Source organism: Falco cherrug, chromosome 9, assembly GCF_023634085.1.
Source record: "Falco cherrug isolate bFalChe1 chromosome 9, bFalChe1.pri, whole genome shotgun sequence".
NCBI lineage: Eukaryota > Metazoa > Chordata > Aves > Falconiformes > Falconidae > Falco > Falco cherrug.
The window spans coordinates 19421127-19709484 of NC_073705.1; the positions used below are offsets into that span (position 1 = coordinate 19421127).

The 288358-nt window shown below is 44.0% G+C and overlaps 6 protein-coding genes, 1 long non-coding RNA gene and 1 other non-coding gene across 11 annotated transcripts; 5 read left to right on the top strand and 3 right to left on the bottom strand.

The window, feature by feature from the left end:
* Window positions 1–22575: 22575 nt before the first annotated feature.
* Window positions 22576–192081, bottom strand: GRK5 (G protein-coupled receptor kinase 5). 3 transcript variants are annotated; one of them, XM_055719609.1, is made up of 18 exons: window positions 191771–192081; window positions 155537–155603; window positions 120317–120412; window positions 106030–106590; window positions 86139–86251; window positions 77331–77408; window positions 58058–58158; window positions 55063–55155; window positions 52140–52203; window positions 51459–51599; window positions 50283–50473; window positions 45639–45676; window positions 44766–44855; window positions 43269–43477; window positions 34685–34822; window positions 32192–32329; window positions 31257–31388; window positions 22576–30441 (listed from the first exon to the last, which is right to left on the bottom strand). In XM_055719609.1, exons 4-18 carry the CDS (start codon window positions 106052–106054, stop codon window positions 30343–30345), a joined length of 1650 nt encoding a protein of 549 aa, XP_055575584.1. In that variant the 5' UTR covers window positions 106055–106590; window positions 120317–120412; window positions 155537–155603; window positions 191771–192081; the 3' UTR covers window positions 22576–30342. The 3 variants fall into 3 exon arrangements, with proteins under 3 accessions (XP_055575584.1, XP_055575583.1, XP_055575585.1); XM_055719608.1 differs by lacking the exons at window positions 106030–106590; window positions 155537–155603 and having other exon boundaries at window positions 191771–192080; XM_055719610.1 differs by lacking the exons at window positions 77331–77408; window positions 86139–86251; window positions 106030–106590; ... (1 more) ...; window positions 155537–155603; window positions 191771–192081 and having other exon boundaries at window positions 55063–55159.
* On the top strand, window positions 160389–175763 carry LOC129736746 (uncharacterized). Its single transcript, XR_008733767.1, has 3 exons — window positions 160389–160884; window positions 163131–172565; window positions 172764–175763. It is a non-coding gene; the product is annotated as an uncharacterized LOC129736746 (long non-coding RNA).
* A 7675-nt stretch (window positions 192082–199756) lies between the features above and the next one.
* PRDX3 (peroxiredoxin 3) lies at window positions 199757–205635 on the top strand. Its single transcript, XM_055720856.1, has 7 exons — window positions 199757–199903; window positions 199978–200044; window positions 200226–200367; window positions 201144–201279; window positions 203052–203155; window positions 204166–204331; window positions 204830–205635. The coding sequence occupies exons 1-7, from the start codon at window positions 199868–199870 to the stop codon at window positions 204881–204883; spliced, it is 705 nt and encodes a 234-aa protein (XP_055576831.1). The 5' UTR covers window positions 199757–199867; the 3' UTR covers window positions 204884–205635.
* Window positions 205636–207338: 1703 nt separating this feature from the next.
* SFXN4 (sideroflexin 4) lies at window positions 207339–220247 on the top strand. Its single transcript, XM_055721390.1, has 14 exons — window positions 207339–207597; window positions 207725–207790; window positions 209690–209764; window positions 210655–210681; window positions 210792–210846; window positions 211620–211645; window positions 213066–213116; window positions 213201–213266; window positions 213382–213450; window positions 214734–214824; window positions 216348–216463; window positions 217418–217503; window positions 218571–218685; window positions 219892–220247. Exons 1-14 carry the CDS (start codon window positions 207559–207561, stop codon window positions 219967–219969), a joined length of 960 nt encoding a protein of 319 aa, XP_055577365.1. The 5' UTR covers window positions 207339–207558; the 3' UTR covers window positions 219970–220247.
* Window positions 220248–224942: 4695 nt separating this feature from the next.
* Window positions 224943–234639, bottom strand: DENND10 (DENN domain containing 10). 2 transcript variants are annotated; one of them, XM_055721388.1, is made up of 9 exons: window positions 234543–234639; window positions 233765–233961; window positions 232473–232552; window positions 230782–230930; window positions 230485–230596; window positions 230036–230136; window positions 228805–228912; window positions 228113–228207; window positions 224943–227382 (listed from the first exon to the last, which is right to left on the bottom strand). In XM_055721388.1, exons 1-9 carry the CDS (start codon window positions 234586–234588, stop codon window positions 227206–227208), a joined length of 1065 nt encoding a protein of 354 aa, XP_055577363.1. In that variant the 5' UTR covers window positions 234589–234639; the 3' UTR covers window positions 224943–227205. The 2 variants fall into 2 exon arrangements, with proteins under 2 accessions (XP_055577363.1, XP_055577364.1); XM_055721389.1 differs by having other exon boundaries at window positions 233765–233981; window positions 234543–234631.
* Window positions 234640–237385: 2746 nt separating this feature from the next.
* Window positions 237386–272983, top strand: EIF3A (eukaryotic translation initiation factor 3 subunit A). The gene is made up of 22 exons (XM_055721387.1): window positions 237386–237544; window positions 241362–241552; window positions 241749–241885; window positions 244955–245118; window positions 246365–246564; window positions 247577–247785; window positions 248722–248893; window positions 249891–249995; window positions 250805–250903; window positions 251608–251724; window positions 252728–252913; window positions 255668–256015; window positions 256614–256718; window positions 258483–258596; window positions 258880–259002; window positions 259996–260149; window positions 261186–261370; window positions 263101–263189; window positions 267622–268352; window positions 269532–269706; window positions 270142–270311; window positions 271691–272983. The coding sequence occupies exons 1-22, from the start codon at window positions 237496–237498 to the stop codon at window positions 271930–271932; spliced, it is 4065 nt and encodes a 1354-aa protein (XP_055577362.1). The 5' UTR covers window positions 237386–237495; the 3' UTR covers window positions 271933–272983.
* On the top strand, window positions 251268–251400 carry LOC114017181 (small nucleolar RNA SNORA19). Its single transcript, XR_003562082.1, has one exon. It is a non-coding gene; the product is annotated as a small nucleolar RNA SNORA19 (small nucleolar RNA).
* A 6866-nt stretch (window positions 272984–279849) lies between the features above and the next one.
* On the bottom strand, window positions 279850–281026 carry NANOS1 (nanos C2HC-type zinc finger 1). The gene has a single exon (XM_055720526.1). The coding sequence runs from the start codon at window positions 280891–280893 to the stop codon at window positions 280123–280125; it is 771 nt and encodes a 256-aa protein (XP_055576501.1). The 5' UTR covers window positions 280894–281026; the 3' UTR covers window positions 279850–280122.
* Between the last annotated feature and the right edge of the window lie 7332 nt (window positions 281027–288358).

Here is a 288358-nt window from a genome sequence, read left to right on the forward strand (position 1 = left end):
TGTGTGTGGGGAAGGGCTGAATATTCAGATTTGGTTAACAGTTTGGAATGTGTTGTTTGTTTTTTTTTTTTTACTGAACATTCAGATTGATTTAAAGTGGGTAGCATTTGCATCTAATTAGGCCTGATAGAGAGAGAGGTCCCAGATCGTTCTGTGATTCTGTGACTGTGGTTCAAAGCTGAAAAGGGATATATTCCCCCTTTTATAAATTGTTTGTTTATAATTTTTTTCATCCTAAACCAGAACAGCAAGTCCTACAAAGTCACCCAGTTTTGCCAAATATCTGCCCCTGATGCACCAGGACGATTGTTTGTGTGACAGTGTTCATTTCCCTGGCCCAGAAGATGTCCCTCTTGTTCTAATCCAGCACAGCTCATGTCCAGGGGCTTCAAGGGCTCTTTTGGCAGAGCCCCAGTTAAAAGCAGACTGGGGGGCATCCTTCATCCCAGGGATCTGGGTCACTTCACCGAGCTGCCATACGAGCGCTCAGCAGCGGCTGTGTGACTCCGCTCCCGTGTGGGACCTTTACTAGGTTTAAGTGAAAGATGCGTTTCATCAGGGCTCTTGTATCTTGGCTGATCGGGGTGGCAAATCCATTTCAGTCAGGGGTTAAAAAGCACCCAGGACTGAGGCGCTTGGGATGGGGGGGAGGAGGTAGGGAACGGCGAGTCACGGGACGGAACGGGGCTGCGCTGGGATGCGGGAGGTGACAGCCAATTTTAACAGCGCCCCCTGCTGGCCCTTGGCAGGATGACACGCAGGACATTCAGCTCGCAGTAAGGCTGCAACGAGGGGAAGGTCACAGCGGCTCGTTTCCTCACGCCGTGGGCTCGGTGAACTTTCTGTAAGCAATAAACGCAGCTAAGTTAAAATACTGTGCTAAAACACTAAAATGGCTCTGGTTTTCATTGAAGGAAGTTAGTGTCGCTTTGATCAAACCTTAATCGAAACTTGAGGGAGCCACTGTGTGTGCGAAAACTGATGAAAGTTGCTTAGAAAGCTGGCACTGTAGAGCGGGTAATGCTGTCGGCCTCCTGAGCATACTTCATGCTCCAAAACTTCAGAAAAGGGCCAGCAGTTGTCCCTTCCCTCACTGCCTTGGGCTGTGCTCATTTGAATCGCTCAAAGACGGGACATTTCCGAAAGGAAACAGTGACCAGCATGCTGAGCGTTGTAGCCCAGGCCCGGGGAACAGATGCTGTTACTTGCTTGTTTCTACCCCACTGTTACATTGCTTTGGCTTTTCCAGAGGTAACGTACCCAACAGTCAGAACCATTGCCTGCCCACGTGCCTCTGTTAGTCCTTGGCCTTGTAAAGCTTCTTTCGCTTCACACGTAACTCTGCCCACCAGACAGAAAGGTTGGCTGAGAAAAGCTGTACTGCATGGGTAGGGGCAGGGAAGGGGGGGCATTACCCACTGCTTCTTGCCTCAGGCAAACACTGAAACTGCCATCGATGGGATGTCCTGACACCCCGGGGGACGTGCACAGGGGCTTTTCATTTTCTTTTTGCAATATAAATTTCAAGCACAGTCTGGCAGTTGGTTTCCTTATTGGAGTGTGGCTGCAGCAGCCCCTCAGTGCGTGTTTTCCCAAAGGAATCCCAGGTTCATCTGTGAGCTGTTCCACCTGGCCAGATCGCTCAGCCCCGGGGAAATCGTGGTGGTCAACGGGGCTTCAACAGACCGACGTGCCAGCGTGCAGTTCAGCTGGCAGGAGCAGAGCTGAAGTTGTATCAGCATTAACAAATGTGGTTTCAGTTTTCATCAGTCCTATCTCAGCCGCCTGTGGGATGTGACTGCTTGTGCACATTTGATTAGATAGATTTCAAGTGTTTTTCCATGTCATTAATAAGACAAGGTAGGAACTTGAAATATTTGAACAAGTTATGCTAACAATTGCAGCACTAAAGCCCGTCCAGTGTTATGAAAAAATATACTAACTTGGAGGTAAGTTAAAACCTTTTAGGTTCTTTTTCAAGCTACAGTCCAGAGGAACAGCCTAACATAGATTTTTGTCAGTTCCTGTTCTGTATTTACTGACTTCATAATTTTTCCATGGTTTGAATTGCTAGGTTTAGACTTTCTTTCACATCCGCTGTACACCCAACATAAAAATGTCCTTTTTGCATACCTGAAATGCCACAGAGATGGACCTGTCAGCAGAGAGCGGAGAGGACAAGCTTGATGCCCCTCTTTTAGTCTGCAAAGAGGTACCGAAAGATATGAAACTCCAAGAACTGGAAGGCAAAAGGCAACACTGCTACAGCATCGCTGAGACTGGCTACCTCAGTGCGTGACCACATCGGAGGGACAGTTTTGGTGTTTCCTGCAGGAGCAAGTCACTCCCTGAATGAAGGCGAAATCCATTTCTGTTGCTCTTCTTGCACTGTTCTGTTAGTTGCTATTAAAAACCAGGATTCTCAACATCCTGAGCAGGCCACTTGGCAAATCCACAGGCCTAGAGAAAACCTCTTGGATTAAAATTATGATCTACTATGTAATGAAGATAATCAGGCCCACAGAACACCTCTGACTGCTACTCGCTCCACATCTTTGACACCATTTCTCATTAGGGAAGTGTGAAATTGCCAGATTTTTGTCGGAGCAAAGCCTTCATCCCAAAGCCAGAAGAGTACGAGCTGTGTTTTCTTCCTTTCATCCCTCTCCCCCACCCACTTCCTTTTCTACTGCAGAGATATAAGTGAACTCTTTGTAATCTCTGCTTTCGGAAGGTTTCATCTCCCAAGCTGCTTAATAGATTATCAGCGGCGCCCCAGCTAACAGATGGCTGGAAGTGACAGCAGTGCTGCAAAGAATTAAGTAAATTATTTCCATCTCAGGATTGGTCTCGTTCACTGTGTTATGTAGCTGTTAAGCATTTTCCATCCACTTGGATGAATATTTGTGTATCATTTACGGAACATGAACAAAATCTCTCTGAACCAAGATTTCCAACCTCAAGGCGACTTGTTATTTTTGGAGTCATCATTAGGCCTTGGGCAAAGACTTAAGGGAAATCTTATCCTCTGTAGTTGGGCCAATAACACTGTAAACTTAAAGATGAACTGTCTTTTTCTGAGCTCAAGATTAGGCAACCGACCAACCTCTCGCTAAGCCACTAGCAGCAGTCAGAAAAACTACTGAGTGTGGCAATTTTTTTTGTAATTGTTTGTGTTTGTTTTTTTGACTCTTTGCTCTGGTTTGCTGAAAAATCCTTTTCATCTGCAAGTGTGGAATGTTCTTCTGAGAGAGGAGAGCTGCCAAAACCCGAATCTATCTTTTTTTCTTCTTCTTTCATCCCCTCCGCCCCCTGCCTCCCCCAACTTCGGAAGAGAGGCTACAAGCTAGAAAAACAGAACTTGGAAGTGAAGAGTTTTTTTCAGGGCCCAGCATTTTCAAAGAGGGATGCCCAAGGATGCGACTGACCCCTGGCCAGACCCCCAGCGGGGTGGGGTGGGGGTGGATGGAAGGGGAAAGCTGCACAGCTGAGTGCTGCCAAGAGTAGCTTGGCTTCAAGGTTACGCTGTTCAGGTCCAGCTGTCTTTGTGTACATAACTGGTGTCTCAGCAAAGCTCTCAAACTGGATAGGAAAAGCGAAGAGGGAAATCAGGCTATATACCAAAAGGTCTTCCTGGTGTGCTAAATAAAATTGAGATAGCCCAAGCAGTGACCCAAGTGACAGAAATGAAGAAAAAGGGTGTTAATCTGCATTCAGCCTAGTTTCAGTTTTAGTCCCATGTGAAATGACTGGTGGGACCACGACTGTTAAGAGCAGGGCTGCTGTAGAGACACTGTGAAAAGCATTGTTCACCTTACCGTTGTTTCTTAATTTGCCTATGGGTGAGTTCATCTGGGAACTAAGGTCTCCAAAAGCATCACGTGGGTACGTCCTGTCAACTTTAATTTTACTTATGTGGCAGCAATTTGCTTCAAGGCACATTTTGCTTCACCAGGTTGGGAGATTTATGAGCATCTGGACTACAGCAGAATGAAGCATCCACTGCCAAGAGGATGTGCAGTCCTCACACCCGCCCTCTCTTTGCTCTTTGTGGTCTTTGCCCTGCTCCTTCACCCTCCCCATTTTGTATAGGCATAACCCACATGAGGATTGTTACTTCCCCCCCCTCCCCCCCCTTCATATTCTCCTACAGTGGGTAGGGGTGGTTGTACCTCTGGAGGGCTGATGGATCACAAGCCCTCCTATATATTCTATAAAAATCACCAATTCTCATCACAGGAAAAAAGAGTGATCGGAAAAAGAAGTAATTGCTACTGAGCTTCTCAAAAAGTAAACTCACAGCTCACTGGAATGTGAACATCACTTTTCCATTGAAAAGTGTGTTAAATTGCTACAGCATCTAACTTGTTCCATGATTTTTTTATTTCCTAACACTTAGATGTAGTACATAGTTCTGGTGCACTCAAAGCACAGCTGCAGTAGCCAGCGGTGGGGATTTTGCTACCCATCCCCAGGGTCACAGAACAGGCACATGGCAATGTGGAGCGCGAACAGGGGCATGCAGGAGAAAGTGACAATACCCTTTACCAGGGTATGACTGTTTTTTCTGTTTTGCAATACAGAGAAGCTGTATAGAAAACTTGTTTTTACAAAGCAGTCCTTCTTCAGAGCTCAGTAAGAAGTTAAAGGACGGTCAAAAGGGGTGGGTCACATCACACCCTCACATTTGAAAGGATGTTCCACGTACTATAGTTGCTTGTCCATCTCCCTTAGCTCTTCAGATACATTTGGTTCCAACTGGGCAGCTCTGAACCTCAGTCAGAGAACCCTGAGAAAAATCGCTGTGAGCAAGGGAGGGTACCCAGCGGAGCCGCTGTCTGAGCCTGCTCCTCTCAAACAGAGGCACTGTTAAACAGGACTCTGGTCAACCTCCAGCTTCCCATCACAGCACAAGAGGAACACTGTCTTACAGAGTGGAAGATACTGGTCAGAGCTTCAGCAACGTGGGAGGCTTTGCAGAAAGTGTGTGAATCACTGCTTGTGCTGGTAAGCTCCTTGGGAATTGTGGCAGTGAGGATGGGTCAGGCACTTGGGGCTGGTAAAGTAACTGTTGCCTAGAGAAGAGAGCATCTTGAAAAATAAGAGAAGATTTTTCTTGTGGTTTTTTTTTGTGTGGCTTTTTTTGTTGTTGGTTTTTTTGGGTTTTTTTGTTTTTTTTTTTTTTCCAAGGAGACTAGAAACTAAGGTTTCAGTCTATTCCTGTTGTAGCTGTACTGACACAGATGGAGCTACAGAAAAAGTACCTTTGGCTCTACCTTGTGGTGAATCCTTTATGGGAGGCTGGACACACTGCAGGTTGGCATTGCCACAGCTACCTTTGCTAGGTATGCTTTCCAAATGCATGTTCCACCAATACTGCAATCCCATTTATTTCTACAGATAACAGCACTCATTTAAAATCAGGTGACAGCTTTTGCATCTGCTGCAGGTTTCATTAAATTAACACCATCAATAGATTTGCATTTTGGGGACCTCTCTTAGATGTGTGGTTGAATTGATAGAAGACAGAGATACAATAATTTCCCCCATTACATTAATGCTGGGTTTTTCAGGGGCTTAAACAGGACCTGAAATTGTAGCTGCCAGGGAGGGGTTTTACTAAATGCTCTCCTTGCCCTGCTACAGGCGGAAGGTTGGATCTGGCACGTTGCCATCCTTTGTAATTAAGGTCTAGAAAATCTTGGGTTGTAAGAGAGCACCAGGATTGTGGCAGGAGGGTGACACTGACTGATAATCAATCCTAGAATCATTTAGGTTGGAAAAGACCTTTAAGATCAAGTCCAGCTGTTAACCCAGGACTGCCAAGTCCATCACTAAACCATGTCCCTAAGCACTGCATCTAATTATAAACACCTCCAGCAATGGTGACTCCACCAGCTCCCTGGGCAGCATGTTCCGATGTTTGATAACCTTTTTGGTGAAGAAATTTTTCCTGGTATCCAGTCTAAACCTCCCCTGGTGCAGCTTGAGGCTGTTTCCTCTTGTCCCGTCGCTGGTTACCTGGGAGAAGAGACCTACCAATGGCAAAAAAAAAAAAAAAAAAAAAAAAAAGAGGAAAAAAATTCCCATAATTTTTAATGTCCTGCCACCCCCTTCCTGTAGCAGTTCGCCCCTGCTCCAGGGCGGGCACTCTCGCCCCGAGACGGAGCTGGGGACCTCTCCGGAGTGTCACCCCTGCCCCCCGTGCGGCTCGGAGCACGGTGCGCCCGCTGCAGCCGCCCCGGCCCCGCGCCCGTCCCTCCCCGGCGCGGCCAGCAGGGGGCGCCATGGGCCGCGCTCGGGCGGTGGCGGGGGGCTGCGGGCCGCCGGTCGCTACTGGGGCGGTATTTTGGGTTGCGGGGGTCGCTGCGCGCTGTTCCGGGGCAGTCTCGGGGGGAGCCACAGGCGTTAGGGTCTTCTTTTCTTGCGCATCCCCAAAGGAGCGCAGCGGTACAACGTGGGGGGGAGCCCACCGCCTGCCCTGCCTCTGCTCCTGCCCCAGCCTGGCCCGCCCCTGCCACAGCCCGGCCCGGCCACAGCCCCATCTGCCCCCCCCCCCCGCCCCGGCCAGCCCAGCCCAGCCCGGGTCCATCTCTGCAAGGCCAGAGCAGCACGGCAGGCAGGAGAGGCAAGGTAAGGGCTTGGTGGCCTGGGAGCCTCCGCTCTGCCCTGGGACAGCTGCCGGCCCTGCTCTCCAGGTGGGAAATCCACCGGGATGTGTCAGTGCCAGAGCACCTGTTGGACTGAGAGGAGTTACTTTATGGGATGTCTGGGGGAGGAACCAAAGGCAGGGAAACGGAGGGGCTGTAGGTCGTTCTGGGGAGGAACAAGGGTGGGAAAATAGAGGGATTAAGGGATAAAAAGGGCTCATCCCACCTCAGTCATTTCCTCGTTGGTACGCTGGCCATGCCCTGTGTTGGTTTGGCCGTGCCCTGGGACCAGTCAGCACTGGTGGGGGGTCCTGGGTGGCTGCGGTGGCAGCAACAGGCAAGAACGGAGCGAGTGGGCTTAAGTGCCAGCAGCTGGGGTGGGACCAGCGGTCCCAGGAGCCCACGTGTCCATAGAGCCAACAGCTGGAGCTGGGTGAGCGGGGCAATGGCATCTAGTGCAGGTCAGGCTGGCAAGTGGGGGAAGTTGCCTCTGAGCCAGAGGTATGTGTGAGTCTCTAGGGATGAGCTCATGGGAGAAGGTGGCTGTCGGAGGGACAAGGGGAGTCCCAGCCGCTGCCAGAGAGACTGGAGGGGTCTTCCCTGTGAGGGTGGTGAGGCACTGGCCCAGGCTGCTCAGAGAGGTGGTACGTGCCCCATCCCTGGGGGTGCTCAAGGCCGGGCTGGATGGGGCTGCAGAGGAACGAAGCTGGGTTAATTAGCATTGATAATACACAGCTGTGGGCTGGCTTCAGGGGCGGTGGGTTGGCTGGTGTAGACAAGGTGCAGCTGTGGCTGGTTCTGTTAAGAGGCTGGGCAGCCGAGGAAGAGAGAGAGAAAGAAGCAAGAGGAGAGAGAACACATGCACTGGCTGAGATGAGGAGAAGGCAGCAGAGGGACTGTATGAAGAATGTGCTTGTATGAGATGGTAAAAGACCTTGTTGCAGCTTGATAGTTTGGAGAGTGCTGTGACAGGGCTGGGAGCAACTGGTCCGGTGGCAGGTATCCCTTCCCCATAGCAGGGGGTTGGAACCGGATGATCTTTAAGGTCCCTTCCAACCCAAACCATTCTGTGATTCTGAGTCTACAATTCTATGATCTGCATGGGTAGCCATTTATATATTTTTATATGCATATATGTATACATATGGTGCATATGTGTGTTCTGTGTATGTTTGCCCACTGGGAGCACATAGGCAGCCTTGCTCCTGGTTGGACCTGAGGGTATGGAGCTGCGGCAGCCCTGCCTCAGAAGAGGCTGTTGGATCTGGACCAGTTTCCCCCCAGTATCTAAATTCCAAGTGGGATGCTACAACCTTGCCTGCCTGCACAGGGCTGCTCAGAGCCTGCTTGTCAGCCACGGGGGAACAGCTTGCCACTAAGCTGGCTGCCAGCAGATGATGTCTGAAAGCACTTCTAGCCCTGTGAGTTGCAGGCAGAGCTTCACCTCTGGCTGATCTGGACAGTAGAGGGTCCACAGAGGCTGCTTGTGAAGGGAAAAGGTTGTAGCTCAGGCATGCTGGAGCTCACCTTCCTGCTTAGAGCAGGAGACACCACCTCCCCCATGTGCCCATTTCAAGGCTTGTAGCTGGTAGAAGGATTCCACAGTGCCAGCTGAGGTCGCGAGAGACAAGGCCAGGTGACCTACCAGTACAGGGGACCGCTGGAAGGAAAGCAGTACACCAAGACAGACTATTTCTGGAGGATTTTGCCTGTGTTCAGGCATTATTCATAAAGCCTTGCATGCCCTAAACAGAACAGAATCCACGTGGATTTGAGGAGCTGTGTTATTTTTAATGCTCCTTTAATAACTTCAGGCTGCCTTTTTATCACTCCTTCTTTCCTAGATGATGTAGCACAGGGGATCTTCCACTCTCCATGGAACGTTATCTGAAGGCTTAGGGTGTCCTAGGAAATGAAGAGAGGCAGCAGTCCTGAAGCTTTTCTCTGAAACTGCCCTCCTACCCACTAACAGAGAAAGCAGATATAACCCATCCCTTCCTTCTCCAGCAGAAGCAGTTGCAGCAACGTTGCCCCAGCAATGGCGTTTTTTTCTGGCCACCACAGGAGCAGTCCTAGGGAAAGGAACCTGGGCTTTCTAATCATGCTCTTGACTCTCATTGTCTGCCTGTAATATTTTTTGGTAGCACTGACAGAAGTTGACATCATGGATAGGCTTTTCATTGACTTGCAAATACCGTCCTGATACTGGAGATCACCCTATATTAGCTTCTCTCTGAAAAGAGTTGCAAAGAGGGCTGTTCCCAGAGAGTGCAGATGATCAGAAGGCACCAGGCACTCACCGCATGGGGGCAAAGGGCATCGCTTGTTAGAATATCGACCTGTAATCACTGATGTGACTTATACACCTATACGTACCTCTCTTTGCTTTGCTCTTTGTACAAGCAATTTCCTCAGACAGCTGTGCTGAGGCGGAGAGTTAAAGCTGAGCTCGTGTACTGTCCACTTCTGTGCCACTATTCCTACAGGTGTCTTGGCCAATTGTGGCGAAGATGTACTAGATGGAGTGCTTGTGAGAGCAGCAGCAACTGAGGTGGGGAGGCCAGTTTGTTTGTCTCTGTGTGAGGAGAGAGGAAACAGGAGGCAGGGTGTGGAGGGAAGATGGACAAGCCCAGGGGAACAGAGCTGATGGGAGTAGGGAAGGTGATGTGTTCATATCCAGACTTGTTACCAGGCACAGCATGCAAGTCTCAGAAAAATAAATATTATCAAGAGAAGAAGCAGACAGGGAATCAGAACATCTGTAAGCAGGTGAGGCAAGAAATTGTTTGTGTTCTGGGGGTTATTATGTACTTCCAAAAAAAAGGAAAAATTACCAGAGTTGAAGATGCAGGGATCCCAGGAGGATACCTTCCCCCTCCTTTGGCTCTATATTGCTGGGATCACTTGGTGGAGCTGATAAACCTGACATTTCTTCATTGCTCCCATGTTTTTGCAGCTCAGTTTGCCCCCAAGAAGCAACATCTGATTAGGGCAGGATGGAAATGTGGTGGTCTTGAGCCTGTTGAGGTACCAAAATGAATGTGGGAAGGACTCTTATGGATGCTGTGCTTCAGCATGGTTAATCTGCATAGTTTGTAGCTTGACATAGTTCAGGTACTGAAGACAGACACAATGAATGTATCTGGTGGAGCAGATCGGACCAGATCTGTGGCTGTGACCAGCAGTCACCTTGTTTATGACTTCTAATGTGATTTTTGCTGTATTTTTCCTCTACCCTGGATTTTACTTAGCTGTAGATTTTCTAATGCTTCCTTGTGCTTTAGAAGTTGCCATGGGATGAAGTTGGATAGACGAGGCAATTTAGGCTTGTGGAATAAGCACATTAGCTTAATGTGTCTGAAGCACTTGGCACTGTCAGCACTGTCATTAAGCGTCCACCTTTAGTTTCCAGAATTAATCCCTCATAGAGGGAGGAAACTGCTTTTATACTTCTTAGAGCACTTTTCTTGAAGATGTGCAATGTTGGAAATGTGCTACAAAACTGCTACCGGGGTCAATAGGTTCAGGTGAGTTTATTCTTAATGCAGAGCAGCTGCAAGCAGAGACAAGGAGATCCCACGCTGAGCACCCAGCTCAAGGAGATCCCAGAGGGATCAGCGCTTCCCTTGTGCTTGCGGTCACCCAGACAGGAAGCTCAGAAACATGTATTCAAAAACAGGAAAAGAAACAAAGAAAGAACAGCCCCGAGAATCTTGTTCTGGGGAATGCAGTGGCAAACCTCACAGCTTCACAGCTGCTTTACTCTGTAACACAAAGGGTCACACCTGACTGCTCCACTTGAGATGCTCATGTGGGAAAGTTTATGCAGAAGGATAGCAGGGTATAAATCAGAGTATTCACCACAAACACCCATAGCCTTGCTCCCAAGTCAGCGTCACAGGCACCGAGAAATGTGGATCTTCTCTTGTAGCTCCGCTCTTAGATTGTGGTTCCCCTCCTAGGAGTGCAGGAGTTACATTTTTTGTTCTTTTCCCATCTCTTATTTAATATCCACTTCTAATACTCCTCTTCCTGAACTCTAAGCATCCCTAATCCCTTTCATGTACTCCAATCTACAGTCAATTTTAAAAAGAATCAGATGCACTGAGAGATATAAATGTAATTGTGGCTCTACCTAGTCAGTGAATGTTTACTTCAGGTTTAAAGCTGGTGATTATAACAAAAATCTCACTATCTGGGCCAGGAGTCCCTGGTGGAAATCCAATAGTAAACATGCTATGTGAGGCAAGCATTTGACATCTGCAAATGGGTGCCATCTGTTCCTTCTTTTAAGAGTATTAGCCATCTAAGAAAGGAAGAGCGATGCATGAAAGTTGGTCTGAGGTCAAAAGAGTGAGATCAGGGTTTTGGTTGCCAAGTAAAATGGTGTATAGATTTATATCCCCCCACACACCGCTATTTTCTTTTTTCCAAGCAAAGAGGAGATACTTGCAACAGATACAAAGTCATACCATCCAGATTCAGGGGAAGTCTGGATGCAGAGGCAGTCATGCAGCCCAGGCTTCTTTTTAGGGCTCGACCAAAGCCTTTTCTAAATGAGGAACCGAGTAACCTCAGAAGCCAAAAATTTTGACTCAGCCTTTTGCAATTCTGCTTGTGCTCCCACCCTGAACCACTCATCTCTGGGCAAGGAACAGCTCATTGCTTTTTTCACGACATACTTTGCTCCCATAGTTATTAGTAAAGCCTGTTCATCTCCTTGGTCAGTAGGTAATGGAGCTGCTGTGCTCACCTCTCGTCTTTCCCACTTCTTGGCATTGCTTCAGGCCCCTAGGCTGGCACAGGAGCTTCAGCACTGCTTGGCTCCCTGCAGTCCCACCTGGCTCTGGCTTACCGAGGATTTGGGACCATTTTCCCTGCCTCTGTTCTTAAGTGTTACAAACCAGCACTTTTCACAGTTTTACAAAAACTTGATCATTTAAAGGCTTTACGTCGTGTCATACGGGAGTGTTCTTGGGGCAAGATCAGTGGCTGTAGGGAAGCACCAGCCTGGTCTGCAGGCACTACCTACCAGCTTATGTGGCAGCTCAGAGGCTTTGCTGAGCTGTGGGCTGTTGCAGCAGGACTGTCGCTGGTCCTCAGGCAGACTCTGGCATGTTTGTAGTACAGGAGAGCGTACTATAGTGGTGACAACCCTTTAACAGCAAGGAAGAAGGGGTTTGCTGTGCAATTCACTTTGCTGTCTTTGCGATGCTCACAGTCCTACACAAGAGCATCTTCTGGATTTTTGATGCAGGTTGTAGCAGCTTTTAAAGCTACAGCTCCTGGAGTGAAGGAATTGGATGGAAACCTCCTGGTTGCATTTAGAAATAAACAACAGCAAATGCCCCTTGATTGGGGTTAACTCTAAAGACTGAGTTAAACCATCACAAAATGTATTAAACTTATCTGGGATTTTTGTCAGACAAAGCAACCCATGTTGGGAATGGCAGGTTGAAGAGTGTGGCAACAGCAGTGCTGTGAAGAGGCAGACCAAGGGTGAGGCATGGGGGGAACACCAGCGGTACTGAAATATTAGTAACAACATTAATTTTGACTTGTATTTACTTGTATAGTCTCAACTTAGCGACTAATGTGGTCACTGATAACAGCGTGGCTGTGGTGACTGGGGTGATGGAGTTAAGACCCACAGGAACCCAGAGTGAACAGCAGATTTAGGACTCTGACCATTAAGAGAAGGCAAAGCACATCTGACCAGCCCAAGTGCCTACTCTGACAAAACAGCTGCTTATGTGGATGAAGGGATGTAACATGCCTTGACCTCAGTAAGAGGTCAGCAGATTAGTTACAGAAGTTACTCTAGTGTAGATCGCAGGTAAAAAGGTTCTTCTCATTTGTTGCGTAAAACTATGTAGCCTTCAAAGTGTTCTAGCTTCATGAAGCTGATACTATGGGAATGAACCTGTACTTCTGTAACGCAAATTAGGTATCTTCAACTAGGGAAAATATTCATCACATTGATACAAATTATCATTAAATCAACATAGCTTTCCTTTCTGCTGCAAGGCATTTAATAATCTATATTAAAAATGCAACACCATGTACTTATTACTTGGGTTTGGACCCCATATCCAGTTCTGGATTTGGATTTTCATTAACATCTGTGTCATTTAGTGGTACTTTGAAAAATAAATGTTCTGTTTTGCATTTTATGATTAATGGGAGTGTTTTCAGTCATTCACCTTGCTTATGATACTTAAAGGTTGGATATAACAGTAGACAAGTTCTTATTTGTTGAAGGGATAGTGGAGAAAATGCAAATGGTTAGCAATCGTATGGGTTGTAGAAACCTAAATAATTCCTTCCATGATTTTTCTTCTGAGTGATTTACTCCCAAGGCAGAAGAACAGAGATTTGTGGTCGCAACCCGTCCATGCAAACTGCTATAAACAATACTGGCTTATCTGACATGAGGAATGATATAATAATGTGACTCTCCATTTTTTTTTTAAAGGTGCTTTTAAAAAGAGTCTAAAGATTAGGATATAAGGTGGGTAACTAATGAAGCCTACATGCTGCTGAAAGTCGTTTCTTTTCACCGGAGGATCAAAGGATAATGTACAGTTTCATGTTAAACAGGATAGAGAGCTTTGCTGAACAGAGAATTATCTTGGCCCCGCTGTATACAATAATGATACGGTACAAGAAGGAACACAGGATTACCAAAGAACAGACTCCACAAGCTCTGATTTTAAACTGCAGGAGTAGAATCAGAACCTCCCATTAAAACAGGAACATGGGACTTATTTTTTTAAAGCTCCATGCAAGTCACACATTGTATGTAGCACTCTCATATTCATTAAGCACAATGAGCAATTGCAGATTAAAAGCTGCTGGTGTCTCACTTCAACCAGGCAAATGCTTTCTGGGAAGAAGAGGGAATGGATTTTGATAATGAAAGGTTTTCAGGCTGCAAGTTTAAATGGAAAGAGGGAAAGACTCTTCACTGTGTCGACAATAAGGGTACATCTGCAGGTCCCCTGCAAAGCCTCTGCACCTATAGCAGATCACACCTCCTAAAGCATCTATATCAGTGGCAGTTATTTTGCACAGTTCTCATTTCCCTGAATCAGATGACAGCTGCAGGCAGTACCATGAATACCTTGACCTGTGAAATAATAATGCTCTCTTGTCGCCAGTGAAATTAGTTTGACTCCTGCAGTTGCTGTGTTTTTTTTCTGCCCCTTTGCAGGGTAAGGCATATTCTGTCACCAGTCGGATCGCACACTACTTGTCTCTGCATGGTTGAAGCAACTTAAACCTGGAGGTAGTGACTTGGCCTGAAGACTCACAGACAAGACCCACCTCCCGCCAGTCCACAATGACTTACCGGTTGACGTTTGCCTGGAACATATCCCCAAAATGGCTGTGGCTCAGAGAATATCTAAAAGATCAGGAAAGGAGAAGTAGTAAGAAAGTATTTTTTATGCTAAATAGGAGGAAATTTGGTGCCAAGAAGCCTTGTTAATCACAGTCATAGAATCATTTAGGTTGGAAAAGACCTTTAAGATCATGAAGTCCAACCTTTAAGATCAAGTCCAACGCTTAACCTATCACTAAACCACGTCCCTAAGCACCACATCTACATGTTTTTTAAACACCTCCAGGGATGGTGACTCCACCACCTCCCTGGGCAGCCTGTTCCAGGGCTTGACTACCCTTTCCTTGAAGAAGGTTTTCCTGATACCCCATCTAAACCTCCCTGGTGCAACTTGAGGCTGTTTCCTCTTATCCTATTGCTTGTTATCTGGGAGAAAAGACTGACCTCCACCTGCCTACAATCTCCTTTCAGGTAGTTGTAGAGAGTGATAAGGTCCCCCCTGAGCATCCTTTTCTCCATATAAACACCCCCAGTTCCCTCAGCTGCTCCCCATCAGCCTTGTGCTCCAGACCCCTCACCGGCCCCCTGCCTGGCTCTGGACATCTTCCAGCACCTCTACATCCCTCTTGAAGTGAGGGGCCCAAACCTGAACACAGTATTCAAGCTGCAGCATCATCAGAGCCGTTATAAGCTGTTAAGGCTTTGTTAATTTTCCTCAGGTACTCCTAGCAAGGCCACATTGTACTTGCGTATTAAGGTACCATTATGTATACGACAACAGTGCAAATAATCAGGGCTGCATCAGGGATGACTCATAGTTCTATTTAAGAGCACCATGACATCTCTACATGCAAATCGTTACCATCAGCCTCATATTTGAATTTGTTTGTGGCTCATGTGGAGCAGTGGACATGGACCCTGACCCGTGACACACTGGTGTGGGTGTAGTTGAAATGGTCACGCATACTGAGAGTTTTGCTATCGGCCTGAGAATTACTTTACCGTTAGATTAAAAAATGCCAGAGCCAGAGCCGGGAAAAAGTAGGGTTGCACCTTTGCATTTGGATAGTGAAGGGCTGGATGTAGCTGTTTACGTGAGCTCTTTGTTTACGTGAGCTCTTTATTTATGCCTGGCCTGCTTTGGCCCAGCAGCCAGGTGGGTGTTGCTGTTGAGGGTTCTGCCCTGAGCCTGCCAAGCTGCCGTCTGCCAGACAGGCTAAAGCACTAACCTGAATCCAGCTAATGGCCTCATGGATAAGATCCAAAGCTCTTTACAGCTCATAGTCAGTGCTCTGAACATGTGCATGCAAGTATTTATGGATACCCTGGATGGATATGGATTTCTTCTAGCTCATCCAGGACATCCACAAATAATTGCATGCACGTATTCAGAGCATGCAAATATTTATTGATATCTTGAATAAGCTAGAAGCCTTGGAAGTTTAGGGGACTGTAAATCCCCTCTGTCTACCTTCCACAAGCAGTAGTGAGCACAATAACTACTCCACAGCGTGTGAAGAGGCAGTTCGTTGCTCAATGCTCTGCATGCAAACTGGCCACAGAGGGGCAGTGGCTGGAGGCGCTGCCCTCCACGCGTCTGGAATTGTCCACTGTCACTGGGAACAACAAGGAGCCCTATGCTGCCAAATTTCATGATGTACCAACTATTGCAACTACATCCATTTGTCTGTTTCTAGCAGATGATACTGCTACCGTACCTTCAAGTCAAAACCGTGGAGCTGCTTCCCTGACTGCCCTGCACCTATGATATTTAGGTTGTAAGATGCTCAGGACAGATGCTGCTTCTTACTATGACCATTTTCACAGCTTTAGCTGAAAGAAAATTTGCTCTTACCTTGGCCTCTTGCCAAATCTGCCCCGGTGCCAGGCTGTTTGGAGGCAGCGCATCCCTCTCCAGACACAGCTACACAATCAGCAAGGCAGTTTGGATCTCCTCAGGTCTCCAGGGCTGTAGCCATTTCTAACCACACTGAGGAAACCTAGTAGCATAGGATTTCTTGGAAGGAATTTTTTATTACAGCTTTCAACACTGGCTTTCTTGACTTGCTGGTTAATTGTGTGACTGACTTACTTTTTGCCTTGCTGAGCAAAAGCTCTTCAAGTTTTGCTGTCAGGGATCCCTAGCCAGAAGGGCAGCAATCTGCCTGCTCCGCTGTAAGCCGGGTGACAACGGCTGCACGGGGGCTGTTGATCTTTTCTAATTGCTGCCACATCAGCATTCACATTAAGCTGTCTGAGCTGACGGTATGAAACTCCGTAATCCCTGCAAATTCCCCCCTCACCTGGACTCTTTGCATTCATGGTTCAGATTTACTGACCTTCTGTGAAAAGCTTTCAGAAGATAAATGCAGCATGAATGGTTTGAGGGTTCCAGACCTCAGCGAAGGCATCACCTGCCTATGATCTCTAAGAATCTACTTTAGCAAGAACCGTACTGCTCAGAGCTGTTAGGCTGCCTGCTGGCGCTCTCAGCATTACAGGTTGTCAAGGGGCTCACTAGTACCAGGTTATGTATTAGGCGAAAACTAAGAGAGAGAATTATTCTGGAATACACAGTGCTTCTAAACTCTTCTGAATTGTGCTGAAATGGAGTGACCTGACCCGATGTGCCTGAGAACTTGCTATATAAAAGAACATAAACCACTCCATTTCACTGAAAATCCATCTGGGCTGGGGCAATCCCATCTCTCCAGGAACTGCAGGTGCTCTGGCAAGATGACGAAACAAAGGCGGTCAAACAGTGTTAGCATGTGTACCTTGCCCATCATCCCAGAATACCCAGGGTTCCAGGACATTAAGGTTTGTATGCAAAAACTCTCTTTGCAATATATGATAACTACTACCTGTTCTTCTATTAGAGTAATAATTCCTCTACTTCCTGGTAAGTTGATATTTGACTTTTTGGGCTGTGTTTTCATACAGAAAAACTTTACTTGAAATACTTTTATTCTGCTACATTGTTAAGTTGATTATTAATTTTAAAATTGATAATTCATTTTTAAACCGTTTTAAAAGTTTGAGGTAGGAAGGAGAGATGACATTTTAGCCAAGTTTTAGTGTTCTTCAATTCCCTAACTTACTCTGAAAGTACAACCGCTCTAGGCAAGGACATTAGACTGGCTGGTTCCCTCCCAGAATGAAGTGTGATGGGACAGTAAGATATCAAAAACTTGCTTCCTTTTCTGTTTACATGGCATGCCCAACCCACTAGTTATCATCTGCGCTCAGTGTTTTTCATTCATTACTAGCAGGCAACATGCCAAGTGCTGATGATGGAGTACCCTACCGAGACGTTGCTGGGCTCTGAAACCAAATTTGTGGCTGGACCCTTAGCAAGTATCTAGACTTAATTAGCAGTTGTCAAAAACTGCATGAACAATGGCGCTTTTTTATACCAAAGACATTGTCAGGCATAATAAATGATTGCAAGATGTTCCATGATCCCACTGTGGCTGTCATTTACGTGCAGTATAGTCTTTCTTTTTATTGATTTGAAACAGTAATATGGTATAAAACAGTTCTTTCAAGCTGAACTGCTAAGGTTTTTCAGAGAAAAAGCCATGGTCCAGTCTACCTTGGCGCATAGAAACCAGCTGCAGCTTGAGACAGGCTGGAGTGTCCTGGAATACCTGTGAGAAGGGTGGAAATGGCAAAGCAGTAACTTTGAAAACCCAGGGGACATTTAACTGTGGCTATGGAAAGGCAATCTTTTACATGATGAATTTCTAGCAAAATATTCTCTCGCAGTCCATAGAAGGACTCACAGCATGGATGTTCCCTTGAAATCAACCTAAAGACACCCACTGATGTCAGCTGGGGCTGGGTCAAGTCTTTATTTGCCTATTCAAGTAACTCGGGTATTAATTTGGCTGGTTAGAAAGGAGAGAGACATCCTATGATGGGAAAGGAGCAGAAAACTCCATGTACATCTGTGATATGCTCCGGAGTAATAATAATAAGCTTCATAGTTTTAAGACATAGAAATACATTGCATATGCAAATTGCAATTCTTGTAATAATACAGTGCACCTCAGCACAGAGTTATCTGGGAGTACGGAAAGGGGAAAAAGAAGAAAAAAATCTCTTACAAGTGGGATCTGGTTTTACCATGGGAGACAGCAGCTGTAGGCTAATGAGATTTGAAAAGGATAAACCTGAAGTTCTGTTAATATAGACAGGTGAGGGATTCTTTCAGAGAATTAGATTTTCAGAGAGGCTACACAAAATTGTGCCAGTACATCAGAGTCGGTAGGAGGTAAAAATGCTCAGCAGTGTTTAACCTCAGCCCAATGGACTTCTGCTCCAGAGAGGGATTGGTGACAAACTGCTAGGTCTTCAGGGAATTTGGATTAAGAACCTCAAACCTTCCCTAACAGCTGTTTACTGTATGGAATCACGTACTTAAGATCCTTTTGCTACTTAAGTCAGCATATTTTACTTCCGATTTCCTTCTCCCTTCTGCCCCCAATCCTGCCTCTCCCTCCCCCCCTATTTTAAATAGTTATCAAAAAATTATTCAGAAACTCCAGCCTTCAAATGACGTTTCCAGGATTTGGAAAGAGGAAAGAGGTCCTCACCACAGCTGAGTAATTTTCCAAGCAGAGCTTCATTAGTCCGTTGCTTGGGGAGCTCTTCAAGAAGCTACTTGAAAGGCTGCCTGACAACTGGCAGTGGCTTCTATGACAAACCACTGGAAGAGTATTTCAGCGACAGGCTAATGGAGCTCAGGAACTATGAAAGAACCAGGTCTAACAGGAAGACAAAAGTATTTGCTGGTAAGAACCAGAACCCCTTCCTCACCCACAGAAGCTCTCAGCGTAGAGGCAGTTGCACTGCTGTGGTAACGGCTGGGCATGGCAAGGAGAGCGAAGAGCCCTGCAGCTCAGCAAACCAAGGCAACAAAAAAGTGATCGAGCACAGTGATCAAGAGGAAACCCAGAATACCCTGGACCTCTTCGAGGGTGACTTCCTGGACATTTTGACAATGCACATCACTGTTCCCCTAGAAGCATTTCTGCAAAAAAAATGATACTGGAGCTGGTTACAGCTTTTCGTGCAGTCCTGAGCACTGGGAAGAATTGTTCCTGTTCAGCACCATAGTTCATGTATATCAGCCCGCTCTGACACAGAAACGTGCTTGTTTGTGGGAGAAGATATTATCTCGTTTTGTGTTCTTGATTAACATTGCATATATCTGTTTTCGATTATTTTCTCCAAAGAATCAGTATAACTGAGACATAGTCATGACATGCAGAGAGCAGTGTTCTAAATACATGCACGTATTACTTGAATTCTTAAGTCGCCTTGGAAAAAGGTGATCAGCATCAGAGAAGCAGCTTGGTTTCCTATTGTGCAGTTTGTATTAGCTAATCTGAAGAAAGACTCGCATATTCCGCCTAGTTGCTTTGCTTGTTTTAAGCCTTTTGGCTTTTATCATGTCACTTCAGCCTGATATTTACAGCGATGTTTTGCACAGACGCAAATAGTTGATGAGCAGTGATCGATTTTCACTTGTTGCCACATGTAATTACCAGGTGGATCATTGTAAGTGATCGATGCATGAAGAAGCAAACACAGACATAAGTTTTCTTTTAAATATGATCGACCATTATGGTTTCATTTGCAGACTCAAAAACCTTTGACTTAAAAACCACTACAAGAGGAAAAAATACTAGATTTCAATGAGAATGATGGAATTAAGTACAAAAGATGGCTCTTTCCCTCTTTGCTACTGTAAATACGGGAACAACATAACAAATCTCTAACATAATCTGAACTTCAAATTGTTTTTTGTATTTTAGTGTTTGTCATGGTCATCTAAGTATAGGATGTCAACTGCAGCTGAATCTTTTTATTACGTGAAATGCCAATATTTAATTCCACAGTACACCAACTGAGTATCAGACCCAAAGCAGGGCAATTATTTTAAGCTTCCAGCAAGGACTACTGCTGCCTGTGGTATCGTCGGCAATAAATTTCTCATTAAGGTGTTGGTTTGATCTGATGTTTCTCTCTTTGCTTTCAGACTTGCTTTAATGTAAGTTAACGAGTAAGCTATGCCCCTGGCTAGACCTCATCCCTTCCAGTGCTGACTTCTCTCCATCGTTTTTGCCTCCTTGCTCCTCCCATTTCTTCAGTCCTGGTGAAACTTGCCCAAGGTGTGTCTTGTCCCTTCTGCAGTTCATAATTCCCCTTTTCCCAATACTTACCTATTGGCAGAAATATTTCTTCTGCTGCACTGCCTCCTCAGCCCTCTGGCCTTCCATTTCTCTTCCAGAGTGAGTAAGTAAACATATGCGGAGAGGAGAGAATGGATTAAGGAATCTCTCACACCCCCAGTCCCCTCAGAAACAACCAAGGGTTTCTCCCCTGAGAGGGAAAGGAAACTGGTAAGACTCGTTCCACACCATATCCCTTCCCCAGTCCTGGGATTGACGGGATCTAAGGGAACTGAGCTGAGATACGGAGCACGCCCAGTCCTTTGTGTGTGGGAGAGAGCATCATATACTTGGGCTGAATGTATTTTTCAGAATTCACAGTTGCCTTACTGCTGCAAATGGAGGGAAGCAGCCAATTAGGTGAGATTTTCCCTGAAGGAAAATATTTCTTTTTAGGTTTAAATGGAAGTCTGAAACACATAATGTATTAGCAGATGCCATAGAGGGGATGCATCTGGTTTCCATTGTAAATCTGCCAGAGGTTAGTTTTTCCTCTAGGAGTGAATGCATAATAATAACATAGTATTATGTGAGGGCATAATAATAACAGTGCATAAGGACAAGGAAACAGTATTAATAGAATGCAGGCAACCTTAGTTCTTTCTTTTCTTAAGCATGTGGCTTTGCACCCTTGAATGTGTGCTTTTGAAGTTCAGTTTTGCAAGTCACTTCCTACCTACAAGCTTTTTGAAAAAGGCAGTCTGCCTGCCCTTCTTCTCCTGGTATTTTAACCATTATCACACTGCAATGACCCCAGATTAGCAGGTCTGGAGCATCCCCAGCCTCTCTGCAGATAAGCTACCAGAGGTACATGGAGCCTTGCACTGTTAGGGTGCTGCTGATGTTTGCCGACAGCAGAGGAACAAACTTTCCTTGAATTAAGAAAAAAATCAGCAGTGATAAACTGTAATTAAAAAAAAAAAAGTAGAAAATCAGGGAAAATTTACTCAAGTGTCTGTAAGTGGGCTACTCAAGCTGCTCAGCCTCTGTGGCGGTTATTCTTCTCTACTTAGGACAAGTCAGACCACCAACATCTAATAGGCCCCATTTTAATTTTGATTGTTACTGTTTACCAAATATGAAATAGAATTACAAAACCCAGCAAATTAAATTCTGACTTGGCAGAAACTTTTATTGTCTCCTCCCCTAGAAGCACCCCCATAGACTTCAAATCACACAGTGAGGCCCATTTATGGTATTCTTATCTGTAAAGCACCCTAAGGGATTAAAAAATTTGACATGTTTTTTTTTTAATTGGATTTCCTTCAAAGCAGCGTAATGACTTTCCTCTTACAAGCTGTGCATCTCATGCCAGAGATAGTGGAAAAGTCTAAGGAAGATTACATCTCCCAAGAGGGAACATATCTAGATGTTGCTGTACAGAAAGGACATCAAGTTACAGAGAGAACAAAACCACCAGGAGCTGTTAGAGGAGGAATAAAATTTCATCTCACATCCTCTCAGATTGTTAAAATCTTGTGAAAAATGGCTTGGGTATGTTTGGAAAGTGATAATATGCATGACCTGAATTTATGCAGTCTATTACCTTAGGTTTTACTGAGTTTAGCTGTTGGATGTAGCTGCTGCTTTCATGCAGATAATCTGTTTTCACAATGTTCTTTCACAAAACTTGATGCGAACACTGTTTGCCATTAGCAGTCTCATAAAGATATTCTTTATGCCTCTTTGAAAAACTCTTTCTCCTCTTAAAGAAAAAGCACTGCACTGCTTTCCTCCCGGTGATTTTGCACCTACTCTTTATCTTCGTTTTAGATCTTTCCGTACGGAATACTGCAGAGCACACTTGGTTGGTTGCTGTTGTTTTCCTTCTCAAAGCACTCTCCCTCTGCCTAATTGGAGCTTAGGTAAAGTCGTCTGTAGGGCCTCACAAATCAGACAGTGTTCAACTTCAAAAAAATAGTTCACGTCTTTGGGAGCCTGTGTCCCTAATAGTGATTTTGTCATCCTTTCCTTGAACTTATTTTTAAGGTCATCAGGAGCCGTGTTGGCCGAGGGTTTGCAGTGCGGAGGAAGGCTGGGGCTGGGAGGATGGAAGGCGGAGGAAGGACATCCCAGGGGAAACACAGTGTGCTTGCAGACGAGATTGTGAACCTCTGCAATGGGAGGTACAACCTCAGTTTGGTTTTCAGTTCCCTCAATCTCTGTGAGGATGTGACAGGACAGAAAACACAAAAGACAGTAGTATTAAAACATACAAAGCCACAAAGGCATCTAGGAAGGTATGAGCTGTGTCCCACTCACTCTCATCATCTTCAAGAGCCCAAGGACTTGAGGAAGCTCCATTTGCTTACACGCCTCGTTAAAGCAAAACATATAGTCTTCATGTATTTAAATTAAGGAATTTATTAAAAAAAAACAAAGCCAAAAAAACAATTAAAACAGTGGTTTGATCTAGATACAGCAGCACTGTGACATTACTAGGACATTATGTACGAAGAATCCAAGCAGCCATAGAACACAGAAGCCTTTATCTTCAGTAACAATCTCAAAATGAAACTAGCTTCATCAAACAATGTTAAAGATCTCCCTGGAAAGAGAAACAAAACCAAACAGACCCTCCCCACCCCTAACCCTCTGGATACTAGAATGATTTTTTATTTTTTTTTGTACAATACCAACAGCCACTAGCTCTTCTAATTGAGAACACTTGCTTTAATTTATTACAAAAATGATCTGTTGACTCAGTTATGAAAGACAACTTTTAACATTGCTTTAAGAGTGTCTGCTCCTCTTATAGACTACAGTATTAGAAGTGCTTAAAAACATTTAGTTCTGGATATGCTCTTGAAATTCAATCAGAAGGATATTCTGTGTCTGTTTATATACCAAATATGATTTTTAGTTTTAAAGCAGGTGAAAAGACTAACCCTAATATGAAACTGCAATTTTACAATTTAATTATTAGTCAGATATGGGCAACCACATGATAATTCATGAAATCTTTAGGTCTATCTACATTTTCAGAAACACAAAATAAAGTTTTTACAACTTTCACCTTCAAAAGGCTAAAATGTTAAGTCTTTTAGAAGAGTGTCCAGTGTTTAACAGAAATGCAATTGAGGGAGACCGCATTCAATACACATGAAACATAACTCGTTTGAGCTTGCCGATAAACGTATCTAACAAACAGCTGCATGTGGGGTGATGAGAAAGGAAAACACATCTGTCATCCAGCCACTGCCTGAAATGTTTCTTCTCTGGGAGTGAAACTTCTCTACAGGACCGCTGATCCTCCAGAAAACCTGGAATTCCCCTTTGGAGCCTGCTGATCCCAGGCATGTGGTTGCCTCTTTTGTTTCCACAGCTGGGTGGTGAGGTGACCCAATGTTTGCCACGGATGCATCTTTGTGACTTCACACAGCATCTCACTTAATTGGTATCTAGGGATGCATTTGCAAGCTTGGCCAAAAAAGTTGAACCAATGAATGTTATTTTGTCCCTTCCTCATAACTATTTATTTCCAATACAAAATAAGAGGAAGTGTTTGTGTGAATGCCATAATTACTAGCTAGCTCTTAAATAAGAAATGAGTGCTTTAACATTTGCACTGTCATCTCATCTTCTGTTGGAGATGTCTTACAGAAGCGCAGTGCATTCTCCTTCAATATTTCTGAGGAACTAAGAAAAAAACAATAATAAAAAAGAGCCCTAATTCAATAAAAGCAGCTATATTAAGCCCATTTCACTTAAATAGTAATACAAAGAGTTGTTATTGATCTGTTCTGTGCACAGACTCCACAGTGCTTCCTATTGATAGACAGAGAGCATTCCTCCACGTTTCAGAATGGGAAAACAAAATTGCACAGAGGTTTGCCCAGGGCAGTGAAGAAAAACATGGGCAGAATATGAATACAAACCACGGCTTCTGGCTCCAGTAAATAAACCAAGGAGAATACATATGTGCCATCAGTAATACTCATTTTAGTGAATAGGCAGTACTCTGTTTAAACGTGTTTCTGTCACAAAGCCCATTTGTCAGTACACTAGCTTTGCTGATCCAACTGCAGCAGCTTTTATTTGTATTATTGCGGAGATGTTTGGGGGAGGTAAGTGTTTAGTACTGTAGCATGTTGGCTTTCACCTTCTTTGGTGGTTTCCCTAAAGGAAATAATTTGCAAAATTCTCTGAACCGATTTCTTTCTCTTTTCTTTTTGCAGTTAAGGAAGAAAGTTATTACCAGCCTGCATCGCAGTATTATTTATCATAAAAGAGACTGTGTTCCGCCCAGCACACAAAAGAGAAGAATTGTTTTAAACTTATGCAGACCTCCTCTCAGCTCTAGCACGAGGGTGTTAGTTATTATTATTCTTACTCTAAATAATTAGTAGCATTTTAAATTGCAGGTCATATCTGTGAAAGGCTTGAGATAGACAATTCTAGAATCTTTGTTTTCTGTGGAGCCACTGAAGAGACCGATTCTCCCAAATTTCACTGCCAAATGTCGGTCCCTGCAGCCAGAGACGGACTAGGGCCATCCCTGGGTGGGAAAGCCTTTCAGTCTGGACTTATAGAGCTCCTACAGACAACTTCGTGCTTCATGCTACACACATGAAGGAAGACGGCATACATCCCAAGGGGCAGACTAACCCAAGGATGTTCTTTCAAAGAAAAGTCCAGTCTTTTCAAATATTATATGGGAAATGCCTAGAAATGCCCGATGAATGACCTCCTCTGCACTGAGAGACTTAACAAGCAAGTATTACAAATACAATTAAAAAAAAAAAAAATCACAACTAACTGTGGAGCAGAGGTTAAAACACCAGTATCTTGTCCACAATGAAGTCAGGTCCTGCAGCCACCTGCTCCATGGGTGTCCGTGAGAGTCAGCTGTGCTATCAGGGTGTGCATTTATTGCTCTTCCAGAAAAGCCTGCGTAGGGAACTCCTGACTGAAGCTCAGACACGTGGGAACAGAGACCTGTGTGTGGCTGTCCATGCAGACCGAGTGAACATCTACTTGCCTCATCAAACTGTTCCCTCTGACCCTCACAGAGATGATGTCCGAGCCGCGGGCCAGAGCCGATGCTTAATGTGACTTTGTGTGTGCAGTTTTCAAGTTACTCAAAACCTGTGAGCAACATACAATGAACGATGACGGAAGAATGTGCAGCAATGTGTGGTAAGAACTGCCATGGGACACTTGCTGAAGGTACACACGCTACGACAGTTTTCACACTGCCCTCCAGAGCTCACAGCTTGTCCGTCTCCCTTGCCCTGCCCATGGTTCTGTTGGCATTAGACATGTTTCCTGGTTTTCTTTTTACCTGAGGCATCTCTGCTGAAAAAGGTCAAGAGCCACTGGATTTGCAATGCAAGGCTTCGACAGCTGAAGCAAAGAATTCAAGCTGGATCCTGAGGTCTGGTTGAACGACACAGAAGAATCAATGTCTTTGAATCAGACGCTTTACTGGGTCGGCTGAGTTTGATTCCCTGCTGCTGATGGTGCTCTTAGCTTTAGTTTCTGGGGGAGGGGATGACTGCAAATTGAGATGGTATCACACTGTTTTTACAGGTGGCTGGTATTGTTTCTGACCTGCCAGTTACCAGGCATCCCTCACCAGTAGGGCCAGATGAATGCTGTGTATGGAATTCTGCCGCTCCCTAATGCTCAGTTTGATCTCCAGAGCCTGTTAGGTTTGGTTATTTTCACACCTTTCCAAGCTTCACAAGCAGGTTTTTGTTCAGAAACAACATCTGAGTCGTGGCCATTCTTGTAAAAAATCTGGTTCTAGATACTCCAGGACAAGAGTGCACATTTAAGAGTTTATTATTTGTTATTTTTTTCCCTTCATTATCCCTTTGTTTAAAAAAGCCTCTCATCCAACTAGAGAGTGGGAAAAATGCTACAAGATTTAAGTGAACCTTGAGACACTGTAGAAAATGAATAGTAAACATCTGAATCATAAAAGCCTGTAAACTAAGTAGTGTACATCAGACCACTCAGTGAAGGTTTAAAAACAAAAAAAAATCTTACATAATTCAGGATCACATTTCTGATTCTTAAAAATCAAGTTTGCTCATCTGTCTATTTAAAACAAGCAACGAGATCTGAACGTATGCATTTTTTGGAAAGAAATCCTATGGTAATTGGAAAGGAGATACAGAAAATTAATCAGTCTGGAAAGCTATTAAAGAACTACTTTCTGTTCCTTTGTTACGTGCAAGAGCACCTCAAAAACAGTTCACTTGGAATCATAATACTAAAAATGTCATTGCAAATACTCTCCAAGTATATCATTGTATAATGAAATCTTTTTTTTCCAGAGTTCCTGAACATCCATGGTTCCCAGTGTTTTTTTAAATTTGCCTCCCCAAAGCCAGATGCCAAGTGTCCATGGAAGCCTGGCTGTGTGGGGCACTGCCTGGGCAGGGCTTCAGCCTTGAGTTATGGGCTCAGGTTGCACCTGGTCACCAGTGGAAGTGGGAGGACTGTGGTCCTACTCCGGTCTTGAGTGCAAGGTGAGCTGAATAATAAAATAATAATAAAAAAAGAAAGAAGCAATAAAAAAGAAAATCCTACAGGTTTTGTTGTTGTAGGCAAACCCTGACTAGAAGATTTCTAGGACTGTTCATTATCACTAGTGATGTATAATATTGATTGGATCTTTTCAGGGCTTGGGTACTGAAAGAGCACAACAGTTCTGCTGTCCCAGCATCATAATACTGTGTAAAGTTTGTCAGACAGGATAGCAACACTTTAGGGATGTGGCATGAAATATCCCTCAGCTGGTATTGTTTTCTGTCTCTCCCCTCACCCACTGACTGCTCCCAAGGAGCTGGGATCCAGAGGGACTGCATCCCAGGCTTGATGCTTCAGGTGCACATAAGCATCCTTCCTCCATAACATCCTGAGGATTCAGGATATCTGCCTCTATCCTTCAAGTATCAGGACTCAATGAAAACAGCTCTTGTCATTCGAGGACTTTGCACCGATCGTGTGTCTCCACTGCTAGGGTCCTAGAGGTGCTTGCCCAAGGAACTGCCCCAGCTGAAAGGAGAGCAGGAGAAGGCACGTACGTAACTGTCATTCACTATTGTCATAAAAAAGTCATCCACCACTAGTTAAGGCTGATAGCATCTATAATCTATATTTGCAATTTGTTCACCTGCTTTCAGTAAAGGGTTTGTTGTTATTAAGATTCTGTCTCCCAAGTGGGAGATGGTAAAAAAGGAAACTTTAGTCTTCATATGCCATAACATGTAGGAGATGAAGCCCTTGGGACAACAGCTGCAGTTTTATCAGATTTATCCAATGAAATATTTATGGGCTAAGCCTTCCCCCAACCACCTTTTTTCCTTCTTCATGGCAGTAGGTAGATATTATCAGCCACGTTTTTCTGATGGGGGAATATGCTTGTCTGTTGCTGCAAAGTGATGCAATGGCAGTAGTGGTAAAAAGAGCTTAGCCTTTCACTCTACCCTGCATCCAGCACCCTCTTCCCCTAGCATCAGTGTAGAGGCTGAAATCAACTGAGGGTACACAAAAATGTTGTATACCATGCTGTTAGAAGATGTCTTAGAGTGACAGAACCAAATTGGAATTGCACACCATCTGCAGCTCTCTAAGAAGAACTAAGATGTGTGTCTTGTCTCATCTGGGGTACACTGATACACTCAGTTGTCTGGCTAAGATCTGGTCCTCCACTTCTCACCTATATTTCTTGAAAGCAGGTGAAATCCCACATGTCATTGAAGAAGGTCTGTGAAAACCTCCCAGAGCAAGTCTTCATCCAGAGCGTGCTCAAGTGACTGATCAGATTCCTGTTGACTTTACGTCAGGCCATGAGAACAGACCTGGAGGCAATAGCCCTATCTGTGCATAGTGGCTTTCACCTCTGCAATATTTCATTCCCCTCCTATCAGGAAGCTGAAACCATTATAGATTTAGTTTATAGCAGAAACACAGAGAGAAAATTACTCAAAAATCTCATCTATTACTGTCTTTCTAAAATCTTGTATCTTCCATAAGATCTGCAATGCCATCATCTGACATGGGAGAGTGGCTGAAGCTCTCCCTGACCACCAATACAGGGGAAAGGAATTTCTGGACCACACTGATCTGCAGGAAAAAGAGGAACAACTTCTAGGTGATATTACGTTACACTTTACACAGTTTCACTACATGTCTACTAATGACCAGGAAAACTGGAGGCTTTTGAAATGATGTGGACTTGCATCTTTACGTACTTTACTCCCGCTAAAGGCACCAAAGCCTCATCTCCTCTTCTTGACTTTTCCCTGTCAGCTGCTTTGTGCAAATCCTGTCCCTGTTCTGTCTCTCTCCCTCATGATCTCAAGCTGTTTTAGTATGCAATTCCCCTGTCTTTCTTACTCAGACATTTGCTACTACTGACCTGCATCTTTTCACCCTTCTGCATCGGACAGATAGAACATATATGTGATAACCTAATGAATTTTGGCTATTAAGACTTCGACTGGAAAAGGTTTTCCTTGTACCCTGGGATAACTGCACTACACTCTAACAGGGTTTTAGTCACGCCACGCTGACCTTCAGGTATTCCTGATGGCCCAAAGGTGCAGAATCATCAGTATACTCCAGCGGACACCGTAAAGGGCATGGTGAACCAACATGTTGAGCTATAGAGATCCTGTCTGCACTTGGGAGGACAAAGGCTTTCCAAATTCTGTTGAAGGGAAGTAACCATATTTTTGATCTGGTGTTCTTAGTAGTAATTGATAGTGGCATACTTGAGAAGAGCATGACTCTGACTCTTGAGGTACTGCTACCGAACCTGAACGATTCTGTTTATACTGGTGGGAACAACGTTTTTATCAATGGTTAAAGGATCCTGGACAAAGAATGATGGAACCAAAAGTGGGAGGTATTATTTCATAACTGACATTTGGTTCAATTGAGGGGATGAATCATGGAGTGTTTGGCATGACACGTGCAAGTACTCTAAGTGCAGACACAACCTATAGGTTCTGCTACTGCTCAAAAGCACCTCAGATGCCACTCTGAACCTCCACAGCTCAGCTTTAGAAAGCTGTCATGAATCTTACAGTCAGCACAAACCAGTCTAATGGATTTCTCTCTTGCTACCCATTTGATATGAGCAACTGTGGAAAAGCCTTGGACTTCTGATGCAGCATAGAGAACAGTTCGAGTTTTGCTTTCATTTCAGCAGGTGCAGGTTTCAAGTCCTTCAAAAACATGGCCATTTGCTGTCCTGGTCACCTCTCACTCAGCTTTGTTCTTTCTGTCATTAGAAACAGCACAAAACTAGTGAAGGAGAAGGGCTTAAAACAGGGTTCCCTTTCTAAGAACTTTTTGATGAGCTAACAAGGTAAGTAAGTGCAAATCTCAGCTGCGCTGGTCCCATGGCATCACGAACCTTAGGCAGAGCAAGTAGCATTCTTGAATGCATCAAAATCTTGTCTTTTAGCATTCAATGCGAGACACTACAAACTAATGAAGAGGAGAAATGTATGCAGTGTTGCTGTAAACCAAATATACAGATGTAAAATAATTAAGAATAAACTGTTTCATAAAAATGCATGTCAGTAAAACCCAGTCTGATAAAGTGATTTATGAATAATTTTCTAGAATTACTAAAAAGAATGATTTCTCATTTGAGGCTCTGGAAGTCTTGAGTCACATTTTTTTTCTTTTAAAAAAATGTCTTAAAACACATGGCTTTACAGCTGCTGCTTGGAAAATATACACCTCCAAAGTCTGACTTTCATTTAAATACAAATGTACAAAATGTAAACTGAGACAATAGAGAAATTTACAAAACTTTTCTTTAAAAATAATAAAGACAAAATTCAGTTCTAGTATGATGCTATTTAAATACGTGCAAGTAGTCATGTTCATTGAATTTCTATTGCAATGTTCTAAATAGACAAATTTGATTCACACAGTCTTGAGTGCCACCTCCAAAAACAGACCTGAGTGGAAAATTCTTCTTAAAATGCGAGGCTCCACTGGAAGGAATGGATAGAAAATCTCCATTTCGGGAGATCCTTTTTTTTTTTTTCACTCAACGGTGGAGGCTCTCTCATCCATAGAAGCTCCATAGATTATAGTGGAAGGATGCAACATGTTGTTTCATAAAACTGAGCTGGAACTAGCTGCTTCCAGTGGAGTTTGAACTTACGTGATTTGAATTTATGTGGTGATTTAAATTGGCCTTTGAATTTGGAGAACTCTTTGAATTGTTCTGATGCTGCACAAAGGGAAAGACAATGACAATTAGGTTCCCAAAATATGCCATGCTTTCTTGTAGTCCAACACTGTTCATTTTACGGTGACAACATACTGATTGGACTGCACCATTGTTGTTTAAAGATCTTTGGATGTAAAATATTCCTCACTTTCTTATTCTCTCTAGGTCAGGAGGACCATGGCAATTCTTGAGGCATGCAGTGAAGAAGACTCACCTAAGCTCCAGGAGTCAAATCAATTCACTGCAAAATGTCAATACCTGCTAAATCTGACTAACACAGAGGATACCTGCCAATGTTCAGGCATGGTTTTAACCCTGCAGAAACAGACTGGTTTAAGAATGTTATTTAGATTTGCAAGTAGTGCCATGGTGCCTCATGCAAGCTGTACATCACGTAGTATCAGGTCTGCTCTCTTTTCTAGTGTCTTGGTTTCCTGCCATGACTACTTCACTCAAAATCTGCATTTTCTTTTTTTTTTTTTTTTTAAACACATAAATCCAGGATTTTCACAAGGAACTTATTAAAACCATCTAACCATTTCAAAAGGCATTTCAGCGTACCACTGAAAAATAGGTTTTCAACTGCCAGAAACAAAGTTCAGGAACAACACTGGAACTTCTGGTGGTAAAAAGATGACAAGGGGTAGATGGGAATCCTGGGATATGCGGTATTAGTCAGGAAATTACCAGGTAACTGAGACAGCCAGCCCTCTCTAAGATGCACTGTCTTTCTCCTAGCAAAAATATCACCGAAACATGGCTGTGACACTGGGCATCTATGGGACCTTCCTTGTCTTAGTCATAAAAGATCTCACCTGTCGTTTAAATATTCTCTGTAGCAATCCTTTCTTGGGTGGCTCTGGGGGGTAGCTTTTGTTTAGATCTGGTGAAATAGTACCATTTGGTCCAAATACATTCAGTTCTTTGAAACACTCTGTTTCTATCATCTAGCGGAACACAGTAAAAAAAAAAACCAAATTATATATCTGCATTAAATACATTCCAGTAGTACTAGGTTGTTCAAAGTCAGGATCAGGACCAGCAGCTTGAGCAATACGTTAGGAGAGTTAACAGTTGAATTCCTGCTGGTGGCTGTAGAAGGCAAATAGGATACATAAGTAAGGATGGAGTTTGCACATCAGTCTAATTAGAAGTTGCCCCATAAAAGCTTTCTGCTCTTTAGCACTGTGGAGAATATTGGGTAAAGATGGGCGTACTCACAAAATACCAGTTATCAGCACCCCTCTGCCTAAGTGGATCTGCTCTTTGATCCAGAGTTGGATTACAAAATCCACTGTTGGCTGTGTTTTGGTATCAAACAGAAAGACTGCAATCTGGAAAACCTGGAGTGGTTCAAGGGTTTGAACTGCTGCAGATGGGACCCGCTGCAGGTATAAGACAACAAGTGAGATCAGGATCACCAATGGAGGAGCCTTCTGCTGGGAATTCTGGCCATTCCATGGAAGTTCCTGAGGGCTGCTGTCAAAACACCTCTGTGGAAATCCAGGAGGAGGAAGTACAGGAAGATCCTTGCCAATTTACACAAATAAGCAGAGCCAACAGATACAGTCACCTGAACCTGACATCTGTGGTACATTATAGATCTTGAAAGAGGCCATTTGTAACTTATGAAAGCATTAGAGTCTGGCAAGTTATCCAGTAGCTGTAGATTACTGGAAATATACAGCTCCTCTTAAACCATCTGTGTTAGGAGTTTTATTGGAGTGATTTTACTATGATACATCCTTACCTCATTTTGCCATGGAATAGACACTGATCCTGTGGAAAACTTGGAATAGAAATCATCATCTGTTTGGTCCAGGTTAACTCCTTTCACTGTGGAGAATTGTTCGATGTCTAACACATCCTTGCAGTATACTGCTCTGGGCTATCTCAGCAGAAAAAAGAAAAAACACAGCAAGAGAAAAAATATTTTGGAGTCTGATCATGTGCTTTCATTCACAGATCCAGTCAAGTGAGAATGCCTAACAGCAAGTGACTATCAGCATCCTGCTTCTCTAGACTTGCTCTGCCCGCATGTTTATCATCAAAGGCTGACTTCACTTTAAGCATGTTAAGCTTCCCATTTTGAAATCCTTAAAGCATCATTGCAGCCAAAGTGGGTTTTAGTCGTCCATGTAGCATACGATTATGAGGTGAGAGGAGAAGGACAGAAAGAGCAAGAAACCAAAAAATCAAATCCTTCAGTAGTCTTTTAGAGAGGGAACAATAGAAAACAAGAATGTTTATGAGTGACACACTGGAGACAGCTTTGAAAAGGGACCTCAGATAGAAGTGTCCTACCCAGATAGCTGTGGACTTCGCAGCTTAGAAGTTTAAAGGAATACATGCTAATTGCTAAAGAAAACAGAATAGGTTTGTCATTTTTCCACTATTTTTATTAATAGCTCAGCTGCTGGAAGGTGTCCAGAATCACCTCTATTAACTCTTTTAACTTGGCTGCATTTCCTCAAATAGTCAAATGGCTTTGCCTTTTTAAACTACTTAATTTTCTGGGATGACAGACAGGACTCTTTGCAGTGATGCTGCTACCTCATATTCCAGCAGTCAGCCACGGAAAGCAGAAACAGTCATCGCTGGCTACCTGTCATAATGCGGTCACCTGCACGTCTAGAGAGCTCCCATCTACAACACAGTTACCCTTCGACGCACAGGAATAATTGAGGGGTGGCTCGTGGGACTAGCCTGACCTGCTGAACTCAAGCACGTGTTGAATTCTGCTGTCTACATATGGTACCATGACTGCACGGCCCAGGGGCCCAACCATGCAGTATTTTATCTAGATGTGAGCAGTGTGACCAAACAAATCAAGCTGCTCCCTGATAGGAGTCCTGTTTGCTGGAGGCTGCTGCATCCCTGTCATTCCTGACAGCTGCAATTCACAATATTTTTGTGGAGACAGAAGAGGATGGAGGTTGTATTACAACCTCTGCCATTGGCTATATAGCTTTGGGTGATTCAGCTGACTTCAGTAAAGACATGGAAATCTATGGATGAAGTGCCAAATAAATTAAATTAGGGGCAGCTCTTGAGTTCCCAATAAATAGCCATAAAAATTTATGTGCCTCTGCTTTAGCAAATATGTCTATAAGAGGTGCCTTCTAGGCCTTACATGCCACGGTTAAGCTTTTAATATACTCTGGTGGATCCCAGATTTGAGCCCAGAATTTTCGAATTTTCTACATCAGAAAGAAATAGTAGCTTGTCTCCTATTTCTTCCCACTAAAGCAGGTCGTAACACCATGGGCTAATTGGCAGGAATAACTAGGCCGCATAGTAAAATGTAAAGCAAAACCAGAGCAGCTAAAGTAAACTTTTGTAGCGTTCAAACCACTTTGGTTTGGTGGAGTTCGCAGCAACATGAATGAGAGCTGCCAAGATGTTACTTTCCTTAATACATTAAAATGGCAGTGTTTACTTAGAACCATATGGGAACTTTAAGGATAGACGGTATAGCCAGAAAAAGAGCCTGCAGGAGGAAAATAATCAGATAACTCTGTGCACTGGGGTAGAGGCTGATACCACAAAAGTGTGGAAAAAGTTTCGTTATTGCCAATGCAACAAAGCCTTTCAGTATGCGCAAGGCTGGTGTGTAAACCTGGGCAAGGACTCCGTGTTGGGTTCTGTGCCCTGTGAACACTAACAAGTTCAAAACGCTCGCTCAGCCCAAGTTGCCTCCTCTGCTTGAGGTAACACTTGATAGCTGAACTTGGTCCAGACTCTCTGTAAACGAATGCCTGCTTTCATAATGATCCAGTCCATTTCTCCGTTCCATAAAGCTTTAGACTTTGTAATTCTGGTTTCACCTCAGCATATGTATCTGTGTATCTGTATGCATAAATGTGGCTTTCATTGCTGGTTGTTCTGAGCACCACCTGGTTCAAAGCATACTTACACTGCTGCTGCGGATAAGGGAATGCAAAGTTTCCCAGTTTAAAGTTTGGGAATTGAGGCATGAACAGACCAAGTGAAAGACTGCAGTAAAGTGAGTGGGAATGAATCAAGCCCCAGGTCACCACCCTGAGTGGACACCCCCACCCTGCATGCACACACCCACAGAGCAGCTCTCCTCCTCCTCCCAGCCACCCCACTGCAGCCCTACTGCTTACCCATTTCCTAGGGCAGCTGCCCATGCACAGAGTGATGATAAGTCTAAAGAGAAGTTATTTTAGAAACAAATTTATTGAAAGAGGCCACTGGGGGTTCTTCTTGTTATACTTACATCAGGGACAAAGGGAGGATCCAGCATTCCTGCTTCTAACCGCTTGAAATTCATGCTCTTGAAAAAAGGGTGCCTCTTCACTTCTGTTGCACCTTCCCCTTGACACCCCAGCCGCTGCTTCACGTCTTTGGTGAGGAGCTGAAACATGCCAAGAGGAATGGTGAGGATGTCAGAAAAGCAAGAGCTCCACAACGATATTTTTATTTCCAGTTGGTTTTGAATGTGCCCAGAGGGAAGTGAAGAACTGTGTTACTTAATGGCCGGAGTTAAATGGATTAGGGCTGCACTGTTCTACATGCTGGTGAAACCCTTTGAAAGTTACCTGCCATAAAGCGTTTACAGCCATAATAGAGACCGTTGCTTCTGCTTATTTCCAGTGAGTGCTTTCAAGAAGAGGTTTGACATACCCTAATAACATATACAGATGCATATTTATAAGTCCCATGTGATTTTTATCAGTACTTTTTTTTTCTTGTTACTCTTGTTAGAATGATTTTCCCATGTTGCTTATGCTGAATGACTTCACTATCAAATTGTATTTCCCCCCACCCACTGCAATATATTCCAGTCCATCACATGACGTATTGAATCAACCCTTTGTGCTCATGGGCTTATCTCTGCTGAACTCAGGGGGAGATTTGTCCATGGAGTCAGTATCAGTAACCATCCTCAGTTCAGCCTTGTTTGTCTTCAGAGAAGGGCGATGTACCACCTGTACCTGCTACAGCAAGTCCTGCCTGTTTCCTGGGTACCTGTGATGGAGCACTGGCCACTACCTGAACCCAGCATCCCTGCTCTATTAGATAAGCCAGCCCATGAACACAAACATGGGAGCTGAAGGTCCTGGAAGACCTTGTATGTCCACTCGATCTGCAAGGGAACAGTTCAGTGGAAGAACAATTCTGGCACAGACTAGTTGGTGGCTGAGGAGACAGAACAGGTAGCCAAATCTTCACCAAAATGCCTCTTCTCTTAAATCATATGCGTAGAATCAAGTAGGTTAAATCAACGTCTTGAGAGGTCACATCTGAACTATCAAAGAGAGGGAGAGCTCAGCATGCAAATGACTGGTGTGATGGCAAAAAGACCATCGCTTGGGACAAGGACTTCACTAAAATGTGCCGCTGACTTCAGACAATCTGCTGAAAAGTAAAGGTTCACAAATTTGTATCCGTTTTTCCCATTCCATTCTTCTGTGAGGCAGCTTCCCTGATGCTCTCTTAGAGAACGGAAAATACAACTCCAAACTCACCATTTCAACTGCCGAGCTGATCAAAGAGCTGCATAAGGTGGGCCTTAGCATAACAGAAAACGAAACACGCACTGCAGACAGTCAAGGCGAGTTCTGCTGGAGTCGCCACTCGGGGGAAAAGGCTACAGACATACACTGCAACATGACGGAGCAAACAAGCCTGCCAGCCCCCTTCCCCGCCAAGAGCATGGCCCCTCAGCCGGGCAGCCGCCACGCCGCGGCTGCTGCGGGCAGGTGCGGGGCCAGCCTGCGCTCCCCCCGGGGCTGCGCCCACCCAGCCTGCGCTGCCCCAGCCTGCCCTGCCCCAGGACTGCGCGGCCGCCGCCCGCCGCCGGCGAGGAAGGGACGGCAGCGGGGCCGCCGGGGGGCAGCAGAGGAAAGGGCAGCGCGGCCGTGCAGCGCGGCGGGGCCCGGGCGGCGGCGGGGCCGGGGCGGGTCGGCGCGGGGCTCGGCCGGGCGCGGGGAGGCGTTCGCTTCCCTCGGGATCCCGACGAGGTAGCGGCCTGGGAGCTGAGTCGGGGACTCAGCCCGCGGGCAGGGCTGGTGCCTGGGTGCCCGGGTGAGAGAGATTCACGCCTCACCTCCTCGCCCGCCCCCAGCTTTGCTGCTCCAAAGCAGGAGCTGGCAAGCAGCGCCCCGCCCTCGCCCCCTCCCCAGGCGGGTTGTGCGGAGCGACCGTACCGAGACGGTCTGCAGAACTCCCTGGGACTGCCTTCCCGCGGGGAGCTCGGCGCCCACGCAGCACTGTGGGGTCATTTGGATCCCCTGAGCCTGTGAAGGGACCGAGGCCTCCGGAGCGCCCCTGGATAAATCCCTGAGGAGCTTCCCTGCTGGACCAGGGCAGTCAGGAAATCGAGCTGTGCCTGGCCGCTTGGGAGAGCGGGAGGCGAACAGCTTTGGGAGGGCCGGGGTGGAAGTGGTCCAGGAGATGGGGCAGGCCGTCAGGTGCAGCCCTGCAGGAGGTGGGGAACAGGGGCCAGGCAGCCTCCCAGATAAGGCAAGGCTGTCTGGAGATGGCTGCCTGTAGGCTTTCCAGCTCAGGGTACCCATCAGTACCCTCTGGTTGTGTTGCTGCCTCAGCCACATCATCTCACTAAGGAGGAACCTTCAAAGAAGTGTTTGTTGCTAATGTGACGTTGGTAAGTTTCTTCTGGTGTTTGGCTAGAGCTGGGTTTTCTGGTCCTTATCGTGGGTTTACAGGGTCACAGCTCTTTAGGCTTCTCTGAAGGCTCTGCTACCCCCTGGGCATCAGTGGTTTTCTTATCTGACTTCCACAGTCTCCTCAGTTCTGCATTTTTTTGCTAGGGGCCTCAGTTCCAGCCTGAGAGAGCAAATGGTTTTGGCAATCAGTGCCCCAGGTATGCAGAGACCATCCTCCCGCCAGTCCTGAGCAAGCTATGATGGCAGCAGTCATGCAGTGAGCAGAGGTGGTGAAGGGGTTCGTGAGACTAGGAGTCTTAGGCACAGCACTTTCTACCTCAGCACTAGCATCAGCAATAGCCAGAGGAGACTGCACAGGTTGAGGGATGGGGGGAAAACTAGCGATTCTGACCACAACAGCAACCTCCACCCTCCAGACAGCAACATCCCTTTCTTCCTCACAGTCTCCTCTGCTGCTGTCTAGGTGGTGACATCTGGTCTGACTGGTCACCACGACTGGCAGGTCCACAGACAGAGAAAGACTTGAAGAAACAGCTCTATGCCTTGCCGTCCTCTGAGTACATAGATTCATGTGGCACAGCACCATACGGATCCAGCTCATAGGAAAAGACCTTTCCCAGGGCACATCTCTGCAGCTTGTTTTCCCTGGTTAGAAGGAAAGAGGATGTTTTCCTTTCAAATCCTTGCACGAGACTTGGAGCTCTCATGGTTCTCGAGGCAAGGTTTTTTGTTGTGGGGGTTTTGTTTTTAAATCCCAACAGCCATATGGATTTCACCTATGTGAAGAAGATGGCTTTGGAATTTCCAGTCAGGATCTGGTTTGCTCTACTGTAGCTGGTCCTCTCTTGAGAGGACTTTTCTGACAGGTGGAAGGAAGAATCTGAAGGCAGAAGGACCATTTTTACTACCCATGGCTCTAATAAACTTTTGGAAATGACACCTTGGTGCTTTCAGGAGCAATGCTGCTGAGGAGCAAGTTGTAGTAGGAAGGGGTAGATTTGAACTTGCCTGTAGATGATGAAAGAAACCTCTACAAGTCAGCAGTGAAGGGAAGGAGGGGGGTTACTTTCCTATTTGTGTAGCCACTGATTCTCTTGCCTCTGAACTGAAGTGGGAAGACCAAGCTAATCTGGGAATTCATCCTTGTCAGGCTGTAAACGTCAGAAGTTGTTTGGAGTGTGTGGTCAGAGGAAGGGTAGTTGAGGATAGAACAAGGCTGTCTGGGGATTTCTGGGCTTCTCTGTGATAAACAAGGGGGAGTATTCAGTAACCTCAGATGCAAGAAAGCAGTCTCTGGAGCATGAATGCCATTGGTCATGGGTGGCTGGCCACTGCAGGACAGAAGGACAGAAAAGGGAACAGGCCACTGGGAATAGGCTGGGACTGAAAGACCACAGAAGGGAAAGGGTTCTCCTGCAAAGCCCTGCTGCAGGAGGGCAGCTGCCTGCCTCTTGAAGAGAGTTCCGATTTCTTTAAAAAAAGAAATCCATGGAATTTGGTAAGCTGTAGCTGCAGCCAGCTCTAGAGATGGCAACAGGTGAAACCAGACGCTTCTCCAGCCATCGATATAAGAGATAGCATGGACTGGAATATTTTCCAGAAGGGAAAGTTGTTCCTTTCTTCAAGAAATAGAGTCTTGTACAATTTCCTGCAGGCCCAGCAGCTTTCTGCAAAAGTAAACTTGCGTAATAGCCTGAAATATATATCCCATTCGGGAATCTAACCAGGAAAAGAAAACGGAGATAACAACTGTATGTTTTGAGTCATCTCTACACTTTTGTTTAATTCAGTTTCAAAGGATGTGTTTAGTATGAATAGAGAGCGGAACAAAAGCAACTATATCAGGCTGATGACAAGCCCTCCTGGGATAGCAGCGCAAATGACCCAGTCAAACATAATTTAAGTGTAATTCTGCAGCCAACGCCTATGGAGAATTCACAGAGCTTCAGATCTGAAGATGGCTTAGGCCATCCAACCATGCATGAAGTTGATACCAAGCAGCAGAGCTTTATGTTCTGGTAGCAAAGGCTCCAGATGACACTGTATGTGTGTAAATGAAGGCAGGATTTAATCTACAGAGTTATGGGCAAAGCATGACTAGAATAGGACTTTCAAAGAAGAGTCTTGAGTAGCAGTGGTGAAGTCACATTAAGATCTTTCTCTTGATATAAACTCTCTGATACTTTCATGTCACTCATTTGATCCCTGCTGGGGATTCAAACTCTGCAGTGTCTGAGACTTTTTCCACAACTTTGTTTTGATTCCTTTACAAAAAATCTGTTGTGAGGATCGCTAAAAAAATCCAACAGTCCCCAAAGCACTGCTTTATTTATCTTCATGTGATCAGTCAGTTCATATCCAGATCAAACCATGTAATAAATAACTCCAAGTCCTAAGATGTTAGTCCTAAAATTATAGGAGTAAGGGAAACTTCTTCTAGGGTAAGAGTGCAAAACATTGCTGCTTATGAAAGAAGAAAAGGGCAATGGTAAAACCATTTCCACGGACCCAGCTGATCAAATAGTTTAAGGGACCACCTAGATAAATGTCAACCCTGAAACAGAAGCAAGCATATTATCTTTAACAATTTTTAGAGAATAGAAAAGTAATACTATGGTCACCTTTCAATTACTAAATGAGACAAGACAGTGGTGTGGGAACTGAAGATACCAGAATGACATCAATGGCTGTATATTGCACTGCTTATGCTTATGAAATCACAGCCCAATCTGGCCTACTGAAGAGTCAAAACTCTTATCAGGCATGGGTGACAATTAAACTTACTGCAGAGGCTTACCACAGATTTTTTAAATCATTATTATTGTTGTTGTTGTTATTATTATCATAACCACCATCATCACCATCAATAGCAGTAGCAATGATAATCATTTGAAGAGCACCTTGATGTGTGTGAGGTGCCTCTCAAGAAAGATGAAAGAGCAGTTATTCTCAGGCAGCACTGGTAAACTTTAAGGTGTCATAACGTGTGAATAAGTTGGTTTCCAGGGATAAAAGCAAAGAGGGGGGATGAAAGCAGGCAGGCGCAATCGTAGTATGATGACAGAGTTTCTGGTGGTGAATGAAGAAAAGAAAAATCTGCTTTTAGGGAAAAAAGAATTTATCATCTTTTAGTTGGTTGGGGGGGCACTTTGGCAAGGGAATGGAGATCAGAATCACAGAAGAGCTGAGGCTGGAAGATGCCTCCGGAGATTGTCCAGCCCAATCCCTCTGCTCAAAGCAGAGTCACTGAGAGCACGTTGTTCAAGGCTGTGTCCACTTGGGTTTTGGACATCGCCAAGTGTGGAGACTCCACAGCCTCTCTGGGCAACCTGTTCCAGTATTTGACTACTCTCACCATGGAAAAGTGTTTCCTGATGCTCAGAGGAACTGTCCTGTGTTTCAGGTTGTGCCCATTGCCTCCCATCCTGTCACTGGGCACAAAACCATGAGTTTGGCTCCATCTTCTTTGCACCCTCCAATCAGGGATCCCTTTTGTGGAGTAAAATGGGAGCTGCAGGAATAAAAAGGGGCAGGGAAGATAGTCTGCGGGATATGTAGACAAACAGGACACTGACAGAGTGACAGAAGAGCACAGCAATATGGGCCCATCCAATACTGTTGACTTGAATGCACTTCAAGTCAAATCTCTAGATGCAAGACTGCACTTGTCAGGGAACACACGTACATCAATGAAGTACAAGTCATAACAACAACAAACAGGGAGCATTTCCTAGAAAGACTGAATTTTTTCACAGAAAAAAACACACCATGAAGCAGTTATGCTATATGGGAACTATGGGCTGGGGAGCTTCCCAGAAAGCCAGCTGCCCCTGTTCCTAATTATTTATTATTCATCTCTGTTTCAGTCCAAAATGAGGTCTGATTTATGGGAAATTACTTACAAAATGAAACATGGAAATATGGGATGGATGATGATTAATGAGAACTGTGATATGCGCCTGCAAAAATGCAAAGGGCACAAACATCCAGGAGGGGAAGGTTGACATGGGGTGACACTAAAGGGTTTTCATATGAGTAAATGAATCAAGACAATATATTTCCTGATGGAGACGCTATTAGCTCATGGAGTAAGCTTTGAAGAGAAGGTTAGGCGACATGGTGTAAAATATATTCCTCGCTTCTGCCCTTAAAAGTCCACTACAGGAAAGCCCTTTGTGTTGGATCTTTGTGAAGGCTCAAGTTAGATTTATGTACTGCAACTTCATGCTTCATTTTGCAGGTATGATGGGTACCTCATTATTACATTTTTGTTTCCTAGTTAAGATTCTGATACAAAGCAACAGAGCTCTGGTTTTCAATATAAAGAACAAAAACAGTTTGAGAAAATATATTTGAATCGTGGGCTCTTAAAAATGTCACTTGATAAAATAAATTACTTTTGGATGCAAAACCACAAATGCTATCATGCTCAGTATCAGAAGTAAGGTTCTTCCATTGTTAAGGCAGAGTAATTTTAATGCATTAATGCTCAGAAAGGACAGGGTTATCTCTGGATCCATTAAGAGTTTGCACAAACCACCTAAACGTGCCATGTGACTGGACAGTGAAGCAGTAACGATCAAGTTGTCAGGAATGATTTACATACAGTTCATGCTTCCCTGAGGCAAGGGACTGAACTAGCTTACTTCCTGAGGTCCCCGACTCCCTGCAACCGTAAGCTCTATGGCTTGAAGATGAAAATGGCACTACAGTATAATGACTTTCACTGTTTACTGCCCTGGGAGTGGTAGGTCATCTCCAGCACTATCTCATCAATGCTACATTAATTCTTCTCAGCATTAAATCCTCATGGGCTTGGTTATTTTCAAAGTATACTTTCATTCCATTATGCCTTGTGCCTGCAGCTCACTACAGAACAAGCAACGAGAATGTATTTTTTGCCTCACAACATCCTCATTTCATGCTAACAACAGGACACACACAAACTCTCCGCCACTCTGGCAGATGCTGCTCCTCACCTGGTGGGAGTTGAGATGCTACTAGAGAAGAGGTGGCAGGCCGAGCACATGAAATGGTCTGTAAGAGCCTGTGGCTGTCCTAGATCCTCCCACGCCGACTTCACTGGGGGCTCTGAACCGCAGATTAAGGCCAGTGAATGGCCTAGAGTATCTATCAAGAGTGATGTCAGTTAATTACTACCCTGGGGATTCAGCAATGAGTTGGTGTGCTGTGAGTTAATGACTTCCAGGCATGTTACTTGGCATTACTACTATTATTATTTTGCAAGGAGCCTTCAGTGTCTCTTCATGAAGCCAGCCAACCAGAATGCTGTTGATCTGCTGTTTGCTTGCCTGTTGCAGAAGATACTGGTGAAACTCTCACTACCTATTTGTTGACCTTTCTTTCCCTTCATTCTCTCTCTACCAGCACACACAGATATGTCATTGTCTCCGAAGGAGACTTCACTCTTTAGCAAACAACATCAAGGAAAAGGCCACATCCCTTTCCAAATTACAATTCAGCCTTCTAAAGATGGATGTCAACAAGACATTGATGAATTCAGACACAGCTTTGAGATTTCTCAGAGGGTTTGAGGATTTCCATTGTCAGACATGGCTATTGTGCTACGAAAATGACTCCCAGCTGAAAGAGTGAGAACACATTTTAAAGGACAGCTCAACAGTATTAAAAAAAGCTGGATACCCTGGCACCCTGGGGGAAAAGCTGCTAACAAAGTTAGTGAGATGGGGTGGGACAACATTTGAGTGTCACAATAATTTCATTGCATAATCTTTGTCCTGCTTACCCCCAGCTCTCACCAAAGACAATGGAAGCATGGGGCTTTCAGTTCCTTGCAGGAGACAATCAGAGTCTTGCATCATCACGTCCTTTTTATTTTTTCTACAAGATTATAGAAGACAGAAATGCATTCTTGACTGCAAACTAACATTCAAAGTCTCATGAGAACAGATACCGCTCCCTTGGCCATAAAACTCTGGAGAGGACTCAAGATGACTGTGATGAATCTCATGGAGAAGCAAGCCCAAATAAACACAATTTGAATGAATAGAGAAAACAGTCATCCCATCAGCAGATGAGCTTGGTTAGTCCTTGTCTCTGCAGCCCCTCTACGGTACTGTGTTACTGCTCAGAAAGTGTCAGATACAGCTTGCTAATGAAGCTGCCACACTGGGCCTTCAAGCCCCTTACCATTTTACAGATGGACTTGGCCTCCTCAGAAAACTTATGGGAGTACACTTCTTCTGTCTCCAGCACTCTTCTGTCCACTTCTTCCCTCTTGACCTTCTCTTTCCTTCCACGAAATGGTGATTGCCCAGCAATCATTTCATAAATGAGACAGCCTAGCCCCCAGTAGTCAGGGCTGAGTGTGTATCTCTGGTTGTTCAACACTTCTGGAGCTGTGGAGGAGAAAGACGTGTCTTGTAGAAATGCTTGATATTTACATAGCAAAAACCTTAAATTTCCAGCAGTTCCATTTTGGTGACTGAATACACATGCACAGAGAATGGTGGGTATAATATAGAAATACCTCCTGATTTCTGCTGATAGCACTACACAAAATGCAGCATGCTACATGCCATGGTTGTTTTTTTTCTTTACATGCTACATGCTGTGTGCACTCTCTAATGACTTAATACCAAGTCTGACCAATTAAAAAAAAAACCAAAAAGAGGTTGAAGCTAAGTATTAAGCAGAGGTCTAATCTTGAGAATCCTTCCAGATTTCTCCATTTAGGGAAGAAATGACATACAGACACACATGCTGTAAACAGCAGTGATATTTATTCAAAAGCAAAATTTGTCTTTTCGGTCAATTTATAACTTATTTTTTCCTCCCTTTAAAAACCAGATCCATTTATTTTGTGTTGCAGCCATCCAGTATGCTTTGGGCATATAGTCACTGTCTTGCAGACATCCTCAGTTGTGTACATGGCTACAAACACACATACGCATGTGCTCACAATCACAGAGTCGTAGTGTGTGTACAAACTTACACTGAGATAACAAAATTTAGAAATGACAACTGATTTACTTGCTTTCATTAAAGTCTCCATACGGTAACAGTGGCTCATATCAGCTAGTTTCTATTTAGTCAAATAACCATAAGCAATTTTTATTCCAAGAAATATGCCCACCCAGTGAATGAAAATAATTACACTGAATTTAGAAAACAGATCTAGTTAAATCAGCGAGTGTGTTTTTTACCAGTGCACAAATCTCCACCCTCCTTTTGTTCAGCCTCCCCTGCACATAGGGCAAGACTCAAGCTGACCTTGGTCAAGGATGACTGTAGGTACAGGCTTACCCATTTTATCATAAACATAGAAATACATTTTAACTATTATGCAAAAAGTAGCAACTAGTAAGAAACTTTTCTTTTAGCACATAACCCTCCTAAAATTAATCTACATTAAAATCACTAGAATCCTAGTTGTTGTCTCCCCTTTTATTTTTCTTTGCTGATTTAAGATCACAGACCAGTCTCATTAAGAGCTGTTGTGGTCCAGACTTTTCCCCACATCTGATTTCCACTAGCAGGAGTTTTTGGTGTGTTGCTGCAGGGAACTGGACCCAGCTGAATATGAATCTTTTTAAATTTTTTTTCCTAAGCTTACGTGGCAGAAAGATCTCCAAAACTCAAGTAACCTCAGCAAATTACAAAAAAGATGAGCTACTGAAGACTTACCCATATAGCCTACTGTTCCTACTCTTCCACGGATGGATTCACCCTCAGGGATTTTAACAGCTAGACCCAAATCGGATATTCTAATATGGCCTGGAAGGAAAAAAGAAACAACACAAAGCAGATGTAATAATATGACCCAAATTAGTCCAAAACCACAACTGTTGTCATTGCTACAATACTCCTGCAGACGTTTTAGGAAAAACATTCTGAGTTGCTGAACCAGGGCAGTTTCACTGATAAGGAAAAGAGGAGTTATTACATTGCAGTGAAATTAATTTTAACAGTGAGGCTACAGACTACAGTGGATTGTGTTAGATATTGTAAAATCAACCCAAAAAAGGCAGTGAGAAGCATCCTGTAGGGAAGATTCTTGAACTGATCACAGGGGATGCATGGGCTGACATAATTCTGTAACTCTCTGATGACTGAAGGGGCTACCTCTGTTCCGTAAGTCAGCATGAGACTTGATTACCACTGCCATCAGCAACAAACCTGGGTTTGCATAAAATGAGAGCTGGCTCAGCAAAGGATGGAAGTACTTTTGAAAATGGAGCAGGAAGCACAGATTTAGAAATTACAACTTCCTTTGTGTTGTGTCAGCCTCGCAACAATAAGGATGGAAAAACAATGAAGAAAGGCAGGCACCCCCAGCACAGCCATGCTCTCCAGAACAGACCCTGCTGAGCAGCACGGCTGTTTCACTCTGTCCGTGCACTGAGCTCCAGCACTTCACCCACCCCAAGACAGGAGTATTAGTGTATGTTGAGCCTCTTAGTCACTTCAGAGCATTATTTGTCTTCATGCAATATATATCCTAAAACTAACTTAATCTACTTTACTATGAACGCATCTCTGTAAACCTCTGAGACTTACCATAATCATCTAGCAGGATATTTTCTGGCTTCAAATCTCTGAAAATGAAAGATAGAAGACTTGTATGAAGCTGGTTTTGATAACATAACCATACGACAGAATGTGAGTGCATTTATTACTAGTAATAAACCAATTGAGTGTCAACTCAAACAGCAAGGAACTGATGAAACCAATACAACTTTCTACAACTCACTTCACAGATAGACTGAAACCATATGTCTTTTTCTAAACTGGAGTTACATTTTTTCACTAAGACAAGCTTTTAGTTCCTAATCCACTCTGTAATGGACTCATCCACCTAGTCCTGTAAGCCCTGTAAACCAACCTCTATAGTCCTGCATGTTGTTAAATCTCTGCAGTATTTTCTGTTGTAAAATCTTTTGTTAAAAAGAAAAATATTTTGAATTTTCAAATATTTCATTTGCATATAAAATTAGAAATAGCAATCTGTTGGACTCAGATTTTCTATGCTTGGCATCTGGCTCAGACCAAATACACGAATGTGTATACATGCATGCACATACATGCACATGTACATGCACTTGTGCACATGTGCAATACTTTCAGTGAGTTTGGAAAATGAGGGGTGGAGGGGGAATGCTGCACCTGGATTAAGATTCTCCTTACAAACATTTGTGAAACTCTACTGCCTATGTGGTTCGGAGCAACGCCATGAAAATTGGCAAAGTGGTCACTCTGATGTCAAAGATGTGCCTTTCACTGCTCCTGTGAAAAAAATCTGGCCTAGTTATAAGTTGCTGAAAGAAATAATTTTAGTTTTCATATATTTTGCAAAGCCTTGGCAGGTCATTTTTCTAAAAGGTTTGCCTGCACCAAACCTGCTCCACCACCTGCTGCTTCAAGATGCTGCCCAGGTCAGCCATGTTCAAGTTCCCTCACTTGACCAAGGCTGTTTTCCAAACCTGTGGAGCGAAGCAGAACTTCACAGCTGCTGCTGCCATTGCTGGATGCAGTGGGCTGCTGTCGAGGTGGGAGCTAGGTGGGCTCGTGCCTGTCCTCCCAGTGCCCCTAAGGAGGGACAAGGTACAGCCAGCCTACTGCTAGTGCAGCATGGGAAGGTCTCACAGCCTGGGAGATGGGACTGGGAGGTCTCATGCGGAAGATGGGGACGTGCTGGGCAGGAAGCATCCCAGAAGAGCTGTACGATGGGAGCAGGCTGTGCTGGCTCAGGAGCCCAAACAAGGCACCAGGAACGTATTGCTGCAATTCACACACCATGCCCTGACTTTGATCTGATCAACTCCTACTGAAACACAGCATCTAGCTTGGTGCAAATCCAAGAAGTGCTTGGTCTCATCTTTTTTTAAGGCCTTCTTCCATTTGTGAACCAGCTTGATTCGGTTAGCTTCTCAGCAAGAGACATTTCTTTTCAAATAGCAAAGAGAGGGGGGCATGCAAGAGAAGCCCTCGCACCAGGAGATCAATGCACTGCAGTCTGCGCAGGAGTCTGCCCTGTGTTTCAAGCCGTACCACTCCGGTATCATGAATTTTCCTGTGAATGGAGACGGGTACTTTATAGTTTTGACAATGCCAAGATTAAAATTTCAAAACTTGTCTCTTTTTTATTTATTATTTTCAAGCAACGACTTAGACCGCTCTGAACAATCTCCTCTTCTTGCTTGCTTCAGACCCTCTTGACCTCTCAAGATAAACCAGATGCCCAGTGGTACCACACCTACTTTTCAAATAAACATCACTGAAATATGTGAAGGGCAGCCGAACGCTGCGGACAAGCTGTGCTTTTGTTTAATATACCACTGTGGGCTTTCCCTGCCTATTGGCAGAAGGTTTCCAATGCTCGAGCAACATGGTTGAGGGCATCTCCTATTTATTTTTTAAAATTTATTCCAAATCCTTTAAGAACTATTTCTGTGAAGAACTCAGACTTCATTAATTACTTCATCTTCCACTCCAGTAATTAGTCCCACTTAAAGATGTAACTGTGGCCAAATGACAAGAATCCTGCATGCAAGTTGGGAAATGTTGTCTTCGAATGAGAAAATGAGAAACTCCACGAGGACTCTGAGAAAGGGGTTTGGTCCTTACAGCTCCCTGTGATTTAGGGCAATTAGAGCAAGCTTTTCTACACACACACACGCACGCGCGCACACACACACACACACCCCCCGGACATCAGTTGTCAGTTCTTTTTTTAGATTTCTGGTTCCTCAGTATGAAAGCTGGCTTCCTTCGCATGGCCAACATCTTCCAAGTGCCAAGGAGGAATGTGATTCTTGTACTGAAATGTCTAGGAGAAACAAAGGTCCCTGGTGGGCACAGTTACACGTAAGGCTCCTTCCCGATGGTACAGCTGCCCATATGTAAACTAGCCTTGCCTAAATATAGTGCAACATAAACTGCTGACACTGCGCCCATGATCGAAAGGTGATGGTACGCTGTTGGCTGGACAGGACAGCATAAACAACTCAATTAGTCATGGTGGACAAGGCTTTACTGTATATTTGTGCAATGCCTAGGACAATGTGATCTTGATGCTTCCAGGCATGGCTATAGCGTATATATATTTCTATAAAGTTAATATATATATATAAAAATATATATTAAATATTAAATATATATTTTATATATAAAAAATAAAGGAGAATCAGCAGCTTTTTATGTTTGCTTTCCATGAACAATTGACCTGTTGACCTTTACTAACATGATGTAGTTGAGAAATGTAACATAAGTGCCACCTTTGGCAAGGGAATTCTGAATCCGATAAATCTAACTCTGAGCCTGGTTGTTCACTCAGGTCACGTCTGCAGCGTGCGTCACCAGCCCATGAGATGGGGATGTATTTTCCGATGCTGTGATTTACTCAGAAGCATTTTGTTCTTAGCAAATGAAATTAAGTCTGAGGAATAAGTGTTTTACGATGAATTATGCACCTTGAGAAAGCAGTAGCATTTAGCTGCTATATTTTATTGACCTATATAGCACTTCTCATGGGTCCCAAAACAGACTGTGGTATTACAAATTAGGGGTCTCTGCAGATGCTCCTAAAATACTGCTAGAAACTGTCACCTACAAGGATACAGTATCATTCATCACCAAAATGAATGTGCAGTCTGAGGTGTGAACTAGCAGATCTTCAAGAGTAACATGAAAACAACTGCTTCAGGTAGTAGGATGCCATTTCTCTCAGAAGCACGTGCTATTTTAGGTGGCCAGATCTAATCTGTTTTATTAGAAAGCGGCATTAGTGTGGCATTTTACCAGCTGTGTTATGAATGTACCAGTCATTTTCATCAATAAAGTATGCTTGTAATCTAGTACTTTTTTAAAGAAACACTATAATGCCTCCTAAAACTTTGTTGAATGTGGTAGGATGTTTTTTAAAGAAAAGGGAAGCCAGGCACATCGCTCATTATTTGATTTTTCAATTGACATTAAACATTTAATTCCATTTTGTTCCTTGGGGGAAAAAAAAAATCTCCTCCTTGGACTAGCGCCAACTAAATCACGATGTTATCTGTCTGCTCTCCTTATGCCAGCTAGCGAGATCTGAGTCACAGTGAGGCAACCAAGTGGCAGTTTGCTAGAGATCTCCAAGGAACAACAATATCGTAATTTCTATGTATAGAAGCATATGTATAATGCTTATTACACATGGGCATACCAAATGATTTAAAGTGTGGCTTACTTTTTAAAAATAACATATTACGCCTATTAATCATTATCCTTGGAAGATCTTTCATGAAGTTACAGGACCTCTTCTGCTGTGAATGCCAGCAGTAATGATTTCACAAGCTGGGATGATGAAGACAAACATTGAAAGTTGTTTACAACTATATTGGTCATTGATTAAAAAAATAAATCCTCATGGAGTCACAAGAACTCTGTCTGCAATCACCCTGCTTATCCAGCAAGTAAACCCTACGATGCCCTGGAAAAGTGCTTGCATAGAGCTGTAAGCCAGACTGGAAGCTGAGAACTTGAAATCTGTCCTTCTCGAAGCTGGCTGCCTGTCACCACGCTGGCTGCACCATGCTCTGCCCGCTGGCTGCACCCGCAGCGGGTGGGACGCTGCCAGCAGGACCCCTCTGCTGCATGGCTGTGAATGAATGTGCCTCCTTCCACGGCTGGCACGCTACGGCCACCGTCACCATCCAATCTAGCTAATCAAACTAGTTTGTGTCCTAGAGCGTAAATCCATGCCCTGCATCTCAATCACCCTCTTGCGCTAATCATGCTCCCTCTGGATAGGAGAGACGGTTTTCCCACATCTGACAGGCTGCAGCCCCTGGTGCAATATAATCTAACTAATTAAAATAGAGGCTTGAATACAATTATCTCCATTTCACACCAACTAGAAACTAGATTCCTTAATGAAATCCCTTTAAAGGAACTTCCATAATTTTCTTACGTCACCCAGTACACTCTGAGGTAGGGTTTGGGGAGCTTTGTGTTAGTTCTGTATAATTTAGATGGGATGTACTTAGTGAAGCAACTGCCCCCTTCCATCGCTCCTGAATCACATTGTATTTGCACAGGGCTCTGGAAATTTCAGCCAAAGCGCACTGAGGCATCTCAGTTGAACAGCACCACAGTGAGCAGGGAGGATGCAGGCAATTCTTTTCTATGCAGAAAAGATGTCCTAACACTCTAGAGAGTGCTTACCTGTACACTGTATTTTCTCTGTGTAGGTCTTCTAGGCCACAAAGAATCTCTGCTGCATAAAACAAAGCTCTTTCCTCCTCAAAGCCTGGGTTCCCCATGTTGTAGATGTGAAACTTCAGGTCACCTCCATTCATTATGGTCAGAACTAAACACAGTGCATCCTTTGTTTCATAGGCATAGGCTAAATTGACCTAGAAAAACATTTGTAGCATAGTTGTGACAGTTCAGTTAGCTGCTAAGAGGAAAGCCCTAACTTTTCATTAAAATTTTCTCTGGAAAAGGGAAAAAGAAGTAGATTGACTGAATATGATATGGGCCTTATTACAATAGAAAACATACATTTTAAAAGTACAGAAAAATCAGATGTTAGGATTTTATAAATTAGTTTGTTGGATTGCTGTCAAACCCCTATCACCTCAGTAGGTTCCCAGGAAGGCTCAGACAGCCCAGTCCTGTGGTGGTCAAACAGACCATCACTGAGGCATGAAGGTCAGCATCACCCCTGCAAGGCTCTGGTGGGTGCCCCAGGAATGATGAGACACACCAAAAGTTACCCATCACTTTTAAATATGTGCCATCATCTTTGCTTCTGCCAGAGGTAAGTAAACATCTTGCATCTGTTGTATTCACAGTGTTTTCCTAAAACGAGTATAAAGAACATGACAGATGCTGAGAGAACACCACCTTTTTTTTAAAAAAAATCTAAGTCAAGCTTTTAAGGAGGCAGAAGAGCTGGCACGACTCAGGAAAGCCCTATGTCAGGCAGACCAGCTCCACATCACTTGTTAGATGCTGCTGCTAGCCAATCTCTTCTGATCTATTTGGGTTGAATCTCCTTCAGTCTCCTCCAAGCTCCTCTCTCCCAGACATTGGGAATTCAGGTGATCACCCCGGATAAAAATAGCTCAGCCTGATGCAGTCCTGATGCAAGTCAAGGCTGTAAAATGCATCATCTTCTCATGGTAGGAACAGGCACCCGTGTTAGTGCATTTCTCACAGACCAGAGGCTAAAATGAGACTCAGCAAAGGTGCATGGAGCAGGACTAAGGTGCCAAGCAAAGCGAGTCGGCTTCTGGCACCCCTCCTGTAGCAGGAGGTGGAGGAGGCATCGGATTCAGCAAGAACAGTGCTCAGCAGGTGAGCAGGGAGCTGAGCGCTAGGGAGTTCAATACTCACTACAAACTGACTATTGACTTTTTCTAAAATCTGCTTTTCATTTAGTGCCATGGATTCGCCTTTCCTCTTTTTTATTCTCTTCTTCTCTAATCTCTTGCAGGCGTACATCTTCCCTGTCGCTCGGACTTGGCAAGCGCAGACCTGCGAATTGAACAGAACAATTGCTGGGTAATTCGAAGCAAACGCTGTGTCTGGGTTGCACTTCACTCCTCACGATCTGATCCGACTTAGTCCTTTTAAGGCTAGAGACGGCGGCAGAGCGAGTAAGGCACAGGCGGGGGCAGCTGGGGAGCCGACTACTGTTTCCAAACCTGCTGTGTAGTATTGCTTTAATTATTTCACTTTCCTCTGCCTGCTTCCTATCCCACCTCCTTTTGTCTGTGCAGATTGTAATCTGCTCAGCTACAGCCTGCCCAGCCTCCTCTGCCTCTGCTGCCCAGGCAGAGACCTCAAGCCACCAGCAAAATACAAATAAGGGTGTGACCTTAATTCCACTGTGAATGCAACGGTTGAATACGAAATCATTCTCAAAAGTGTTCTTTTGAGATTACGGTGTCATGAGAGGTTAAGTAAAACTGTCAGCAATTAATGAAAACCAGCCTCTGTCGCATCAGGCTCCTGTAACGTGCAGTGCCTGAGAAGTAAGAAACACTCTTAACAGAAACTTTCAGAATTACTCACCTCCCCAAAGCCACCTTTCCCCAGCACCCTGTACTGCCGAAATGTGTTTTTCGTTACTGGTTGCCTGGAAGTAAAGGAAATAAAAAAAAAAGAGACACACTACATTTAATGCACTCTCTGTGATTTATTTATTTCAGACCATACTTTTGAAAAGCAAAATAGATAAATATTACATAATAACATTATTTCGAGGTAATCATATTATATAATACAATACATAATTATGTAATTACATTACTTCAATACTATGTATGGCTTGAACTTTTCAATTCCAACATATTAAGCTGTAATAAAATACAACACATTAGTGAGTCATCAGTATAATTTCTGCTAGCATCTTAGGACCAAGGAGGGTTCTGGATCTCCATTATATAGCTTTGGCCTTTGTTAAGCAAAGGGGAGGTCCGAGAACTTCCAAGAAGGTATTAATTCTCATGATATACAGGAATCTTTTAAGGGTAGTGCTGGGCTAACACTATTGATTTGCTTGGTCTTCAAGATGAGAAAAATAGATCCAAAATGCAAACCACCAGAAAATATTTCTTTTGTCTTGACCTTAAAGCAGGAAACAGATGTGAAACAAGGAAAGAATTAGTCCCAGGAACCAGAGAGGTGGGTTTAGGTGCCATTCGCAGGAGAGGAGAGCAGGAGCTGAGCTCCAAGCCAGTCCAGCCCCACCTGGGGCACCTGCCTCCTGGGAGAGCATCATGGGTGAGATGGGAGGGAAAGCACCGCTTTTCTTTTAAGGGCCAAATTAAGGGTTAAATAGGTCTTTCTTTCCGAGGGCTGCCTGCTCCCTAATGATCACTAGACATGATCACTATACCATCTCACAGGATTCCCACAAAATTCTGCTCCACCAAAAAGGCTCCAGCCCTACGTCTAACTCGTATTTTGTCACCATAAAAGTTTTATAACGTGACAGATGAAGAACACTAGATTCAGAGAGATCTGACTTTGTATCCACCACTCCATCACTGAAGTATTACAATTACATTAGCAGTCAATATGAATATTCCTACCAGCTTTGTTTTCCTCTGGCGGGCAGCCAGGCAGCACAGGGAGCACAGCAACGTGGCTGTTCCCACAACAGTGATGATGAGGTTGACGACAATAAGGAATAAATGTTAGAGTGAATCGTTTCATTTCTGTTCGTTATTGTTTTTAAAAGTGGGGGAAGAAAACCACGCAGAAGGCCAAAACTAGAAGAGAGAAAGATGCTATTTTCAGGCTTCTGGGAGGACACTGCAAATGCTATTGGGGTTAAAAGCAACAATTAGCAGTGATAACTAGATGCTCAGCAATGTCCCTGGAATAAATGGACTGTATGACTCCTCCGTTGCAGCCAGCAGGCTGTCAGAAGGAGCTGTTGATCACTCTGTGCCACTAACATCTCTTTGCTAACCCTAAAAACAGTTCTCCCAGCTTCTTAAATCAGGCATATCCAATAGCTTGTCACATTTGCTGGGGGAATGGAAAAAAAAATAATCCTCAAAGCATTTCAGAAAATTCTTGAACCCAAATGTGAAAATAGATAGGAAATAGCCTGGCTAGAGATGAATCATCTGATGGTTTTTTTTTAATTGAAATGGAAGAGTAAATGCTGGATTCAGCAAAGATGGCATGTGGAGCACGTCTTGGCATGAAATGGCGCTCCCCTCTGCCCACTGCTTCCCTTCCCTCTAGTGCAGCAGCTTTGTAGCTTTCCAGGGAGAGGAACTGGCACAGCTCCTTTGATCTCTGAGGCATCACGCTGATATACACCGCTTATGGATCCGGCCCTAACTCATCTGCCGTAATTAAGTCCATTTGTGGAACCTGGGGCTTCTCTCAGCTCAAGGTCACTGTTACCCAGCAGTGTGCGTCTGCTTCAGCCCTCACCAACAAGGAGAAGACAAAGGCCCCTTCCCTTGCAAATTAATACCCACCAAGGCTGCCTGGTTACTAAATGTGCTCAGAAATGTCTAGCCAATAAATATGGTGCCAGGACCTATATGCCATAGCTTTGTCTGTTTACAGTGACTTAATAATAGTGGTAACTGGTCCAGACAAAAAAGATGCCACATTCAGAGCACAGTTAAACAGAAAGACAACTGAAGTTGTGGAATGTACTTGAAATGTTCCTAATGTACCTAATACCATTAAAAGCCAAACACTTGAGCACCAGAAGCCAAAACTGGCTCCCTGGTGTTTTGGGGTGTTTTTCTGTTTTATTCTTTACTTCCCCAGCAAGCAGCATCTGCTTCAGTCTTGGGCATGCTTGGGCACAGTGTTTGCAAATGCAAAAGCCAGAGACTGGACATGTATCTTACGTTTAGCATTACAGATGCACAAGGGTAGGTTATAAAAAAGTGCAATGTGTCTTTCAAGCTGTGCCATCAGTAGCTCATGGTGACAGGGCCTACCGTGAAACTGGCCACAGATGTTTCTCAGATCACAGGAGATTTGGATTCCTACTTTTTTATAGGCTGTAGAATTTTTTTCCTATTCACTTGCTGTGCACAAGCATATGAGCAAAAAAGGTGCCCAAGCTGCTCGCTGGAGCATGTCACCTTCAGGAGTGCAATGTCCTTAGAGAGAGAAGGAAGCAGCTGAGGAGGATTTACGGGTGTAAGCACACTCATGGAGGATGAAGGAGCACAATCCATATCCCAGGCACTGACTGTGCTTGTTAGATGGTCACAGCTGGAGGAGACTCAGCTCGTGGTTAAATCGCGTCTAACGCCAACATAACCATGACTTTTCTATATGGCAACTTTGTCTGGCTAAAGCCATTACCTCTTCTTGAGCTTTCTAACAGTGAACACTTAAAACCAAATTCTAAAATTATGAAAGCCTTCCTGGAGCTCTCTGAATTTTTAATTAACAACAAAAAAAAAAGGCAGGGGGGGGAGGGTGGGGAAGTGAAAATTACAAAACTTACCTTTCCAACCACTTCCACTGGAGAAACCTGTCGAAGTACATGCTGTTTAGGTATTCTTGGAATGGTTCCCCACTGAGGTGGTCAAGGACAGATCTATCTCAGATGAAAAGGATATATAAGCATTTTACAATCCTAAACTTGGAGCAAAAAAGAAACAAAACAAGAGGAGGAAATCCAGCCTTCTTGTTTGGTAGGATCATTTTACTTTTACTTCATTTTGTAATTGATTTTACTCAGTTTCAATCTAGGAACAAAGTGATGTGTTTGATGTATTTGATAACAGGAAGCCTTACAGAAGCTGAATAGTAATATGCACTGGTTATGCTTGCTGAAAATTAACAGGGCATCTCCCACTGGCTTCAATGGGCATTTTCAAAGGCTGTTAGTCACTAGACAAGAAATGTCTTTGCTTCTGTAAGTAAATTAACAGAACACCCTCAGGAACTGAGCTCCTAAACTTTGGGGGGTGTTTACATCTGGATTGAAAATTTCTGGTTAAAGCTCATTTCTGTCAAAGAGGGACCACCAGAGGTGTTATTTTGAACAAAAAAAAAACAAAACAACAACACAACCAATTTTAATTCCTGCTATACAGAAGTAGTAACTCTGATTAAAGTCAAAGGGCTATGTGCTTTGTAGAGTAATACAGAGGAAGGAAAGTCTAAACAGGGATGTGGATTCACTTTTCTTCTGGGGCTCGTACAGTGGATGCAAAATCTTTTTGCATAATCGAAGGAATAAAGGAATAAAAAGTAAGAGAAGTATGTTGCTCACGACAGGCAACAAGCAGCCAAAGACGAACAGACAAGCCATAAGAAAGGCCAAGAGTTCAGAGCTAAGAAAAGCTGGGCTTAGCTGAGAGAACCACCTGAGGCGAAGGTGGTGACAATGTTTAACAGGGGGTTGTTCACCTGCTGGTTTTGGTTCTTGCCTTGCTTAGTGGGGTACTGCATCCACCTCTGCTGGCAGCATTGGCAGGGACAAAACTTGGGTTTGGGTGAAAAGCGCCCACAAGAAATAAGTATTTGTGTCTTGGTGTATACAGACAATTTTGTGTCTGTATGTAAGAGTGTACAGACACGCTTCCAGATTTTGCTGGAGGAGGAAATCCTCTCTGAAGGACTACTCTGGTTTGGGAATGGGTAATCTATGTCTTACCCTGGGGCAGTTCTAGACCTGAGCAAGCAATTCACCAGGAATAATGTGTCTCCCCAGTTTAGTTCCTCCTGTTCATAAGCTACTTACTCTTCATAAGTTTTTGGAATTTCTCAGCTGTTTGAATTTTTTTTTTGGTAATTCTTGCACCATCAATTTGGAGCAGGCAGGTAATTGCACATATTCAGTATTCAGAAGTCAAATTGTTGTTGTCTTCATTAGCTTTGATTGGACACAGATCATATGGTTTCCCCTAAGTGGATTGAAGCTCACAAAATAAAATAAAAAACCTTAATGAGATTTAATAAATGTCAAAGTCAGAATTCTAAGGCAAATTGGAAAGGGGCAGGAGCAGATAGTCAGAATATTAAAGGTCAAAGCAGAAGTTAAGAGTTACATACGCGTTTCTCTCACAGACTGATCTTATCTATGAAGACGCGTCTGAAACTCATCCCTGTTCCTGCTCCTACAGGACAGCAAACTTCATATTTGTATGTATGCCTCCCTTTTTTGGTCTGACTGTGAACTCTTCCAAAATTAACATTATTCAGTACATTTGGTAAATACCAACAGCAAGTTTTTAAAACTTCCTTTTGACCTCATTTCAGTCCATATGAAATGATCAGCACATTTATTAACAAGGTCTCAAACCTGGCTCATTTATCTGTTTCAGCTGAGATGAAGGAATGGCTGTCGGTGAATACGAGCCTGAATTAAGTGGTGTCCAACGCTGGCCTATTTCGTTCAGTTAATTAAAAGCTGCACGTATTTTAAAGAACAATAGCTGCCTTTCAGCAGTTGTTTGCTTTTTAGTTCCCCCCTTTGGCAACAACAAAGTGCATTTTAGAGGGAACTGTCAGCTTTCAAACCGATTTGAGAACTGGAAACAGGCATCGGGGGGGTTGTGTCGAGCACAGCTCTGCCTTTGTCGGGACTGGCACACACAACTGGTGCGAGTTATATGAGCATCTCTACATGACACCAGGCCAATGCAAGGAAACTGGTTATGTTATAAGAGAAGGCCAGAAATAACCCACATCTCCTACCAACGCAAAGAATAACTGAAAACAGAAAAGGTCAATGAAATGAGTCAAAACAATGAATGACAGTGGAGCGAATTTTACAAATCCCCATTACATCATCCAGGGAAAACAAACCGTGCTCAGCCAGAAACCACATGGGCCAGCTTGTGATGATCCCTCCTTTTCATATTTTTATTGGTTTATGATCTACTGGCGTGGACGTACTCGGGTCAGTGTTTGCAAATGCAGATTGCATACCTGGAGCTTTAGCACACTACAGTACAAATCGCCTCGCCGCTACAAAAACTGATAAGCCTTTCCCAGACAAAGGCTGAAATAACGCACGTTCATTTGAACGCCACAGACAGACAGAAAGCATTTAAAAAGGCCCATTCTCCTGGTGAAGATTTTCTGGAAAAGTCATGCGGAGCAAGTTTGCACATTCCTCTGTCTAAATGGACTGTATAGCCACTTAATTTTTATTCACTTTGAAACAGAGATGTTTTCTTTGGATACATTATCATTGTAGCTCTTTTCACACAGCATGAAATCCATGGCTGGTTTACTTGGCTAGGACACTCCGTCAAATACCTGAAACACTAAGTGCCTGTGTGTAGTGTATATAATGGCATGGAAATGTTTATTATATTTTGTTCAGACGAAATGACTTCACTTTGTCAGCTGTGCCTCTAAGACTGTGAACATAAGCTGAAGATACCTGCTGCACGTTCAAACTGACGTGTCTCTCTTTACCTGACACGTTCCTTACAAGCTGCTGACTGCAGCCCTGCTGGCTCCGGGTGTCGAGTTATACTTACTTTGTGCAGTGAGAGAACAGCTCTTTGCAGGGACTGTTTTCGAGTTTCTCCCCTGTCTGCTGGATAAGGTCTTGACTGACTTCAGGAACGCAGGCTGGAGACTGGGGAGAGAAGAGAGGGGCATGTTATCTCTGTGATGAGGTGCAGATTCTCCTCTCTCCATGGCTAACAGACACGTTCATTATTTATGCCCTGAGCTGCTTCCATTCAATTCCAGCGGTTGTGTAAAAGCAAAGGAGCCTTACGTCAAACAGCAGTAAAATAGGATACCGTGGTAACTCGCTCCACATTCCACTCTATCCTCACAGTGCTTTTCTGCCTTCTCCTGTACCTTCACCTCCTTGCCCAGCCTCATGAATATGCAGGACCCGCTCCTTGCCAATTCTTTGAACTGCTCCCTTGCATCCCGTGAAAAATGTGCTGGCCTGAACTGTGTACAGGCCATTCTCTTAAACAAAAGAGAAACTGGCCCAGTGTTTTCACTTCATTGATGATTCACTGTGCCATCTGAAAAATACATTTTTTAAAATTTTTTTTAATTTTTTTTTTAAACCAGCAAAGGCAAACAAGAGCGGAGCATTAGTATTTATTGATTTATATATAAATAATATTGTAAGATGCTCACAAAAGTGTCTGGACACCTTAATTTATCATTAGAAGGATCAAACCAATCCAGCAGTTTTAAAATAATTGTTTCAAAAAGGAACTCTGCCAACCAAGCACATAAACTCTTTTCATCTTCTCCTCCCTTTAGAGACAATGTACATTCAGCCCCTTCAAAAAGCCCTTACCAAAAAGAGGTCTTTTGCAGTATGCCTTGATGGGTTAACCAGTTTAGGACCTTTGGGACTAATTATCTATAAAGACAGTTTTTAGGCAGTCCACATTCTTACTCATTGACACTATACTGTAATTATATAAAAAAGTGTATATGTGTCCATGTGCGTGTGTGTGTGTGTGCACCTATTTATAGACATTTCTCCCATTGACATGAAAGCCCCTTTATATAACCAGTTGGATTTATTTTCAATAAATCCAGCCATAGATGATAAAATCCTCTTTCCTTGCAGAAGCCTTAACACTCGATAAGTTTCCCCATCTATGGCCACGACCACCAGATGTGCTGAGTGGGTGGGTCACAGAGCATCATCACTCATTCCTGGCCAGATGTTCTCGTTAACTCACCCTTAGCTGGGGATATCTTGGCAAGCACTGAAATGCATTGCAGGCAGAGTTCAAAAACACTGGGAATGAGGACAGAGGAAGGGGCAGAGGTGGAGGCACAGAAAATCTCCAGCATGGTGAAAGCTGAATTAAATCTTTTATCTTTTTCCTTCCCACTGCTGAAATGTGACGAAAAAGTAAGTTTGTTCCACTTGAATGTTTTTAAATAGGGACATGGTTTACAAACTGTCTGTGCATGCTGCACAATGCTGTCGCACTATTCAACCTTGACAGACAATCTGCAGAACATGCTGGATATCTTTGACCTCACTGAAATATTTCCTTATTTCCTCCATATATCCCTCCATTTCCTCAGCAAAAGATATCTAGGGAGCACCCGCTTTTAACAGCAAACAGATTATATTGCTAATAATTAAGAAGTCTCACGGTTTCTTGAGAGGTAGATGAGCCTCCACATTATCATCTATGAAAAGACGGAGAAAAAGCCAGATTTTCTCAGCTTGATTGGCCACTGAGGTTGAGAGGGACCAAGAACTGTAGAACAAGTCTCAGTAAATCAGACAGCTTACAGAAATGCCTAACTGTAGATGCCCATGATTAAATTGAAGTCCCATTTCAAAAGAGTAGGTAGAGGCAAGAGTGAAAGAACTGGGAAAAACCCTCAAGTCCCATTTTCAAGTCCTGCAGCTGCTGTATTGAAACTACTGAAGCAAAAAAAAAAAAAAAAAAAAAAAAAAAAAGGCAAGCAGAAACCCAAAAGACTTTTAAAGGAATATTCAGTCACAAACGCAAGCCTAATGATTAGCAGTATTTCAGTTGATTTTGGCTAGGAACCATATGAATTAATACCTGCACTTTATAGTTTGCATACTCAGTGGGGTGCATACACAAGCTCATTGGCAGCCCAAAGCTTGTATGTGGCTGCGTGAGCCTGCTGCTCCAGAACATCTCTCTGATTCCTAGGGTTCTGTCTCGTCCACTGAACTCCGCAGTCTTTGTACTGCTGTGAATCAGGATTCAGTAAAATTGATACCTCTAATTGAAGTTGCTACGAATTAATTATAGAACTTTTTCTAAATTTATAGGCCAAATTTGGGATCCAAAAGCTAAGTACTATACCCCATAATTAGTCATGTAGACCAAGCGACCTGATTCTTACTTATGCCAGGTAACTTCACTTCCCATTGGGAGTTCGTTTCCCAATTGGAGGTAAGCTGCCTTGAGGTTAGTGCTGAAGATCACACCCATGATGTATTATTACAGTAATAATTCCATCTGTCTGAGTTCAAAGTACAATTTAAAAAAATATAAGCATCAGCTAAATCTTTTTCATAAAGAAGAAACAAAATTCTTAAAGGGAAAGGGGGAAAGAATGAGCAAAAGAAACTGTAAGACAATATGGGAAGTAATTAAAAATGGCACGAACTGTGATTCCTCTCTCCAGGTTTGTGGAAGACACAGTCACCACTTCGTTTTTCAAAACCACTTGTTGCTGACCTTTGAATCTTTGCTTCCTCTGAAGAAATCAAGAGCAAGCTGACAATAGGTAAAGGCATAAATACACTGACATCCTGTACATGGACTAAAGCTTTACAGTGTAGTGCCAACACTCTGCAAGACCACTTCATTTTCTACAACAAACCCCCACTTTCTTTCACAGGCTGGTCATTTCAAAAGGTTTTCTAGCCCCACACAAACATCTGTCGTTACGCAGCCCTTCATAGTGTTCAGGGCAGAGCAGCTGCACCACATGTACGAGAGAAGCACACCCAACCCTTTCCAACTCCACACACAGTCCTAGAGAGTCTTTGTAGGATCCTTCCTGAGGTTTTCCTTGGGACTTCATAGTTCCCTCCGCTCCCATTAAGTAACCGTGACTGCTATTTTCCCTGTTTGAGTACCGTGCATACCTACAGCCTTCAGATGTTCAGACAAAGCCAGACACAATTACAAGCCAAAACCCAACCCACCAACCTACTTTTGCTCCCCTGGAGAACAATTAGGTAGGCCAGGTTATGAGTGCAAGAAAGCACTTGGATCCCACGAGCGAACACTTCCAAAGGTAACGCTTTGGCCACTTACAGAAGAAAATGTTGCTTCTTCCCTGGAGAGGTGCAAAAGATTTCTGCAGCGCGAAGCAATGGTTATTAACTCCCACTGCATTATGGGTGATGGTTGTAAAAGCAAATTCAGCTTTTACAGGGGAACAGAGACACCTTTTCCAACATATTAAATGTCCTGTGGCAGCTAGGAGAGCCATGCTCTGTGACTAAGACCGCTACGCTGGAGTGTGTGACACAGAATATTCTGCTGACTCTTCAGACACACCTGCAAAAACCTGTTAGGTTTTCCTGTATTCAAAACAAAATTCTGGGCAGTTGTAACGAGTCCAGTCCTGTACTTCCCATAATGGCTATTCTGTTTTCTGAAGGCAAAGAAAGTGATTCTTGATATCACTGATGATAATGTAAATCAGAAATTATGCCAGTCAAGTCAACAGAGTAACACTAGGGTAAAGCTGATGGAACCAAAACCAGATGTGTGACTCTGGCAGTGCAAAAAGTACTTAAACTGATCCAACAACGAAAGTTTCTCTCATCACATTATCCTTTTTGACCAGATAGTTTTATACAAGTCCAAAAGTCCAAACTACTTTCACCAGGTTTTAATCAAAATCTCCTGTCTCTTCTATCTTTTCACTTACGGCTAGGAACTGAAAATTTTTGTATAAATATTTTGCGGGGAAAGCAGTATCTCAGTCTTCAGATGGCCTTTTGTTTAATTTTTAAGAAAAGCATGCAATTAGGAATCGGATTAGTGATTACCTGAGAAACAAGAAATGGATATTCGGTTACTTCTGAGTACCATTAGCACCGAGAAAAAAAGTCTCCATTTCTAAACTTTGTTTTTTTCTGATATAAAAGACAAAAGAGATCCTCCTAGCTCCTCTTACATTTCAGTAAACAGCATGAAAACAGCTGAGATGTCATGCGTTTGTTCAAGGCTAGTTGTGTTCATGTCCACAAAAATTTGGAAATTGCTGTTCCTTCCAAATTAAGCCCCTGGCCATGCAAGTTACTTCCCATACTTTGCTGAGAGGTTGATAGCGGCTTCTCCCCCTTTCTCTTCATTCACCAGGATGCAACCACTGATAAACAGCACAGATTTGAAGCTGGATGCAGTACCACCCATCAATACCAGGTTCCTGGTGGAGCTGAGAGCATCGCAAGCTGAGTGTGCTCTGGTCTTCCCTGCAGCACCACAGCTGTCCCTGGCAGACTGAGTGCCAAGAGACCCCCGTGTCCATGCTGTGCTGGTAGTGCCCATGCCCCGGCACTTGGCGCCTCACGAAGTACAGAAAAGCTGCAAAATCTGATTCAGATCAGACGAAAGCTTCTGGGCTGCAGAACTCCCTGTTACCTTTTGAACATCATGTTGCATCACAATACTGTAAAATATAAACTCTCCTTTTGTGACAGTTCTGTCAGTTTTGCTACAGGTTACTTCACTCAGCTCTTCAAGACAGTCCTTGTTGACCTTCACTGAACTGGACAGGTAATAAATAAGCCTTCTTTTAAAAGCATCTCTATATATCTGCCATGGTACTTACAACATTTCTCTGACAGTGCCTCCCCCATGACTGTGCGGAGGACACCTGGCCTTTCGTCAGTCTATCAGCTAATCAAATTCGTTCTAAAAACAAGCCGAAATGCTGGCAGCACCAAGGGAAACATCCAGAAGACCTCCTCTGATAATTGTACTTCTCCTTTAAAACTTATTATTTGTTCTAATTTTCCTTAAGACAGAACTTCCAAATGTTTAAAATGTATGACTTCAGTCAAGATGCAATGCACCATAGGTGTTGCCGTCAGGTTTGTGGAAGCAAAAGCAGGCAGCCACCTAGCAGAGGTTTGCAAATTCAACGAGCGAAAGCATTTTCCTGACAACCCAACAGCCAGAGGTAGCCTTTCCGAAACTGGGGTGGGGTGAGTAGCAGGTGTCTCTGTGTAACCAGCTCTGGATATTTCCGACAGCAGTATGAAGCCCAAAGCAGATGCAGACACAACACAAAGATGCACGTGCAGAGTTGGTTTATAGCATGCAACGCTGCTGCTTCTGTGGGAGAAGTGCCAAATGACAAAGGGAACTGAGAGGGATGTGCTGATACTCCAGCTAGAGACACGTATCCAGCTGGGGTCACCACCGCTGGAGAAAGCTACAGAAAGCCAACAAGAGCACCAAGTGTCTGGAGGGTTGAGAAACGTGCTTCGGGAAAAAATGCCAAAGGGAAGTGTTGAGGAACTAGATTTGTTTAGTCTGGGAAAGTAAGAGTGAAACATGATAAAGGTCTTTTAATATAGAAATGTTTTTAATAAAGAGGGCAGGGATCAATTATTCTGCCTGTTCTGCTCTATGCTGGGGAAATGATGTGAAGGAATCCACTTAATTGCACATGAAGGCTTTTTTTCTATTTTTTCACACAGGGAAGCAAAAGAACAGGCATATGAATATTGTGGAATCTGTTCTCAGAGTTCTGACAGACCTCCAAGGGCAGACAGACATCTGCTGACGATCTAAGTGTATTTGATCTCTGTTCAGTGTAAGAGGCTCTTGAGCCCTCTCCCAGCCCTTTATACCAATGATTCTGCAAAACATTGGACTCTAAAGCACAGGCACATGGCACTGCCCAGAGAACAGATGAAAAAGGGTGTTTGTATGCTGAGTGCTCACTAGGAAACCTGGAGCTCAGAGCGAAGGAATAAATACCTTCTTTGCAAATGAATAGTCTTGCTTCAAAGACACTTGCCTCGATCATTGTTGTCTCCTACAAAAAAGAAATAGCTTGCAGAATCCTGAACTTCAGACCAGAAAAAGGGATAGCATTGACTTCAGTCAGACTGACTTTGCAAGAAACAGACCAGATCCTAAGTCCAGAGGTAATTATTCTTACACAGCGCCTTTCATCTAAGAACCTCAAAATAGTAAAGCTTCACTGCATGATTAAGTCTTCATGAGCTAGGTGGCAATCTCACAATATTTTACAGAACAGTGAACAGGGAGGTTAAGACTTGTGTTTTGCAGAAGAGTTGATCACCATCTGTGACTGAATTCAAAGAAGTCTCACTGAGATAAATGAAAGCTAGAGATGCTCAGATTCCTCACATCAGTCCATTTGTAGCTTGCAATTAGTGAATAAGGAACAGAAACCTAGAAATACAGGCTTTCATTTGATACCAGCTCTTGCCAGTGAGTGTGAGTCATCACGGTGTCTTAAAGCACAACTGTTCATCACTGCAAAAATTATACGAACCAGAAAGATACCATACTCTTTAGATTGAATAGACTTCATTCAAACTTTTGTCATAAACACAACTGCTTTCCTGGCAAGTTTCAGACGTGCAGCCATGATGTTGAAACACAGTGAGTTATTTCAAAAGTCACTTGCATAAAATAAATAATGTGCAACATATGTTGTATCTCAGGTTATGAAAACATTCCACAACAAACTAGCTTAAAACAATTAAAAATGTTTCAGTCAATGAGCAAAAGTTCAAGCCATAACTCTTCTTGAGCTGTCTCTGATCCCAAGCACATCTGTCTTATGATATGTGTATTTTCAGATGTTGACAGCAATATACCACGTATAACCTATTTGTAAACCTCCACATGGATTTGCTACTAGTAGAGACTTCAAAGAAATGAAAGAAACAGGCTAAAATGAACTTTGGTGTGAGATGGTACACAATGGGATGAGAAGAGTTCATACACAAAAACCTGGAAAATACTGGCTTCATCCAGCTGTTACATCATTTGATCTGCACTCACACGGCTGTGACCCAAGACCAGCAACGGAGAGCAATGGTTTGTGTCAAGGATGGGAAGTCTGCTGCATGCAATGCCATTTCTGCTGTTGCTTTTGCAGAGTCACATTGTTCTCCAGATGTTTGAGGCAGGCTCAGCTAGCAGGGGGAGTAGCTACCAGGGCAGGCAGCAATGGTACAACTGTCAGGTGTGACTGTCCTTTGAGGCAAACACTGATAAGGAGTCATAAGGAGGACTGTAATCAGAGCAGTTCCTAGAAAAAGGGAGACTAGGTTGGTATCTACAAGTCATGCTGCTAGGCGCAAAATCAGGGAAAGACAAGTTTAGTTGCTCAGGTAATGCGTGTTTTCGAAAAGGAAAGGTAATAGAACAAAATAGAGTGCCTCATCGTGCCTCCAGGGCTGATCTGTTACTTGTGGCTAGAGATCCACCCCAAGAACTGGTCCGTGGAATCTCCACTGGAGTCTGCACTGCTGCCCTCAGAGCAGGAACACACCAGCGCAGGGCACAGCCTGGGCTCTGCTTGCCCCACTGCATGGAGGCTTCTGGAGCCACTTTTGGATGACTCTGATGTCCCCCCAAATCCCCACTCGGGGTAGGGGCAGGCCAATGCCAGCGGAGATTCAGTCTGAGCTACAGCCTGAGAAGTACTGACCATGCGGCTGGTGAGTGACGAAGGGGAAGTGTGAAGGGGTGAGAATCACGGAATCAGAATCATTTAGGTTGGAAAAGACCTTTAAGATCATCAAGTCTGACTGAGAAATGCAAAGGAAAGCAATGAAGGAGGAGATAAGAGTGTCTTGGTGGTACTTCGATTTTGGGAAGTCCAGGTTAGGCATGTGTTTCAACCTGGTGATGGAAAGGTTCCCAGTACTGTCACAGCACACGCAGTCTCCTGATGCTTTTTGGTGCGATGCACAAAAATGTTGGAACATTCATTTTTCTTGCCCTGTGTCTGATCTTATCTGTTTGGTTTTAGCTGTATATGTAGTAAACAGCCAATTCTACATCAGGAGCAGCTGCAACACTTTAAGTAATCAACTTCTGCATTTTCTTTTTATTTTTTTTCCTACCACAAAGTCATCTGGGTCTGTATGAGGCAAAGCACAAGGCTTCATAATTCCAGGATATTTGCTTTGAGATGACAGATGTAGGAATTGGCAGTGAGGTGGACAGGGAGCATGGAGAGCAGCAGAGCATGGAGAGCAGCTGTGTTATTAGTAGCAATTTCTCTATTACAACAGCATGTAGACATTATACCTGAGAGTGGGGGCCCCATAATGCCAGGCATTACATACACATGTCATGAGAGCTAAAGCTTCGAAACCAATCTCCCTAGCCCTGGGAGACATGAAATGCCTCACCCAGGAGTACAGAGTGAGTCAATGGCAGAGAAAGAAACTGAACTCAGTCCTGTTCTCTGATCAAATGGTATTTTCAGTACTGAGGGCAGGATCACTCGCTGGTAGCTACATGAAGCAAATCAGCAATGTCTATCAACTGTGGGGTTTGTTTTGTAGCTGTAAGCTGATCTGGAGTCATGATGAATCTGTTTTCCCTCATATTCTACTAAGCTATCAAAACACATGTTGACACACAAAAATATAATGACTGAAGACAACGGAGCCCTCAGCAACCAGCTGAACACATCCCACTGCCTGGAGGGGTTGTACTAATCCATCACAAAAGGCAACGCTAACCAGTTCATGAATTAATTTACTGTAGCAGATCTGATGTAGCTTCAGGCCAACTTGCTTGCTCTGGACTCGCTGGGCTGCCTCTTGGGCCTCCGAAAGCCCACCAGCAGGGAAAGGACAAGTTTCTTCTCTGGGTTTCCTCTTTGATGCTGGGGTCCAAGTTGTAGTTTTGAACTATGCCCTTCCTTGGAGAAAACCAGCAGCCACTGAGGTTTCCTTTCTGACAAGTGCATAGAAAGTATATGAAGCTTTTTTCATGGCTCCCTTTTTAATCAGCAAGAGGGTCTGTTACCTAGGTATAGCTAGGTAAAAAAAAGCAAAAAAAAAAAAAAAAAAAGCAAAACCTTGCTGTTCCTCTTCTCAGTAGACCTCTTTGTAGCTGCTCCTTTCTACAAACCCCATTTCTGTTCCTGATAGTGGCAAACAAGCAACTGCCATGCGAATGGTGCGAGTCAAAATGTTTCCTACATGAAGCTCTTCAGTCCAAAATGTGTTTTCCTTGGAATTTTAAATTATTTAACTCAGAAAAATTTGGGGGTGTAACAACACATGAGATTTGGAGCAACAAAGAAAGAGAAAAGATTGCATTGATCAAGAAGAAGAAATTTCTTCTTGGTTCCTATAGGTGACTGGAGGAAATCTTAAACACTCAAAACCTCATAGAAAGTAATTTTGAAATAAAAAATTGTCCCATGAGACAAAATTTAGTTGTCTCATCAGCTTCTTTTGCAAGTCCAGTGAATCAGCTGCAGACTGTAATACTCCTCAATTAAATAAAAACACTCACCGCAATCCCAACCAGCTATGGGGGTTTTGGTACAGATTACTGGTCACCACAGAAGATATGCTTTTGACTTCAATTAGTGAGAAACTGGCCTCACAAGAAGTACTTGGCAAGATATTTTTTATGATCTTTAAACCCTAGTCCTTCCCCACCCATACTTTTTTAATAATTCTTTGGAAACCTGCTTACAGAAGTTTCTTTACCAAAGAAACACATTTTTCCTCCTTTCTGTAGACACACAGGTTTATTGGTGTAGGGGTGCTCATAAACTAGCCAGATGAAATTGTTTTATAAAAACTTGCTATAAAGCGGGGGAAGGGACAGCATGTTTTACTTCTTGTTGCCTTTTTTCTGCTTTAAAAGCACTTTGCAAACAGATTAAAGGATGAAAACACAAATGAAATAACCAGTACCAGTACCTGTCAGCAGAATAGAAACAGAACAGAAGGTTAATATTGTCCACGATGTTCTAGTTACGCAAAGGTTAGGCTACTCACACAATCCTTGCAAAGTGCCGTGTAATACCCCTCTGAGAGCAACCCAACCAAGCCACTGCTACAGTGTGTTACTGCTAGCAGCCAGATGGTTGATAAAACATTTTGGGAGAAGAATGGTATTCTCACCATTAGTAGCTACTAAGATGACGGGACAATTTTGAAAGCTTCTGTTCTCAGAAAGGTTTTTTTCTGTCATCACGTGTGCTTAATAGGTTTGGACAGCATCCACTGTCTAGCCTCTTATCAGAGCCTTTCTACCTTTTAACGTCCTCCTGCACTGATGGATAGCCTAAACATTAGCAAGCAACCTTATGTTGCAATAGTCATAGTTTGGCTTCCTCTGGTAAACCAAATGTCATTTGTTCCATTAAAAAAAATCCCTAAATCTATAAACACTCATTTACAACCTCAATGTAATTGAATGGCTTTCTTGCAGGAAAACAAACAGTTCCCTGCTTGAATTCACTCCTCTGAGGCAAAAGCCTGTAAACATGAGTAACCCTTCCCTTGCAAATGATCCTTGCACTGAAGCCCACGAGCTATTTGCTTTGCATGAAGGTAGCTCATGCATGAGGGCCTGATCCAGGCTGCGCTCAAGTCAATGGCTGTACTGCTATCAGCTGCAGCAGGGATTTTGCAGAATTTGCTGTCGTCTTTTTCCATTAGCAGGTCAAAATCCTGAGGAAACACATGAATGAAGAAACAAAAATCCAAAAGAGAGTTTGGGAAGGCCTCCAGAAGGATTAGGAAGTGAATTAAATAAACATCAGGCAGGAACCAGTGGCCCACTCACACAAAGACTGGAAGCACCCACGAAAGCAAACAAAATCACTACCTAGCACTGCTGGAAACTGGGCATTCCCTAATCACCTGTGTCACGTGATCCATTAATGATCATATGGTAATAGCCATCTGCAAAGAACTGAGAGGGAAGACATTTATTGTAGGACATGACACACTGTTTGCTGTGGCATATTCTGCTCTTCCTCAGTTTTGCTTGTTGGACAAACAGCATCTGTGCCAGGATAATAAACTTGCTATATGCTTCATTTTTGACTCAGGTCAGAGTCTGACTTGATTAAAAAGTAATAAATTAACATACAAGCTGAGGCTTGGCACGCAGGTTAAGTGAGTATTCTAAGTGTAGTTGCATTACTGGGAAAAAATATTAAACATGGGTAGTGCAAAGTGCCACATATCCACAACTTATATATGCTGATGATATTTAAATCCACTAGTAATCAAAAGACTTTTTTTAAAAAAAATCCCATTTTCTTGTTTTTCACATTCATCTAGTGATATTTTAATGAATTTAAATATATTTTGTTTTCTGTGAAATTTAAAACATTCCTTATGGTAACACTGTGATCGCTGGTTCCAAGTTAAAATAACACACAGCTTAGTGATTCTTCTAGTTGCACCACCCCAGCCAAACATGTCAGCCTCAGGCACCTCGTCTGAATCTGCCTGGCTCATACCTGTGCGGCTGCTGAAGCCTCTAGAAGTTTTTCCAGAATCCTGATTTCCTATTAGGAGGGAATCAGATGAGAAATAAAGTATGTTTAACTTCCATTTTCATTGTGTGCCTTTCATTCTCTTCTTTGTTAGGATCCTGTTACTGCTTCCAAGTTTAGCACAATGAACCTTGAGCTCAGGGAGACATTCGCTGACACATTACGCTTTTAGCTTCAGAAATCCAAAGCTGAACCAGCCAGGAAAGTTGCTGTGAGTTGCAGTGGGTGGACAGAAGGGCTGTGGAGGTCAGGTGTCCAAAGGGCTCCCCTACCACTGAGAAATGGTGCACAGAAACCTGTGGGGATATGCCATGCAATGTAATTTAATGTACTCTGCATTACACCTCGCGTGGCATTCATCTCATCGCGCTTTCATCACCTGAAAAACGAAACACACAAAGTCTCCTTGTGCTCCCTGTAGTCAGTAGGCAGAAAAGAGGCACCTCATCACTCCTATCCAGACGCCTGCTTGTGTTTGGACAACCAAGGCTGCAGTATGTGTTGGGAGCGTAAGGGTCTGGACTCACCAGAGGTCTATTTTAATGTCATTCTGTGCAAACGCACAAAAGTCATCTCCTGCAGATTTCTGGATGTTTTGCAAGCCAGTGTTTCAGACAGCTGGAAAAGGCTGATTCCTTTTTTCCCAAGTGGGCAAAATTTTCAGGCAGAAAAGGCTGTTTCTGAGGAAGCTGAATGAACTTTAAAGGCTTAGAATTAACTTCCCTGGCCGTTGGATAATCCATACGACTGAGTGTAAGTGGTGAGGGGTATGCAGAGGAGATGGGGAAAAGATGCCCCCCTGAAAACGAGAGGAGGAAACTATAATGAGCATATTCATTAGCTGAGGGCAGACAAGTACATCCTTCCTGTTCTCAGATAATCCTGAGCAGACGGCTCGGTGTCCTCAGCCCTCTGGGATGCCCTGGCTAGTCTCTGAGAGGAGGCAGAGCAGCTGGGGGGCCCTGCCTTGCCTCAGCAGACAGATGTGAGCCAGGTTTACATGTGTGGTTGACATCAATTAGCTGAAGCAAGTTTCCATTTTCAAAAGGGTCGAGTCGGAGTAATTCCAGCAAACAGGGAAGCTAGAAGGCTTTTGCCCACTGACCAAGTTATCCCAATGATTTTCCTAACCACAAATGACAAACAGTTAAGCATGTGAACTTGGGAGTGTAACCTCTCCAACACAACAAGGAAGGAAAAGCAGAGCTTCGACTAATAGCACTGCTTGGCATAAAACCAGTGTACTTAATGACTCCACCCCAAGTCTTCAACCCATCTGAGCAAATGCATTGCAAATGCAGCCCTCCTTAAATCTAAAGGACAGGCCACAGGACAGCCCAAGGACCTGTTCTGGGACAGCATCACTGGCACAGCGCAGCCTCCACGTTGTTTCCATAGGCTCTCATGCAGTTTGGCACCATTGCAAGAGACAGAAATCCTCAGTAAGTGTTTAGTTAACTAACATTTGTATTATAAACAGTGGGTAAAGGATGAGGAAATAGGACTTGAGCAAACCATGAGAAAATGCCTTTTAGTCTGAGACCACAGCAAAGGGACTCCTAATCAAGGCAACACTGTGATCTTTCGGATTCCTCTGCCACACTTTATTACAGCCTGGCCCCAGTGACAGAAGAACGCTTATTTAAATAAATTCTGATTAGAAAGCATTAATTTGAGTAACAAGGTTGCCATTCTGCTGCTCAGATATTTTCCCAGAATTTAACTTTGGAAAGATGAGCTTTTGCAGAAAGTACGCTGAGAAGGTACTTTCCTGGACTAAGACACAGTGATCAGCAGAGATATTGATTGTGCTGTCTCCAGAACAACAAGAAGAATTATGTATTGATTTCTCTGGAGACTGGATTATGTATCGATTATGGCAGCTGCAAAGCAAGAAGCCTAAGTAATGCTATCATATCTGGCTAAAATGGTGCCCATAGAGTAGTGAAGTCAATAGAAAGGGGAGATGAGAAATCCACTGAGTCAAAGGGTAAAGTCCCAGGGCAATTAATTAAATGGCAAAACTCTCCTTGGCTCAACTAAGGCCAGGATTTCTACTTAAGTATTTAGCACCCTGAAAAGTCTCCTAATAGGAACCCAAAGGACACAGTGAATAATGCTTTGAGAAAGTAAATAATTCTAGCCCATCCTGAAGCCACGTAACACACTGTGTTCAGACAGGCACTTCATTCATTCCTTACTTCAATTGGGTCATTAATGAAATGCACAGGGTTTAGAAAAATTTGAAAACTAGCTGCGGAGATAACTCTTGGACCAAGCCCGAGGGACCACCCACTGTAGCTAGTGAAAAGCGATATTGCGTTGGCCTTTTATCAGTGAGCCAATAAGCTTACAGGGCAGGGAGATGACTCGCAGGATATAAGTGATATAAGCTGAATTTGTATGAGAAAGGTAACAACGTAAAAAACAGACCCTGAAGGCTCACCTTTCCAAACACAAAGCTTCTGTCCTGTATTAAACTTTGCAGATTGCTTTATGGAAGCTTAATGTTTCTTCCTTTCAGAGCTTCCATTGAAGTGACATGCAACTTTTGTTTTGGCCATTCCAAAACCTAATTATAACATGTTCCCTAGAAGGTGTTTAGTAAAACGAAACAGTTAGAGGAAGAGGTCTCAGTACTTGAATCCAGTTCTTGGTACGGTGTGACCTGCCCTTCCAGAATTCAGCCAGAATCATTACAAAGTGTTACATGAAACTTTCCTTATGGGAGATGGAAGGCTTTAGCGATCAGCAAAGATGACTCACTCAGAAGCGCAAGTGCTGAAGTTTGCATTTATTTTGGTGGCAAAAATAGGAAGGGGGAAAGAAATCTCAAGGTGAGAGCAACCGAGGGCAAGGTTTCTCGGCATCAAGATCAAAGCAACAGCGTCCAAAAAGAAAACTGCTCTTTGACAGTGCACCAAGCTGAGAGAGGGTGTTTGTGAGAAGGAGCCTGGACTCAGCTGCGGGGCTTTGTCCAGCAGCAGGGCTCATGGATCATTTTAATTTCATCTTACTCACATTTCATAGGTGTTTTCTTCTCCATAAAGAACCCATTTGAGAGAAGAGCACATTTCAGCCAGTAGACAAGTGGAAGGCCAGGCACTGCTGATCAGCCAGTGTCCCTTTCATGGGACTTTTCCCTCCCTTCCATATCCTATAATTGTTCATAAACACAAAGACATATTTTCATTTAGCAAAACCCATTGCTAGCCTTAGACTGGAGTAAGGAGGTTACCAGTGTGTCCAGCTAACCTTTGGCAGCAAAGAAAGAAATTGCAAATGTGCCCTTTATTCTGTGCATTTCCTGGAGGAAAGGAAACCGAGCAGGAATTCAGATAAGAAAACTAATGCTGTTGCTGTTCTTCATATTCTGTGAAGTATATTAATGGGGATAACAATACACATTAGACATCCTAACATTTTTAGTACCCAGCTGAGTCCAAATATAAACTATAATGGCATATGGAGACTGTCTTAAGAGCCATTTCAAATCAATTTAGTTTTATATAGCGTTTCTCAAAGTATCTCAAGGTGATTTACAGTGAAAAAGAAAATACTGGGCTAGAGATTTAGTGGAGTAAGGCATGGCAGCTGTCAGGCAGGAAGGCAAAAATGCTTCATGGAGGTGCAAAACTCCAATTTACAGGCAGTACAAAGGTAAACTTATCTCTTTGGTCTTCCAGTCCAAGAAGCAGCCAGGTAATGGAGCCAGGCTGGGTTCAGTTTAACTCAACTGTTCAAGCACTGAGGGTTTTTCCATTTACAGGCAGAACTGGAACCTAAAACCGAAACATCCCCACTCAACTGTTGAGATTAGGAAAAGCCAGGAAAGAAATATTTGTGACCAATTCATTTTAGCAGTTTTACCATCATATTTCACAACCTCAAAAATTTTAGACTTCCTGTGGGTTGGACTTTTGCCCTACTGGCTTATTAAGTCAAGAAGGCAGCTTTAAGTGCCTTTTTCATGGAAACTGCTAAAGCCTCTCTTGATGCAGCAAGACTCTAGTCAAGAAACCTTAATCTTGCCGGTGTGGCAACCGTTGCGCCGCTCCTGTTAAGCAAAGGCAGCCTGCAGACCTCCCTCCAGAGCACAGCACCCAAATAGCACTTGCCTCATGGGGTCTCCTCCTCTTAACCAACAATGCCTTCTCACCAGCGCATGCCCCCACACAGCCCCTAAGGAGCAGCCAGCTCACAGTGGGACCTCCTCGGAGAAGCAGGTTAACAGTTCTTCAGAGCACGTTTCAAGGCTGGAGGGTGTCTTCAGCTACAGGACACCTCTTCTGTGGGATGTCTCTTTCCTGCTCACTACCCAAGTGAAGCTGCTAAGACAGCCATGAAAACACTTGTCTCTTGGCATCCTCCACGTGAAGATCATATGTACTCCTCCTTACATTTCCATCCCATCAAATAGTTCAGAATGGCCTGCTGGACATGGATGTTACAACGAACTTTAGGCAGGAGAGAGGGAATACTAATGTTCCCCTAGGTGAGGACCTGAGTACACAGCATTATAGAACGGCTCAAGTTGGAAGGGACCTTTAAAGATCACATGGTCTAACCTCTCATGGGAAAGGGAGCCTAGATGATGTTAGCTAGCACCCTGTCCAATAGCACCCAGAAAATCTCCGGTGATGAGGACTCTACCATACCCCTAGGGAGGCTGTTCCTCTGTGCCACTTCTTTGAGAGGCCTAAACCACCCATTTTTCCCTCCGTGTGCCAGGACAAACTTCGAATTTGTCATTGCTGTTGCCTATAGGCCAGGGAGATGGTGGAAGCCTGACCCACTCATGCTGTCTCTGATGTCAACCACAAGAAAAGGCTGACAGACCACTTCTCAGCTTCCCCAGTGAGCATGTAGGAGCTGCCTAGGTCACTAAAGCTGCAAAAATCCCAGATTATGATGAATTGAAAAAGTGCGCCCCCCCAACCATCTTGGCCCCTTCTGAGCCTGTTTAGCAGCCTCGGGGCTGATGGTGTATGTTCTCCCACAGAGCTCTCCACGTGGGAACTCACGGCTCCCACACGGCTGAGCCTGCTAACTCTGTGGTGTAGCACCATCTTGCAGACAGCGGCTGTGTGTCACGTGAGGCTGTAAGTACTGGTGTGATGTCTGTTCATCTGGGAAAGTGTTTTCTTTTCCTTTCTGCTGTACAAGTAGTACATGTTTTATTAAATAAAGCACATGTTCCCTATGCAAATGAATGCACTTTGGAATGATGATATACCAACACATTGTATGTTAAATATGTATGACATTCAAAAATCTAAGCAAGAATTAAAAATCATTTATAAATATTACAAAGCATGAAATCTACTTTTGTTTTCATTTTGCTTCTGATCCTGCACTCTGGGAAGAGTACTCCTTACATTATAAGACTGAACTATCTGTCCAAGAACTAAACCTATAATTTTATTCTATCAGTCAAGCTGTATGTCACACTATTTTTATATCAAGACAATCAGGTTCTTTGGAGCACAGATACACACCTACTTAAAAGAAGCATTCCTCTGAAAGCAGAAGACTTTTGCATCAGTGGCAATTTGTATCTTTCAAGGGACAGATAACTAAATGAAGAAATGCAGCTCCTTATGAAAAGAAGGTTTCTTTGCTGGCCAGGATGATATTCCATTAGGATGTTTGGATCCAGATTCATCCCTTTTGGCTGCAAACATCTAACGTGGCCTTGAGTCACTGGCCTCTAATGGCTTAAAATGTGTCCTTTGGAGATTCTTATTTCTCTTTCTTGACAAGAAAGGACAGACATTTGAACTCCTAACCTGAGTACCTTAGTTAGGTGTCTAAAAAGAAATGAAATTAAATTAATCCAAGCCTTGCTCTAGTTTTCTGAAGTATTTGTCATGTGGGAGACCTGTTAGAAAATGTCATATTCAACCCATTGCTGTGGCACAGTCAGCCTTGCCTCTAGGAAGTATTTTCTGCTACACAGGGCTTAAACATCCCTCTGGGAAGAAGCAGAAGTTTCACATTAAGAAAAAAAAGTGCAGCAAGACACTGCAGACGTTAAAGCACCACCACCAGAGAGGCAGGTTTAGATTATAAGTGAAGGAGCATCTTTGTGTTTCCTTCTGCCCAAAGATGTTACGGTAACTTGCAAATACCAGAAAAGTTTCAGAACAGACGGTAAATATCCTGTGCCCATTTTATGTACTGAGAAACCAGGTAGACAGGTCAAATAGGAGGTGCAGAGCACGGCGGAGGATAGTAACTCCAGCTCTGGAGTGCCAGTAATTTCCCTTCCTGTAACACCACCATTTTTTCTTGATGAAGAAGCAACCTCAGACTGGTCTTCACTGCACATTCACTTAGCTCACTAAACTAATCCGTGTGCTTCTGCTGCCCTACGGATGGCAGGAGTGCCATGGGACAGCAGTGAAGGGAATTGGCATCTGGCAGCCTGCACCAAGACTGGTTGAAACGAAGCGGTACTATCCTGCTCCCACTTTACTAGCTCTCGCTATCAGCAAAATGCCTTTCTCCATTTCCAGATGGGAACTGGAGCAGTGGGAAGTATTTTCCCTCAGTATTTGTCCCTTGTTCCTCTGTTGATGGAAACTTTAATGCAAATGGTCATTGTGGTAGATTTAAAAAGCAGTGGAACTCGATGCCCTAATGAATGGGCAGCAGGAACTCGTACTGGCAGCGCTCGGTGGCTGCGCACAAAACTAGCCAGGCTCAGTAAATGAAACCAGATCCCAAAGTGCAGTCTGAGATAACTGAAAGTATGCATTGAAATTTATTGTAGGAAAATGACTGACTGGAAAAAAAGTGGTCTGCTCTGCCCCTACACCTCCAAAACATATTGTACCATTTAAACGTTCTAGAAAGACATCTGCCAAAAATGCCATTAATTCTCCTGAAGGTCAAATGTATTTCTCTTGTAAAACAGTTGCAGCAGCAATTGTATGTCTTGATTACTCTTAGGAAAGCTACTTAGGAAAAATCCTAGGGTTGTTCTTTTGTTTGAAGCTGGATGTTTATTGCTTTCTGGCAGTGACTTTTGTTGCAAAGGTTAAGTGTGGTCAGCAAATGATCGTAACCCCCCGCCAAAGCCAAAGAAGGGTTGGTCCCAGTGCAGCCTGTCCAAAACGCCTGCCGCAGGTCTGTAGTCCTGTCTGGGGTGCCACCCTGTGGCACAGCTGCCACCAGAAGCTCCGTTCCTTCCACAGCCCTGGGGAGGCAACACTAGGCAAGAGGCAGCGGTGGAAACAAGAAGAGGTGCCAGCACCCCTCAGCTCCAAACCACGCTGTCCCACGGCAGCCTGCCATGCCCCTGGCTACCCTGGGGCAAACGGTGTGGTGGGGAGGAGTGGGAATTTTTTGTACCAAAACACAATGTCTGTTACCAAAGACCGTTTTTGCCAGTGGTTTCTACACAAGCATCTATGAAATGCCGCCACCTCTTTTGAGTTGGACGGGAAATAACTGTCATCTGTTGCAAACGGCTAAGGTTTCTTGCATTACACCTCAGATGTAGAGCTTTGCACACTAGAGAAGTCTCCTGCTCATCCACAGATGAATGAAGACCCTGGTAAACTCAAGTTCATCCTTAGAAGTCAATTTCTGGATTGGATTATGATTTTTTTTTCTCTCTGACTGTTTGCATAAGACTTGCAGGTTTAATCACTGGAGACTGCCACCATAAATTTTAGGAGTCTGGTTTACAAAGCCTGTAACAATCTTGTGTAGCAAAGGTGTGCCTTGCAGCATTCCTTCAGTAATGCCACCTTGGCTAGCCCTTACCTCTGGGGTGAGGTATTTCATCATGATTTCCTTTCCTTTCTCTCCCAGCTTTTCATCTGGAGCAATTTCATATTCTGCCTGGAACAGATATAAAAAAAAAAAAAAGGTCAATATTTGCACTCATATTTCACCATTATAGCTTCATTTTGGATGTGACCTTAACAGAACGCTCTGTCTGAAAAATCTGAAGGATAAATACCATTTTCTGATGGAATTAAAACCTGTACACACAATCCAATTAAAAAACCTTACACTATATTTTGACCAAACCCTAGCAGTGCATTTTCAGAAACAATGTCTCTTAATTAACACCAATAAAATGTAATTAATTTATATTTTATAGCCTTGCCAAGGCCGCTTTCAAAAACCATTCAGTGACAAGAGACAGCAACTTTATTTGGTTTTGCTCAAAGGGAAGGCAGACACAGAGGGTAAAATTATTTCTCTGAGTAGTAGAAAAAGTGGGTGTTTGTTAATTCTTGTCACAATGCCATTTCAAGCACCAGGTGAACTCCTTCAGTAGACTCTCTTTTTGGTAGAATGTGTCCTTCCTATTTATTTACGTCTTCCCCTTGGTCTAACAACACTTCTTCAAAGCAGAGAGACTTGCCCATCACTTTTAGTGATCCATGACTCAGTCCCTCCGGAAGGCAGATCTAAGAGCTGATTTCTCAGGACCAAGATAAAACAAGAGAGACCATTCAGAGGAACAGACACTATAGGCAAAATTATCTTTGACTTCCCTCGTGCATTAGAAAAGAGAGCACCACATTCCGCGCTCCTCACACACCCCACACCCCCAGTTTACCTACATTTTAAAATTCTGACTATTATATGTACCGTAGTGTTACTGACTTTTGATGAGTTTCAGGACAACGTTTACGTAAGAAACAAAAGCAGCATTACTTGTGCACCACAAAAACATTCATCACTTCAGTTAAGGTTTTGGATCCATGGCAGGCATCTGAAGGAAATGTGCCCTGCATGGGACCCCAGTGGCTGAATGATAATGACAAGTTCTTAGAGACAGTCCCACTTGGCACTGGCCATGATATGGAGCTCTAGCCCTAGGATCAAAATATTTTCCAGAAAAAAAAAAAAAAAAAAAAAAAAAAAAGAGACAGCCTAACAGCTTTCCTGACTGTTTGTATTAAAGAAAGGATCCCAGAAAATCCTGCCAAACCAATTATGCAACCTGGTCCAATACAAGCGGTCTGCAATGATAAATGAGGAGGATTTTTTTTTTTTTTAAAAAAAGGTAAATCAGACTGAACTGGCAAACACTTGGAAGAAAAAATTTCAGAACTGTTGCCCACTGGAAGACATATGCACTGCTCCAAGCTTGATGCAATAAATCCGAAGGCAGGCTGTAATGGATACCCCAGCTCAGCAGACCCAGGAATGACATGAAAACCACAATGTAGTAATAATACTATTACCCATCTATCTGGCCAGTGCTCATTTAGCTATTGCAGCTGAAGTCTGAAGCTACATATTTATACATATACACAGCAGGTTGCTTGAACAATCTAGAATTATGATCTAATTTGGTTTGGGAAATGACAATGACCGCAAATAACAGAGAAACCAATGTTGCTGATGAAAAATACACCAAAAGCTAAAATCCACAACTGCAGTACTTCTCTTTTAGTGACCATTTTGGAGATGAACTGATTATGTTTTCATAAGCTTATTACAAGGGTTTAAAAAAATCTTTCATCCAATTTCCTGTCCTTTTAGATGGTATCTGAGTATGGGTCCTTTCAGCTCTTAAAGCACAGACACTCCAGAATGTTTACAGCGTCTTAACAGCATTTTTCTCCATGATTCCTTGCTAGGGGATAAAGCAATGGTAAGAGTAACAGAAGGAACAATTTTTTTTAAGATGAAAGTTGCATCTCCTTTAGACCTTACAATTTACGGTTAGGTTCACAAACAAGGTGTTTTCCATATAAAAGAAAACAAAAAAAATGTGTTTTAATAAAAAAAAAATATTGTACTTATATGTAACTGTCTTTGCAGAAGACTGCAAAGAAAGGAGGACTCCTTGGCATTGCCTTGGCATGGAAGCATTCAGGAGATCTTCTGAGTCCTCTGTTCAATGTTATTTACAACTTACCCAACAATGACCATTTCTCTCTCCTTCATTCGCTTTTAGACTCTGAATCCTGGTAATATATTGGCTCCCTAGTAAGTAAAACCTGATTCAAAGCCATCATCTGCCATTTGAAGTGCACCAGGGAGATGTCAAAAAAATCTGATGTCCTTTTTGCCGTGTAAATTACATCTACATCCCATCCGAACAGTGCAGCAGGAGGCAAATCAAGACAGAGCAGGACAGCAGTTTAGCAGGAATTGGATCAGTTTTGAAAACGCATTTCCTAATAGGATCCAACATATGCAAAGCTAAACGCGCACACACACACAGAGACATATACAGAGTGTCTAATTCTGTCTCAAGATGGGAAGGAATTAAAGAAAAGTTTAATTATGCTTGCAATTGACATTCTCAGAAAATGTGAAGGTAGGAAGTGACAGACAAGTGAGGATGTGAGAAGGAACCACCAGCTCCAACTGTGAACACTGTTGATCTCACTGCAGCTCAAGTTCAAGAAGCCTGTCCCACTTTGTTTCCAAGTTCATTATTATTTCTCCCTTCAGTGCCACTTTCGAGCTATTCAGCAACAGATACCGGTGCATTTTCAGCCACGGACTGTTATGACAGGAAGAATTGCCCATGTAGACAGAGTGACTTCCCCATGCTCACTGTCGCATGCCTGGGAAGCGTACCAAGGTCCTCAACTCTCAGTCTTGTGCTTAAATCACAAGATACATCCCCTTCTTCCACAATACTCAAAAACACAGCTACACTTTGCAAATCCCTAATTGCTAGAAATAACTTTGTTACTTAAAATCCATGTGGAACAAAATATTTTCCATTATTCCTTTGATGAATCCAGGCATGTGTTTCAAGGCTCCTGCTCTGAAGTTTAATAGCTTCTCCATGCCCTAGTTAGGTCAGACAGCGCCCTATTCATAGCTCATAAATGAGGGGAGGATTTACGATCACCCTGACTGCATGGGACAAACTGCAGGGAAGGCTCTTTCTGCGGGCAGGCGCGGGTCCGTCAGTCCAAATGGCAAGAGGATGTGGGCTGGCTGCCGTTAAATTTTCTTTTGGCTGCTGTTTCAGAAGTAGTAGTTACTTTGGTGGCTCCTACTTCCCTAGAAGCAAACCTGGCTGAATGGGGGCAAGGGTGTGCAAAGTGTCCATCCCTTTGGAGCAGCTGCCCTTGGGATGGGCTGAGTGAGCTTGGATAGGAAAACACACTTCCACTGGGAAAGGCAGCAATGTCCCACCTGTGGCTGGCTGTGGGACATGGCCATGGGCTCAGTGACAGCTAAGTAAGAGGTTCAGGGGTTGGAGGGTGCCCGTGACCGATGGGAGAGCGTCACCAGGGCAATGGTACAGGGACCCAAAAGGAGCTTGCATCAGCAGCCTTAATTCTGACACATTGTTTTACCTAGCATTTGATCTTCATCTTAGTATTCTTTGAGCTCCTAAAACTGTGCAGCTTAAAAATATGTGAAAATTGAAAAACAGAGCCAAAGGGATCTCTCCACAGATCTGGGAGGACTCTTTGCCATTGCAGGCAGCCGTTGGTTGCCTGTGGGAGCTTGGCATGGCCACAGAAGTCAGTCCCTCGTACCCCAGGAGATGGAAATGGGAACAGAGACTTCCACCAGAGCAGCTTTAGCTTCTTGGTATAAGGAATCACCTTCTGAGCATCTGCAGGAGGCTACTCACATTTTGGTCCCAACTTCACACCTCTGCTTTCTCAGCTCCCTCCTCTGCTATCCCCAGCATCTCTCTTTGCTCCAGCTCCTGCTCACTCTGTCCTCAGACTCCAGGCCCTGTTGTTGCTCTGGGCTCCAGCGACAGCCCTTGCACTTGCCTCCACTGGAGATTTAAATTCTGTGACTGAAAATTGGAAGGCAGAACCCAGACAGCTGGGATTCATAGTAACTCTCATTTCTAAATGAAAAGTGAACTTGCAACCACATTTTTCATATTTAAACACAAGGCAAAAAGAGCCCTTTTGACTGTTTAAAAACACATTCTGAGTTAATGAGTTTGTTGATATCAACAAACTGGCATTTCTGATGGAAAAAGCCTCGAACAGCTTTAAGACACACATACACAGATGGTTTATATACCATGTAAGGGACTTAACCAAACGAAATCTCCCTAACAGCAAGACAGGGTTTTTACAAATAGCATTAAATGGGTGCTCACTCGTCCTTTTACCCCAGATAAGGGTAATGTCCAGTGAAGCGTTCAGGTGAAAAGTCCACCTGAAGAGATCATGCCTCTCACCCCTGGCCCCTGTGCCTGGATAGCACCAGCAGAAACAACCCGGCAAGGCAGCGGGGTTGCTTTTCTCCAGAGGATGTATTTCTGTGCATCTTCAGTGCAAACAAATAACATCCTACAGGTTAGAGAGAAAATAATGTCAGGTTATTATCTCCTTGACCAGAATTAGCCGTATTCTCCTCCAGTCAATCTAAATCTGGTCCACATTAAAACGTTAAAAGCCCTCCCCTGGGGAAAAAAATATAATTGTGAATGTGAGTAGATGAAACAGGAAAGGGAGTCCAGAAGCTAAAGTCTTCATTAAAGTCTTCTTCATAATGGCACACAAAAAAATCACAGGAGAGGAGAGGGAAACGTCAGGACCTTGCACGTGGGAATGTGCTGTTGAGGAGGAGATGGGGCAAGAGGTCCCCGCCGAACTGCCGCCTTCTTGTGCTGGAGGCACAGGCTGCAGGGAAGAAAACGTGTCTTGCTAGCAGATTCCCTGCTCACTGATCTGCCTTTCAGCACAGGAAACATATCCCCTAACACTTTATTTTAATGGTTGTCTTTCAACAGCCCCAAAGTTGTACGATGTTGCTAAAATATTTGTAGAGTGCAGCAAAGCGTGCTTTAAGGCTGTGTGTGAATTCTTTGTTAAGGGCTTAAAGGGGAGCTGATTTAATCATAAACCATCTCCATTTAATGAGAATAGTTTATGTTTGTGTAGTTCCTTCATCTGAATAGCTACATGAGGGTTTGGCGAACTATTCACGGGAGATCTTTGTGCTTAACGTGCACGCAGATAAGCACGCAATGCGTTCAGAGGCACGCGCTGCTGCCACTGGTACTTCTTACCAGATATTTTAACTAGTCAGGTCAGGATCTCTGTCATGAAATTGTTTGCACAGTATCCATAATAAGAGATGGCTCTCTGTCCTTACAGGCACGGAGAAGGGGTTGCTGTTGCCCCATTTCCCAGACAAGACAGCCACACGGATGGCCACTTACTGGTCCCATAGCAGCGGTGGGAGACAAACACCCACAGCTCCACCAGTGCTGTGCTGCAAAGCTCTGCATCTCTTAAGTTTTTATCGCTTTTATCATCTAATGTTGGGGCCTCCTGCTTACAAACCACATATCCTTGCAGTCCATTTTACAACTGCAAGATCGTGGCTAATTACCCAAACACTGCTCTCAGAAAACATGTGGAAACTTTAGGCCTCTGAGGACTTTAATCTCAGTCGTTGTTCGAAATTGGCCAAGGTATTCACAGGTTTCAGAGAGAACTGACAGATACACACCTACATGCATGCTGAATTTAATGATACAAATCCTTTTTTCTTCAGAAAGCAGTCTAACAGCTGTCTGACTGCACCGGCAAAACCCCCTAGATGCTGCTATAATTAGATCTGCAGGAGACTACTGCAGATCAGACCGGGTTAGTAATTTCACCCAACAGCTGAAACAAATGTCCAGCAAAGAGGAGATACTTTTTTTTCCCTTCTGTGGTCTGGTTATTTTACCATGTCTTCCGAAGCAAAGATGTGAGAGAGAACTTGCACAACTCAGCCTCACATCACTATGGGAATGGAGGTAGTTGGTAGGCTGTTGAGTATCTGACTCAGCTTCTGGTTTCCTCCCAGCAGCCCCAGTCGTTGCTTTCTTTGCAGACAGCTGAGTGCACTGGTCAAAAAACTGTATTCAAAATGGGGAGGGATCAATTACTGGCTTCTGCAGGTGGCTTACTGTGTGACCTGATAAAGTCACTTAGCTGTGCTCTGTAGAAGAGAGGTGGTCCTATCCCTCAGTGCACACAAAGTTCTGTGAGCCTCTCATGAACAGCTAAATATTTTCATCTATTATTTGTTCTTTTTATTCGATATTTCACAAAAGCTAAGTTTTGCATCTCATGTCAGAAAAGTAACTACGTCAAAATAAAGTGGGGGCTCTTGGCTTTTTCTGCTTGGGGCTTGTTATGGCGGGTCATCTCCAAAAGGTTTCACATTCCCAATGGTCTCAGAATAGGGCTGTAAAGTCAAACTTCTGGTCTCGTTATAGAACTTTTTTGCCTAATGTAGGACTTGGCCTGAATCCCACTGCTCTGTCAACACAGTGTGACCCTGCTGGGCAAATTTCAGTAGCAATCACCCCATTTAGTGGCTATGGGCTGTGCTGCTTGACCTTAATATTGCCTAATACAGGGATTTTCATGGGCTGGGAGCAAGCTAGCAGAGAATTTGAAATCAATAAGCAAAGAAGAGTGCTGTTAATTAGCGTTAAAAAGAAGAGAGAAAGAGTACGTATTCAGATCTCCACACAGGCACGCATTTTGCTCATTAAATCCTTGTGCTGCCAGTCTGAGCCTAACTGGGAACAGATCGGTGGCCCAGTAAAGGTAGGCAGGGTGGTTCCAGTCTGCAAAAGTGACCCAGGGATGGGTGCAAAGCACACCCTTGAATTTGGGGATATCAGTCTGGGATAGCTCAGAAAGGGAGATTTAAACTGATCCAGTCCCACCAGAAGCTTTCACAGGACGAGCATCACCTGTGCTGCACGGATGCTGGGAAGACACGGAGTTCCAGTGCTTGGCACTGCTTCCCAGGGCTTTGGGCGAACAGAATGGCACAGTGCCCTCAGTTCCCACAGCTGGAGGCAGGCTGGACAGCCGGCACTGCTGGGAGAGGCTGGGAGAGGCTCCAGGCAGCACCGCAGCCGAGGTTATCACGCAGCGCTCTGGGGCTGGTGCACCGGGGTGGGGAGGCCGGGGGCAGGGGGCAGACACGGTAGTGCTTCCTTTGGCCCAGATGTGATCACTACTGTCAGCTTAACTGGTACACCCTGGGCGCCTGCTGCCAGGCGTGTGCAGGGCTCGCACAATGTGGGCTTGTTCTTCGCAGCCTCTGGGCGCTGCCGGAACCAAAATGTGCTGCCTGCCGCTGTGAGGAGGCGTGAGAACCCTCTCCAAACTGAGGACGGCTCTGTCTCTTCTGTCTAAAATTAACACCACTTTGAAGCAGTCTTTTGTGGCCGTCTCCCAAAGGATTTCTGTGGCTTCTCAGAGGGAGAGCCATCTCCAGGCTCCTCAGGGCTGTGGGTGTCATGCCTTATGTGGCATTTCTGCAGGGATGCCCCCCCAGACAGGCACGTGGTGTTTCATCAGTGCCAGACACCTCACTAGACGATGCTGGTTTGGTGCAGGACACACACATCCAGGGTACCTGACATGTCCTCCTGCCTGCCAGCCTTGAGCACAGCTGCACAGAGCATTGGTCAGATGTAGCAGTTTCATGTACCTTGATGGCTAAACCTTTCAGTGGGGAAAATCACCACCAGTGCTGGGAATACCAGGTAGAAGTCATGATCAGCTAAAACTGGTTTGAATAGGACTTCACCCAACACTTTCTGTGATGCTGTAGGTTTGCTGTTGGTACTGCAGTACTAACATAAACTCCAAGTGACCCCGTGTCCTCTCCCAGACTCTCTTTACTGCAACTTCAGTGCAATCTCACACCTCCTCATACTTCAGAATAGCTTCACCATGGTACAAACAAAAAAACCCCATTAATTCCTGTTGGTATGCATCGTATTGCTTTTGACTATCAGTGTTAGCCAGAGAGTGAAGACTCATCAGACACTCAACTCAGCAGTGATGAGTTCATCTTCCCCTCTGGTACGATTTAGCCTTTTGGCTCATCGACAGTCCAGCCTTCCACAGGCTCTCAGCAAGAAAGCCACTGAGAGACTCCTCCACTGTGAACTGCTTTTCCTGCTGCCATTACACATGGCCAAGCACTGCCAGACTGGGAGAGAGTGTCAGGTCCCACCAGGGCTGAGGGGTGTTGCTCAGTGGCTGGGTTAAATGATAGCTCACTGGGGTGGAAGATAGGGCAGATTTGTTCCTTGGTGACATCAGCCAAGTCACTTCTATACCTTGTGACCCTGTTTGCGTATTTGAAAAAAACAGGCTAACAATCAGGATGTCCTTTGTAACACCCTCAAGTCTACAGATGAAAAGGCTTGGTAAGAGATAGGTATCAGTATTGTCATACCCCTCCTTGTCTCTTGTCAGTCGGTTCATCACCTTCCCTTTCCTCCCAGTACCTCCCAGCACTGCAGGCTTCACCCACATCAAAAGGCATCACTCACAGCAGCTCAGCTGCTCGGGTGTTGTCATGAAGGGAGGCTACACCAGCACCGTGCCAGCGTGCCTGTCCTTCTCCCGCTTGGGTGGCTCGTGCTCCCCAAGGCTGGTACCAACCCCACCTGCAGCGCTGCCCGCCTACTGCCAGCGACGCCGGGATGCTGATGGGGTCAGCCCTGCCCGCTGCTTGCTCAGGTGCATTAGACACAAAATCATGTCCCATGAAACTCTCATTTGTTGGGGCCAGGAGAGTCTTCTCCATCAGGAGAGCACTATGAAGCACCCCAAAGTATCACAAAAATTGACTTACCACCGAGTCAAGGAACCTAATGCAGCACTCGAGCTCCGGTCGAGTTTCACAGAACTGCCGAAAGAGAAGCCTTCCGATCGGCTGCTTTTCGCATATGCTGCAGTAATCTCTCTCTGGAGGCAATAAAGAGAAGAAGAGAAGCATGAAAATGAGAAGAGCTTTGCCTTTTGGGTTGGTTAGGAGTTTAAAGCATTGCAAGTGAGTGCAGAACAATGAACCCAAATCAGAATTGCCGCTTTCTCCCCACCACCGCGTTTCAGGTATCCAAATACACATATAATTAATGGCTCTAAGTCTCAAACAAGAGAAGCTCATTTTTATAGAGCTGATGTTGGTAAAAGTCCTGCAAAAGCCATCCACCTATTATGAAAAAATAATTTCACATTTTTCTGTGGTGGAAATATATGTACTCTGCAAAGGTACTGTTCAGCCTGGTGGTGTTTGTGGGAATGTGGGGAGCAAATTACAAGTCCTTGAAATGTGAGTCATACATTAAAGGGTAGGAAAAGCTGGAGTTTGTGGAGATTTTTCCTGGATATGCACCAAAGTGCCACTAATCTCTCAAAATGCTCAACCTACTCTCTACTAAATAATTATTGCAAACTATGTATTTTCAAAGGTTTCAAAATTTCTGCTATTTACTCGCTGAGCATTAATGAATGGATGGAGCATATGGCACCCGGCTGGTTTCACTTTCACACAGCACTCCTTTACTGAACTGTATTTCCCCTAAAATGCCATGCTCAAATGCCATTTCCCCGTGCTGGTGCATGCAGGACCATCACTCCCAGTAAAGCAAAGGTCCTTTACCCATCAAGGGACTATCTGCAGGAAAACATGGGAGAAGGGCAGGCATCATTAACTGGCATTGCACCAGTACAAATGCTTGAGGGCTTTGGATATTTTTCTGGTGAGAGCAGCAAATCCCCTAGCCTGTTTGGAGCGGCAGTACTTGCTTGAGATACATTATTCCTCTAGAAGCACACACATGTCAAACAACATACTGTGTTTCCTCGAGCGTTCCTCTCACCACCCTCCTCACTGCCATATGGCACTTGCTGTTATTATGGAAACAACCAGCTTCTAAACACATAACATAGCACTGCAAACAGACATAAGAAACCCACACAAGTTGTCAGTGCCTTGGTTACTTCTCTCTCAGGCCTGGAGTCACTGCTGCAATGCCTTTTATTCCCCCTTTGCTTTGGCCCCCGGCACCCTTTGGCTCCATCCGCCCCAAGGAGAACACCTGCAGGCACACGGCTGTGATGGAGCTCACCTTTGCCATGGAGGCACCCAGCTGAAGGGCTCGCTCATCACAGGTTGCACCCTGGGGACCATGTTCTCCAAAACCAGGACATCCCTCCTGAACAGGGAACGCTGTATGAGATGTTTGACTTGCTGACCTGTTGCTGGGTGGCAGGTGGGCAGGAGCACCCAAGGCTGCCTCTTGTAAGAGGAAGGAGGGTGCTTGCCCAGTGCTGCACCCGTGAGCAGGGATGGCTGTACTTCAGGAACCAGCCCTTGAAACACCTACAGGGTGGTCACTGGAGACACAGGTTGGGGCTGACTGGACTGTGCTTTTAATTCAGTATGGCCCTACTCTGGTCCAGCCTTCCGAAGCAGTCTGGAACAATGCACCAGCACCATTTTGTGGTGGCTGGCATTTGGATAAGGATATCACTCAATCCGTCCAGAAGACTGCAATCCTTTCATACCCTCTAGCAAATAAAACTGCATCAAAATCACTGTGTACATCCTAACTTGACCTCCAGTCTATCTATCAGCAGCGAGCTCGTGGCACTGGTTTGTTTGCAGGAGCTGGAGCCTCCAGCGTGGAACATTACAACATGGACACATATGGTGAGAAAGGCAGTGAGCTGGCTCGGGTGCTGAGCAGCCTCAGGATGTCCTTGCGAGTGGTACAAGCTTGTGCTGCTTGACCAAGTCGCTTTTTTAGTGAGAAGGTAATTGCTGAAGGGATGTGCAGGCACACACAGCGCTCAGATAAGCAAAGGAGTTAGGAAAGAGCCTGAGTGGATTAAAACAGCAGCTCACTATGTCCCAGAGGCTGGCACAAAGCCAGAGGCTGAGCAGCTCAGGTGAGCTCTCCTGGGAGCTCTGGAGGTTGAACTACATCTGTCTGATGCTGTTTTCTGCTACCTTGGCTAAGTAACTCTTCCGAGGGTATGAATAAAACATACACCCTGAATATCAGTAGCACACAGCCTGCCTGATGGCGGGACTCGGTCCCCCCAGAAGCCCAAACCAACGGCAAGCTTCCTCTTGTTAAACAAGCAGTGCAAAAAATGCGACTGTCTGAATTTGTAACAGAATAAACCACAAAGGAACAAATACATTCATCAGCTAGTTTGCCCTATATTTTGTCTTGTACAACGCGACTTGACACACGGTGACAACGCTTGCTGTACAAAACGCAGTTAGTTTATCAAAGTTGTTATGACACAGTGACACTCACTGTAGCAGAGGATGCTTTTCTAACAAAAGGGCTAGTGATATCAGCTAAATAAGCATGTAAATCGCACATTCAATAAAGTACTTTACAGCATAGCAGGAAAAGAAAAAAGCACCCAAACATTATTACATATGTGCAGAAATGGAACGTAAAGAAGGCATGAGCACAGACTTGCTCCTACGGTACATAGCTTGGCCAACACATGAGGAGGGTGACCGCTCATAATGAGGAAAAAGGAAATACCAGAAATAATCTCTGAAAACACAAGATCCAGAGCAGTCCCCTGGAGCCAGCCACTCCTCGGTCATGTTCGTTTAAGTGCTGGATATGCCAATACGGACAATAAATACATGATGCAACCGCTTTCATTCCTTGCAGGTGACATAAAATATTTTCTTAGGCCCTGATCTTGCCATTGGCCTCACTAAGTCAGCTAAAGGAGTCTGCTCTCAACTAATTCTTGGGATGCATGGGTCCTGGAGTGGACTAAGAAAGAAAAACACCTCTCTCAGCTAAGGCAGAAACAAGGAGTGGCTAGTTTTATTATAGTAAGGAAAGCAGAAGTGTTTTAACAGCATGCTGCGCCCCGGGGACCTGGCTGAAGCACCCCAAGCCAGGCTCAGGAGCTGCTGTGCGAGGGGAGGGGATGGAGAGCCAGGCGGGTACCGCAGCCAGGGGCTCCCTGGGCTGGGGCTAATCGTCGTGTCGCTCCCAGCCTGCCTGCCAGTAAAAATATCCATCCAGTTTGAAAAGTTTAAAAAATAGAAAGAATGATTTCCTGAGGAAATGGAAATGTTAAACACTTGGAAGTGAAACCATATGCTTATGATGATGAAGTGTAACTAAAACAGCTCTGAGAGTGATATCTTTGGTAGCCAGACGCTCCTGCTTCGGTGCAATCCTGTTTAACACCTGCAAAGTCACCCAAAATGGGGGTGAAAAGCTGGGTGGGTCAAAGCCCTAGGAAAGCAGCCACTTCTCACTGACACTAAAGTCTTTATTTAGGAAATATCACTGGCAAATAATGTGAACCAGCAAGTGAATTCTTTCTCTTCCTAACAGAGCAACAATACAGACTAATACAGAAACAGGTATTACATAAAATGCCATCATAAACATTCATAAGATAAATAAAGATAAACAACATTTATTCCAAGTTCTACTGACTCATTTTTCCCTTTACTTCTTAGCTTATGTATTGAAATACTATTTTAAAGAGCACCCAGCACACAGAACATACCAAAATAGTTACACCTGCATACAGATAACACCATCACCATTCAAAGTCTATGGCTAGATTTGTTCTGCTTTCAGATTTGTTTGGTAAGGTTCTGAAAAGATGAAAGCACATGCCTAGAAAAAATAGTCCTATTAATAAAATTTCATACTGATCAAAATATGCCATTGAGGAAGTGAGAAACACAAACCAAGGTAATAAAGAAAGCTGCTGACGATAACATCTCTGACTTTCAAGTAAAAGGGAAAAAAAGTCTACTATTTCAATTAGATAAAAAACTCTGTGCCTTGTGATTTTTTTTATTCTTATTTTCCCATATAAATACGTAGCAATTTTTTTTCTGCTTAAAATACCACCTTAGCAATTTTGGAGAGACAGTGGTCTGCAGAGAGACCATGTCCGCCCTCCTTGCTCACATTTGCAATATACCAGTGGGGTTTGATGGGTTGGTGGTGACCTACAAAACCGGGTGCTGACTGTTGGCTGCAAACCAGTCTTTTCTGATACTGTTTGATCCAGTACAAACTGCAGGTGTCTAAGTGAGACTGCTATGGGAAGTTGTACTTCTGTTTCTGGGCAGAAGCCCTTGTTCTGTAGGGCTGCTAATCCAGCACCTGTCATCAGCTGGTGAGGCTCCCTCCTGTAGATGTCTGGGGCAGGATGAGGCCAGTTTAAATCTCACTTTTCAAGTCTACAAAAGGCATGAACATCATTTTGGCTTTTTTTACTGGTGTGGCCAGTGATTGCACTTATGTACCATCCATTAAGTAGCATTTTATTTTCCAGCATACTAGATCCCAAGGGAAGATTATTTCAAAGAAATGCATGGAACATCACCAAGAAGACATGCACCATGCTACTGCATGGGAAAATTTGGACTTGGCCTCTGGATCCCTGCTCTCCTTGGCATTAAATTAGCCTGGATTAAAACTGAGTAAGATCCAAATGCAATGTAATTCTGCTGCCTAAAAAACCCGCACAAATAAGCCCAAAACCAAACAACAAAAAAAGCCAATCCAACCCCCCCACCTTCCTTAACACCTGGAAACCCCAAAGTGGATGTAGGGAGAACTTTGTTTTTTTCCTGCTCATGCTCAATGACCCAAGACGAGAACTCATCTTCCCAAATTATTTGTAAGGTGAATCAAAATCTTTCAAACAGCTGTTGTTCCAGGTCTGTTATTTGTTTGCTGTTCTCTTCCTCTAGCCTGCTTTAATCCAGAACAGCAAAAAGCCCACCGAGTACATGGAAGAAAGCATTCAAATACAAGGACGCCCTCAGTCCTGATGCTCACGCAGGATGATAGGGAGCAGTCAGAAGGGGCTAGCGGTCAGTTCATAAGGTTTGGCATGTTGGCATGCCAAAAGTAAAACTCTGTATTTCCAAGGGGCTGAGGCCTGTCAGAATGATTCCCACCAGCCCTGGGATGGATGGAAACTTCAGCTAGAGTTGTCCCAAAATCGCACGCCTCCCTCCTCATTCAAACTCAGGGAGGATGCTGCTAAAAAGAGATCCTAACCATCCCAGCCCAAACCTAAAACCACTTCTGTTTTTTTGCCCATCTCTGCTTTCTACATGTAAGCTCTCTTACAGGGGCACACAATGAAAAGGAGGACAAAAGCAAAAACTAAAAGCATGATTAAAAAAATATGCTGCACGACTGAACTAAACAGACTCACAGCCCATCATACACACTTGTAGTAATTTCCCTCTTTTTGTTAAAAAAAGAAGACCAAAGCCTCTGAAGTTTACAGGACTGTTTTGTGTCTTGGAAAACAAATTGCATCTTTAAACACTGAATAACCCCATTTAGAGCTGTATTAATATAAATACATTTTTTCATTTAAAACCAGTAAGTCTAACACCAGTGCTTATGACTATGTCTTAGAATTTACTGCTGCTCTTCTCCAGCTAAAAGTGGAATTACCACTGTCTATGTATAAACTTAATAAACAGTACATACTAAACTGCCTAGTCTTTGAGGCTGATGGAAGTTGCATCTTATCAAAGGATCCTTTGTGGATGCTTTAAAAGGATTTAAATTGCTTTGATTGCATTATTAACAGTGTCTGTGTTGCTCTTGTATTTCAGAATAATCTGGAAAGCTGGAACATTAGCTCTTGCATTCTACAAAAGATGGTTTTCCATCTCTAATAAATATGTTTCAATAGAAAAAGATAATCCTTGCATTCAAAAGCAAGACCCTGAGATTGGCCATGGTAACACTTCTGCAGACCCACTTATTACCTTCTGAGTTTTTGATGGCCTTTAGTACTAGAGATGTCACGGCCAGGCAGAACTGCACAAACATTGCGAGGAACTCATGTATTTGCAGTGAAAAACATAACAGGTTTCTTTGAGAAATGGAAATTATGGGCCCATTTCTGATGCAGAAACATGGGTGTTGCTGCTTACAAACTGTAGAACTTGGTCAAGTACATGTGCAGTAAGGTAGCGAGGGATCTCCTTTTCACGGCGACTACTGAGGAATGCTGAAGGAATGGGAAGAAGCATCAGAAGGGAAGTTTCTCATCCTTATTGCTGTTTTTTCTGTGGTTTGGGGATTGTTTGGTTTGATTGCCTGTTGTTTTCTGGGGTTTGTTTTAAGATAAAAACCTGTTGTTGAGATGCTGAGGACACTCCGTTTCCCCTGTCCTCAGCAGTGCATTTAAAAAGTGAGGCAAGCCAGATGGTTAGAGAATACAAGGCAGGAGTAAAAATGCCTGGTTTCAGTTCATTCAAAAATTCCCAGGAACTGTGGCAGTCAGTCACATTATAAAAGCCTAACACAAGCATCTAGGCTCCTGCTGGAATTCAGTTACCAGTACAACCAGTACTCTGCGTCCTGCAGACCTCAGCGGCACACTGTATTTATAAAATGGGGCTAACAGCACTGCCCTACCCTAAAGCAGCGTGGCCAGAATAAGGGTATTAAAGTGTGTGAGCCCAGAGTGCTACTGGATAGCCCTGTGGCTCCTTGCTATTTACTTGCAATGCAAACTCCCGGAGCGGAAATGTAGTCCAAGAGAGCACAGCAGAGTCTTTTTATACATTAACCGCTATACTGCTCCATAACTTCACCTGGCACTTCACAGAGATTAAAAATGACGACGTAGCCCCTGTCTTGGAGAGTATTTATCTTGGCAGGGCCAGAGCTGCGCAGGTGCAGGACAGAAACCCTGAAGCCAAGGGCTGTGATGACGTTCTCTTGCTGGTGGCAAAAGCACACTCCCTCTAACAATAAATATTTCATCGGGGGGGGTTTATTTTTATTTTTCATAAAATATGGAAATTGTTACAACTTATGACAGGATAATGGCTTGATAGATTCCTTATTTCAAACAGCAGCTCGTCCTGGTCTGCAGTTAAAAGCAACACTTTTGTGCTGTAGAAAGCTCTAGACCTTACATATGAAGCCCCAGGGAAGAACACATTTTTTGGCCTTGGTTGATTTTTTCCCCGTGAATGTAGGATTTTCTACAAAAAACTTGGAGACCCTCATCTGTGCTGTTACAGCGAGCGTTGCTTTGGCACCGGCCATCCAAGTTTAATTAATTAAAAATACAAATGCAATCAAGCTTACTTGAGCCAATAGAATTATCCAAGCTGATTTTAAGTCCTGCCAACTTAATCTTCTCTGCTTGTCAGCTGTCTTTTTTAAAACAAACAAAATTTAATCTCCTGATCACCGAACATCGCATGTAATTATTCAGATGCAGACATTGTTTGCTTTGTATAGCTTTCCTTATTTCCACTCTTTTCATGGTATTAGGCTACAAGGATAAACTCCACACATCACAGCAGCATTACGCCGAAGATGGAAACAGTCCAAACCTTAGAGTTGGACCAATACGGAAAAAATGTTTGGAGAATTTTCTAACAAATTCACAGTTAAATACACTTTGGTGATATATATGGATCTTCTCATTTGTTTTCTGAAAGCAGCGGTATTGAAGCTTTGCTCATGGAATTTTATTTGAAAGTCAAATCCCACAAACCGTTGCATAAATATGTTTGCACGAGTACTTGAACCAGAATGCGTATGTGGCTTTGTTGATTTTGGACAAAGATTTTGGCAGGAGGGATAACGACCCACCCACCCTTTTTGTAGCAGCAGCAGGAGGATCAAACAAGATCCTGTGAGCTCAATGTAGCTACCACACAGAAAAACATGAGTGGGGTCCAGAGCCTGGGGAGGGACCCTCAGCTGTCTCAGGGGAGACATTTGGTCGCCCAGCCTTGTGCCAGGAGCACAGTCAAACAGTGAAGAGCAAATGCTCTGTCCTAAGACTAGGCTGTTCGCCAGCGGAAGACAAATTCGCATCCTAACAAAATCTGAGTTACTCTGCTGAGTTATTCCAGCCCTCCTCCAACACTTCTGGTACCTTCTAGAAGTTGCTCATTCAGGCAACTCCATCCTTTCCACCATGGGTCACTGCCCAAGCCCCGAATTCAAAAGCAGTCTGCAGATACTGCAGGGTCAAAGAGTGCGTTTAGCTTGAGAAGATGGAGCTTGCCATTAATGTTTGAGCCTCTTTAAATCACAGAAGCAAAAATATATATTGTTGTGTGAAGTACAGGGTGCAGGGGAGGATGACAAATACGAAGGCAATCTTTAAGCCTGCTGAAATGGATGGAAAGATTCCCATCAATCCCAGTGGGTCTTTGATCAAGCCCACTTTTCCCACCTCTGTCAAGCACAATTCACATGAATAAAACACTCAGTCTGTCTCTCAGCTGCACCGTCAACATCAGCATGGCAGTGGAAATGCATGCACCACGATTAAATGTCATGAAATTGGGATCGTGCATGTGCAACGGGGACACTTTTACATCTCTTTTTTAACTGAAATTATCAGGTATCATTTTCTTAAACACATCCCTTCTTTTGCATTTGGCTACCAGTTAGAATAACAGTGCATAGAAAGGGAACAAAAAGGCAAAAAGAGCAGGGAGACAGACGGACGGACAGGTATGTTATACTTCTGGTTAAAAAATTCAAAGGACTAGCGGTAAGCTGGCTATCATTCCCATAAACTACACTTGAAAAGCCCGTTCCCCTGGATCAATGCCTTTGATGAGGGTTCCTAAGAACAGTGTTTGATCTGTTGCCTTCATGGCTGGTCACAAAGCTGTTCAGGGCATGGTGGACTTCCAAACTACTTCACATTAATCACAGAAGATGCACCATCACCAAAATTTCCAAGCTCTTGAATGCGGTGCTTGTTCTGCAGCCTCAGGGGAAGGGCTGCCCACCCCATAATCGTGACCACCACCCCAACTAGAAAAGGAGTTGGTCTTTATCTTCTTAAATGACTTTCAACAATGTCTCTGTGGCAAGGCCAGAGGAATGGAAAAAAACCCCTCAAAGAAATATGAAAGCTCACCTCAGAAGCGCCCTGGGAAATTTGGGGAACAAACACTTGATTGTTCTCATTTTGTTCTGCTTTGGATTGGGATGACAGAACTGGATGATATGTCTTCAAAGAAGGTAGCCACTGAGATTTTTTTTATTTGGGACTTTTATGTCCAGTCTTCAAGATTTTAAGTGAAACACCAAACTGATTTTCTGTCTAGTGCTGTTATTTAGACTCCTGCCTGGAGATATTCTGAGTAATACGTGCTGAAAGAAAATTTCAGTAAAAGTTGTAATTTGAATGTTTAAGGTTATGAAATCTACAGAACTGTTGCTGTTGTACATAGCACAAAATAAACATCTCGATTCCAGGAAACTAAAGGAGACATCTTGTGAATCACTTTCTTAAGACGAAAAGGCTTCTGCAAAACTACTCTTTGACTTCTAAACTAGCCTGAGTAGAAACTGAAGCAGCCGTCACGATGACTTTTACCAGGTCAATAAAATGGCAGAATGCATACAGCCACCAGCACGGTCACTCCATGAATGCGTATTTAAGCAGCATACGTTGCTGACAGGCACATAATAAAACTATTCACGGGGATTACTAACTCTGCGTGCCATCCAATAGTCACTGCAAGTTCTAAACATCTCAGACATTCCATTAGTGATTCTTTTAACAAAATACTAGTTGCTATTAGTTGTTACTTCATTGCTAAATTCATTTTTCCTTGCCATTTTGCTCCTGATGTTTGCAAACCCCAAACTTCAAGTACCACAAAACTCCACAACCTGACACTTGCAAATTATTTTTCTAAGTGTTTGTAAATCCCAACCTTTAAAATAATTTCAAAATAAACTCAATCATCAACTTAAATAATAAGAGACAATAATACGCTGGAAAGAAATAACTGACCCTCAGTAATTTTAAAGGGTATCACTGACCTTCGACAACACCGCTAAATTACCACTTAACTGGATCATTTGGCCAAGTACAAGTGGTCTGCTTGCAACTGTATTATTATTTTGAGTCTAAGCCAAGACTTTGGCTTGGTTTGTATTCACAGGTTGATATGACTGCCTGCTGAGTGACAGCCCCCTCTGAGTAGGCACGAAGGAGCTGAGCTGCTGAGTAAAATGGATATGAATAGTGGAAAAGAGATTTTAAAGTCATTTAGAAACCCCAAATACACTAAAAGGAACTTGTGCAAGAGGGGGATTGCCAACGGAAAGTATTTTTTTTTCCTTCCTGACAGAAGTCTGTAGTACTAAGGTCTTCTTTGTACCAAATTATTAAGATGGATGCAGAGACTGTGGCAGCTGGTGTCCAGATACAAGAATCATAACCAGTTTTACTCAGGTCTATTAAAAAAAAAAAAAGCAATTGTAGGGAGAATTTCCTCTTCATTCTTATGAAAATTGGGTTGTCATAGGGAAACTGAGAACTTTTGTAATCTGTTTATTCTAATATTTTTTTCAGTTTATCTTGTTTCATTTTTTCTGTCATTTCTTGGTTTAGTTTCACACTGTAATATGAATAATGACTTGACCTTATAAAGTGCTTTTTCCCCGTAATACTTTGTTCCCTAAATTTCAACATACAACTGCAAATGTTCAGCAGCACAAAATAATGGTGTTCAGATTTGCAAAACCAAGAAGCCCAGACTATCACCCCCAAAGCTACTGAAAGAATTTCAGCAGACAGAAGACAAAATTAAACAGAACTTCAGCTAGGGTTCCCTACCTCATAGTTACTGCTATGGTATTTAGATGCTGAAAACAAATGTAGACATTTTATTTCTCACTTGAAAGGTGATACTGCAACAAGCCTTTGCACTACATGTCCAATCTGAAGAACTACATTCATAACTGAGCTCCTCATGCATGTCCAAAGTGCTCTCCAGCACTCCTCCAGCCAAGTTCTGACCCACTCAGACATTGCTTCACTGAAAGATAGCAACAGGAGGTCTGCACACACTGCTTGATAAAATAAGGGTATTAAAAAACCCACTTTATTAATCTCTGGTTATCTCATAACCTCCTACACCAGACCGACACATGGCAAGGAATAGCACTGGTGAGGTAAAAGCAGCATCACAACTAGATGTCATTAGTCCTTTGAGAACCCTGTTCCCAAGTTATTCTGGTCAAGAATGTATGGGGGGGGGGGGAGGGGGGGGGGACCAGGGCAGAAATAAGAACGGGCATATTTCCACCTGTGGGAACTCTGCAACAGCTCATGCTGCCTTTTATCAGTTGGGTGACATTACCTTCCCTCTGTGTGAAGCATCAGCTCTATGTCCATAAATGTGAAGTGATGCTTAGAGACAAAGTGCTCTGAGGACCCTTTTCCTGGGGAAAAGGATCACTTATGGGACTGCCACTTAGATTCTGGTTGCCCTCCTAATTCAACCACCAAAAAGAGCAGTGTCTTGTGCTTGTACCTTCATACTGACCTCCAGAATGGAGAGGGTGGATGCTGTATGTGGCTTTTTGGTGCTCAGATGTTTAGAGCAAGCTGTCACTTCAGCAGCAATATGCTGGGGCCCATCCGCACAGCTAGAGTGTTCCTATTGCTTCATTAGTGACTGCAATGTTGCTGGGAGGAGTTCACAAAATATGGAAGTCAAGACTGCCATAGAGATACGTAGATTCTCCCATGAGAGTAAGATATGGGAACTGAATACAGTGAGCTAGGCTGGAGGAGAACTATTAGCTAAAGATTAACCACCTGCATTCCCAGGACTGATGTGCACTGTTCTCCGGTGAGCCCAGGAATTGCACAGAAGACAGGGATTCCCTCTTTAGCAGACACATAAAATGTACTTCTATGAAAGGAAAAGGGAAAAAAGGGATGGAAAAGAAGAGCCACATTGCTGATCTGAAAGGAAAGGATGTTTGCAACGACATTGAAACATTAGAGATGTTGTTTGAGTGCAGTTCATCCTTGCAAAAATATTATCTTCATCGTGATGCCAAACTTGGTGAAAGTATGGGCTACTTGCCATAGAAGTGCTGGGTATTTAGGCTAGACCTGTCATGCGGCTTATTTACTCTCTGCGCCCAACATTTCAGACACACTCAAGTGTAGTGTTCAAGTCTTGGCAAGAACTTCTCATTCATGCATTTTCTCCTGGTCCCCTTTGAGGAGTCTTCCTCCTCCGACATTGCAGCGGTTGAAATTTCATTGCTTGCTAAGAAAACCAACACTGATTAATTTCATCCTACTTGCATGGAAGAGGTAAAGTATGCAGGTCTCTAGCCAGGGACAAGGAAATTCCTGCTGCTTACACCACCTTGAATAAGCAGCCCATGGTTGAGGCCATTGGACTTCAACAGTCTTCATTCCACCCGCAGGAAAGCAGCAATTACCCGCAGCAGCATGGGAAGCAAACAGGAAGCAACGCATGACTTTTGATTAGAATTTTTTTTTTTTTATAAGACATAATACTTCACAAGGAAGAATTCAGCTGTAGCGTTACATTGACCCACCCAAAATTAATGAAGGAACGTGACTGAGGTTGCAAAGTTAAGCCTCAAAACCTAGGGTAAACTTAAAGTACAGTTGCCCCTGTAGTCTGAATGCCATTCCTCACTGTGCGGGCGTTCTAGTACAGTCTTTAATTACATCACTGCAAACTGTTTTTCCCACAGGACCTTCGCCTCATTCAACGCACAGAACAGACAGTGCTTACTTAATGAGCAGCTATTCAGTATTTAGTTTTCTCCTCCGGTTCAATGTGTGGCCTTAGACTTTATTCACTGCACACCAGTCAGACCTGCTCTGAAGACAAAGTGATTAATTTCCCTGTGGACCTTTCTGTGGCATTCTCCACTGTAGTCTTTGAATACTTCACATGTATTCACAGATCTATTTTCACATCACCTCTGGGAGACAGAGAGTCCAGCTTTACCGATGGGGAACTTAAACGTATGAAGATTAAGGTAAAAAGTATCCACTGATTGGTGCAACTTGATTTTCTGTGTATTTAACTTTAGATGCTATTCTCTCTGTTCAAAGCCAACCTGCCATTTGCTTCGGTTGCAGGTGTTAGTACTGAGACCCAAAAATCTCAAGGCAGCTACTCAGAAAAAGAAAAATGTACAATTAGAGGCCAACTGTGAAAAACTCATTTGAAGTGACTTGCCTGTCATCACATAAGACCTATCCCTGTCCAGTTCCCCAGTGGGCTATTCAGTTACTTTGGCCATGAGACCATTTCCTTTGATGCTGCAAATCCCTATTTAAATTTATCACACACCTTTCACCTCATGAAATGAGTCAGTCATTCTACCCTCCTTTATTAGACAACCCAGTTTCATCCCCAGACTAACTTAATCTTTTGAACTGACTGCACTAGGGCTCCTGGGGAAGAAAATTGAGCATGTGATATATACAGAGATATGAATTTAAGCTGCATAGGCAGCCTTAATTCAAAACCCATTTTAGGTGCTCATAATTTTAACACATTTTTGCATGTTTAATTTCCTAAGCTTTTAAAGAACTGGAAAACTGGAGGGAAAAAAATTTGCTGTGGACCCACAGAGAAGCCCTCGCTCATTAGGAAGAGCTCACACAAAATGCTGGGAACTTTTGACTTGGCAACTTGAAGAATGTCCTTTTGTTAAAGCTTTTCCTGAGCTCGCTCTTAAGTTTTCTTTGAAACAGAAACTCCACCATGTTGACACTCATACTGATACCCATACCAGCAGAGCTGAAACAGGGATGTCACTGTATCCACTCGTGCTGCTGGGAGCTGGGAGAGGAGCTGTAATCTGTGTTAGCTGATCATCCTCAGTTCTAGGGTCTCTCTGGACTGCGATTCCCCATTTTTTTCCTTTCACTTTCCCTCCCTAATTTCTTGCCATCTTTCCAGCAGCACTGTCTCTCCATTCCAGTTCCCCTAAGATGAGCAAGTTTCCTCCACTTCTACATTCAGTCTCAACCATTCTAGGTAACACGGCCCAAATCCCCCACCCATCTGATCCCAGGACCTGTCCTACACCAGCAAGACAGTATGCAGCAGTACACACAGGATTTGAATTTACTGCATACCAGCCCTTCTGCAACAGCTCTCCAGGTGGACAACCTTTGGGAGACATCTGCTAAGGCTTTGCATCTCAGCCTGAAGCTGCTAGTTTCTTTCACTGGAGGGAAAAGCATTCCAAGATCCTCAGGATGGGATCCTTCCCTGAAATGCACCCGAGGTGGCCTCTCCTTGATTAAGAGGATGTACAGGTTGATGAGTTGCAGCAAAATACAGTTGAACTTTGTGAACTCCCTCAGCAATACACAATGTAACCAACCTCACCCGAAAGTGGAATAAACAATCTCCCAACTTAGCCTGAATATTTAAAGGAATTAACTATAGCAGTGTTAATTCACCCGTGCTCATTCCCTCAGTGGACCACTGTTGCTGCTTTGTGCTTCTTATCCATCCTGTCTCCCACTTTCAGCCTGTTTCTTATAATAATAATAATAAAAAAAAAATCCCATACCTTACCCCCAACTCACCACTACCCCTCCTCAAAAAAAAGAAAAAGAGAAAAGAAAAAGAAGAAAAAATACAGCATTGAAAATGTCAGTCTACATAACTCTGGCAAAATCTTAATCTTGTGATGTGCAGTATTAGGCAACCTTGATAATGAACGGTACTACCCAGCCCACTAGTTAACAGCAACACTTACTCAGAAGGTTTGGCATTGGGAGGAGCATCTTTATTACGTATTATGTGTTACAGGGCCAGTTCTGTCCTGCCTGCTGATGTTTTAGGACCTTGACCTGTGAATAGTCTCACTGAATTCAGAAGGCTTGACTGGAAAATTCAAATAGGATGCTATCTTTGAAGGTTATACGGGAATCAAAACACAAGCAGTTTCTTTTCCAGAGATTCTTCTTCAGCCTGAATAGATAAACATAAACTAGCAGACTATGAGGAAAAAGAAGAGATACTGTGCGAGATTCATGCAATGATGTGTAATAATTAAACACCTCTATCTGCTTATCAGAGATTCATATTACCTTGAATTTCATTTAGTTCTTACATTATGCATATTCCACACATGAGCGCTCTCTTCTCTCAATATTTCTGGCACAAATATGAGCCTCTTTGGTAAGGACTCATAAGGTTATGAATGTCTGGACAGCCTGAGTAATGAAAGGCCATTTGGGGCCGAACCATTGACCACAGCTTTCACTTGCCAAGAAGGATAAAACACAAAATGTAAATTAGGTACTAATAGCCCATTTTCCTTCTAAATCCTTGGTACAGATACGCAGCATGAAGTACAGATTACCCTTTGAGAGAGATTGTGGAATAATCTGCAGTTAAAAATATTGTATGGGACCCTGTGTTGTGGCCTCAGAAGAGACTGAATTGTAAGTTGTTACTGCTGCCCTTGAACCCACTTCAGTCAATGGAAAGTTTCATTGGCACCTGGATTTGTTGCTTTGGGTAGCTGCCTAGCTACCAGCAAAACCCAGCACATAATACTGTCATCAGGGAAAAAGGAATGTGGAGTCCAGCAAGCAAGACATGCATGGAAAAGTACATTTCTCCCAGCATGTTTTGCAATCGCCATGCTATTCCCTCCCCATCTTCCTTTCCACTGATCTCATCTGTGGGGATGAAGTCAAGAAGAAAACGTAGGAAGTAGCCTTTGCAGGGCAAAATCACTTTACTGCCTGTTGCATGACCAACATCAGCCTTAACGCAGCTCTGACCCTCCTAGCGGGGCCATCTTCTCATTAAAAACCAGCCGTTCAGCTCTGACGTTTATCAGTCGGGGATCCGCAGGGTGCCTGGTGCCTTTGGCTCACACAACCCGCGTGCTATTCACGCCACGGTGCTGCATTCTGCTAGCAACAGCGTGCGCTAAATCGCTGAGACGCGGAGTTACATGCTATGCAAGCCGCAACATAGTACTTCTGTTGTGCTCTTTTCAGAACAGGGGTAAGGAGATGAGTTCCCCCCTTAGAAACTGTTGTTCTTGCTCTGTCCCTGCCAGTCAGCTATGGGGAGATGATGGCCTTTCCTTTTCTCAGCTGGGCCCAGGACTAAAAATATAACCCGTGGAGCTAGCTTCTTGAATGAATAGTGTTCCAGGTAAAAATAAACCTGAAATATAAAGTGGCCTTAATGAGATAGATCCATTACTGCTTCTCTACCCCATGGCACAAACATCTCTCGTGTGAAACCTGGGATCCTGCGATCTTTCAGCAGGTCAGCGTGCCCAGCTTAGCTGATTCAAGCCACTGTTCTACAGCTCAGCAATTTCTACCATTCTTCATACTTAGAAAATAAGACAATTCAATTGTTAGTTTTAAAAATTAAATGAATACGGTTTTGGCCTGCAAAGAGGAAAAAGTGTTAGTAAAGCAGGCTCTGTGGAAGAAGAACTCTGTCATTCACCAAGGTATGGTTTGGGTTATCTATCAGCCTTAAGCGGGAGACTCCAGTGGGAATACTCAAGCACTCCTACATACAATTTTGATATTGGAAGTGGTGTGGGCAGGGGGTACAGCATACTGGGTACCCCCCACCCAGCCTCTTTACAAGGGGAAATCAGTGGCTACTTCACTGATACGAGACTTAAAGAGAAGACAGGAGCAGATCTCTGCTCCATCCTTGCAGAATTGCCCTGCTGGAATAGAGATCCACCTGACAAATCTCTCAGAGGAGCAAAGCAGGGATAGTGAAGTTCTGCCTCCTCATTCACTCTTCCTGATATTAATTTCTAACATTATTACTAATAAAGATTATTTTACTGTGCTAATGCCTGATTGTGGTACAGAACCAAGATCATATGGAGGGGAACATGGTCTTAGGCAATGACTAACACAGAAAAACAAGGCAGTCCTGCCCCAGCAAGTGGAAAGGTTTAGAGAATACGAGTAAATATTCATTGCCTTTGGATGCCTGTCAGAGACACCTTCCAAGCCTTCTCAGGTTCAACCACTACTACCAATGCAGCAAAAGAGAATCATGATTTATTCGTATAAAGGAGGAGACTCCCTAAAAACACACTTTCTGGCAAAACAGAAACAGACTAAACAAGCCTCTTGAAGAAGCATGTATTTGAGAAACTACCCTTATTTAAAAGATCTGGTTTTTATCCTTCACCCATTATGTGGACCTGTGGTACAGCAGTGTCCTGGAGATACATCATGTGATAATTCAGGGACACTAACGCTGTAGCAAAATCAACGATATTGCAAGAATAAGCAAATAAACCTTGAGATTACAAGGAAAAAACCAAAAAAAAATCCACAAGGTCTGGTCTGGTGCATGCTATCATAATTAACGTGAATCATGACTTCATGGTCCTCAGAGGACAGCTGATGTGCCTCCCCATAAACCAAGTCTTAGGAGCATTATTCATTACTAGCAAAGGACAAGCACCACAGTTTGCTCTTAGGTCATGATCCAACAGTGGCATTTAAGCGAGCAGAACATAAATACCCAGGCTGGAATTTGGCCAGGACACTACGTTTAACATCCTACTCAAGAAATGCCACATAGGCTGCAATGTCCATGCAGAACAGACACAAGCTTAATTAAAAGGTCTCATCTCATAGACCTCCACACAACAAGCTCCATGGACAAGAATTTACAGTCCTGGGCAAAACCATGTTGAACTGACCCTGGCTGCAACTGCCAAATGTGGTATAGCACTCAGAGAGCATTTGTTATGGATGAAAGCAAGTGTATTTTTGCCTTGGAGGGTCCCAGATATGTCCCATAGGAAAAAAAAAAAAAAAAGTCTGCAAAAGGCCTCTCTTGCTCCCTGTTCTGTTGGCCAGCTTCCCCTGTGTGTACGGTACCATCGTGCTCTCAAATGAACTCACTCATAATATGATGACAGCCTCCCCAATTTTTGGATGCCAGACTTTAAATGAAAGGAAGTTAGGGTGTGTGGAAGATTGTCACCTTATCCTCTGCCAAAGACCAGCAGAATTTTCTTTCTCTCTTTTTTTTTTTTTTCAGGGAACAGCAAAACCACTTTTTGAATCACATAGTCAACATGGTGAGTACAGATGACTTGCCTTATTTTCCCCAGAATCAATCTGCACTGTTCATTGAAAACAGCTTGTGCAAATACAGGCAGCAAGTCAGAAAAGATATGACAGAAGGAAGACATAAAATTTCTAGCACAATTAAGAAAACTGGTTCTGGTTGCTCTCAATCAGTCAAGACTGATTAGGTCAGTAAGGGCGGCAAGACATGGCTCTAGTATGGAATAATATGCTTGTGTCTCTCACAAATGATATTTTCACTGAACAGACCCAAGACAACATTCACCTTGCCTTAGGTGCCTGTGTTGACAGTCTGGTTTCATCCATTCTGTCACCTGGCCCTTTCGCACAGCCTCACTGAAGGTATTGTAATACTCACATTCCTCTATTCAGACAAACCCCAGTATTTAACACTGTAAGATACTCCAGGAATTCCTACAAAGACCATTGATTTCCTTGGGAACTGTGATACTGTGGAGTTTTCCAGATCAGAAAATTAATTTAAATGGTTTGCTTCTCTTTTTTTCTTTTTTATCTTCCCTCCACAATTCAGCATTCTTGTGTGGCATTTTAATTTGTGATCTTTCTCAGTTTCTTATCAGATTTTCCTCCATTCTTCACTCCAGCCTTCACATGATTTTCTGATCAAATGACTGAGATCACCTGAAACAGATCATGGTTTTCAGCCTGTACTCAGAGGGGCTCAAAGACTGAAAAGCTCAGTAAGCAAGGCTAGAACCTTGCTTACTAAGCTTTAAATTTCCCATGTAGGTATCCACATTTCAGTTGGAATGAAGCCTTCAAATATCCTTTCTCGAAAATGAGCAGGGGCATAAGTTTCACTTGCTGCAAATTAGAGACCAGAAGGTCCAAGATCTACTTTGTAAGCATCCTATTTAAGCAGAATAGGTCAACACCATGAAATGACAGTGCATGAGTACTTTGAGACAGCAAATGCCTACTATGCTACCCCAGCTGCAACAGGCAACAGCATGAAACACCATGGCACATTCACCTTCGGTTTGGGTGAAGCCTTTCAGAAACATCAGCTGCTCCTGCTACTTGTTAATGAGCCTGTGCTGCCACTCTTTCCAGGCTGCTCCCACACACACTGCATCAAACCACCTGCAATTACACCTGTAATTCACAGACTGCTTGGGAAGGCCCTGGACAAACAGCATCAAGAGATCAGAAGAGCTTCCACTAGTACAAAACCAGGGAGCCTGTTGTGGTGCTGGTTTTGTTCTTCATTTGGTTTTGCCTTTTGATTATGTGTTTTCATGGCGGCATTCATGTTTTACCACTCACCTCAGCCTCGCGCTGCCTGAGAGATTGGGTTTTGTACACACTTTTCATTGCCTTGAATTACAGCATGATCTTTTACCATGACCATAGCTCTGTTGTTCTCAGGCTCTTTAACCCTGATCTGGTTGATTCTAGGCCTGAATATGACCCAGAAGCCAGATCCCTTGTGTTGACTGATAACCTCCTCTGGGCCACAGAAGTTCCTTCAGACAGGTCAGCTATTATTTATTACAGCACACAGCCTTCCCCTTCTTCAGCTGCAGAAGCTGCAGAGCAATGCCAAGCACCAATCCTCTGACCCCAGGGACTTCCACGGGAGTTCCATGTCATTCCTAGCTCTATGTCACGCTCAGAGCTTTGATGGGAGAGAAGGTTCACCACATCTGGACAGGGCTGGCTATGCTCTAGGGCCAATCCAATATGATTCAAGGACATGACTGGAGCTTATAATCCTGAGATGAGAAATAAAACTGTGTCCCGGTGTCAGACTTTGTGCTTACCTAAACATACTGAGAAAGCCAGCATTTATGAGAGGCCAAACTGAAGGGGCAGTTTTGTCACTCGGGTTCAGGGCTGGGTTGGATTTGCCAAGTGGTTTTCTCCTTCTGACTGATGAGAAAAATGTGGGCTTGACATTTGAATATGGACCTCTCTCCAGTGATTCATGCCTCTGCCGGCTTCCCACATGCTGTCTCCCTTTCAAATGAAAGAGAGCAGCATGATGCTTTTCAATGGATTTTCCTTCCCGGGTGCTCTGTCTGCACAGGGTCCCCGTGACCGTCATTTGCTAGCAGTTGAGTTCCAGCTCGAGTGGAAAACCCCGAACCATAACAACCCAAATACCAGACAGCTGCTGTCTCCGTGCCCCAGGCCATGTCACTTGCAATCACTTGAAGAGCTTGGTATCAGCTCAGCGGTGTGGGCTGGAGAGCAGCCTGAGCTGCAAACACTCCTGGTGGAAGGGTTGTCTCCTCTGGAATGCGCTTCCCCACTTCAGCTCTAACATCCTGGATTTCGTGACCTCCAGGTCATCCTGTAGGGTCCATCTGCTTTCCCAGGCTCTGAAGGGGGAGGAGAAATTTGGGAAATTATAAGGCTACTATAGGAAACGCTTAGTCGTAGCACGGCAGGAAGAGGTTGTGCCTTGAGATGTTGACTCAGTGGGCAGAAATTGCACCGATACTGAATAAATCTGTCCAGAAAGCAGAATGTGGAACTGGTACTGAGCTGAAGAAATGAACACTTATTGACTTGGTGGGACAGCAGATAGAGGATTTTTATAACCTGATAAGTAAAATTCCTCTGATTATGGCTTTCAAGTCTATAAATAAAAAAAGAGAACTAGCAGTAAACATAGATCTTAACAGTTGTAAAAGGCAGGGGACAGGGGGAGGGAGAAAAAATTCCATTAAGAGATTGTTCCAAGAGCCCACTTAAAATTTTTAGCGCTGATCCCTTTGCCTTTTAGCTCCTTAAAAGAAATCGCCTCTTACATCATGCCATTCAAAATGAATTATGCTTTCAGTTTTCCTTGTTTCCTGCTATATTCACATTAAACTATTACCCTATATGCAGGAAAGAACCCGGCAAAAGCAACTCATCTTGCTGTATGCTAGGAATGGTTTTCTTCAGATGGCTTTAATGCTGAAGACAAACGTTAGCAATTTACCCCAAAGCCCAGGAATTTAATCTTTCCCCTGCTTGTGAGCAGCAGCTTCCACAGCCTTCACAGCCGTTCTTCAATTACATTCCTACTGGAAAGTAGGGCTTTAAAACCCCCTCTATAAAGGCTGCTCAGTTTTTCTCCTGAGAGATTTGAAGCCGTGAATACTGTATTAGGGAGCTGCCAAGTTATCTGCAGAGCTCCTCTACCATTTTACCTCTTCCAGAGACGCTTGTTTAATTAACGCATTCCACAAGCTGTAGGACTCCTCACAGCTGAGGATTTCTTCTGCTTCAACACATGACCAAGCTGGAGGATGAGGGCACAAACAGTTCACGTCAAACCTTGCAGCCCCTGACCAGCTTTGCCTTGCCCACAGCCTGCATAGCCTGGAAATGCATCTCAGAGCAATACCTGAAACCAACAAACTGTGCTTTGAAATTGGGAAGGAAGGGGAAGGCAGCTGGAAATGTGCATTATTTAAAATACTGTAGGATGAGAAACAGATGCTGGCACAGCATCTGTGGAGTTGCAAGTTACACAGCTTATGCTGGCAGTTGGCAAGCTAAACTGGTATCAAACCCACAGCTATGCAAAACCCATCACCAGGACTGGCATCAAGGCTGGCAGAGCCAGCCAAGAGCAAGCAGTCATGAGCACTGAAACTCTCTCTCTTGCTGTTGTACCTCCACCCTGGAAAGGACGAGAGCAGACGGAGGGAAATCAGACTGCACCTGTCTGGGAGACAAACACATCTCCCTTTCAAGGGCTATCTGTGCATTAACTGTCACCAAGACTTAAACTCACATAAATGAAGTGGGGAAAAGGGAGGAAGAAAAGCAAAGGGACAGATTTTCTCTCTAATTCAAGTCTTGATGATCCATAGCTCACAGGCAGAGCTTCCAGCTGAACTCCCAGTGTGTTCTCTGCTCCCAGGCAATTGAAGGAAAGGGTTTCTGATCCATCCCTCCCTGATGCATGTTGTCAGTGGGCGAGCTGGCAGCAAAATGAGATTCCCTTCCTTATTGCTGCCTACCAAAAAGGGAAACCCTGGAAAACTAACAGATCTGGGAACTTGTTAGGGAAATACTAGTTTGCTGAGGGGAGGAAAAAACAGATGAGACAGAATTCCACATAATTCTGCCAGTTAAAACATTGTTTTGACTTGTACCAGCAGAAGGAAGCTATCAGCTAATTTACATGAAGGATAAAGGCTTTTTGGGAGACATGATTTGGCATCATCACTCCCCAACAACTAGTAAGACAGAAGGCTAAAATCATTGGGTCTTAGGAAAAAAAACATAATCTCTCCTTGGGGACGGGGAAGGACAACTTTTCAGCTGGTCTTACATGAGAAAAAAGAAAATAAAGGCAATATCCTACCTACGCTATGAGTTACAGTGAGCACTTACGGAGCTCTTAATAGATTCCAAGCAGTCTATAGATGCTTACTAGGAATTGATTGTGGGCGATGGTTACTTTGTGTGTAGTTCAACGGCACTATTGAGAATAAAATCCTATCCCTTTTTTTGAATCAGGATGGCAGGTCTCCATCAGAGCTCCTTTAGGATTTGGAACTGAGGCCAGTGCCAGAAAACTTGCGAAAACCACAGGGCTACAGGGTGGATCCATGTCCTCCCTCTCTCCGTGCTGGCCCAGCTGTAATCCCAGTCTGCACCAATGCACAAAGCCCATTGCAGCACGCAGTGGGAGTAACCGCAACCTTGCGTGACCTTTGCATTGGCAGCTCCTCTGCTGAGTTTGAAACTTTGCATTGCTGCCTTCCACTCCTGAAGATCTTACCTAAACACATTGATTTTTAACTCGTAAGAAAGGCTCTGGCTCCCAAGGAGACTTTGAAGTAGATTCTAAAAAAGACGTTAGTCCTAGTCATAGGACCAGGGGTTGTCTATGTCAAAGAACAGGGAGAAAGGGCTGTAATTGTCCCTTGCAGCTCTGACCACTGATTCATAGTCACACTGGCACGGACAACACTGGTATAGACAATATTTTTTGGTTTTTTTTTTCTGTAGAAGACAATGAAGCTATGGTGTCCCATGGACACCCGCAGTTTCCTGGGCAGGGATGAAAGCAGTCTCAGAAGGGAAGAGTCTCTACCTTGGAGGAAGAAAGCCCCTAAGGACAGCCATGAGGTCCACTCCCAAGACAAGGGCTGCTTAACTGTTGCTCTTTTCATGCTGGCTTCTTTCTCCTTTCCCAAGCAGTACAAGCCTCAGGAATGTTCCCATGGACTATGCAAAGGGGGGGTACCCTTATCTACCTATAGCAGTCCACCCCAGCCCACCCATTCTCCTGTCTTCCGTGGAGGCACACAGGGGCCTCCAGGAGCTAATGGTGCTGGCCCATTCCCACCCCAGGAACAGGTTAACTCCCTCCTGTGTGGGGCCCAAACTGTCACCAGCACAGAGGTCTTTCCCAGAGATATCCCACCTAATTACTCATGCCCAGGATTAGCAGGTTCAGCCAAAGAGATCTAAAAGACCTTGCTTGACACGGCATGGCTGCCCATTGGCTTTGGCTGTTGCAGAGCTGATCAGCACGAATATGTCATACTTTGCCTCAGTAGAGCAAATATTCCATGCTATTCAGCAAGTTCCTCACCACAGGCTTCTCTCTTTTGTGTTTCAGAGTCCGAGCTGCACCTTTGCAGGGTGTCCTTACTTATTTCTTAGATGTCACTTGGGGCTCAGTGTGTTGAAGTCACTGCCCGTGAGACAAACTATACCTATGCTGAAAGGTCAAGTGCAATAAACGTGATACTCAAGTGCTGAATATTGCTTGTTTGGACTGATCAGAATATTTCTGAAGTGACCGAGACCAAATTCTTCCTGTGCTTAAAACCATTTTTCTCCCAAAGCCATGTTTACAAACGCCAAAAATATTTTGAATGAGGAATTATGAAAGCCTGAAAGCATTTACTTATAGAGGGCTGTTTCAACATTGCAAATACTTGTATGTAGTTGAGCCAGGTCCTGCTGCTCACAAGAACAGCCTTCACCAATCTGTCAACACTGCCTTGTCCTAACTTGTCCAAGAGAGAGCTCAGAAAATCAACATGACTTGAAGAGACCCTCAAGGTGCCACTGTGCAAATATAATGCTGGTGCAGGGCAGGGGGACGGTGAATCTGGCAGGTATATTTGCAGAGATTACATTTTTGTGGGTCACTTTATACCATAGGGACTTCCAATCTCTTGGAATTAATTATTCTCCTGAAATGGTAAAAAAACTTCACATTTTTCTTAATATAATAAATTTAATTGTGACTTAAATTTCTTGGTCTATAACATGTTTAAGGATTATAAGAGTTCAGACGTTTTGTTGAACCATTTTTGCACTGAACTTTACCAACTCCAGGACAACAGGGAGTTCTTCAACAGAGCCAAATACCAGTCTACCTTCATCCCCAAACTCAGGAGATTCTTCATAGTTTGCATTACACCATCTTGCTCTACAATTTGTTCCCCTTCCCTACACTGGACTTTTGCTCATCCTTTCCATTACTTCAACTAAGAGACAGCAGTTTAGGGTAGAGAATATTTTCTTTTACTTGTCTTAGAATTCCCTGGCACTGGTTTAGCATGGTGAAAATGTGATTAATAAGTAAATAAAAGTACTGGCATAATCAGAAACTCTATTCAGAAATGATCTCATAACTCCTGCTTCGACCCTGCCAAGCGGGGCTTCTATTTCAATATCAATATTTAGCGGAATTCATGGCCACAGAAATATTTCCAATTGCCATCTCCAAAATGTTTTCAAAGCAGCATACAGCGATTACCTGAAAAATAAATGGAATCTCTCAATGACTTGAGGGATTCAGCCAAACCACCAAAAAAATCAGGCTTTTAACATTCCTCACATGAATTCCCTCACACTATGTCTTCAAATCAGAATTAAAAGTTATGTGTGGGATTATCTGAAAAACTCTCAACCTCTCTTTTCCTTGAAAGTCAGAAATCAGGAACAGTAGAATAATAATGGGCCAGATTTGCAGTAAGTTTGATCTGGGGTCTCGCCTCACACATGGATTTACAAGGAGCATGAATCCCAACCCTGTTAACCCATAAAATAATTTGCAGTGCCTTATCTTATATTTAAAACTCAAAAAACTGTATTTATATTCATTTTATTGTCCATTTGCACTGTCAGGAAAAGAACTAAACCAGTGGAACTGAAGCACATAGATCAAGGACCCTCACAACAAAGAAGAGCACCTTGTGCCGAAGGACGCTTTGTGGTAAAGAGTGCTTCAGTAAAAGTAGTGCTACAAAGATAGACAAAATCAGAAACAAGAACTACAAGATTGCTTATATATTTTGTGGCTATCCAAAATAGCATATATATATAAAAAAATGTGAATTTTGCTTCACTCAAAATATTTTATGGGCTTTTAGTGACTTTGATATACATTAAGACTACTACTTATTTTCTGGGTTTAAGTAAAGAATAGGATGTTTCTTATTCTCCTGCCCCTCTTCCACTTAAGGGGGGCACGGAAGGAGGAAATAAAAGAGACTGAATTTCAAGATTTAATCGGAGCAATAACTACTTTTCCACTACATGTATTTCATTCAAAAAAGCTAGCTTTTGTTACAAAATGTTTCAACCCAGGGCTCAGACTCTTCTGTTCACCTACACCGCCCTGCAGCATTGCACCATGCCATACTTCTAGCATGACTGTTCCTAGCCAAGCCCAAGACGAAGACCAGCCACAATCCCAGAGGCCTCTGAATAACCAGCAGAAAACAAGTCAAAATAACACTTCCTCCACCAACTACTCTCAATTTTTCTCGGGAAGCATTAACTTAGGTTAACCCCATCCCTCCCTAAAAGCCTGAATGCATCACCAAACGTGGGGATTCCAGGCTGCTCATCCCACAAGCGCTCTTCACAGCATCCCTATGATGTAGGTCTGGCAGATCTTTTCTCTGCCTCCCTCCACATGTCCCTCCTGTCATTATAAGAGGGCTCCTGTACAATTTAATTGAAGGGAAACTTTCTCACCAACTCCAGCAGAGCTGAAAAGTCAACCAAACCAGAGGCTTGCTTTGCCCTGCCACCTTCTTCCCATCGCTACCGGTAACAGTTACAAGGGAGTTCAGCAGGGAGAAGATTAAGTTCCTATCATACATGTAGCCCTACCTTCCCCATATCCAGCAAATGCTAGATGGCTTTTAAAATAAATTTCCTTAACAATCAAGTACTACTATTTAACAGGACCCATGAGCACTCCTATAGCATTTTACAATTCCAAATCACTGCATAAGTATTAATTAGCCTTAATGACTCATATTACCTAATAAGATAATGAAAAACCCTGCAGCTCACAGTATCTACTTCTGTTTTCAGTGAGAGCTGAAATGGATCTTTTAAGAAGATATATTGTCTTCTAATTCCTTTTTGCATATCCCTGTAATAACTTCTGGAAATAATTCAAAGTGTGCTGTGGCATTTTTTTTTCTTCTTAATTTGCTAAGACTCATTTATTGCACCAAATACAGTCTTTGCCATAAAATAAAAATACAGAGGTTTAGTGATAATATTTGTTTCTTAGGAGGCTTTCTACTGAATGACAACTGGTGCGGACTCACTGTTTGCTAAGGCGATGTAGATTTGCTGCCTGTTCTTTATGGAGAATAGCAGCGTCTTTCTTGGTTTCTTTCTGGGTTGCCACTGCCAAGGTAATACTTAATGGATTAAGTCTTGTGAAATGAATTCTGTAAATAGAATGTGGGCTGAGATCATTTCAACTCATTTCCCCTGCGTCCCCTTCCCGTCCTGGAAGCTGTCAAATACAAGCAGCCTGAAGTCCCAGTGTTAGTCTTGAGTCTCACTAGATGCATAAAACAGCTTGTTTTTCACGTACTTTCTGTGATGGCATTAAAAAAAAAATTCAAGAAAAAAACCCCAACCCTTCTCAATTCCACCCATCACTATAAACTGGATACAGCTAATCTTGCAGGGATACAAAACATTGCTCTGCTTGTCCATCATTAGAGCTCAAGAAACCTATGTTTATGATAGAATTACAGTCGAACCTGAGATATTTTAAAGAAAGGGACAGAACCAACCGTGGGTTTGTAAACAAACAATATGGTTTTGATGTCAGCCATATCATTTCACATGCTGGAACAGTTTCTATCACGCAGCCAGTTCCTGCACCTGAAGAGTATCACTTTTAACATAGATGTATTCATGATACGGGACAGCACGTCACATTCAAGAAACTATAGGGTACTGCTGAAGGCGAGGTCTGCACTGCCATACAGCTTCACAATCTTTCCAAAGAGCAACAGAGACCTTTCGGCTCAAGGAAGAGAGGGGAAAGTTGTGTTTACTGTAGAAGAAAAAAAAGAAAGCAAACAGGAGGTGTAGAGAGTGGAGACTGTCAAGGGGAAGGACTTTGTTTCTTCTTTAGAAATAAATCAGTTTGAGGGGTTTTTTTTCTGCATTAAAGTTATCCAAAAAAATCTGCATAACTTTTTCCAGAGCAATAAATCCTCTCCACAACTCTACTTCAGCAGCTCTTCAAACTTTGCTTTCAGTCTTTCTTGGGTCCCTCTCTCTCAGTGCTCTTTCTGTACTCACCCCACAGACAATCCCCATGGAGAACAACTCATCCAGGGAGATTGTCCATTAGGTCCTGCTCTGGTATCAAGGGGACTGTCCCCACCACTGCACCATGGCTAGCCCCTGAATTCTGGTGCAATGAGTGCCATCCCACCGGGCAACGCAGAGGCAAACTCCCTTCCACCCGAAAGCACAGGCAGTCTGGGCTGCTAACAGACACAGACATCAGGAGCTGACACCCGGGTGATGCAAGAACACCAGCAAGATACCACGCTGGTATCACTGGTAGTGTCCAAAATATACCTCATGCTGCAGTTATCTAAGGGCATCAATGTGAGCAAAGTTATTTTCATACAGAGCACGATACAGATTGCTGAAAAAACCCTCACCTGGTATCAAATGAATTTAAAGGGACTCCCTGTGTGGATAAAAAAATTATTTGTGAGCCTATGTGTCTATCAGTTTAATTGATACAAACATCTCCCAAATAGATTTCATTGAACAGTGTAGCAGATGGATAGAGCATGCTGCTTTTTTTTGGTTTGTTGGTTTTTTTCTAGATAGTATCTTCTACTCCACTGATTCCAGTTCCCCATGTTTGCAGAAAACCTGGTGCCTCCCAGAGGTGTTGTAGAGCTCTGTGCTGCGTACTCAGCTCTGGCTGTATGCACACATACACTAACAGCATCCTCCCGGCACAGCTACCTGTGTGCCTACACATTTGGAAAGAAAATAGGAAACAATTCCTTTTGCTGTTGTTTCATAACACAGAATCCTCAGTACTTGTTAAAAAACTCTTTCCAAAAAAAATTCTCAGAAACTCAAACTCTACTTTTAGCCAAAAATGTGAGACCAGCCTTAGGTGTAGTATTCAGACTGATACCATGAGACACGCACAGAAGTTTTAACCAGTTGTGCTCAGCTATTTACAGATGAAGGCGAGCTGCAATTCTTTCCTTTGATCTATTTGTTGGCTTCAGGATTACATTAATAAACCTTGCTTTTTAATCACAAAATGTCAGAGCTGAATAATTTGGTGAAGAGAAAAATAGCTACTTCTTTGTGTTTTTCATCAGATCAGGCTTTTGATGCCTCCTGTTTCCCAGTTCCAGTGCCTGAGCTTTATGAATGACACGACCACACAGTGCCAGAGCCTGGGATATGCACACACACTGTATTTCTTTACCTACATCCCCACACCCTGAGCGGATACACCCCCCCGGGTCTGATGCCATCCCCAACTGAAGCAGTGCAGGATGCCACACAGACGCATTATCCCATGGTGAACATCAATATGCCATGTTGTCACTTCTCTCTCAGCAGCAGCTTCCCTTGCGAGTAAGCCTGGAAGCTCACACTTTTCCAAGACCCCTCACCCATGTGTTTATCTCTGCAGTGCTAGCAAACCTTTGAAGCCAAGGAACCTGAGAACTGCTGGAAAGAATTTGTAAAAGATGTCCCAGCACTGTGGAGCAGACCATAAAAGTGCCTTGGGCATGTCTGGGGACAGACATTTTACAAGGGCATGTAGCAATAGGACAAGGGGAAATGGTTTTAAACTAAAAGGAGGGAGATTTACGTTAGGTATTAGGAAGAAATTCTTCTCTGTGAGGGTGGTGAGGCACTGGCACAGGCTGCCCAGAGAGGTGGTACATGCCCCATCCCTGGGGGTGCTCAAGGCCGGGCTGGATGGGGCTGGGGGCAACTGGTCCGGTGGCAGGTGTCCCTGCCTGTGGCGGGGGGTGGAGTGGGATGGTCTTTAAGGTCCTTTCCAACATGGACCATTCTGTAGTTCTGTGGTTCTACGATAACTAGGGTATAGTAGCAGTCTTTCTGCCACAGGATGGAGCTCAGTGCAGGCTGCAAAGCATTTCTAGGAAGCTGGATAAATACTCAAACATCTCTGCCACTGATGTCCATACTTCTGCTTCTTGATTGCTATCTGAGCCCATGCTGGCAGCTCAAAAAGCCTCATTCAGGCAGGTCTGCATCCCGTTGCAGAGTCTGCACCATCAATATGCCTCCAGGTAGATAAATTCTAAAGTGACTGAAAAAAAAAAATCAGACATGATCAAGACCTTCACCTACATGAAAAAGTACAATACAAAAATAGTTGGAGGAAAAAAGCACCAGATTTTGTAAAAAGTGTGTATGTGAGCTCTGTGGCTTCGATTTTGTCCCACTTACTCTGTTCACCATCTCTACAAAGCGTTTCTCACACAGAAGCATATTTTTAACTATGCTGAAAAGAACATGCCAGAATTGGAAGCTCAAGCTGCTTTTACCCTGGATAAATGGGACGCAAATGTCACGCAAGAGGTTAAATGGCACAGAAAAGATTTTTTTCCTCTTTTTAAACCTCGCATGGCAAAATAGCATTAATGGGGCTGATCCTTCTGTCTGCAAAATCTCACTGAATACAAATATTTAAGACAAACCATCAGAGTTCTCCTTCTACACGAATACAATGCACAACCAGAAACTGCTTTACTGAAGGAGTTAAAGTTTTTTGCAATAATGCAGCAAATCACTCTATGCAACAAACAGCAGGCACATTCTATGGCAGTTTCTCCACAGACTTCAATCTATGGGGAAAAAAACCCCCTTGATTTATTATATAGCATTTGGACAGTTGTGAAAGAAAATTTGCCAAAGATCAGAATAATCAACTCTTTCACCCAAGCAGTTTTTTTATGAAAGAAAAAAGCACAGAATGGGTCTGAGCAAAATAAATAAAAATTCCACACTTCAACCAACAGAACCTTTTGCGTCATTCAGAAATATTTACAGACATGCAGAATCTTTTATCATCAAAAAGACACTCTGGCCTTTAAAATTACAACTTTTTCTTTTATTTTGTTTACTGATGGCCTTTAAACTAGTGGGTATCCCTAACTTGTGGCATCTCTTCATGCCGTGTGTGTGTCATGTAGGAATTTTTAAAGCTGCGCTTTGCTATTTTCCCCTTCCCTTGAAACATCTCTCTTTTGCTAAGTATCATCTGCAAATTTTTTTAAAGATAGAACACCATCTACTAGCAGCATCCATCACAAGTTATTGTCACTAGTGCCTCAAACACCAGTTTTCATCAACCGACAGGGCTGCTAATCAGCCAATATTCACCTGGCAGGGGCTAGCTGTTTTAGTACAATTAAATACAGCTGGGAAGAGGGCTGCAAACAGAAACATACATTAGCCATTCACAATATAAAAGTATACATACAGACATAAGCCTCTCTCAGAGCTCAGTAAAGGTATTAGCATAGCATCCCTGTTCCACTTGCCTATTTAATTAGCACACAATGAAGGCCACACCAAATTTCCCTGCAAAGGACGTTGCATATTTTGGACAAAAGAAAAAAAGGAGAAAAGTTGCTTTTAAGTGCAGTCCAAAAAAATAGCTCCTTGGTTAAATGGCACTTTTAATAAAGATGTTTCCAGTGTTTGTTTATTTATCAAAAAACCATGTTTCGCTCGGGTGTTTTGATTTTTATTTCTGTGTAGAAGAAGGAGGGGAAAAAAGGCCTTTACTAAGCAAGTCTTTCAGTGAGACACCAGATGATGGATGGTCAAACACAGAGTCTCCTGTAAACACAGAGGGAACCAAAAGGTATGAACTGACTCATAATTGTGTCAACACAGGTCGCAGACCCTTGGTTTATTTCAGCCTTCCTGTTTTTCACAGATTTCTTTTCACACTACACTTTTTTTTTAAGACACAGACTCTTTTCAGTACACCTTAGTAGGGTGCAAAAGCACACACGTCTTTACACCAAAATGTGGGCATCTACACACACATGCAGGCAGTATTGCCACAATTACAAGAGCAGCATTTTCCAGCCATGGCTTACAGCTGCATTAAACTAAGCCATGCCTTTCTTCACAGCAATCCATGCCTGCTCTAAACCGAAAGGTCCATCCCATCCCTGCCTCCAGCTTTTCCACAGAGGCTCTTGGGAAGCATCCAGAAAAGAAGATTACAACAAAACCTCAACAGCCTAGTCCTCCAGCCCATGCAACCCTCTAAGACTCTGGTTAAAAAAAAAAAATTCACACAAAGTGGCAAGACTGTGTCTGACCAAAAGTGCTGGGAGGCAGAGACAGGGCAGAGGTCTGATGAGCAGAACCTACAGTATTTGTCTCTAAACACGTTGAATTGAGGCTGTAGCCTCTTCCTTCTGTAAAGCTGTTCTTCTCTTCTGGTTGCCAATTTCCATAGAGACTGGAAGAAAAAAGCCTCTCTGAGGTCTCCAAAATTTCATTATCAGTTTTGATTGGCACTGACCAGTGGCCTAAGAATTTGTTAGGGGAGAGACTGATGGGCAGACACACTGAGCAGCTGGATCCCCTGCAAGTCACAGAGCAGCAGCTCCGCTGATGGTTCAAGAAAGATGCTTCAGTGCATTCCCTCAGAAAATCACCTGCAGAGACACTGTCACCTGAAATCCTGAGATCCTTTTAAATAACTTGCAGAAAATAACAAAGGAAGATGGGTTAAAGGGAGTTGTTCTTCCTCAGCAGAGACTGTAAAAGCAGCAGCCTAAGGCCAGACTGCAGTGACCGCTACTTGTCCCTGGACATCCATAAGCCACACAGAGCCCAGTGCAATGCATCTGCACATGCAACTCATCCATCCTGAGCACCTCAAATCAACTACACATGTGCAAATGACTTAATGTTATAGACCCAGAGAGTTCGATTCATCCACGATGTGTCAGATCCCCTGTATGAGCAAGGAGACGTTTATAAACAGTCATAGTTTGTTTGGGATGCTTCAATCTCAGCCAGATTAACTGAAACCTGGTAGAGCCAGCAAGGACAAATGACCTTACGCAGGCTGAGCAGTGCCTTATTTCTTGTGTAATCACATCCAGCTCAGTGGGAAAGCTACTCAATAAAAATCAGAGTCACAGAACAAGTATTTGGGCCTTATTTCCCCATTGTGTAGAAGTCAGTTGCTGAAATTCCCAGTCAACAGGTAATGTCTGCAGTGAAGGCAAATCCATCAAGAGCATCACAAGGGCTCTTGCCCTGTTACTTCACCAACTCATTCACAACAAAAATGCAAAACAAATTACATTTAGGACAAAGATGACAAAAAAAAAGCCAGAAACAGCATTTCAGAAACAGAATTCATTAGCAGACTTTTTTTAAGGCTACTCATTTTAGGATATTACACCTTCGTAAAGAGCAAGCATTTTATATGGTGCCACTTCCACCTGTAGAAACCAAAGCTGATGGAACAGCAGAGAGAATTCCCTGCGCAAATTACAATACATTAAGTCAGATTTGTTTCCAGCATATTTTGTACCTTCAGAAATTGTTCCAGGGTTTTTGTGTTTGTCAAGTGGCCATAAAACTGGGAAAACTTAAGCTCTTGTCTCCTGCCTCCCCTCCTTTCTTTACCTCCTTTTAGCCCTACAGCAGAAGACGAGGGAAGCAAAATTTACTGAAGACGACCATGAAAAGAGTTTCAAAACATTCCACATATTTTCTCTGCATAAACACGCTGTGAATTTCAAATGTAAATAGTGCCAGGGCACTGTCACTCAGACCCCAGGAGTTTACCCAAGTTAGAAAAATCACGCTGCCCGTTATCTCAGTTGTTACAGTTTCTTGCCTTTCATTCATTCATTGCCAGTGGCTGGATTTTATGTCACTGTAGCAGAGAAAAGAAGCCTCAATGGCTGAAGTTAACCTCTTGGGGAGAGATCAGTAATGCTGGGCTTTCCAGTGGAGAATGCACAAGGAGACAGCTGCTAGCCTTGCTTGCCAAGGCAGCAGTCAAAAGAATGCTGAAATTTGGCAGGTATGAACAGGAGAAATGTTGTGTTATGAAAATGGCCACTGCAAGCTCCCTTCCAAATCTGCAGTGTTTGGCCCACATTGATAAAACAAAGTTAGTTTAAAAAAGTTTTTACATGTCCTATAAAAAGCTACATGAAGTAGTGTTGTGGTTGTATGGAGGATAGTACTGCTGAGCAAACCTGCCTGGCAGAGGGCAGTGGCTATGGCTTCAAACATCGTATCCAGTCTACAATGACTATTAACCTTTAACTACATCACCAATCTCTCTGCTTTCATTTCTTCCCCGATAAAAAGCTACTTATTACAAGGGAATGCAGGATACAATGAGGGGATACATTTCTGAGTGTCCTTTTAGAGCCAGGGTGGTCCTGGTAGGCACTGAGTCAAAGCACCTGACCTATATGCCAGGTACCACCCAAGCGAAGTGTCTCTTTGGCTCCTAGAGCCTGCACATGCAACGCCAAGCCCCCAGCTGCTGCCAGCCCAAGCCCTGCCTTGCAAGCCCTGCGCCTGATGCATACGCGTTATCTCCTCCTGAGCCACGGTGCCCTCTAAGGAACCAGAAAATGCTGAGTTTGCACGGCAGCATCATGGGAGCTATATGCATTGTCTGCCCTTCTCTAAGCTGCTTCCATTAATAAGTACCTTTAACACTGTCCTGCTGAACCAGTCTCAACACACGTTTTATTTATGCAATACTTCCAAAGAAGAAAAAGCTCTTACCTATTGTTCTTCGAAGATCTTCACACTGGCTAATGTGAGGGAATTTCAAGATTTCCTTCCACTTTTTGCTTTTGCCTTTGCGTTTCCCTCCACCCCCTGCAGAGAAAGAAACAGCAGGATTAGATGGCTTTCAGGGCATAGCCCCGTCCAGAGTTTACCAGCCCAGTCACAGCTCTTATGGATATCGTTAATAATTAAAGCCGAAACATTGTGGATAGATGTACAGATCAAGCCTGAGCTTGTCTGTGCTGAAACAGACCGAAGTGGCAGCACCTAGCACATCAGCTTACTAAATGTTGGGAGCACAGGCTTGCAGTCCACCAGGACCAGTTCAGGTGGCATCACCTCTGTGTCAACTAACAGCCACTTCACATGAGTCAACCTTGTAAAATTACCGCTCACATCTTTTCAACCTGGATCTCCCCCTTCTTGTTTTGGGATGAGCCCTGATGCCATCCCAAAATAAGGGCTGGAAACTGAAGATCAAAATTCAACTCTCATCATCCTCACCCTGCATTACATATACTGCCAACCTGGCTTTACCACTGATGTTACAGACTGATCACTGCTGCTTCCACAGGAGAACAGTGGGGGGAAATCAATATAATATCCTTATAAGGAAAAAAATATCTTTCTGGTTCCTTTTTCCCCTTATCACTTTCCCCTGAGATTTCTTGAAATGGGCTGTCCTCAAGGTGAATGACCTAACTTGCTTCTCCAGCTCTGGCTGGATGAAGTCCAAGACCCTCAGCCTTCTCATGCTGATGAATATGCCTCATCAATGTCCCTTCACAAATACCTTGCTGCAGGCATCACTGGCATCTCCAGGTGCCACACCTGAGCTTGCCAGGGGAATGCCTTCTGCACTGGGCTCCGCCAGTAAAGATAGTGTTTCCAGCATACCTCACTTGCTGGGATCACTAGACAACACTGCACCGGCAAGGCCAGGCTTCCTCAGCCCAAGCAAGCCTAATGCAGGCTGACATCTGTCACAGCACTCTCAAAACTAGCCAGCTGCAACCAGGTCTTTTTCCATCACATACCAAATTAACTTCACTAAGTAGTTGGCATGCTTTGCCCCGGCACAGCCACCAATCCCCCACAAGGCCTCAAAGGTCCATCTACTGTTCATGCTGTTTCTTCATACTGTTCTGGCCAGTCCCTCTGCTTTTCTTCTCCTTGACCCTCCTCATCCAGGGCACTCACACTCTCTCTCCTCTCTGCTTCTTCCTCTCTCTCTTCCTCGGCTCTCAACCACTTAACAGAACCAGCCACAGCTGCACTTTATCTACACCAGCCAACCCACCGCCCCTGAAGCCAGTCCACAGCTGTACATTATCAATGATAATTAACCCAACTTCATTCCTCTACAATTCCCCCTTTTTTCTTTTCTTTTTTCTCCTTTTTAACATTTCATATCTCATGTTTTTACCAATCATCACAAAATTCTCACAAATAAACTTTTCATACAAGCCTCTAATTATTCTACAATGCCTCCCTTTTTTTGTTCTTAACATTTCATACTTTATGTTTTTAATAATCAGCACAACCTTTTTACAAAAAAATTTTTCATACAGTCCAGACAACTTGTCCCTGAACTCATACACATATCCCTTCTTCAATTTTATCTTGGGCTTTTCAGCTTCTGGGGGCTGATCACCTTTCTTCTCATCTACTTTCTTGAAATCTGGGGGTTTGTTTTCTTCAGAGTGGGGTTCTGATGAACTTACAGTACCTCATCCTTTCACCTCTTGGGTCACACCAGACGGTAACCTGAGTGAGCTTTCAACAGCAGCAGATCTAGAATACAGCACTAATACATTACTCTGTGTCCCAACAAGCTTCTCAACATCCTTGTGGTCACTTATTTCTTCTACGACTGGAGACACCTTCACCGAGCACATAAACACCGGCAAGGATACCACCTGGCCGAGCAGCAGCAACAACAGCAGGAGCAGCACCTTGCTGCTCCCGCGCCTTCCCCCAGCACAGCCATCACTGCTGTCTGGCCAGACTCGCTCTGGACCCGCCGCTGCTGCCACATCTGGCCGGGTACCCTGCTGCTATCACCTGTTACCCTCAGTCTCTTAACTCCACAGCAGTCAGGCTTCCTTCTCTTTGATCCCAACAGCTCACCTTTACCGGTGGCTGATCCAGATCCCCAGGCTCCTCCTGCCTCTTTCAACATGATCTGGATCACAGGCTATCCCTGCCTGTCTCTGCTACGTTGGGCACCACCATCACTGTTCAAAACTTCAAATGTCTCCCAGCACAGCCATCACCACTGTCACCGCTCATTACACTCAGTCTCATAAGCTGAAGGGCCTCACACAAGGCACTGACTGTTGCAGCACAAACAAACTAGCAGGCTGCAACAAGGCTTTACCGTTAGTCAGATTCTACTGTCTGTACTGTATCTCCCACCTCCAGAGGTCAGATCACACTGCTCCTCCTCCATCCAACCCCCTCTCCCACCATCCTCAGGGCTATTTAACCATTTAGCAGGAACAAGCTACAGCTGCACATCATCTATGTCCATCAACCCACCGCCTCTGAGGCAAGGCCACAGCTGCATGTTATCAATGCTGATCAACCCACTGCCTTCACTCCTCTACAGACATGCTGTGTGTGCCCTTCCCCAGTGTACGCTAGATGGGCACTCAGATCTGAACCAGCTCAGCCTAAAAGGCCATTTTTAGATTTTTCTTGTCTCTATTTTTATTTTTTTTACTGTCATCAGGCAATTTTTTACTCCAGCCCTCACCTGGGTTTCTCTTTTATGCCCCCACCCCATCTTATGCTGCCACATCAGTACTGCTGCAGGGGGCAGGAGGTGTAGTGTGATGCTGGGGGTTCCATTCCCAGCTTGTTTGTGTGCCTGTCCTGCTCAGAGAGGTTGTGCAGCCAACGGAGAAAGAGTATCCCTCTGGACATGAAAGCCCAGATGCAGACTGAGACTCTCTGAGTTGCTGTATTTACTGCAATTCAGTCCCTGCACAGAAAATCTGATTCACTTGAGTCTGTTTTACATGCGCTGGCACGTCGAATGACTAATTCAGACCTGAGTTAATTCTGTAGAGGGCCTGGTAGAGTCACAGTTGCAGACTGAGGGTGTGTTGGGTACTACATGATATTGCAGGCTAAATTAGGAGAGTGTTGACTCAAAAGGTAGCAGACCATTGCAGAGAAAACATGAGCCTTGGGAAAAAACGCAAAATAGTGCTCTCTGTGGGACATTTCTGATCACACAGTACAACCTTTGGTGCAGGAGTGCTCCTTCCGCGTCTCACCTTTTATTCCTTTGCTTTTGGTGACCAATGGTTTTGTCATTGCAAAGCTATGAATTATTTTAAACTCCTTATTGACAGGAACTTACTGTATGTCTACATGACACAATGTAAAGCAGACAGATCTCTCCCAGCCATAAAGGAACTAGCTTTTTCAGACTGTCAGGAGCGCAGCTATACTACCCTTCCCAGGAATTAGTCTCCAGTAAAGCACAGGGAGCTGTGACTGCCTTCATGCTAGGCAGTATTAGGCAACACAGATGTACCCTTTGGGTCTATAATGAATTCTGCTCCAACCTCCCCTCTTCAGTGCATCCCAAACACCGATGCTAAAGTAATTTCCTCTCCCATCCCTCTAGTCACAGAGTACCAAAGAGGCTGCCTTGCTCCCTTGCAGCATATGATGCTTGGCCTTGCCTGCTGAACGTCTTAGGTATGCTACAAGGTGCTGAGAAGCATTTTTGTGGGCTGGGCTGGGGTGAGCACTGCAATCACCTTTTCACCAACTCCTGGAGTGCATGGCTCTGCTCTGGTTGCCAGTGACCGCAGGGGGTTGGATTCAGCAACCTGAAGAGTCCTCACTGGCTTTCGTCTCCCTGAAAGCCCACCCCTGCAATCCCGCAGGGCTGCTCCTGCCTGCCAGGATGCCACCTCCACCTCCGCTCGCCCCTCTTCTCCTCTTCCAGGGGCACATTCCTTTGTGCTCCTGCCCTTAATCCTCATCACACTGTACTTAAACTTCTTTGCACCCTCACTTCACACACTCCTATGGGAAATGCTGCTTTCTCCTGGAATTCATGCTTCCTTCTCTTCACCAGTCATCCTCTTTGGCTGCATTTTCTTCCCTGAACTATTGCTTCACATTTTTCCTCACACTCATTTGTCTTGTAAACTTTGAGATCTATGCCTTGATGTCAAACCTCCATGGGAATTAAGTTAAATAAGTATACATCTGTCAGTGCTAGGGAAGGGATTAGAAGGGGAAGGCAAGGAGGGAGGGAAACTGTTGGGCTGGTGTCGGAGCAGAATGATCCCCAGGGTTTGAATCTGGGATTCTGGATGCCTTTGTCAGGCTGTCAGCTCCCAGAGCAGCTCAAGCCACCTCCACGCTCAGGCATGTGCTTCTCACTTCTGCCTGCTGCCTCTGCCACCGCAGGGACCCACCACTCTGACCAAGGACTAGACAGAGCGGGGTGCTGCAAGAGGACAGGCAGGAGTTCTTTGCTTAATGTATGAACAGGCACTGGAAGCAGCACGAGAGGTATGCAGCTGCTTGGGCAGCAGTGCCTGCTAGGAGAGAATTTCCAGTAATTTCTGGACACCGGAGGCAGTGGGAGTAAGCCAGATGAAAGCACCCTTTAGGGTGCATCTGCTCAACACTGGTACATCTTCACTCACTGAAGATCTACCCTCTAGGCCAAAGCACTGGAGATTTCAGAGCGCACCTTTACAGAAGTCCTCACAAAATGGTCGCATCTTTAGCAGCATCAAGCTGTGCAGAGCATTGCAAAATAGCCCTTTGCTCCAAACGACAGCTTTGCGATTTGTGCAGAGGTGAAATGATTCCGCTAAGCTGGGCCAGAATGTTTTAAAAATCCATTTGCTGTAAAATATATATTGATATATTTACATTGGATGATGTATTTCCGACATTAAATTTCCATCAGAACAGGAGAAGGACTCTGTGGTTCCCTGTTACAACTGTGATCGATACAGCCAGCGTGTTCTCTTCTCTTTTGTGGCCATCCTCCAAAAATAAGCAGCCTTGCCTGATGAATCATTTGCTCTTAGCTGAGCATGAAGTAGCGTTACTGTTTTGCCTGTGACGTCTTTATGTTAAAGATTCTGATCAAGTGCTTTAATCGACCTGACCTTTCCGCTCTCAGCTTTTCTTGTGGAGCCAGCAAACACTGCTGGCTCCAAATGTTAATTCTAGGGGGTTTGATGGATATAATGCAGTGAGACAGCTGAGACAGGATAAATTGTCTAGCAGAGCTAAAAGCTAAAAGGGGAGGTTTCTCTGAATAGGTCAGTAATTGTGCAGGTTGCAAAGGGAAGCTTTTCACACACTGCCTTGATTGCTGCCTTTGCACTGTCTGCTCTGGCCAGGAGAGTTTGCAGTCTTCAAGGCAGCTTCTCAGGGCAGGACTTGACAGACACGCCATGCTGTGGATGTGAGTTCCATCATGTGGTGATGGAGGGTCTGACGGCTTTAAAATCTTGGTATGCTGATGATGACAAAAGGTGAGCTCCCAGCAACAGCATGAAATCTCAGCTCCACTCCCTTGCATGCACTTCACAACTCAGCATTCACAAACGGAGGACTGAAGCTAATTCTCTAACATGTCAACCAGTCCTACAGGAAACAAAAGTATTTCCTCTACATCCTACCTACTGAAAAATACATGGCATTTTTCATATCATCTTGTGATGCTGAATGGCAAATCTAGCTCTGATCTCTGCCTGCAAGGAGGGAGACATAACCAGAGGCATACAAGTACAACACTTGTGAGCAGCAGCTACCCTTAGCCTAAGGTGCCTATTTTATTTGCCGCCATTATTCAGAATACACTTATTGGCCTAACATGGAGAGGAAGTAGGAAAGTACCTGCACATTACTAAGCCAGTGAGATGTTAAGTGCTTTGTCCAAAATGACATGAGAAATCAGAGACAGAGCAAGGAGCTGAAGCCAAGGTCTTGAGCCTGTTAATCCTGCTGATGAGGATCAAGCCATGCTCCTGCTCAGCTGCTTAAAGGTATTTCGTAACACAGAGTTAAACATAATGATGGGTGAATTCATTGCAGCATCATGCCTGTAGCATATTCCAGTCCTGCCGCATGCCACCATGCAAGGGGGCTTTTAAGCATGGCTAAGCTGGCTTCATACTTTTGCTCTGTTCTTGCCCAAGTTGATAAGACTGCCATCACACCCCATGCTGCCTGGCTTGGCTAAGCGAAGACGGCCAAACATTTCGTTGCCTTCAACTGTATTATCTGCAATCTAGTTAGTCCACACTTTAAATAAACTATCCACAGATCGCTGAAGGACGACTACAGTTCGTGCCTTCCATTTCGCAACAGTAGCTAGGCTCTCATCCAAGGCCTTCCCAACAAGAGCACAGAGCTCTGCACGCTCTGATTGCAAGGTCTTGATTACACAGCACGTGAAAGCAGTGGAACACCCCCACCCCCCAACATTAAAATCCAAGAATCACGGCTAGTGTCCTAGTTTCACTCAAAAGAAGTTTACATGTCTTCTTCTCTTCCTCTTGCCAGCCTTCCTTTACTCACTCTCTCCCATCAAAGTCTGCAGCTATACATTAGATATGAAACTGCCCTATTGGATTAAATGGATGGTCTGTCTAGGGCAGGATGGGCTGTGGGCAGCTTCACAGGAAGATCTTAGAAAGCTGTTTCTAAAGTATTTGGAAAGCAGAAACTTTCTTCCACACCCTATTAATTAGATATGACTAACAAAACATGAAGGCATATTGCTTCCAAAAATTACTCTTTTTTTTTTTTTTTTAATTTATGCCACTTAAATTCAGGCTGTTCTTATGCCCTGAACTGTTGAATGGCCTTTTGCTTCATGCGGGTGTGAGTCCCCCAGATTAACCATGTATTTGTGAAGGAAGAGAATACCAATTTTAAACTGCTTATTTTCCTGGAGTGTCTCTTGGTAATGAGACAGCACAAATAAAATCTATCAGCCCACCATTTTCCCCTAAGAATTTTTCATATCTAACTCATCTAGCCTCTAAGGCAAACAGTTCCACCCTTCTTAGACCTGCTTCATGTGGAAATTCACCCAGGTTCACCATTCTTCTTTTATATTGGTCCCATCTATGGTCAGCTGTACTAGCTAATAAAAAGTTTGTTTTCCAAAAAGAAAAGCCACTGCTTGCTCTCCGCCCTTCATCCTGCCCTTCTCATCTGGGAACGCACTAAAAAAAACAGGATACAAGATCTTACGTGATACTCCTGACTAACCTGTGCTTAAAACAAGCACTTACAAGACCATGAGGAACCTCTTTATGAATCCCCTTCTATGTCACCCCAAGGATAAGAGTATGAGGGCTGGATTTTCAAAAGCAGGTAAGTGGCCACCATCCACTGGGACCCAATGCCTCTGCAAACCAGCCTTTGGAGGCTCTCAATTATGAGATACAACAAAAAGTCCACAACGCCCTCAGAAGAGAATCACATTACATAGCTCTTCTTACCGATGCTAATCTGTCTTTATCTCTTGCAGCCTTTTTTGATAAACAAGACTCTCTGAACAGTCACAGACCGTGATAACTGTTTTGTGCCCATCTTCCCTGCTGTCACGGCATGTTTGCACATAAATCATCTGCATGTTGCTACAAATACATAAGCCTGACAGCCGCTGTGTAAAACATCCCATTGCTTTTTGGAAATGAACAGCAGGTGTATTTAATATTTAAGCCTTCAGAACCACAGAGACTGGAATTTCATTAAGCAAAATCCAAGCTTCTCCCCAGCAGAGTCAGGCTGGCTCTGCAGTCTGGTTGCCAGAGGACCAGAGGGCAAAATATTTTGTATACAACTGACATCTAAAGTCCTATTAACATTGGCTTACAGAAATCACTGTTCATAAACAAATATTTACTGCAGGAATACCTACCTATTATTTAAATAAAAGGTCAAGTAGTACTGTAAATACTGGTGAGTGGCTGAAACATGACTTTACTAACACATTTTATATGTTAATAATCATGTGTATGTTAATAATATGCTTTAATAGCATCCACTGCCCTGAAGGGATAGAAGTAGCTAAGGGATTAGTCTTTGAAGACTGATCCTCGGGGCTTCGACTACCATATGTCAAGGCCATTTTGGTACTGCTCAAGGAATATGAAAAGGTCTTTACATAAGCTACCTTTATGTCTAGTTGGAGCACATTGAAAGGATTTTAACTAAACTAAAAAACCCACGTCTTTAATTTTTTCTGTTGGTCTCCAGCGAGCATGCCAAATTGTGGCACTCTCCACAGGAGTCTGCCTACATCCTCCATTGGGTGTTTTTAATGCACATTTGAGATTATTTCAACACATTCTCTTTGGGCTTTGTGGGCCAGTTCACATAAGCTGAGTGTATGTTTCACTGCTATGCATATTAACAGGGAGTTGTTTGGTGATGTGATTTCCCAGGATGTAGTTTAATTTTCCCTTGTCTAAGCACCTTTAGTTTGTCTTTTATGGCGTCTCTCTCTTTTATGCCTTGTATTTTAGCTGTATTATGTTTATCTGCGCCTGATGAATGAGCAAGCAGAAAGATCACTGACTTTTATGCCACAAACAATAATAATTCAGAAGATACAAAATATACTGAAGCTTTACAGTCTATTAAAAAACCAAACAAACAGTAAAACTTACAAAAATAAAACCAGGTATCATCTAAAATAGTAAAATTAAGCGCAGCCCAAAATTTTAACTTCTTATTCTTGACCTCAAAGTAAACTAAGCTACTGGCACAAATCCAGGCAGCTTAGTTGTGTTTGAATGCATTACCATGTCTTGGGTGGTTCAGCAGGCTGATGGCTTCAAATTGAAAGGTGACTGGATAGTATTTGGCATTGTAGTTGGCAACAAGAGCAGAAGAGACAATGCAGTGAATCTGGAACCACTGTGCTCCTTTGGGAGCTGTTTCTGGACCTGTAAGGTCTCTCGGAGGAACATGCAAAGGCTACCATGTCCGAACTTGGGGAGTATTAAAGAGATTTTGTCCATCTGTGGTGTAGGTAACAGAAAACATTTGTCCGTAACACTTCAGTATTGATGATTAATATGGGAGACCAACTTTTTGCACAGAGCTGTTGTGATTCAAGGTTATCACCCTGCTACAAATGGTAAATATGTCAGAGGAGTTTTCCCCCAAACTGGAGCTGAGAGTCAGTATTTCAAAGTTCTAGAAAATTCTGGTTAAAAGACATTAATCCATTTCATTTTGATAATATTTGAGTCATTTCAGTTCTCTAATGTCAAAACATTATCATAGAACATATCAAATAGAGTATTAAGATGTATTATATCATCAGAACAAAATGGGTATGGTGAATTAACAGTCTTTACTTTTTAGAATGATGTTTCTATATTGTCAAAAAGAAGCTAGAAAAAGCACATCCTTTTCTTTTTCAAGTAGACACTTTCCTGCAAACCCTTTCATTTTTGACAAAACTTCATTCTCAGAAAGAAAGATTCTTTTGTCAGAAATGTTCTCAACCATCACATGTTTTGAAGCACACAAGAATTAAACAAGGAACGTGGCCTCCCCATATCTGAATATTCCAGTGAATCTAAATTCCCACATTTCTTACCGGTTCCCTTAAGTTAACTTGCACAGCTGTGATTTACATTGACTAGGAGACCTGCTTCTCATTCTTCCAAAGAAAGAACGTAAATACCTGCTCCAGAAATCCTGCTTGAATAGGGCTTGATAAAATCTTTCCAGGAGGGAACTCCTCTTTAACCAATGGTTTTTTAAACTTATGACCTGTTCTTTATATTTATTACCCTGTTTTAGTAACACATATGCAAGTCGCTGACCAACACCTCCAAACCCAAACCTGCAAACGCAGCTCATCACCCACACAGAGTCCATGCCCATTGCCCATGCACACTGCCCAGGAGCTGGTGTAGTGCTCCTGGATTCAGTGGCATTCCTCAAGCCATCCAAAAGTTCTTAGAGATGACTCCTAAATCCAAAATACCTTGAAGAAACCTGTGAGTCATAGTTAGACACTGACAGAAATGAGCAAAGTCCAAGAAGGCTCTACCAATTTGCTGCTCCAACGTTGTGCAATTCTGATGTTTAGCAGCACAACCGGCAGCACAAAGCAGGCAGAAGGAAGACACAAGGACACTGGCCCTGGTACAGGCAAAACCATGGGGCTCAGCTCTTCTGAAAGTTCTGGTGCCACTTCTAGAAGGAGAACATGCAAAATCCCAGCCCTGAGCAGGGAACGATGTGGGTTCTGTCTGTCCCTGTCAAAGAGCTGTGTGGGCTTCTTCTCCTGCAAATAGTTCTGCAGTCTCTAAAAAAAGAACTTAGCCTCTGTGTTCCTGACATTTGAGTTTTGTAAGTATTTCTGAACTGTGGGGAGGAGATCCAGCTGGATGGGAGGTGAGAATTCAAGTGTGTTCCTATCAACAGTCTGTAGCCAAGCTCTGAGAATTATCTTCTTTGCTGTTTTTTTTGCCCTTACCTAAATAAATTTACCAATAGGGCTAAAGAAAAGAATTTTAGTGAAGATCATAAAAAATTAATTATTTGAGACAGGCTGTTTTATTAGGCCTGATGGATTTATTAGTTCCACCTAATTGGCAGAATTGGTAAAGCTTTGAGATGCTCTGATAAGAACCCAGAAATCCAGAAGTGTTTTGCTTTCCATACATAAATGACAGTTTAGACGGTTTATGTCTGAGCCAGGAAAACAGCCATTCAGGAAAGCAAGAAAGAAACTGTGTAGGGCCTCCGTGAAGGAGGCAGAAGAGCAAGTCACCCAAGGGAGTGAGGACTACTCACATCCAGGCATCTAGGGAGCCTACCTGAGTACTCAGCCCTGCCCTCTGGCAGGAAGACTGGCAGACCCCAAAGGTTTGGAGATGCAACTCGTGTTTAATCAGCCGCACATGGCCTGATGCAAAGTGACTCTGCAGCCCCTTCGTGCTGCCTGTGCACGCACATATGCTACCGAACCACTGCGTTACCACAGCCTCTCCTCCTGCGTGTAACCCCACCAGAGACACTGGCCCCGCAAAGGTGCTGATGGGGAGACTTGAGTAGCAGGGCACGGAGGAATTGTTATCAGGTGCCCAGTATACTTTTATTTTGTGGTGTTTCTGTATTTTTGCAGTGGTCTAGAGGACCATTAAATCAGCCTCATGGTGCAGGGAGATAGTCCAAGAGCCATAAGAAGTGTCCTTCAATGATGCTTGGCTGGATTCACCCTTCTCTCTCAACACTTTCCAGACAGTTGACGTAAACAAGCTAAAAATTGTGAAAATTAGGCTGGGAACCTCCAGAGAACATGTGTATGGGCTAAATGCCAGCATTGTTATAAAGGAACATCTCTCCTGTGACACTTCAGCCCTTTTGCTTTCAGAGTCAGCCAGGAAGAAAAGTGCAGCATCGTAATGTGTCTGCGATAGAGTCACTTTGTGTTTGAGATCACCATCAGCCACGTTTCTTTACCACAAAGCAGAATGACGACCCTGTCCATCTCCCCGGCCCTCCTCAGTCTAACAACACGTCAGATTCTCAGCTCCAGACGTATGCATAAAGCATACATTACACCCCAGATACTTGACAAGCCTTCAGACACTCTGCAGAGGAAGTGTGGGGAGGGGGACGAAGCCTCCCTGAAACGGCTGGTCACAGTCACCATTTCCAGTGGCACTGGCTGGCTGGCAGAGGGGGAAATATGCTGGCACACGCTCTGGCTTTGGAGGAAAGAGGTACTATGTGGATGGCAGGGCAAGGGTGCAAAGGGGTGCACAGGGCTGAGGCAAAAGGACATGGTCAGCTTTGGGGGAAACTTCCCCCTTAACTACAAAGCCTGGGTTTGGCCCCATCATCTTGTCCAGCAACAAGGTACCAACAGCTCCTTTCTGTGCATCTTGCTGTCACCCCCTACTAAATCACCCCTGAAATCATACAAAACATTGTCCTCAAAAATCATTGACAGCCCAAGACATGATGGTAACACAATTGTATGCGTCAGCATTTAGGATCATGATTGTAAAAGGTTACAGGAGGGATTGAGGTTAATGGAGGTAATCTGTGATTATCTGATGTAACAGATTGCTCTGCCAGTGACTCATTCCTTCTGCCACAATAGATTGTGCGTTGCAGCTGCAAATAGCGAGCAGCATGGAGCCGGCTTACAAGCTGAGACTGTCCCTGTTGTTTGGAGAAACCCCTATGAGAGGGTGCCGAGCCACTGCAGGTGTGTGAAAGCCCGGCAGAGCTTTGCTGAGGGGAGCGGGTCCTAGCGGTGTGCTACAGTCACTCATCCACGGGTGCGTTACTATAGCTACCAGTTGAAGGACTCAACAAGAAAAGCAGAAATAAAAAGAGAAAACGAGGAGGTAGAAGACAAAAAAGAGGAAACTTGTCGTAAAGCAACGGCAGAGGGTTCCTCTGATTAGCTAGTGAAGTGCTTCAAAAGTAGCGACTGAAAAATAAGGCTTGAAGGTTGCACGGCATAACCGTCAGATGATGCAAGCAGCTGGCACGCTCTTGTCTCGCCTTTCCCACCCACCCACCCCTCGAGCTGGCCATGGTGAGCACCGTCATATTAAACACAAAACAGCAGCTTTGTGCCAGGGATGGATTAACTATTTCCTCATTGCTCACAAAGTCCTGCACTTACACTTGCTCTCCCTGCAGCCCTGGGGCCACAATTAAAATAAGGTATTGATTCGGGCCAACCACCCCGCAAGGAGGAGCGTTGAAACCGGCCACGATCAACAAGGATTCTACCACCGGGGACTCCAGGAGAGAGCAAAACCTAGGTACTGTCATAGCCTGGAAGATGACCACGGGGCGATCCTACTCCACCCACACCTCCCAGTGTGAAGACCCTGAATCTGGTTCAGAGCAGTCCCAGATGCTCAAGGCTAGCCCAACACACCGAAAGCAGCTGCAGCTAGGGACAGTCACTTCTAATACGTACATAAATCTAAATAAACGTATAATTCCCAATCACATGCTTTCCTGACAGCCAGCTGTTCCCTTTGCCTGCTGTTATCCTCACTTGGAGATTAATGTCACTGTCTGGGACAGCTTATTAGCAATTTTTATTATGAAGCATATACATTTAGCTGGTGGTGGGCAAAAGCTAAGCCTTTGAGTAAATAAAATACCAGGGCAGCTCACAGGGAATGACAGAGAACAGATATCTGTGGGGTCTTTACCCTGGCTCTGAAGGCCAATAATGGCAGGAGGTCAGAGATCACCAGCTTAATCGTCTGAGGAATTAATGGTGACGAACGTCTGTTTCCCCTCTTGTTAAAACTGACACCAGATATTTCAGAGAAAGCAGAAGGGCACTTGGCCACAAAGGAATGTTTTGATGGCTGAAGCTGAGATTGTTGCCAGCCCAAGCCCGTCAGAGCAGCACGGGTCAAACAAAGTCATTGTCGGAAACTGCTGCTGACTCCAGCACAAAACAGAACATTCTGGGCCCAGTCGAGCAGCCACGGATTATCCTGCTCCCTTTGGAAAGAAAGATTTTTTGCTTATATTTTAAAAAAAGTATCAGATCCAGATCTTTGAATATAACAAGTATAAAAAAAAAAATAAATTGGGGGAGCGTGAGTTGCACCATATAAATCAGTCTGAGCTTTTTTCTTCCTGTTTTGAAGAAAACTTGAGAGCAACAGAAAAAAAAAACCAAAACCCAACTGTATTATAAAAAGCAAAATTTTTCTTTACATTGTGCCTCTCTGGAAAATGGTCTTTCATTGTTCTGTATAACCCTGGTTCAGACATGCATCTTTGAGTGGAAAGCATCATCGTGGGAGGGGTAACGAAACCAGGAAATATTAGGGGACTGTTTTTATCCAGCTAGTGTTAGCCAGCCAGTGAAGCTGGCTAACACTTTTCTATTGAAGCAACTTCTTCTGCAATTAAGAATGAGATCTACTTACTTATTTTCTTCTTGCTCAATCTCATTTTGACTCAGATTTTCATGTGGAGTTGTGTGGACATGGATGAAAGCTTCCCTTTGTTTCATGGTGGTTATGTTAGTTTTGAGCTGTTGTGAAACACACTGAAGGGCAGATCTTTCCTGTTCATCTGAATACACGTGAACCCCTCCGGTGTTTAATTTAAGCTACATAAACAAGGAATGAGCACTTTCTGACTTTTAAAAAGTATAGTAACAACCTACCAGTCAGTTTCTGAGCTCCATAAAGTGAGTTCTTACGTCATAAGTCACTCCCCTCATTATGGTACATGCTGATACCTTTAATTAATGGCAGTAATATGTAACACTGTCAACAAGGCTCTCTAACATCGAGTTAGGTGACTAAAGTCTACATATTCTTTCAGCAGTGATTTCCACAGAGGTCACATCAACGAGGGAACAGACACACTGGTTTTCAAGTAAATCTATGTGCTCAGTCTCTGACTGAGCTAATTATAATGGTGCCTTTAGCACTGCTGTCTTTAAGTGTCTGCCAGCATGTCCCTAACGAACCACCAGGTTTGTGTTTCTCTAGCCCAGATGGAAAAGTCTGATTACCAGGTCAGAGTCAATTCTAGCTCCGAGGCCAGTATACTTACATCCCACATGAATCTGGCTTGCTGAGCTTCAATTAACAACAGAGAAGTTAGTGACAAGCCATTGTTGAACTGTCTATTTGCTTGCTTCTTGCTTCTGCCACTCATCAGTACCAAAGAGAGGAAGGCTGCTGGGTCTACAGGGCTGAACAGTCCCCCTGAAGACTTAACGTGGTCCCAAAGGGCCAAGGGACGCTCCGACTCAGCAGTTCCAGTGTGCCTGACACACTGTGGAGCAAATCCTGGTGTGAGTGGTCTGACCTGCACATGTACCCACCTGGCCTCTGCCGGACAGGGTCCGTCCCCGCAGGACCCGGGGCCCATGTCACAAAACCACAGAATCACTGGAACGGTTTGGGTTGGAAGGGACCTTAAAGACCATCCCGCTCCACCCCCCACCACAGGCAGGGACACCTGCCACCGGACCAGTTGCCCCCAGCCCCATCCAGCCCGGCCTTGAGCACCCCCAGGGATGGGGCATGTACCACCTCTCTGGGCAGCCTGTGCCAGCGCCTCACCACCCCCAGGGGGAAGAATTTCCTCCTAATATCTACTCTAAACCTGCCCTCTCTCAGTTTAAAGCCATTCCCCCTTGCCCTATCACTACATGCCCTTGTACAAAGTCTGTCCTACCAGCCAAGCAAAATGAACGGAGGGGCTTTTGCAGCAAGAGCCTGTAAGCTGCTGCTTCAGAGCGGGCAGCGGTCAGGGTGCAGCCCACGCCACCTGTGACAGCGCTGGCAGCAGACAGCAGTGCACCACTGCAATGCTAAGGGCACAGCCAGGTGTAAAGTCAGTCGCACAGAGCGTGGTGCTGACAAATGAGGTGTATATATACTGTTTGTGCGGCACCGAGAGTCACTCTGGAGCTGAACAAACCCACAGGGAAGACACAATCTCTGCTGCAGGAAACAGGTGCTTTATAAAATCCATATTTTGGTTGTTATTATCATTCCTTTCAGGGTGTCACAGCAGGAAAAAAAGAAATTCAGCTACTGCTTTAGATGGTGTTCTGATTTTTAAACTCGTGAGAGCAAAACCCCAATCAATTCAACAGAAAATCCAAGCCTCCTTATCTCATCCAACTCCCCCAGTGACGCAGCATGCTCTGCACTGTGCAAAGCAACACAACAGCAAACACTGATCTTTGTGTCTAAGCATCTAAGCCCAAGTGGCACATGTGCTATTTCAGTACCTCTCGGGACCGCTCTGGGAGATAATGTAATTAATATTATCTTGGTGACGGCTATTTACCACATCCCACTGGGAAATGGCAATCTGTGCTTATGGAACTTGAACCCAATTAATACTCGCTTCCTACCAGTTTCAGGTGTCTCCTAATTTCAAGCTAAGTTTACAGACAAAACAGGTCAGTAACGCTTCCCAGTGAGCCGAACAGTATCTTAATCACTTGTGTTTAATAGGAAACAAATGACTGAGCACTGATAAAGTTCACCATTATGCTTTTGAGGAAAAGAAAAGCAACTACAGAACAATCTGATAACGAGAGAATTTGCTTCCTGTGAAACTTGATATTTATAAACGTTCTCAGTAAGGGGGCAAAAAGGAAATAATTTGAGCTGGCTGAAACTAACATTCTAAATCACATTTAACATTCTAAATCACATTTTAAAACGACAACAAAGCGGGACCCCAGCTGCAAACAGTGCTTATGGGGAAAAAATGCACAGGAACAGCACGAGGCAAGTGTTGGGGCTGCCCTGTGCCTCCAGGTCAGGCTGCCCCTCGCTCCTGCAGCTTGGGCTCTCCTGCCACTGCCGACATGCACTGCACCTTGCATGGCACGGACCCACGCACAGCCTCTCCCACAGCAAAGGGGACACGGAGTGTCAGGGGTAGAAGGTGGAAGCAGAACTGTCCTGGTTGCATTTTCCGCCTTCAGTGGAACAACTGGGTTTAATAGCCTCCCTGCATCTCCAGTAAACATACAAGATGCTCACAGGCATGAGGACACGGCTAAGGGCTAGACTTTCAGCCTTACCATACTTGGAATTCCAGTTATTTTCCATGGGTTTTTATATTTAATCCCCTTGAATGCAGGCAACGATTGCCCTACAGCCTGGCCAGCGTCTCATGAGCAGAACTCGTTCTCAGCCATAATAGCCCCAAGTCCAGCTATGTCAAGAGCCTACAGCCCCAGCTGATTTCATCAGGAGCCACGCATGCCAGCAAGCCCTTAAACAAGCCCCTTGAGAGAGGGAAAGATAAAGATCCTAACTGAGAAGTCCCTTCTGCACAAAATTCTAAGTGCAGATTGTTTCTGGAGTAAGTGCTGGTTTCTAAGGCTCCCTGGTATGGAAGTTTTTCATGGGAGAATAACGTGGGAGACGTGGAAGACTGCTTACAGTGATAGTAAAAATAAACATAATTTTTTTGTATTTTATGCCTAAAAAGGCAGGGCTCTCCATTATTAAAAAACCCAAATTTTTATCTTCCAGAAGTAGAGAGGAAAAGACAGGGGGGGAAAGTAGAGGGTGCATCTACTTTGTTTCGCATTTTCCACGTTAATAAATGACAAAGCGGTTTGCGCTTTGTTGCCTTGGCTTCAGGTATCAAGTGAAATACTTCTGAGTTGCTTTTAAGGTATATTAACAAAAATAATAAAACCAACATATCCCCTGGCTTTTCAAACGTGCCCTCTACTTAAGGACCCAGAAGCATTTTGCAAACAAAAATAGCAAAAGCTTTTCCAGCTTACAGATGAATTTTGCCCTCATAAATTAGCATGACTTTTACAGTCCTGTTGAGAGGCTCCACATGTACAACTGGGAAAAGAAATTATCACAGACAGTTTAAATGCATAGCTTTAATTGAAAAAAAAATACAAAATAAAACCAGACCCATTCTTCTTAAAAAGTTTTCCAGTGGATATTGCCAAAGGACCTGAGATAACTAGGATTGCTAGATGCTAAAGGGAAAATCATTCTTTATCTTCTGTTTACTCTGTTTTTAAAAGCCCAGCTTTGTAGAGGGAAAGCACAGGGTGCTGCTGGATGTGCCACACATGTAGGTGCAGTGTGGGTCCTCTCCACCAAGTCCAAACTGCTGGCCGCTGTCAAGGAGGTTGCACAGCACCTTCCTACTGCCAAGAGGAGAACAAGCAGCTGGAGAGAGCAAAAAGACCTGCTGAGAAAAAAAGGCTGACACTCACCCTTCCCAGGCACCAGGGAATCCAATGGCACCGATGTCTCCCACTGCTCACAGGACAACTTGTTTAACATTTGCTTTTCTGCAATGCCTGGGGGCCAACAAATTCAGGACTCCTTTGTACAAGGCAATGCACAAACACAGATCCCATCCCCAAAGAGTTTCCAGTTCACAGTACAGCAGCCAAAAGCACTCCTCGCGACATTCTGAACCTGTTGCTGTCACTGGGGATGCTGATGCTGCCTTTGCTTTCGGCAAGGACTAGGATTTCATCCCCAGTGGCTCCAGAGGGTCACAGTTTTCCCACTCATCAACACAACTGCTTTCTGAGAAAGAGCCATTTTTCAAAATGGGGTGGTATTACTGAAAAAACATAAAAATTTGCCAGGAAAAATCAAGGACTGTAAATGCACTGTTGTCCAGAGCTGACTAAATTGCAAATAGATTTAATAGAAACATGAAGATGGAAAGAAGATTGAAGAGTAAGGGCAAGTCAGACCAGTTGTTTTCCTTCCCTTTCACCCTGCCATCTCTTTGTCTTCCCCAGTTCTGTCCATCTCTATCATATCAAGCATTAACTAGTTACTGCTATTTTCCAGGTTTGTCCTTTTTTCACCTCAAAACTCTTGCTGACTATCAGGTTCCACCAGCCTTTGATGCCACCTTCTGTCTCCGACGTGTTGCAAGCTAAACTGCTATCCCTCCACATCCTTCTGACTCTTAAAAGTAACTGTAGGAATAAGGGCCTGGAGCCTGTTGCTCTTCCCCCATTTCAGGGAAATGCCTCTAGGAGTGGACTGTCCTGGGTTAATGGTTGGACTTGATGATCTTAAAGGTCTTTTCTGACCTAAACAATTCTATGACTGCAAAGTCCTTCTCCCTCTCACTTGTTTTCTCTCTCTCTGGTCCATGAACCCTAAATTGCCTTCTGCACACTTCACACCTTCAGCAAGCAGGAAACTCACTTAACCAGCCATCAGCTGTCTAGGACATGGCCAGGGACTTGCCTCATGGCCATGTCTAGGTCTCCCATCAGGACAAGGTGATGTCTCATGTTTCCTGCATGCAGGGTCCAACAACTAGGATACATATGTATGGGGGTTTTGGAAAGGTTCCTGGACTGTATCGAACAGTCCCTGCACTAAGTTGTGCCTAAGCCCTACATGGACCTGGTGTAGGCCAAAACTGTGTCCAAAAATGTGCAATGGACAGCTGTGCACCAGTGCTCAACCCTTCTGCCACAACTATCCTTTGTTCACTAGGATAACATCCTCTGTGATATTCAGAAGAAATCCTTTGCTGGTTGACTTGATCTGGCCAAAGTTTCACCAAAAGCCACCACTAGGACTTGGCTTTGGCCAGAATCTCACTCCAACGAACCCAGTCAGGGAGGTGTTGGAATCACCATCTCTGGAGGTATTTCACAAAACGTGGAGATGCGGTGCTTAGCATCATGGTTTAGTGGTGGACTTGTCAGTTCTGGGTTAACGGTTGGACTTGAGGATCTCAAAGGTCTTTTCCGGCCTGAACGATTCTATGACATTTGGATGTCTTTCACCCAATGCTGACACAGGCATCCATCCATCCCTAAAGAATAAAATCTAAGGGACGCAGCCTGGCATTTGGAACCACTGGCCACAGGCCTGCTCATCCTCTTCGAGAGCTGACAAATTAAGTCAACGGAATAGAAGGAATTCATGGCAATTTGCTCACACAAAAAAAGCCTGGAATAGGACTTTAGTCTTGTCCCAAAATCCAAGAGAGATACAACAGCAGATGTCTTTCATCTATATGACCTTTTCTACTGAGACAAAAGGGAGACAGGATATTAAACCACAGTTTAAGATTTTTATGGCTCTTGGCAAGCATTTATTTATTGTGGGTTTGTTTTGGTACTTCATTTTTGGGCAAGAGAGTGTTATTTTTTGCACTTTTCACAGAACCAGCTGAAATACCATAAAAATGTCTGAGACAAATTTTTTTGGGGGTGATTTGCACATTTTCAAAGTCACAAGTTGACTTCCCTTCCAACTCACATTGCTCAAACCAGCATGTTTAAACCAGGACAACCATGTGACACGAAGACAGTGATTCATTTTTCACACCGTCATGGAAAACCTTGATGGCACGTGTTGTTATGTTACAGGGACAGCAGATCCTTTAACTGGCAGCTCTAGATCAGCAAACATGCTTAAAGGCTGCAGCATGTCCAGTGCAAACCTCTCATTGACTGCAGGGGAGAACAGTTACAGCAGGACACAGCACAAGGAACGTGGGAGAAAGCTATTAACTACATTTGTCTCCTTAATGTGCTTATAACCTTCGCTAGAGAAAAGCTCTTCCTAGCATGCTCAGACTGCCTTACAGATGACTAAGCAGATGGGAGGATAGGGATGCTCCTAGGAAAGATAATCTAGAGGAGAGGACATTAACCTCGGTCCCAGGGAGGATTAGTTTTAAGTCTTCTCCTAGCACAGATTTCTCCCGTGATTTTAGGCAAATAGTCAGGCTATGCAAATACCTTGCTAAGGGCTCCAGCTCAGGATCATGGACGGACCCAGGTGAGATGGCTGGAGCAGATACAGGTTTCTTCACCCAGCCCCTATGCCAGGGGCTATTACCCTTGGAGAACACAAGATTCAATGAGCTGTGCTCCTAATTCACAGCTGCTGAAAGCCACATTATCATGCCAGGCTACAAACCGTGACTGCAGGAACACATCCTAGATACAGCTGCCTACGATCTCAAATCTTGCCCTCAGTCAGTTCCTAGCACATAACATGAACTGAGAGTATTTCCTAAGCCTCCCTTTGACACTGATGGGTGTAAATACATTAAAGACTGAAAAACTCTGAAGCCAGATGGAAATTTTCAGTGGAATATTTTTTCCCTCAGAAAATACCAATCAGCCATAAGTAAACGTTTCACAGATGTGTCAATTCTGATAACATTTTATTTTTAAAAGAAGAAAACTGAAAAGGTTTTCAATAAGGTTAAAATAGAGTGGTTTAACTTTTGATTCTGAACCATTTTTATCCCTTTTTACATACCGCATTATATCGTACTGAATAAAATAAAATTTCTGTTGTCATTTATTACCAAACGAAACATATAGGCTGAGTTCAAGTATTCTTTTTCTCAGATTTATTTTTCACAGCAAATTAGAAATGCTTGCATTCCCTTTTGTCTTAAAATAGAAATATGTCATCTTGAAATTTGAGAAGAAAAACAAACAAACAAGCAAACCCCCAAAAGAGGAAGGACAACAGCCAAAGTTTTGGCCCTCCAACCCTCCCCAAGGGCCTCAGCTCCTGCAGTCGTGAGGGCAGGTGAGGACAGGCTGGAACTCCGCGTGTTCTTTCTGAGTGACTAAAGCATGACATGGGCCAAACGCAACCACATGATACTTCTAAAATGAGAACACATATGGCTGAGCATTTCTGAAAAGTCAAAATCTGCTCGTGCTGAAATCAATGGGCGTTTTACTCTTGACTTCTGTGGAAGCAGGGTTAAGTCAGCACTGGGTAAGACGGGAAAATCCCAATCAGAGATCAAGCACAGCATTCCCCCTAAAGATTATTCATAGCATGTGTAGACGTCACAAGAAAACAGAAGGTGCTACAGAGCTGTTATTTTTAAGCTGAGGGTGAGAAAATCGGCAGTGAAGTGTAGAGCATAACTTCTTACTTTGCTTTGTCACCATTCTTGTTAATGAGCACAGGGAAATTATTTTAAACAGAATAAATTAAGTTTCTTCAGCTCAAAATAGACTGATTTTTTTAATTTTATGTGAATTTTTACAGGTTTTTTTAATACTTCTGAATTTTCTGAAACTATTTCTTTCTGAATACTGTTCTCCTCAGACCCACTCAATTTTCAGAACCACCAAACCCACCCAAGAATACTTCTTTAAACTACCTAGAAGACATCAGAAGATATATTCTCCAGTCACCATCTTGTGCAGCATTTCAGTCAGGTCCCAGCTGCCTGCAGCGCTTTTGCAGAACTGGATACTGCCTCTACCTTCTTTTGCAAAGAGCAATCAATTCAGAAAAGCCAAGGCAGATGCTGAAGTGGATCACAGGGAGCATCTGTGCACAAAGATGGAGACCAGTTCTAATCATCGGCATTGCAGGACTGTAATCCTCAAATCCAGGCATGAGCAATTATCAGTATAAGGGCATAATTTCTTCCTTGTAGTCAGACACAAGATGGATATCCCATTGGGCACCAGTTAGATTGTTATACTCATTTTAGAAGGCTTAGCAAGACCACTTATCATGTATGAAACAGTACTAATAGCAGGCAGCCTGAGCCATCAGATGAGTTTAATAAAGGACTTCACTAAAGTTAGCGATGTGCTCTCATTATGCATAGGGTCGAAAATGCTGGCATGTAAGTGGAAGTATAGTGGCTTCTCAGACTTTAGATACTGAAACCTTCATATGCTTCAAATCTCTCACCCAACATATATACCCTCATGCATGTAAACTTTCAGATTACATCACTTAAACCATGGAAAAGAAAACACAAACAATAAAAATGTAGGATTTCAACACAAGGACCTCAGATTAATATTTAATCTAACTGATGGCACTCAGGAGTAGTCCCGTCTCAATGATTTTTAACAACTCCCATGACTCACCTGTCTGACAATTAACAAGGAAAAACCCCAGAAACATCTGTCTGTATCTCAGACTCAGAATTACAGCCACCATTTCAATAAAGGCACGAGCAGTTCACAGCTTTTAAGCAGCAGAGTCTGATCCAGCAGCCGGGACCGTCACTTGCTATCTGCTCGGGATGACGTTCTCCAGGCACCATCCCTTCCTTCCCTGTTCCTGCTTTTCCCATCCCCGTGCTGACTAGCCTCAGCTGTCTGGTTTGTGAAGCTGGACAAAAGCAGCCACTCAGTGTGGCTTGGCTGAGGTGTAAAATATATCAGAAAGGAATTTGGGTTTGCTTAGCCCAGCAATCCCAAGCGCAGCTGCGACACCCGTGATTAGGGTTTGCGGAGAACACACATCGTTACAGCTTCACCCTTGGGCATTGACCAAAAGAGAGGTTTGCTTTTCTAATTGGCTCAATATTTTGAGAAGGTAAACGGTGAATAACAGCCTCGGCAGCAACACGAGACAGGATGAAAGCAACATGGACGGCCCGTTTGCGCCCTAGGCTGCATGGCGTGAGCCACACGCCAATGGACTTCCAGCCTCGGGAGGAAAGCATCCTGCAGGAGACGTCCTCCCTTGCAGCACTGCGGGGAGCACCCAGGGACACCTTTTCTGGCTTCAGTCACCTCATTTGGCTTTTGGCCTCAGCAAACTAGGCTATATTTCTGGACAACTACAAATCTCATTTGCAGAGCGATAAGTTTCCCGCAGCGTTAGGAACTCACTTCCTTTATTGAGAAGAAGAAATAAACAGTTCTTTGAGGGAAATGGCAGCATTTCATTTGCATGAGCTGGATGCTGTTCTAAAGTTTATGCTAGGTAAAATGTTAATTTCTGCAAAGCACTTCCTCAACAAAAGCAGCTTTATAAATGCAATTTGCTAATAACAACAAATCTAATATTTTCTTCAGAGATTCTTAAACCTATATACTTGGTCTCTCAAATACAAGGGGCGGGGGGGTGGGGGGGGTGGGAATAACAAAATAGCAACATCCATCATTAAGCTAAATACAATTGGTCACACTTAACCTCTGATAATTTAACCATGCCGAGTACCTTTTACTCAGAAAAAACTGTAATGCAATCTATAAATATCAGTGAGGCCACCGATGGCTGAGCTGGGGAGTTTGACCTCGAGGTTTCTGATTTAAATGTCCTGGGTTATGAGCACAGCATGCTGCAGCCATTGACTGCTGTGCGGGTTCAGTGCTGACAGATGTCCCTTTCCAGATCTGTAAAGGGGAATGAATGAAAAGCCTCCACGCTATTCATGGCTGCCAAACAGCACATTTTTAAATGCAACCGAGAGTCGCATCCTTCTACAGCCTGCTGATACAGCCCCAAATAGATATCTCTCCTGCAAGCAGTCTACCTTCTTATTTTTCTATACATGCCATTGTTTCAAGTCTTTCTGCTTTTGTGCAAAAGCGTAGAGCCTTCTCACCAGGGACATAATTCTGTTTGCAAGGGCGGAGTGTGACCTCAGTCTTCTGCTCTCCCCGAAAGAACGTATCTTCCATTGACGTCAAGGGCTCTGCACACGGAGGGAGGGAGATAAGCATACTGGAGGCAAGATCTGCTCTGTGAATGAGAATGGAGAATTTTGCTGTAGGAATTTACAAGCCTCTTGCAGTCTCCTCTCTTGATTAAAGCCGGTGGGATTATTACACAAATTCAGCTGCTGAGTCCTGGCTATCAGAAAGCTGCCTCATGCAGGGCTTTCTGCTGTTAACCCATCTCGATTGTTTGGGCAAGACAAAAACCACCATTCTCTGAAAAAAGCAGGTCAGATGCAAAAAGGGTTGTGTCGGAGGGGAGTCGCTGACAGCTCTCTGTATGGGAGGTCGCACCTGCAAGCTCTGAGGAGCTGTTAGAAAACCTACATCCTGCTTGTGGTGCAGACTTTAAGCAATACGGACCTGTGGGTTACATTAGGGGGGGGTTATACCCAGTCTTATTCATGGCTTTACTGAGAGGAAAAAATGGGGATGTCTGTGGGGCTTAGCGTAGTGCTGCAGATGAGCTCTTTGTGAGCCAGTAACCCAAGCACGTAGAGCAGCACGGGGCAGAGCAGGCACACTGCGAAGGCTCCCCAGGAGCAGAGCTGCCCTAGCTAAGAGCCCCCCGCTAATTAGCCTGAGCACACCACCACCCTGACGTGGCACTGCTGTATACATGTCTGCAGCAAACCTGGTCTGTGCGGGGTCAGGGATCGTTGCATCCTGCTCTGCTCCGCACACAGATGTGCCCAGAGTCAGCAAAGGGACAACAGCCTCGCCTGCCAGCACGCCTCTCCCTGCAACCGCGTTTCTCAGCCTCACTTTGTCTGCTCCTGGTTCTTCTGAGACCCAAGAACTGGGAGGCAACTTTGAGCTGCCCAGCTTAGATGTACCCCAGCACCCTCAGAAACGCACCCAGAGAATACAGCACTCTGCACAAACAGGCTTTCGAGAAAAGCTGCTTATTACAAACATAACTACAGCAACAACAGACCAATGGCACGATTACACTATGGTGTACATTTAACCAGGATTACCTAACGTTAAGTTTGAGTGTTAAGATTTCCCGTACTCTCATGCACAATACTGTTTCACACTTACTTTTTTTGTGGTTTTGCAGTGTATTGGTCAGGTTTTATGCACACCGCTAGCAAGTTTCAGTCACAAACAAGAGACAACCTAGGTGTGAAAAGATGCATGTATAATAGCTAAAGGCGAGTTTTCTGCAGCAAAACCTGGAGGGAAGGGAATGCTGTCAGTATGCCAGTGATTTTCCTGGCTGGACTGCTATACCTTGTGGAACCTGTACCAGAAACTTCTGCACACGAGTCCTAGGCAGGAACCCTGAAGAAAGTGATGCCCATCTGTGTAGATGGCATATCACATCACAGAATTTAAGAAATATTACTAACTGTACACTCAGAGCCTGAGTGAGGAGGCATAGACAAAAGGTGAATCTTCAGTCTGACCCCTCAGACTTTCTGGTGTTACATGCCAGCACAGCTAACCTCACGTGTGCTCTCAAAGGCTGAGGACAGGGGAGCAGGGCTGGTTTATGGGCTCATGGATGCATCATATTCCACAAAGCAAAAAAAAAATAATATCTGCCTTTGCTTAGACAAAAGGTAAACATTGTGAATGAAACATGAATGGACAGAAACTTCTAAGGTCCTTACCCGCTCAGCCTGCTTCAGGGTCAAAGCTCATTCATAAATGCTTTGGCATTGCAAAGGAAGGAACCAGATACGCATTTACAGCTGAAAGCCGCCTCCTTTCCTGTTTTCCTCCAGCCTAGACAAGCTGGGGGCAGGTATGTTAGAACAATATAGTAAATGATCAGCTTTGATATACATAAAACATTGCTGATGTGGTTTTCAGATGATTCATATAACCAGCTGCAAGTTATCGGTTAAGGTTTCTCGGCTTCGATCACAACATTCATTCATTGTTTCTGCTCGAAACTTCAGAAAACAACATCTGAAAATGCCTACTGAAGTGTTTAATATGAAGCTGAGGGAGAAGCAAATGATAGATCATATCCTGAAGTACAAGCTCTCTTTTTCATTTTCTTACTCTTCCTACACAGAACCGCAAATTTATAAATCGTGATAGTACCAAGGTTTGTCAAAATCTTCCTACATAAAAATGACTCCCTGCCAAAATGCTGCAGCTGTGAGTTCCCCGGGTTGACTGCTCTTATGTATTAATTTTTTTCAACCATTAAGTATTGCTCTGTTCTTTCCAGCATATTGGAATATGTTTAGAAGGCCAAAACACAAGGAAAAATGTGATGCTAATGCCTCATCAGTACGATTTTACACAGTATTTTTTCTGTTCTCTAGTTACCTCTTTTTTGAAGAAAGGGCACATACGAATTTCCACAATATTCCGATCAATTAAATTAAGGCATTTCCTCCAGTTCTCCTTTTTTCTCCCTCCCCCTAGGATTTCACATAAATTGCTGGTTGTCTAGATGCCAGGGGAAATCAAGAATTAAAATACAGAGCCATCCAAAACATCCTCAAGACCGTAGCCTGACACTGTGGTTTCTGTCAGCAACCACACTTTCATCTTATTGGGATGCCCTTGAAAAAAACTACTGCTGTCGGAAGCAAAACCTGTGCCCAATTCATGGAATACATGAATGCAATATAAACCTTCACAGGCCAAGAAATTCCACAGACACCGCACAGATTAGCTGTGATAACATCTCTTCCCATAATATTGAATGGCGACAGAAATAAAAGATGAATGTTTTTAACATTCAAAAATCCAGGGCCAGCTCAACCCCTGAAGCGGGGCAGTGTGTGTACTGCTGCACGCGAAGAAGCTGCCTAAAAGCTGGCCTGCCTCATAGTGGAAAGATCTACTTCATGCGGGGAGATCTGAGAAGGGCACAGAGCCTTCACAGCAGCACAGCAGCATCTCTTTGGTGTTTGTTCTTCTGGCACCTCTGCCATTAGAGCTACGCTCCGGGCACACCTCGGCAGAGTGGTGCTCGGGCACACTGCTGCAAATGCTGCAGCTCCTGGCAGCGTAGGATGCTCCTGCGAGGGCTGCCCAGCTTCTCTCCTGACGCACCGGTCAGTGCCGTGAGATGTGCCCGCTGCAGAGTGAAGGCCAGTTGGAACAGCTGCTACAAGGTGACGTTTCAAAGGGCAGAGCTGGCCACCCCATCCTGGCTAGGGCTAGCAGGTCTTGATCATGAATATCCATCCGTTCTGTGAACCACATCAGTTTCTCAGGCCTTCAAAAGCCAGATGTTTAAATTCAGACTCATTGTCTTCTGTTGCTGTAAATCAGAGTGAACTGTAGTGTTGTGCAGCCATGAAATAACGGCCTCAGAAAGCGGGAGTTAGAGTACTTCGAGATGTAACCTGTCTATAGAAACAAGTATGCATGTATTGGGTACTTCCAAGCATCCTCTTAATCCACCTCAACCAGGATACCCCGAGAAGCATGACCCTTCAAATGCTAGCAAGAAGGCAGGACAGCCTTTGGGATGGCCTCCAAAGCACCCTACTGCAGCAACGTCTGTGAGCGTGATGGTCAAAAAGGCAAAGGGAGATAATATAGTTGAGGCAGTGACTTTGCTGGAAAGCACAGCTCAACACAAAAGACAGTGGATCAGTTGCTCCCAGTCCAAGGGCTTGCTTTCTAGATGGCAGTGCCCCTTCCACATCCTTTGGGCTTGCTTCAGGGGGCAATGCCCAAAGGATCAGCACAGAGGTGTACGTTTAAAACCCCTCAGCTGTGACACCTTCCCCTAGTCACACAAGTACGCTTCTCATGGCATGTTTATGTGAAACCCTGCAGGGCAACGTAATTGCACTCCTGTTAATTTCCTGTTCATCGTTTATTAGCATCTTGTGATACGTAAAGAGCTCTTCCTATCCTGTAGGCAGGATACCGGTCAGCGAAATGAGGAAGCTTCCAGGCCACTGTAATCTGTCCCTGGCTGAGACTCTCCTTAGTGCCACGACACAAACCCAAGGAGGGCTATGTCAAGGACTTGTGTGGCCTTATTTGTTACCGAATGTGGAGATGACACTATGCATCACAGTCATCTTTGGTGCCGCTCTCACCTCGGCTGAGTGATGGTCAGGGTGGATTCATCCCCCGCCTGTCTGCAGCTGAGACGTGGGTACCACACACAGACAAGAGCAGCTGAAAGCTCTCTGGGGCTCTGTTCACACTTTGTGTTGAGCAGCGGTGTCCCATCTCCTGCCAGAAGCTCTCAGGAGTTTTCCACACTCCGTTGATCTCTTCACAGCACACTCAGCCAGGCCAGAGCAGCTCACTGGGAGACTTCCACGGCAAGCTCAAAGGGCCCGGCGAAGAATTTCTGACACTTCCCCCAGCTGCCCAGATAACCAGGAGGGAGAAGCAACGACTGGCACAGCCGTGCTGGATGGCAGCAAGTTCAAACAGACGTGACGAGCCACAGAAGGCTGGGAAGGAAGGAGAGCTGTGCTTCTAGCCCCAGGTGTGAGCTCTTTCCCCAGAAAACAGATTTCGTGCTCCTCAGTGGTTTTTTGGCAGCCTGTGCTGAGACCCGCTGGTGAAAACAGCAAGGTGCCTGGTCAGGAGCTGGCCCCGTGCCTGCCCACAGCCAGGCGTGCCAAGTTGGACGTGACTGCTTGTCTCAGACAGCTCCTCGTCCATGGCATGGCACAGCACGGCATGGCTCTGGCCCTTCCTCCACACAAATGCAGCAAACGTACATCATCCACGGAGGGAGGCATCTTCAGACCTCCCAGGCTGGGACAGATCTGGCAGTAGATGGCTTGTTTTCAAACAGGGGACTCAAAAACCCAGTAAAGTCTCAGGGCTCGAATGGCAGGCAGGATGAGTGCAGGTCGACCTTCCCTGGGGAGATTTCAGGCTGATTATGAAGAAGTAGAGCACGTGGAGCAAAGGACCAGCTCAAGCTGCTAAAACTGCCCAGGCAGGACAGTGAGGTTACCCCATGGGGGTTACAGGGGTTATTCTGAAGGGACGTGCTGTTGGTATATGAAGGATACCAGACATGAGGCTGAAGCAGACAGGCCATTAGGCTGCTCAACAGGTGCCTTGGGGAAGGAACCCCACTTCTGCCGATTCAGCAAGCCAAAGGAACATCTGTGCTGCACTGTGCTGACCCAGCTCAGCCTCTGCTGACAGATTCAGCACTTGAAGGAGATCATTGGCTGCTGGTCCCCCATTTAGCTGTACGGCAGCAGGAACAGGTCCCAGCCAAAGGAAACGTTTTTCGTACGGCACTGCCATCAACACCTGCTAAGAACCCAGCATTGCGCTCCTGAACCAAAGGCACACGCTTTAGGAGAGCCCACGCACTGTAACGAATGCCCTTTCCCTGCGGCTGTGTACTTCAGATGCCGTGACTGGTGTAGTACAGGCATTGTGTGTGGTGACTTTGGCGCTTTGAAGTTTAAATCTCAGTGACGAGGAGGAGGTGCAGGCTCTCTGCCTGCAGAGGGACTTTGAAGACGTTGCCCAAAGCCTCAAAAGATTTTTCTTAAGAGGACAGGATGAGTCAGGGGCGCCAGTGCTGACGGACATCTTCACCAGTACGAAGCCAGTTCAGACTGGCACACCATCATTCTAATGCAGACAGCTTCCTGCTACCATCTCACTGTAATTTAGAAAACCCAGGTGCTAACTCCAGCACTCACAAAAGTCTTGTTCAATGACTGAAGGTGTTATTTTGAAATAAATAGGGGACGTGATAAAGATGCTATATAGAAAACACCCTGAATAGGCTTTAAGAATAGGATTACCTATTGAAACAGGCTAGATGGTGCTTGTGGTGCTCCTGGCATGTTACTCCTGCCCTGCTCTGATCTCACCAGGACCACCGCTACCCTTCGCGAGCCCATTCATGCAGTAGAAAGGGGAGGGAGGTTTTACCATTCCACCTCTAGTGACAATTTATACAGAATGACTGAAATAAAGAGAAAATTCACACTCACCGACTGATAAAGCACTAAAAACCAATAAACCGTGATGTGCCAGTGGTAGGAATTAAGGGTGGCTGAAGAGAAAAACATCTAAAAGGCAGGGAACAGTGCTAGGAAGGCGACAGATCCTCTACAGAGACAGTGACAGGGAAATTAGAGAAAGAACACAGAGGCGGATGTTAGAAAAATATAATGTTCCTGTGGGTGTATCACTTATCAGCCATTCTTGCACATAAAATACATTTTTTGAACATTTAGAAAAGAAAAAGAATGACTGATCTGTAATTAACAGAAATAAAGGCCTGGCCCAGATCCTAGGCTAGAATAACATTCCTGAAAAAGTGAATTTTGCTGAAATATTGGCATTAGACAGGGCAGGGCTACTGCAGGAAGAAGGAAAATCCAGTATAATTGGACCAGTCTGCCCACTAAGAGCCACTCAGCTGGGGACCTCATTTAATAAGCCATTTAAATCCTATTTAACAAACCATTTAACAACAATATAACCCCACTGAAGGGAAATCCTGGGGGAACAATTTTGCATATTTGATACAGGCACCTTTTGCGTATCCTGCTGCCAATGTTTCCCTCTATGTCCTCCTTCCTGGGGCTCACTAAGGAAAGAAATCCCATGACAGAGCCACAGACGCAGTTTAGACTTTAAATGGGAATTGCCTGGACAGTCTCTCTCATCCTCCTCTCTCACTGGCACAAACCCACGCTCCATAGGAAGAAGGTATCTGACTTTACAGTCCCTCTGTCTCTCCCAGCAACCTGCAGCCTCGCAAGCCTGTTAGTTTTGATGGTCATCAGCACATGTACAGCCATGAAAGTCTCTTTCCTACCATCAGTCTGCCCCCGAATCTCCTGATTCCGAATGACAATCTGTGACCTTAAGCACTCACAGCTCTAGATGACACCAAAATTGGAGCAGCACCCTGCCTACACCACGTCTTTAATTACTGTGCTTACTTTACCTCTACTACTTGGCCTTCTACCTCCTCCTCCTCCTGTCTCAGTCTCCTGTTTTCATCCCCAACCTGTGCCAGCCGACGGAAAGCTGGGAATGTGGGCAAAGTTACCACCCCCTAAGTAGGCTGATTCTTCAAAGCAACTAGAACAACAAAGGGCAGCAATTTATCAGGAAAATATCAGCTGTCAAGAAAAGCAAATGCAAATAATTTCTCTGCTGACTGTTCTTTTCACGACTGCTGTGTAATTGTCTTGTTGATTCCCACAGCTGGATGCTGTAGCTTTCTCCTTGGCACATGTAATTGAAAATGATGCTGGAACAACTTGAGTAAATTGAAATTGATTTCATCAACTGCGTATGTGCGTATCAATGACACGTGTCTTTTTTTCCTCCCCTCCCGTTGTCCACTAGCATGTTCTCCAGCCCAGCAACTGTTGACATTTTGTTTGATGGCACATTTTCCCACTGGGAAATGATGCTTCCATTAAACCCAAGTGTTCCATGAGAAGGTATGCAATTTGTCAACATTTTCACTAAAGATGATCAAAACAATTCAGATTTGGCTGGTCTGGAATACTGCAATTTGATAAGGTCAAAATGCATCATCTTAGCTTCATCATTTAGATTTTTATGCTATTATAAAGTCATACAATTGAACACCATCCGATACTGGTGGAAAGCTAAATATCTCTGTCTCATCAAAATATTTCACTGAAATACTAACCAATGACAAAATGTGAGAGAGGAGAAACATTTTCTAAAAAGAAATTGCACAATTTGCATCCATGGGAAGTTTCACAGTCTTCAGTATTTGTTCTAATTGGACTCTCATCTGCTTCAATACTGCCCCTAGAACAGGATTTCCACGTGCCAACCAGACCACAACAGCCTGCAGTCCCAAGCGTGGGATTGCTAGACAGGGACATTTGCAAAATGGATTGCTGAAGAAACTTCTTTCATGTTGCCCTCTTACATAGAGACAAATCTTCATTGCTTCAAGGCAAAAGAAGAATATCAGTTGTTCTGGGCTTTGCTGCAACTAACTTGCCCTGTCCCTCACCACTCTCATCCTCCTTTTGCCTCCTCCTCCATCCTTCCCTTTCCTGCCCTAGAAGCCACAGGCTGCACTTAATTGTTTTGCTCTTTTCCAATTCAGAAGGATGCTGGGGGTCTTGCAACAGGGTCTGTGGTTGTGCTGCATCTGTCTTAACCCATGCAAAGCAAAACGTGGGCAGCGTTGGACAGCCACATGCTTGGCTAGCCATGCCTCAGGATCAATGAGCACCATGCATTTAACTGCACTCTTGCATCAGCTTTCACTTCTAATTTCACCCCTTCTACGTCCATTTTGCAAAATCTCTGCATCTTCAGAGGACACTTTCTGATCCTCCAGAAGATACTCACAGTTCCTCTAACAGCTTTGTAAAACTCTAAAGAATTTTCATTTAAAATAGATTTATATGCACCTGCTTCCTCTTCCATTAACCTTTAGTACTTCCATTTTCTTCACCGTATGTTGTGAGTGCAGGCACTGGTCTGAGCAAAAGGAAGCTAAACATCTCCGTAGCTGTGGGCCATGTGGCAGTGTCAGGAGCCCAGCTGCCTAGGGGGTCCCTTCAAGAAATATGTCTGGTATGAAGATTTCTCTTACAACTGATGCTTTAACATGTAATAGCTGTATTTAAAACAACAAATGAACAAAACACCAATTGTTTTGGTGCACCTGAGCAAACAACTGAAGTATAACTTAGATCAAAAATTTTAATTACAGTATTAAAAAGGGTATTATCAACTAAATACAGCAACTGGAGAAACCACAGCTCATGAATATGCAAATTACCTAACAAAACCTTTCTGTAAACGCTTCAGTAATTTTCAGAGATAAACCTCAAACAAGCTGCCTCTTTCATTTGCAGTTCTATTTGTTGACAAATGTCCAGCGCTCTCTACCTTATTTTTAGGAGATATTCTTAATGCAGTCATCATTTAAAAGCACTTCTTGCAGATGAAATGCGTTAAATGTACCGAAGGTTCTCCTCCCACATTAAAGGGCATTCTGAAGCCTGACGTACAAGAATATTTATTTCCTTTTAACATTCAAGACGGTAGGTGACAACAGGTCACCTCACGCCTCAACATCTGGCAGTCCATGATGTAGCAAGTGTCATAAAACCAAAGACAAGATCAAACATTGAAATTTTATGGCCATCTAGGACAAAACTTGGGCAAGTAAAGACCTCAGGGAATTTGAAGAAGCTGTACCAATGTTGTCCCACAGGCTACAGTGGGAGCTTCACCTTTCTGCTCAGCTGAAAGAGTGGGAGAAACGGAAGGTGGGGAATATCCAGGGTCACGGGTCTGCTCAAACACATTGCTGAGGCTCTTCAGATTGTCCTGAAGAGCAGCATCAGGCTGCTCTCAGCAAGGAGGTGTGCTCTGAAGATGTGAGATGACTGTGCGCTGAAGTCAGTGTAAACCCTCCAATTACCTTGAAATTACTTGAGGTTCCTATCTGAACTGCTTGCCTGGAGAGTCCCAGCACCATGGTCAAGTGCCCTATGTCCTATTCTGCTACCTAAGAGGATGCAGATAGTCTCCCAAGATAAATGTATGAGCCAGCACCTCCCCTCCCCCTCCCTCACCCACAACTATGATCATCTCCACCATTGACACAAGATTCATTAGAGAAGGAATTAGAAAAACGTAACTGATCCATATGTGTTCCAAAGCGAGTTTGCTCTGCCATCACTTGTCTTCACTTCACAAGGTACCGAGCGGATCCCCACCTGCCCGCAGTGTGGAAACCCGGCGCTGCTGGAGCAGAACCACTTCTTGCCACCCAGCCTGTGCTGCTTTCTTTTCAGCTGCAGGAGGCTTGGCGGGGAAGTCAGAGCAGCCAGGGTCTGACTCACAGCAACAGCCACGGAGAGCAAGCATGGATCTGATCTTGATTTCATAACACGCGCATTTTCGACGGCCACAGCATCAGCAGGGCTCCCTTGCCTCCCGTGTGCTGCCTGCCCTTCTGACAGCCTAGCCCTTAGGCTGGGCTTGGCTATGTGGGGAACATTTAATCCATCTGGTATGAAAGCACAGGCAGACTGCCTAGCTCTCACCTACCAGCAGGCTACACTGGTTTTTATTCTGATCGCTATAAGCAGGAAAACTTTCACCTATCATCTAGACCTCACCTGGGGAAAAGGAGCTTTAGAAGAGTTTGCCTTAGCCCAGAGACTTCCCTAGGGTGGTCCCAGGGCCTCCTTGGAAGCCACTCAAGGGTCTTGTGTTCTTCCGCTTACTCCAGTGCACCCCGAACAGCTATCACACACGTAATCCCAGCCTGAGACGCGAGACATGTACCCGCACCCAAGGGTCCTAAGGGCAGCCAAGGCCAGGCTGAGGGGCACGTGAATTGCTTAGGTGGGATGTGTGTGATACTCAGCTGTGGGCCTTCGCTGCCTCCAGGCTGAAAGCCTACAGCCCAAGCCTTAATTTCAAAGGTGATGTCACATAATTCATTATTTTTTTGCACTCCAAATCTTGTTCTATCAGTAAAGAGGAAGCACACCATACTAATAAATGTATGTGTATGTATTCATATATATATATATCTACACAAAAGGCCAAGCATTTATTGTTAGAATAACCGAAGTCTTAAGACCCTAATCAGTATTAATTCAGATCTATTTTTTTTAATATTATTTACAAAAAAAGAATTAATATTAGCATGGTGTGAATTGTTATATGCACACAGTTAGTTTCTATCCTGTTCCCTGGTGCCGTCCTCCCCTTTCCCCCTCCGTCTGGGTCCCAAGGCCAGAGGTTTCATTCTGGCGTTTGGGGGGGAGGGGGTGCCCCAGCAAGCCTGACCAGCCGCCCTCCTGAGCCCTTGCAAACTCAGTGCAGGGGATGTGCATTTATTAGGCCAGGTCACGGCATTCGAGGGAAACCAGAACAGGTTCGTGAAGTATTTGAACACAGGAGTCTGGCATATCAGTGGCATAAGCAAGAGGAGAGAGGAGGATGGTTTGAGTTAAGAGGACAGTTCTGGCACAGGAATAAATGGGTGTGAAGTGGCTGTGGATAAACTCAGGTTAGAAAAAGAAGAAAAGCACTTAGGATCTGGAACAGTAAGAGCAGTGAAGGCAAAAAATCTAAGCAGTTTTAAGATGGACTGCTATCAGGGTAGAAAGGGAGTGTTTGGACATTATGGCAGTGGCAGGGACTGGACACGGTAACGCAGAAAAGGTTTCTGCAGGCTGACTGACTTGGGGATGGGGGAGAAGAGGGGAACCAAATACAAGTTTTCACAAAACATTTACAGAATATAAGTAATGGTCTAGTCCCCTTACCTGGATAGTTTTGTAACACATTCTTTCAAAGTTTATATATTCTGCGCAATATGAGGAGCCACAGGAGCTATAAGAACATAGAAAAGGGACAAAACCCAAGCAGTTAAAAATGCAATTGTGATGCCTCTGCCTAAGGACTGCTCTTCTGCAAGCAGGTATCAGGTACTAGCCACAGTTATAATGTATTTGATCTCGTGAATCTCTGCATTTTTGCACAGAGGTTATCCACCACTTCCTCTAGCATTCCTTCTCTTGGAGCCCTCCTCACCCATCACCTCCAACAAATGCATTAGTAAAAGCATCAGTGTAGCTGGGAAATAACATCAACACCCCACATAAACCTACAGCTTTGTCAAAGAGCTGCTGGGTTAGGCTGTTGTGGAGCTGAGGTATGTCGGAAAGGATCCCAGATAAATTACCCTGATTTCTGGAAACCCATGTCTTCCTTCCTTAGGTGTATTTCTATACCCAACTATTGTGCATGTCAGAAGCTTCAAACACGTTTGTTCAAGCCGCTGTTTTACAGCTTGACCACAGCCTTGCTCTTTACAAGAGGAAGCAAAGCTTCAGAAAGTGGCAATTAGCTCTGTAGCCCCAAGACACACGCGGCTTTGGTAATTTCATAGAAGCTCTTGATGATCTGGAAATGCCTGTAGCCTATATTCAGCTGGGGAGGGGGGGGGGGGGGGGAGGGGCCGGGGGGGCGGCCAGGGGTGGTGGAGAGGGTAGGGTAGACGAAGAAACTCTGGTCTAAAACAAGAATAAAACAAGAACGTTAAGGAATACTTTGTGACTTGAAAAGAGGAGAGGATAATGTCCCACCTTGCCCTGCCACGGTTCAAGGGACAATGAGAACATCAGACAAAATTTTAACAAAGGAAAAAGACAATGTTTACAATGCACCTGTTCCTCTTCTGTGCAAAGCATGCACATGTGCACATTATGCACAGATGTATGGATGCTTGAACAGATCCTACCCCTCTCCACTACCTGTTACTTTTTTATTGCCTCAGACTGCAAACTATTTGGTCATAACCAGTTTGTTCCTATGGTTTTCCACAGCAGCAGGATGGCAGGCCTCCACAGTTTTGTTTAGGTCTTGGAGTGACAGCTACGATGAACACGCTATACTAAACGAAAACCTCCGTAATTTAGTAACACGGCACTTCTGTAAACACAGACTGAGCTCCAGAGGAGACTCGGGCAGAGCCTGCGACACTCGTATCACTGGAAACCCCAAATATCCTGGCTATGGGCAGTTCCTCTCGAAAAGAATGTGTGTGCAACTGTCGAGCTGCCCGGCACACTTATTTGTTCATTTCCATCTCTGAAGTAGGATGTGCATTTCCCACCTCACAGAGATGGAAAAAACCCCAGTGACTTTCTTTTCCTGCTCTGACTGCCAGGCGGCTGTCAGATCAAGGGATTAAGATACATTTTCCTCAGGATCCGGCCAATCTCATCTGGCTTTGTACATAGTTATTTTTAATTGCTTTTCTTCTCCCTTAAAGCCAACATAACTTTCCCATAGAATTAGAGTCAGTTATACTTCTAAATGCAAAAAGCAAATGTTTTTGACATAAAGTTAACTCTGCTCTTAAAAATAATTTTCAGCACCGAAGGCTGAACAAACAACTTCCTATCACAGCGATAGCATAACAAAAAAGGACTACAGTGCTCAGAAAAAGTCCTCAGCAACAAATAAAACATCACAGTTCATTTTTTACATTCAGATTTAATATTGATCATCTTAAGGCAGCTCTCGGTATACGTCTGGAGAGGTATGCTAAACTTAACAGGACTTAAAGATCCGCCTGTAAGTGGCACTGGCACAAAGTAGAATACCCCCAGCCCGTCTCCCAGGGAAGAGAAATGACTTTTGAGCCACCTTTCCAGTAAAGCCATCCCAACCTGGCCCATCCACGTGACTTTCCATAAGTGCAGTGAGTATGTGGCAGCTGAAATGCAGGGATATTGATGGGTAATTTTATGAGTGCTTCTGCCAATAGATGCTTCTACGCTGTACTTGATGGAGTGCTGAGCAATACTGATCGCCTGCAACACCCCCTCAATTTACAGGGATGAAAAAGCGCTCAGGACCTCACAGGATGTGTCCTCACTGACAAAGAGGGGAATGCCCTTTTCAACTCGCTGGGCAGAAAAGCAGTAAAAGGCAAAAGCAAGCCCTGAAACAAGGTAAGGTTCAGAGAATGGCTGTAAGACTGTGCAGTTAGAAGTCGTAATTAGCAGACAAGTCCTTGGCATCCACAAGCTCCAACTCCCTCTGATTGGAGACAGCGTTGTCACTTACTCGTGACTCATTTCCTAACAGGGAAAAATAAATAACACTGGAATCCCCAAACACCTATTTTCATCCTTCTGATTAAACTGAGGATGTGGAAGAAGAAATGCCTTCTCTCTTGGAAAGGTGGCAACAAAGAATGAAATGCTCAAATATCTAGTATAGATCAGTTCTTCAACAAAAATATATTGAAAGCTGAATACTAAACAGGTCCAGCTGACCCAGCCCCAAGCAGTGGGGAACTGCTACGCTCTAGAATGGCCCGAAGATCTGTTTCTGCAAGAAGAGGATTTTTGACTTTTTTTTTAATTATTATTATTATTTTCAGCTTTCTTTTTTAGGAATGGAATGGATGGAAAGGACCCTCTAAGTGCTACTGCTGTTACTGTGCTTGCGAGAATGGAGGGGGGAAGTGCTGGCAGAGAGTGAAACTGGGGGTCTCTGCATGCCCCAACTCCAAGGCAAAGCCGACACCCCAGCTCATAGAAGGTGCATCCAGGCCAGTGACTGCACTGTGGCTCCTCCACAGAGCAACAGGCAACAGCACATCAGCTGGCGAACGTCAGCACAAGAAATGGCACGTCTCTCCCTATACACACACTCCAGTTCGGGGGAGGCAGGGAAGAGGGGTGCTGGGAGGAGGCAGGGTGAGTTTCCTTGTGTACGTAGACTCAGCAAATTAAGATTATTGAAGCAAAACTTGGACTCCAGTTTTGAATGCTGGATCTCAGCACTGACCTAAATGAAAGGCATCCAAGCCTTTTAATTCACCTATTGTTGGATAGAGCATTGCCTTCAGGTCTTTTAAAAACAGGCTCTACCACAAAGCAGGGGAATGGAAAATACTGAAAAAAAAAAAAAAAAAGATAATAAAAAGTCTGCAGATGTTCTAAATTACTCATTACCGACACACATATCCCTCCCCACTCAATCTGTGGGCACCATAATTTTCATCCTCCTTCCCCCCCTCGGGTTATACAACGTTTTGCGTATTTATTTTCATTGAAGTCTGGCAGCAACAGAACTAACCCTGGGCCAGATGACCTTTCTGTCATGCGGGGCTGGTGGTGGCCAAGCCACTCACACCTAGCAGCTTCACCACAGGCAGGACCACGTGTGCCCGGCCCCACGCAGCCACGCAGCCCGGCACAACGGCGTGCCTGCACGCAGGCGCTGCTGATAAACAATGCTTCTCGCCCCGCCACCCTCGCAATTCTCGTTTTCCAGCGGTAACACAGAAGAAAGCACAAATAAGCGTTTAATACTGTCAGTTCGGCCTCACTCGGCACAACTTGAATATCTTCCTCCCACTCTTTTTTTTTTTTTTTTTGTTGAATAATACTGAAACGTCCCTCCCAGCCAGAGCTGGGTGAGTTCATGAAGCACTACCAAGTCCTCACCCAGTGCAGCAATGGAAGCTAGGTGAGTAGCTCACAAAAAGGAGCTGGGAATTTCGTTTCCAGTCTGGAGAAAGAATATGAGCCTGGCTTGCAAGGCAGCTTGGTGTAAGGGAACTCTGGCTACACAGACCTGGGCAGAAACCTAGCAATGGGGACAAACAGTGGGGTACACTCAGTTTTTAAAATGTACTAATGCACAAAAGCACTCCTGTAGGTACAGCCTGAATCCCACCAGCAACGGCGGCCACAGAATAAACATGACAACTAGGACCTGACGTTACGCACAAGCAAGTATTTCTAATGTTATAAAGCAGTATCAGAGAGCAGCCGTGCTGAGCTCCATCAGCACATACCACAAAGTACATATACACACCGCGCACTCACAGGGTACAGCACAGCCTGCTCCTAGAATATGGATCATTCAGCTGAAAGCAGGTTTTTGAGGGGCTGCAGATAACGAGAGAGGGGAGTTTAATATGGCAGATACTGAATAGCTCTAAGTGTCAAGATCGCCCCTTGGATCCTAGTGGAGATCAGCTGGAGACCATGGGGATGGGAGCACGGCCTCATTCGAAGGTTCAGGAAGGGTCCCCGGTAAAGCATCCCAGGACCATCGACAGAGAGCACAGAGCAGCAGAGGCACCGGAGTCACTGGAAAGCTGAGCTGGCAGCAAGGCGAGTCAGCAGCTCAGACCTTTAAAATGCCAAGCCCTCCATTACAGGAGTGGCAAGGAGGAAGGATTTATTGCAGCTGCCATTTCTAGAGGAAATTAATTTACCTTAGCCTTTTAACATTAAGCAATGCGTACAGAGCTTGCTAAAAAAAACCACCCCAAAATGATGCGAAGTATCACGGTATTACCTTTAGGAGAAGATTAGTTGACTGAGCCTTTGCTGTTTCATTCAGACCGTAAGGCCTGGGTGATGCACTAAGAGGCACGCTTTGGAAATAATTTTTTCCTCAGACACGACATGTAAAGGTATGTCTAGAATGTATGCCTATGGGTGTCCACCACCCTCACATTATCAACACAATGCACCAAACTATGGTTTTTTTCCTTCTTTTTAATTTGTTTGTTTGTTTGTTTCCAGTGGTGATAATGTCAAGGAACTGCAGCATTACAAGAAGCACTAACCACGACCTCTCTGAGCTGATCTGGCTTCCTCCTGACAGCCCTCTGAAGTTAACACAAATATGAACATCACAAACACTGAAATAAAGAACATGGCGAGGTTCCTAAGCCCAAAATTGAGCTATGGATCCCCTCCAGGCTCAGGAATGTTTTGAGTTTCTTCCAGTTACCCAAGCCAGGTCTTCAGCTGCTGCGAATAAGCAGCAGTGGGGTTGCTGTGCCCAAGCTCCTGTTCCCCATCCTCTCCAAGGAGAAGGCACGGAGCCAGGCCCCGCCGCGGGTCAGGTCCAGCCCACAAGCCGCCAGCTGCAGCTCCGCGGTCTCTCCCGACCACGGAGCATTTGCAAGACTCTCCGCCGAGCTTCCTGCCATCCCAGCGGGGCCAGCGGGGAGGCGGCTGGGCTGCCAGGGTGCCTGCGGAGCACAGCCCGCCATGGGGCCGGGTGCTGTGCCAGCTCCATCGCCGCCGCGGCTCTGAGGAGGTGCAGCAAAGGGGCGACGCTGAAAATCAAGGTACGCGGCGGCCACGCACGGCTTTGCGGAGAGACAGGCTGATGGGGAGGCTTTCGGTGGGGAGAAGGGGCAGCCACGAGCAGTGCTGCAGACCCAGGCAGGAGAAAGGAAAATCAACTCCACGTTTCTTCGCCTGCACCAGAATCACACATCCCTGAGACATACAAGCACGTACCACCTCCCCATTGCGTAGGTCCAGTCGCTCAGGTCCTCAAGGGACTTAAACATCAACCTCCCGGGAAGGTCTCCTTAATCTTTGTTTATAAAGGGGGTAAACTGGAAGGTTAAGAGAAATGCCTGCAATCTGGCTTTTCAGAAAGGCAGAAATTAGTTGCTGTAGAGCAGCACACAGAATGGTCGCACAAAAATAAACAATCAGGGAAATTAGGCTGTCATCTGTCAAGTAACAAACTAGTATCAAAACAAAAGAGTTCAAACCAGGGCCCTCAAGTCCTTCTCTAGCTATCTGGTAGCACTTAACGCTTTCCCTAAACACCACACATACACCGGAATTTCTCTGTAACATATGAGAGTCCAGCATGCAGTGGACCTTGCGCATCAAAGACTCACTAGCACACATCTCCAAAGGGAAAGCATTAGTTTGACACAGGGGAAGCATTAAATAGACAATTAGAATGTTTAGCTTCAGATGTCAGACCGATTTAAAATTAAAACCATATCACCAGTATTTTTTCCAAGAATGGCACATAAAAGTATGCATCTAGCTATGCAGCGCAAAAAATAAAAAAAAAAAGGTTTGACGCCTATAAACATCAAGTCTACAACTGCATTAATACTTCCTCTCACTACAGAGGTGAAAACATAATCAGAAATCAAAAGGGAAAATACTGGCTTCCTCCAGATTAGAATAAACCACATATATGAAAGGATCTGGGCGAAAAAAAACTCTGTAGAGAAACCTGACTTGCATTTGCAAAGTCCTAAGAAGCACTGCAAACAATGGAGATTAAAAAAATAAAACTCCTTCAAAAGAAAGCAAAGCTTCTGACTCTAAAGGGGTTTTAATCCCAGGCACGTTCAGTTTCATTTCATCCAGAGCTTGAGCCAAGCCACAAAATTTCGGTCTGACCATTTCCCAAAGTTCAGAGCATTTTGAATCCAAAGATTTTGGTTTGGACCCAACGCTAATGCTGTTTGTTATTGTATGGGTCAAATATCTTATTATAATGATAGTAAACAGCAAGAGAAAGCTCTCAGGCTGGCCAGGGCTCCCTCTGCCAGTTAATCACAGAAAATGTTCACAACAGTAGAATGAAGGATGATGCTGTGGATACCAGAACTGGCCACAAATACTGTAGCACTTACGGAGCAGATTGGTGAAGTAGTATCTGTACCCTAAGTTAAGCAAATTCAAAGGCCGAAGCAAAAACATCTATTAACTACTATTGCTGAGGCATCAGAAAGAGCCTTCAAGCCACTGCTGTATTCAAACCTACTCCTGGCTCCATCACTTTTGGCCACCTGCTTTCAGAAATTTCCATTCATGTGTCTATGCAGACGAAGACATCTTCCATTCATCTCCCACCACCTTCACCAATACTGAGTGGAAGGGAGTGAAGATCATGCAGAACTGAACTGAATTTGAATGAAAGCGCATATAAACTCTGGGGTGAAGGGAATGACTGCCAAATGTGGAACGGCCCTGTTTCCTGCAAGGATATAAACGGGAGAAACAGCCATGAGCAGGGATTGCTGTAAAAAGCATAAGGGAGGTAGACAAAGCTGCAGAATGCATCGTAACAACAACTGCATGCAGAAGTATATACCCTTAATTCTTCTGTAGAAGCATAACCTTTCCTATGAAGATCTTAAAGCACTTCTAAAATGTCTTATGATGCTGTCTTATGATGCATCCATCCTGGTGGCAAACTGGGTTCATTGTCATTTTATCGACAAGGAAACAGAGGTAAAGGTGGCAAGACTAAGTTAACGGTTGGACTTGATGATCTTAAAGGTCTTTTCCAACCAAAAAGATTCTGTGACTCTGCAGTGCCTTGCTACAGGCTCAGCAGGGCACTGATAGACTTTGGGCGTGAATCAGAACTGGACCTCTCCCCAGCCCCTTCACTACCTGCTACTAACCCTTCCCTAGACGAGACCTAGCTATAACACAGGTAAGCCACAAAAATGTCAGTTGCCTGAAAAGGTCTCTCATCAATAAGCCCAAACCGTGACTTCTAAAGCCTAATCCCATGGCTTTAAACTTAATTTTTATGCATTTGCAGGAGTGCAATTCTTTAATCTTACTTCAGCTTGTGAAGCTTCCCCTGCAGTAAACTGATTCAGTGGAGGGTCTCTGCCCGCATGCGAATGAAGAGCTTGACCTGGCGAGTGCAAATGAGCACTAGGCTTTGTCTGCAGGAACAAGTTGTTATGGTTCATTTTAAAACCCTGAAGGAGGCACAGGATGTCGAAGGAAAACACACTGTAGGGCTGAATGAATGGGGCATCAATTTCCTTGACAGAGATGTCCTGCCTGGCTGCTTTGCTCTTCTTGTATTTTTGATTCACATTTGGTGCCTGTGATAGTGGGACCTCTGCCAGGTGTTGCTACAGGCACTCATAGTGAATGGCTTCAAGTGTGAAATCAACCCAGTTTTCTCTTTTTACAGAGTAGGGAACTCTCTTTTGTGATCCAAATAAACCTTGAAGAAGGCTTCAAGCCAACTTCGTCACTGTTTGTTCTTACGTAACTAGACTAGGAACACTCAGTACCCAGAAGTAACAACAATTCTCCTATATACCCAAAAAACTACATTTACCTTGAACTTTATCAGCAGCAAAAGCCTGTCATCTTTGGAAATCATCCACTAGAACTGCCCAAGAAAACTTATCTATTACTTTTGGGTGCCAACAACAATGGACTTGATATTGTCTGCACTTATCAGAACGGATTTGTTACCCAAGATGCAGATAATAATAAACAATTCCTTGCCTAGTGGGTCCAAACGTATTTCTGCTGAACTAAAGTGACTTTTTATATTATATCCATGCATGAAGCCCATGGCTTTAGGAATCCAAAGCAATTATCCTCTGCATTCATTCTTCAGGGCACAAATGAGCACAGCCGAAACCTGTCCACAGGGATCAGCCTCCACTTTTGCCTATGGTTAGAGCAAACAATGCAGAAGCCACAGTCCCCTCTTGCCTCCTCGCTGATGTTCTTTCAGATGGCACCACATCCAAATTAGCTGTGTTACCCTTGGCACCAGAATCGCACCCAGTCTGCAGCAGGAGCACCTGAAGATTCCAAGCTTGAGCACCACAGGACCGAGGTCCTCCAGGAGGAGCTCCAGGGTGATGGATCCTGACAGCATCAGCCCCAGATCAGACAGTGCTGCCACTGAGGGACCCCCAGGGCCAAATCCCTTCCCTTGCTCACCAGGGTCACTCTGACGGCTACAGGCTTAGCCTAAATCCTGGGTGGCATCCACTGCTAAAAAATAGAGGAGAAAAAAAACCCGCCACCCACGTTGTGGAGTTATCACTGGAGAGTCATCTCCCCAGGGAAGGAGGGGAGCTTGGAGGCAGGTCCCCCAGCTCTGACAGAAGGGCTCCTCTGCACCCAGCCAAAGGCAGGTGGGCACGAATGGGCTCGGGCACCACAGGGGAGGCTTCACACCACCTGATTTCAGCATCTGACTTTGGGGTCATTAGAAAGACACCAAGTGAACAAGCTGTATTTCCCATCGGGGAGCTCCTGGTACAGGAGTCCCCAGTGGTGTGTGGTGGGTGCCTGCAAATGGGTGCTTCGGAGGACCTCACTGCATCCCTGGCAGAGCCTGCAGCAGGCTGAGTGCCCTGCAGCAAAGCACCCCCCATCCCAGACAACAGAGAGCAGCTGTTTGCCAGGTATCGCAATTGCTCTGAAATTGCTGGTTTGTTTTTTTCCTTAGTGGCTTACAAAAAAAATCTGACAAGCATCTGTAAGCAGCTGCCACCCCGAGCCGGCCCAGGCACTGCAGGGCGACCCCCAAGCACAGGCTGCTTCTGGGCAAGCTGCAAAGCCAGGCTCTCCTCCTGAAGCTGTTAACAAATTTATAACTGCTCCAAACCAGCACAGAGGGAGAACTGTAACACGTACTCACCGCCGGGTTACACACACACAGCCCCAACTGCTGGGTGACAGTCAAGCACAAGTCCCAGAATGTTTAACCTGCATAAAGGGCTTTAAGTTTAAAATGAAATGAAATAAAAACAGCATTTAACTGCACATACAGCTTGCTACCACCTCTGGTGGCCAAGCCAAAAGTATTAGGTAGAGTTAACTTTGGCTGACACTGCAGCATTTACTGTTTAATTTCCTGATACTTAAAAAATAATTTTTTAAAAATATCAGTATCTTGAATATATCTGTGTTACTGGGAACAGCTCCTTATTTCTTTAACAACAGCTGTGTTTTTGATTTCACATTTCACAGATTTTTCTTCTTCTAAACTCAATGCCATACAGCAGCACCCACAGCATCTTGGCATAAACCTCCCTCCCTTGGACAAATATGTCACCAGACATTTCTGGCAGGCTGTCCTCTCACAGATAACTGGCATGCCAAGCTAAGAATAGGATTAGCTGCTTCTCTAGCTACTTTGTCCAGGTGCCTGCAAAAGATCATTCTGTGTGGCAGTTCAGCTTCTCGGAGGGAGAATGCAGGGCTGGGCTGCACCTCTGGCAAATTATGTGGAAGCATGTGGAAGCACGCATGGGTGTTTGAGTCAAACACGTCAAAAATCAGTGCTGAGCATCAGACTTCAGCTGTCTGGTGATCCCCGGCTACTGAAAAAAAAACCACCACCAAAAACCAAACACAAAAACCCAAGAAAACCCACCAACCCCTTCCCAAATATTTTATTATGGGACAGTCAAAAAAAGTATGCTTCCTCAGTCATCTGGCTCTAGTTATTGTCATAAAAAATGTATCCAGATTACAGGAGATCCAAGAGTATGGTCCAAGGTGTGACTTTTTTTAGGCACGACTGCCTACAATTCTTTTGTGCCTGATACAATACACAAACAATCCAAATTCTATGTATAATTAAAAAGTAAAACACTCCAGGCAAACAAGTCTTCACTGGAGAGCCAGATGTAGTGCAGGTGTGCTCAAAAGATTCCTGAGTAGTATTTATCATAAAACATTTACAAGAGGTCCTAAAGCTTCATGTTCTTTTGTAGCAATATGTAAAACATCGCTTTTTAAAAAAAAATCTGAAGGTGTCAAGTGGCAGGAGATAAAAAGATCGTATGCCTTGAAGAGACAGCTGTGGGGAAATAAGGAGAGAGGGGGTTTGTACAGGAATCAAGCGTTACAAACGGCACAAAGCAAAGGAGGTCACGTACATGTCAGACTATACCGTGAGGCAAACGAGAGGCGATGGCACTGGGAGAAGAATTCATGGACCTTGGGATAAAGCAGTAGGAAGCAGAGTTTACTGCAGTAAGGCCAGCCAGGAGTGCCCAAGAAAGGCTGCAGCAAAGGAAGGGGAATCGCAGCTAGGAAGGGACTACTGATGTCTCCCCCAGGAATTTCAAGTTGTTTCAGCCGTTAGTGCGAGGGGACTAAATCTCTGCAACTCTCCGTTACATGGGTGGCTGAATATTTCTCTGTGTGTGTGTAGTATATACGTATAATGCATGTGTCATGTAAAGACAGCATGGAGATCAGAGTTATTTGGTGATCAGCAATTTTGATTCCTTTCTGTAACTTCACTTCCTCTGACTTCTTCTGAAGAGATCTGCAGCCTCTCCGCCAACATGCAGTGGCGCAACTGGAAGAAAATAACTCCATGCAAAAATATCCACTTTGTCAAGTGGAGGCTTCCTCTCCCTGTGTGCGTGCAAGGACGCAATTCCCCTCCCATTTGTCCCGGGGACATCAATTGTCCCCCAGAACAGCCGCCTGGCCAGACTCTGATTAGGTTCCAGCCACCTTACCAGCTTGCCAAGCACGCACAATTAAGATCTCAACACCAGCCTACATCCTCACCTTATCCCCGCTCCAATATTTCCCTGATGTTTTTTCTTACGTGACTGCCTGCTGCACTTTCGGTCCAAAGTTTTGGTGGGGACATGAGCCCCCTGGAGAGAGAAAACAAAGTAAGAGCTCCCTGCAGCTTGGCCCAGCTCCCAGCCAGATAAGGCTCCCCGCGCCGTGCGGGGACCGACGTGCCACCGCTGCCCTTGCGGCACTGCTATCTGCTGCGGGGCTGCACACCGTGGCTGCTCACCGCTTCGTGATAAACATGTGGCAACAGCTGTTTCCACATACACAAAGGGACCGAGGGCTACGATAAGGGACTGAAATTCTCCCTGCCAAAAGGGAGACGCCGACAGACGAGCTTGAGGGGGCACCACTTGAGGTGGCCAAACACGCACAGTTAAACGACTGTTTCCAGCAGGTAGGAGGAAGGGATAGAAAAGTGACCTTTCCCATTAAGAATTACATACTTGTTTTGTTTCCCTACAAGTTCATTTTTCTGGCATCATGACATGTAAAACATTTTGAACTTTCTAAGGGAACTGTTATTAAAGCACTGAACGTTACTGTGAGGGCACATTTAACAAACAGAACAATTAGGCATTTCAAAGTTTATCTAACTTAGCCACTGGTATCTTTCAGATTTGTCACCACTAAATGCACCCAGTTTGGGGGCCTGTTTAATGATTCCTATAGACGATACCCCTGCCCATAGGAAGAAGAGACCTCTTGAAAATTTATTATTGCCTAGAAGCTGCCCTCCACCTCCCTGCTGCAGTCTGTTCGTGCGCATCCTGAAAAAGGAAAGCTTCCTGAGACAAGGGCATTCTGTTTAAGCCTCGATAGTCCAAACCTTTAGGGACTCACCGAGAGCAGCTCTGCAGGGCCAGGGGTCCAGCAGCCCCAGGTACACACACAGAGCCACAACACTGGCAAAGTGACAGCGGAAACTGAATCTCTCAGGGAACGACACGATGCTGTGTTCCTTGCTTTCATTATAATTCACCATTCCAGCTCAACTTCTACCAAGTTTCCCAGAAAAATTTTGCAGAGCCATTGCCAATGTTTAAGGCTCTCCAAAAATTCAGCCAGACAGAAGAGGAAATTCCACGCAGCACACAGAAAGTCTGAAGGAGGGGTTTCTGCTAGATAACAGGAAAAATGTGGCTGAGCTTGGGCTGGCATTTCCCTAACCACTTGCATGAACTTCTCAAAGGTGTTCAAATAGGAGGTTTCCTATTGATGCCAAGGGACTGCCTGAAGAGAATGGCAATTGTTAAAAAAGCACAGAAGAATTAGAAAGGAAACACGTTTGAGAAATGAGAAAACTATTTTCTTCTGAGTTGCTCTACAAGAATGTCAATAGGGAATTTATTAGCTTGTTCCTACTAGGAGGGTATTGAAGGGCAGGATTCTGCCACATTTCATGCAGTCTATGTAAGCCAATCCACCCTGTCTTATCTGAAGCCAAATCACCTTTCTCCCTTTTAAAATAAAATGCAGAAAGTCTACCTGAATTTTATTCAAGGTCTTGAAGAGCACAGGTGAAGATCCTGCTGCGCCTGAAACGTGAGGCACCTCTGACCAGTAATGCCAGGGAGACAGAGATAAAAGCCACGACTTCATTGCGCTGCTGATTAGTTACTCAACGCAATGAACTTGAGAGTAACCATAGGTGAAGAAAGGGCAGAGGACACGATGGCATTCTTTGCACAGCAGGAGCGAAGGGAACAGACGTGACTGCCGATGGCCGTGCCGTGGCGTACAGCCAGGGCTGCAAGCAGGTGGTGATTTTAGCTTGAGAAAGAGGGGGCGCAGGCGCCACGGTGGGGTGCGCGGGTGATAGCACAGTGCCTAAAGGCACCGCGCGGAGCCTGCCAAGCTGTGTGTCTGTACAGCAACACTGGTTTGAGGAACTGAAGAGAGAAGGTAAAATGGGGGGGGGGGGGGGGGGGGGGGAGATAACAGCAAAAGAAGCTGGCGCCTAGCTTTGATCTTAGGGATGGAAAAGCATGATTCGCGGACGGAGGCTCCACAGGTGCCAGGAGGAAGAGGAGCTTGGATTCCAGAACAAGGGGTGGCTGCTGGAAGCAGGGTGCGCCGGAGATGCAGCCTGAAATCCATGGGAGAAGGAGGTTTGGCACATGGAGGGTCTGCAGCTGCCTGTTGGAGCATCTGCGCAAAGAAAGGTTCCCCCTGGAGTTTTTGGGAGGAAAAAAGTAATTTTTCCTCCCAGGGTACAGTACTTTCAGTAAGAGGATAAAATTCACCTGGTGTTCGGCAGCCAGCAGACTCACAGCACTTTTTGAGCCCGGCAGCCCATGTCACATGCCTCACCAGGCAGCCGAGCTGTGCCGCAGCCCAGCCGAAGGGCTGGTCGGAGGCTCCCACCGAGGGGTGGGCAGTGTCCATCTCCAGCCAGCCCAGTGGTGGTCCAGCTCCCACCGAGGGGTGGGCGGTGTGCACCTCCAGCCAGCCCGGTGGTGGCCCAGCCCCTGCCAGGAGCCAGCGTTACTGGTGCAGTCTTAACCACCATTTGCAGGCATAAGAATGATGGACCTCCTCAAATGACCCTGAGGCGATCAATTAATCTCAGAATGATAATTTCAGGATTTCCAGAATAACATCAGGCAAATCCCAGGCTGGATGCCTCTGACCGAGGTTTGAGAAGGCTCAGGTTAGGGTTTTATGATTAGAAACAGGAACTCCAACACAAGCTTAGATTCTTGCTGCAAATAATGTGGCTACAGAAATCCAGAAACAGGACCCCATCTCCCAACAGATTTAAAAAAACACGTAAAGCAAAAAAACGCAAGAAACCATGGAGACATGGCAGCACGTATGGAACTGCAAAGGGCTTCAGAGTCCAAAAATCCAAAGTGGGAACCCAAACAGCTAGGATTTCCATAGAATCCTATTGCTTTCATTCCCATTCAATGCTAAAAGTCTTTTCCATACAGGAAAAGGATCTGTTTATGTTTCATTAGTGCCAGTTTTGTATATACCAATAGACTGTGTGTATATAGGAGAGAGGGGAGTATGCTACGCAGCTGTGAGCTTTCTTGGCTAATTACTTGTTTTCTCTTTCTGAGCAATATAAATACAACAAAATTCAACAGGGCATAACAGCACATCTATTAAGGCTGTACGTTTTCCATCAGACTCCATGGGTATTTGTCTTAGCCATGCTTAGGCTGAGCAACCCAGTCTATGGTATCATTCATAAACAGGAGGTGCAGTGACCTGCACAAATACATATACTGAACCAAATAAAAATAATACCCTGACTTGACATGAGGCAATGTAAGGTAGTGATGCCAGAATGCCAGTTAAACAGACATTGAAGTATTTAAGAAATAATTGCCTCTTCAGCATCAGCAGCATCAAAACATTTTGTCCTAAGTTTGGAAGCCTGTTACATGCCCTCAACTTGAAAGTTTTTATAGAAGACCATAGTCTGAGCTGGGTTACTTTTTTTAAAAAAAAACAAAAAACACACTTTATTTCAGCATCAGTTTTGGTAACGAGCAATGTTCCATGTTCTGAGAATGCTTTTGGAGTTCAACACACCTAAAATGCAGTAAAACTGTGATCTTAAAACAAAACCATTGCAGCACTTAATACCCTCAAGCTTAACAACACTCTGGGCAGCAGCCGAATTACAAAGTTTTACAAGATGAAACAAAAGAAAGTTTTCACAAATGATTTGCAGTCTTCTAAATCACAGACTGTAGCATGGGGTACTCGCTACTTGCACTGCAAAGTAACAGATATTTCGGGTCCCAAGCTGCCAACTGGCAAAATCTACTGGTGCCCTTATACTTTGGAAACTGATCCCAGACTAGCCCTTAAAGCAGAATGACTTGGGGAGGATTGTCTCATGGAACAACGATTTAAGACAAATTCTTGAACCTCTTACAGATTTTGCTTGCAAGTCACCTTTCAGATGTTGACTCCAGAGTCACACATGTTCTGCTTCGAAGATAGGTGACCCATTCGTACGTGTACATTTCCTCATGCATAACAGTTTGGGGAACAAATTCATATTTATAGATGAAAACCACATATCTTTAATAAGCTGTCCATACACAAATTATTTTCCTTTGCAGTAAAGGACATTGTCCCTAAATGTTTAAATTAAGTTATAAATCAGAAAACAGAAAGGAAATATTTTCCATATGTTTAATTTTAGACCACAATTATTTACTAACAAAGTCTACAGATACATGCTGTTACCCCTATGGGAGTTCAAACAATATTCTTACTATTTAAAATATGTTCTTCAGTTTGCTGATAACTGGAGACATTTATTAGTTCCATATTTCACTAGCAGTAATTATTGCTGGGAGCCATACATTCACGATCTGTACAGATCACAGGGAGACACCTGCGTGGATTTAAAGCTTAGCTAGCCCTAGCATTACTAAACTGTCTGAAAACGTTCGATTCATTTAAAAGAACAGGTTGCAAATAAAACTTAGCATCACCACTTCTTTCTCAACACATGCCAGCGTTCGATACAGCCCCACAGGAGCCAACGTGGCAAGCAGCTATATGCAGTGACAAGCTGCAGCTGTGCTTGCACGGAGGGGAACCCACTCGCTGCTCTGAGCGCAGGCACAACCCACCAAACCCTGTGACTCTATTAAACCTCCCAGACCAGGAACAAGTCTTGTTTCTTCTCGTTTGCAAACAAAGGCCCCAAAACTTTCTCTCCTCTTTCTTTCTACTCCTTCCCTACTCCCTGGGGGGCCGTGACCTGTCCCTAAAGAGACTTTACTGCACAACAGAAGCTGCAGCACATGAAACACTGGGACACTAGGTTACCTTCCTCAAATCCCAGGGGATGGGACAGCCTACCCGGCACTGAACCTTCCATCACTTGTGCCTAGCACTTTGCTAGGGAGCAAAGAGAAATCAGGGTGCTCTGCAGCAAATGCTGGCACCGTCCCCACACACAGGCTGGGACATAACACGGGAGAGAGAGGAGGGGGAAGCTCAGCACAACTGCTTTGTCCCATACATCACGCGTCAGGAGATAGCCTGGCCACATTTGGCGTGTTTAATTGACATCATACCATGCCAGGAGTACATCGCACATCACTAAGTTTTAATTGCCCCAAGAGCGTGTGACCAGCAGTATGGTTATTGTTGTGTGGACCCTGGAAAACACCATAATGCCTGATGGAAGTGAAGAACTCAATACAACTGCTTGAGTCAGCTATGGTAGAGCTGATGTTGTTCATCCAAAACCCTTCTCTCAGGACTTGCAGAGCCCTGGCTTTTTCCAGCCCTCCCCAAGACCCCTCGTGAGAGGTGAGGCTGTTAAAGCCAGCCTGTTCACAGCTCCCTCCTGTACCTTCTGCGCCTGATGCCAAGGGTCACCACTGAACTCGGTACAAGCATTTTCAGCAGTTGGTCATGTGCTGTGACCAAAAAAAAAAAAAAGTATCAGTGTGACTGAAAAACCATGTCACAAGAATAAGTCACTTCTGCATTTTCATCTTCAGCCTATTAATTTTGCCACCTGATTCTGACTGCAATTTTTAAATGCATCTGAAAAACCCAATTTAGGCAGCATGAACCCAACTTAAGAGGTAGAATTTTTAAACCAGCTGACAGCAAAAGCCTACATTGCTATTTCAGTGTGAGACCTGTGTTGCTGGAATGCATGCACATAATCAAATTAGTAAGTATAGCTTTGAAACCATTTGTTTTAAATAAGGTGCACATAGCCTTTTTTTTTTTTTTTTTTGGGGGGGGGGCGGGGGCTGGAATGGTAATACTTGAGCTGGTCTTCCCACTTGCAACTGTCTCAACACAGTACTCATTTCTGGTACTCTTTATGAAAAGTTGAGATAACATTTTTTTTGTCTGTTTCCTACAGAGACAAAATATTTCATCTTAATTCCATGGGAGGAAGGAGCTTTATTGTTTTGAGCATAATATCACTGCAGAATGACACACTTGTCTAAGTCTTTGGGTATACATAAGAGGGGAAAAAATGAAAAAAAAGGTCCTGAGAAGCTGTAGGCTCCCACACAACAGTTACTTCTTCAATGATCTCCAGATAAGTTCTTCTGTTTTTCATGTAAATGACTTTACTGATGAAAACTAAGCATTTGAATCCCACTGCTTTCACATGGGGTAGCCAGCATGTTCCCTCTCAATTTAGCTGTGAGTTCAATAGGTAGCTACAGTACCAGGAGTTCTTGTTTTCAACTGCATTTTATCATATTTGTGTTTTGGAAAGTCTCAGATCTTAATCTGCTTGGGTAAACCGCCTGTAGGAAACAAGCAGCTCTCTGCAAGCAATGCATGCCTTTTCCCTACAACATCATGTCACAGCAACGTGGTAAACACTTTCACAGTTGCAGAGATATTTGCAAGAATTCCAACAAGCAGAAGTTTGCTGTGTGAAAGGACAACTTTCCCTGCAGGTTATAACCAAGAGGTGAGGTGAAATAACAGGAGTTAATCTCATGGGCTGCAAATGCCTGCTGTAACAGGGAGCTGCAATTAGCAAGTGCGATGCTTAGCAGGTCTCAAGGGACCCACGTTCTGCAGCCATCTCTTGCCCAGACCCCCTGTGCGACCACACGCGAGGGGCTTCTCCTTACCCTGGTACTCTGCCTACCTGGGTCTGTAGATTAGTAAAACTATACGTTGCTCGGGGAAGAGACTGCATCATCTCTCACTGTGCTTGCCAATACTAAGTAGCACTGAACACTTCTGCATCTGCAGTACTCCTAGCATCACGGGTAAACAATGAATATTTTTAAAGTTCGTAAGGAGGACAGGAAATGCTAATGGCTACTTCTGTGGAATTACTGAACTGTCGACATAGCCACTAGCAGCTAACTTTGCAAGAGGATGTTAAGTGCCTGCATAAGCATTTTCATACCTACATGCTTATATATTTTGCGTTCAGCAATAGTTAAGAGTTTACTCTAAGGTTATAAACTTTGAAGATACTAAGGATACTATCAACTTTAAGGTATGCATATATTCCCTTTCACAGGTAAGCACAAAGCAGCCCCAAACTTTGAAGGCAAAACAGGACTTTCAAAAGCTTTCTGAAAGCTTTCAAGAATTTACTTAAGCCATTCCTATAAAGAAAAAATACAAATTTTGGTGATCAAATAAGGATACTTAAGAAAACATGAGGCATACTGGCTTTCAGCATCTGGGAAGGAATGTGATATGCTACAACAAAGAAAGCAGTCATCTCAAAAAAATATCATGAAAAAGCAGAAAGGATTCACCTGGACTACCTAATTTTGAGAAGAAAACCAGACCTGGACAGAGTTCTGATGTTTTCAATCAGACAAAGTGTACAGCGGCTTCAAAGGGAAGTTTGCCTGGGCATCAGCTAAAGGAATGTTCCTTGATCTGCCTGGACATTAGCGTGGCATTAATCATGATTCCTCTGTAAGATTAATAATGATGACATACCTTTTTTTATTTCCTTACATAGCACAGCTAGTTGAAGAATCAGGCTGAAAAATTAGTCATAATAATTAAACAGGGGATGATTCCTGAATAATTAGGGTAAGTTACTTGAGAATAGACTGTGTTACAAATTACAACAAAATATGCTGATTTATACACAGAAAACAAAACCCACATGCGGTTCCACGGCAGAAGGGAACATCACTGCGTACTCTATGTTTTCCATGTTACGGAACCACCTGTATTAATATCACCATTATTAGAACCTTAAGTTCAGCTGCTTTACAGAATGTAAGTCTGCGGCGGAAGAGATTCTGACCATGAAAGATTAAACAGTTGGCTCAGCTCCACAAAGCTAACTGGTGGTAGAGACCGTTCTCCTGTTCTCTAGCCTCGTCTATCATGACTTACAAGATGAAAAAAAATAGTGTCTTATGGGCCAGGCCTGGGATTCACAGCTCAAAACAGTGCTTGGTGGCTTGCTCCCACTCTTGCTTCAGTCTCCAGAGTTCTTTCCTCTTTCCAGGTGCAGGATTTACTCAGGGTTGGAAAATGACGCACCTTCACACTGATCACAGCCCCTTCTTACACATCTGCCAGGGCAGGGTGCCAGCCTGTGCCAGAGGGTGCCCAGCACTGTACGGCAGCCGTGGGGTAGCAGAGGGAAAGCAGTTTGCACCCTTCACCCTGCCCAAAGCCCACTCACAGCATCCTCTCAGGGAGCTTAGCTCAAAATCACAGCAGGCTGCAAACGTTCAAACAACTTCAGGCACTGGACAACCCCCAGCCACGCAGCTCAGTTTGCCCTGCAAGCAAAGCCAGGAGGAAGAAACCAGAGTTAGACCTGCCAAGGACTAGATGACAACTTCAATATTCAGCCAGAGGAAGGGGCAGGGGCTGTGCAGCTGGTGCAGAAGATGACAAGCCCTGAGTCACAGCCTGGCCTTTGCCAACCCTACAGCAGCAGCAGGGCTCACCTGAAAGTGTATTTTCCCTGCCTTGTGTAGCAGGGTGGTAAGTTCCCCGTATTTGGCTGGCTTCTCTGCAAGGGACTGCAGAGGTGACGAGTCCGCAGCACCTGGGAACACCTTATAGCCCCTGCATGGCTGCACAGCAATGTGATTTATGTTTCAATTCCGATTAAATAGTTACCAGAGAAAAGACCATTTCCAAACAATTTCTAAACAGAGCACAGCTAGGCAAAGGAGTAAGCCTTTGCAATACCAAAAGATGGTGAGGGGGCTGGAGCCCCTCTCCTGTGGAGACAAGCTGGGAGAGCTGGAGTTGCTCTTAGAGGGGGGAGACCTTAGAGCAGCTCCCAGTACCTAAAGGGGATGACAGAAAAGCTAAAAGAGGGGCTTTTTACAGTGGCATGTAAGGGTGGTGAGGCACTGGCACAGGCTGCCCAGAGAGGTGGTACATGCCCCATCCCTGGGGGTGCTCAAGGCCGGGCTGGGGGCAACTGGTCCGGTGGCAGGTGTCCCTGCCCGTGGCAGGGGGTGGGACTGGGTGATCTTTATGGTCCCTTCCAACCCAAACCGTTCTGTGGTTCTATGAAGTTACACAATCACAATACTATTATGTCTTCGTGGGGGGAGAAGGGGAAGTAGAACAACACCACAGGCAGACCATAGAGCGCTACGGACAGGAACGTTTATAAGTGACAGCATGTTCAATCACGGGTCACATCCCATTGCTTCTCACTACGTTGCAATGGTTGGTATGAGCAATACCCCCAGCCAGAAAGGGAGCTGCTCACCAAGTAACACTGCTTCAATTTTCAAAACAAGGCAAAGTCAGAGCACAAATTATGATCAAGTCTATGCCAATAGTTACAGATTGTGTCGTGGATTAGGCATTTGATTATGTTTTGAATATCCAGATACCAATCTGGTCCACTAGGTTGAATTTGCCTACAGTAGGTTACTGTAGAGATGAGTTAATGGATCCTTGTCTTGGAATATCCTATGTTCCAATAGAACCTCATCCTGAGGCTCAGGACCCTGCAAGCGTGGTAAAAACAGTATACCAAAAAGTTGAGGAGAAAAGTAAAAATACCTGCAGACTTCACACAGTTCCACAGCTCCTTCCACTTCCCAAAGGAATACAAATAAGGCGTATCTAGTGTTTTAAAGAACATCAGGTACACAGGGCAAGTAAGACAGGGCTCCACAGAGAGCCTGGAGGCTGAGAGTGGCCAAGGCTCACATCTGTGCCAGCGCACATCAGCTGCAGCCCAGGATGGAAAACGTGTAATGATCTTCATATAGCTTCACAGCTTTCAGCTTTCCACAAAGTTCTTTGAGGCAAGTCTCTACACCCCCTCTGCCATACCACCCACTTGCTCCAGCCTGGGAAGGTCACTGAGGCAGACAGACCACAGCAAACTGTGTGTGTGATCTCTGTGATCACCCCATTGATACCAAGTGATTATTAATATCCCTGCACAAGCAGTAAGCTGTGCCTTTGGCTTATTTGTCAAAACTGAAAGGAGCTGGCACCCAACTGTATTTTCTTGTGCTTTCAGCTTAAAAAAAAAAAAAAAAAAAAAAAAAAGATACTCATGGCCAGTGGGTTCAATAGAAAATGATGGGTGATTTTCCTGTGTCCCATTAAATAAAAATTAATACCATTGAGCTTGAATTGAGCCTTTGGCTCCTGCTGAAATTCTGAGGCTTCCTTCTTTGGAAAGAAGACAATTATACACTTCATGCAGAAGATCAAGACAGTGGAATAAGACAGGAGCTGTTGGGAAGATCACCACAAAGCTGCGTCGAGCCAAAGAAAGCTTCTCTCCAGTACCGAAAAGAATGAATAAAAACTACAAGACCTGAGGTTATGAAAGAGAAGAGGAAAGTCACTCCCCTTCTTTCAAATCAAGAGTGAAGCACAGCATCAGACTTAGCCTTAAGCACAATCAAAATGGGGGAGGGAAAAAAAAAAAAAAAGAGGAAGAAAATAATCACATGATCTTTCTCGTGACTCACACCAAGGAGTACTTTCTAGACTGCAAAACCCCAAGGTAAGTAGGTAGAAAAAGAGGAGCACGTCAGCTGTGACTCCCTTTGTATTCCTCTTACTAACCGACTGCAGCAAATCTATCAAGTGGGATTTGTGGTGTAGAGGATGGCTTAAAATGCAAGGGATTAATATTAGATACAGTAAAAGTATCAAAGATATTTCAAAGGATGGGCAAAACATGCCGACAAAAATGCAACTGTGGCCACTTTTAAAATCTGTTTTAAAATCTATTTAAAAGCTGAATTTGTACCCACTGAATAGCGTCATGGAGTGCAGTGGCATTATTCTCAGACTAAGACAAAGAGTGTAAGATTCTAGTCCTAAAATTAATAGCTGTGTTTACAAGCTCTTTAAGATGCTGCCTATTTTTACGCAGTGAATCATTGCCCTTCTTTACAAAGTGTACTTCATTAATCTTAGCCACACACACAAATCTCAGCGGAGTTGCTCTGCTTACATACCAAATCTGAAGTTCTAAGTCTCAACTATTTGTCACAGTATTCAACTTTAATAAAATCCGTATTTATTGGAAGGTGCCATTTCCTCACATCCTCTTAAATCAAAACAACTGATTCCTGTCAAGCTGTTCTTCTCCTCCTTCCCCCTCCCCAGAGGAAAATGGTAAGACTTATAAAAAGCAAAATTCACTCCCATGCAAAATTATGCAATCCTAAAAATTAGCTTTATCATCCAGCTGAACTTCATCTACCAAGATCAAATGAAACTTCATCTGCAATGAGATACTGGAGAAGTTAATACAGTACTTGATGTGTTTGAAACAACACACATTCATTGTGATTTGCAATCCATTAAAGGATCCAACCGTAATAGTGCAGATCAATGGTAGCAAAGAGAAGTATCTGCAAATCTCATCACGTTTTTAATGAACCAAGCAAAACCTCTTTAAAAAACAGTCTTCCCACAATTGTCTGCTGGAATTGGGTGTCAGGCCCTTAACTACTTGTATAAAAAGTGACTTTCTTTACACAAGGAGGGAGAGCCTGAGATGCAAGGCATTTACTTTCACTGATGAGCAATTGCTCAAATTGCCTCTGTCAACAAACCATTCACCTTATGGGACTATTCACTTGACATTATTTACCTGCTTCAGTGTTTATGGGATGGCACCTTCAGCTTGCACCTGCACCAGCAGATCCATAGCGACAGCACTGCAGCTTTCTACATCCCTCCCTCGAGGGGTGACACTGCACCCCAACACCTGCGGAACAGCCTCCGGCACGGAGATCAGCACAGGACAGAGAGCAAAGCTTTGCTGCTTGCCCTCCTCCGCATCTAGAAACAAATGTCCTAGAAACACATTTGGCTCTTCCCTGCACAGAATATATATTACAACAGAGTTTACTGTCCAGTATTTTATTCCCAATCTTAATTCCTTCTCAACCCATTGTATCTAGTCCCAATCTTAACTCCTTCCCTACCCATTGTATCTAAAAACCAAAATACAAAAAAAACCAAAAAAACCCCCTAAGTATTTTTGAAAATTTAGGCCAGAGACTCAGAACAAAAGTATGTTCTGTCCTCACCTTGTAAAGTATTTCTGGGCTTCTAAACAAGCTTCATGCCTTCACACAGCTGGTAAACGTTTGCTTAAAAATATATTCAAACAATCCCTTCACAAAGGATTTGTAACATAGACCTGAGCTTCATTTTGGAACAGTCATTTACACAGCACATCCTTAAGTTTTTAAAAGCTGTCTTCTATTTATTCTAAACTTTTCAATTACCTGTTTGTTTATGCCAACCACCATAAGGAGGGCTTAGAGAGGTCACTCAAGAAAGAATCTATTTCTCTACCTGCTTTCCCAACTGTGCTCAGAGCCAGAGGTGACTTCCTTCACTTGACTCCACAAATAATCCCAGTGTCATGGTATTATTCAACCTGTAAGCTGCTAGTCAGCAAAAATAAACTATTAGCAACTTGAAATCATAGCAAGGTTAAACATTAAAGGTTGTGCAGTCATATTACGCCATTACTTTTAGGCAATCTGTTTGCAGTGCAGACTGCCATGCAAGAGCTGCAAGCAGTGCACTGCTCATACCTGTGCTACACACACCGGCAGTCATTCCAGGCATCTAATACTTATGATGTATGGCTTTTTTTTAAAAAAAAAAAAAAAAGTCTGTGTTCCCCATGAGAGCTGGAGGCAAACTGCATCCCAAATAAGGAAGAGAAAACAATATGCTGAATCCATCAAAGTTCGTTACTTCATAGACTTTTCACAGCCAAATAAACATTTTGCAGCTGGAGGTCTGCGTGAGCCAGAATAACAAATGTCCCGAGACCTGCCAGAGGTTTCAGATCAGGCTGCCTGAGGAGGGAGGTGAACCCTGTGTACATATGCATGGATGTATGCAAGTGCTCCGTGTACAGGTCCTGAAGAATAATTACTGAAACCACCTATTTTTTGGGGGCAGAGGAGTGCCTCCAAGCAGGGAGAATTGGGGTTGGCAGGGTTTAGGGGAAGGGGGTTGGGTCGGGTTTATTTTTAAGCACATTGTGGCCAGTGGCCTACTGGCATATATCACGCTCCTCTGCGGTGCTAGAACTGGCCGCTATGACAGCTCCAGATGGCCACAGGTTTGTGGGTCCATTTGAACAGTGCCCATTTTAACAGCGTTCGCCTGCGACTGTGACCTTCAGCCCTTGGTGCAACCCTGATTTTTTTGCCAATCCTCAGATGTCACAGGGATGGCTCCCTCGAATACTGCCATCAGCTGGCAAATCCCAACATTTCTCATTCATAGGTTTTCACTTTTCTTCTCCACCCCTAGAACAAGTTGGCTGTGGTCAAAGCTGCTTGGGCAGGTGGCTTCTGACACTTCTGAACACTGTGTGGTTTTTTTTTGGTTGGCACCTTCACCAAAAATTCTTAAGAAACTAAACTGTTCCTGGAAAGCAGACCTTGTTGTGAGCCAGCAGCAGTTGACAAAATGGGAAACCAGGGATAAGGATTTACCAGTGGAGGGAGGCTGCTGGTGGGGTCCCACAGCAATCTGCGATAGGACTCTGACTACTCAGTGTACTCACAAATGGTCTGGAAAAGAGATAAGTGGCACGATGACATTTGCTGCCAAGACAAATTTCTTCAAGACAGTTTTAACAAAAACAAGTCTGCAAAGAGTTGCAGGAGTATGTTGCAGTAGTACGTTGCAGTATTGAATCACTTAAGAGTTTGGAAAAAAGAAAAAGAAAGATTAAATTCTGTGTCAGACAGCACAGTATTGTGCATGAAGGAAACAGCTCTTGCTGTAGACACCAAATGATGGGCTCTAAATTAAACATTGCAGCTCAGAAGACAAATTTCTGAGGTTGCTGTCAGCAGGCCTAGTAATGAATACTTGTGACACTGGGGGAAAAAAAGCAAACAAGCATCAAGTTAAGAGTGAGACAAGAACAAAATACGAAGTGGTCAGCACCACCGTGCCGCTGCCCACAGTGCGCACATGCGCTGCGTAGTTTTAGTCACCCATTTCAAACAGGATACAGAATTAGAAGATGAAAAGGGACATAGGTGATAGACTTGGACCTTTCAGCCTAGAGAAAGGCGATAAGGGGATGTGATAAAGCTTATAAAATCATGAATGACCCGATAGAAAGTCTGACAGAAGCAATGAAATCAATATGTTACAAAAAAAAAAAGCCAACAAACCCCAGAAGCATTTGACTGATTTGCAGATAATTCCCTTCCTTTGCCCTCCAAAACACTTCCACATCTTCACAGTGATTGCTTTCTGAAGTTGCCAAAACATAAGTCATACATCAACTGAGTCCCTCACTGAGTACAGATGTGGGGAAGTTTGCACGTTTTCATTACATGATGGAACTCATCGCCACAAGAAGCTGCTCGGGCCCAAATTATAAATGCCGTCAAAAAAATGGATTAAATCAATTCATAAAGGATAGATCCCTCTAAATACCATAGGGCGAAGCCACCTTCTGCTCAGCAAGTCCCTAGACTGGGAGGCTGAAAAGGAGGCACCTTGGGGAAGGATCACTCTATCCGCACCTTTCCATAGGCACCTGCTGCTTATCCCGTGTCAGGCAATGACACGTGGCAAGAAGGAGCTTTACTCCAAAGGCTTTGCTGTTCTACTACCTGCTCTCCAAACCAGAGGGCTAAAGTTTGGGGGTCTTTAACTCCTGAACCGTTCCTCTGTCTCTCATTGCATTGAGCAAACAGTGAAAGGAGATGCATGCTAAATGCACAAGGCTTCCAGGACAGGTGTACTGCGACCTTGAGAGAAGCTGATGTCGTATGTAAGTCATCGGGATCGTTCTTCCTAAAACTCGGCTGCTGGTGAAATACAGCACAAACTTTCCCAGATGTGTGCTCCATGAGGAATTCTCAGTCAATGTGTGATTTATAACTTGGCACCCTCAGAAAACACAGAATCGTGATTCAGAGATGAAATGTAGATGTGGAATTGCTGTGGAGAGAGACAGAAAGGGTTTATTCATAGATGAGTCCAAACTCCTGTATTTGCAAGCCTTTTCACTGCTTCCAAATGTTGCAGCGGACAACTGTTCTTCCTTTAATAGTAAGAAGATTAAGGCTGAGTGTTCAGATTCTTTTAATTTTCCATAACTTTTAGCCAAGTAAAATTTCCTGTGCAAAATGTGCAGGGTGAGCAATTGCATTTTTGCACCATGCTTTGCAACCAAGGAGGAGAGGTACATAGTTCCATTGGATTTCCACTGAAGAAAGGTTTGCCATGCAAGTAGCAAGATCATCCCTACAGAAAGGAACCCTATTGATTTCCAGTGTGCTTATCACTAGAATCTCTCCTGCTGAACTAAAGGCAACCAGCCTCACAGAGACCCAGAGCACTGGGGCAGGGAGGGGGGAAATCTCTAACAACCAAAACTAAAGAAGATGGAAAAAGGCACATGGACTGAAACGAATTCCCAATGTAACCTTCATCTCCAGTAAGAAACAAAACCAAACCTATGACAGAGCAGCAGGGAAAACAACGGGAAGACGAAATCAGCAGAAACCAAAGGACAAAATTGAATGACAAGCACTGAACAGCACCAATATGAAATATATATATATATGTAAAAAATATATAGTACACACACACACACACCCCCCACAGATATTTTGGCAACCTTGGCCAAATGATGATTTAGCCTAGCATCCATTCTTGCCAACTCATCTGCTTGTTAAAAATATCAGTTCCCTTGCACTGCCTACAGGAGTATTTTGGCTGAAGCGCCACTGAGAACTCATTGGTGTTGTTTTCACTTGGCATCACTGACATCTTCCCTTTGTTTCTGGATCTCCTCTCCTTCTAGCTGCATTTCTCTCCCCCCACCCCCCCTTTTTTTTTTTTTTTTTTTTTTTTTTACTTTTTTCACAAGACTAGATTCTCCATCAGTGCCTTCTGCAGATGCTGCCAAGTGAACGCAACTGTAACGTCACACAGAGTTTCTCCGTTCTCCTGGCAGGTAGTCTCTTTCCTGGGACATGCTAGATGGCTAGACAGAATGGAGGGAGCATGCTCAGTCAGGCAGAGTCTACAGCTGTCATTGTAAATAAAGACTTCCTGCAGAATCATGAAGGTCTCCCATAGCATGTGCATGGGGAGGAAGGGAAAAAAAAATATAAACCCCAAAAGAACAGTTTCAGTCACTTTAGTCTGTGTGACAAGGCTTCTATATAAACACTGACCAAAGAACAACCAAGGATAATATGAGAGAAAATACATAAAGCCTTAGATATGTCCAGTAAACTGACATTTAATCCAATCTAATTAAGTGTGTTTTAAACATGACATCAAAGACTTCTCAAATTCAAAGGTGGTGTCAGAAACGGAGGATAAGGAAAATAAACTATAAAGATTAGAAAAGCCAGAAGAATAAAATGTCGGCGTTTTGGTCTAGAAAATTTTAGACAGAGAGAGGAAACAACCATCTGAATTTATTCACTGGAAGAATGATGCTAGGAAAAGGAGGATGGTCCAGGAGCATTGGGAGCTGGTAAACAGCATGCCAGAAGTCACCGTGCTACATGCCCACACAAGGTAGAGACTGGATCTTTGAGCAGTTCAGCAAAAGTAGTATTGTACCAAAAATCAGGTAACTTCTAGAACTTGTAACATAACCTCAGCCCACCAGGAAAAGCCAAGCTCATAGTGAAATCATGCATTCAATGGGACCCAAGAGAACACTCAACCAATGCAAAGATAGCTGCTACTGCTTATTAACTGCCTCTTCGACATCCCCAGGGCAGCAGGGAGCTCCACCAGCACCCTCACCGATGGAAATTGCTCAGAAATACCCTCAGGTACCTTCTTGGGTACCGCCTCTCCCCCAGGACCCCTCCTGTCCAACCCGCTCTTCCAGCTGGTGTTGGGGTGGGCCAGGGTGAGGACCAAATGCAACCAGGCCAGCTCTGTCCCTAGGCACATCTCCTTGGAACCCGCTGCTGGGAGCAAACTGGTCCCGAGCACTGACTGGCACAACATTTGAGGTGCACCATCCAAGCTGGCATGCTGGAAGAAGGAAAGAACAAAACCTGTTAAACTTGGCAAGATTATAACTGATGATAAAACAGAAAGTACCTGGAGAATGAGAACCGTACAAAAGGGATTAGAGGGGTAAGGAGATGAAAGTAAGGAAAATTTAACCAGGAAAGTCAAGTTTTCTTGGACTGCAAAAACCTTCTCAACAGATAGACCCATAAATGGAGTCACTTTTATACCATAACTGTTTCGAACCTTACAAGGTCTGTGGAGGACACGGGACAAGATGACGTAGCAGGCCTTTACCGATGGCTGTGGGTACTTTGTTTCACTCCAGTTATCTCAGTGCAGTTTTACCGACACGCAGCACCGCAGCAGCGAGAGCCAGCTGACCCTGAGCACAAACAAGCTGCATCCCCAGCCACCAAGCAGCCCCCCCATGAAGCCCATGAGACTACTCATCCATAGTAAACACACCTCTCGGTGCTGGAAATGACGGATATACACATTATCCAGCCTTCGCTGTAGCACTGAGAAGTTAGTGTAAATAACTATTTTCATCCTACAGTGCAGACAGCCGCCCTTCCTTCATTAATATTATTTGCATTCTTCACTCCCGGGTCCAAACTGAGTCTCAAGTACTTGTGTGCATTTCTACTTCTTTCAGCCTGCCCTTCTTCCCTCAATAAATGCTTGTGACAGTTTCTTCAACTATATCTGAAGAGATACTATATGAACTAAAGCAGCTGAGCCAGTATTACAGACTTCACAGCCTCATCCATCTTCCCCCTCACCTGTGTTCTGTTCCATCCTTTCATTTTAACAGGCAAATCTATGGATATATTTTTTCCAAAATTAAGTGAAATACCTATCATCTTTGCAATATTTTCTTTAGAATGTTTACTTTATTTTTGCTTTCACTGTCTAATCTTTCTCATGAAGCAGTATGCATTTCTAAATCTTCCAAGCAAAATAATTACAAAGATAATCCAGCTGAGTGTAATCAAACTGCAGGGTTCTTTATTTTCCTGGCTTTTAATTTAATTTCAGATCCTGTGGTCTTAAAGAAATATTAGGATTATATCATCTTGTTATTGTTTAATTATGTGCCTGTAAAAACAAGGAGCAGTCAATTCTCTCCTTGCCCACTGCACACAGAAAACTCATACAGCATATAGAATGTTTTTGAAATAGAGATCCAGGGGAAGAGCTCACAGATGAGCATGAATTAGGTCCTTAGCTCCTATTTTCACTGAGAAAAAAAAAGTATAGAAGGGTAGTATTTCATATCCAGAACTCTTGTTTATTCGGTTGGATTTGACTAATATTTTGTAAAGACAGTCACTACTTTGATAAAATCATTTGCTTTTAAACTTTTTCAATGCACCGATACGGATCCTGATGAGATTTTGTGGATATTTTAGGCATGGCAGTAGTCCCATTGACTTTAGCACCACTACCTGCACTTTAAAATTAGAGCCTCAGTAGCTTTCTTCGGATCAATACAAACCAGAAGTCATCCACAGAGTAACGCTGGTGTAAAAAATAGTATAGGAGAAGAATCGGCTACATGCCCAAATACATACGGTCAGCCAAGCAATAAAAATACAATTTCTGTCTCTACATAGGCAGGAGGACTCTGCCTGCATCCTGGCAGTCGGCTTTGGGATTTACGAGGATCAGAGCACATCTCTATTAATCAAGTCTGAATACATGACTGGGGTTTCAGGCCCTTCACTGCAAGCATCAAAGTCCTCAGCATGCAGATGTTCATCTTCTGAGTTGGGGAAAGATCATTAGCAAATCGTAGCTAGCAAAGCAGTACCTGGAAAGAGAGCTCATCTTGCAAGAAGAATGAAACGATGCGGGGGTGGGTTTTTTTGGTTGAGAGGTGTTTTTTTCCCCTTCGCCAGTAGTATCCCACTGTACTGTCCCCACATATAAAGGAAAAGGGAAGCCAGGTCAGCCACCAACCAGGTATAACACACCCCCAGTGCCTAGAAACAGCAATTCCTCTTTAATGTTGCATTCCTCTTTAGCCTTTTCCTCTTCATTGCCCTCAAAATGGGGCAGTGCACAGCCACCCACCAACACGCCGGTGACAAAGGCACAGACACCTGGGGCAGGGCCCGGCCCAGGGCAAGACCAGGGTTGGGGCTTTCGCTCTGGAGCTGCTTACCACAAAGACACTTGCATTTGCTCGGTCCACGCACTGCTGGGCTGGTAACGCTCTCATCAGAGCATCCCCAAAACCACCTCCCTCAGTCACTTTTATCTAATCTACCTCAGGATAGTCTTGATACAAAAAGCTAGATACAGCCACAAAATTATGCCTGCATCTTGTATAAACACTGAAAATTCTTTTCTGAGTGGACAATTTCAGCAACACCAAGTTAAAACCTTCTCAGCAATGGAAAGTATTGATAACAAGGGCAGGCGGTCTCTTTGTGACTTTATTATTTTGCACCAGAGGAAAGCAATCACATGAGATTAATGGAGCAGGTGCACGAAGCTCTATTCAAGCCTCCATAGTCCCCACTTGTTCTAGAAGTTTTGCTAGCTAATAGCTTCTGTGTGTTAACCGCCTGAGAGTCCATCGCAGCTCAACACCAAGTATTCTTTTTTAAATGCCTACAAACTCAACAAGCTAGGTAGCAATCAGGCCATAGCATCCCAGTTCCACAGCAACAACTCACACAGGGGGCACAGTCCTCTCTTCAGTAGCAAAGCCCGAGTGGAAGAGCTCTTGGTTTCCCCAGCACTGCCACATCGCAAGACTTACTGCCCATGACTGCAACCTGGCATAGTCAGCCACCTGCAGGACCCCAGAATAACAGAGTGCCCACCAAGGGCACAGCTGCAGTGGCTCTAACTTGCTCTGCATCAGCCCTGCTATAAAAAAAAAAAAAAAAACCCAACAAAACAAAACCACCACAGAAACAGATTTCAAGCCAGTTCTACAGACACACACATGCTCACTCTAAGCCAGGTACGGCAACAGAGATAAGTCCCTTCTGTAAAAGGAGAACTTGAAGTCATACAGACTTATACGTTCCTTTCAAAGGCTTGAAGAATCCTGGTTTCTGAATTTCCTTAATTAAAATATAATTAAATATTCTGGACTCTTCTGGATATTTTTTTCCCCTGAAAGAAATGGTTAAGCTTGAAAAGGAATCTCATTTTTCAAAAACTACTGCTTAAAAGCACCCTGTTGCATCTGAAGTAATGGCCGATTCCATTCTTGAATATTTTTTTAAGCTATTGCGGTGGTGAGAGCTTCTCTTGAACTCCAAAAAGAAAGCTAAACTGAGTCACTGCAGGCAAGCTTCCTCTGCTTACAGAGACAACATTTTCCTTACAAAGTACTTTTTTTTTTTATTCAAGAGATAAGAGGACAGGACCTTAGTTTCTGCATTCAATGCACTGGTTAATGAAGTTGCTGCAGTTAAGTTGCAATAATCATGTTCTCCATGGGGTTTTGGCTGTCACTATAGTCACCTTCTTTCCTTCAAAATATGCTTTTCATTGTTCTACTGCCCTTTTTCCAATTGCTCTGCAGCCAAGTTCTTGGAAAGCAATCACACTTCTTGTTTAGGATTTATTACTAGTCTTTTGCCAATAAGGACACGCACAAATCTCTCCTGTGATCATCCTGCAAAAGCAAGCTAAAAATACAGTAATTTATGAATAGGCACATTTTGCATGTTATACAGCATCAGTGTGCACTCCTCAAATTTGTGAGTTATATAAAAGAATGTTGCCCCTTTTGGCCAGGCTGATCAAAGGCTCTGCTTGGGGGCCATAAATAAGATTATTTTAGAGTTCCAGTGCACCTAAAAAGGGAAGAGGGGGGAGGGAATAAAAAAAAAAGAATGCATCTGTACTGTGTTTTAGTGGTTGAAGGCATTTTTTTTCTCCTTTTACCAAGTTTGCAACGATAAACTTTGCACTTTAAAAACCCCAGGTCTGAGAAAAACAATAGTTTGTTGTCCAAGTCGGCTGTTTTAAAATTAATAATTGCAATGACTAATTTAGTCATCACTAAAACTTTACAGTGGTGGGAACTGTCTGTTTGTTTGTACAAATTTTTAAAGGATTTTGCAATTTCAGAGTCAAGTTGTAGTTGGGTTTTGAAGCTCATGCACATACAAGCAGCATGTAACATGAGGGAAGACTGATCTTACGGCTAGGAAGGAATGGATCATGAGGAAGAGTATCTAGGTAATCACCACACCTTGGTCACGTTTATCTGACCATATTGTTTGGTTTTCATACCAACACCACAGTTTAATCATCAACTTCTCTGAAAGACTAGTCTTTTATCAGCTGATTGCTTTTGACAGGAAGGGATAGATTCACAACTCTCTGGATGCGCTTTAAAGTTTCTCTGGGTTAGGGTTGTTAAAATTCCTCTGAAATGCTGGGAGACCCAATCCTCAGTCTCTCCTGGACCCCTCCATCATCTCCTTGGTTCTTATTACGTCCTCTTTCAAACAACCTTAAACTGGGAAGATTAGCGGGGAACCGTTTGCCAACCGGGATTTGCTGCTAGCAGTGCCATGTATCTCCATCGCTAATGGCTGGATGGTTCTGTGGCTCAGATGCGACTGCTGAGGCTCAGAAACAAGGCGGCTAATGAAAAGATCCAGATAAATGTTTCAGTACCTCATAATCTGGGGTTCTTATTCAACCCAAAATGACTGCAATTGTTATTATTTTGCTTTTCTTTTTATGACTCTCATCTTTCTTGTCTTCCCTTCCGTGCTTGTTCTTTTCCCCAGGCAATACGAGATAGCCCCAAATACCTATTTGGCTCCTATAATTAGACCAGATGAATTTTCTCTTCACTCCTAAAAGGGACTAGTGATTTGTGAAATGGGATTTTGCATCCAAGAAATGAGAAATAATAATTGAGGGAAAAGCATACATTTATTCTTAATAAATCATAACTGAACTTTCAAATGCAAGAAATCTCCATTTTTTACATGTTCAGACTAGCAGACTTCTGAGTATAACAAGTAATTTATGTGTAATTTTGCAACAAAAAAGTTCATATTCTGCAAAAAGATGAAGATCTGAAATTTATTTTCTGTTCAATGTGAACTGCATTTACTCTTTTTGTTGCACTAATAAGATTGCTCACGTATCACATGGCATCAGTTAATTCTGGGTGTGCTTCACATTGTAATCATCAGGACGCGAGTGCAAGTATTCCTTTAACAGTTATAAAACTTGCCTCCTGGAATTTCAGCTAAAAAGTTCACTTTGCATCGGCAGTTGCTTTAGTACAACTTAGTCACAAAGGAAACACAAGGGACCACAGAAAAAACGCTACCAAGGCCAAAGCAAATGAGTTGCAAAATTTAAACCAATATTTGCTAGAAAACGTTTGTGGTGGTCACTCAGCCCTGCTTCCGAGTCCCTTACAAAAGTCCTCACCGCTGGACTGAACATCGTGGGTCTACCCAACCCCTCCTTTGAAACGAATCTGAAATGTCTCTTTTGCTACTGATACCGGGTTTGTGTTCCCCTCGCAGCTTTTACTAACATTTGCAGAGTGGATCCCATAATTTTCCTTCTTCTGACATTAAGCACCACATTGCAGGCACCAGCCACCATGTAATTGAGCTATTACAGCTTTTACTTTTGACTTAACAAGTGGAAACACACATGCATGTACTTGGCTTTGGCTACATGTTCACCCAGCTAAATCTACTGATGGAGTCTGCAAGACCTAGAACAAACTCATTTTTAGACACCATAATCCTCAATATATTAATTTGCTTTTACTCTTGGTCCTCCATATGCTGTCTGTCTTCTTCCTCTGCAATGACATCCACCTACATTGCTCCCTGCAAATTTTAAAAACACTTTTCTCCCTGCAGCTTGCAATGATAACTAGAATGTAGGAAGATATGCAATGTGGGCATGACACTTGTGGCTCTTACATCAAGTACGTAACGTGCCCTTTGTTCTTCATTTGAAAAAAATTACACACACCCTCCAATAAAGCTTTAACAATAAATAAGCACCAGCCTCCCCCAAAAAATGTTGCTGGAGCTTCATACATGGTTAAGAGAAAAGTTGAAATACAGTTTGGAATAAATCTTGATAAAGCTCTGCCACTCAGCTTATAGCTAACAGCTTCTTTAATAAGACTTTAACACAATAAAACAACATTACTGTTACTGTCTTGCTGAGGATGGTAGAAAAAGACCATAAAACTGAGTGGCCCATTTAAAATTACTTGCAAAATATTGGCTCTCTGAAAACAACACACAATAACTGTAATTAGTACCAGTCCTTTAAAGCATTTCTGGTCTACTGAAATCTAAACCAGTATTGTATTGCTGGTAGCAACAACTGCATCCTAAACAATATTAAGAATGACAGCAGAAAATAAAAATCCGCCATCAGAAGTCAGAAAGTTATAATTCACTGATCTGCTGAATGGAATAACACCTTTGCCCTTATTATTTATAGAGCTTTTTTGGGGAGGCTCTCAGGACTTTACTCTTCAGCTAAGCCCCACAAGTTCAACAGCCCATGAGTTATATAAACATCATTTTACAATTTGAACTGTTTTCCAGCAAAAGGATCGCTCCAGGGAGGGCTAATTGAATGATCGCTTTCACAAAACTAACATCCCTTTGCTCGTACTTGCAGAGCTCCCCAGCGCCCAGCCCCGCGGTCCCCAGCCCCGCGGTCCCCAGCCCCGCGGTCCCCAGCCCCGCGGTCCCCAGCCCCGCGGTCCCCAGCCCCGCGGTCCCCAGCCCCGCGGTCCCCAGCCCCGCGAGCAGGATGCGACCACTGGAAAACCGGCTGCAGGTTGCACCGCACCCCGGGGCGCCCAGCCTAGGCGGTGCTCTCAGGGAACCGAGCCTGGGCAAAAGCCCTGGGAAAACGTCGCCTTTGAAACTAAGCGCGTAAATAAGTACCGACGTAAACCCGGGCTGCCACCGGCAGACAGCGATCGCGTCTTGGCAGCGATGCTGCAGCCCCGAGACGTGTTGCTTGTGCGTGGCGCTCATCCTCCGGCCGGGAAGGATGCGCCCCAGCCCCCGGGGCCAACCACAGCCCCCGGCCCCCAGCCCCGCCGTGCGTCCCGGGGGACCCCCCGCGCACCCCCCGCGCGGACAGAGGGACCCGCGTCCCCTCCCGCCGCGGGGGAAGGTTGGGGTGAGGGGGCGCCCCGCCAGCCCCCTGTGCTGGCGGTTATCGGGATTCGGCTTTGCGGGGTCTGGGGGGAGGGAGGGATGTTCCCGAGAGCCGCGGCCGGTATCCCAGCGCGGTCCCAAGGCGCACTGAGCCCGGCGGCTCCGGCCCCAGCATCTCCCCGAGCATCCAGCTGCCCGGCGAGCCCCCGGGGCACCCGCCAGTGGGGAGCTGAGCCCCCGGCCCCTCTGGCCGGCTCCGGCTGGGGCCGAACCCCCTCCCCACAACGGGCATGCTTGCAGCAACATGATATCACCTAATAACGCCGAATAAGGCAATGACGGTACGTTGGAGCGATCCGACCTCGCCGGTCTCGCCACACGGCGCGGAAAGCTATTTGCAGATTTGCTAAGCCCTTTTGAATGAATGCATCTGCAGCTGACCTTTAACAATAGACGCTGAAATAGCACAATCTGTGGGACCAGATTTGGGGGGGAAAGGGGGGGGGGGGGGGAGGAAGAGATGGGTGAATATTGTAATCTCTGCAATCTCATTCACTTCCTTTCCCAAACACCCGCACACCGGGGGGGGAAAAGCGGTATTTTTCCTGTCCACCGGGGCTCTGTCTCAAACAAGCCGTTCCCAGCGGCGGCGCGGCCACATGGCACCCCGAAAGCCGGTGGCGGCGGGACCGGCGCGCACCCCGCGGGCATCGCTCCGCGGAGGGGCGACTGCGACAAGGATGCTCCGGCCCCCCCTCCCCTCCCGGCGCTCTCTCACCTTCCCTGGCTTTCAGCAAGACGGTGTTGGCAACGATGTTTTCCAGCTCCATTGACGAGCTCGGGCAGCGTAGGCAGGCAGCGGCACTGCAGCAGGACGTCACTCCCGAGGTGCGGAGTCTCCGGGCGACCACCCGCCTCCTGCCCCTAGCGCGTTATCCCGCCGTGCATGGCCCCCGCCTCCCTGCCCTGCCCTCGCCTCCGCGCTGCCGGGCGCAGCCGGCGCTCCCCGCGCTATCTGCTCCCGCGGCGCCTCGCCCCGCTACTCCATCCTCCGCCCCGCGGGCTCCCCACCGGTTTGAGAGCTCGGGCGCTCCTGCCTCCCTCCCCCGGGGGTGTGGCACCGCGGAGCGGCCCCGCAGCCCCGCGCAGGCGCCATCCCCGCCGCCGGCTCCGCGGGGCCGGGCACGCCGGGACGTGTAGTCCTGGGGCGGCCCCGCCGCACCTGGCGCCGGCCCCGCGCCCGCGCAGCGAGCCCCGCGGGAGGGGCGCGCAGCCCGCCGCGGGGGGCGGAGGGGACCGCGGGGGGGCGGGGGGCCTGGAGCGGAGCGGCCCGGGCGGGGGGCTCGGGGCGGCGGGGGGCCGTGGGGCGATGCGCGGGGCGATGCGCGGGGCGGTGCGCGGGGCGATGCGCGGGGCGATGCGCGGGGCTCCCTGCGGCGCGGCCCCGACGGCGGCAGCGCGGCACGGCGCAGCCCTGGTACCGGGCGCCACCCCGCGGCGGCGGCCCCGGCACGGGACCCCCAGGGCTCCCCGGCCCCGCCCGAGGCACCCCTGCCCGGAGTCCCCGGCCCGGGACCCCCGGGGCTCCGTGCTGGTCATCGCCTCACAGGCGCTCGCAGCCGGCGGAGGAGCCCCCCGACAGCCAGCAGCCTCCATCCTCTGCCCTGCGCTGCACGCCCTGCTCCGGGGCTGGAGGCACCAGCTTCTCGCCTTGCTGGAGAGCTTCAAAAGTCCCCGAGGGAATCCCATCTTTTCTGCCACACCATTGGGTTTGGTTTGGTTTGGTTTTTTTTATCCTGGGAAGCAGTTGCGTGAGACATCAACCACTTGTGGAAAGTTTGTGAATTTTAAGCACTAGATTACAACGTAAATTCTCTTCTGTCTATATAGGACAGACGCTCCTGTCAGCGTTATTGTGATTTTCCTGGCAATGGGGTAGATCGATTCAGCAGGACAAGCAAAGAAAGAAAAATAAAAACAACCCATTACTCTTGCTAACACTCTTCCCCATCTGTATTTGCATTGATTAAATCCACATAAAGCAAATCAAATTAACATGCATCTTCTTGTAAGTGGAGCACAGACACTACTTTTTCCTCTTTTTTTTTTTTTTCATTTTACCAATCATATTTCTTTCTACAGCCATGCAGAAATTACTTGCAATAGCAGAACTTGTAGTCTGCCTAGAACACGTTTTTCTGAATATAGGAAATAAATGAGAAATCCATTTAATGAATAATACCCTGGGCATTAGGATGAAATGGCTATAATATGTGCCTTTTGTACCCAGTTAAGCACCAAAAATTAGAACTTTGGAAGTTACTGTGTGTAGCAGGTGGCACTACTGTGTACAGTCTTCCTTGTCCTCTCTCCTATCACTTCGGAAAACGTTCACCCTCCAGAAGCCGTGCCATGTTGTGGTTACTTTCTTTGTAATGCCAAGTTCTATACGCAGCTGTAAAGTACCGGAAGATTTTTCTCTGATTAAATAATTCTTAAGGGAAAAATTGCTTCCTGGAAACCAGAGCCTTAGCATGGAGATGAGGTTCCTAAGGAGTGTCTGCCCTGCTTGTTGTTTGACCACTTCTGCGCAACAACTGATGCTCGCTTGTAAACAGAGCAAATTATACTCAGGTTATAAATGCGTTTCACATCCCTGCCCAGCCTTCTGCTGATGGTCATCACAAGGACAACACCAGCATCACAACATGGCTGATATTGGAAGACACAGTTACATACTTCTATTACATACAATGTTTTTAATGCTACAAGCAACTTCTCTCTCCAAAGGAAAAGTGAACACACATGCCTTAGTCCCCATTTTGTAAAGCAGCACGCACAGCAGCAGCAAGCTTGTGACAGCAGTGGGCTCCCAGTGCGCTTGCCACATCTCGGCATGAGGCTGTTCAGTGGGGAGGCATTTGCCTTAGTGGGAGACTCCACAGGGAGCACTGACTGTGTTTGGTGTGTAACTTTCACACAGGTGCCTGAATGAAGAGGGCTGATCTTGAAGCTCTTAAGTTTAAGTCACACTTGGAAATCAGCACGTGCACTCAACGACTCTGCTGCTCCTCTTCTATGTGTACCCCTATATACACAGTCATCTGCAGTACCACCCTGTGGGACAGAAGCACGACTCTGACATGCTGGTGCCCTGTATACTTGTGAACATTTATTCAAATTCTTTAAAAGGTACATAGATTTATCAGAAGAGTTACAACAGATCTATACAGTGTTCACAAATGCCATGAGGCTACCTGGTGTTCACGAACGGTGCAGCTCCGAAGCACTTCATGTTCCTGGCAAGCAAAGGCGCAGTTACCGTCCCTTCAGAAACACGGGCAGAAACTGAACAGAGTGTTGTGCTGCTGCCAGAGTGGTTATTTCAACTAAGCTGGATGACTTTCCATTAAAGTGGACTAGGAGCAGTCACGTAACTTAAACATGGCTGAGTGCAGGGAGTGGAAAGCTGAGCTCTGCTACCGGCCTGCTGAGATTGCGCAATAACACGTTTGCCTTAGTTACACATCTACATGGAGAGCAGCAATTCTGACTTCACTTTTACTGGTAAGAACAATGGAGTGGGTTTCCTTAAGGATTCTTACAGCATTTAACAAAATAAAACTCGTTTCCGATAAATCTGAGTCAATGTGGTGCACTTGGACATGGAACGAGGTGTGTTCACTAGCACAACGCCCTACTTTGAAGACAATCAGTCCTCACTGCATCTCTCTTTTCTACTACATTTTTTTCAAGCCTGAATTTACCACTGATAACACAAGAATGGTCTGCTTCAGCACAGACCTCAGATGGATGGCCTCTTTCAAGGATGTGACTCCCCATGGGCTGCCAGGACAAGTGCCACTGCACAGACCTACTTGCCTCAAAGTCCATCAGCTGGTCTTTGCAAAACCCACTGCAGCATTTGGAGTCTTACCTCTGGAATTAGCTGCTGGTATCTTCATTTTTGTGTCGCCTGGAACACCTGGTTCACAAAACCAAGCCAATATAAGGAAGAGGTAGATTTATTTATATCCATTTTCTCTTGTGACAACACAGTCCTTTAATTTCAAGGTATGACCACATCTGATTTAATGGAGCAGTCAGGTGCTCTGTGAGCAAGGAAGAAACAGGAGACCTGTGAGTCTGTTCCACAGCGTATCTTATTCTATTCACTGTTGTAAACTCTGGTGCTGAAATATTCGAGCATGGACTTGAAGACAGGATGGCAGGGAAGGAATACAGGTCTTTTTTGCTGGCCTGATCAGATCCTGATTCAGCGCTTGCTGGGAGAAAGGAGAAAATTTAGTCTAAATTATAAGCAGAAGCAGCCAATTGTGGAAGGGGTGGAAAAAACAAAAAAAAAGAAGAGGCTACCAAAAAACAGGCTCTGAAAAACATGCTTAATGTGTTTGGTTGTTCTGCTTTTAAATGAAACATCTTCATCCAAAATCATTCAGGAAAGGCTCAGAAAGAAACCTTTTTGCGTGCTGAACATCAGGATAAAGCAGGGCTGGCAGCCATCTTTCCTGTATGGGAAAAGAGAGGTTTGTAAATGAAACGCCAACACTGTGCGAGACCCAAATGCATCAGTTTAATAAGAATAGGAAAGCAGCAAGGCAGAGTGTGATATTCTGAGCCACTGTAAGGGATGAGTCATCGCCAGGGTGGGCTCATGCAGCTCCCAGCCAGAAACACAGCAACAACACACCCAGTTTTATCCTGCCACCAGAGAAAAACCACCTGGCCTCAGTACGGCTTGCTTGAAATGTCAGGATAAGACCCCCAGTGAACCAGATATCCAAAAGGCTCTTGCCTGTACTTATCAATGGGAACCATACCCTAACAGCACCTATCTCCTAAATCCATGTTATAATACACAATTAATACAGTAAAGCCTGCTAACGATTAGCTCTAAGCTGGGTTGGGTTCGGAATTGCTTCTGAAACTTAGTCCTACAAACCGGCAAATTCTTTCGCCTCCTGCTCGGAATCAGCAGGTGGGAGCACACAGGCCTGTGTGAACGCGTTTGCAGGCAGCTGTAACCTCTTACAGAGCCCCTTTGTGTAAGGACAGAGGCTGCCATCTACCAACAGCCATGGGGTGATGCATCTTGTTGTCTAAACCAAACTTTTTGCTTTGGCTTAGATAAAAAAGTTTATGCCTCTGTTGTTTCTTTCCATTTCCAAGCTTTTTTTTTTCCTCCCCTCTCTCCCCAGTTATCTATTTCCTCAAGGTAGAGGACAAATGACTGTTACAGCATTTGAGCACATGGAATAAAATAACCTTCTAGAAGATGAGCAGATTTTATTTTTTAAACAGGCAGATGTATGCATCTCATACTCTGCACACAATCTGCCATTCAATGACCCATGCCAGCAGACCTGATTTGGGATTTGCTTACCCCTTTCATCAAGTTCAGGGAGAAGCAGCTACTTTTTCGCTCATATTCTGTTGTGTTAATGATGTTCTATGAAAGAGCTCTTTAACTCTCACAAAACAGTAATGGTAGCACCACACAAGCATTATCTAGCACTTTTTATCAACAGACCTCAAATTTTCTCACCAGAAAGACATATTTAATTATTCCCAGATAGGAAAAGAGAGGCACAGACTCAGAGCAGACAGGTAAGTATTCTAACCAAAAATAAAATTTCCATCTCCCGTTACCTGTTCAAGTGCCTTATCCACTGCTCTGCACCTTGTAAAGATACAAACCTCTCCACAGCCTGCTGAAATCCCTGGAGAGTCTTTCACCCACTTCAGATGTCTCAATTTGAATCAGGCTCAAAGATTCTAATCCTTCACATGCAAACATGTCCGTGCACTGCTGAGCTCGCGCTGCACCGGTGTGAACAAGCACTCCCTCACTGCGGGATGAGTGAGGCTGGGACCTGTCCAGCCAGGCAAAAGCCTGTGACAGACAGCAAAGCAGACAACCACGCTATCTGGAAAAGGATGCACATATGGTATCACCCAGCAGATTTATTTTGAACTTTGAATGGCAAGAAGAACCGTGTTTAGCAGCTACTGTATCCTGTGCCAGAGCCAGAGCTGAGGAAAAAGGAACAACTCTTTTGCCAGGTGCACTTTGGCAGTGACAAGGTCCATCTTCAAACTGTAGGGATGCCCAGTAAAAAGCAAAATGGAAAATAAACCCCCTGTTAAATGGCAGTAGTTCAAGCTCTTGCCCAGTGGTCCGAGAAGCTGAATTACGCTGCCTTCATAACAAAGCATGAGCAATATTTCCCCACCTGCAAGCCAAGTGTTTAAACAAAGAGTTTTACACAAATAAAACTTTCCGGGGAGGGGGGAAGGACATAGTTTGAGAATACATCCACTTAGAAGTCGTGGGTGAGACAACCATCCTCAGGAAATCCTAGCAATAGCCCTTTTCTGGCTGCCACAATAGGGCTCCCACAGCTGAGGGAAAGGAGCCGCTGTGGCCCAGCAGTCCCTGGGCGCACAATTTGGTGCCCAGCCATGGGGGACTCAGCTGGGCGAGCACATCTCTCCGTTCCATTCCACAGGGCTGTCCAGGGAATCAGCCGAGGTAATGGCTGATGGTTCTCTGCTACTCTTCACCGACAGTTACTGCTCTGTTGGTGTCCCAGGCTCAGCTCCGCTGCTCACCACTCCGCTGGCAGCCCTCAGCTGTGGCACAAAGACCTCCCAAACCTCTGCTGCGGGCACGTCTCGACCACCTCTCCTTCCCTCTCCATCGCCAGGGCTGCAGGCTACAGTATAGCACACCCACACTTTGAAACACATTAGAAACACATGTTTTCTAATGCACAAATAGTTTACACACTTCCACTTTTAGGTTTTCAGGGGTTTTTAAGCAAGAATGCCCCTAACTTTTAGGTGAAAGACATGCAAATAAGCTGAGTAGCTCAGCTAGCTGGCCCCCCTTGCTCTGCTAGTGACCTTCCCAGCAGAGTCCTCATCCAGCTGGCACTTTCAAGCAGCCCTGGTTCATCAGCAAGAGTCAAAACTGAACTCTCTCCCACACCTTCAGGTTTCCCTTAATGAAGCACTAATGAGAAGCAAAGGGTAAGCAAGTGTCCTTGACTCAGGACCTGCTAGTTCACTGACCCAGCATTGCGCTTGCACACACATACACACACAGATGCTGAATGCACACTTAGAGCTTCTTAGGGGGTGTTTTGCCCTGAAGGGAGCAACTTCAAAATCAAAAGCAATAGTGATTCTATTTAAATTCAAGGAAATCAGTGGATGCAGTGAGAAGTGAGACTACTATGTGGGTAAACGCCATGCTGCAGTATCTGTATACTTTAGTGTTCACATTTTCTTCACTCTCTTCTCACCATGGCTATAGGAAGAATTCATCGCTTGCACCCTTGTGCAGAACAACTCCATCTTCATCACAAGCCCAGCCAGCCATGCAGTACCCCTGTGCACGTATGAGTAAGTAACATTATTCTGGATGCCCTACTTGGAACTGCAGGTTTTGAGATTATTGGAGCCACGTTTCCAGCTGTTATTGGCTACATCAGGATTAATAAATACAGGAGTCCTACAGAAAGGTATCAGTGACTGAAACTAGTGGTGATGTTAAATGCTCAGAAAGGTCTTGGTGTGCTTTTGGACAACACTGACTAACACTGCCCCAAACAGTGCCTGGGCATAGTGGGGAGTTAATACTGGCTAGTGAGTGACCCTAACAGGCTGATTGCACACAACCGCCCTCCTTTGAAGGCTCACAGTTTAGTATTACAGAGGTGACCAGACCATGCCAGCTGGATCACCACCAGGAGTAAGTTTGCTGATTTGTTCAGAAGTACAGATTCAGCATCCATTGAGCTCATCCCAGGGGCCTGGGAGGTAGCTGACATTGCGCTGGCTGCCTTTGGCCCCAGATGCTGACGGCTGAGCTTACCCTGCCGCGAAGCCAGCCAGGCTTCTCTCTAGGCACAAGGTGGGATCTCCCCTTCGTAAAAGCCCGTGACTATTTATAAACACTAATGTTAAAACAGAAATTACCGAAACCCAGAAGCGAACCCGGGTTCAACTCGATTTGACTGTTTAGACGAAGAAACGCACAAAAAGATGCTAAGAAAAGCAGACTTTTAGAAAGCGTTTTTCAGCACTGCGGGTCGCGCACGCCGCCGAGGCGCCAGCCCAGCGCCGGGCTCGGCCGCTGCCACCGCCCGGGGCTGAGCCGAACCGGCTGAGGAAAACCCCGTGCTGCTCCACGGACTGTTAAAGCATCTCCTTGGGCTTGAGCTGGGGGGCCCTGGGCTGCGACAGCTGGCTCTCCGAGACGCCCAGCTTCAGGGGGAGGCTGACCCGTACCAGGCGTGCTGCCCCAGGCTGCGCACCCCCCCACCAGCCGCAGCCTGCAGCGGGGGCCGTGGCTCCCCGCCCGCCCGCGGAGCTGCCGCGCAGCCCGGCTGCTCTGACTGGGGCCGGGCCGTGCCCAGCGGCGCTCGGTGCCGCCGGCAGAGCGGGGCCGGGCCCGCGGGAGCCGCCCGCACACACCGCCCGCTGCCCGCAACGCTGCCGGCGAGCGGCCGTCGCTGCCTGCGGGGGGGGCGAGGCCACGGCTTCGGCCTGCAAAGCTCAGAGCCGAGAGGCGCTCAGCAGGCACACGGCTATCGCGCCGCAACCTGCTGGTCGTGACTGAACAACGATAAATGAAGCGAGTTCAAGGCAGCCAGAAGGCGTTTGGAAGCTCTATACGCGGTCGGCTCCCGAGCGCCACCCGCGCTGCCGTCAGCCGCCGGGCTCAGCCCGGAGAACGCGCCGCCCCGCTCCGAGCCGCTCAACGGCGGGAAAGAGGCCGGGCCCGGCCCTCCCGGCGGCGCCCAGGGCGGCCCCGCTCCGCCCCGTCCCCCCCGCCGCCGCGCTCAACATGGCCGCCGCGCTGGGAAGGCTCCTGCGGGCCGCGGTGAGTGAGCGGCCCTCCCCGGCTGCCCCCGGCCGCAGCCCCCGCGGCTCTGACCCTCCCTGTTCCCCCCGCAGGTGCCCGCCGCCGGGAGGAGGCTGACGGCGCGGCCCCTGCCCTGCGCTCGCCGCCAGTTCAGCCTGGGTGAGTGCGGGGAGGCCGGCGGGGCCGCGGGCATGCCTCGGGGCCTGGGCCGGGCGGCGGGAGCGGCTCCAGCGGCCTGCGGGGGCCGGGCGGCTGCGGCCGGCGGGAGGCGGCGGCCCGGCCCGGGGCTCGGCGGGGCGGCCCTTGGCGGCACGGCCCGCAGCGTGCTCTCTCCCCGCAGGCGCTCGGCTGCTTGCTCCCGCGGTCACGCAGCACGCCCCGTTTTTTAAGGGAACGGCAGTTGTTAACGGCGAGTTCAAGGAGCTGAGCCTCGATGATTTCAAGGGGAAGTACCTCGTCCTCTTCTTCTACCCCCTGGACTTGTGAGTTTGGGTGTCTCTCCTTTCAGATGGGCCTCCTGCCTTGCTGAAGGTCACCAGAGGCTGCACATCGTTGCTGGCCGAAGCGGCCGGTTTTGCGTTATTTGGGCAGGCCTTGCACGGCAGGGGTGGCCGGCCCTTGAGCGTGAGTGTTAAGACTTGGGGGTAAATGGCCGCTGTGTTTGAAAGCAACGGGTCCGGTGGCTGGAGAGCATCTTCTAGCTGCCGGGACTGCTTCAGGAGGTAGACGTGGCCATGCAGGTGTGGTTCCTCATGCAGCCAGATGCTGGGGCGAGGGCATTGCCTTGCAGTTCAGGGTTGCCTTGGGAGACTCCCTCCTTTTAAGCAGCAGGGCCAGCAGAATTGCAGCTGTAGGCAGCTCTGAGAGAAAAGCTGAACAGATGGGGCTGAGCCTGTCCGGGAGACTTGACTCACCAAGTGTGTCCTGGTGTATGCGGGCATGTGGGGGAGGATTTAACCTGCAGTCCTTTCTGCTATAGTTTCCAAAGACTGTCTAGAGAGTATCTAGCAGAGACGGTTTCTCCAGCTCTGCGAAGAATCTGTCTAGAACTGAGAGTTGAAAACTAGTGTGCCAGCTGGGTGGCTGTGGCTGTTGCTTTGAGATGGACTGAAACTGATCTTGAGTGGGAAACGTTAAAATTACAAAGCTAAAGAAAACACCCTGCTGCATTAGTGCCTAGAAACAGACATGAGAGTCTTTTCTAAATTCCCTGGAAAGATTGCAGAATCATTAAAGCCTTTTCTCTCTTCCCACCCAGCACCTTTGTCTGCCCCACAGAAATTGTGGCTTTCAGCAACAAAGCAAATGAATTTAATGATGTGAATTGTAAAGTGGTGGCAGTTTCTGTGGATTCTCATTTTTGTCATCTGGCCTGGATAAATACCCCACGAAAGGTATGAATTGAGCAGCTGTTTGGGGCTTTTGCTGCTGGTTTGTTCTCTCTTCACAAGAGCTCCTGAGAAGAAAAGTTGAATAAACAATCGTGCAAACACCAATTTCAATAGACTGCTTAAAGTGATATCTGAAATGATTTAACTTTTACATCTAATGACATAATTCTGACCTCAGTCTTTTGTTTTCTTGCTCTTTTCCTTAATAATTTAGGGGGTTTTTTTAATCTTTGTTTTGCTCTCTTATTAGTCTTGTAGGTTACGTCATGTCCTCATATGTTTATCTCAAAAGACAAATATTCAGCATACCTGTCACCGTGCTAAGCTGCTTGTTGCAGCCAGTGGTTTGTGTGCACCATCACAGAAAACGAACAGCAGCTGTTTAGTCACTATTGTTAACCAATACCTAATGGTCATGGCTTCAGCATGGAAGCAGAACCACCAGTTTATTGGAGCACTTGTATTATTAACTCTTGCTTGCTAAACTGGCTCCACTTGGTCAATACAAATGGAGGTCCTCAGCTTTCTTCAGGGAAAGTAAGTGATAAAGATGGCCTTTTACTGGCGAGGACCCTCTTTCAGATGTAATATAAAATTATATGGTTTTGATCACATAAAGCATCTCAGTAGTTTGGTTAGCTGTAGAGAATCGGAGGTGTCACAAGAAAGTGCAGAAGTGCCTGTGCCATCAGTCATGGCCCACGTGGTGGTGTGGGCAGCAGTGTGCAGCAGTGCCGGCAGACTGGCGTGCCTGCAGCCCTGCCCTTGTAACGTACAGGGCAGGGAGGAGTTTGCTAGAGGTAATACAGCTTGGCTGAGCCTGTCCGTACTTAACTTTCTGCATGCTTTGTTCAAAGCTCTGGAATGTGATTGTGGACTTTCACCACTTTACGCCAAAGCTGTTCAGCATATGCCAGTCAGGCATACTGCTCTGGGCACATATAGCAGAATGCCCTGCAAAGGGTGGAAAGAGTTCTGTGGTGTTGCAAACAGGAAACTGACACCTGAGAAGCTAAGGCCTTGGTTTCTCCAACATAGTACGAGAGCTCTGTTGCAGGGCAAGCATTTGCAGGATCAGGGTCTGAGTGACTGAGATTACACAATGATTCACTGCTGCTGCCAGGAATAGGAAAGCTAACAAATTCCAGGTTTATTTCAAGGATAGAAAGCTTATCTCTCTTGCAGCTCTCAGTATGTTGCAAAACTGAAAGAAATCTTGGTTGACTCTCTAAACAATATTTAAATTGATTGGGGGGGAGATAAAAAAATAATATGTGCACTAAATAGAGCAGCAGAATTCTTGACACACCTAGTTTGGCTGTTCGAAGGTTTGGGTTTTGTCTGCTTGTAGTATGCAGGTTGGTTTTCCCTTCCCTGCCCACCGTGTTAATCTTCTTTAGTTTTGCACTTAAATATGCAGTAGACATTTTTGTATTCAAAGCTCTTGAATAGTGTACAAGGGAAATCTTTCTGAAGATTTATGACTGTTGTCATAGGTAGCCTTTTACCACCAAAATAAGCAATTCTAAAATGCTGAGTGCCAAAGAAGGTTTTCATGTTCCAGAGAAACCAAATGTTCCTGACTTTTTAAAAAAGACAAACAAACCAACCCAAAACCAAATAAACAACAGCCCCCACCTGTGGTTCCTTTCATGGAGCAAATGGCACACCTGTTTTGTTGTTAGTGTACCCTCAAGAGCACAGAATTCAGCAGCTTTAAGAAGGATAATCCTAGAAAATGTTTTAACAAAATGGAATCTTACTCTGTTCCCTAGAGTGGCGGTTTGGGCAAAATGAATATTCCGATTCTGTCGGACCTCACAAAACAAATCTCCCGTGATTATGGTGTGCTGCTAGAAGGACCTGGCATAGCACTAAGGTAACGCACAATTGCTCAAGACTCTGTTATGACATAACCCAGTCTAAACCAACATGAGCCATGCTGTCCCCTCCTGCAGGGGAAACTGGAAGGATCAAATGAAGACTGTGAGATGTTTTCTGCAGAACTTCTGCTGGATCCCACCCTAGGAAAAGGGTACATGGGCATTTAAGTTGAGAATGGTTCCAGGCCCCTCTCAGAATGCATGCAGGGGAAGGCCAGCTCTTCTGCTCTGAGTGAGTGGGAGAACTCCATGTCGCTAAGGAAAACAAGAGTAGGATAGAAGAGCATTTTACAGTATTTTTTATGTATTTCACACTTTAGGTCTGTCCCTTTGTTGTTGTCCTTTCTTCTTAAGGGAGGAGACTGCCTTAACTTCGGTGTGGGAAATTTCTAAAGTAGTTGTCTTAGAGACCACTATAGTCAATCCTGTATTTATTTAGAATAAAAAGATTGACATTCTCCACCATGGGAATACTTACTAAAAGCAAGTAGTGGTCCCTGAGAAAAAATGGATTGGGTAGGAGTCTTTGGAGATTTTTGGTTCCTGATTTCTTTGGATCAGGAAATTCTGACATTTTTTCTGTTGATAAGTTAATTAGTATGGTAAGACTGGGACTTGGGTTTTCACAAATGTTTATACGCAACAGATTTTAATTTAGTAGTATTACTTATTACGTAAGTAACTCAACAGATATTCTTATCAAAGACACGGGAAGGATGCCAACAATCAACTTGGAAATACAGGTGGAATGAGAAATGATACCTTTGTTATACATCTGTCTTAAGAGTCTTTTGCATACTTTGTAATTTCACAATACCATACCAGTTGACTTGGTTTGTGGCTTTTGATCATGCCACTAACAAACAATGTATCAAACTCTGTATTGCTCCTCCTAACTCTGGTACGTGCATCTAAGAATAACTACCTTGCTGAAATAGTACATCCACTTTCTTCTGTTTGGTCTTGAAATGTGATTTGCGTTTACTAAATTATTGCTCAATTACAGAGGTCTCTTCATCATCGATCCAAATGGGATCATCAAGCATCTAAGTATCAATGATCTCCCCGTTGGTCGTAGTGTGGAAGAGACCCTCCGCTTGGTGAAAGCATTCCAGTATGTGGAAACACATGGAGAGGTTTGCCCGGCAAACTGGACTCCAGACTCCCCTACAGTAAGTGTTTGCTAAATGTCGTTTTTCTAAGTATAGACACTGGCACATTTGTGCATGTCTGAAGGGCTGAGACCTACTTGAACGTGAGGTGCTTGACTGAATCTGTGCCTGTTGTCTAAATCTGAGACTTTCATTGGCTGGACCAATCCAGCCTGTCTGTATGTAAAAGTGTGATTTCTGCAAAGAAAGTCACTGATTTTCTTTTAGGAGACACAAATTTGATTTAAAACTCTAAATTTGACTTCCACTCTCCACCGGTTGTCCTCACATTTTTTTAACTTATTTAATGCCCTGCTTGATATTTGGCAGGAAAAATGTGTTATATGCTTAAAACTTGCAAGCAGGATCTTGTATATCACTTAGGCTTCAACCAAGTGCAGAGACAGAAATGACCTGGTTTTTTTATATAGTATGCATGGTTTTTCTTGGATAAAGTGTCAAATCTGTAATTTTATCTTAGTTACAGCATATAGTAACTAAACTTTCTTTTCTTGACAGATAAAACCAACCCCAGAAGCTTCTAAAGAATATTTTGAGAAAGTGCATAAATAAACATGCAAATATGTGGGCAAAACTCTTTAGTTACCATAAACTGAAGACATTAGGAAAGCAGCTGTGATTGTTAGAAAAAATCAAATCAAAGTTCTCATTTTCTCATGTTTAAGAAGAAATTAAATGCTGAAATACTTACTGACTGCCTTGTCTTGTTTTACAAAGAAGGGTAAAAATTAAGGCCTTTCCCCCTGCCACCTTTTTTTGTGGTTTGGGTTTTTTTTTTCCCAATTTGATGTCATGAATTTCTGTGACGACTATTCTTTCTGAATACAACAAGTACACAAAATACAGTTGTCTTCCCCTGGGTTTTTCCTCTTTCCCTAACTAGTTTTGGACCAGAAAGTTCCCGTTTTCTTTTCCCACATGAAAAATTAAATTCGGTAACAGAAGTTTGAAACAATGGGGACAATGCAGAAAATAAAGAGCTTTGATACATGGTTTGTTTTCAATGAATTTCCCAAAGGAAGAGATGAATGTAACAAGTAAAAAATAAAAAATTTCCCTGGTTTTGTGTGTAAATGCACTGTAACTTGAATGTAAATACATGCCATTTTAATCCAGCATATAGTCAAAGATTCAGTGCAGCTATATATACAGGAGCGTTAAAGAACTTTCCTTGTGAATGGAGCTTAAGGACAAGCCTTCGTCATGGAAAGCATTGCTTATTTGCTTTGATCTGTCTGTTGTACTGCTTGAAAACCATGTAGCATATCTCTAGCTATAATAAAAGATCTTACCATTGACCAGCAGCAAGTATATTGCTTTGCTTTTCTTTTGCTTTTCCCCTCAAAGATTCCCTCTGTTCTGAAGAGGTTGGATAAGTTGCATTGCCTTAGAAACTCTCTTGTGTACTTTTGTTTGCAGCAAGCAGTTAACAGCCGTCACTGCCTTTGTGTGTGCACTGCAGTGAGCAGGCCGCAGACAGTAAGTAGCAGGTGTGCTACTGAAGGGCCAGATAAATCAATACAATACTGAATGGGTTTGTATTTTTCATCTTCTGCCTTTTTGAGCAGGGAAAAGGACTTAAGATAAACAGAAGCACAAGGGAGCCACCTTGGCAAGGTGGCTGTTGTGTCCTAAGTTACCTTTGTAACAGGGTATCAACACTGCAATGTAAGTGAAAAGATGAAAAAATGAGCCTGATGTGTGGTGCCCAGTGATACTCCAGGTTTCAGTACTTGCAAATCTCTTTTCAGTCCCAATGTTTTAGTTCCGTTTTGTGTAAATCCACTAGTATCCATGCAGTTTTTCCAATAAACCTGCTCTGGACCTATAGTACATGAAGTTAAACCCCTGTGCAGCTCAGTAATGCAAAACAACACACTAGTGGTGTTGGTGGCAGCTGTTTGTGCCTGTGAAACTGCAGGGCACTGACACACTGATCTTTCATCGGCTGTATCTTTCACAGCATCACAGGGTGGCTGGGGTTGGAAGGCACCTCTGGAGCTCATCTAGTCCAACCCCTGCTAAAGCAGGCTCACCTTGAGCAGGTTGCACAGAGTCGTGTCCAGGCGGGTTTTGAATGTCTCCAGAGAAGGAGACCCCGCAGCCTCTCTGGGCAGCCTGTGCCAGTGCTCCGTCACCCTCCAGGTAAAGCTGTTCTTCCTCATATTCAACAGGAACTTCTTGTGCTGCAGTCTGTGCCCGCTGCCCCTTGTCCCGTCACTGGGCACCACTGAAAGGAGCCTGGCCCCGTCCTCTTGGCACTCGCCCTTGAGATGTTTGTAGGCATCGACGAGCTCCCCTCAGCCTTCTCTTCTCCAGGCTAAGCAGCCCCAGCCCCTCAGCCTTTCCTCATACGGGGGATGCTCCAGTCCCCTCACCATCTTGGTACCCTCCGCTGGCCCCTCCCCAGCAGTTCCCCGTCTCTCCCGAACTGGGGAGCCCAGTATGGACCCAGCACTCCAGGGGCAGCCTCAGCAGGGCAGAGCAGAGGGGGAGGATCACCTCCCTCCACCTGCTGGCCATGTTCTTCCTCATGCCCCCCAGGGTCCCACTGGCCTCCTTGGCCACAGGGCCACTGCTGGCTCACGGACAACTTGCTGCCCCCAGAACCCCCAGTCCCGTCCCCGCAGAGCTGCCCCCCAGGAGGCCAGTCCCAGCCTGTGCTGGTGCCTGGGGCTGTCCCTCCCCAGGGGCAGGACCCTACACTGACCTCTGTGGAACTTCATCAGGTTCCTCTCTGCCCAGCTCTCTAGCGCGGTTCGGGTTGGAAGGGACCTTAAAGAGCATCCCGCTCCACCCCCTGCCACGGGCCGGGACACCTGCCACCAGACCAGGCCGCTCCCAGCCCCATCCAGCCCGGCCCTTCGCTTCCCTCAGTCACTTTAAGCCAGTGTGGAGGCCGCAGGGGGTCCCCGCAGCCCTGCTCCTTGGCTCCGTGCAGGGGGAAACCGCTGGGAGGGGAAAAGGCGATCGGGTCTTTCCGAAACCGGAACCGCTCCCCGCCGCCCCCGGCCCAGCCGACAGCTGCCTCCCGCCGGCTCCTTCCGTCCCTGCCCGCCTCCTCCGCGGCAGCGGGAGCCCCTCAGGGCGGGAAGGCCGCGCACGCCCCAGGCGCACCCCGCGGGAGCCGCGGCCGGGCGGGATCGCGGCGCTGCGGCACCGTGCCCGGGCGGAGCGTGCAGCGGCCGGACCGTCCCCCGGCGGCGCCTTTCCGGTGCCGCGGCCTCATGGACCCCAACCTGCGGTTCTGGAGGGCGGAGGGGCAGGTGAGAGGCCGCGCGAACCGGAGGGGCTGGGACGGGACGGGACGGGGCGGGGCGGTACGGTACGGGGCTCGGGCGGGCTGCCTGCCCGCCCCCGAAATAACGCCTCCCTGACTCGGGTCTCCGGCAGTCTTTTTTCCAGAGGTTTCTTCTCTGGGTGGATGTCTTGGACCCCCTGCTGCTCCTCAAGTCCTCCGTGAGTACCGTGCCTCGGCCTGGCCGCCTTTGAGTGCCGAGCCGCGGCCGTGGTGACGGGAGGGACGAGAGGGACGGGGATGCGGGGCGCCGGGGGACCGGGCACCCCCCCAACCCCCGGGCTCCGGGGCTCCCACCGAGGGTCCGGGCACCCCCCGGGCTCCGGGGCTTCTGCCACCGGGGCTGCTGCCTGGTGGCCTTACAGACCATGGCTCTGCTGAGGTGTGAAGTAACAGCGTTACATGGCGACTGGGGAAAAGCTAAATACATACATATATACACATATATATGTATGGGAGACAGACATATGCGTGTATGTGTTTTTATGTATAATTACACGAAACAGGGCATTTCTGGCCACCACCATTTCAGCCAGCCTGTTTGGACCACGGCTGCCGTGCCAGCAGTTGAGTTAGCCCAGTTCAGAAGGCCCCAAAGACAAGGGAGACAAGCGAGGAGCTGGGCGCATGGGGAGCTGCGGCAGCCCGGCACGGGACGGCATCGCCCGGCGGCACCGCAGGCACCCAGGATCTCGGCCGGCCACGCCGCGTGCCCCTTCTGGCCCTGCAGCATCACCCAAAGCCCATGGGGCTCCGGTTCCCTTCCAAGTGGCTATACTGAAATTAACATACTGCAGCTAACTCCCTCAGAGGGAGCACAACGGATCTGTAGGCTCTTGTTATGCCAGAGAACAATTACTACAATTTTAACATTAATTATTGAAAGTGTGATGCTAGAGACATTGTTGGTCATAAAGCATAGCTTCTGAATTTCAGGAACTGTCATGACAGCAAGACTCTGAGAAAGATGTGCTTTTCTGTCAGTCTGCTTCTGTACTGTTTTGTCTGGGGTGACAGAGGAAAAAGCACAGCATGTTGTATGAGAGTTGGCTGGTTGGTCAGTATGTTAAAGGAATTTTTGCTGATTTTTCTTTTTGAGGGGAAAGCTCCATTAAAGCAAAAAAAACACTGTCAAAATGTGTGTACATGAGATATTCCGTTGTCACCTGCAGAGTTACTGTGTTTTGTGTATTCATCTATATATATGTGTGTATGGTATGAATACACATCTCTATATATTTACATGTACAAATAATACAATTTAGTAAATGTGCTTTATATATCTGTAAATGCAAACAAGAAAATTTTATATTACGTTCAGGGATTTGGAGATCTGGAATTAGTTCACATCTTGAATTAATATACACTGTTGCAAACAGAGGTGTACCTGTTGAAGAAAAGTCAAATCATCCCATAAATTCTCCTGAAAGGCTGTTTTTTATGTAGACTGTGGATACCTACATGACGTTACAGTTTTATTCTCTTTGTTTAAGTGTACCTGTTTTCTGTAATTAAAAGCTTAAGCCGAGTTTAAAGGAAAAGTGTACAATCTAGAACTTGATCACACATTTGTGAACATCCAGGAACATCTAGTGATGTTGTGACTCATTTCTGGTAATTTTAAAAGTCTGATTTGGAATTTTGTTTTCAAATAGTCATCTAGGTGCCTGTGGGGATATCAGATGGCTGCTCTGGCAGCAAATCTTTGAGTTTGCCAGCGTACATGGGTAACTCTGAGTACAAGATTAACACTCTTGAATTCAGTGAGATTTTGCCTATGCTTAAATTTCCAGTGCATTTGTGTATTGGGTTGTAGGATTAATACTTAAAGGGACCAAGGGAGCCTGACTAATCTAAAATAGTTTCTATGATGGTGAATTGGTTGTGTCTCTAGGTGTATTCTTGCTTTCACCGCTCTGGTGAGGGGCAGGTGTGTTATTAGCTTGACATTGTAGGTTTGTATTTAGAGTGTTTTATAAGTGATATATTATACTTCAGAATATTGAAATCTGAATTATTTTTTCTGTTTGTTTTGGTGGTGTTTTTTTTCTCAACTATAGGATGAAATAAGAAGCAGCAGGTTATTCATACAAAACAGTGGGAAGACCCTAAGTGAGCCTGTACAGAATGATCAGGTATTTTGGAGTGCAGTTTATGGAAAATGGAGGGGTGTCTTTTCATGGCCGAGGTGGTTGATATTAACATAAGAGCTAGTAGACTGAATACTGAGCTTCAGATACATTACTACGGAGTTTTTTCTGATCTATGAATCTAGTAGGAATTTCTTTGGATTACTACTGACTTAAATTGCAGTATTATCATCCTGAAGAATGCGAGGCCATGTATCATGTAGCTGAGGTTAAAGGAAGTTCTTAGATCACTCTAGGAATCATTGCTCTAAGCTTGTCTGTCCTCAGCTGGGATGATACTGGTAGGTGATAAATACACCAAATGCTTAACGAGCTCATTTTGAATCTTAGATGTGGCATCACCATACGGAGGACAGGTTGGTTTGGTTCCACATCTCATAAAACGAACAGCAGCAGTAGTTGGGTGGGAAATCTACTCAGAAGATTGCTGGAAGTAATGCTGAACCCTTGCTTCGTTAAAAGGAGTCTTTCTTTTGACTCACTATGCGCTGAGCTCTTCCTGTTGCATTTAGTACCTTGCGTGTCAAAGTCTGAAGGGAGAAATAAAAACTTCTGTGATTTCAGAAAAGCTAAATCTTAACATAAGTGTTTAGGCATGTTCTGTTTTAAAATACCTACTAGCTTAACTTTTTTAGATTAACTTTCTGTTCTGCTGTAGTGTGTGCTTTGGTGCTGTTACACAGCACATGGGATGTAAGTTATATTCAACAAGGAGTATGTGGAGAGAAATTTGACGGGAAAAAAATTAAAGGGATGTAAACATATATAGCACTTTATGTAAAGTAAGTTATTGGGGAGGGGGGGAAATTCAGAAAAAAGATTTTACTCAATCTCTTCTGAAACCTGACTACTAACCTAATTTTCAAATTGTTTAGACAAAAAAAGCCTTCCTGCTAAGCCTGGTAAGTTTACAAAATATTTATAATTTTTTTTTTCCTTCTTATTTAAGTATCGCAAAGGTTGTCTAATTTGCCTTTTCTTCTGTTGTTGGTTTTTCTTTTTTTCTTTTAAGTCCAGTGTACATCCTGATACAGACCAAATAATTCCTGTTGTGTTTAGACCTCCAGGTAAGTTGCCTTAAGAGAAGTTTTATGTATGTGACTGAAGCATCAAAGGGAAATAGCTTATAGTAAATAACCGCTGTGATACTCCAGCGATACTCTTCTCCATATAGAAAAGCAAGTAGCCTGTTAGTTGCATTGTCATATCTGTTGAAGATTTATTAAACTGTGGGAAAAATTGCTCAACAGGACCACAGGAATAATCTGCTCATCTAGATGGAAATCGTCTGACCAATCTGTTTCTTGTCACTGCAGAATGGGTTCCAAAATCCCTCCACGTATGAAACAGTCTATGTGAGCTACGTTTTCACTTGATGGATGTGGCTACTGTATGAATTTACTTGCTGTGGTGGCAGATTAAGTCTGCTTGGGGTGTTGTTTAGGGAGCCAAGACAGCACAGGTTGTTAATCAGATACAACCATACTTGGGCTGTTTACTTATTGTCTTGTGTAATCACTTAGAGCTGTGGCGGCTCTTTTTTTTAATAGTGTTGAATTTCCCTTCGAAACTCAGCTATATCGTTTCCGAGTAGCCACACTGAGTGGAGTTCACAAGGGCTCCTTTTGGCTATGAGCTATGACCAGGTATTCTGGCTTCCTGAATGAGCAACGAGAGGCAAAGGTTAGAACTGAAGTCCATGGTGATGGTGGTTTTTTGTGGGCAGTGTTTTACTTAGAGCTGAACCTAGAAGGGGGAAGTTAGAGGAACTTTCTGCTCAAACCCATCCATCTAGACTCACAGCAGTTACTTTGACTGAAATAGTTTTCTTTCTTTTCAGCCTTCCTGCCCTTATCTCTTCCATTGGTGAGTAATCATGAAAGATGGCAGTGTACTGCAGGGCTTACATTTTTCTTAAGGCATGGGTTGGAGGAAGGGAATAGAAGGTTTTAGGCTTCTCTGTTGTATTTTCAGCACGAGTTTTTTAAAGTGGTATCTGTTTTATGAGGAGTACCGAGAAACCTAGAAATCGAGCCCTTAAGGAGTCCCATTGGAAGTCCAAACCTGCTAGCTAGCTTCCTTCAGCAGTATTCAGAGAGATCATTCACATCTGAAGGTCAGCCTTCTGATGCAATGTGAAATTCACTCAGCATTGAGAGCAAGGCCTGGTTTTGGTCTGTTTAACCTCAAAAAAACGGAACTACAGTAGGAAGGACTCAGGGCCTTGCATTCTGTGTTTCAGACTCGGAATGTGATTTTTTTCTTACATACATTGTGCATTGGCAAGTAAGAAATGGTATTTTCAAGAAATTACAAAAGATTTAAAAATAAACTCTTGTTATGGGGCTCAAAAGTTGCACAGTTTTGTTTCATATCATTTATAGCTGTAATTATATGCTTGTTTATTAATTTAAATGTGTTTGTCTTTGGTTTTGGCCTGTGAGTATACATATTGAGGTACATTGTTCTGATTACAGCATGGACTTACGTGGCACTAGTAGAAAGAATTAATTTAACAGCCATCAAGATTTTTATTATAAAGAACAGTAACAAAATGAACAGAAATATTTCCTTTTGATATTTACAGCTTAATGCTCTTCCATAGATGTGGCTAGATTCAGCGCTGCATTAATAATAAAGGTAGTTGATCCACTAATATTATATGAATTACTGATCCTTCTTTAAGGGTTTGGACATTCCCTGCCCTCCTCTTATTCAGCATTTGCCCTACCTTGATTGACTCTGTTCTTCTCCACACCTTCAGCTTGGTAGGTCAGACCTCAAAAAAGGCTACAGTTTATTAAAACTGAAGCTCCTACTCACTGTCTGAATTTGAGAAGGAGTTGGGAAGTAACTATTAAAATCTTTGATCTTAGATCAGTTAGATCTAGTATTTGTACCCCTGCTGTACAATCTGACCATTTCTCGTTCACTTCTTTAATTACATTTTTATTACCTTAGTTCTTTTATGTGCATCTATTTAAGCTTCTCGGGTAAAAATGCAGTTTTTAGTTTGGGTCAGAAAGCATCTTGCTCAAATATTCTTGCACGTAGTGTTTTAATCACTGTGTCTCTGTGTTTTATGTCGAATAGAGTGAGTATGTCACATCTGTAGCAAGAAAGTCTGTTAGCCTAGAATCAAGGTAAATGGTTTTGGGTGCTGACTGGAGCCTTTGACACTGCTGCAAATAGCAACAGCAGTTCTTTTCATGCTGTAGCCAACCACGGCTCACCAAAAACTTACAGACTGATCAAACCTAATTTTCTTGTGGGGTTTTCCTCTTAGGTTATTACTTCATCTCTGCAGCTCCACGCAAAGCAAACTTTTTTTTGTCAGGTAATTGCCTCTTTCTTTCTACATTTATGCGTCTTCTAGTCTCAATCCCAAATTCAGTTTTCTTGTAATCTCTTGTTTATGCAGTTCGTGTTTCACGCATATACCACAGGATTCACCCTATGCAATGGAAATGGTACCTCAAAGGTTGAAGTATGTGTTGATTTTTATTTTTGAAATCATCTTAATTGCACAAGACCGTTCTGAACATGATTTACAAGTGTTTTACAAAGGTACTTATGTAGTGTGTTTCTTCTGCCTGTCTTAGGACTACTCGCTTCAAGAAAAGCAGATCTTCTGTGGCTTGGGAGCAATTTCCTATGCAGCGTGTGTTGGTGTATGTATTTGCTCAATGATTGCTTTCCTCATAAGCTCTCCTGAGAAGGAGTAGGTGCCGAGATAATCACACCGCCGGATACCGTTCAGGATTGTGGTCTATGCTCTACTCTGATGTCTTGCCCCAGAACTGTTCACAATAAGAATTTTCCTAATCATCTATCAGCCAGTGCCTTGCTTAACTTCCTCTTCTGTCCTTTTCTTTAATATTCTGCAAGCTTAGGAAATGGTTAGTGACAACAAATGGCCAGGGTTTACAAACACAGAGTAACCCACTGGGTGGTTATAGTTGACTTTTGATGTGGTACTGTGGAAGATTGGTCTCGCTATAAACAAGTGGTAAAATCTGGAGGTGTCTGTACTGGATAGAGTTAGCTCAGAAGCCAGGAACAGCATAGCCATGAAAATACTGCACTGAATGCAGGTGGGTTAGCCTTCCAGGAGGGCTAGGTAGCTGAGGGCTACCTAGCTAGCTCTGTGCTGCGCTGGAATAAGAACTTGCGGTTTCTGGAGTTTGCTACATCAGAATGGGCTCTGGTATCCTCATGACACTCATTGCAAGTGTAGATGCCCCTCTAAGCATTTTTTCACTCTCCACACTAAACAGTGATATTTATTAACCTTCTGGCAGAAAAATATGATTGTTCCTGCTTTTTTTAGAGGGACTTTCACCCCTGTCTGCTAGGCAAAACGGTTGGACCAGCAGTGCCCAGGACTTGCGGTGGTCTGGGGAGGCAACTAGGCCCGTTAGGTGAATGTGGGAGTTTATCCCCTTTGTCCTCCAAGGGAGGCTCTGAGCACTAGCTGGTGTCCTGGCCATTTATTCCAAAGTGAAACTTCCTGCAAGTGTATTATGGGAATATAGGATTGGGCTTAAACAGTAGAGAATTAGGAACAAATACACAAGTAAACCTGGTTTCCTGTTTGAGGGAGAGAGCAGTATATGACATAAGGCAGTTGGACGGATGTTCAAAGAATATTAGTCAGAGGTAATCGTTTTCCTTTTTCTGTCTTTGTATTCACATTGCTGCTGTCCTCTGTGTAATAATGTTTAATGCTTTTTTTTTTTTAATCATATGTTGTATTCTTACCTAAGAGTGATTACAAACACCTTAACTAGAGAATGTGTATTTTGTTGGAATGTTAAAACAAGGCATTTGTTTATTTTTATAGATGGCAGCTATTTACTAAGTCACAGATTAATTTTCCTAACCTGTTGCACTACTGAAATGCTGCACATTTTTTTTAAAAAAAGAGGGTGCCTGTTTTCTTCCAATGTCTTAGGCTGTTCCTCATATCTTCATGAATCGTTACACATTGAAGAGTCCCTTAACGCAGCTCATCGTCAAAAAACTTGTACCAGCTCCCCTTCTTGGTGAGTAAAAAGAAACTGTACATCATGCAGTTGGTCTGAGGGCCATTTGCTACCCCCATGTGACTAGAATTTCCTTGCCGTTGCACAGGTGTGGTCTTACTGTTTCCTAGCTTTCCTCTCTGACTGCTTTTGCTGGGTGCTGTCCTTTCTATGTGAGAGTAAACGCTCACTGATGTGTGTAGCTGACCTCTGATTCTTGCTGGTTTTTAGTTTTAGAGCTGCAGAGTACTCTTCTGACCTTTGTATGCCTGACATGCAACTATTTCTTCAAAGATATCCAGGGATGCAGTTGGTATTTTTCTTTGGCTTGCACATTTATACCCAAAATCATATAGACTGCCAGGATGGACCAGGAGGGCAGTAGCACCAGAACTGACATGACCTTGTTTGGCACATAGATGATACCAGAGTGTGACACAGGTCTAGGTGTGCATTGGCATAGCTCCTTGTTGCACTAGGACAAGTTTACTTGATGTCATTAACTGTTTTTTTTAATGTCATTAAAGAAACTTCTGGCCTTTCCTAGGGGAAACTGGTAAAATTAAAACACGTCATCTCTTCTGTTCCAAGTTATGCGAGATGACTACCCAGATCTGAGGACCTGCATTAGAGCTTTCTGACTTTTTTTTTCCTTGGAGCAGGTGTTAAAATGTGCTTCCGTTTTCTTAAATGTAGAAAAAACCCTGCAGGTAATTGATAAATATCAGTCCAGCATTTGAAAAGTATTATCTATCTGTTACACTGATGTCTTTATTGAACAGCCTTGCCAAAAACTAATAAAAAGACAAATCTACTACTTCAAGCAAGGTCAGTTTGCCAGACTATACCCTGTTATACCTACACCTCAGTCTAGAAAAGAGAAAGGAAAAAACCAGCTAGATTACTAACTCCCATTTGGTATCGTCTTTCTAAGTGCTAGTGGTTTAGGCTTGTTTTTTTTAGTGGCAGACTGTGACGTGGATGTTTTCAGGTACCTTTTAAAACTGGGTCTGGAGGAGACTGAAACATTCTCATCTAGGATCCAGCTGAAGCACTGTCACTCGTACCGGACACACAGCTGGGCAGACAAGTGCCATAATGGAACATATTAGAGCCAGTGCTCCCCCTGGCACCTTCCCTTTCAAAACAGAGATGCAGCCTTTACTGGAAGTCTGTTCCCTTCAGGATCTTTTCTTCTGTGCTGGATTTTGCACTGACCAGTACAAAACCTACCTACAACACAAATCCCTCTGTTTTCTCTTAAGAACAAAGTACTTGTGATTTGAGCTGGATGGCAGTGATTGAAAGCTCTGAGTCCATAATGACAAAGCACCTTTTAGGATTGGGGCCTTAAAATCTTGCTTAAGCTCCTGAAACAGTGAGATCCCAAAGAGATTTTTATGGGGCAGTCGTCTTCAGCTGCCAGGTTATTCAGTTGTGAACTGTTGAACTGGAAGTGGAAAATGCACCTAATAATGAATTTTACTATTGAGATAGGTTTTTTTTTTAATCTTTAAAAGCAAATATCCTCTTTAACTGTGCAGGCTTGATGACTGCGTTTACTGTGGCAACAGTGAGAAGCCCGGAATTTGAGAATGGAATTGAAGTGATGGACAGGAACGGCAAGGTTGTAGGAGTATCGCAGAAGGCTGGTAAGAAGGTAGGCAAGGGTGTGGAGGTCTTTTGACTTGCCTTTCATTCTCTGCTAAGAGCTGGATGTGATTCTGAGAGTAGATAGTTAGATATATTGAAAAGAGGTAATATCAGATCAGGTGCTGAATCTTTGGGTAGGCTTGGACTAGATCTTAGGAACCAGGTTTACAACCCTTGTGTCTGCAGGGGTTGGGAGCCTCCCCAGACCAATATTACTGAGTGCCAGAGTTGAGCCACTGAGACACCAGAGCAGGCATTTCTGCTTTCTCTGGTCACCTCAGAAGGAGACAAGGCTCTTGGACCTTCTTCTTATGGAACAGCTTGGAGAAAAGCCCTGTATTGTACATATCACGTGCACCTTCTATAGTGGGAATATTATTTAAAGGCTGTGTCTGTCAGGGTCATTTTATCCATGGGCTCCAGGTGCTGACTCTGTATTTGCTCCTTGCTTTGCTTACCAGCATTCACTGTAGAGCCTGGCACAGGAACTACAGCAGAGTCATATTTTACTTGCTATCAGTGACCCTCCTTTTCTATGCTGGTGTCCAGAGTGGAGGAAACAGCTAGATATGAGCATGAAGATTTGTGGACAGCTGGAGAGAGAACTTCAGATTTAACACAGGGTAGTCAGGATGCCCAGAAGGTATAACCATTTGGAAGAAGTTCAGCACAACTTAGAAAAAGCAAGCCTCAGCAAAATTATCATCATGGTAGGAAAACTTGATATGACATCAGTAGCTTCACCTCCCTTTTAAGGTATTTCTTAGTCACAAGTGGAATATTTGCCACTTGTAGGAGTTCAGTTTCCATTTAAGAAAGAATTCCTCTAACAAATGTTTTTTATCCCTCATTAATCTGTTGCTTGAAACTCCAGAGTATAAAAGTGCTCACAGAAGCATGCAGCATTCAAAGCTGCACAAAACACTGCTCTAACAACATTTATTTTTCTCTCTCCCTGGAGGCCGTTAAAGAAACAGCATTGTCCAGAGCAGTCTTGTTTGGGACAACGTTCTCCCTGCCATCTGTGCTCACATACTTTGTGGAAAGGTAGGAGGTACTGCAGAAGGGCTGGGGGTGCCTGGTCAGTGTGTATTCTGGTTTGCAACCTGCCTGTTACCACTTGCCAATTTTTTCTTGGGTTTGCAGTACTACTTGCCTCGGTAGAAGTGATTATCTGGGAAGTTTCTGTTGAGCTACTGTGATTTATTTAGATAAGTAAATGAATCTGGTTAGGGCCACATCCATGCTTTGAGGGTTTGCAGGAAGTTGTGTAAAAACTATGAGGGTTTCCTCTCTGCTCCCCCGCAGGAAATGTTTATGCTCTCCTGACAGGCTGTTTTCCAGCACCTGGGTTCCCTAACTTGATTTGAGTCCCAGTGTTTGGTGTCAGGGTTGTTCACAGTGCTTAGCCTAGCTTAGATTTGTTATTTCTGAAGAGGTGATATGGCACTTGAATTTGCAACTAAAACTAAAACTGGATCCAAATTTACAAATAGTTTTCCATATATTTAAAAACGTGTTCTTGCTTTTGCATTTAAAAACCCTGTATCATAAGAAGCATTCATTGCATGCTTTATGAGAAAATTCTTACCCTGTCCCGAGCTTTTGGTAGGGATCGTCTATGTCATGTAATTTGGTATCGCCTAAATCAATTCCCTATTCTCCTTTTTTAGTCAGTTTAACCGACTTCTGTTACCAGAAGACATAAATGCAGATGTAAGATAAAATTTTAAATATGTAATAAATTTTTGCACAATGCAAAGTAGGATTGCCAGGAGGAACTAAATCTGAAAGGAAAGAGGGTAATGCAAGAAAAACTGAGGCACTTTAAAGCACTAATGCACCTTCTTTTGTCACTTTGATCTTGCTGCTTATTTTCTTAATCTTGGGCTTGGAAAATGCTGCAGCTAAATAGAAAATAAGGGGAAAGAACAGGAAGCTAGGAGTAAGAATGTAAGAAATAAAGTAAGGAAACTCCTTTAGGATTCATAAGCCCAGGTTACTACTAATTTCAGTGCAATTTTAACCATTAAAATAGTAGCTAATGCTCTTTGTCTCACTGTCGTATTATTTTTTGAGCCCAAACTGATTTACTTCTTCAGTGTCTTGGACAGAGCAAAATTTGTTATAACTCCACGTGCTCTGGCTTCAGTGAGAATGGTTATGATTACGTCAGTACTAACAGGGATGCTGCCAGTCTCACTTAGTATGTTCCCGCAGTGTGGGAAGGTAAGTCCTTTCATATGAATTGATTTAGGCTTCTTTTTATATTAAATAGTCATTCCAGAAATCATTCCAGCAGTCTTAAGGCTACACAGAAGAAAACCACTAGGTTTAACATGGCTATGCATCTAAAACAGGCAGTGGTGAGGCTGCTTGTGAAGGCCCATGTACTAGGCAGAGGCCTACAGGACTTTCTAGGTCTAGGCTGCATTATGTGTTATTTATATTTACACTTCAGTGTAGATGTATCAGATTTTCACAAAAGCCTGAAGCAACAAGGTCAGGAGAGCCGTCTTAAACATCAAAAGCAAGGTTTTTCCAGCACTGTTTTCAGTCCCGCTGGAGAAAGGAAGGATGTAGATGAGAATTTTTTCTTTCACACAAAGTCAGCATGAGCTCATCACAGAGATAGACCAACCCACATGCGACATCTCCTCAGCCTGCTTTGCTGAACTGTGAAGTGTAATCTGTTCCCTGGGAAGGTATGCCATCCTGGTCGGTTTTACATGGAGGATGTAGCCCTTGAACCTTGGGCTTTGAAGAAAGCCAAGTGAGACAGGAGCCTGGGGTTCCTTTCTGCATTTATTTCCTCTCCCTTATCAGCAGTGTGTGAATATTCTCAGAAAATCACAGACTGGGCTCTTGCCGTTTTTAGTGGTTTCTTTTATTTGCCTAAACTTTCTGGCACTGCAATCTCTTTTTCTAGATTTCTTAATCTCTTATGGCAACAAGGGTAAACTGAGGGGACTTGTGAGAAATTATGTACTGAAGTATGACTGGTTGCTTCCCTTTGAGCTTCCCAGTTCCCAGAAGTTCTCCTGGGTGAGTCACCCAAATGTATTTATGGTTGGGCTTGATGATCTTAAAGGTCTTTTCCAACCTAAATGACTCTGTAGTGAATGGAGATAACATCACTAATGCTCTATTTAGATCCTGGGAGTACCTGTAATTTCAAGTAAAACTTATTTCTTCCCTTGTCCCTGCGCTTCTATATAGAAGATGTCAGAGAAGGGAAAAAAAAAAAAAAAGCAAGCCCCAAAACAACAACAAAAAAAAACCTCAAACCCAAATAAACAAAGAACCCAAAATCCCATGCAGTCTTGCTTGTGGATGCAATATTTCAGTTTGTGCCCAGTTCAATGCAGTAAAAAGAATTTAACTTATACTTACCACAATATGGTGGTGGTGATTCCTGTTCTCTATACATTGCAGATAAAGCGAGCAGACCTTGAACCGGAAATTCTGACATCTACAGAAGAAACAGAGTTATTCTACAACAGGGGAATTTAGAGATTTGCTTTAATATATAAATTCATGTTCGGATTGAAGTGAATTTGGAATTCATCAATAAATTCAATTGGCACATGTAGCTGATTGAATTGTGAAATTATGGTGGTGTATGTATCAGACTTGGTGTACACAGCCCACGGGCAGATACGTACACATAACTGAATGCTGTAAATGATCTTTGTAGCAGAAAGCACTGTAACACAGCATTTGTCACAAACCATGGTCTGTATGCTTCCTCATGTGATTGATTTCTTAATTAAAAAAATATTGAATATAAAGGCTTGTTCTTGTTCTGCTGCTGCAGCTTTTGACATGCTGCTTCCCAGGAACACAGGTGGTGAAGGCATTAATATCAGCAGTCCTTTGGGTGAAGCTGGTTCTTCTCAGAATACTTACTTTGTATGTTCCCTTGTGTTTAGGAACACTCATTTCAAGGAAGAGGTACGAGTGAGGTAGCCATTAAAGCAGTAACAGACAAAGGCATTCTGATGGCAATAATAATATTAACTGGTTAAATTTAGTTGTTTAAGAAACATTCAGGAAGTGGTGCCAGACTTGGCTACGAAGTGATTTCTGGCTTTCTTGTCATCCTGGATGGAGTTGAGAGGCCTCCTGCCCCTTGAGCTTTAGAACTTGGTTTTTACACTGAAGCCACTAGGAAATCCTGTGGCTTTCTGGTACACAATGAAGAATCCCCACTTGTGCACATTTACAGTACTTATCCAAGTAAAAGAGCTGTCTTTTGAGATGTGATGTAAGGGTTAGCCTGTTGAGCAGTGTGGTGATAAATGTTGCTGATAATACAAATATTCAGGGGACCAGGACTGTCTGTGAAGAGCTGCAAAAGAGCTTACAATACCAGATGTAGAAACAGGTGAACTACCAAATAGGTAAGTTAAAAGTAATGAGCTTGACAGAGGTGCTAAATCCAGCTTCACATCTGGGCTGTGAGCTGACTGTTAACACTAGGAGTGGGATTAAGGGTGGGGGCAGATAGCTCAACATGTAGTTGAAATTTGAAGTTCTGACCAAAGGGCATTACGGATACTAAAGGCTGACATGAATTTAAGAGGAGAATGGGCATTTCCATCAAAGGGAACCCACTGAAGGATACTAAATTCATGGAAACTACACCAGCAAAAGCAGTTTGTAAGCTCCGTGTGATAAATATCTTAATTTGCGTGCTCTGACTCTCTTAGGGGTGTCTGGTTTTGGTAGCTACTGGGATATGACATTTGGCTGAATAAATCTTTGGTCTGGCCCAGTACAGCTGCTTTCATACAGCTTCCTGACCTGCCACAAAAATAAAGATCAGACCTTCTGGGGAACAAGGTAGAAAGAAGCTCCACAAGTCTGGCAGGAGACCCCGTGGTTGTGGGCAGGGGTCATAGGAGAGATGGCTGTAAGATCACTGAAAATGTTATGTGAGGTGCTGCTAAGGCTGCATGTGATAAGAATAAATATGCACTAAATAATGCAGTAATCACTTTCACATAAATAATTTCACAAGTACAGCATCCAAAATCTGCCATAATTCAACTTTAAGAGTGCAATACACAGGTCACTGCTCTCCTGTTGCTGGAGGATTAGATTTCTTTTCACAGTGTGAGGGAACTAATTGTTTCCCAATCCACTCCATCCCAACAGGAAGACAGCAGCACAGAGCAAAGTAAGGAAAACCAGTAGGCCTGGTCTCCTGCAGGAAAATGCTTCCTGCTGTGCTTCTGGCACTGAACAAAAGCAGGAAGTAGGGGGTTGAGTTTAGTTTCTTGTTTGAGTTCTGCCTTTTTCAAGCCCTCCTCTAACAACTTAATGCAGGGAAGGGTCAGACAAGGCAAGAGGACAAGTAGCAGCCCATCCTAAGGACCTATAACTTGAGGGAAGCATGCTGTAAAGCTGTTCCAGGAAGACAGTATGGCTACTCTAAGTCACCGAACCTAAGAGAGGCAAAGGGTTTGCACTACTCCACTGGAGGAGCGGTAAATTTTTAAAGGCTCATTTACACCTACTGAATTCAACAGGGATCACTTAGCCTTGCCTTTTTGGGTCCTGTTCTTAAGTACATAGTAAAATCCCATCAGGGTCAACAACACAAAGCCAGTTGTGCTGTGTCAGATCAAAGGCCTGCCTTGCCAAACGTCATCTTCAACAGCAGCCGAAAGGAGACACAAGAAGGAAAGATCACGCCAGTCTCAGCTCTTCTGAGCCGAGAGGACACAAGGGAGAAGGAGGCTTGCCCTGCTCTTTTCCTTAGATACCACAGGGTCAGGCAGAACAGGATTACAACTCAGCCTGCCTCTCTCCATCAAGTGTTTGTCTCCTTCCAAATCTTTAACAATGGTGGCACAGCTAACATCCTTCAGTTAAATTCTCTAAACTCCTGTTTCTCTATTAATCCTATTTCAGTAACATACCAAAGGCAAACTCAGATGCAGTCTAATTCCACTCTCAGTAAACATTAATTGGCACTACAATGAAGACCCACACCTCTCCCCACTCCTTTTTTTAAACATAATTTAAAAATGTCTAAAGTAAATGCTAGTTATGTGAACCACAGTGGGAGCAAGGGGGAAAAACAAAAACCCAAACAAACCAAGAAGCCAAAGGTAAGAGCAAAGCCAACAAGCTGAAGATAACACATGGTGAACTTTGAATCGTCATGGTAACTAGACAAGCTATAAATTCTCTGGCACCACACTTGGATGTTTAAGCAAATTGGTGTCATTATAACCCTGTGAGTAAGGCGTATGGAACAGGTCTGGTCATGGTGTCTGTTATTACAGCTGCCCATTATTGAACTCTACCAGCTTCTTACTGAATACTTGAGATGAAATTTGCTATATTAAATACAGTGCCCTCAGAGTTATTAATTACCTTTTCCTCCCCATTCTCAGAAATGTTTCTATTGCCCTAACCAGAATTTTCCAGAAGAGGGTAGGCACCTGCCATTTAAATTGCCAGCTTGGGTGATTCAGTGCTTCCCAGATCAGGGCAGGGAAAACAGATTGCTAAAAAGGTCTTGGCATCCTTGGTTTTGAAATAAGTCATATGAGACTAGAACTGCCAGGACCAGATGCCTGGTAGTCCACAGGTGTGAGAGGAACAAGATTGGGACAAGCAGAAAAGCATCACGTTTTAAGGACTTGGGAGGAGAGTCAGCATCTACAGGAAAACCTTTCCCTTTGTTCTTGGAATAGATTAACAACATACCAGCCCAAGGCACGTCTGTCTCCTGCCTTCAGCACCGGCCCTTGCATTAAGTGACAGTGCATTTCTTGTGGAACCAGTTTAATGTGTGGTAAATACAACAGATGGAAGCTTTCGGCTTCAAGGAAAAAGTCACAGTACAGCACAACATGCTAGCAGCTCCCCACCTACTCAGCTTGTCCTTGAAATTTAAGAATATATGAGGTTTCCACAGCCCTTCAATGTAGCTTTAAAAAAAAAAAGGCTAGCCAGCCACTCCTATGTTAGGAAATACTGAGATCAAAGCATTTCCCCAGCGGGAGCCTGTGTCCCTGTGTTACCCTTAAGCCTGTCACACTGCCACGCTGTTTTTCCCCACAGGCCATAGGGGTGGAGGAAGGAAGGCTGCAGGCGGGGAGGGATTCCTGCGCTGCAGCTCCTTCCCCATCAGACCATGGTGAACACCATGCCGCGTGCCACGCAGTGTTGTTGAGCAAAGAGCTGTTGCTCAGCCTTTGGAGTCTCCTCCCAAGCCTAGCATCATTTGGCAGCTACAAGGAATGACCTCACCTGACCAAAGATCCCTCTGGCTCAGACTCCAGCCAGACAGCTGCCCAGGGACGGGTGTAAAGCTGCACGAGGCAGCTGTGACCTTCCTACACTGAGCTTTACAGCCTGACTTTTATGTAGAAATTTAGCTGCTTCAAACGGCATCTCACAACACACGATTAACAATCCTCATTAGCCCTTCTGGTAGCAGCTGAAGGTTGAAAGCAGAAGCAGCCAGTAGTTTTAAGATGGATGCTGTCAGTTGTCCTGCATCAACTTTTTCCAGGTTACGTAGCGCTACCAGAACATTCCCCCACACACTTGCCTGCAGGGGAAACAAGGCAGGCCAGCTCATACCAGGGACTAAAACCCCAGGGATGACAGCATTAAAAACAACATAGGGTTAGCTTTAAAGGACTAGTGCAATTTACTCTGCAAAATCACAACTGAAGGGTCTGACTGTTTATCCTGCTCCCCTTTCCAAGCCTTTGCTCTGCTCACCATCTACCTTCCAGTTTCTGCATAGTGATGTCATGCTACAGCTACCACACTAACTGGTTCAGGTGGTCAGTGAGCAAGGCAGAGTGCTTAGGGAGTACCTTTTGCCTCAACTGAGGAAGGAGCAGTACTACAATTTTCATTTGAATTCAAGATTTTCAATGATTCTGCACGCTGCATCCCTTTTAGAGGCACGTCGCTTAGCAGGTCAACAGGAGCAGTCATTCACCATATTGTATTTATCCAAGAACAGAAAGGCAGTTAAGATGAGAAGGTATGAATGAAAATTTCATTTTCCACAGTCTCTGCTTCTAGGATGAAGAAAAAAAGGATGTCATCTGGCTCTGCAAAACCAGCAACTGCATGCACACTCTACTTGTATGCATCCTGGGGAAAGGGAAGTGAGAAATAAGCAGAAGTCTTTCCCTGCCCTGCCCTTCCAGATTTTTCTATTTTACTCTAAACCTTTTTGAGAGAAGCAGTGTCAAAAGTCATTAAGAAAACTTAAGAACATTAGGACAGCCCTTTGAAGGTACTGAAGCTGAGGGAGATCAATAAATCTTTCACAGTGCTGACAAAAAAAAAAAAATCAGTATAGATGACAAAACTGTTTGAACATGTAGTAGTAAAACCTAAGCATCAAGCTGTAGCTAAATCCCAATATTGCAAAACTGAGAGCTAAAGCCTGTGACTCTGTGGTCACAACTATTCAAGAACAAATTTACATAAATTAAAGGGCAGACTGTTCAGGATTTTTTTTTTAATAGGCATAAGCAAGCTGTAAGTCCAGTTCTTTAAGTGCAAAATTGTATTTCACTTGTTTCACACAAATGTCAGAATAGAAGATCCAATACAACACCGAGATTTTGCACTTAAACACTTCCAAACCAGAAAGCAAAATAGGCATTCAATATTTAGTTTATAACTGAGCTTCTCTGCTTTTTGTGGTTGTCCCTAACACCCATACTACTTTAATGATCTACCTTAAGGCTTTTTGTTAATAAGAAACTGTGAATTTCTTCATGGTTACAACTGGTCTTCACAGCTGACTGCAAGCATGTTCAGGTTTTTCTTGGTGAAAGACTTCAGTTTCAGTGGAATTTAAAGCAGGTCCCGATTGGAATTTTCTGCACAATTTTGCAGTTCTCCTATTCTAACTGTTGTAAAAGTCCCCAAACAGAAGCAGCGTCAGAACCATTAAGAAAAAACATTAATGGGCAAATGGGGAAAAAAAAGTTGTAGAGCACTTACAGGTAAACAAAGGCAATTGCCATATTTTTCTCAGAAGCTAACAAAAAAAAAAAAAAGGCAAAAAAAGCACAAGTTTCTCTGTTCAGAATGTAAACTGCAGAGTAAGCGTGTAAAGTAGAATTTTACACCCCTGAAAATAGGGGATTATTCTGAAGCACTTTCATTTACTGACTGTAATAATGAGCCATTTTATACATAGATACCACATTCCTTAATCCCATTCTAAAATAATTTCCTTAACATACGATACATAGCAAAAGGAAAACCCTTTTTCAAACTAATATTGCTTGAACATAGTTATTGATGAGCTCCACCAGTTTCAGAACAGCAAACATCCAACTATTTAACAATATAAATACTGATTACTAAAGTTTTAATTGTAAGTATAAAATCTCTATGTAAAACCACATGCTACAGACTATCTGTACAAAGGCCAGGAAAAAAGGTTATTTTTTCTTATAACAAAGTGCTACTGCAGAATTGACTGATCTGTTGTGGACATTTCTGAAGAAATATAGATTGTTTGGCTCAGAGTATTTCCCTACCAAGACTCTAAATTCTTCCCAGAAGATTACAAAGCAGTTAGTTTCAGGCTGCTCAATGAAAAAGAAAAATACAAAAAAAATCTCTTTTGAGTTATGGCTATGCAGCCAAACAAGCAGGCAAATTTTCTCTAATTATTTCCCAGTTTTCACTATTATTTCAAAAGTTACCATCTATAATTAGTCTACACAGAGCACCATCAGGTAGTACCTGTGTTATAGCTCAAGCAGTTTAAGAGGTTGATGCTCTACCTGTGGTACCCAGCCATTTGAACATTTCTAATCCATCATGCTTTAACTCGTGATTTTTCTGTCAAATGGATCAGCCATGAATGGCCAGGTATCTTCTCAGCTGAGAACCCTAACAACTTCTTAAATGACTCTAGCTGTAAAGCAGCACTTGTCTGTGACCCCCCGCTAGGAAGCCCTATTTTAAATACTGTAATCCTTTCCTCTTTTTCCTTCCATCAGAGGCATGGGATGGAATGAAAAGGAGGAAAACCTCTAAGGCAAGAGTCCAAAAGAGGTGCTCAGCTTCCACTTGAGCTTTAAAATACCTCTTCCGTTACATACTAAGGCTACTACATCAGATTTTCCCAGACACCCTTTTTTATACCTAGACACTTTCAAGTAGAAAGAAGAGAACTTGTCCATTTATTTGGGATTTCCAGGTATCAGGCAGTACAGAGCAAGAGCAGTATCTGACAGGCTGACATACCTGGAAGCCCAGAATGAGCACTCAGACCAACTGCATGTTCAGTGTATCCCTGTGTAGACCAGCACATCCAAACTGTGCTGGTTTTACAGCGTGTGTGCTGCTGCCTGTGTTCCAGAGCCCAGGAAGACAAGTCAGAACAAGAATAGAGCTGTCTGACACGTGGAGCCTGCAGGACAAGCAGTCACTATACCAATGTCTGGCACAGCCTGGACACACAGCCCCACGCTACTTGTATATACACTCACGTTGTGATATGAAATACAGGAGCCATATATACAAAGTTATAGTTGGGGAAAGATAATAACACCAGGAATGTTCCCAAATGTGCCTCCATATGTTCCTGGTTAAGCTCCGATATTCTGCATTGTATCACGGTAAATATGGCATTCACTCTTATACCTTTAATTTTTCCATATAAAATATCAGGTATACCTATCTGTATGGCAAACACAGTATTTTTGAATTGGTCCATAACACTGCAGTGCATCAAAATCAGATTTTGAGCATTTGTTCAGCAGCTGCTAAATGAAAAAGAAAGTTTTCTGTAGCTGGTGGAAATCGCTTTAGTTTCAGAGCCTCAGAGTTAAGGGTTGGTTTTTCATTGCCATCGGAAACTTCAGTAAGTGAGGCTAAAGTAGCCAAGATTTCTTTTGTCTTCACAGAAATATCCTTGAATGAACAGAAAAACAAGCAACCATGAATACAGTATTAGGTAATACAATGTTTTAACATACACTTGCTAAAAAAAAAAAAATAAAATCCAATACAGAACAAAAAAGAAAATAATTATAAATAGTTAACTTTAAATAAAGACCCCATTTCTTTTAAGGCAAACTTGCAACAGTTCTTCAGCCTGCCATTGTGTGATGTTGAATAAAGGGAGCACAGCGACTCCGCAGGCTCATCTCGCTAATGTAACTGAGGTCTTTTTACCCAGTCACTGAGTTGTGAAATGTCTAATGATCTATTAGATAGAGGAGGAAGTGAGAACACCTATCATCATAAAAATTAGGCTTTATAGCTGAGAAGCCCTATCTCAGTAGGACTTTTTCAAAGGTATTGACAGTACTATTGGCAAGGTAGTGAGCAAAGTACATACTCTGTAGGATAAAACTGGAAACTAATTTTACTGGAAGTCTTATATCAATACAATTTCTGAAGTATCTTATATCAATACAAGAACTTCTGAAGCAACATGGTTACCCGAGAGATAATATAAACCAAGTCTGTCATCCTTAAACACCTGTACAAAGAACAAAAATGCTCATTTGTAAAAAGGCAGAGAGCAGAAGAGTGATTCTTAGGGACAATCACCTCCTACTCCCCTGCTTCTGTCAAGATTTAGCAATAGAAGTAATTTAACTAAATTTCAAAATAAAATTTGTTTAAAAATATTAACCTTAATGACTTGGCTGTCTGATTTATCTGGATCTTCTGCAGATTGAACAATTAGCTGTCCAATTTCTTTGTGAAGTTTTCCCATTGTCATTGCCTCTGAGTATGAAAAAAACAACAAACACACATTCACATAAAAAAAACCATCTCTGTGATACCTAGAAATGCACATCAATCCAAAAATGAAAGCCAAAAGAACGAGACCTCTTCATGACTGCCATTTGAAATCTAGTGGTAAAGGCAGTAATTTGATATATCAACGGTCATGCCAGCACAGGCAAATTGTTGACCTCTGAAATGGCCCTAAGCCGATGATAAGGAGCAGCAAAGACAACAAGCAAAATATAAGCTTTCCTTTCAAATAGTCCTCAGTCTCCAAGTATTTAGTGCAGTTTTTCTAAAGACTCATGCGATATCTGTGTTCAGCTGAATGGCTCTTCTGTATGTTTGTCTAACATGGATGTTTTAAAATCTCAATTGTACATTCGTGGGAAGACACAGCATGTCTTTCCAAATTCCAACTTTCACCAGTCCTTCATGGTCTCAATAAAATTGAAAGACAGAAGCTTACATACTGACTGTTCGTAATCTGGATGGAAGAAGGATCAAGACTACTTGACCTACAGTGAGGCTCAGCAATTACTATCAACTCTGGAACAAACAGCCTCTAAATCCAAAACATAAAAAGCAACCAACCTTTTACTGCAGGGGAAATAGTGATCTCACCATCTGCCAAATTCACATACACATCATAGAGGTCTGGTCTACTGTTCACTTCAGAATCTGTAAATCCAGCAATGTAACCTAGAGAGCAGAATTTTAAGCGAGATTGAGATCTTCATAACCAAAACAAAACCAAGATACTGCAGAAAAATCACAGTCCTAAAATCTGTTCTTAGAGTATTTGACACAACAGTCATTGGACCCAGGAGGCTGCCCTCTTGATAACATCAGTCATTTAACAAGCATATCCAGCAGAATGCTTCACTTTGAAGGAACTTAAAAATCTACTTCTAAAATTGCCTTGAACACGGATGAACCATGAACACCACATGCAATATAAAAAGGTTATCAATTTGAAGTTTTAAACTCTCTTCCTACCTTGCTACTAAAATTATTCACTTACAAATGAAAAAGCCACCAAACTTCCTCTTTAAAAGAATCTCCACTCCAGAGCCCGTTGTCACTAGGTTAGTATTAGATTGGAACAGAGAAATAAACCCAGTAGATTTTTTTACTCATAGCATACCAGGTGAGCAACCTTAGAGCAGCTTTTCTTTGTGAAAAATGTTTAGTGAGCTGAAACAAGAAATACTGAAGATGAGTAGTCTTCTTGCTCGTTATTCTGCATAGAGAAGCCTCTTAATTGCCACACGATGTGTCATGATAACCTTTGCATAAACCAAGGGCCTCTTCCTGGATTATGCGTTAAGCACTATGCATACACAACGTGTCACACAGATCAAACTCCTACATAGCTGGTAAGGTCTACCTGTGATTAGAAGCCACAGACTTCACTGGCAGCAATCGGAATAAAAATTTGGAACTCCAGAGTTAGAACTGGAAAAAAAATATCCTAAAAATTCAGTTACTAGCTATGTGTAGAAGCTGGGAAAAAAAGCAGCTTATCAAAAGTAAGCCAATCCCTCTGATCACAACATCAAAAAAATCTCAAAGCTGCTGTGTATCTGTGATTAGGGGTAGACTGATGTGGATCCACCCAGAAACACCAGATTAACTAGTTATCTTCTAACATACTTGTTTAGTTGACCTGCCTTTTCCTAAAGAAAATGATGCTGCTTAACTTTGAACAACAGTATTAATAGTAAAGTAACCATTTTTTTCCCACCAAAGGGCACTGGTGCAAGACCTTGCAGCAATAAAACCAGAAATTTTCTTTGCATTTTTGATTAATAAATATCACTACCTGTGCAGGCTTTTAAGGCTTCCACTTCCTCCTCATTTAGATGTACATATGAATGAAGAATTGACCAGTCTTGTCGATGCCACACTAAAGCAGGCAAAGTCCTAGGAAATCAGGTTGGTACTTGACACACAGTAGATTTATACTGACAATTAATATTTCACAGTATGCAGTGCATGTCATAAGAAAGAACTACTATGACTAGGTCTCATTTGGCATGCATATACATGAACTACAGAGATTTCTACTATCAGTGCAAGCAGAGTTCACTCATTCTACAGTTACACTTCTCCAAACATAATGGCTAAAGCCTTAAGAAGGGTTTAGCAGGATTTCAATAAATGGGTTTAAGAAAAGATTTTTTCCCTAAAATATGGGCATTTCTTTCAATGAAGGTTCAAAATTTGTTGGACTTTTAGGGATGAGTGGAGAGGTAGGAATTGCCAAAGTACCTGGTAAACTCCTGGATAGCTTCTATTCTAGGATGGTACACTACAATTCTCTTCTTTAACATCAGTGCTGTATATAAGATAACTGTTTCCATGCCAAACTGGGATACTATATCTAAAAAAAGAGGGGAAAATTATGTTATAGAAGATATACATGCTAATATTATTATTTGATTTTTTTGAAGAAGCTTAGTAACAACAGCAGAGATAACACTATTTACTTGAAGTACACATGAAAACTGGATTGTATTTTATACTGTATGAAAGAAATCAGAATAAAGACTTCTGGTATTAATTAACCTTTGATGGAACCAGCCAGATAAGCCTTCCGAGCATCAAAATCTTTGCTGAGGAAAGATCCATTTTCTTCGCTTTGGCAAATCCCCTTTGTAAGGACTGCAATGTAACTCTCCATCATTTTAACTGGACTTCCATGCTTCAAGTAAATTCTGTGTGAAAAGAAGAGTCTGGTATTTTGACTGCAATCAGTACCAGCAGACATATAAAAAAAAAAAATTCCACACTATCCCAAATTGCAATAATATTGTCAAGAATTCTTATTTTGGACACCTGGTTGATGTTTTAAATACAGAACTAGAATTCTTTCAACATGCCCACAAAAACATGCCTGTCTTTTAGGATAAAATAACCTACCTTGTCTTTTTATTTGAGTTTCCAGTTTTATGAAAGAACCAATCTTTACCAAAACAGAAACGTAACACAAAGGTTTACACGTGTCCAGGTGTTCAGACTAAGGATTCTTTGCAGACTTGGAAGGTACCTGCTTTATAAACAAGCAATTACTACAGTAACTCCTGTTATTACATGCAGACCACGTGACTAGTTAGTTTTTCAGTTTTCATCTAAGTATTATTAGACATTCTTCTGGACTCCGTTAAACAATGAAAGAAAAATGTAAACGTTATGTCCTTGATAATAATTAAAACAAAACAAAAGAAAAAACCCAAAACCACATAGCAACAAAACCCATACACTTTTAGCGGTCTTCCAGACAGCAGAGAGAGACCATAACCTACTTTACAGGTTAAGGTACTTCAGAAATCTCACTGAAGCTCTCAGCTGTTTTCCATATTAGCTATAGTACAAAGCTATGTCACATTTGAAACTCCATTACCGCATTTAGTGGAATCTGTCCTGAATTTGCAAAGAAGTATTAGCTGATAAATCAGCATTAATGTGATCCACAGCGAATCTAGATATTTCATGTATCAATGAAAAAGAACAATCTTAGTTTTTCAATACTCTGCGGAACTGGTAAGCCTGATGACATTCCCAAGTCTGTGATGCAATAACCTCACAAACACATCCAATTAGCTGCTAAATCTCAGGGAATACTCTTGGTAGCAAGAACCGGGACCCAACTAATTTGGGAACTAAAGGAAAAGCAAAGGAAGTTGCAGAGAGAGATCATGAGAATGAGTACATAGAAGAAAGCAAGTAACTGGGACAAGGGAAAGAGAAGATGGCAGTCTGGTTGGAAGAAGGGAGAAGACAGAGCCACAGACCTTGAGAGACAGAGGGCCTCCATTTTCTTAAAGGAAAAGCAAAAACGTCCCTGGGTGCTGTGCCTAGATCAGAGGAGCTGCAAGAAGTATCTGTAGTAGAGATGTTGTGGAGGGATGCAAGTTGTCCTCCATACTCGTGACCTCTGACTACACAGCACTGACCTCTTCCCAAATGTTTGTGTTTTTAAAAATATGTTCCCAGAGAAAATGAGTGTGTGGGTGGTGGTGGTGTATGTCTGGAGAAGACACATCAAAACCTAATGGGCATTTGACATTCACCCACCACTTACTGCATGAAGATAAGCTCAAATCAAGGATTTATATAATCTGATTCACAGATTTGTAGGACTGAGTTTCTGGCAGATTGTTAGACCAAATGCAAATGCAACACAATGAAATTAATATTTCACTTTGGCAAGATCTAAACATGCACACTGCAGCACCTCAAACAGCTTTTATACAGACCTACACAGTATCCTAGTGAAGGCTGCATATTTCTCTGGGTTGAAGTCTTTGGCCATCAGAACAATGGAGAAGTGGGTCACCTGGGTAAGACACATGCACAGAAAAAAACACAGTTTATTTAAAGATCCCATATGAACACTCTTTCACATTATTGAACTAACTACAGTACTCTGACAAGGTGTTTCAACTGACAAAAAGAGTGAGTGGTAGCAGCAGATTCAAGTTACTAAGTACAGAAAAGGCCTCATGAACAGCTTTCTGATGTGACCCATTTCCATTGAGTCAGCTCTAGGACATACTATCTTTTGCTTAATCTATACTGTAAGAGTTGCTTTCCTTGAATCTCATAAGATTATTTTGAAAGAGAAAGGTCTTTTTCTTCTCCACAGCAGGTAGGCAACTTCCAGAATTTGTTGCCAAAGGAGCACCAACGTATTTAGAAAGAGACCAGAAAAAAAAAAAAAATCAAAGATAGCAGGCCCCTGAGCAGAAAAACTCTTTAACTTCCTTAATCAAATGATTGTTGGCTAGGACAGTATGAGGCTAAATGTCTGCTGACAATGACCAGTCTCACGTCCTCCTTAAATAGCATCTGCCACTGTTGGAGACAGTACTGGGCCACAAGTGGAGGGGTTTTTTTGTTTTTTATTTTTTACACCTTTAAGGCTCATAAGAGATGTAAGCTCTCAGTGACTAAAGGTGAGCAACATCTTGCTGTGGGCATGCAAAATTACGTTATCTTTCTACTTCACAATAAAGTATGAAATACGAAAACTGAACAAACTTCACAGACAAATGAATCATCTTCATAACTGGAAGATGCAACTAGATAACTGCAAATATGCTTGTATCTTCTATACTTCCCAGTTATCAATGCAGTGGTAAAAAAGGTACCTATATAACTCAATCCTTTGGGGGAAAAAATGCATCAAGAGCTATATGAACAAGCTTTTGGACACTATGATCTTTGTAGAGGATTTGTGGCCAAAAAAACCCCCAAAAACCAAAAAACTGCTGAACTTGAAATAACAGCAGGAAACAGCATTTCCGTTTTAATACGAAGAATCTAAATCGGGTGACGAGTATCTCGATCCCCGTGCAATTCCATCCAATGTATATCTTGGTGAAAAACGAAACTTGTGGACTGGTTAGACAGCTGGGTAAGAGTTGCATCTGTGAGCACACAAAAAACCTCAGATCCCTGCCCTTCCTCATAGCATACAACTGGAAAACACCACTTAAACTGCCAGAAGTCTTGCCTGTGCTCTACTGAAAAGCCAGCAGAGTCCTACCTTTTTCAAGGCTGGAGAATCTTGAACTTCCACAGTTGTGATGTAGAACCATGACCTTTTATACTGGCCAAATACAAACGTATGAAGCAATTTATTTTCATCTGTAAGACAGCACTTTCGCAGCAATAGACTCCTCAGCTCAGCTGTTACGGACGGATAACACCAAACCCACAAAGCATCTCCATTGGTGTCTTTTTCTATGGTGGAAAGATGTTCACTGTGAGAATGCCAAACAGCAGCAAGGAAGTAAATCGATGGGTTAATCAGGTTTGTTTCCTGGAATCAGATTAAAATTCCACCTTACCCTAACCCTAGGCATCCAGTTCTGCTGCTATGGTTTAAGCCGCAGGGCAGCACCTATGCTATGGGGTTTGGTTTTTAAATGTTAATTAAGTATGTACTCTTGACCTGCTTCACCAGGTCAAAATAGCACCAGGAATTTGAACAGACCTTCATATAAGCAAAATATCGACCGGCAAGCACCCAGACCAGCTTATTTAGGATTTTCCCCAGCTTTTCTGATTTCTTAACAGCAACCTTCACAAGCCGTGGCTGTAAGGCACTTTGGCCGAGTTATGCCGGGTTCAGCTCCGTAACAGGCGTCGGCCTCAGCGGGCGGGCACCCCCTGCCACACCGCGGGCTGCCCAGAGCCCGGCCGGGGCAGGCCCCGCGCCCGCAGCTCGGCGGGGCGCTGGCAACCGGCACCCCCCGCCGGCCCCGGCCCTCCCAGCAGCCCCCCGCACCCCAGCCCTACCGCCGGGCCAGGAGGGCCCTTACCGATCAGCCCCACCGCCAGCAACAGCTGCGCCTCCAGCTCTGCCATCTTCCGCCGCCGGCCCCTCCGCCTTCCGCCCGCCGCTGGCCACGCCCTGCCACGCCCATCAGGCCCCGCCCCGGTCAGCAGGCCCCGCCCCCTCACCCGGCCGCCATTTACTCAGCGCTCCCGCCACTGTCCCGGCAGCTGCTTCCCCCGCAGCCTGAGGTGCCTGCTTTGCAGCAGCCAATGGGGGCGGGGGGGAAAGACCTTTGAAAAAATACCGCATTTTTTCATTGCCTTCGTTATCTCACTTTGTAAATCACAGGGCACGATTTCTGTGAAATATTACCCAAAAAGGAGGTGGCCCTCCTGGCAGCTGCCCCTCAAAGTCACTGCCAGAAGCTGTACCCTCAGCAGAGCCCAAAGTACAGGGCTCCCCAGTGCTTCCACCAAGCACATGTAAAGGCTGGCGTGTAAGTTGAGGAGTATTTATAAAGTGTAACCGCTGTTCTAGAGTAGCTCCACATGTCAAGTTTATTTGAGAACTGAAAGATCTCATCTTCAAGTTGGGATGAGCGATGGTACCTGAATACCACCTATGGAAGCCATAGTGCACAAACTCCACTAGTGGCACAGAGCAGCCCCTGAGCAGGAAGAAGAAATTTCTGAAATACCTGGGATCGATACAGGAGCATCAGAAGCTTCCAAAGAAAACATGCAGTCCTGGGAGAGAAGCCAGGGTTGTCAAGGATCATGCCTAGCTAGGGAACACACTAAAGGGTAGCCTATCATATGGTTTTCATAAAGTGAAAGCATACACATTTAATACATTTAGCTACTGTGTAGAAAGATACATGGGGAGTACGACCATAAAAGCTGCAGCTGATACAAAATCATCTTGATTCAAACCTGTAGGGCTTTCAGGAACTTCAGAGAGATTCAGAAAAGTAGCAAATATCTCAAGTAGCAAATATTGCTATAAACCAGCAATAAATATCAGGCAGCACACCCTGCCAGAGTGCAGGTGCCCCCCAGAGAAGGCTGCAATGCTGTAGGACAGGCACCAGCTCCAGTGACATGGTCACAGGCAGCTTGCAGACGCTGGGAAGCTGGCACCCAGACCTGGGCGGTGTCTCTTGTACTTGTCTGACAGACTTTAAGATTAATTTTATGAAGACAAGAAAAGGACTTGTTCGGCACTATAAATAGCTTAATGAAGACTCTACTGAATGTATAATTGTGGCTTGAAACAGAAACAACTAGGCTGCTGGAGAGTGTTCAGAATGCAGACTGTACTAAAACACCATCATATAAATCAATAGTGTGGCCTGATCAAGAACACTATGTTCAGTACAGCTCACTGGATCTCAGAGGTACCAAGGATGCAAGGACATGTAGAAACTCCCAAGTGAAGACAGCCTGAAAAAGCAAAGTTGCTCCCTACCCCCCCCTTTTTTTTTTACTCTAGGCTCATGAAATAGAGTCAAAAAGGATCACTGTTACATGGTAAGCTGATGGTGCTAAAGCTTCCACACAGTGACTGTGTTCTTAGTTTTAACTATTTTTCTGTTTAGCAATAAACTGTGATTACAAGCTAACAATAAAACGCTATTTGTAAAACCATTGTATAATGGTTATGAAGCCTTCTAGTAGCCATGCAAGATAGTTAATGTGAACAGTATTCAAAAAGAAACCAAGCAACAAGTATACAGAAAGAAATGTACCAAAGCAGAGAACAGGCTGTCTTCTGTTATCATAAACAACAGACTTCCTCTCTATCTACGTATTTTTTGAAAAATTGTACTTAGATATACTTAAAAAACCAGTTCAAGACAGCCAGGTCTGCAGAGGGTCACAGCTGCAGTCACGATGTCATCAGTGATCCCAGCAGAGGTGCACATTTCTGCTGAAACACTGAGAAACATACTGTGTTCAGTGCCTCACATGGAGACGCTGTATTCTGGTGTTTACTCATCCAAAATATCCCATTAGTCACACATTCCCCTGCTGCTGTTCTACTGCTTTTGTACATTGTATCACACACCTATACAGCTTCCTTTGTCTCTCCATATGCCAATAGAAATTTTCACGTCAATGGTTTTGAAAAATACACACTGGCACTGGTAGTTATTACACGTACATTCATATGAATATCACAACTACTATTGCTCTTAAGAGGAACAGCCGAGTTCCTTTGGAAGTTTCCCAGATTTTTAAGATTTAAGAATGAAATCTGCAGCTGATGAGGGCCACGTGCACACATAAGGGCCTCTCTTCAAGTTCTTAACTGCCCAAAAGTACAATTCCTGAACCGGCTCAACAAGTTGTGAAGAGCAAAGGCTCAGCATACATGATGATGACTTTGCCAAAACGTTCTGCGTTGAATTGTTTAGTTAATCCAGAATTTCAGGCTAAATTAGCCGAACGGCTTCACAGAGCTCCACAGGCTGGCTCCCTGACCCGCAGGGCTGCCACCACCCCCGGGGAGCCTGCTGCGGCCGGCCCCCGACTCTGTGGCAAACCTAGCCAGGCTCCTGCACCGTAACCCCCTCCAGTCCCGAGCCTCCGCCGGGACGCCCGGTACAGCACGGGACGTCACTCGGGAACCGACAGCGGCGACCAACCACGCCGTCAGCCTGAGGACAGCTCTCAGCGGAGCGCTCACCGAGCGCCTCGGTACTCGGGCCGTCAGCCATCGCAGCTCCTGCTCCGACGGGGCTTCGGCCTAAGCCACCGGGGACGAACGTTCCCCGCCGAGACCCCCCCCACTGACGGCGCGACTGTCGGCCGCTGCCTCACGACCGCCTCGCGGCCCACCGCCGCCCCGCCCGCGCGCTGGCAGGAACTTCCGCTTCCGCCGACGTCAGCGCGCGCGGGTGACGGGCCGTCCTTCCTTTCCGGCCTCGAAGGCTGCCTGGCTGGAGCACGGAGCTAGCCGCCGCCGCCGCCCTGTGAGGAGAGGCCGCCGCCATCATGCCGGTGTACTTCCAGCGGCCCGAAAATGCCCTGAAGCGGGCGAACGGTCAGTGCGGGGCGGCCCCCCTCCCCTCCCCGCCGCCGGTTCGCCTCCCGTTCTCCCCGCCGCGGCGGGCAGCGTGTGCCGCTCCTGCAGCGCCGGCCGCGCCGCGCCGTGCCGTGCCGTGCCGTGCCCGCCCCTAGAGCCCCTCTGCCGGCCCCTCGGCGCGGCGCGGGGCCTCGGCCGGCGCCTCCCTGGCGCTGAGGCGAGGACGCCCGGGAGCGGCGCGGCGCCGCCTGGCCGCCAGGAAATGGCTGAGGCCTGCCGGCGTCGGCCGCGCCGCATGGCGGAGGCGAGGCCCCGGCGGCCGTGGGGAGCGGGCCCGGCCCGGCTCCGCCTCCCTCTCCCCGGCGGGGCCGCCGGCGCAGGCGGTGGGCAGGCGCTGGGTGCAGGGCGAGTCGCGGCGGCGGGGGCCTGTTCCGCCGAGGGTGGCGCGCCCCGGGCCCCGAGGCGCCCCAGCCTGCGGGAGCCGCGGCGAAGTGGCCGCCGTGCCCGCCGGCGGAAAGGGGCTCTCCGCTGACCGGCGGCTTGGCGTGAGGTGTCGGTCCCGCAGCTCACCGCTGCTCCGGGATGATTTCAAATCCGGTCTCGTTCCGGGCCTTGTTTTTCCATGTGGGCTTCATGTTCAGTAGTCCCATCCTTCATGTGACTGGTGAGAATGCAAATGATTAAACTCCTTAAATGTTGCATAGGCTGATGTGTAAATTTGCCCCTGGAATAGAAACCAAGGAGGACTGCGCTGGATCTGTCGCACTGGTTGCCACATATAAAACTGGACTGCTTATATTTGTCAGCTGTCTCCTTTCAGGCTAGATAAATGGCTTTGACACTTCTTTTTTTACAGTATCCTATTTTAAGCACTTAGCAAGACCATTTAGATGCTTCATTGTCACAGGGCTGACTGCAGAATGACACTTAAAGACATCCAAAAATTACAGATGATATACGGATCTTGAAATGACAGCCAAAGACACTGTGTAGTCTCGGGACTATCCATAAGCCAACTACTTGGTATTTTAACGAGAAAACATTAATAAAGTACCGTACATCCTCAAGTTTTCTAATCTAAAATTAATTGTAAAAATCATTTTCACGAAGATAAAAAGATGAGATATAAAATCGGCTTCAGTCAACTTCAAAAGGTGCATTAGTATTTTAGCAGTACTTTCACTGGGAAACATGCATGTACCATAGTATATAAACTTTAATTAAACTTCAGAACTCTTGGGTAAAGTACTTTGTGAGCGAGTCACATTACTGGAATATTGATCTTAAACTGTTAAACCTGACACCGTTGCTTTTCTGGTGTTGAAGAGTAGCTTTAAATACACAACTCTTGCACTGCTTCAAGTCTACTAAATTCTGATCAACTAAAGGAGTAGAGTTGAGCTGAAGGATTGGAACTGAAGAGAGTGTTCTCTAGACAAACACTAGCAATCCTGCAGATGGTTACAATCTCACTAGACTGAATGGAAAACATGACATAAGCAATGTGAAGTCTTGCAAACTGCAGGGGCTCAATCTCACCATGGCCAAGCATAATAAAGGGTGAGAAGTTATACCTAAGGCAGATTGTATGTTGCTGGAGGCAGTTTTAACAGGAACTGACATTTCAAACTGGAACAGTCAGTGCAGTTTCCAGAGTTTCAGTGTTTGTGTTTTACACGTAAGGCTTAAGCGAGCATTTAGGAGCACTTTATGCTTCAGGTTCTTGGTGACCTCAACATACATAGAAGATGATTAGAAATAAGAGCTTGAATGATTGTAAATATGTACAGATATGTAAGAAGGACTGTGTTTCCTTATAAATGGTAAATGTAGGTTAAAGCTAACCCTTAGCTATTGTTAATATCTAGCATTGCTTTGTAGTCAAGGATGTAATGCAACTTTTGGGAGTGTTTTATTGTTGCAGATACTGAGCTTGCTGTCTACTAGAGATATTGGATAACATGTGACATCTTTGTCACCTGTAATGATGTACATTTTCTTAGACGGAAAATTTAGCTTAATTCAGGATTTTGGGTTAGCAGTAGATGAGTTGTCAGTATGTATCAGGTAGTTCTTGTCTATGCAGAGCTTTAGTTGCTGTTTTGGATACCTTGTAGCATTTTAAATGGTATAACAGGAAAAAATAGGTAATTCTGACAGGGGTGTTCAGGGGCTAAGGTGTTACATTTTGTTTGTAACAAATCTTTGTTTCCAGAATTTACCTTTTTTTCTACTGCAAGACGTGGTGATTATGTGCTGCATTTGACTCTTCACGTTCTTTTTGTGTATGCTTTTACTACAGAGGCTGTTAAATTAGCCTTAATTATTTGACTTACAAGTAAGAACTTGCTTGACCAGAGTTAATTAGAAGTTTCAAACCGATATGAATTGATTTTTTGCTTTGTCCAGTTGGTTTCTGACTGCTGAGAGTTGTGGTTGGAGTGGACTGGCATTGTTGCAAGATTAAACTTGCCTTTTAAGTTTATTTTCATAAATAAAAAATTGTAAGGCTGAGCTGTAATTGTCTCAAAAGCAACACTGAGATAGAACAACAGTGTAAATTACGGGATGGAGGACAGTTTTATTAAAATTCCCTTGGTGATTAAAAAACCCACTGCTGAATAGTGTCACACTATAACCTTAATTATTTTGAAATGTAATACTATGTTTTTCCTGGGAAGGAACTTGCCCATCTTGTGCAAGATCATTATTGACATGAACTAAGCCCTGAACAGATGCTATTGTGGTCATCAAATTAAAATTTCGCTGCTGCTTTCAAAATGCATCTTTTAGCCATGTTTAACTTAGATACTAAGATTCCAGAACTTAGAAGCTCTCTCTTGATGTCTGTGCATCTTGAGCAGACCCCTACTTTAATCCTTTCTGCCATTGTTTAGGAATGTAGTGATTTCCACAGTACTTCATGGGAAGTACTGACTCTACCTGCAGCCTTGAAGAATACAGACTATTCCTTTTAGCTGTAGTTGACTTCTCTTCTATCTTTTAAACCTGTTTGCTTCCTGTTCTCAGTGTTGTTTTGTCTTGCTTTTCTGCAGTTAAGGGTAGGTCCTGTGTATATGCTGATAGCTGGCTGTGCTGCTTTGGTAGTTGCTTGTAGATGGTCTGCTGTATTTTGTACTGAGCAGAACGTGTGGTACAGCATAGGTGGGAGTTGCTGTGATGCCGAGAGATCCCATTAGTAACAGCAGCTGCTTAGGGAATGAATACAAGGCACTACTTTCAGGAGCAATGCTGGTTTAAAAAATGCCTGAGCCTTCCATGGGACTTTAGCAGCTTGTAGTGTAACTGTTCTATAACTGAATCTCTAGGCCACTCTTGAGTTTTGGTTGGTTTGTTTTTTTTCAAAATCTGAACTTTTCTGAGTGATGTTTGTTTGTTTCTTTCTTGGATTGAGGGCAGTTAAGTCAGACTCACTGGATGGTTTGTATCTTGTTGAATGACATTGGTGGGTGCTGTACTACAAGCCTCATGGTGTGTATTTTTTGTCCTTCTTGATGGAACTAGCTTTAAAACTGGATGTGTATATTTTAATAATATGTATGAAGTGCCCGGTTATGCCTTGATGGACAGAGAGACATCTCTGCTATCCTGAAGTTTTTATGTTAATGGAGAGGTTGGCATTTGTTTGCCAGTCATGCCATTGAAAGACTGCCACTGCAGTTCTATCTGCCCGCATTTTTGATATGGCCAGCTAAATCAAGCCATCAGTGAACTTTGGTTAGAGTTGATTAAATTCTAAAAGTTTACAGTGTTAAGCATAAAAACATGCATTTTCTGGTTTGCAAGTCTTTTGCTGATTGGATTTTAATTTCAGAATTCCTTGAGGTCGGCAAAAAACAGCCTGCCCTTGATGTTCTCTATGATGTTATGAAAAGTAAAAAACACCGAACATGGCAGAAAATCCACGAGCCAATTATGCTGAAGTACTTGGAACTCTGTGTGGATCTCCGCAAGAGTCATCTGGCAAAAGAAGGACTGTACCAGTACAAGAATATCTGCCAGCAGGTATGGCTTTTGAATTTTATTTTTTTTTATTTGTAGCGAGCGTGGTATATGTCAGTTGGTATAATCTAAAAGTAACTGATTGGTCTTGAGTTAGAATTAATCTGCCTTTTTAGATGTTCCTGCGTTTGTAGCATTTTACATTATTTGCTGCCTGTTGTGGGTGGAAACATCTTTCAATTTTCTGCCTGTGATGTAGGTGAACATCAAATCTTTGGAGGATGTTGTTCGAGCCTATTTAAAATTAGCTGAAGAAAAAACAGAAGCAGCTAAGGAAGAATCCCAACAGATGGTACTGGACATAGAAGACCTAGATAACATTCAAACTCCAGAAAGGTTGGTGGCCTGACTTTAAAACGTAACAGTTCACAGCAAAATAGTCTTATGTTCATGAAGGATGTTAGCAGTTCAAAAAACTTAGATATAAAGATGGTGGACTTGAAATGGAATACTAGTGGTGTTCTAGAGTAGGCAAAACCCCAGGAATTTTGTGTTGAACAAAATCCTAAGTCTGAGTAAAGAAAAGTAAAGAAATGAAGTAGTAAAGAGTAGAAAATGTAGATGTGGTAGGAGTGGTCTGGGAGTCGAGTCACCGCTTTCTAGGGTCTGCTTAGATCTGCATCTGTAGTAGTATTGGAGAGTTTATTATTGAAAACTGCTCACTATCAATTGATGTACAAATGCTATTAATTATATTAGAGAAATTTAATTCCTGTACCTGATAACCTTCACTCTTTCTGACCACATTGTGCATGTACAAACAAATGGAATTGTTTATACTTCCTTGGGTAACTGATGAGATAATAGAAGAAAGAGCATTAAAAGTAAATTCAGTGTGTTATAATTAATTGGATGAATAATGAGAACATAGAAGGAATGGAAAAAAGGATCGGTAGATATATCTACTTTTGGTTGTATGTAGACCTTCACTGGCAAGTTGTGGCAGGTTAGGATGAAATGACTTTCCAGCTCTGTGAGAAGCCACTGTTCTGTTCTCAGAATGTTCTGTGGGAGAACTTCCTAACTTGCTTCAGGAAAAGTGAGGTTAGCTCAAATTGCATGTTCTTCAGATGAATCTGTTGAGTTAGGGAATGCTCACATTAACTCCAATAGTACAACTGTATATGTGATGACATCTGTGGAAAAGGGGTGACATGGTGGGGCTGAAGAAATGTTTTAAAGGAATTCTAGCTGAGTTTGGAAGAGACCTTCTGCCCGTATCCTTTAAAAAATCAAAAATTGTAGGTAATAAATTAAAATTTCTGTAAGTAAAACCAAATTAAAACTTGTGGAAGGTACCAAAAGAAATAACAAAAGGATCTTCAGCCAAAAGGGGAGAATTCTAGGAAAAATGGTGGTAAAATTCTGAGGAGGTAGGTTTTGATTAGCCATCCTAGGTGTGGTCTGAAGATGAAAGCAGTACTTTGATACTGATTTTTGTAAGACTATTGATTCTGAAATAAAAGAAAGGTTTTTAGAGCATGGAGATTACCCTGTCTGAGGTGAACATAAAAGCCAGCTTTCTTTTCATGCTGGGTGACAGCATAGCTTCTATCCTGGAGTTTTAAAAATACCAGTAAATGTTTTGGGTACTAAAGCTCTGCAGATACCCATCTGAGCAGAAAGTGCGTTTCTCGTCATCCTTATGTCGGACTGAGTAGTGGTCTGAACAGTTATCTTGATTGCAGTAACAGTCAGGTCTTTAGCGTGAGTTTTGAAGGAAGTAGTCTATGGAGTTAAAAATAAGGTAACATTCAGCACAGGCTTGCTGAAGGGTAGATGATGTCTATTTATGTTAGAATTTTATTCTGTAATTTAGTTTTTTAGATTCAGGAAGTGCCAGAGATCTAACCTGGGAAAAAGTAATGTGGTTGATGCCATAACTGGAAGGGATGTTTGCAGTTGAATTGGAAGGCTACTAAGACATTGTCCAGTGAGAAACTGATGACATATAATGACAAAAGGACATGTGAAGTTACTGAGAGTTCTTTCTATTAAAATCATGGCACAGAAACTAGAAAAGTCAAAGTTGTATCTACTGATGATAGAAAATTGGAAGAAATTATCAGTAGAAGACATTGTGTAGGCAACTGTGAAGGACAGAGTCATAGAATACAAAGACCTGGAGTAAAATGATGTGGATGTATGTGTTAACAGCAAGGCTCTCTGGTAGTAGTTGGGAACTCATTGGCTGCAAAACATGAAAAGGTTGCAGACTTGTCTTCAATAGTTGTTCCAGGTTGGCAATGCCATTCATGTTATTTCCAGTCCCTGAAATAGTCTTTGTTAGAGGCATCCCACTAATAGACACTGAAGATCAACTGATTGCTCTTTTCCTTGTTCTCTTTTATATAACTGAGGACTAGAAAATGTGTCTTTGCAGTCACGCTTCTTAATCTAAGCAATCAGAGTTTCACAGGTTTTTTTAGGTCCTGTTTTCTAGACTTCTCATACGCTTTTGCTGGATTCACTGCTTGATCTGTTGCAGAAGGCACTGGTGAGATGTAGTCTTTAATGTATGTAGTACTAGGACTCAAGGAAGTAAATTAGATCTGGAAGTGGTGTAGTATAAGAGAACTGCAAGAGCTGAGAGTTTATATTAGAAGTGTAGTTCAAAAAGGACTTTAAAAATGAAGGCTTGGGGAAGATGGTTCTTGCTAAGTTTGTAATGCTGGGTGGACTGTTTTGCAGAAAGGGGTCGTGTGGGCCATAGCACTGAATTTGTCTCAGTGTCTTGGGAATCCTTTCCAATCTTGTATTTCTGTGAATGAGGGAGTGTAGTTATGGCCACTAAATGCAAGATTATCATATTTTCTGACATCTTTAAGCATCTTTTTCCTGTCAGAATTTTTAAAGGATCTGATACTTTAAGTATTCTAGTTTTCTATGTCTGCAGATAGTAAGGCACACAATGCTTCTGTGTCATATGTCAACAAGAAGTGAGCTCTCTCTGGCAGTATTGCTGGTGGCTAAAAAGGAAGTTTCATCAAGTAGGAAAGTGTCAGAGTAGACTGACACTTGAATCTAACAGAGGTACAGTGTGCAGCTCCCTGGTAGAAGAGGAAATGTGAAAATCCTAGAATAGGTTTCCTTTGGCTTACTGGTATGAAGGATACAAAAGCTCCTGTTGTCTCTTACCTCTGAAGCTTGTGCATGTCAGTTGTGTGTGCAGGGGCCAAAGTTTGAAACTTAACAGCAAGAAAAGTTATCTACATCCTTTAAAGGAAAAGAGAGAAGTCTGAGGGACCAATTTGAAAATAAGCAATAAACTGTTCACCAGCAATCAGCTGTTCAGATTTGTCCAGTCTCATCTTAGATCTTGATAAGAAAAAGTGGTGAGCATAGTGGGGAATAAAACACTTTTTTTTTTTTTTTCCTTTCCCCTTAACCCCATCCCAACTATAGTGTTCTTTTGAGTGCTGTAAGTGGAGAAGATACCCAGGATCGTACTGACCGACTGCTTTTGACCCCCTGGGTTAAATTCCTGTGGGAATCCTATAGACAATGTTTGGATCTTCTCAGAAATAATTCTCGAGTGGAACGCCTGTACCATGACATTGCACAGCAAGGTAAATTGTAAAGATGGAAACTTAAAGTATAATGAGATCTAGGACTTCTGTGTTACATCCTGTAAAACTAGAAAATTTCTGTTTGGATATTGCTTCAGAATTGGAAATAAAATCTCTTAAATATGTGTATGTACACACATACTATTCTTACAATTACAGAGGTTCCTCAAAATTATTGATGTTTCTGGACACTGAGCCAGCAAGGAAGAAGTTATTTTTTCCTGGACATACTGAGAATATGAGAATTCCTCGTGCTGTGTCTTTTTATTTTTTCTAACTCACTGATCCAAATTAGTCATGTTTTCATTTAATCTAGAATGGCAAATGTGTCTTCCATTAATGTATTCTATGTTAGCTAATTTCAAAAACTCATGTACACAAAAGGGTACTGTAAAATTCTGATATGCTATCAATTTTGACACAGACGTAGCTTAGCAAAATATTATGCAGAAGGTAATGGGAAAAAGTCTAGTCTGCTTCCTTCTGGCATTGTTCTGCAAAAATTGACTTTATAAAGAAGAATACTTAGATGTTAATCTTTACTTAAAGGTGAGAGATGAGCAGAAAAAGGTTTTCCTTTGTATGTACAATTCAGGGTTCTGTATTTTTGAAAGAAGTCTTAGATTTTTAACTCTGCATCCAAAAGATGATTGTCAGATGAGTTCTAGGTGCTTTAGTGTATTTAAGTCCTTGTGCTACATTGTGGAGACATCCTTTTGTGCCTGTTTCTGGTTGAGATACTTCAGAATTTTCAGAGTGACAGTGTCAACGCAAACCAGGTTTTTGAGAGGATCTATGTGATCAAAGACTTCCTTTTTTTTCTTTGTCATTTCCAGTCATTAGAAAGCTTCATTTAACTTTACTGTATTTAGGTGACTTGAGAATTTTTTCCCACATTTTACAAATCCAAAACCTGAATTCATGCCATTGACAGAATTTTTATTTGCACTTAGTTCAAAATAAAAGCTAGAATCGCTGCTTAAATTAGAACATTTTTAGAGACTCAAAAGTATTCCCTTTGCTCCTTAAGCTTAATTGTGTAGAAGCATCTTCATTTTTTGAGGTCAAGAAGTGCTCTGCATTGTCACTATTCATTATGCATGACAGTTAGATTGCATCTTGTTTGATATGCCTTTGGACTGTAAATGAAGATTCTTTAAACATACTGATTTACGTATTTGAATCCTTTTAGAACTGTCATGAAGTCATTGTTAGTGAGCATTTTCTATATTGTTAATTTTTGCAGCTTTCAAGTTCTGCCTGCAGTACACACGTAAAGCCGAGTTCCGTAAACTCTGTGATAACCTGCGAATGCATTTGGGACAGATCCAGCGTCATCACAACCAAAGCACAGCAATCAACCTCAACAATCCTGACAGCCAGTCAATGCACCTGGAGACCAGGCTGGTGCAGCTGGACAGTGCTATTAGCATGGAGCTGTGGCAGGTATGCAGCAGGGCTCCTGTAATCCCACTGTAGTCTACAGCCTTTCCAGAATCTGTTCCACGCAGATCGTATCTCATGGTATATATTCCAAGGTAAACACAGGATAATAGCTAAAGAATAAAGTTTTAATATTTAGAATGTGGTGCTACATGCATATTGAATACTTAGTCTGATGTTCCTGCATAGTATTTTCAAACCCAGCTTTTGCTGCTAGTAATAAATGGTAGAGTAGCCGAAGTCAGTTTAAGTTCTGAAAGTGAGAAGTTGATGACACCTTCACCTCTGCTGTCTTGTGTTCTTGTGAACTGGAAATGGTTAGCAAACATTAAAGCCTGCTATTAGGCTGGGCTCCCAGCATTGCTGGTTGAATTATGGTAGTGTTTAGCCAGTGAGGGCACGATCAAAGCAAATTTCTTAGAGGGGCTTTGCTTTCCAACCTTTCTAATGCCAAATTCCTTAAAAAGCCAAGGTTGTCATGTTTTGGTTTTGTGAATCTGGAGAATGTTCTCAGTTGTGATGTTTCTGCTTTAGGTATATAAGTAATTACATGTAAGGCATTTCTAAGAGTACATGTATTTTTAGGGAAACTATACCCAGTTTTGATCACAAAACCTATTTTTATGAAAAAATATCAGTAAATAGTAGAATTGGTACAATATTAAAATAGTAGAATTTTTATTCCAGTTTGGTTTTAGGTTTTTTTTCCCCTTGGATTTGTAGCTTGAAAATCTGAAAGAAGACAGTTTTCAAAAGATTATTAAAAAACTAAAAAATTTTTAACTACCAAATTCTAAGCAGATAGTTAACGGATTTGCTGTATGTCCAAATCATTTCTTAATTAGGAAGGAAGTACTTCATTTCATGTAACTGGCAAAGCTGAAGGTCACAGCTTTCAGTGGTGATCTTAACATAACAAACGTGTTACAGTTTTGCAACCTTTAGTGAATGTATATTTTCCCTGGTTTTGAGTGTTGAAAAAACTTCTTAAAAGTAGTGTATTTGTTTTTTCTAGGAAGCTTTCAAAGCAGTGGAGGATATTCATGGGCTGTTTGCACTGTCTAAGAAACCACCCAAACCACAGCTGATGGCAAATTACTATCACAAAGTTTCAACTGTCTTCTGGAAATCAGGAAATGCTCTCTTTCACGCATCCACACTTCACCGACTTTATCACTTATCAAGAGAAATGCGAAAGAATCTCACACAAGAGGAGATGCAGAGGTGGGGAACGATATTTAATGTAATCTTAGGTTCTATTTTTAAGCCTGTAGTTTGAAAAATAAACAAAATTGTACCCCAAAAGAAGCAGATGACATGTATGGATATGAACAGCTCTGCTTAAAGTGGCTAGTACTAATTGCCTCAAAAGAAACCTAGAGCAAGAAGGATATTTACAAAGCTACAGTGTAAATAACTTAAATATCAGGGTCACTTTAGTTAAGCTTCCTTCTCTGTTAATAAGCAAGTTAATAAGTATCTGTGTTTTGCTTCCTTTTTCTCTTCTGAACATTAGTATTTACTTCACAAGAGTTCACTGTTACTAGTTTAAACTTCCTTAATATATAAAAGTCTGTATAGCCAAATGGCCTTTAATTTTTTGGTGACAAGTATACAGGCCTCTGTAGAATCAGAATCTGGTGGGAATAAATACTCTCTGGAAATTTTTATATTTCTGTTCATCTGGGTACTAAGGTCAGAATTTAATTGTTTAACGTCCTTTGTATTGTTACATCAAAAGGTACATCTGGCGCACACAGTAAATTTTAAAAATCAGTGCAATCAAAATGACTGGTAGGGATTTGCAGCTAAAATAAGTTTTTAAAGGTACTGATTTCTACTGTTTTCATTGCTTTATAGTATTTTGATATTTACAGTGGCAGCTTAAATTTATTATTTCTGTGTATATGTGCGGATATATATATACACACGCGTATGTAATGAAAAGGTATTATCAAAATCTTTCCCCTGGTTACTGAAGAACACTGCATTCTTTACTCTTATTGCACAGTTAACATCTTTTCTGTTATGGCTGGTATTTTTACACAGTTTTGCATCATGAATGCTAGTCATTCCAAATCTTGAATTAGTACGTACATGACAAGGAATTAATTAGTGTTCTCTTGCAGTTCATCTTTTGCAATTATACTTTGTCAACAGGATGTCTACTCGAGTCCTTTTGGCCACGCTGTCAATTCCTATAACTCCTGAGAGAACTGATATTGCTCGCCTTCTGGATATGGATGGTATCATTGTTGAGAAACAGCGACGACTGGCAACCCTCTTGGGTCTTCAGGCCCCACCTACACGTGGCAGTCTCATTAATGATATGGTAGGTAGTGGTGTTCAGATGAGCAGCTTTTAAACATTGAGTCCTCTTTTTTGGACTGTTTTCCTTCTAGAGCACTATGCTTAGTTATGAGACAGCAGTTTATAAGTTAAAACAGCTATATGGTTAATTTTATGACTTACAGTATAGTGTTAAAATTTCAGATTTGCAAGAACAACCATTTGGAAGTGGCAGCAATAACGGGAGGCCTGAAATCTTGTGTGCACTAAAGAGTCAGATTCAGTATTGTCCTTGATGTCACCTGGGCAATGTAATTTTGAAACTCAGGGGTCTGAAAAGGGTTGTGAGCTAGAACTTTTTTCCTCTGCTCTAAGGTGTGTAATTAACTGAACCAAGTGTTTGTTTTTCTGTTTTAAATGTGTATCAGATAAAGGCAGGTCAGATATCAAGTAGCAGGCTGTGAGTACCTAACTGATTACGAAGACTTCCTTGTGTTTAAATTGAAGGGAGCCTAGATTAATCTATCTTCAGACCTTCCCAGATATTCATAAACAAATTAGGCATTCAGTCATAGTTAGGTATTTTCAGAGGGTGTTTGAATTTAATGCAGCCATTTCCATGGTTCATTTTACAATTTTTGCTAATTCTTCTGGTACCTCTCCAGTGTGCCTTAAAACAACAGTTTAAAGCTTCTGAAGTTTACACGTGAACTGAGATGTGTGGTCTTAGTTTGGACGTGGGCCTACATCGTTGTGGTAGGACTTGAGTCTTAGAAATGGCTAGTTGAGGGTGGTACTCTAAATATTTATCTTTATATGGTTTTTGTCTACTTTTCCATTTTTAAGTACAGTTTAGTGGTGTAGTGTAGAGTTATTGTCACTGCAATTAAGAATGCTGTAATAAAAAATAAGTAACTCTCCTGTATTAAAACGTATATGTGGTGCCCATTTAACTTATTGAATATAAACATTCTTAAAGCATAACTATTTATTAATATTGTATGTATTTTGAGATCTTTGGATTTTTTTGTTGACTGTAGGTAAGATTCAACGTGGTGCAGTATGTTGTTCCAGAAGTGAAAGAACTTTACAATTGGCTTGAAGTAGACTTTCACCCACTCAAGTTATGTAGCCGTGTCAGCAAGGTAAGTTTTGTAGCTCTGTGTATATGGTAATTGGTCTTGACTAATAAGCCTGTTATTTGAATATTGATTTGTGGTAAATACAAACTAGCTTTTTCTATTGCCAGAATTTTCAGTGGTAGGCTGTATTTGGTCAAATGCCATTGCAGTGACAAGTACATAACATCTGATACACCTAGTACACCAGATTATTGAAATAGAATGAAAATTCAGATCTCTAGGATGCTGTTCAGAGGGCCCCTATGAAGGTGCAGAGTTTTGGGAACATATCAGAAGGTCTTGTTAGTGGAGGTAATACTGAGTTAAATTTTTTTTAAAGATGTAGAAATGAGAAAGAAGTCAAGCACACGTGCACATGCATGCAAGTGGGTTGTGTGGGAAGTGGAAAAATATACCCATGACTATGTTTACTCTTCAAATGTAGAGAACTGGGAGGTAAAATCATGTGAGAGCTCTTGATTAGGTTGGTGTAAATTCTGCAGTTGGTGAAGCACATCATGTTCTTTTTCTTTGATAGTGGGAACAAAGATATTTGAGGTGCTAAAAAGAACTTGAAGGTAAATTAGCAGTGTGGTAGCTGTTGCCAGTACTGTCAGTCGCCTTCATACATATGCCTAAGTCTTAGGTCATACCCATAAGATCAAGTGTTCTGATCAAAAGATACACTTCAGTAAAATGATTTAGTGTCTGGACAGAAAGGCTGTTGTTTCATGAGCTGTAAACTGGAAGTATTAAAGAACAGTGTTTCATACTTTAATGTTGAAGTGTTTAAGGGTTGATGCAGATAGATTAACTTTTCAGAATTTTGATAGGTTCTGAACTGGGTGAAAGACCAAGCTGAAAAGGAACCTGAACTGCAGCTGTATGTTCCTCACCTGCAGAACAATACCATTCTTCGCCTTCTGCAGCAGGTATGAGTAAAGAAAACTTAGTTCGTAAGTATATGTAAGTTAGAAAATGCTTTGTGCGAAAATTGTTGGAAATTTTCATGCTGAAGTAAAGTTTTTTTTCATCAAATAGAAGGCCATTATGATTTTGAAATAGTTTTTTCCAGTATATAACCTGCGTTTTCAGGTTTGTACATCATTTAGGTATAGCTGCAGTAGCTATACTTAATAGTGGCTGCATGCAATGGTGTAATCTCTTGTTTGGATTTTCTTCATGGATCTATGATGTCTTGTTTAAGGTAATTAATTGTTTCTTAAACTTTTTTAAAAGTAAGGTCTAGGTGGTATATTTTGTTTTCAGGTGGTTTTGTGTCTAGTGTTTTATAAAATGCACATTTCATTGACCTGCTTTCGTTACAAATGAGGAGCAGTGTTATTTCTGATGTGCTACAGAAATAGTTGAAGGCTAATTAGCAGTATAGCTCTATGTAGTTACTGCTGCCAGTCTCCTTCATACAAAGAAGCCATTCAGGAATGGCATTTAATCTTAGATTAAGTTTGAATACAGTACAGAAATAAAATCCTGAAAGAGTATTTGCTATTGTATTAATATGTATACATTCATTTGTCGACAGTTTAGTGATTTAGCTTTATAACCCATACAACAACTTTTCTTTCGGATCTCTTTTTAACAAGTAAAAACACCTAATGTTTCCGTTCACATACAGGTGGCCCAAATTTATCAAAGCATTGAATTTTCTCGTCTGGCTACCCTGGTTCCTTTTGTTGATGCGTTCCAGCTGGAACGTAGTATTGTTGATGCAGCCAGACACTGTGACTTACAAGTAAGTGCTGTAAAAAGACTTCTGTGAAATTATGTGTGGATTCATGTGTATAACACTGGATGAAAACTAAGTGGTTGACATTGAACCTAAGGGAGATAATTGATTCTGATAGATGGAGATAAACCAGAGTCAAAGAAACACGTGACTATGTTAAGTACTGACAAATTATTTGCATTCTGGTGTCTGTTTTTGATTTAGGTCAACAACCATTAACGTAAGTCCAGTAGAAGTAAAAGCTGAAATCAGATTTGCTGAAAGTTGCCCTGTGAGCCCCAGTCATTTAGTCCAGCATATCCTGAAGCAAGCCTAACAAACAGGGATGTGAATTTCTGACTATGCCGAATTCATTGTGCAAGACTGAAGAACTAGCAGTTGCTAATGTTGTTTTTCACCTAATCAAGTGACTGAAGTAAAACACCAATGTCTTAAATGTGTACCGCTGTCTATTTCAGCTGCTGTTGAAGATTGCAATGTTGGTAAAATTGTCAATATTGAAAGAACGGCATCCTGTAATGAAATGTTTAGGCTGATGATGAGATACAAGTAGTTTTTAGTTGAGGTTGCTTAGTAATTACTCATTTAGGCTTGTAGATAAAGCTGAGTTAGTTCATTTAGATTAACACACAACTTTAGCTTTTATTTTACGCGTTGAAATTGTCTGCATTAAAGTCAGGATTCTTGTTTTGCATATTGCTAATGTGGAGGAAGAGGCAAGAATGATTTGTCTTGGAGTGCTCATTTCATAGAGTCATTGAAAATTCAGCCTCTTCCCGTGATTTTTGTTCATTTGTTTTCTTAGAAATCATGGAAATCAAACTTCTATTCAGAGCTATTTTTCTTCTACTAATTTGGCACTTCTCATAATCTGGTATAGCTAAAACTGTTTTTTAAAGTAATTTCTGCTTAGAGCTTCTGTTTACTCATATTGGTCATAGGCAGAGCAACAGAGAAATTGTCTAATAAATAATATGATCCCTTTTCTTCCGATTTTTTTTCTGCAAAGGTTCGCCTTGATCATACCACCCGGACACTGAGTTTTGGCTCAGATTTGAATTACAGTACTAGAGAAGATGCTCCACTAGGCCCTCAACTACAAAGCATGCCTTCTGAGCAAATCAGAAATCAGTTGACTGCTATGTCCTCAGCTCTGGCTAAGGCTCTTGCAGTCATTAAGCCTCCTCACTTACTGGTAAGTCATTTTAAGTCGTCTGAAAATGTTGACAAATTCTGACATTGCACCTATGTGTGTTGTGTGATGTTTATCTGTTGCCCTTATACAGCCTTTTGTTATTATTTTTCTTGTTTGATAACTGCTCTTTCCAGTAATCTATTCTCAGTGCAGTGGTAATATTGTTACTTCTGTCCCCTTCCCTTCAGAACAGATAATTGATCCTTGAGGTGTTAATATATACAAATGTAGTGTGTGTTAATGTGTTTATTAATGGCAAAGTATCCTTCTGCATCTGTTACATATTCACTTGTTCTAATAGATCTAAATTTTCTGATTTAGCAAGACAAGGATGTTTTGAGGTTGTGAGATCATACTTGAAGGAGTTACTTGGATTACCTTTCCTTGACATAGGAAAGGCAGTGAGCTATCTAATGATTAATTTAACATGACATTGCAAGGATTTAAGTAGGTAGTGATTGGTCCTTTTGTACATCTGTTTATTTTCAAAAGTGTGTTGCTCTGTTTTTCAAAACATTGTGGTAATGCTCTCTGATCTAATTTGACAGTAATGATGGGCTGCATTTATACACTTGTGGATTAAGTTAGAAACATAAGCTAATAACTTGACAATTCATACCAAAGCTTATATTTTAATGAATGTGTTTTCTCAGATTAGATGTACCTTTTAATTTATTCTTTTTTTCAATCTGGTGGTAGTTGGCTATTTGTACTTGTGAAGAAGTTGTCATTTCTTAAATGCACCCAACTAGTTAGTGTTTGGTCATAACTAAAGTAATGTAAAAATGTACGCAAGAGGCCTGAGTTTAAATTGCTGGTCTTGCATCTGTCAGGTTTAGAATGTACCAAATAATAACTTACTGATAGATGGGCCTACAGAGCTAGTATTTGTTTAAAATTTTGCATGCATTTTTGAAAATCCAAGAGCCTGGTGTCTTTATTCTTCCTGGAGAAACTGCTGTTGTGAAGAACCTGGAATGTAACTCCATAGTGGAACCTAAAAACGTGAACAAAAGATCCCGCAACTCAGAACCTGACCTGTCCTTCTCACTGGGACTGTTGGCTTCAAGGTCGGACTCACCAATGAGCTTACATTTCAGGTTCTCCAGAGCCCTGTATGAGCAAGGTGTAAATCAGTCTCGGATTTCCAGCATGCTTTGGTTGTGGCAAGTTAAACCTTCACTTCTCTTAAGAGCAGTGGTAATTTTTTCTTTTGCTTTATGTTTATGAAAGATTTCATGGCAAACTTATCAAATTTCCCTATGGAAAACAGGCTGATGGCAAGATGTCCATGTTAGATTTTTTTTATATGGGTTGAAATACTAAGTAATAATCTTAAGATATAAACGTACAAAGCAGAACTGCATCGTGACACTTAATGCTAGCTTACTTATGTTAGCTTGAACATATATTAGCTGTTGTATAGTGTTTAAGATAAAGATCTTTCCATGTAGGTTTTCCCCCTGAAGATTTTACTAGTGATTGGTACTAGATGGATTATATATTTGAAAGAAAAAACGTTTTTTCTGTACATTCATAGATAAAAAATGACAAATAGTCTTACACTTGACATGTTTGTACAGTTAGCTGAATAAGACATAATTATGCTTCTAAAATTGGAGTACAGTGTCAAGGTTAATATCAGTCGGTGTAGTTAGAGAAGCTACAGAACAAGGTGATACCCTTTTTTCCTTTGCTATTCAGATCAAAACTTTCATTTTTTCCAGGAGGTTTAAAGCTTTGAATTTCTGTCAAATTTGTTTGTAATTCACAAAACATGATTGATCTATAAATTAATTGATAATTGATCTATAGCTTTCAATTTTTGGGTTTCTAGCCCCTCCATTTATCTTTAAATGCTTTCAGATTTGCAACAAAGTATGGATGCTTGTGCACGTGTTGAATGCCCTAGAAGTGACAGATTACTAAAAATACCTCTGAGCTATCTCATATTTCAAGAGCAGCATGACTTGAGGGAATGTAGTGAGCTGATGGGCCTGCAGTGCTTTGCTGCTTGTTGGACTGATTAAAGTGGGCAGTTTCCTGAGCTGGCACAATTACATGTCTTCATGTGTACAGCATGGATCTTTACGAAGAACTGTATAGGTACTTTGGAGGCGAGTGGGGAGGGTGTGAGAAGACTGCCTCAAAAATAGTTGGTATACTAGTGTCTGGAAGTCTAGTGCTTTTTATAATTTATTTTAAAAGGTTTTATATACAATGTTTATACTGAAATTGTTGATTCAGTTTTTTATCATCTCACAGATAGTGCTTTGTGTTAATTAGGATATTTTTCTCTTACTTTAGTGTGTTTGGAAAAAGCAAAACTTTAAAAACAAGGGAGCTTTGGTGAAATACAGTACATGTGGTGCTATACTTGCTAACACATGCAGAGACAAACAAGACTGACACCCCCCTCTTTCAGTTAGTGTGTTAAATATCAGTTACATATGGGTGTGCAATATTTTTGGACAGAAAAGTGTGAAACTATCATACTTAAGATGCGTTGCAGAGTAGTGTCTTTTACAGACAACTTTCTCCATGAATATGTGGTTCTAGTCAGTTGATACTGCTTTGTGTGCCACTTGGATGAGTGATGAGTTTTGCCACTCATTACAGTTGTATTTCCATGCAGTTGGCAAGTGTGGAGAATAAAACTAACTTTGAATTTTCATTGAGAAGCATTTGCTATGCCTTCTGCCTTTTTAAAGTGATGCTGTATACATCATTGTCTTATTCTTAATTTAAATTCAGCAAGAGAAGGAAGAACAGCATCAGCTGGCAGTCACTGCCTTCTTAAAAAATTCAAGGAAGGAGCATCAGCGTATTCTTGCACGTCGTCAAACTATAGAGGAAAGAAAAGAGCGCCTTGAAAGTTTAAACATACAGCGTGAAAAAGAAGAACTAGAACAACGTGAAGCAGAATTACAAAAAGTCCGGAAAGCTGAAGAAGAAAGATTACGCCAGGAGGCAAAGGAAAGAGAGAAAGAACGTATCCTGCAAGAGCATGAACAAATCAAAAAGAAAACTGTTCGTGAGCGCTTGGAGCAGATTAAGAAGACTGAACTGGGAGCCAAAGCATTTAAAGATATCGATATTGAGGTAGGCAAGTTATTATTGACATTTTGAGTTATTTTTCTATACTCTTGGTGTTACATTGCTAGGCTTTCGGAATTTTGTGGTTTTTACTAGTTTTATACTGTAACTGGTCTTATAAACAGTCTCTTAAAAATGAGATAGTTTGACACTTATATATTTAATTTATTCAGCGGTGTAAGTAAACCTTAATTCTGAGTTGGGATAGGACTGTATTTACCTAGAGGAATTAAGTCCAGCTGGTTTTTTGGGTTTTTTGGGTTTGGTGGGGTTTTTTTTTTTGGTTTGGTTTGGGTGGTTTTCCCCTTGTTGCTTAAACAGTATTTGAAATACCAAACAGACTTGCTTGTCCAATGTTGTAGTACCTGGACTGTGTCTCAGTTAAAGATCAAGATACAAATGCTTTAAAGAGTTCTATTAAAAAAAATAATGCAAGCTACCTAGAAGAGAGGAAAATGAACTGAGAATGTTTCTGAAGCAAATTAGTTTTAAAAAAGATAAGGGGAAAACTGCAGAGAAGATTAAATAAATAAATAAACAAACCATATTTGTAACAGAAAAAATGTTTGCTTTATTTTGTGTTGATAACTCTGCTTGGTTGTAGGATCTTGAAGAACTGGATCCTGACTTCATTATGGCTAAACAAGTTGAACAGCTGGAAAAAGAAAAGAAGGAACTTCAGGAACGTCTGAAGAATCAGGAGAAGAAGGTACGAAATAGGAAGGGTACAAACCCATGTCTGTACAATGCTTTAGGTAGTGATTGTGAACTGTATTGATACATACATATATATATATATATACATATAAAAAAAATACTGGTGTTGAAAATGTTACTGTTTGAAATGAAAAAAGGTAAATGTGTTATAAACCCATTGAGTTTCTAATATCGGTGCACAAATTTTTCTAATTAATGGAGTTGATTTGAAAAAGGACCCTTAAAGCTGTATGTGAACTGAGTCTTAGTTGGGAAGACTTGTAACTGGAAAATGTTCAGAAAAGGTGAGGTCATTACAGAGAAGTAAAACTGATTGATTGTAGTAGTCCTCACTGAAACAGAGGAAATTCCAGTGCTAGAGCCCTTCTAGATGGCAGAAGAGGATCTGCCTGAAACCTGAGTGGCTATAAAAGTGCGAGGCACACATTGTTGTAGTAAGTAGAAATATGTAACCCGTGCAAAGTGAAACTCACCGAGGACTTCCAAATGTGTTCAAGAATGAAACAGAAGTTACATGATACAGTTGGTAATTCATGTCACTTAAAACTGGCTTGTCACTAGGAAGTGGCAAGTTAATTAAAAAGGTTACAATGAGGATCTTTTGTGCTGCAGGCCTGTAAACCTGATGCTCATACTGGGCAAAGTAGCAGAAAATACATTAAACAGTAGAATTAGTAGTCACCTGGGTAAATATGATCTACCTGGAAGGCTCAGCACAGCTTCTATAAAAGAATTGTAAGCCAGGGCTTCCTCCTGGAGTTCTCTGAAGCTATCAAAACAAACACGTAAGGGTGGTCTGATTGATGTAACTTAGTTGGGTTTTCCAAAAAGCTGTTTACAGAGTTTTTCACCAGGCGACTTAGCAGCAGTGGGATAAGAAGAAGAGTCTTTGAATGCTGTTCCGTTTTCGTAGGCAAAGTGGAAAAAAAATCCCCCAGTCTTCAGCTTTACATATTAAATGATGGGCTCCAAACTTAACGTTCTTAGTCAGCAATGAGAACTTGGTTCTTCTGCATCTTGAGCACTGTCTGCGGTTCTGGTCTCTTATCTCAAAAAGTACGCAGCTGAACTGGAAGTTTGAGAGAAGGCCAGCAATGATGTGGATTGGCTTTGGTGTGAGAAATACTTACGTAAAATAGTAGCCCTATGTCTGAAAGACTTCTGGAGAGACGATGTGGAAGCAGTCTGTAAGAGTATACCTGTTACAACAACTGATGATGGAGAGCAGTTGTTCACACACTGACTGCAAGGGGTAGTGAACTAGGAAGCATCAAAGGAAGCCAGTAGGAGCCATATTCAGAACTATTTGTAGGTGGAAAGTGGGTCATCATGCTGTGAGCCATAGATGCACAGGAGCTCTTTCCAAAGTACGTTGTTGTATATGAAAAGCTTCTTTGAGTTCAAAAGGACAAGAGGAGAAATCCACCAATGCCTACTAAATAGAAAAGAAGCTTCCAGCACAGGAAATGCCAGACGCTGAAAATTTATGGTGCTGAGAGAGTATTGTATATGTGCCTGCCGCTGTTCTGCATCCTTGCCTAGGAGTGCACTTAGTTGTCCGTGGTAGAGGCAGGTTCTTGGTTAGGTGGACCTCTGATGTGGTCCAGTGTGATTGTTCTTATGCAACAGTAATATATCAGATATATTTGCAGAAGTCTTCAGATACCAGGGTTTTCTCTGGCGCATGCTGAATACCGAGTCTTCCAGATTTGGTCTTCACATTATGACATGCTAAAGGTATGTTATCTTTATTTAGATTGACTATTTTGAAAGAGCAAAGCGCTTAGAAGAAATTCCTTTAATAAAGACTGCATATGAGGAACAACGAGTGCATGATATGGAGCTGTGGGAGCAACAGGAGGAAGAAAGGGTAAGATTTTTTTGTTGAGATGATAAAATCCATTAGTGATTAATGAAAAATAGTGGGGTTTTGCACTTTCTTTTTCCCCAGCTCAATCCAAGTGAATAAGGAAAAAAGTTGATATGAAGAATGAAGTGTCATCTTTACAGTTTCATTGTGTTAGTGGACAGCAGTATTGTCTGTCTTGGATCTGAAAGAGGAAAAGATAATTTCGCTTTCTAATGGGTGAGGTTGAATGCAAAGATATAGTAAGAGTTTACTTTGTAATACTTTATTTATTTCCTATTTTTAGATCACCACTTTGCAGTTGGAGCGTGAGAAAGCCCTTGAGCATAAGAACAGACTCTCAAGGATGTTGGAGGATAGAGATTTATTTGAAGCCAGGCTCAAAGCATCACGACGAACAGTTTATGAGGTACACAAGATGCGGTGTTATAGTAAAATATTCCCATTAAAGTGAGGAACTAAACGTGTGACCCAGTGATATTTCATGTAAACTAGAAACAAATTAGTACCTAGAATGGCACAGAATTATGGGATAGTTTATTTTCTGCTTTGACTTAAAAAATAAAAAAAATATTGCACCTGTTACTAAATATTAACACTTACAATTTTTGACAATTTCTGGGATAGCTTGTAGGGAAAATAAGATAAGTGAGTTAGTTATTTCAGTTGGGCTAATAGTAAGAGATCATTGGGTAGCATATGAGCAGCCAGCTGTATCTGTACATGTACTTGGCCTTACTGTGGTGATGGAATCATACTAACAATAATATCGAAGCCGAGAAATAGAAATACTTGTCTATTTTTTTTAAATCTTTTTTTTTTAAATGTGAAAAATATTTTGACAGTTCATGTATTTGGTACTTCATGTTATGTTTTATGTTTGCAAAATTTCATAACAAATTAGAACGTCAGGACAGGGAAGGAACTGGCCTTTATGTCTTGCACTACATTTTTTTAATTCTACATTTGCTGAGGCTGTTTATAGCTTTATTGGTTATGTTGCAGTAAGAACTGGTTTAAAAAAAAAAAAGCGAAAGAAGTATTATGTTAAATTAAGTTAACTAACTGCATATGATTCTTTGCAACAATATAGGTAATATTAGGTAATGTATTATAGGTACAGGTAAACTATTACTCAGTTAATTCCTTTCCTGAAAAAGCAGACGAAGGACTAAAATTGTGCATTAGTCATTGTCTTGTCTTCTAAGTAGGAATATATTCCCTTATACATGTTCAATTGCAGAAAAGGTTGAAATGACAAACAGGTAGGGGTTTTTTCACCAGAGCAAAGTTACTTTGTTGCAGTTAGTTTGTTTTCTGTGCAGCTTTATTTAGCAATTTGTGTAACTGTCTAGCTCTTAGACTAGTTTTGGTGGTTTCATGTGTATTCTTTGTATTTCAGGATAAACTCAAGCAGTTCCAGGAACGGTTAGCAGAAGAGAGGCGTAATCGTTTGGAGGAACGCAAGAAACAACGCAAAGAAGAGAGGCGCATTACTTACTACAGAGAAAAGGAGGAAGAAGAACAAAGATTACGAGAAGAACAGCTGCTTAAAGGTATAATTGAGAACCCGATTCTTTTATTGTTTGCATCCTTGACCCATTCCAGATGTGGGCAGCTAACTTCTGGTTTCCCTGTTTGATGATATTGGTGGAAGTCTTTTTGCTTTCAATCCGTGGTGAAGACTGTGGCCATTGCTGTTAGATACTGTATGTTTTACCTAAGGCACCTTCTGAATGCTTACCTGTGCAGCATAGAGATGAAGGTAAAGCTTTATAGGAGGAAGGGAAAATAAAAGCAAATCAATACTTCCCACCCTCCCCTTCTCCCAGACATGGATAAAGGAGGAGATAAACAAAGGGAGGTTAATGAAGAATTGAGTCTTTGATTTTAGTAATTCAGTTTGAGTTCTGGCCACTTGTTTGTGTGCATCTTAAAGGGAAAAGAAAGGGAGCATTGGTGTCGGATCAAGAACTCTAGAATTGTGACTCACACACCTTTCTTTGTGAATTGCTTTGTCTGGTGGTCTGTTTCAAGGCTTTAGAAGAGGAGAGGTGATAGGCAACCTGTAAGGTAAATTTTTGTTCTACTTGTTACTTAGTGGATGAAGTTACTATATATCAGAGTTCATAAACGTGCAGTATTTTAAAACCAACCAACCAAACACCCGGGCAGTCCTAAATACCAAATTTCTGACGCTGCTAGTTGATTATTTTTTTTGTGTTTGACCTTTCTTAAGGAAGGGATCCTTTACCATGCCTGAGGTAGTTACTCATACTTTAGCTGGCACATTTGTGGTCTGTACATTGAACTAATGTACAGGTATTGGAACATTTTCTTTCCTTTCTTGCTAACTGTTGTTCAAGATGCCACATTAATAGATGTATCAGGTTCCTTTTCCTATTGCTTTCAAGTTAGGATAGTTCCAGAAAACAGGTTCTATGGTTACTTAAATGTATCCTGTGAAATGCTTGGGGTTTTTTTATAAGGAGTCAAAGAGGAGAGATTGTATTTTGTAACCTTTCTGTGGTTACAGCAATATACAGGAATTTATACTGGTAATACATTTTATTTATGTTTCCAATTCTGCAGAGCGTGAGGAAAAGGAGCGCATTGAGCGTGAGAAACGTGAGCAGGAGCAGCGTGAATACCAGGAACGTGTCAAAAAACTGGAAGAACTGGAGAAGAAAAAACGTCAAAGAGAAATGGAGATAGAAGAAAGAGAGCGTCGCCGAGAAGAAGAAAGAAGAGGTCTGGATGACCCATTTTCAAGAAAGGTAAGTAATACCTGCAGGTTTTTCTTCTTCGTCTTCTCCTGTAGATTTGAAGAAGGGGCTAGCATTGCAAAATGGTAGGTTAATTTTTTTTTTTTTTGAGTTGTAGCATAGGTGGCTAATTTAATAGTTAAGTCATTGTCACTTAGTTTCTGCTCACTATCAGAGTCTGGAATCTGTAATTGAGTAATAAAGTAAAATAAAGAAACTACTAAGATCTCCAAGCTGTTTAAAAAAAGAATATTGAATAAAATTTTCTTTAACAGAAAAGAAGGAAAACTTCATTGGAAGCAAGTGTAGTGACTCGTGCTAAAGTCAGGAATTGGAGTAGATATTGAAGGAAAATCCCAGACTAAACATAAAGCATAGTTTTATAAGAAATACACAATAACATAAAACCAAGAGTTGTGTGCAACTTGCTGTTTACAAATGTAAGTATTGGAGGAAGTTATTATCCCAATCCAACTGGAAACAAAACAAAAGCTATCTGCAAATAAATGTTTTAATGATTTAAAAGAATGTAACTGAATACCACAAACCTTCTATGCTTTCACTTTTTCAGAATTTATCTATAGGAGAACTAGTTTTAAATTTCATCCACCATAGCCATTATATTTGTTTAATGCATACTTCATTGAGTAACACTATGAAGATAAGCGATCAGAGCTTGTCTAAATTGTTTTAGTAGTCTATCAGGTAAGTAAGCATCACCGGTATTTTTCACGTAAGAGGTACTCCTAGCCATGGGCACTTGATTGTATGGAAGAACTGACTTAGGTTCCGGGAGAGATATCTGTGCCACTTGAAAAATACCATTTGCAGTCTTGGGATTCTTTCTTTGCTCACTCTTGTTTGTTGGGTTCAGTTCAAGAGCATTTAAGTAAACAATCGTGGAGTAGTGGATATGCAAGATCTTGCACAACCTGTGTATTTCCCCACACTGAGTGCAGACTTTGACAAAAACACTTCTCAAAGAATGGTTTAAAACCGGAATGAATACCCTTTTATAAAGAGGTTGTGTGATTATGTGAAATCAGGTATTTTATGTGGTTTACCTAATTTGCTTCTTGTGGTGGAAAGGAATAAACAACTATGTTAGAAATAGTTTAAATGGTTTGTCTTTGCCCAGCAATGGAGAGAGATATTTTACCTTTATAAAAAAAAATTAAAAAATCGATCATTAGTCTGCCTGGCATCCAAGCAACCTGTGGGAGTCACAAATACCTCACCTGTTCTGTGCATTGAGGTACTCAGAACTAAATGGTTCCTGCTACAAAGAGCTTTCAGTTTACTCAGTTAAATTTTCTGATCTGATCAGAAAGCACAAAAGCAAATAATTCTTAGAATTCATTTCTGCTGTCGTTAAGCAGCACGAAAAGTGAAACTGTTAGAACCTTTTTTTTGTGTTAACAGGTGGTAGTAATGCCTCATTGTAGCTATTATTCATATACTTGTTGATAAACTTTCTAGTGTATCTGCATATATCTACCCTACTGGTAAAGTATGTGGCCCAAAGGGAACCGTATTGGTTTCTAAAGGGGTTTAAATTGTGTCAGAAACAATAGTCAGTTAAGGCCATGCTTAAGTTATTAGAACTCCTGATAGTTCAGTATTCTCTATAGTGTAACATGAGCTTTTAATGATACAGTACGCTTTGAAAGGACTAAATTATATGTTAAAAATCTTCATTTTAAAGTATCCAGAGAATGTTCCTAATTTCTTTTGACATACAGGAATCTCGTTGGGGTGATAGGGAGTCTGAAAGCTCCTGGAGAAGAGGTGGTGAAACAGAATCTGAATGGCGACGAGCACCAGTGGAAAGGTACTCACTGGGTTACTAAACAGCGGTTGTACTGGGTTCAAAATAGGCAGGCTCCCTTTTTGTTACTACTGCTAAAGCTGCACTGACGGAATGGTATCTCATGCCTTTACGTCTCTGAAAGTTACCTTCTATTAAAAATTGCTTTCTAAGGATCTCAAAATGAGAGAGAAGTTTTATCTTGGAACTGCATTCGGATAACATTCCTGTTTTATTTAGTTTAGATATGTGAAAGCTAGCAGAGGCCTTCTGCATGTGATAAACAACTTGCTTTCTTGGTTTCTTTTTTAAATTAAGAATTTCTGTCCCACTCAAACATTGGTGTCAGTTGTATAAATACAGAATGGGGAAAGATGACAATGAGATTTTCCATTTAGAAAACTAACAGTAATATCTAAGAATAGTAAAGTCAAAATTAGGAGTTTTAAACTATTCAAGTCCCGGAGTGAGTCACAGAGCAGAAAATATGTGCCATAAACTATAACAAAGTTCTGAGAGACTGTATTGAACAGAGGAGGAAAGATTTCTGAAGGAAGAATATTCTGGAAGTACTTGGCAGGTTTTTCTAAAAAAAACCAACACGCTTGTTCACATCTATATGTTTTAGGGGTTTTGGATGTATTGACTAATAATGAAGACTGTTTATACAGTTGTAGAAAATAAGATCTTTAATATTTGTCCATCCCTCTGCTCCACAACAGGATGAGCTATAGGTAAAATATTTCTGATGGTGTATGTCTAGTTGTTCTTAAAACCCTGTGCTGACAGAAATACCACTGCATGTTGCAATTGGCAGTAGGTTTTATTGCTTAATTAGCCTTCCACGTAGATAGACTTTTATAAATGTCTAACCCTAATTTCCAGTGCAGCGATTTAAATCCATTACATCTTACTCTGACTCCAGTGGAATCAAATTAATTTGCTTTTTCTCTCTCTAGTAGTTTCTTCTAACACATTGGAAGAGTATGATCTCTCAATAAACAAAATAGTTTTTCAGTCTTCCCTTAAAAGCTACATTACCATTCTTGGTATCTTGGTAGTGATCCACTTTCTCGTGAATTGCAAAATCAAAGATTGGATGAAACTCCTGGGTGGAGCCTTGAACTATTAACGTATTGCAGAACTGTTTAATGCACCTATTTATATGCTTCAATGCGATTTCTGCGCCTCCCCACCCCTAATGATACACTTGTATCATTTCCCCACATTCATTTTAGAGTCATTATAGCTTAGAGGTTTTTTGACCAAGTGTTGTCTTTGTTACTTCTCATTCAACTTTTGTGGAAGTTGAGCAGTGTGACTGTTAAGGAGTTGCAATTGGGCATATTTTGGATTATTACATAGCATATCTGGTAAAATTTTCCTTCTCTTTTTTGCTAAAAGGACTATACTGAGGAGTACTAAAAGGAAATACTGACAGCAGTCAAAATTAGTATCTATGGATTTTAAGTAAAGCAATGCTTCTCAATTATTTTCTTTTTTCTGAACTTTAACGGTAACAAAGTAAAAGTGATGATGCTCAGACATAATTGCAGAAGGAAGGTGTAATTCTGCTTTCTTTAGTAGCCACAAGCCTACTTTTAGTAGATTTTAACCCTAAAGGGAAAAGGTGTTGGATACAAAGACAGAAGTGCAAACCTGACTGTGAGTAAAGTAATTCCAAAATGTATTTCTGAATTGAGTGGTGAAGGCAGTAACATAGAGGACAGAGCATCGGATTTAATTTGCAGCATGTATCTAGCTGAAAGTACAGCTGTTGGATATGTGTATTAAAAAGTCCTTATAGACGCCAGTACAAGGAGAGAAGCTATAACATTTGCCTCACAGACAATTTCTCATGGAAATGGCACAGTCCTGGTGTACATGCCATATTGGTACTCAGATCCTTACAGTCACGGAGCAACCAATTGTACTATGCAGCATTCCCCAGAGTGCTGGATTCCAGGTGATCAGCATGTTGCAGTGTTCTCAGTCTTTTCCGTACCCTGGTTCCAGTTACAAGAAAGAACAGGTTACAGAAAGGCAGAAGCGTCCAGCAAGGGCTGTCTGTCTCTTAGGCAGGAAAGGTAGTTATCATAAGAAACAAAAGAAAATAGAACTAATGATGCAATGAAATTTTGTAAGGAAGAGAAGAAAGCCAATCCTGATACAAAAAAATATTACAAATATTGTGATTGTAGGAAAAAGAGGTTAACATAGAAGTGCTAATAGGAGTTAAATTAAAAGCCAGTTGATTTAGTAGAAGTAGTTGTTTTATGCTGGTACCTTTATGCTTGTTCTTTCTCCAGATCACAGAAATCCCTTAAAATGCTGTCAGGATCTGGGCATTTGCTCATTGAAACAATGAAATGGCAGCTAATATAGATGTGGTATTCACTAAAAGTGGCAGGGCAGTGCTGCAGGCTGTCGTACTTGCACAGTTCATTTGAGTCATCACTGGCACAGATTGCTATCTCAAAGGATCAACAAATGCTTGTGTGTTTATGGTCAAGAAACACTAAAAAGCCAAATTGTATAGATGAGGGGAGTTGACCTCTGTTTTATGTCTGTGCTGTTTGTACCTGAGTCAAGATGAACAAAAAAAAGTTATAAACCTGTGACAGTGGTAGGCACTGTAGCGTGAACTTTGCCAGCAAATTTCTTCTTTATTTGGTAAAGCTGTCGGCATGCTTTCAGCTCTTGTAGATCTGTGTGTAGGGTTTTTAGAGGTTATTGAAAAATGAGTTGTATAATAGAAACTGGATTGCATTACTACCAGTGACTGCCATTCAATATATTTTTAATACTCACGCATCACTGGTTTTATTAATTTATCAGATGCTGTTTGACTCTCAATTTCAATAAACTTCTAAAACTGGGAGTTAGGATTTCTAAGAGGAAAAGAAGGAAAAAAAGCTGAAATATGAATACTAAAGTTGTCAAACAAGAAACAAATGTAACAAGATAGGCATAATTTTACCTACAAGTAGAGTGGTAATAGATTAAAAAGAGATTTTAAAAGCCTAAACCCCTGAAACAGTAACTAGGTATAAATGAATTAAATACTTGTTCATTTGCTGAACTTTATAGCCATTTCTCTACATGTCTTTTACATCAAAATAATCAGATTTTTCAAAGGAGAAGATTATCCAATTTAAGTCTAATGGAATTTAACAATCTCCATGTCTTGTTTTTATCTCACAGGTCAGTGGTAATTACGTTTGCCCTTATTCTTCTAAAACTAGGAAATATGCTGCTCACAGTTCCTCAAAATTCTTGAGATGCAGAGTTGTCACAAACTGTTGCCTCTTTGTTCTCACCTCTTGGAGTCCTACATCTGTTGTTTTGTAGCAAGTCACTGCTGTTCTTTTGTTTACATTTTAGTAGCGTAGTGGATTTCTAAACCTGTGGGGGTGGCTTGTTTTGTTTTGCTCTTGATATTTGAATCCATGAGATTGAACCCCGGTGTGGCTTCTCTTCTCTTGCCAAGAAGCAGGTACCCGTACATCTCTGTGATGTACATTCCTTGTTTCTTTGTATTCCTGAGAAGCTAGCTGAGGAAGGTTAATTTGCTGAAATAAAGAAATTAATCCAGTGACAAAGCCAAGGTTTGTGGTCTAAATGTACGTGTAAATCCTGTAGACATTAAACTAAACGGTGTGTCCAGAGAAGTTACAGGAGTGGAAGGCTCTAACCATTGTTCAGCAGTGTCTGATCTTTTAGATTTTGTTAGAAATCCAAACATATTTCAAAGATGACCTGATGACTCAATAGTCCAGGGAAAATTTTCAGCAGTTCTTTACTTCCCACATACATCCTAATATGGAAAATCCGTGCAAGCACTGACAGCCTGCCAGAGTCTGGCGCACCCTGCTCACTGTCAGGCAGTAGCAGTGGATTGAGTCATGAGTTCACCATGTTGTCCTGCTGTATCTAGTTGTGGATGCTTGTTGGTGAAAGTATTGCCAATCTATCGGGCTGGAAGTGCGGCAAAACTTATGAAAATAGGGATTGGACTGTAGGGTTGGCATGTGCATGAAGAATGTGGGGATACTTACTTGAAGTTGGTTTTTTTTTAATACTGGTTCTTTTGAGACAGCTTGAGTTTGTCAAATTAGGCTTGGTGGAGAAGCCAAACCTCTTCTCTGCTGTGTTGCAGCAGATAACCAGCAAGGGACTGTAATTATGCCCTTGGAACTGTAGTTTTGAAGGAGATAGTAAAATGTTCAGTCTTTACTGAAGCTGTAGGGACAGTGACCTAGCACTTTCCTATACTAATTAGGGCAATTAGAAAGAGCATTTGAAAACTGCAAGCTCTGTAAACGTATTTGTGACCACACATCAAGTGGATATAGTCAGAAATAGCCTTAAGGGGCTTGATACTGTTGATCTAATATGTGAAAGCTTTCCTGCATGTCAGCTTCTACTTTTTTGCTCGTTCCCTATGGTTTTATAGAGATTGGCGTCGAGGAGAAGCAAGAGATGACGAAAGATCTTTCCGACGAGGGGATGATCTGCCGCGACGAGGGGACGATCTGCCACGACGTAGTGCTGCAGAAGAAAAGGAACGTCCTTCTGTGGAATCAACAGAGGATAGGCCACCTAGGCGTGAAGGGGAGGAGGACCGGCCACCTAGGCGTGAAGGGGACGAGGACAGGCCGCCCAGACGTGGATTGGATGAGGACAGGCCACCCAGGCGTGGTTTGGATGATGATAGAGGGAGCTGGCGAGCTGCAGATGACGACAGGGGTCCGAGGCGTGGAATGGATGACGACAGGCCACCCAGACGGGCTTTGGATGACGACAGGCCACCCAGGCGGGCTTTGGACGATGACAGAGGCAGCTGGCGCTCAGCAGATGACGACAGAGGACCCAGGCGTGGAATGGATGATGACAGGCCGCCCAGGCGGGCTTTGGATGATGACAGGCCACCCAGGCGTGGTCTGGATGATGACCGGGGCAGCTGGCGTGCTGCAGATGATGACAGGGGTCCCAGGCGCGGGATGGATGATGACAGAGGTCCCAGGCGTGGGATGGATGACGACAGGATGTCAAGGCGTGATGATGACAGGGGACCATGGCGTAGTGCAGATGATGACAGGCTCTCCAGACGAGATGATGACAGGGGTCCGTGGCGTAGCGGTGATGATTCAAGGCCAGGTCCTTGGAGACCATTTGGTAAACCAGGTAAAATACACTAATACAATAATCTTCCCTCCAACGTGTGTGTTAACTTGGTAGATAATGGATGTGATGTACTTGGTGCTAGAGATGGGAGGTTCAGCTCTGAAAAGGACAGAATTAATTTGACTAATGTGGAGACTCCTTTACTTAGTATAATCAAACCTTTTAATTTGATTGAGTATTTAAAAAAAAAAAAAAAAAAAAAAAAAAGCAGCAAAAGCAGCTGTGCCTGTTGCTTGCCTAGAAGATACCGAAAGGTCACATAGTAATGCTGGTAATTTGCCCATGTGCAAAACTGAAATAAGCAAGTTGAATGCTCTGATGGGAGAAACATTCTCAGTAGATTTGCAGACCTTGGTCTCTTTCCCTGCCCTCTCTATGTGTCTGAAATTAACCTCCTTCTAAGGAGGACTTTGATATGTCATTCAAGTGGATCTGGTTTTGTTAAGCCTTTTTTATGTGTACAAAGATCTTGCTGTTTTTACCATTCCTTTCTTGCTTTTGTGTCTGCCCTTGAAAATCCTGCTTTGAGCAGGTATTTGGACTAGATGACCTTCTGAGGTCCCTCAATCTGAATTATCCTAGCCTTGTATAGTGTATGTCTAGTCTTAAGTCTTGTTGGTGGCGACTAGCGCAACTGTTCCTGATTCTTTTCAGAACTGTTGATGACATTTAAATGTTAGATACTATTTTGATTTCCTGGTTCTTTTTATTCAGAATTATGTATTCACAGACACCACCAGCTTTTAAAGTACTGCATTAAAAAAGCACTAAGGACTTAAAAAAATTGCTAGCCTAAAATCTCCTCACTTGTAGATTTTCACAAAGGAATCTGCTCTCTGAGCTACCCCCTTTACTTCTTCCTGTGCTTGTTTTGCACAAGACCCTTGAGGAGTTTGTGGTTTCTGACTGAAAACTGCAGGGTGTAATCAGCTCTACTAAACTATTACAGGCAGTCCTGATAGATGAGGTATATGTTGCTGTCTTTATATTAAGCAGTTTCTACGGTGTTTGTCTATGGCTCCTACTCAGTGTGCTCACTTTTTACAAGCTTCTTGAGTTGGATCCCTAGGGATCAAAACTTGAAGAACCAGTTTCTGTGAGGGAAGTAAAGGATTCTTTTGTCTGTGGAGAGATCAGAGGTCAGTCACAAATTCGTTTGACTGTGTTTGTTACTTATAGGGGGATGGAGAGAGCGAGAAAAGGCTCGTGAGGACAGCTGGGGGCCTCCCCGAGACTCCAGACCTCCAGGAGACCGTGAATGGGATAGAGACAAAGATCGTGATGAAAATGAGAAGGACCGTGAATTTGACAGAGATAGAGATTTTGATAGAGATGATCGTTTCAGGCGTCCCAGGTTTGACTTCTCTGTTTAAATGCTTCTAGAATGTTTCTGTTAAAAAAAATAAATGGCCTGCTGATAAAGAAATCAGGTAACTTTGCCAGGTGAAAGGAACAGTGGTTGGTTTGTACGGATTTAAGCACTTTAAGGCAGTAAATGTATAGTGTCATTTTTGGAGCCTTTTTAGTTTGTTATTTTAAGACAGTGTTAACTGTTTACAGAAGGAATCCCAAAATGCTTTACTGCTTTAATTATTTTTTTTTACCTGTTATCAAGGGAATTTCATGTTAGGCTCCAGAAAAACAGAACAGGTTTTTCAAGTATGTCAGTATGTTAAATATTTTCAGGCCCAATGAGTCTCTGTCTGTGTGGTGATGTATTATTGCTTATTCCCATAGCAAAGGTAAGGCCTTAACGTTTAGTCTTATTTGATGTTCTGAATGGCAAAAGGGATGACGCTGGTTGGAGAAGAGGGCCAGCTGAGGAAACTTCTAGCTGGAGAGATTCAAGTCGCCGTGAGGAATGGGACAGAGGTGGTCGTGACATGAGAGATCGACGTAGTGATGACAGAGATCCACCCCTCAGAAGAGGACCACCACTCAGATCTGACCGTGAAGAACGTACGTTTATTTCAGTGTTCATGAAGGCTTACATTCATTATAGGGCCTTCCTGTTACTCTTGACAGTGCTAGGATGCGGTAAAATGGGAATAAGTTGTATTTTCAGCCACTTAAACTCCCTTTGCGTAAGCAAAGTAACAGAAAGGAGCTTTAGTATAATTGAGAATCCTTCCTTGAATCTTAACTGTTTTTAGTCGTACTCTTTATATCATAGTAGCATTTCACATCTGCACTAGAAGTATAACATTATAAGTATGCAGTTTTCATAGTAGGATTATGTTCAGGGGGACTGAAATTCTTGTACTTAAATTATCAAGGTAGATGTCCCAGAAAGTAATTTCTGGCTCATTTCTTAAAACCATTAAAATGTGAGGGAAATAGTTCCAAACAAGTCCTTATGGGTTTCACACTATTAATAATATTGATTTTGATGAATAACATATTATAATTACATACATTAACCTGTTTTAATTATGTGCATTTATTAATCCTTTGCTGTGTTCTAAAAATACAGTAGCAGCAAATACATTTAGGGTGAGATACTATGTCTTCCCATTCTGGCATCCTCACGTTCAGAGTCTCGTTTGGTCTCTGCCCCAGGTGTGGGTGCTCCCTGAACACACATGGGTGCTGCTGGGCAGCTGCTCTGGGAGAGCAGGCTGGAACAGAACATGTCGTACAGGATTTCAGCTGGTGGAAAGGCTGAGGGTTCTCAGTGTGGAGATGATTTTTTCTTTTTTAATATATCAAGGAGTTTTGGTATTTGTCTCGTTTAGTATTTGGTACAGCTTTGTTCATGCATAGCTGGGGTAGAATTATTAACGTCCTGTTGGTGGAAATGAACAATTTTTCATATAGTAAAGGATAATGGATTCTGTTACTAGTGGAGTCATGTAATCTGGTGCTGTTTATACCTCTGATTTCAGTAGGCTGAAGAGTAATTTGCTGTCTTATGAGACAGTGAACTCCTAAATTTTTTCCACAGGTGTTTTCAATTTAGGATTTTTCTGTTTTCAGGGTTCAGTCGTTTCTAAGGAGATGCTTTTGTGCTTTTAATTCTGATAATAATATAAGAATATATTTTTACATTATAAAACTATGTACATCAGTGGAACATTCTTATTGCAGTTACTGTGTTTTAAAGATGACACTTGGGTTGCTCACGGCAATCCTGAATCTGAAAAGATGCTTGAGTAGTTTCCGTCCATTACTTCACTATAAAATTAAACTGTGCATTTGGCTATCATTATCATATTACCTCTTGGCAAGATTGAGAATCCATAAATCAGGCTGTTGGTGCCAGGCATATTTGTTTAAACCCTTGCAGGCTGCTGGTGGAGCATGACAGAGGTTGTTTTATTGTCTTTCTGTATTTGCAGCAAGCTCATGGCGGCGTGCTGATGATAGGAGAGAAGAACGTGGAGAAGAACGTGAAGCAGTTCGGCGATCAGCTCCTGCTCCTGCTGCGCCACCAGCTTCTGCCCCTCCACCAGCATCAAAAGATCGAGAAAGAGATGGGGAGAAGGAGAAAGGTTCCTGGAAAACAGAAAAGGAGCGTGAACCCCTTCGCCGTACTAAAAACGAGACAGATGAAGAAGGGTGGACCACTGTACGACGTTAAGTGAAGCTCACAGAGTTTAACCAATGTTTTAGCTTTGATTTGATTGAATCCACAGATTATATTTGTGCTTACAAACATTCTGAATTGGAATTCTTTAACAAATGTTTTGAGGTAACATGAAAGCATGAGCTTGAATTACGTACTCATATAGATTGACCATGCACAACACTCACAGCAGAAGGTTGGAAATTGAATGCCAGTTTTTGAAATTTCAAATTATGCTTATTTCATGGGTCGTTTGTTGCTAAAATAAAAAGAAGCAAGCCCAACAGCTGTCTTGAGTAATGCCTCTATCTCACACCAAAACAGGCTGACCTTTTTATTTTTAGTCTTTCTTAATTTGGAATGGGGTATTATCATCACAGAACGTGCATTTGAGAACACCTCTGTTCACACAGTGGAATTACTGAAAAAGCAGAGCTAAATGCATTTCCATAATTAGCCAAAAAAAAAACAGAAAAAAGTATAAAAGCCCTCTTTTACATAGGTATCTTTGAGGGCAGGCGGTTTCTGAGAGACATATTTTATCGCTGTCTAAATTCAGTAAGTTGTTTAAAATTGAATTAAATACAACGAACATTATGAGCATTAGCTACACTGGGATACTTTCCTGTAGATTTACTTGAATACGCAACGCTTATGAGGCCATTTTGCATCATTGTTCCAATCATGTATACTGCTGCAGTGTACAACCACAAAACTTCAGGCTTTTACAATTTTAAGTGTTTTGGTAAGCATATGGCTATGTATTTTCTGTTGCCAATATCACAACTGCTTTTTCCATTACTGGATGATTCATGCCTTTCAAGGATTTATAAATATTGTCATATTTAAAATGTGTGGGTTTGGAGAAATTGTTGAATTTTCCCCCCAATTATTTGTCTTCAGGGTCAATTCTTTCCCTTACCAAAAAAGTGATCTGTAGTAACAGCTGTGTTGACTTCAAACCTGGGGTGCAGTAACAACAATTAACTATCTGGTCATACTGAAGCCAACACAGAACTTGCTGCTGTGTGTTTCTTCAATGATAAATAAACAACTTAAGGAGTTAGCTGCTAGAGTGTTGTGACTTTTTAAGTAACTTCCTGCAATGTACATTAATGCAGAACAGCTGCTGAACAGCTCCTGGTCAGTACGCACACCTGTTGCTGTACCAGCCAGAAGAGAATGTGAGAACACCTGGGATAGCTTCTTCCAGAGAAACCTGGTTTAATTTTGATTTGTGTGAACAAAAGTTGTAATACTTCTCTGGGCCTTTTCCTGCCCTCTTCTGAGTTATCCAGGACCAGTAGGGTTCTCAGGAAAAACTTGCTCTCAGAGTCATCTTCTTAGGGCCTGGTTTGTGTGTGCGCCTTTGGAGCCTGCCACGTCATTGCTCGTTGAGTCACAGAGCAGTAGTGTTTTCTAAGCAAAAAAGTTACTATGTTGTTTTTTCATCATACGGTCCTATAAAGGATGGAACTAGAGAACGGCGGTTATCCAGTAACAGAGAGTGCTTACTGGATTTGGAGTGGTGGAGGCTGCTGCTGTTCAGCTGCCTCTTGCTGTCCTTACATTCTGTGTCATAGGACTGTGGGATCATTCCTGTTAAAGGGGACCCCAGGAGCTCACTTCACCCTGGCTGTGAAATGGTTCTGTTACTCAGAACCATGTTTCTCCAGCATGGTCTTGAAAACCTCCAAGGGTGAAGACTGTACAACCTTTCTGGGCAACCTCTTTCAGGGCTTGACTGCTCCCAGACTGAAAAATCATCAAATCATAGGATGGGTTGGGCTGGAAGGGACCTTTAAAAGTCATATAGTCCCAGCCCCCTGCAATGAGCAGGGACATCTTCAACCAGATCAGGTTGCTCAGAGCCTGGTCCAGCCTGACCTTGAATGTGTCCAGGGGTGGGGCATCTGCCACTCTGGGCAACCTGTGCCAGTGTAAAAAATAAATAAATAAATAAAAAATCTTCCTTATATCTAGTCTGAATCTACCCTCTTAGTTTAAACCCATTACCCCTTGTCCCATTGCTACAGGCCCTTATACTGTCCCTATCTTTCATATAAGTCCCCTGTAAGTATTGAAAGGTCACAGTAAGGTCTCCCTAGAGCCTTCTCTTCTCCAGGCAGAACCACCCCAACTTTCTTGGCCTTTCCTCATAGGAGAGGTGCTCGATCCTTCTGGTCATTTTTGTGGCCCTCAAAAAGCTTAAACCTTTTTTTTTTTTCCCAGCTTCTACCCCGTGTCTCTCATCCTCCTGCCTACGCACTGCTGTGGAAAGCCTGAATTTTCCTGGTAACTTCTGGCAGGTTCTGGCCAGTTGCTGTTAGGTCGTCCCAAAGCCTTCCCTTCTCCAAGCTAAACGAGCCATTCCCTCAGCCCTTCCTCCCAGGCACATGCTCCAGCCCCTCACTAGCACATTGGTCCTCTGCTGAACTTGCTTGGATTTGGCAGGGGGGGCACCGGGCCCCAAAAGAGCACGCAGTAGTCAAGATGAGGTCTCCTGAGCGCTGAGGGGGCTACTCTCCTCATCTACAGCCACGGTCCTGTTCAGCCAGCCTGAGAGCTGCTGCTCCTGGCCCAGCTCTTTGCCTGCCAGGGTCCCAGAGGTGACTGAGGGACCCCCTGTCTGTCATTGCAGGGGTGTCTTCCTTGGCAGCGCAGGACTCTGCCCTCCTTCTTGCTCAATTCCATCAGGCTGCTGCCCAGCGTGTCGTGGTCCCTCTGCATGGCAGCCTTGCCCCAACGGCATCAACTGGATTCCCCCCACTTTGGGGTCATCCACAAACTGCTGCTGCCTCCAGAGCCTCAAGGGAGGTATTGGGCAGATAGCAAGGAAGGTATCAGGACAGACCCTGGTGTTCCCCACCAGGTGCAGTCCAGCCCACGGACTAAGGCACTCGGCCTGAACATCCAACCGTTTTTTCCGCCCACCTTGTTATCTAAACTGCAACATCCTAACTTGGGTACAAGAATATTGTGTGAGACCGTGCTGAAAGCCTTGCTAAAGCCAACATGAAGAACATCTACTGCTCCTTCCCTTGCCCACAAGTTGTTTTGTTGTAGAAGGCCATTGACTCAGGCATGGGTTACCCTCAGGAAATCCATGCTGACTGTTCCCAGTCACTTTCTCCCGCATGTGCCCAAAATCATGCTCTGGAATCACTTCCTCTGTGATTTTCCCAGGGACTGAAGTGATACCATCTGGCCTGTGGCTTCTCAGATGGTCCTTCTGGCCTTTTTTGAAGATGGGTGCAACATTTGCCTTTCTCCAGTCATCAGGGAGATGTAAAGAGTGATTATACCCCTAGTTACACAATTCTAACTTTACCCAAACACAGCCATTTTTACATGGGATAACTGTTAGCCATCACCGCACCAGCCAACGCTCTGCTCCCCAGCCTGTGTTCTTACCTTCCGTTACCTGAGGTTGTGATAACGTTGTCAACACATAAAAATCTCAGGACTGGGCAGCTTGAGAAAAGATCTGCAAGATGTGAGCTTTACAGACCTGCCCCTGCGTTTATTTTACTGCTTGATCATTTCAGACAGAATACTGACCACAGTGATCGAAACCCACCACTGACCAAACCCCACCACTGAACCCTCCATCTACTGCTGTAATTACACAATTAGCACAAAGTCTGGTTACCTGGAAATGTTGGAGTCGAATTCTGTCAAGCATTGCTGTGTTTGACTTACATTCAGTTAAACATCTAAATTTTTCAGTGAACCTTAGAACAGTACAAACTGTCACAGGCTCTATTTAGAAGGCAGAACTTAAGGCTGCTGCTGGTTAAATGGGTGCAAATGTTGCTCAATTAAACCAAACCTCCAGGAGCAGAGCAAGGCAGGTGATCAGGTACGAGCAGTTCAGCTTCTTTCCTACGCTGGGAGCAGCCCAGAGCCTGACCCCCGGCTGCTGGGCAGGCCTGAGGATCCTCAGGGTGCTGAGCAGGAGCAGGATGTAGTCACTGAAATTGTTTTCTCTAGAGTGGCTTTCTCCTAAACAAACAAACAAAAAACCAAACCAAACTTTAAAAAAAAATAAATCGCTATTTTATGAGAACTGGCAGAGCAGGGCAGGGCCAGCGAATGAAGTGTTGCCACTCCAGCCTGGGGACAGTAATGGCTGCATCTCAGGACATGTTGTGACACATTGTGACCTCGGTGGGACGGGCCTTGGTGCGGTCACGAGCAGGATCAGAGCGCAGCGGGAGCTGTGGCACAGGTGGCTGGTGGACAGCCAGGAGGCAACCTCCAGCAGAACTGCAGCTCTTGTCTTGGGGCAAACAAAATGTGTCGCTGTGGTTTTAATGTCTGTGGGCTGCTGCCATCGACATGAACTGCTTCACGTGACCAAGTTTGCCTTCCGTAATGAAAAGGTACTGTTAAATTATGCAGGCCTACAAAGCGAGGGTGTTGGGTCAGTGAAACCCAAGGTTCAAAATCTACCCATTGTTCAGGCACCAGCACCCATCCAGGGTGGTTTTCTGCAGGACTGCAAGTAGGCGTGCGAGTGGCGTTAGCCAGCATGACCGATTCTTCCTATTTTGCCACAGCAGGACCAGCTAGAACTGAAACGCTCTACATTTGGTCTGGTCCTCCTCTTAAAAAGAATTATCAATGCATTTAATTATGGTAGGAGGGAGGTTCTACAAGCTGTTCTGCTGCTTTTTTGCAGTCTCTCTTGGTGCCACTTAAGCTTTGTTAGTCCTTTTACTCATGGGCAGGACAAGCTAGAGGCTTTGCTGCACCTTCTTCTGTATCTAGCATATCGCTTCTGTTTTGCCCAGACACGTTTTTCCTCCCCCCGTGACTGTCAGCAAACTATCTCCAGTATGTATCAACCTATATATTTGGTGGGTCAAACTGGCACATCTATGGGAAGGAAACATTTTGCAGATGTCATGGCTTAGTCCTGCGGCAAAGCAGCTCAGGCACTCCGGTCAGCAGACTGAGAGCAAACTCTGTCCAAAGAGGGCACTAAATATTAATGCTAACGATGGGTACAAACTTAACTAACTGCAGCTGGATCAAGTTATCTATGCATCTGAGACTAGTTTTAAATCAGAAGTAGCTTGCTTTTTGCCAAGACTAGTATCAACTGAGGACGATTACAGGCTACCCAATACTGTGTTTGCTCCTCTTACCAGAATATTACTATTTCGATTGGATGTGATTCTGTCACTTACATGCTTAGGAATATTTCCCTGTAAAAAAGCGATGCTCTGAAGATAAAGCATTTGGTTTAAACAAGTGGCCATAATATTTTGATTTGCAGATGCCTGTAGAATAAATGAAAATGCTGTCTGGCTTTTCTTAGACCTCTTTTGTGGAGCATATAACAGCTCCAACCTGGGCTGTTGACAGATTAAGCAGTTTGCTATTCCTAGGATTTAAATTACTAATATAAATGGTTTCCAGTATTTAAGGAATCAAAGTAACTGTATAAGCACTTATCTATTGTAATAAGCTTTTCAGAGTGACCAAGAACAAGCATGTTTCTGCTTACTCAGTGCCACAGGGAGTGTGCTGGTGCACAGGGAATCACAGAGGCTTACTTAAAAAACAAACCCAAAAAACAACAACAAACCAACAAAACCTCCTCAAAGGTTTGGTCTTTGTAAGACACTGACTTGTAAAACTTCAAAGGGCAAATTGTCCTGTTGAATGAATGATCATGTAAAGTAAACCAGGAGCCCGGCTCTCAGGCTGCCTTTTGCTGATTCTGAATCTTGTCACCTCCCCTCTGGAATACTCTGGGGTTCCCCCCACCCCCCCGGCTGGTTTTTTGAGGCTGTTACTCTTCCAGCTTACCTGTTAAAAGAGTTTGAAGAGATGCCTAACGCCATGTGTGGCAGCTACGACAGACAGCTTTCGGCCTTTCCACAGCAAGGCTGTGAGTACGCGTTTAGGATGAGAGAAGAACCAGGAGTGGCAGGCAGCAGCAGCAGGGGCCGTTGGTAACAACATTCTTCCTCCTGCACAAGCAGAGGGAAGAACCAAGTGCTGCAAAAGACAGGTGCCGGCCAAGACAGGGAATATTCTGGTGCATCGGTGAATTCCCAGGCACTGCAACAGGGCTGTCGCTACACAGTAGCTTAATGTACAGAGCAGAGAGGAGGGCTGCGTACATGGCAAACACTGAGGGGCACCGTGGATCCAGCCCTGCCAGAACTACCTCCTCAGAAAACACCTGAGACAGATTTTCTTAGACCTTCCTTGCTTGTGTCCAGTAACAGTCAACTGCATTAAAAGGTATATACTGATCTTCAAACTTCCCACAAGGAGGTAACAACAGCACAGAAGAAAACTCTTCCCACAGCATCACACTTGAGTCTGATTCTAACGTGTGGTGGCCACAGATTAAACCTATGTGGACCAGGTATCACAAAACCAAACACATCTAGCTTAGAAGAGCCAGTGGTGCATACCCCATAGAGCAAGAGACAATATGTAACCGATATTTAGCGCGAGAGGGTTTGCCACTGTGAAGTGTTATTTAATGCAAGCCCCATTGCATTGGTAATTAGACCTGACACCGACTTTGGAGCCATGTGGTGAAGATTTAAGAGAATACTTTCACACAAAATCAGTTTCTCCCTCCTAATTGCTGCAGCTGCGAGCCAAGAGCACTGATGAATACTGAGCCCTGGGCCCTCCCCCCCAGCCCACCCTACACATGTTTTGATGCCATTCTCTACTGTCCTGCTCTCCCCTTCTCCCACCCCAACCTCCCACCCTGCCGAGCAGCTTATCAAAGGGAATCCACACAAGCGCGCGTCACCTCTCTTTCCTAGCACCCTTTTTCCATCAGGACCCACCTCCTTTCTCATCCTCCTGGTGATGCCCCAGCAGCTCCTGCACCAGGCTCTCTTCACCTCCCTGTTCTGACAGGGCAGCCCCCGCAGACGCAGCACCCTTTCGTGTCCCAGGTGTCGGTAAAGCCATTTACAGCATAACACTGCTCCGAGAGCTCGGGCGCCTGCCTTCTGGCTCTGGAGGTCTCCTAAGCAAACTACAAAGCTGCTGCTGCTCGTCCTGTCTCCGAGCCAAAATAAAAGTGATTTCTGATCTCTTGAGGATTAGGAGCAATGTAGCCCAGTCTGATGCTCGGTGCCAAGGAACTGTCATCACTTAGGGTCCAGGTCTTCCGCACCAGTCTTACGTGTTATATAGTCTATGAGGCATTAAGGGTATTTGTTAATCACATGGGTAGAGCCCTTCCACCTTGCAAGGAGTTAAAACCACACTCTCAACTCTTGAAAAAAACCACAACCTCCCCTTCCGCCACAGCTTTCTGCTTTTTCCAGGTCACTTCTCTCCAAAGGCTTCCCACACCCCCCCCCCCATGCTCCACCACAAACACAAGCTACCTCAGAGCTTACTCTCTGCTGTACGTACTGCCTTGCCCTCTGCAAAAACGGGCTCAGCGTGCACCCCGGCCCAGAGTCAGCGCGTCTGCAAACACGCACGTCGGTGCGTTTGCCTCCCAGACCTGCCCTAAAGCCGCCTATGGGGCAGGGGGACCCGGAGCCCAGTGCTGCCCGCGCTCACTAGCGGGGGGGTCCGAGGGGGCGGTGGGGCACGGCACGGCCCCCCCAGCGCGCCGGGTCCGATGCTGCGGCTTCGAGGAGGCGGCATCGGTCACCGAGCCGGGAACCGGCGGCAGCTTCGCTCGCGATTTGCTTCCCGGTTTTACGACCAGCAAAGGGAACCGCTGGGGTGAAGAGCCGGAACGCGAAGTCCCGCACCGTGAGGAGGCAGCCACCGCCGTAAGAGGCGAGGCGGCCGCATGCCCCCCCGGCTCCCAGCCCGGGCACGCCGACCGTGCCCCGACGGCACGGAGAGGCTGGGCCGGGCGCTCTGCCGCCGCACCCCCCGCCCGCTGCAACCCCCCCTCCCCTCCCCGTTCGATCTCGCCGTAAATCCGTTTCCGTAAAAATCACATATATATATTTTTTTCTTACAATAAACAAATACAGTGCATCATCTCAGCTGCGCGGCGCCCGCGGCCGGGCTCCGCGCGGGCCAGCGCGCACCGGACGCCACCCGCGGCGGCCACCGGCCCGGCGCTGCCGCTCTCCGCCCTTAATATATTAACGCGTGATGGAACGACCCGCCCCGACCCCCCGCCATCCGCCCCGACCCTCCGCGGGGCAGAGGCGGGGGCGGGCAGGGCCGCCCGCGGGGCTCCGGCGTCTAACGGCCCTTCTTCCCCAGGGCGGTCCGGGCGTGTTTGAGCTGTTTGGCCGCCTGCATTTTGGAGAGGGGACAGTACTTGATGGTGTGGGCATTGTCGCCGCTGGCGCCGCAGAGAGGGCAGGTGTAGCGCCGCAGCACCGGGCAGAGGACGCGGCCGTCGGGTCCCTTGAGGATGTGGGTGGTGTAGAGGGCCACGGCTTCCTTGTTGTTCCGGCAGAAGACGCAGACCTGCAGCTCGGGCTTGAGCAGGCGGGAGGCGGCCCGCGGGTGGCTCGGCAGCCGCCCCGCCACCACCAGCCCGCCCCAGGCGTGCGGCGAGCCCTCCCGGCCCGGGTGCTCCCCCGAGCAGTCGAAGACCACGGCGGCGGGGCCGCCGCGCCCGGGGAAGGGGCTGAAGTCGGCGAAGCGCTCCTCCAGCAGCCCCTCGCCGTGGTGGTGGTGGTGATGCCCGCACAGGTCCAGGTCGTGCAAGTCCAGCGCGCCCTCGAAGTACGGCCCCGCCGCCTCTTCCTCCTCCTCCTCTTCCTCCTCCTCCTCGGCCGGCGGCACGGCGGCCGCCACCACCACCGAGGGGGGCTCGGTGCCGAAGCCCTTGCCGGGGCGCACGGCCTTGGTGATGAGCGTGGCCAGCCCCAGGTAGTCGTTCCAGGAGTTGAAGACGTTCCCGCAGGCGCTGTGACTCCGGCCGCCGTAGCGGGCGCCCGGCAGGCACTCCACGGGGGGGAGGTGCCGGTGCTGCTCCAGCTTGCCACCGGGGAAAGCCTCCATGGGGGCGCAGCCGCCCGGGGGGCGCCCACTCCCCCGAGCGCGGTGCGGGGCTGCGGTGCGGGGCTACGCTGCTGGGCCGGGCGCCCGTCCGCCCCGGGCCGCTCCCGCCCGCCGCTCCCGCCGCTCCCGCCGCTCCCGCCGCTCCCGCCTCTGCGAGCGCGCGGCCGCGCGGCGCGCCTCAAATAGAGGGCGGCGGCGGCGGCAGCGGGGAGGGGGGCGGACTCTGCGCTCCCATTGGCCACCGGCCAGAGTCCGCCCCCGCTCATTGGCTGGCGGGCGGCGGGGAGGGGCGGGGGAGTGCCGCGCCGGCGGCGCAGGTGTGGCGGCACGCGCGGGCGGGGCGGTGGCGGCGGGGCGGGATGGAGCCCCTGAGCTCCCGCCCCCGGGCAGAGACCAGAGCAACACCCGCAGCAAACCCCCGAGCAACCTCCGAGCAGCCCCCGAGCAGCCCCCGTGGCCCGGCCGGGGAGCGGGCCCGCGCGGGGCTGGTGGAGCGCTCCGTGCGGGCAGGATCGGGCCCAGCCCAGACCCGGGGGAGCGGCGGGTGCGGGCGGCACGCAGCCCGAAAGGGAAAGCAATTAGTAGCCGGTAAGCTGATTAAGGGCAGCAGATGCTATCCCACAGGTGCCAGCACGTCGTGTGGCATGGAGGTGACTCCTTCCTTGGCCCCCCCTCGGTCACTGTGTTTGATCGCTATTATCTAATACAACCTTCGGACGGGCTCTGGCGTGCGGTGCTGGCCGGGGCGTGCGGGACCCACCTGGCAGGTTCAGCCCAAGACAGGGAGGCGGCTGAGCCAGGCTATGGGTGAGAGCGGGCCCCTGCAGCGGGTGTGCGTGGAGGATGCTGTTCGAGGGACCCCGGGTGGCAGGGTAGGCGCTGGAGCACCCACCTGCCGCGTCTAACGAGTCTGGGTTTGGGTGGCCCAGCTCTCGCTCCAGCCATGCTGCTGGGTGAGGGGCCATGGCAGGGAGGTGCAAGTTCCCTTTCCTGCCCCAGACGATTCACATCCCGTCCTGCCCCAAAGAAACCAGATCCTCCTCCAGGAAGCATTGCATACATGCTCTTCCATTTGGGCAAGAGGAGTTAAAAATGCAGCTGCAATTACAAACCCTTTTAATTTCCAGCCCCTGGTAAGAGCAGCTGGGCTGAGCATGGTGGGTGGAGTGTTGTCAGTGGTGAGTCTGGCCCCCCTGTGCACGGCCTTGCTCTGTAGGTCTGACAGGCAGGTAGAGCTGCTTTCCAGTGTGGTTTGCAGCTGAAACCAGCAGGTTTCATAAGCTCAGAGATCTGAAATGCCTCCCGAGGGGCTGGCCTCCTGCACCCCAGGCCGTGCTGCGCTTCCTCAGCCGCCTGAAGTGGTGAGGGAGTGGGTGAACCGAGGACCAAGGAGCAATGCGGGCAGCTGCAGGAGCAGACCCGGCTGGAAGCAGCACTTCAGGCCGTGAATGTGCTGGTTGAAAAACGGGGTGCCTTTTGGTACTGAAAACATTTGCAAAAGAAGTTCTGTTCTGGAGCTGTGCTTGTGGTAGGACACAGCTCTGCACCCGATGGGCACAGGGACGCTTCACGCTTGTGCGGCATCTGGCTCAGCCCGGAGCCCTTCTCCAAGACGCAGCTACATGACAGCGTTTCCTCTCTCCAGTGGAGCGTTTGGGGCCTGCCCAGCGAGGCACAGGGACGTTGCCTCTCTGAACACAAACGGATGGCCAGATTTTCATGAGGGGTGAGCGCTTGCAGGTTGTTCTGGAGCCAGTGGGAATGGTAAAGGTAACAGATGGGTAAAACGGCGCAGGGCGATCCGTCAGCGTGGTCAAGCATCACACCCTGGGGCAACTGTGGCTCATCTTCTCTAGACATTTTAAGAGGAAATCTTGGGGAGTGAATAATTTCAAATCACTTCACGCTGTAGCAGTGTAAGTAGCAGAGGCAGAGAGGAAAATGGCCCTCTTCCCCTCACTGCTAATGCAAGGACTGAAAACAAACACAGAGCAGCATAAAAAAATACCCACACTAGAAAAATACTGTGAAGGATAGATACCCGGCACCAGCACTGCAGTAACAGCACCCTCTTGTTTGACCGACAGCTCTGGCAGAGCTCATGTGTGTCGGCAATCCAAGTGTACAAGGTATGTTGCAAAAGCTATTTTGCCGCTTTCTCTGTCCTGACCTTTGCAAATGGCTCCAGGTGTTGAGCAAAGACTCAACAGCTTGACTCAAGCCTTAGGTCTCTGCAGAGCTGTCAGGCGCCGTCAGACTTCAGCCGACCTTGCACCAGCTCGTGGACTGGCACGTCACTGTGCTGATGCAAGAGCAGGGAATGCTGCTGTTGACATTGGAACAAATCGATGTCTCACTGAAAGTCTTTCATCAGAGAGTTTCAAACAATAAACAAAAAAATACGGTCACGAACAGCTCGCGGACAAGTAGCTGCTTCTAGGAAAGATGCAGCATCGGTGTTCTGGTGTTCTTTGAAAATGTTTTTCATTTGAAATGTTGAGAACTGTATGAAAAACCACTGCTTTGTCCTCAGCTGGAGATTGGACTATTTCTGACTCTACCCCGGACTACCCTTTTGGCAACCCTTGTAAGGACTTTGACAGCGTAAGACCACAGCTGTCTTGGTGGTGTCTTCTGTGAGTTTTTGTGGCAAGGCTGCACAGCAACCCTGGAAAGCAATCAGCTGGAGCAGAAGTGACAAATAGCTGTTGGCACCGTGAATTCAACACCACGGGCCAAACTCTGCCCAGAGAACAGGGAAGTTTTCTGCAGTCCCGCAGAGCAGTGAGGAGCCATGTCAGATCTAAGCTGATCTGAGCGCAGGAAGCCATCAGATCTGTTGGGAGTGGGTAACCTGCTTGGGGGGACCAGTATGGGAGCTCCTGCTGGCAGCAGGAGTTTGTTGAGCCCAAGATTGCTCCTGGGTGTATACATACATCTATATATACATATATTTATGTATATATACATACATTTATATGAATACTATGGAGTCAGAGAGCCACGGTAGGTGGGCACCAGTGTGTGTACCGCCCTGCCCCCGAGGGACAGAGCTGTGGTCCAAACCGCGTCTGGCTGCTGAGTGCCATGGGGGTGCCCCCCTGCATGTCACGGGTGCAGTGTCCCTCGACATCGCTGCCTCTCCAGGAAGCCTCCGAAACCCGGGGGGGGGCCACAGCGATGCGGTGCTGCTCTCATGCACGACAGCAGCAGGTCAGTCAGTGAGCTCATTGTGTAGGGCTGGAGGAAAGATTTCTTTCTTCACATTAAAGGAAAAATGATCTAACAAATCATTTGACAAGAATTATAGGAGGATTTAAGCACAGGGGGTTTTGAGTGCAAGCAGGACAGCTGTCAAGTTTAGAGAAGAGATTAGCGGTTCATTTGAGAGATACATTAGGAAAAAGCTTACTCCAGGGGGCTGTTAGCTCCCTTGAGGCTGGGGAGGATTTAGTGTCTGTAAGTGTTGATGTATTGTGCACGTTACAAAGCTTGCCATCCCAGCAGCTTTGATACATTCCAGCTTTTCTTTAAAACCCCTGTGGTTGTTAAAGTGACTTTCATTTAACATGGGAGATGTTGACAAGCTCCCCCAGGAGGCCGGTGAGTTCTTGAAAGGGTCTCTGAAAATACTAGATTCACCACCACTTGTAGATGATTTCCACACACCCCCCTGGAATATCAAGGAGCGGTTTGTTTCTGACAGCACTAAAAATACATTAGGTGTCTGCTGACACAGGAGAGATAGGGCCCGTGCTGGTTGGACTCCCAGCCTAGTGTTCGGGGATGCAAGCTAAAGCTTTTGGTTTAGCAGACGATGCTTGTGTTTGGAGAGCTGAAGTTTATAGCACAGAGCGATCCTTCCGTTTAGAAGATTGGAAGCAGCTGGTGGGACTAACATGGGCAAATGAGGTTTCAGCAGAGGATACAAACACAAGTCTTGAAAGCAGAGCCTCAGCTCAGAGTCTGCTCGGAGGCTCCAGCGCCGATATTCGATGCGCCCACGGGCTGAGCGCTTTCCCGCTGTTCCCCTTGTCGAAAGGGAGAGGTGCACAAGGGCTCATGCCATCAGTGCACGTGGGGTGGCCGTGCTGGCAGGGGGCTCTGAGGAGGAAGCCCCTGCTCTGTGTCACTGGTGTGGGAAAGGTGGGGGGGCTGGGGCACGGTGGCTCCCGGGTTTCAGGGAAAGGAGGGTCAGTAAGAACTGTAATGAAATTACTCTGGCCCTTTTTACTGGCAAAAATATACCGAGGTGGAGGATTAGGGAAGTAAAAGCCAGCTGTGAAATATGACTTTGGTTTTGGTAATCTTTCTTTGCAGATTTGCTTTTGTTGTGTGGAAGCAGCTGATCCTTTAAAGAGGCGGAAATCTGCTTGACTGCAAAGGAGGCAGTGGTGGTCTCACCTTCCTCTGGTCTGTGCTGAGCCCAGTGGGCTATTTCTGCATAACCAAACACGTTAGGTGTTTCTCTGCACCAGGGTATCAAACTTCCTCGTGGTGTAGACCACAACTTCCACGCACTGTGCTGGAGGCAGGGGTGACTCTCTGGATCTGTTGTCTTCAGCCAATGCATCTGGAGTTACATGACAGTCCTCAGGCAGCTGCAGCAAATGTTCACCCTGGCAGACAGAGCTGGTGGGGGGCATCATGTATTTTTAGCTGTCTTTTAATTTGATTCAGCCATCGACAATGCAGAGCAGCACGCAGTGGTATAGCCAGCTCTCTAAGAACTGCTGCTCCACCTCTTTGCATGCAGACAACTGGAAAGAGCTGAGAGGGAAAAACAAAGATGCTTGCTTGCCCAGTGAAAACATAGCGTGATGTTAGTTGCCATTTCATGGATGTAAAACCAGAGGAGGCAGTGGTAGGTCCCCAGTGAAGCAGAACTATGCTGTTGCCTCCCAGGTCTTGGCACCCAGCTCAGCCTCCCAGCTCTCTGTGGCTGTGGCAGTACCTGTTCAAGGTTCGAGTGAGGAGCTGGGCTGCAACAACTGGGGCTGTGATTCCAGACCTCCTCCTAGAGAACCACACAGAAACAAATAATCCTATATAACTGCAGACTTTGAGAAATGCCACCAGTTGAAAGACCTGAAGTAAAATATTGATGAGCTACCTCCTAACCTGGGCACTGTATAAGCAGGGCTTTGGGTGATGTGGAGAATCCAAGCAGTGATCACGTAAGTAATGCGCACATCTTAGCAGAATGTTATATGAGCAACCTAAATAAAAGCTCTGCTTGACTGTTAAGTGCTCGATTTTCCAGCAAAATGGCATCCTTTTCCCTTTTTAGTTTTATATCTAGCAATGGCATCTTCTGCATCCCGTATGGTTTCAACATGAGCCTTCAGCAGAGCCTGAACTGTGGTCTGGCAGCATCAGCCTGGCTGCAGCCGTAGCAGTAGGGGTGTGTGTGGGTCTTTGTGGGGGCTGCTGAGGTGACAGCCTGACAGCCAAGCCCTCTCCAGGGCTGACAGCAAATAGGAGGAATAGACTTCATGTTTTGGGGGCTGGTGGTGCAGAGAGGAGAGATACTGATTTTCCTTTTCCCCAGGAAAGCCTGTCAGCCTGTCAGCTGAAGCTGAGCTAATTTTCAGGAGGCAAAGTGTTTTCTGGATACAGACTTTTTTAAATCTTCAAATTCAGAGCACTCCTGAAAGTGTTGGAAATAGCAGCTGTAAAAAAAAATATCCATTACAAGACTCTTTTTACAATCAAAAACGTATCCCCTCTAATTATCAAGGCTGATAAACAGTAGACACTATCAGCTCTTCCATCATCTCTTGCAAATGCATGGAATTTAAAGGAGAATGCAAAGGTTGTAGACAACCCACCAGGGTTTTGACTTGCCCATCCAAACTACTGCAGAACACAAATACAAGTCAAGATTCAAATGTTTATCAGCAGAAGCGTATTTTTCCTGAGGACGTAGTAACTCACATTAACATCTTGTGGAAAAGAATGTCAGAGTAGCATAGAAATGAATATATACTGTCTATGAGAAAATCAAACAGTTTTTATGAAAACTGAGAGGGTTTTTTGTTTAAGAACAATTTGTGTTTATGCATTTTGTAAATATATCAGGGAAGTGTAATAAATGCTATAAGCATTTCAGCTTCTAAATGTCGAATGAGGTTTTTCTCTTACAGCAAATCAGACTAGTGTTGAAACTGGAAAACAGGTTCTTCTGTAAAGATCCTGTGAACCTGAAATAGCACAGAAAACGTGTTCATTTTACAGTTTTATAATGAATGAGATTAAACTCTCTATTACTGGACTTTTCTATTACTGGATATCTCAAACTCAAGTCGAAGGGATGACGGCAGGATGGGTGTTGGGGGACCAACAGCTCTCTGATCCGTGCTGAGCTGCTCGCCTGCCACCGATGCCACTGCGCCCACTGACAGCAGCCTGTGACCTGGCCTGTGCATTTTGAAATGCTGAGGTTGAAATCCTGGCTCACAGGTCTCCGCTCCGGCCAGGTTTTCATCTACAGTGGCTGGTGGGTTATTGTCATGCGCCTCTGTCATGTGTCAGAGGTTCGTGCTGTCAGTGCCTCTTGGAGGGGCTGGTATTTCGAGGTTTCACACATCTAAAAGTGAAGTGTCGACTGGCTTTGCCTGCATGTAATGCTGTTTCACGCTTCCTTTTAACTCCAGGGTAATAATAAATGAAAACCCAGTTCAGCAAACACTTAAGTACATGCTTACCACTGCAGGCCTTGCTACAGTACTTGCATTTTTTCTCACAGTTGGCAGTTTCTGTCAGATTTCAGGAAACTGCAGAGTTTTTAAAACACAGAGAGGTGTTATGGTGACTTGCAATGCAGGGTAAAATCCTGTTCAGTTGATATCAGTGATGAAACTCCTGCTTATTTAGAGGAGGTGGCCAAGAGCTTGCACACCAATTGCATCTCATGTTGCCTGTGCTTTCGTGTCTCCTGTGCAAGGTCATGTAAGTGGAAAGCCAAGCCAATGTGTTTGGGAAAAAGAGGAGTCTTTCCGTTTTGGACGAGTCTTTGGATCCATTGAAAAGAGTATTTCAAATAAAGTTTTGGCTAGACACTCTACATTCCTTTATGTATTCCTTCTCTCCAAAAATTACTGCTCCAGGATATACTTGAGAGAGCTTGATACTTGCATGAGGATTTATTGCTTTTAGTTTCTGAATCGGTTCTGAACCTGAATTAGCAAATGCTAGTGCATATTTCTAATACCGAAAAGAATTCCAGCAGAATTTCTGAGGTCTGCCTGATTAAATCCAGCAAAGGCTCCTGCTAAGCTCCTAGGCAGAGCCAGCCATATCAAGGACTTTAAGACGACTGCAAATTCCGTTCTGAAGATTTTTTTATTGTGTGAAATTTTATCAAGCAGAAGACATATATATTAGTTGATCCATATAAATGTCATACACACATGCAAGACGGTAGATAAGTTCCTGATATATTAATTTCACGTGGCGAGGATAA

Coding starts and splice junctions, on each gene's coding strand:
- GRK5 (XM_055719608.1), bottom strand. CDS start 191,822: ATGGAGCTGGAAAACATCGTTGCCAACACCGTCTTGCTGAAAGCCAGG. Junction 55,156..58,057: donor CTGTTCTCTCACTGCACAAA/GTAAGTATAACT, acceptor CATCTGAGATAG/ATCTGTCCTTGACCACCTCA. Junction 32,330..34,684: donor ATCCTCCCTTTGTCCCTGAT/GTAAGTATAACA, acceptor CTGCTGAGATAG/CCCAGAGCAGTATACTGCAA.
- PRDX3 (XM_055720856.1), top strand. CDS start 199,868: ATGGCCGCCGCGCTGGGAAGGCTCCTGCGGGCCGCG. Junction 200,368..201,143: donor TTCTTCTACCCCCTGGACTT/GTGAGTTTGGGT, acceptor CTTCCCACCCAG/CACCTTTGTCTGCCCCACAG. Junction 201,280..203,051: donor GGATAAATACCCCACGAAAG/GTATGAATTGAG, acceptor TCTGTTCCCTAG/AGTGGCGGTTTGGGCAAAAT.
- SFXN4 (XM_055721390.1), top strand. CDS start 207,559: ATGGACCCCAACCTGCGGTTCTGGAGGGCGGAGGGGCAG. Junction 207,598..207,724: donor TCTGGAGGGCGGAGGGGCAG/GTGAGAGGCCGC, acceptor GGTCTCCGGCAG/TCTTTTTTCCAGAGGTTTCT. Junction 214,825..216,347: donor TGTACCAGCTCCCCTTCTTG/GTGAGTAAAAAG, acceptor TTAACTGTGCAG/GCTTGATGACTGCGTTTACT.
- DENND10 (XM_055721388.1), bottom strand. CDS start 234,588: ATGGCAGAGCTGGAGGCGCAGCTGTTGCTGGCGGTGGGGCTGATCG. Junction 233,962..234,542: donor GCTGGCGGTGGGGCTGATCG/GTAAGGGCCCTC, acceptor TTTCCACCATAG/AAAAAGACACCAATGGAGAT. Junction 227,383..228,112: donor CAGACAGCCAAGTCATTAAG/GTTAATATTTTT, acceptor TGTTCATTCAAG/GATATTTCTGTGAAGACAAA.
- EIF3A (XM_055721387.1), top strand. CDS start 237,496: ATGCCGGTGTACTTCCAGCGGCCCGAAAATGCCCTGAAGCGGGCGAAC. Junction 241,553..241,748: donor ACAAGAATATCTGCCAGCAG/GTATGGCTTTTG, acceptor CCTGTGATGTAG/GTGAACATCAAATCTTTGGA. Junction 260,150..261,185: donor AGAAGAACAGCTGCTTAAAG/GTATAATTGAGA, acceptor CCAATTCTGCAG/AGCGTGAGGAAAAGGAGCGC.
- NANOS1 (XM_055720526.1), bottom strand. CDS start 280,893: ATGGAGGCTTTCCCCGGTGGCAAGCTGGAGCAGCACCGGCACCTCCCC.